This window comes from Capra hircus, chromosome 18, assembly GCF_001704415.2.
Source record: "Capra hircus breed San Clemente chromosome 18, ASM170441v1, whole genome shotgun sequence".
Lineage (NCBI taxonomy): Eukaryota > Metazoa > Chordata > Mammalia > Artiodactyla > Bovidae > Capra > Capra hircus.
In genome coordinates, this window is record NC_030825.1 from 16239479 (window position 1) to 16527836 (window position 288358).

Sequence of the window (288358 nt, forward strand, 5' to 3'; positions counted from 1 at the left end):
GCCATTAAATTTTATTCCATTACTTCAATTTTGAATAATTTCATAAATTGTACATCATCCTTTAATTAGCTGGTCTCAATTGTTTAACATTTAGGTCATTTGTAATATTTTTTTTCCTTATCATAAGCAAAGATGTACATTCTCATAGTTAAATCTGTGCACAAATCCCTAATTATTTTTTTAAAATCTGTTCTAGAAGTAGAATCTGGGCCAAAGGTTAGACAAATTTTAAGACTTTTGATATCTGTATTTCATACATATGTAATTCATCTACATATCACCTCTAATTGGGAAAATCAAAACTATGACAATGGAGTATTTATAAATATATTTGCCAGTAAGTGTTAGTCGATCAGTTGTGCCTGACTTGTTGCCACCCCATGGACTGCAGCTCACCAGGCTCCTCTGTTCATGAGATTTTCCAGGCAATGATATTGGAGTGGGTTGCCATTTCCTTCTCCAGGGGATCTTTCCAACCCAAGGATCGAACCCAGGTCTCCTGCACTGCAGGCAGATTCTTTACCAACTGAGCTACAAGGGAAGCCCATATTTGCCAGTAGAGGGGAAGAATATGGTATATCATTACTGTTTTAGTTTCCTTTTCTTTGGTCACTTTCACCAACCTAGTCTTCCTGGCTTGGCTGTGATGAGATTGGACCCAGGAGTTTTAATACAACTCAGTTCAGAGAATGGAGCAGGAGCGAAGACGGATGGCTTCTGACTGTCTAAGTTCCTCCATGCCAGGGTCAACCAGCTGATATTGGCCCTGACGCTGAACAGATCCCTAGGCAAAGGGAATTTCTGAAGCAGATCCCTAGTTCAATTACAGCCCTGGCCTGTGGGTTGTATGTAAAAAAGCTTCTCTGCCCAACAATCCTGTTTCAGTTTTAGGCAGTTAATACGGAGGGTGAACTATTTCACATTTACAGAATAAGAGCGATCAGGGCCAATACCCATTTTGTTATCTCCCTCACAGGCTCAGAGATCTACTAACACTTTGATGTATTAACACTTTGTTCAGTTACTAAGCTCGCCTTTGGGGAAATCATCATCAACAACAACAATAACAACAAAAAGGAAAATGTTGATATGCAAAGAGGATCACTATTCCTACCACCTCCTTCTGAAAGGAAGGGAGAGTGAGACCAAGTAAATGCTCCTTTAGTAACTATGGAAAAACAAAGCATTTCCTGGTTGGTAGAGGGGCACGTTTTTCTGTTCTACAACATTCTGAGCTCTTGCTCCTGCCCCTGACTTTTGCTCGACTTTCCTGATGAGGGAGAAAGTCTGTTCGTCCTTGAGACTGGAATGTTCCATAAAGGCAGAGCTGTTGATGCCGGTAAGAGAACAATGTTGTGTATTGTGAACAGGGGAATTGATGAGGTCAGAACCACCCCAGGGACAAGAAAATATATATTTATATAAGAGGCAGTAAAACTTGTCTGCAATTAAGTTTTACCCAAACCCTCAAATCTGTTGTTTGGTTTTAAGCAGATGTTGAAAAGGTTTATCCTGGATTCTGTCTTTATTGATAGGATGTCTTTTGATCTGCAGCCAAATAAGAAATCTGGATGTTATTTTGGATTTGGAAATTTCCTTTAAATAAACATATTAGTTAAGTATGTAAATCTGCTTATCATCACTTTGGGCATATTGCCAGAGTGGGAAACATCTGGGACCTAGTGTCAGCCGACTTATTAATTCACACTTAGAGTATGTTTCACCCAGGTTATTGCTGAATAATATTATCTTGATTGCCTAAGTCAGCTGTGTCTTGACAACAGTTCATTATGAGTTTGAGGTTTAAATTTTGACTCATGAGAAATCCAGCAAGCAAGGCCTGTCTGGGTCTAGGGATTTGGGCTTCCAGCCCTCTTCAGGATTGATTTCGGAAATTAATTGTTAACATTTTGGATTATGAATGGTGGAGATCTGTGTTATTTATCTGAACTGGCCAGCATGTAATTCCGGGAAGGGATTATATGACCTCCTCCTGATAAGCACTGAAGTGGGGTCATTAATACAACTTTCTGCCATAAAGCTCTCTCCACTTGATGGAAGCGTCTCTCCCTCCAGTTAAGATGATACCTAATTGACTTCAAGTCTGTAGTGAATCACTGTGTCCGGTGGGCTGGCCAATGATGAATGGCTTCAGCCTGGGGTTCTCACTAATAAAGGTAATAGAGCGTATAAATCCAGGGAGCTTCTGTCCCTCACTCGCTTGTGGGCCAGGAAAGCAGCACCAGGGGATGAATGTGTTTGGAGGCACCCAGTCAAAGAAGACTTTATGCTCAATAGAGAAAACAGCTCTAGTCATTGGTTGCTGGAGCAGCCAGAATCCATATTGTAAGGCCCACAGACTTGAATTGTGGAAAAGAGGAACTTCAGAGAAGCTATGTTTATGTGGGTCTTCTTAGTACACGTCTGCAGGACTTTGTTGGTGTAGCAGCTAGTGTAAGGAGCACTAGCAGCTGTAACAAGGATCCCTAATTTCCACAATAGAAGAGAATGAGCGTGTATTCCTAATTCACATACCTGTGCAATGTGGGTCAGCAGGAGTGGGAATGGGAACTCTCTCCCACAAGTCCTTTCTGGATCAGGCTCTTTCCATCCAGTGGCCTGTCACCCCTAGGACTTTGGCACTCTCCATAAGGCTGGAAGATGAGAGAAATGAGAGGGTGGGGAGAGATTTTCTAAGCCAGGCTGGGAAGTGGTCCTTGTCCAGAATTCAGTTGCATGGTTATATCTACTGGGATGGTACAAAAATGGTTACATCTATGATAACTGTCGAGTAAGCTAAAAATGTCATGCCCTGAGTCCAGGGGGAAACATTTGATACACATTTCATCTTGCGATGGGGCCTCCCAGGTGGCACAGTGGTAAAGAATCTGCCTGCCAATGCAGGAGATGCAAGAGGTGCTGGTTCAATCCCTGGGTCAGAAAAATCCCCTGGAGTAGAAAATGGCAACCCACTCCTGTATTCTTGCCTGGAAAATCCCATGGACAGAGGAGCCTTGCAGGCTACAGTCCATGGGGTTGCAAAGAGTTGGAAACAACTGAGAGAGTAACTCTTTAAAGGGGGATAAAAAAGAAAGATCAAGAATGGAATTAAGAAGGAGACAACACCTAGAGTAGATCTTTGTTGTGACCAAGACACCCTACTGGGGTTGGGGCATAAAGTGTCCAAGGCAAGAAGCTAGGGTGGCAGGTCACTCCGTTCAACACTGGTCCTATGGCCGTACTTTGCTGAATGTGGAAAGGGCTAGAACAGAGTTGAGAAGTGAGCATGACTAAACTTAGGCCTCTTGTCATCATGGTTTTCCTGTTCCCAGGATAGCCAGCTCTCCTTTTCCCCACAGCTGACCCCAATTGCATCTTTGTCTATGTAGCCCTAATGGAGAAGAAGAGGCCATGAGTCACTGGTTAGCATGGCTCATGGACTTGGTTAAACAGAGCTCTCCCTGTCCTCCAGAGTAGGGCTGGAATGAGAGACTGAGTTTCTGCCTGGGCAGGAGGAGATAGAGTTAGCAGGCAAAATATCTATTATCCAGAGGTTTTAGTGGCCTGAGAGCAAGGATGCCCAGTAGCCAGGGTAAAGATTCTAATCTTTACCATGTTCACTAACATGTATGTTTGTGAAGACATGGGTGCTGTCATGGAACAAGCTCTCCAGGGTGACTTCATGGACATCTGCTCTCTCTGTAAACATGCTCAGACAAGAACAGGGGGAAAAAACAAGTGATGTGCCAAGGTAAGGATGGGGTGAAGTTGGGAGCAGTGCACCCAGAGTCCAGGAAAGTGTAAAGAATTAAATGTAAAGAATTTAATTCTGTGAAGAATTAGAAACAATGATAAAATTGACTTAAATTTTTTCCTTTCAATTGTCAACATTGAAAGTGTTAGTTGCTCAGTTGTGTCCAACTCTTTGTAACTCCATGGACGGTAGCCCGCCAGGCTCCTCTGTCCATGGGATTCTCCAGGCAAGAATACTGCAGTGTGTAGCCATTCCCTTCTCCAGGGCATCATCCTGACCCAGGGATCAATCCCGGGTCTCCTGCATTGCAGACAGATTCTTTACCATCTGAACTACCATCTGAGGGTATCATGGTACTCCAGCAATTCTAAATGGTTTTCCCCGCCCTTCACACTATGCCCTGAACAGCGTATTTGAAGCCTGCAGGGAACACTGGGGAAGTTAACTGCCGTGGTTGGGGTTGGTTCCCTGTCCCATTTTTTCACGCTGCCCCCTCCTGTCCTCACCCATCAGTAGCCCTGGGGGATGTGAAGATTCAACTGGCACAAACTCCAAAGACTGAGTAAGGACACATCTGGGTTGTTGTTGTTGTTGTTTTAATATTTTATTGGACTATATGTATTTTAAAAATATATGTTGAACATAAGTTTGAACAAGCTCCAGGAGTTGGTGATGGACAGGGAAGCCTGGCGTGCTGCGGTCCATGGGGTCGCAAAGAGTCGGACATGACTGAGTGACTGAACTGATGGACTAATAGTTGCTTTACAATGTTATGTTAGTTTCTGCTGCTGCTGCTGCTGCTAAGTCGCTTCAGCCGTGTCTGACTCTGCGACCCCATAGATGGCACCCACCAGGCTCCCCCGTCCCTGGGATTCTCCAGGCAAGAACACTGGAGTGGGTTGCCATTGCCTTCTCTGTGTTAGTTTCTACTGTGCGGCAAAGTGAATCTGCTGTATGTAATCATAGACTCCCTCGCTTTTGGACTTCCTTCCCACTGAGGTCACCCCAGAGCACTGAGTAGAGCTCCCTGCGCTCTACGGCAGGTTCTCATTTGTTGATTAGTCACAAGTCATGTCTGACTCTTTGTGACCCCGTGGACTGTGGCCCGCCAGGCTCCTCTGTCCATGGGATTCTCCAGGCAAGAATACTGGAATGGGTTGCCATTTCTTTCTCCAAGGGAACTTCCCAACCAAGGGACTGAACCCACATCTCCTGCATTGGCAGATGGATTCTTTACCACTGAGCCGCCTGGAAAGCCCAGTTCCCATTAGTTATCTATTGGCTTTCACTGGTGGCTCAGACAGTAATAGTATCAGTATTGTGTATATGTTAATCCCTATCTCCCAGTCATCCCATCCTCCCTTTTCCCCTTGGTATCCATACGTTTGTTCTCTACACCAGGACACATTTGTCTTTAAAATGGCATTTTGTTTTATTCAATACTTACTGAATGATTGTTTTCTTGGAACAAGGGGAAGCCTTATTAGGGAAGAGATGGGGGAGGGTGAATCATGTAGGGTCATAAGACTATGATATGGAATTTGTATTTTATAATACAAGAAAGGGGGTGAGTGACTAAAGCTCTTTCCTGCTTCCCCCCTTGTCCCCATAATTTGCATTCCTGCTGTCACTCTGTTGCTCTTCTGTTTACTAGTTTCAACAGAGTGTTCTCCGTCACATGCCAGCTTCCCTGTCTCCCCAGAGTTTACCTACCCCACCTCTACCCTGTTCATTTATTTATCTTCTGAATATCTTCTCACTGAGATCCAATTTCTCAATCTGGTGTTTTTGCTAGCCTGCAGACTTGCAATCTGATGAGGAAGCAAAGTTTGAATGGTTCTGGACCACATCATGATCAATGGCAATTGTCAGACCTCACATCAGTTATCTAGGTTGGAAGAGATCAACCAGATGAAGCCGTATCTTCCTTTTCTCGTGAATGGCATTTATTACCTTGGACTTTTCTTGAGTCTTTTGGGGAAAAGAGATGAGCCTATAAGTAAGGAGGATTGAGAAGGAAGGAAAGAAAGATTAGGAGCTGTTGAGGCCTGGGAGAGTTTCAAGAGAAGGGTGAATGTCAGCCAGTGATTCCCTCACCTGACCTCTGGACTGAGAGACGTTATCTTCGTCAACAGAATACATTTCTCTTTCCAGTTTTCAACAAGCCCTTCTTTCTCCTGAACACTGGCTGTGGACTTGAGAAAAAACAACCATTTAAGAACCTAAAATGTAAACTCACTCTGATTAAAGAATAAAAATAACAGTGTTTTTTTTTCTTCCCTTCTTTTTACACACGCACACATGAACACACACACCCATGCTCACAATTTGTCAACTGTTGGTGAGAATTTGTTGCTGGATTCCTCTCTGATATAGATCAAATGGATTTTATCTTTTACTGGCATGGAGTATGGTTTCTATGGAGTCCCTGCTTTAGTTTCTTTCTTTAAAAAAAAAAGAATATAAATTATAGGAGTAATGTGGCAAGTTATAGCAATGAATGGATGAAGGCCTAGAGGAGAGGGAGGGCAGGTGGATCTGGGCTTCTTGCCTAAAAAGAGTACGTGCCTTTTATTTTGCAAAAAGAAAAAGGTGATACTTAATTTCAGGTTTCTATAGCAAGGAGAGTGGAACTGAGCCCTGAACTTTTCTGGATTCCCTTGAGGAAGATGACTCAGTGAGGTTCCTTAGACACTTGAGCTTACCTGTTTTCACCTATTGTGATGGTTGAAAAAACCCACTATATCTTCCAAATTCCTGTAGAGGAGTTAGGCTGAGTAAACTCTGATCCCTGTAGAGATTACTTTGGACATTCAAGAGCAAATATATCTAAATGTGATTTGAGAACCCGCCAAATATTATGCAACCATTAAAATTTATTGATTACTCACTCACCCTTGGATCCCAATCAGACAAACCTTGGCTCCATATCAGACAGATAGAATCCCTATCTGGCTGGAGAATGAAGGCATGCATTTATTATGTTAGGATTCTTTCCATTTCAAGGGACAGAAAACCCAATCCTTAGCTGACTCAAACAAAAGAGATAAACTATTGGTTCATATAAGTGAAAACTGAGGGGTGTAGCTCTGCATGTGAGTTAGTTATCGATGAGCAGTATATAATGAGATCCCTTCAGCATATAGTAGTTAAAACGACTACTTTTGGACTTCTTTGGTGATCCAGTGGATTCCATGATCCCACTGCAAAGAGTGTGGTTTTGATCTCTGGTCAGGAACTAATATCCTGCATGCCACGTGGTGTGGCCAAAAATTAACAACAACAATAACAAAACCCAGCTCCTTATTTAGTTCAAAACCTGTGGGTCAGCAGAGTAAGCTGGGCTCAGTTGGACGGTTCTGGTCTCCACTGACTTCCCTCATTCATCTGTAATCGCTGTGGATGGGGTTGGTAGCACTGCTTCCAACTGGAATGCTTGGCTCACCCCTTCCCCGTCTCTCGTCCTGCTAGGCTGGCCCAAGCCTTGCTGCATCCTGGGCAGATTCTGAGGGAAAGAGAAAGTGCGCGCCACCACCTCCACTGTCACTACATTGGCCAAAAAAGTCACAGGACCAGTGCATATTTATGGGGCAGAATAGTTTCCATCTCTCAAGGATCCCGGTGAGAGAATTTATAAACTCATTCCTAAGGGTTTGGATGCAGTGAAGGGTAAAAACTTGCTTCCGTTTTTCTCCAGTTGGTTTCCTTAAGATTAGCTTTAGGCAAAGCTGTACTGGGGACTTGAGCAATGTCATCATTCTGTTCTGTTGACTTCAGCCTCCAGCTCCACATGTTGGCACAATGGCTGCAGCAGTTCCAGCCCTCACGTTCAAGTCTAGTGGGAAAGAACAGCCCATCAGATCACTTCCTGCTTTCAGTCTCATTGGCTAAGCGGGTCGTGTGTGCCCATAACTAAATCAGTCTTTGTGACAGTACAGTGATCAGCCCAGGTCTGACTATGTGCTCCACTCACGCACTGCAGATGAAACCCAGTAGAAATACGAAGGCTTTAAGTAGGGGAGTGATTGAGTCTCAAGTAAAAATCGTTGGCTCTTGCCAAGAGGAGTAATGGATGCTGCTAGTGACGGTGATAGTGCAGAATGACAGCAGACGTCCATAATGTACTCAGAACAGAATGCAGCGCGTTTGCTGAGTCTCAGTTTGTTGGTTATGTAGACTAACACAGAAGGTTAGGAGCAGTGCCATGCAGCCAAGATTTGAGCTCAGATCTTCAGATCCCAAAGTCTACACTCCAGTTTGAATTATTGTTTTCCTCCTCATGACTGAGCATAACTCTACATGATATGGGGAATATATGGTCCTCCCTGGAGGGACTTTTACTTTGTAATAGAAATATCACCCTGATGGCAGCTTCAGCTTTTCACGATCATCTTCTCCGTGTTGCGGGATCAATACACTTTCAAATAGTTTCCCATTCACCAAGGCATTATCTCCCCAAACTTCTTTGTCCCTGCTTATATTTGTCAACTTTACAATCCTTTTATTACCAGCAAAAGCTTTGGGAAGCAACAAATAAAAGCAGGGATTATAAAAGGATTCTTATTAAAGCACGCTTTCTTTGAGCACAGAGTACAATGCCCTCCGTTCTCCCCTTGTGAAAAGATGTGTTTTCTTGTTTAATTAGAACAGACCTCCATTCCATTAGAAGAGGACAAGTAGGGCAGCCGGATTGAGACTCCAGGCCCCAAGGAAAAAAAAATTATTTATTTAAGCTCCAGCCGACTTTAAGAGCATATTGCAACTTTGTGAAATGTTCGATCATATTCTGAGATGGATGAATACATGTAAAGCACTGTGTCCCCACTGTATGGTAACTGGTCATAGCCTCCGTTTTTGTTGTTTATTTTGTTGTTGTTGTTACTTTGCAATTAAAGCCTGTGTTGGAGAAACGCAAAGCCAAGTGCATCAATTAGGGTCCTAGCAGGAAACAGATGGCACACTCAATTTGGATAATTCAAGGGAAGCTTAGTAAAGGATTGTTTGCAAAGATGTGAGCAGGGTTAAAGGAAACCATGAGAGATAGTGTCATACCCTAGAGTTAGCAGACATGGGCACTGTCTCAAGTAGAGCAGGGGTTGGCTCTATGTGAGACATGATCCGTGGTCCAGATCCGACTTGCCAACTGTTTATGAAAATAAAGTTTTATTTAACCATAGTTGAGCCCATTTGTTTTGGGCTTCCCTCGTGGCTCAGCAATAAAGAATCCACCTGGAATGCAGGCGACACAAGAGATGTGAGTTTGATCCCTGGGTTGGGAAGACTGCAAGTTCAACGCCTGGGTCGGGAAGATCCCCTGGAGAAGGAAATGGCAACCCACTACGGTATTCTTGCCTGAAAAATTCCTTGGACAGAGGAGCTTGGTGGGCTACAGTTCATGGGGTCTCAAAGACTCAGACACAGCTGAGCACTCACGTAGGAGCCCATTTGTCTACTATTGTCTGTGGCTGCTGTCGCATTTCAAAGGTAGAATTCCATAGTTGCATCGGAGACTGGATGGTCCGCAGTACCTCAGGGATTTACTCTCTGGCACTTGACGGAAAAGAATGTACATCAGTGCCAGGACACGGCAAGGGTCTCAAGAGTCAGGACTTATTTAAATTTTGCACCCTAGTCACCACACTTGGCTAGCCTAGTCTCGGCTTGATTTGCTGATTTCAGCTTCTTGACAGGAGCTGTGACTTTCTGGGCAGAGATTCAATCAGCGCATGGCAACCCTGCAGATGGACATGGGGCACACACACCACCATCTCCTCCTGCCTTCCAAGCCCTCGTATGGCCCTATCCACTCGGAAGGTGCAGGGTCTGGGGGCTGGTATATAGGGTTCATAAAGATCAGCCTCCTGGGGAACAGAGTTAGGTGAAGATAGGGGGAGAGACAGTCTACAGGGCAAACCAGAGGACATAATAGTTGTTGAAGAGATTTGCTTCTCTCTCCAGGAAAGGCACCGTGGTATCCAGCACTACCTGCCAGGGCTTCTCACACTTCTCCATGTATCTGAATCACCAGGGAATCTTGTAAGATGTAGATTCTGATGCTTTAGGTCTAAGGTGGGCTAAAGATTCTGTACTTCTGAAAAGCTCTGAGATGATGCCAAAGATACCAGTTCCTGGACCACATAGTGAAGTCCCAGGGTACAGAAATGAGGATTTAGGGGTGGTTATCCTAACTTAGGAGAAGGCAATGGCACCCCACTGCAGTACTCTTGCCTGGAAAATCCCATGGATGGAGGAGCCTGGTAGGCTGCAGTCCATGGGGTCTCTAAGAGTTGGACACAACTGAGCAACTTCACTTTCACTTTTCACTTTCATGCATTGGAGAAGGAAATGGCAACCCACTCCAGTGTTCTTGCCTGGAGAATCCCAGGGATAGAGGAGCTTCATGGGCTGCCGTCTATGGGGTCGCACAGAGTCGGACACGACTGAAGCGACTTAGCAGCAGCAGCAGCATTCTAACTTAGGATCCTGGATCTGTTGTCGGTGAACTTCAAGGTTTGGGCAAAACATTTTCTCATTTCAAAACTCATGTCCCGGGGACTTCTCTGATGGTTCAGTGGATAAGAATCCTCTTGCTAACGGAGGGGCCATGGGTTTGATCCCTGATCTGGGAAGATTCCACATGCTGCGGAGAAACTAAACTGGTGCACCACAGCTACTAAAGCCCATGTGCCCTAGAGCCTGGGCTCTGCAACAAGAGAAACCACTGCAATGAGAAGAAGCCCGCGCAATGCAACAAAGACTATCCCCTGCTTGCCACAACTAGAGAAAGCCTGCTTGCAGCTATGAAGACCCAGAGCAGCCAATAAATAATTTTCTTTTTTTTAAAAGCATGAAAGGGTACAAAATTCCAGGGCTTGTCGACAAAGCAAGCAATAATAATCATACCACCTCAAGGTGGCTTACATGAGATCATACACGTGAAAACCATTGTCTCCCAGAAAGCGAAAGTGTGAGCTCTGATTCTTCTCAGGCTGAAAGGACCGGGCTGTTTCTCAACCTGAGGGATCCTGTCCTCTCTCTGGCTCTGCAATGCCTTGCGCAGCAGATATGTAAGAAGCCTCGTCCCCTGATGCTGCGGTAAGCACATCTCAGCTTCTAGAGAAATTTACCTTGGGCAACTGACAACTGTCAGGAAAATGCGGACGGGGAGGGTTCGACCTAAGCCGCATACATGTTCCTGTGGGTGGGGAGCTTGACGGGAGGGTTGAGGGGTGGCCCCCAAGCTAAGGAAAGTTGGTCTGAATTGTCCACGCAAAGGCATCTTTGGCAAATAGAACCTGTTAACCAGGCCACAAGCGGTGAGACCCTACTTTTTCTTATGGGATGCGGTGATAAAGAAATTACATAGTTATTTGAGAGGAACATAAATAAAGATTAATAGGTTAATGAGTTATTTTCCTTTCATTACTACACTATTGTACTTTATTATAATTGCTTTGCACTCATTTAATTAAATTTGAACTGGGGCCAACACAAGATAATTTGTTTTCCCTGTACTGAACAATGAGTATGCAGATTGGATGTACTGAAGCAGTAATCAGCCCTCTGTTTGCAACACTTTTCTACTCTGAGTAGACATTATAATTGATAATTTGATTGTTGCAGCACTCTGTGCAATATATTTTAAAGCAACATTAACATAATGGAAATTATGTTGTGAGCTTAATCTCAGCTTTTCACTGAGAGGCTATCTGGCTCCTCGGTGTAAACCAGTGAGGATATGACAGCCGCAGAGCTAGCCCTGTCTCTCTCTGCCTCTCTATCCCTTTGTCTATCTCTCTCTCTCTCAAGCTTTTCTCTCTCTCTCTCTCCCTCCTTCCTCTCTTCATTCCCTTTCTTCCTGTTCCTTCCTCCATCCCTCTCCAACCTTTTCTGTAATTTTTCCTTCCTCCTTCTCTTCCTTTCTCCCCCATCTTCAAACATTTTCTCATTTCAAAACTCATGTCCCGGGGACTTCTCTGATGGTTCAGTGGATAAGAATCCTCTTGCTAACGGAGGGGCCATGGGTTTGATCCCTGATCTGGGAAGATTCCACATGCTGCGGAGAAACTAAACTGGTGCACCACAGCTACTAAAGCCCATGTGCCCTAGAGCCTGGGCTCTGCAACAAGAGAAACCACTGCAATGAGAAGAAGCCCGCGCAATGCAACAAAGACTATCCCCTGCTTGCCACAACTAGAGAAAGCCTGCTTGCAGCTATGAAGACCCAGAGCAGCCAATAAATAATTTTCTTTTTTTTAAAAGCATGAAAGGGTACAAAATTCCAGGGCTTGTCGACAAAGCAAGCAATAATAATCATACCACCTCAAGGTGGCTTACATGAGATCATACACGTGAAAACCATTGTCTCCCAGAAAGCGAAAGTGTGAGCTCTGATTCTTCTCAGGCTGAAAGGACCGGGCTGTTTCTCAACCTGAGGGATCCTGTCCTCTCTCTGGCTCTGCAATGCCTTGCGCAGCAGATATGTAAGAAGCCTCGTCCCCTGATGCTGCGGTAAGCACATCTCAGCTTCTAGAGAAATTTACCTTGGGCAACTGACAACTGTCAGGAAAATGCGGACGGGGAGGGTTCGACCTAAGCCGCATACATGTTCCTGTGGGTGGGGAGCTTGACGGGAGGGTTGAGGGGTGGCCCCCAAGCTAAGGAAAGTTGGTCTGAATTGTCCACGCAAAGGCATCTTTGGCAAATAGAACCTGTTAACCAGGCCACAAGCGGTGAGACCCTACTTTTTCTTATGGGATGCGGTGATAAAGAAATTACATAGTTATTTGAGAGGAACATAAATAAAGATTAATAGGTTAATGAGTTATTTTCCTTTCATTACTACACTATTGTACTTTATTATAATTGCTTTGCACTCATTTAATTAAATTTGAACTGGGGCCAACACAAGATAATTTGTTTTCCCTGTACTGAACAATGAGTATGCAGATTGGATGTACTGAAGCAGTAATCAGCCCTCTGTTTGCAACACTTTTCTACTCTGAGTAGACATTATAATTGATAATTTGATTGTTGCAGCACTCTGTGCAATATATTTTAAAGCAACATTAACATAATGGAAATTATGTTGTGAGCTTAATCTCAGCTTTTCACTGAGAGGCTATCTGGCTCCTCGGTGTAAACCAGTGAGGATATGACAGCCGCAGAGCTAGCCCTGTCTCTCTCTGCCTCTCTATCCCTTTGTCTATCTCTCTCTCTCTCAAGCTTTTCTCTCTCTCTCTCTCCCTCCTTCCTCTCTTCATTCCCTTTCTTCCTGTTCCTTCCTCCATCCCTCTCCAACCTTTTCTGTAATTTTTCCTTCCTCCTTCTCTTCCTTTCTCCCCCATCTTCATTTTCTGTCTCTCCCTCCCTTCTTCCCTCCTTTCCTCTTTCTCTTTCCTTTCTTCCCTTCTTGCACAACCACGTTCGCTTTCTTGTCTTGCCTGGTTCTCCAGAACCGCTGAAGAAGGCAAAGGGAAAGTGGGGAGTGTGGACAGCAGCCCACCCAGGCTGCGTCTCTTTATTCTGAGACCCATTCACGTCCCTGGGACGTTCGGGAAAAGCAAGCGAAGGCCTTTCCCGCAAACAACCAAATGAGATATTATTCAAGGTGGTCAGAGGGACAGCCAGCTCCACACTTTGTGTTCTTGCTGATCTGATGGTCATAATGGATTGATTTGCAAAGCAGTCATGAGTTCTTTGAGGGCAGAATCTGCCAAGGTTGGCAGATGAGGAAAAAGCCACTGGCATCACCTTTGTCTAAAATCCTTTATTTTCTTGGAACTGCAAACACTTTCTTGAAAAGATGCAGCCCTTATCCTTATGAATACACTCTCAGAACCAATCGTTTTTGGCCCAATGGTTTCTTTGTCCCATAGTGGAAACTCAAGAGGTTCTGCTTAATGATTCCAGGCCCAAGATCTTGGGCACAAGTAGGGGAACCTCATGCCCAGGTGACTTATGTTGAACTTTCACAACTCTGTAAATATTTGCTTTGGGAGAAAACCACCTGTGAGTGGTTGAAAATCACTGTTTTGCAAGAGCCTGTGGAGGGGGTTCTGAGTGTTCTTTGTTCTCCTCTACACTGTCTGGGCCCTGATTTTTTTTGCAAAAATCTAATTTCTTTGAAGAAAAGCCTGTCCTTTCATCTCTGCTCTTTCTGAGGCCTGGGCACCCACACGCTAGTCTCCTGTTAGATTTTCAAATGATCTGTCAGTGTGACGGAGCATGTTCCTACAAACTCCATGTGCCTTTGGATCAGGCAGGAGGAGAAGGGGGCGATAGAGTATGAGATGGCTGGATGGCATCATCAACTCAATGGACATGAGTTTGAGCAAGCTCCAGGAGATGGTAAGGGCAGGGAAGCCTGGCGTGTTGCAGTCCATGGGGTTGCAAAGAGTCAGACACGACTCAGTGACTAAACAACTTGGATCAGGCAACTTTGAACAGAAGGTAGATTTGTCTCATAAATGCATTAATTTTCTCCAGTGAACACTTGAGTGTCAGAGCTGGTTCTGAGTATCTTGTTTTGTTTTTCTCTTCTGTGTTTTTATTTTTCACAGAAAATTGAGCTAGAATTTGACTTGCTTACACACCAGTTACTCAGTGGAGAAGTAGCTCTACTGAGTTTTACTTTTTCCCTCACTGTCTCCTTTTTTAAAAAAATTGTTTGGCCATGCTGCATGGCATGTGGGATCTTAGTTCCCTGACCAGGGATGGAACCCATGTCCTCTGCATCGGCAGCGTGGAGTCTTAACCACTGGGCCACCAGGGAAGTCCTCACTGTCTCCCTTTATGTTTAGGGAATGCATCTTTCAGTTGCATTGTCATGAGACAGACTCTTCTCAGCTGGGTTTCCTGTTCTAATTCTTTTTTTTTTTTTTTCTAATAGAAAGAGGGCACAGAGACATAACTATTTTTATATTTTACCTTGTTTTGTTTTTTTTTTTAAAGAAAAAGAATGAAGAGAGAACTCCAGTTTGTCTCGCTGGGGTGTGCTTTCTCTTGTTCACAGAGGCTGTGTTTGAGTTGAGAAGCCTGCAGCTGGGATGTGATCCCAGCCTAGTGACACGATCCCAGCTTCTTGCATCAGCCCAGCCATGGCTCCTTGCCTCTGGGAACATCTCTAAGGGAGCCTGCTCCCAAACAGGGACCTGAGGGTAGATTTGTGGAGCTCAGGTACCAGGTCTTCAGGCCTACAGCAGTTTCAGACCAAGGGAAAACCACAGCAAAGATCATCTCTCCAGGTCCCGATCGTGGATCCCTGCCGCCTGCAGCGTATGCAAACATCATAGCACTTTGGGATATGCAGTGAGACTCCTCAGTTTGTATCTGCTGTGACATGGTTACTAAGACGAAAATTCAAGTGTACATAACTTATTGGAGATGATCCCAGTAAACACCAGGAGAGGAAGGACGGAATGGGACAAGGTAGGAAGATAGCCAGTAAATAACATGTCATCAAGCCAGTGGGCAACTGGGGCTCAATCCTGTTGTGGGAACTTGGGGATCCAACACAGAACATGCACACAGAGCTGTCTCACTGACGAATGAGAAAGCTGGGGGGTGTCTATACCAGCTGTCCCCAAACTTTTTGGCACCAGGGATTGGTTTCATAGAAGACAGTTTTTCCATGGATCCCAGGGGGTGAGAGTGGGTGAAGCAGAGGGTTGGTTTCAGGATGATTCTCATAAAAGAGTGCAATATAGATCCCTTACACGCACAGTTTACAGTAGGGCTTGTGCTCCTATGAGAATCTAATGCTTATCTGACAGGAGGGTGAGCTCAGACAGTAATGCAAGCAGTGGGGAGAGGCTGTAAAGACAGATGAAGCTTCGCACATATACCCATTGCTCACCTCCTGCTGTGTGGCCTGGTTCCCAACAGGCTGTGGGCTGGTACCAGTTTGTGGCCTGGGGACTGAGGACTCCTAATGTATACAGCAGTTTCCATTAATCATTTCTTGAGAATGGCTCCCTGCAGTGCAGGGTGAATTTGGTGGCATAAAATCTCAGGGATTTTGGCTCTGCTGAACATGTGAACAGAGCAGGCCCTCTATGCCAGAGAAGGATCTCAGGTGAGATGAAAAGGCTGGCGGTTGGAAGGAGGGCCTCTGCAATGCATGCGATGTAATATAATGCATGCAAGCTCAGTCATGACCCACTCTTTGCAACCCAATGGACTGTAGCCCCCGAGGCTCCTCTGTCCATGGGATTCTCCAGGCAAGAATACTGGAGTGGTTGCCATTTCATACTCCAGGGGATCTTCCTGACCCAGGGATTGAACCTGGGTCTCCTGTGTCTTCTGCATGGGCAGGGAGATTCTTTGCCACCATGTCGCCTGGGAAACAATGCATGTGACGCTTTTGTGTTTAGTCATTCAGTTGCGTCCGACTCTTTGCAACCCTTTGGACTGTAGCCCTCCAGGCTCCTCTGTCCATGGGATTTCACAAGGAATTCCTGAGAGGACACGAATGGGTAGCAGGAGACATATTCTGTTTTTCCCTAGAAGATAAGCTCTGTAATAACATGGGTGAGCTCATGCACTGTTCTATGTTCCATAGTGCTCACCTGGATAATCATATTTCTCATCCATTTGGCACTCACGGTAGGTGTACTGCTAAGCACATCCCAGGATGGATGGCATTATCAAGCCTCAAAAGACCCCCCAAGGTAGGTCATCATTACCTCCGTTTCAGGTGAGGCTATGGAAGTGCAGTGAGTTAAATTTACTCGCTAAAGTGTTGTCGGGGTTTCCCTGGTGGCTCAACTGTAAAGAACCCACCTGCCAATGCAGAAGCCACAGGAGATATGGGTTTGATCCCTGGGTCAGGAAGATCCCCTGGAGAAGGGAATGGCAACCCACTCCAGTATTCTTGCCTGGAGAATCCCATGGACAGAGGAGCCTGGCGGGCTACAGTCTATGGGGTACAAAGAGTCAGAAACGACTGAAGCCACTTGGCACGCACGGACGCACAAAGTGCTATCAGGGTGGTCAAACGCTTGGGGATACTCCGCTAGACTGCTTCTCCAGCTTTCTGGTTGGATTCTGAGTCTAGAAGCTCCAGAGATCACCACTTCTCCAGCTATGAAAGTGAAAATGTTAGTCACTCAGTCGTGTCCAGCCCTTTGCGACCCCATGGACTCTAGCCCACCAGGCTCCTCTGTCCATGGGATTTCCCAGGCAAGAATACTGGAGTGGGTTGCTATTTTCTTCTTCAAGGGATCTTCCCAACCCAGGGATCGAACCTGGGTCTCCTGCATTGCTGGCAGATTCTTTGCTGTCTGAGCCACCAGGGAAGGCCCTTTCCAGCTCTAGCTGTCACTTGATAACATCTCACGTGTCTCATCCTAAGGGAACTGCTTTACATTCGTTGTTTTGTTTTAATTTTCTCATTCCCATTTTGGAGTTAAGGAAGGCAATGTTAAGAGAGATTAATTCACACACCTGGTGAATGGAAAAGTCAGGCTTCAGACAGACCTGCACACCAGACACCAAAGCTGCTGATTTCAAGACACTGACTTTCCTACCTGGCCCACCCCTCCCCCACCCCACCTCCCACTCCCCACCGCAGGGAGCCGGCCAGGGATGAAGGAGAGGAAGAAAGCAAGTTACATCCCCTGATTTGACCCAGAGAAAGCAGGTGGGTCAAAGGTCAGGCCAGAGAGGAGGGTCATTAAGAACATCAAAGACCCCCCTCCCCCGCTCTGCTTCCTATCAGGAACGTGGCACAGTCAGCTCCGGTGGTTGCTGTTTCTTTTGAATAACCTGTGATAATGCCCAGAGTGTTTTACAATCTACTTCCCCTTCACCTGGCGAGGTGGCAGGTTTCCCAGAATGGAGCCAATCCCGCCAAGTCTGTCAGAAGCCACGCCTACAACCCTTCGGAAAGCTCTTGGTCAGTCTTCAAGACCAACCACACCACACAGCACCATGCCCCACAAGGAGGACTTGAGTGCTTTCTGCTCCGTGCATGGGGACAACAGCCAATCCTGCTCAGGGTGCACGGCCATTCTAGGGGGGCTAGAGCATGCGGGAAGAAGGGGTACCCGCCTCGGCTCCTCTGCGGGTCACGCTGGACCCTCACTAGGGGGCGCCAGGCAGGGGCTTCCTCTCTCTCTCCTTCACTGGCTCCTTCCACCCTCTTCTCTTTCGTGTGTCTCTCGCTCCTGCAGAATCCTTTCCAGAAAAGGAAATCTGTGTGGTCAAGGAAGCCCTGCCCAGGAAATCAGGAGACCCGGTTTTAACTAGCGAAAAAGGAAAGATGCTGATCGGAGGTACGAGGTCCCAGCTCATTCCTTCCATTGCCCACCAGCCAAACATCCCTCCTCTGCTCTAGATTGCAGCTTACAATCTGCACCACGGGCCAGTGAACCACTTTATGGCTTTTCAGCACTGTTGAAAAGACAAGAAATTTTTTCTTATGCCACTTACAATTATTTTTGAGCCTTTAAAAAAAGAGTCAGTTACCTATGCTTCCTCTGGAGAAGGGAATGGCTCCCCACTCCAGTATTCTGGCCTGGAGAATTCCATGGACTCTGTAGTCCATGGGGTCGCAAAGAGTCAGACACGACTGAGCGACTTTCACTCACTCAGTCACACCTATGCTTAGTTTTATTTTTTAAATGTTTTCATTTTTATACAATTTATTTTTAAATGGTAGATTTCATCCTTAAGAAAATGCAAGATCATTGTCATTCCTTGGAACATCAGATCTGGCCACCCTGGACCTCTTTTCATCTGTGCCAACTATCTGTTGGCACTGAGTTCTGCTGTCTCTTCTAGATGGGGCATGTACACCCCACCAGAGCCCCTGCTAACTCTGTTTTATGCCACCCTCCTTCTGGGTTTCCTCCTTCTGGGCTTCCCTGACGGCTCAGTGGTAAAGAACCCACCTGCCAACGCACCAGATGCATGCAGGAGACCCAGGTTCGAACCCTGGGTAGGGAAGTTCCCCTGGAGGAGGAAATGGCAACCCACTCCAGTATTCTTGCCTAGAGAATCTTGTGGACACAGGAGCCTAGTGGGCTATAGTCCACAGGGTTGCAGAGAGTCAGACGCCACTGAGCAACTAAACGGCGACAACCACCTTCTGGGTTTATATGAGTCTATGGAAAGATAAAACCCCAAAGGGACCTCAGACGCAACGAAAAATGCACACAGTTAAGGAGTTTACATGTCTGTGCTTTTACTATGTGAGGAAAGATCAAAAGCAAAAGCCAGCAATAACCTGAGATGGATCTTAGATCAGGCAGAAATGAGGTGCCAGGGATGCACCATTTTCAAGGTATCCTGACTCATAGGGGATCATGGGTTCTCCAAGCCAGAGAGGCACAGCCATCAGGTTCTGCGCTGCTCATTAAGAGATTAGGAAGCCGAAGCCCAGAGAGGGGAAGTGACTTGCCCAAAGTCACAGAGCTGCTGATTGTCAACACCCAAGGTCTAAGTCAGGATTGCTCACTCCTGGCCCAGTGCTCCTTCCCCGCCAGGAAGTCTCTCCACCTTGATTTGAATACTGTCTAATGTTTCCCCGTCACCTGATCCGTTAGGCTCCTGTGATGATGTGTCTGGTGTGCAGAGCAGCTCTCACTAAACACATTTCAGTAAGTGAGGAAAATGAGGCAGTGAGCTCAACTGGCATAAAAGCGGAGTAGGTAGTTTTCTGGTGGCATAATCTGAAGAATAATGGAAGGGTATGTGTGTGTGTGTGTGTGTGTGTGTGTGTGAGTGCTTCTCTCTCTCTGGATGTGTGTGTCTGTGTGTGTGTGTGTGCTCAGTCAGTCATGTCCAACTCTGCGATCCCATAGACTATAGCCCACCAGGCTCCTCTGTCCAGAGAATTTTCCAGGCAAGAATACTGGAGTGGGTTGCCACTTCTTCCTCCATGGGATCTTCCCAACGTAGGGATCAAACCTGTGTCTCTTGCATTGGCAGGCAGATTTTTCACCACTGAGTCACCTAGGAAGCCCCCTCTCTCTGGATGGGGGAAGCCCTAATACATTCTTCCAGCCCTTTTATAAGAGAGGATAAAAGGCATAGGGAAAGAAGAGATTAAAAACTACCAAACACCAGTCTTGCTCCCTTTCAGTTCAGTTCAGTTCAGTCGCTCAGTCGTGTTCGACTCTTTGCAACCTCATGAATCACAGCACGCCAGGCCTCCCTGTCCATCAGCAACTCCCAGAGTTTACCCAAACTCATGTCCATCAAGTCGGTGATGCCAGCCAACCATCCCATGCTCTGTCATCCCCTTCTCCTCCCACCTTCAATCTTTCCCAGCATCAGGGTCTTTTCCAATGAGTCAACTCTTCCCACGAGGTGGCCAAAGTATTGGAGTTTCAGCTTCAGCTTTAGTCCTTCCAATGAACACCCAGGACTGATCTCCTTTAGGATGGACTGGTTGGATCTCCTTGTAGTCCAAGGGACTTTCAACAGTCTTCTCCAACACCACAGTTCAAAAGCATTAATTCTCCAGCACTCAGCTTTCTTCACAGTCCAACTCTCACATCCATACATGACCACTGGAAAAACCATAGCCTTGACTAGACAGACCTTTGTTGGCAAAGTAATGTCTCTGCTTTTGATTATGCTATCTAGGTTGGTCACAACTTTCCTTCCAAGGAGTAAGCATCTTTTAATTTCATGGCTATAATCACCATCTGCAGTGATTTTGGAGCCCAAAAAAATCAAGTCTGACACTGTTTCCACTGTCTCCCATCTATTTGCCATGAAGTGATGGGACCAGATGCCATGATCTTAGTTTTCTGAATGTTGAGGTTTAAGCCAATTTTTTCACTCTCCTCTTTCACTTTCATCAAGAGGCTTTTTAGTTCCTCTTCACTTTCTGCCATAAGGGTGGTGTCATCTGCATATGATGTACTCTGCATATAAGTTAAATAAGCAGGGTGACAATATACAGCCTTGACGTACTCCTTTTCCTATTCAGAACCAGTCTGTTGTTCCATGTCCAGTGCTAACTGTTGCTTCCTGACCTGCATATAGGTTTCTCATATAGGTTTCTCATCTGGTATGCCCATCTCTTTCAGAATTTTCCACCTTTTACTGTGATCCACACAGTCAAAGGCTTTGGCATAGTCAATAAAGCAGAAATAGATGTTTTTCTGGAACTCTCTTGCTTTTTCGATGATCCAGCAGATGTTGGCAATTTGATCTGTGGTTCCTCTGCCTTTTCTAAAACCAGCTTGAACATCTGGAAGTTCACGGTTCACGTATTGTAGAAGACTGGCTCAGAGAATTTTGAGCATTACTTCACTAGCATGTGAGATGAGTGCAGTTGTGGGGTAGTTTAAGCATTCTTTGGCATTGCCTTTCTTTGGGATTGGAGTGAAAACTGACCGTTTCCAGTCCTGTGGCCACTGCTGAGTTTTCCAAATTTGCTGGCATATTGAATGCAGCACTTTCACAGCATCTTTCAGGATTTGAAATAGCTCAACTGGAATTCCACCAACTCCGCTAGCTTTGTTTGTAGTGATGCTTTCTAAGGCCCACTTGACTTCACATTCCAGGATGTCTGGCTCTAGGTGAGTGATCACACTATTGTGATTATCTGGGTCATGAAGATCTTTTTTGTACAGTTCTTCTGTGTATTCTGGCCACCTCTTCTTAATATCTTTGCAAATCTGGAAACATCGGTTTTGGATTTTTCCCCTCTTTCTTTCTTCCTTTATTTTTACTATGCAAACAGAAGAATGGCCGAACAGTACTTCAGACTTTCAAATTACTCCATGGACTCCTCAGTGATCCTTGTCAAAATCCATAAAAGGCAGAGTGGATGGTGAAATCTACTTTCCGAGCAGGATACTGAGTCAGCAATGGGATGAACAACCCCAGATTCACTCAGTGGCTTAGAGATGAGGCTGAGTTTGAACCCAGGATCACTTGGGACTTCAGCATGAGCGAAGCTGAGTCTCTCAGAAGAATTGTTATTTAGTCGCTAAGTTGGGTCCAACTCTTGGCGACTCCATGGACTGTAGCTCGCCAGGCTCCTCTGTCCATGGGATTCTCCAGGCAAGAATACTGGAGTGGGTTGCCATTTTCTTCTCCACTCAGAAGAATTATAGCTTCGGTTTTGGGAGCATCTGCAATGTGCCGGATATGTGCTGGGTACTTTATAGACAAAATCTCATAAATCCACAAGACGCTTCAAGGCAAGCATATGGCCGGCTGCGTTTCACCACTAAGGAAGCCGAGGAAGGCCCCAGCATGCTCAGAATAGCGCCCAAGATCATCCCGCAGGCCTGAGACTGATTCCAAAGCCTGCATTCCCTCCGCCACACTGATTCTGCAATAGAGAGAAAAAAAAACAAAAAAAAACAAAAAAAAAAGCTGTCCACAATGCTCTCCTCTCCACCAATAATCTTGTGTCGGGGTCTTCCTTAATCCCCGCCTTGCCAGTGACCTCTCCTGGGTGTTTTAGGGGTGTCCTCCAGTTCCTCTGGGATTGTCTGAAGGTGAGATAACGTTTGGGTCATGTTGCCACTAAAGGAAAATAAATCCTACATGATAGCTCATGGCGCACTGATTCTCCATTTAGCTTAGGGCTGTCACTTTTAATGATTCTTTGGAAGGGAGTAGGGCTGGTTTAAGCTGAGTAATGAACATTTATTCAGGAAGCAGAAAGGCCACGCCACACCCTTGACGTGGTGTGCTAGAGAAGAGAGACTAAACATTAACCAGAGGGCAAACACGGAAGCATAGGAAAGTTGGTGCACGGAGCAAAAAGCAGGGGATGCTCGGCAGCAGTAGCTAAGCTCGTGGCCTCAGAAATCAGCCAAGGCCTGCGTTCAAACCCCTCCTTTGATGCTCACTAGCTGCATGTGTGCGTGAGTGTGTGTGTGTGTGTGTGTGTATTAGTTGCTCAGTCATGTAGACTCCTTGTGACCCCATGGACTGTAGCCACCAGGCTCCTCTGTCCATGGGATCCTCCAGGCATCAATACTGGAGTAGGTTGCCATTATCTTCTCCAGGGGTCTTGGGCAAATGAGTGAACCCTTTTTAACCTTCATTTTCCCTGCGAATCTGGGGGTACTAATAACATATTCCTCTGAGAGTTGTGATATAGATTAAATGATATGATGTATAGAACATATTTGGAGACTGCCTGGCATTCTTATGGGCTCCATCCATGAGAACTTTTGTTAGATACAGTCAAACTGCAATTAACCTATTTTCAGGCTGTCTCCTCTCAAGTTTTTGTGCTATGCTCATATTTCAAGAAAAAGGTCACATCGGGCTTTTAAAAAATTATGTTATTCTTTTAAATTTTCAAAAGCGTGTTGTGTGGCCACGACAGATTCAGGCTAAATTGCCTACAACGGGAATCAGTCCTTGCAATAAGAATGGCTCTTTTACTATGACAGGTGAGGCTCCACAGGCAGCGAAGAGAGTGGGGCATCCACTCTACTTATGGAGGAAAGATGGTAGACAGGAAAGCAACAGGTTATTTGAAATCTATGCAGAGCAGCCCTTGGGGAGAACGCCAAGTGTTGATTAACCAAGTCCTGGTCCTGGGTTGGGGCACCCTGGTCCACTGATGCCATGCAGAAATGAAACCTGGCAGGGGGTGGAAAACAGCAGCCGCGAGACTTAGGGGAAAAGAAGCTCCCGGTTCACACGAAGCAGAATGAAAACTGACACCAGTCCTTCCTGAAAAAAGAAAAGGAGCGTATTCGATAGAACAGAGCGCAGTATCTGTGATGAATGCGGTGACTCTGGTCCTGTACAAAAGTCTACTGTGCCATTTTGGATACCTTCTGATGAAAAGGATATGGTGCCATTAGTGAGGCCCAGTGCAACACAGCTGAAGTGATCCGAGGCACACAGAGCCGTGAGTATTTTCAAAGGGAAGTGAAACCAGGCTGGCATCCTCCAGGAAGGGTGAGCGAGAGGAGGGCATCACGGAGGGACACAGCATTCTGAAGTGAAAACAGCAAATAAAAGCTACAGAGGCTGTTGGGAGTTCATAGGTCTTTCTCTTTGCCTCCCCATCCACTCCCCCTCTAATTCATACGAGGCAGGCAGTTTAAAAGAATTGTATGTTAACAAGGCATTTAATACACAGGCATTAAAAAAATGCTAAATATTTACCTGAGAACCAAGCAGAGAAAAAAAAGAGAATGATGCATTACAGGATTAAGGCAAGGAACTTCCCAGGTGGCACTAGTGGTAAAGAACCCGCCTGCCAATGCAGGAGACACAAGAGATGTGAATTGGATCCCCGCGTCGGGAAGATCCCCTGGAGGAGGGCGTGGCCACCCACTGCAGTATTCTCGCCTGGAGAATCCCATGGACAGAGGAGCCTGGTGGGCTATGGGCCACAGTGTCACAGAGTCGGACACAACCGAAGAGACAGCTCAGCATAGCACATCAAATAATTGGAGAAAAAGGGAAAAGGAAATCAAGAAGTACTAAGCAGTTGATACATTCTAGAACTGCCTTTGAAGTCCAATATCTGGGTTCAACCCTCATCCATGAACTGTGTGACTTTGGATAAGTTCCTTAACTTCTCTGAGCTGCAGGAACAATACAAGCTCATTGTGCTTCAGTGACGATTAAAAATAATAGTGTATGTAAAATAGCTAGAAGAGGGCCAGCCATGGAATGGAGACTCATAGTTACTATTATTGCAGATTTTATCAGTGTTGCTCCACTGAGCATCCCTGGGAGAGCGTTCATGTTTTACATGCAAGGACACTGAGGCTCAGGGAGGGTAAATATTTTGCCCAAGGTCACAAAGGCAGTAAATGTTGCAGCTTGTATTTGATCCCAGATTTGCCTGACACATTCACTCCCCATCCTGCCTCCTGGCAGGGAGGTGATAAGAGGACACACAAAATCCTACAGCCTTGTTATGCTTAATCCATGCTTCCTTCATAGATACACTTTTGTCTAGGAACCTAAGTCATTAGCACATATATATGCTTTCTACACCTATGAGGGCTCTGCAGCCCTCAGTGAAAACCTGACTTATATTTGGAGATCCTAGGGAAATGAACATTCTCAGAAGTCAAAATAAGTGGGGCACACGACTGCCTGCCTTACAATCGGGTAAAAATAGCATTCAAACAATGGCTTGGGGAGAGAGGGTTCAGTTTTGTAGCAAGTGAGTATGGAGCATCTCTGATGATTCCTAAAGCTTCTTGTTGCATGGAAATGGTCCTGCCCTCAGCAAGCTTACTGTCCCACAGGGGCATCTGTGGATAGAAGGGGCTCTTCTTACTTGCCGTTATCCCTTTGTAACTTTCAGATCAGAGGTTGAATTTTTCTCAGGACTGTCTAACCACAATGATGGATTGTGGTACACCTAAAGCAATCTGAACAACATATTCTCTTTTTCCAGTAGTAGGTCCAGTATAGGTATGTGGCCCAGTTCTAAGCAATGAGATGTAAGGAAATATCTGCAGGAAACTTCTGGGCTCTCTTTCTCTGGTAAAAGAGATGTGAGAAGAACTTTTTTCTCATGCTTGCTTTGTTCCTGCTTGGTATGCTGGTGTGAGGATGTGAAGCCTGGAGCCACAGCAGCTATCTTGCAACCATGAAGGAAGACATTACTGATTCATTGAATGATAAATCAGAGAGACAGAAAGAGTTTAAGTTCTTGGTGATATTATTAAAGTATTGGGCTAATACTGAAACCGCTTACTTCTACTACCCTTGCTGTGTCAGTTAACTGTTTTTAAGAATGTTTTACTGAAACCACTGTTACTTGGAGTTTCTCTTGACAGGTCAATAATATGAGATGACTTTGGGATGGGAACTGGATATGAATGTTTCATATACTCTCAAACCACCCTAATATGGTTAGAGATGAGAACCACTTTTCTATCCCACGAAAATCTTAAGTTTCACAGAAAAGATAAGAGTGTTCAAAATAGTAAGAAACTTCTTTATGGATGGAGTATCAGTGGGAAAATATCTTGGAGAACAGAGCATATTATTTTCCCTGGGTGAGATGATAGGATCTGCGCCTGTAAAGATACGAGAGAATGGTATTTGAGTGAGCAAAATCCTAAGAAGCAGAGGCTATGTACGAGGAAGGGCAAGTAGCTCAAGTCGGTTGGAGCACAGTGTGTGAAAAGTAGGAGATGAAGCTGGCAAGATGGCTTGGGGCCAGGCTGGGTGCTGGATGGTTGTTCAATACCATGCTAAGAACCTGGTGCCTGACACTGAGCTAGTATCTATGGACAGTGGCAAGAGAAGTTTAAGACCCAGTCTGTGCCACTGAAATGCTTCCAAAGCAATTGGGAAGATAAGGGATGCTCATGTGAAACTCTCAGGGATGCAAAAAAGCCATATATAAACTTCCCAGCAGATGGCTTGGGGAGAAATAGCCTCAGGACAGCAGAGTCTGGAAAGAAGGGTGTGGGGTAGAATAGGATCAAGAATAGTAGGATGTTAGAGGTGGAGAGATACCAGTTGCCTCAGTGTCTGAATTCCTAAATGATGCCAGAGTTCCATTTATGACGCTCTCAGAAAATAAATCACTGGACTCTAACCTCATCTGGGACAAGGGTTTTGCTAGTTTACACCTATCACTGGACAGTTTCAATGATCATTCCATTTTTATTACATTATAGCAGAATCAGTGTTCTTTAGTCCACTGAACTTAGTTTTGCCCTATGAGTCTGGGGGTGGGTTGTGTTGAATTATTGGTTTTACTACTCAGTGATACTAATATGTCCAGTTTCCTTCCCATGGCCTTATAGTAATTTCTTGACCCTTGACTTTGAGATGATTTGATTTGTGCATTTGGAGTATTGGTAGATGTGATACCAGAAGAGGCTTTGATTTTTGTGTGCCTTTTTGTGCTTCTTCCATCACTATGAAAAAATTATTCCCCAGGGCACCTACTGATTCTCAAAGAAAAAGGAACATAGAGAACAAAACTGAACCCAAACCATGACCTGCAGCCAAGCCCAGGCAAGCCTACATCAGATCAGACAAACTCCAGTTCTCCTGCAGACACCTACGAGGTAAATGAATGTAGTAACAAGCTGCAGCATTAATGTGGCAATAGCAGACTGAAACGTACGGCAACAAAGATTAGGTTTACTCCCTTTTACACCTGAACGCTCTTCAAATAGATCGAGGTCATTATTATTCCCCGAAAATATTATCACTTTGTTCTCCTTTGTCCCCAGCGCTGATAACCATTTCTTGTGTGACGTGCATTGCAAATCCCTGCTGTATATAATTGCTCACTCTTTCACCCAGAACTGAGCAAACGATACTCCAGATGTAATATGCCCCTCACAGATTCTATTAGGATCATCATCGCCCTTCAACTGAAAATAATACTTTATTACTGCTTAAAATTGCATTAAATGAAAAAGCAGTTCTGCTGTTGGATTGTATTGAGCTTCGGGTTAATTAAAACCCTCCGATCTTTTCTTACTCAATTGCTGTCAATCTAGCTCTCTGACCCTATATTTACATCGTTGACTTCTTAGATGTTAAAAACAAGATTCTATTACACTTAAATTGTATATGGTTGGTTTTGACCTAACAACCTGAACTGCCAATACAATTTAAATCCTTATTCTGTCATCAAACACACTAACTACTCCTCCTTTATATATGCCATCCATAAATTGGGTGAGTATGCCAGCTATGTCTTTATCCAAATCATTGAAGAAGGAATATTGAGCATAATAGGTGTAAAGACAATAACCTTATGACATATCTCTAGAGAGAATGTCTTCCAAGTCAAATATATTCTTCCAGAGCATATCCTCCAGGTTAAATATAAGTATGATTGGTTGACTGATTTCAAGAAATCAGTCCTGAATATTTATTGGAAGGACTGATGCTGAAGAACATACTTTGGCTACCTGAAGCAAAGAACTGACTCATTGGAAAAGACTGATGGTGGGAAAGTTGAAGGCAGGAAGAGAAGGGGATGTCAGAAGATGAGATGGCTGGATGGCATCACCAACTCGATAGACATGAATTTGAGCAAGCTCTGGGAGTTGGTGATGGACAGGGAAGCCTGGCAGGCTGCAGTCCATGGGGTCACAAAGAGTCGGACACGACTGAGCGACTGAACTGAACTGATGGTTGGGTGAAATCAGCAACAAATTCCCTTTTAACCTCACAGTCATCCTACCTGCGTTTTGGCATATCCATGAGTATTGTGAGTGACATGATTAGAAGCCTTGCTTAGAACAATGTTTAGCAGTGGAGTAATTTTATGAAAAATGGAAACTGGTGGGTACAGTATCATCTGCTCTTGGAGAACTGATGTTGAGTCTTAGTAATAATTCCTTCCTATGTGTGACATTGTTTAAAAATCTCTCCCATATAACTGTCAGGAAACCATGTTGAAATAATGTCTCTAGTCTTGAGGATCTACCTTTACAACTTTTAAGGAAATTTCTCATTGATATAGTAGCATAACTTGGTACAATGCACTCTAAGATGACGTGTCTTAGGACATACCGCCCTGCGCTTGGTCCAGTTTCCCACATGGCCTCCTGGACCAGAGGCATTTGTGCACCATGCCAAATCCATCCTGGCCCCAGCATGGGCATGCATTTCTCCCACAGTCATGGAGCTGGATTACCACAGCATCTGCCCATGTTATAGATGGAATGGCTCGCTGAGGACCCACACTTCTCACGTCCTACCCCAGGGGTTGCCTATGCCCCGGAGGTGCAAGCTGCTATAGCACGTCTACTAGGCACCTTCACGCCTCTGATCCAGAAGTGCAGAGAAACTGAAGTCCCTTGGACATCCTTTTTCCTTCCTCCTCGCAGATGGATGAGACTGAGATGAGGCAGTTTCCTATGGTCTTCAAGAAGACATCTGTTCTTATTTTTAAATAAAATGAATAGCACAAAAATATTTTCTCACTTTAATTTATGTTATTAATAATATTCTAGGTCCTTAGTTGCTGACAGTGATGCTTCTGAACATTATTCATTAATATCCTAAGTCATTTTATGGTTTTAACAAGAGTGGCTATGGAGTTGTGGCTTCAAATACTGTCTACAAATCCCCCCAAAACTTCTGGAGATACACATGCTAAGTCACTTCAGTCGTGTCTGACTCTGTGCGACCCCATGGACTGTAGCCTGCCAGGTTCCTCTGTCTATGGGATTCTCCAGGCAAGAATACTGGAGTGGGTTGCCATTCCTTCCTCCAGGGGGTCTTCCTGACCCAGGGATCATTGGCAGGCAGGTTCTTTCCCACTAGCGCCACTTCAGAGACCCATATATATGTGTGTGTGTATATATACATGCACACACACACATATAAAATAAAATTTTAAAAAGGAAGGCATCCAGTAAAACTAAGCAATCAGTGTGTTATCAAGCAACACGCTTCCCTGTGTGGCTTTCTCTCCTTCCCTGCTTCCTAGGTACAAAAGTTCTTATCACAAGCTTTGCCTCCAGCTTAGCCAATGCCCATGGTGTCCTTTGCTCTAAACCCTTGGCACTCATGTCCTCTGCCCATGGATGACTTCCTGTCACCAGCACCCTCTCTGGCATCTCAGCCTGCGGTGGGGAGAATTGATGCCACCAGGAGCAGAGGATCAATAACCCATATTCCTTCCTCTTTGGGTGGAATAACTCAGCAAGTTCTACCCTGTCTCTCAGAGGTCCCCAGGGGGACTGAACCCCAGCTACCCACAATGCCAACCATTGACACCTTCCTTAATGGCTCTCTTTCCTTTCTTGTTTCATTGCCCTACTCCTGTTTTGGTGCTTCTCAGGATCACCTCCTGAATAAATGACTTCTAAAATCCTCGACTCTGCATCTGCTTCTTGGAAAACTGACCCTAAGGCACTAGAGAACTTGAGACTTTTCCCATGATAAGAGCCCCCTCCTGGTGAGTGGCTCCCAATCTGATGGAAAGAGTGACAAGGGAACCTGTTGACCAGATGAGTTTTTAATTATTTCCTCTATTTCTGTATACCATTTCTGGGTAACATTTAGTCAAAGACCTGAATCATCAAGGTGAGTGTAATAGCCTGTTACCATGCTATTGTAGCGTGTCACCTGCAACTTTATGTTAGTAGAGTTTGCTTTTTTGCTTCGTTTTTGTCAAAATGTTATTTCTGTCATTTGAATGGGTAATAAATGGGAACATGGTAAAAAAAAAATATGTGCAAAATGATAGATAATGAAAGTAAGCCCCCTCCCCAACCTAAGTCTATCATTCTGTTACAAATGTCTTTCCAGAAATACTGTATGCCTTAACAGTCACACGTACATACCACACACACAACACGCACATCCTTGCACAGGCACACATGCTTATGTCCCTAGAAGATGGGTAGAATCCTGCCCTAAACTCTCAGACTCTTCTGAATACTGCTGTCTCAAGTGAGAGTAGATCATTGTTTTTAAACTTTTTATTTTATACTGGAGTGCAATTGATTAGCAATATTGTGTTAGTTTTGGTTGTACAACAAAGTGATTCAGTTGTACATATACATGTATCCATTCTTTTTCCAAATTCTTTTCCCAATTAGGTTGTTACATAATATGGAGCAGAGTTCCCTGTGCTATACAGTAGGTCTCTGTTGGTAATTCATTTTAAACAGCAGTGTGTACATGTCAATCCCAAACTCAAGTGAGAGTAAATCTTGGTAATCGTTTCACACCAATAAACCTATACCTGCCTTCTCCTGTTAATAAATGTGAAGTTCTCCATGATATGGATCAGTTTTGCGTTGATGGCTGTTCAGGTAATCATGGGTCTCTAAAATAATCTAAACTGTAAAAATAAAACCTTAGAACAATAGCTGTTTTCTTTGCGATCTGACCTGGGCTTGGCTGGGGAATTCTGCTGGTGCTGTCTATGGTCATGCACAGAAATGTGCTCAGTTGGCAAGTGGACTTGGGGCTGGACACTGGGATGGCTGGGCCTCTTGCTGTCGCTCCATTAAGTCTCAAGGCCTCTATCTTTCCCCATGAGCCCTCCATGGCCTCTCTATGTGGGCTCCCCAGCAGGGTAACTGGACCTGTTATATAGTGGCTCAGGGTTCTGGCCCGTTTCGCTTGCTGGGTCTGGAAGATCCCCTGGAGAAGGGAAAGGCTACCAGCTACAGTATCCTTGGGCTTTTCTGGTGGCTCAGATGGTAAAAAATCTGCCTAGAATGCAGAAGACCTGGGTTTGATCCCTGGGTTGGGAAGATCCCCTGGAGGAGGGCATGGCAACCCACTCTAGTATTCTTTCCTGGAGAATCCCCATGGACAGAAGAACCGGTGGCTACAGTCCATAGGGTCGCAACGGAGTCAAACACGACTGAAGCAACTAAGCAACAGGGTTCTGGAATCTTCCAGCCTTCTTAGAGTTAGGCCAGAAACTGGCTTATTTTTACATCTCTGTCTTCTATAGGGCTTCCCAGGAGGCTCAGTGGCAAAGGATCCACCTGCCAGTGCAGGAGCCATAGGAGACACAGCTCTCATCCCTGGGTCAGGAAGCTTCCCTGGAGGAGGCAGTGGCAGCCCACTCCAGTATTCTTGCCTGGAGAATCCCACGGACAGAGGAGCCTGGCAGGCTACAGTCCATGGGGTCGCAAAGGGTCGAACATAACTGAGTATTCAGGCACACTATCTTCTGTTGGTTGGACCAGGTCATGGGCTCCACACCGATTCGAGGAGAAGAGACATCATGGGGGTGTGGATACAGGGAGCTGGGGTTCATTGGAGGTCGCCAATCTGCTAGACCATTATGGGAGACTTCAGGGGAAACTAACTAGTTAGAGGATCAGGGCTCCCAGCAGATGTATAGCTCTTTTTTTAAAATCGGATTTGTGATATTTTATTTGAAAAGATAATTATGCCTTTTAATAATGGATGAAAATCACTAATTTACATCATGGAGTTATAAGAGGATTTAGGGAGATCATCCAACCCTTCCCCTTCATTTGACTGATGAGAGATCTGAAAATCTCAAAGGGTAATTAACGGTTGACGAATGACAACATGCCCCTGACTCATGGTCCTGGGGTCAGCACCGCAAGCCTTTATTCCCCCTTCTTGAGCCCTAGTTCCCACTGATCTTCCATCTATGAGCTTCAACCTATTCAGTTGCTGGTTTAACAAACGTTTGTTGAGCACCTGTTATGTGCACGAGCTTCTAGAGCACTGCTCAGAAGGTCAGTATTTCAGTAATTCTAGCCTCACATGAAGGAGTGGTGTGCTTGGGCCATCTCAGTGCTCATGTTCAAATTCACATTGAGTGACATCTTGTCAGTGGCTTGAAATCAGCCACGGTGGAAATAGTCACAGCACAAAACCCAGCAAACATTACAAATCATTGCTCTTTTATTTTTCCCAAAGGGTTGGTTGTTAGTCATTTACCAGCACCAGCACACCCTGGACTGATTCTTAAATCACATTCTACTTTGGGCCGAGAGGGAGGGATTCCTTTACCACAGGCCCTGGTGACCTACATGTCTCTCTATTTTTGTTCGTTTATTCACTCACTCAGTAAATGTTTATTGATCAGCTGCCATGTGATAGGCCCTGTCTTAAGAAGACAGCCTCTATTCTTTTCCCGACAATTGTTTTCAGGCAAGAATGTGGGCTTAGTTTTGCTAGATCTGATTTTTTTTTTTTTAAAGAGAGACTGCTCATTCAGGTTTTGTGTAGAATGACCTGATTTTTCAACGGAAGCCGCAACATTTTTAAAGGTTTATACTACTGCCTGAGCCAAAGTAAACACATCCTTAAGTTGTGTTTGTCATGGAGGCCACTGGTTTGTAACTGCTGCTTTGACCCTAACAGAAGTGTGTGACATCAAAGCCCTGGTCTCTCCAATGTACTTTTCCCGCAAGTCGTGCTGCAGTTAAATCATCTGGAAAACCAGGGGCACACACGGAGTGCTCCATCTTCTACACTATGTCTCTCATAAGTTTGAGATGCATGTTCAAAATAATTCTTTGCTTAAAGACCCTTGTGGCCTCCCCTGCCATGCCCACTTCTCCAGTCTGACATTCCACTTTTCACTAAGCCGCCTTCTTTTGGTTTCTTGAACAGTTCATGCTTTCTGCCACAGGGCCCTTGCACTTGCTGTCCCTTCCTCCTGCAACACTGAACTTTCACCTCATTGACTCAACACAAAGATAATTTGCTCAGGGAATCCCCATCCTCCTAGAGCAGATCGCGTTCCTCTAATGTAGCCTCTGTTATGACCATATTTCCCTCCTTCGTAGCATTTTGATGGTCACAAAAATGCACTTCCTGTATGTCTCTTACTGTTGTCGTGGTTCGGGTGCCCAGTCTTATCTGACTCTTTGTGATCCCCATGGACTGCAGCATGCCAGGCCACCCTACCCCTCACCATCTCCCAAAGTTTGCCCAAATTCACGTCCACTTCATTGGTGATGTCATCCAGTCAGCTCATCCTCTAATGCCCTCTTCTCCTTCTGCTCTCAATCCTTCCCAGCATCAGGGACTTTTCCAGTGAGTCAGCTGTTTGCATCCTCTCTTACTGAAAGTGAAAGTGCAAGTCGCTCAGTCGTGTCCAGCTCTTTGCCACCCCATGGACTATATAGTCCACGGAAGTCTCCCGGCCAGAAAGTGGAGTGGGTGGCCTTTCCCTTCTCCAGGGGATCGTAACTGACTGACATCTCAAACTTCTGACTCTGAATCTCCCACTGGCAGCTCTGTGCTGAGGCTGCCCTTCCCACAGGCCACTCCCAGCCTATGACTAAGCACAACAAGAATACAAAGGCAGGTCCATTCTTGAGAACTTGAGACTCTGAGTGGGCCTTGGCCTTGCCTAAACTCTGGGAGATAGTGAAGGACAGGGAAGCCTGATGTGCTGCAGTCCATGAGGTTGCAAAGAGTTGGACATGACTGAATGACTGAACAACAATGTCTTCCTTAGAACAACTCTGCAGCCTGGGACTACCCCTCTCTTTCCTTCCCAGAGCTGCTTTACTGCCTCCCAGGCTCTCTGGCCCTCCCAGGCTCTCTAGCCTTCCCTGGAGAAGGAAATGGCAATCCACTCCAGTACTATTGCTTGGAAAACCCCATGGACAGAGGAGCTTTGTTCACAAATAAATCTTTTTCATGTTCAGTCCTGTCTTAGCATCTGCTTCTTGGAGGCCATGAAATAACACAAGTTTCTATTCCAGTGGTAGATTTATATTTATATGTGTAATTATTTGACAAATGTTTATCTCTCAGACTAGACTACAAGGGTCAAATCAGTGCAGGGATATCTTGGGCTTATGTTGGGGCTTACCCAATGGCTCAGCTATAAAGAATCCACCTGCAATGCAGCAGATGTGGGTTCAATCCCTGGGTCAGGAAGGTCCCCTGGAGGAGGAAATGGCTACTCACTCCAGTATTCTTGCCTGGAGCATCCCAGGGACAGAGGAGCCTGGCAGGCTACAATCCATGTGGTTGCAAAGAGTCGGACACGACTGAGCACATTATCTATCTTGGCATATGCCTCGCACACAGTGGGTGTTCAGTAAATACCTGCTGATTTAACATATGAAGGAAACAATGGAAAATAAACAGCATTATGGAAATGGAAGTTATAGTTCAATGTAACATAGGCTTGTCTTAAATGCTTCTGCTGCTGCTAAGTCACTCAGTCATGTCCGATGCTGTGTGACCCCACAGACTGCATCCTACCAGGCTCCTCCGTCCCTGGGATTCTCCAGGCGAGAACAATGGAGTGGGGTGCCATTTCCTTCTCCAATGCATGCAAGTGAAAAGTGAAAGTGAAGTCGCTCAGTCGTTTCCGACTCTTAGCGACCCCAAGGACTGCAGCCTAGCAGGCTCCTCCGTCCATGGGATTTTCCAGGCAAGAGTGCTGGAGTGGGCTGCCATTGCCTTCTCCGTGTCCTCACTGCAGCCTGTGCTAATTTCAACATGGAAAACTGAAATTGGGGCACATCTGCTGGAGAAAAGGTATATAAACATAAGAGAAATTCAGCCAGTCCAGGCAGCCCATGTGGTAACTTAGGGACTTAGAGCTGGATTGCATTCTAGTACACTTGGAGGCATCACTCGTTTCTCCTTTCCCTGAGTCATGATAGTTTGGTAAAAGAGTAGCACTGATCTAACAGGAAGGATCGGTTCAGATATACGAGATAACCTCAGGAGCTGGCAACACAAACAGACTTGACAAAAGAGCTTTAGACTGGGCTAGCTTGAAACCTGCAGACTCAACTCAGTACCTTGGACAAGTCATTTCTCCTCTTTGGATTATTTTTTTAAGGTTTTTTATTTAATTGTAGCTGTGCTGGCTGTTTGTTGCTACACTCAGGCTTTCTCTAGTTGCAGTGAGCAGGGGCTACTCTCTAGCTGTGGTGGGTGGCTTCTCCCTGCAGTGGCTTCTCTTGTGGAGCACAGGCTCTATGGCGTATGGACTTCAGTACTTGCAACACACAGACTTATTTGCCCTGAGACATGTGGGATCTTCCCAGACGAGGGATCGAACCTGGGTCCCTGGCATTGGCAGGCGAATTCTTAACCACCAAGGGAAGCCCTCTTCTTCAGATTTTGATGTTCTCATCTGTACCACAAGAGAGATGGCCTGGGGACTCTGAGGCACTTCTAGACTGAGCAAGTCTGGATTCTAAGTGGAGTGGACAGAGATCGGTGGGGCCGGGTCCTCTCTCTTGTTCCTGACTATATGCCAGGTATCCACCATGGAACCTGGTACTTAGGAGGCTTTTGATAAATCTTGCTTGAATGAATTAACACAAACATGAATGGAGGCCACCTCCTCGTTCCCCTGGGTACGCAGTGTTCCAGGCCCCAATCTGTGCTAGCAAGAAAGGCAGGAAGCTGCTGTTTACCTTCAAGGGAGCGGCTGGGTGATGTGCCTGTGTAAACAGCCATTTACCCAGGTGTCAAGAGGAGCCACTGAGAGAGAACACACATTTATTCCTTTCCTCATGGTAATGACCCAGAAATCCCGGCTTGCCTTTCCACATTTTTCCAGGCACTACTGGAGTGGGAGCCTGGTGTTTTTCTGCTTCAGCCTGAACAAGACTCCCACCTTCACTCCACCAGCCTTCCCCTAGTCACTCCTCTAGTGACCCTCCAGGGCAAATATCAGCATCTGAAGTTATCGTATTATTGAACATTTTTGCCTGCTTGCTCTATCCTTCCCCTGCAATGGAAACACCTTAAGATTGGCCTGTTTTGTTCATTGCCCTATTCCCACACCTGGAGGAGTGTCCTCTACTGGGTGGGACTGCCCAGTCAATAGATACTGACCAACTGATGAATGAGTAAAGTTAACTCCAAGCCTGGTCCGATGTAGTCACTAGCCTCAAGTGGGGCCTGAAATTTCCACCACTAAACTCACCTCTCTGGGGTAATTCAGCATTCTTCGCTCAGTTATGACATAGCACTGTTGAAGTTTGGGTCATATCTCTTACTCTAATTTACTTAATATATTTCTCTAATTCATGTCTCCTCTTTTCATAAATTTATTTCCAGCACACTCTGTATGTCATAACTGTAAATGGAAACCATTAATCACTTTCCATACAGAGAAAGGGACTATAAAAATAAATACAATGAACCTTCCATGGTGGATAGAACGCTACTTCAATATTTTTTTTTCTTTTAATACTATGCATTTTGTTGTAGGCATTTACAGATGGTACTGTGATATAAATAATAAATAATAGGGTCCATAGGTTTTACCAGACTTCCATAAGAGACATGGCATTATTCCAAAAACTCCGAGAAGAGATACGAGGATATAGTCTGCAATGGTCCAAGCTTGAGGCCTCTTCTTTCTTTGTTAAAAAGGAAAATCAGAGAATTCCCAGGTGGTGCATTCATTAAGACTCTGCACTTCCTATATGAGGGATATGGGTTCGATCCCTGGTCAGGAAACTAAGATCCCACATGCCACAAGGTATAACAAAAAAATAAAAATAAAATTTTTTTTAAAGAGAAATAGTACTAAGACAGTATGCAAGACATGCTAATACCAACCTGGATATACTTTCTGGTGCACATACATATTCATTTATGTTGGTCATATATCTTTGAATGGAAATTTTGGACCATAGGGTATCTGCATGTTCAGTGTTATATACGCAGTCAAAGAGTTTTAAAAGTGGTTTTTTACCAGTTTATAATACCCACCAGAAGTATGAGAATTCCAGTTATTCCATTTCCTTACCTCGTTTAATACTAACAGTCTTTTTCATTTCAGCTATTCTAGCGGATATGCAGTGCTGAATCCCTGTTGCTTTGCTTCACATTCTCCCTGTGACTAATAAGGTTAAACAGCTTTCCAAGTCTATTGGCCACTTGGATACCCCTTTGAAAGATGGCTCTTTAAATCTTGTGCCTTTCCCCGCCCCGCCCCTCCCCCGCCCCGTATTTTTCTTATCTACTTGAAGGAGTTTATATATATATATATATATATATATATATATATATTCTTGATATGCTTCTTTTAGTATTCCAATTTTTTCTCACTCTATAGTCCCACTCTCTTAATAATGTCTTTTCCTGAAGAGAAATTCTTAATTTTAAGGAAGCCCAGACATCTGATCTTTTCCTTTATGGGGTTTATGTTCTGTTAGGACATCTTAACTGGGACTTCCCTGGTGGTCCAGTGGTTAAGAATCTGCCTTGCAATGCACAGGACTTGGGTTCGATCCTTGGTCAGGGAACTGAGACCCCACATGCCACAGGGCAACTAAGCCCACGCACCACAACTACTGAGCCTGTGTGCTCCGGAGCCCATGTGCCAAGACTAGAGAGTCCGTGCACCGCAAAGAAAGATCCCGCGAGCTTCAGCTAAGACCCGATGCAGTCAGACAAATAAATAGTACTTTAAGTTTAAGGAAGAAATCTTAGCTAATCTCAAGATCATGAAGACGTTCTTCGATACTGTATTCTAGAAACTCTATTGTTTTACCTTTCACATGTACATCTATAATTCACTTTGGGTGCATGGAGTGAATTATGAGTAAACACTCTTGTTTTCATTTCATATGGATTTTTCATAGGATTTCAAAACCATTTTCTGAAAAATCTATCCTTTCTTGCTGTTCTGCAGTGTTGCCTTTTTCACAAAACAAGTGTCCATATATGCATGGGTCTTCTTCTGGACCCCCTATTATCACCTTTGGTCGATTTGTCTATCCTTAGACCGATGCCAGGCTTCCTCAGTGGCTCAGTGGTAAGGAACCCACCTGCCATGCAGGAGACAGGGGTTTGATCCCTGGGTTGGGAAGATCCCCTGCAAAGGAAATGGCAGCCCAATCCAGTATTTTCGCCAGGAAAATCCCAAGGACAGAGGAGCCTGGAGGGCTATAGTCCATGGGGTCGCAAAGAGCTGGACATGACTGACTGGCTGAACACACACGCACGCAACCATTTACGCTGGTTGCTCATTATGCACTATTTCATTTGGTATACTACATATTTTGTAAAGTTTGGACTTCACTTTTTGATGAGGATATATTCATATATAAGGGGAAATAATATGGTTATTTTAAAAATTAAAGGAATAAAAAAAGTAGCTAGAAAGCAAGCTCATCTTTATATGTTTCTTGGGAAAGCCATGCTTACAGAATATCAAGTTATATGTGGAGAAATTGTATTACAGTTAGACTCCTGCTGTATTACAATAGCTTCTCCTTACTAAGCTACATTAGGGAGGCATTTCTTAGTTCAGCGATTTTCCAGGTTAGTGAGTTACCTATGGGAACACAAACTTACTTGCTTTGTTACCTACTAGATAACAAAGGGCCAAAAGTTATAGGAATCTTCTAATTCTAGGAAAACATTGACTTTCTCAAACTAACCTTAGCATGCAACCAAATTAAGAAAAGAAAAAAACTTCTTTCTTAGAGAGATATAGATCTGCAGAGTACTAAAATTTATATAAAGGCTCAATTTGTCAACTCCATTCCACTGCTTTTCCAGATTTGAAATCCAAATTAGGAAGTGAATATTTGTCTGAGATAACTTTCATCTTATTTATTCTACCCAGGTCTTTTATGATCATTTTGAGTCTGAATTTTTTTCTCCAACTATATTAACTAATGTTTCTATCATTTCATCAACTAAAAATTCAGTAGCTGTGTCTATGTCCTAATTTATTCCTGAAAATGTTGGGGAAATTTTTTTAAAAAATCAGAATCAGGAATAGAATAAAACGGGACTTTACTAAAGGGTTTCTGTAGGTTGTCAATAATAAATCAACACCCTTTGTGTATGATATTCAATCTATTTCAAATCACCTAACTATGGTATAAACCCATTAACATTTCTGTTGTTTTACTAGAGCTACCAAATATTTTATTCCCATTCAAACCTTCTCTTTGGTGAACTTCTCTATGACTAACTTAGTCATAGACCATAAGACCCAATCCTCAGGTACCTGACCACATTAGATTAAACCAGGGATGAACAAACTGGGCCAGATTTTCTATCTCAAGAGCCTGGTAAAGAATTGATAAGACAGATCTTAAAAGTTCTCATCACAAGAAAAAAATCATAACTATGTAAGGTGAATGATGCTAACTAAACGTGCTTGCTGACTAAGGTCCGTCTAGTCAAGGCTATGGTTTTTCCAGCAGTCATGTATGGATGTGAAAGTTGGACTGTGCAGAAGGCTGAGTGCCGAAGAATTGATGCTTTTGAACTGTGGTGTTGGAGAAGACTCTTGAGAGTCCCTTGGACTGCAAGGAGATCCGACCAGTCCATTCTGAAGGAAATCCCAGCCCTGGGATTTCTTTGGAAGGAATGATGCTAAAGCTGAAACTCCAGTACTTTGGCCGCCTCATGCTAAGAGTTGACTCATTGGAAAAGACCCTGATGCTGGGAGGGATCACGGACTCGATGGACGTGAGTCTGAGTGAACTCCGGGAGATGGTGATGGACAGGGAGGCCTGGCGTGCTGCGATTCATGGGGTGGCAAAGAGTCGGACACGACTGAGCGACTGAACTGAACGGAACTGAAACGTACTGTGGTAGTCACTTCACAACATGTTTTCAGCTGACCCTTGAACAGCATGGGTTTGAATTGCTGTTCACTTATACACAGTGAACAAATAGGTCCACTTAAACACAGGTAGTTTTCAACAAATACAGCACTTGTAATTTCATTTTTCAGATCTTTAAGTTAACGAAGTGTGGGGAAAAGTTTGCATTTGATTAGAGATCGCAAGATGGCACCAAAAGAACTAGGCTTTGAGTCCTGTTTCTATACAAACTGTTTCATCTTTCTGCCCTTAGGCAGGTGTGTCATTTATCATTTACCAGTTCCTTTGCATGTGAGACAGAGATAGCAGTATGCAGAGTTTTCACTGAAGGAGGGGTACAGGCAGTGGAACTCCTAGTACCCATATTGTTTGAGGGTCAACAATTTTATTCTCACACACACACACATATAATCATCATGTTGTATACCTTAAACTTATACAATGCTGTTGCTGCTGCTAAGTCGCTTCAGTCGTGTCCAACTCTGTGCGACTCCATAGGTGGCAGCCTGCCAGGCTCCCCCGTCCCTGGGACTCTCCAGGCAAGAATACTGGATTGGGTTGCCATTTCCTTCTCCAATGCATGAAAGTGAAAAGGGAAAGTGAATTCCCTCAGTCATGTCCGACTCTTAGCGATCCCATGGGCTGCAGCCCACCAGGCTCCTCCATCCATGGGATTTTCCAGGCAAGAGTACTGGAGTGGGGTGCCATTGCCTTCTCCGAAACTTATACAATGTGCAGTCTCTAAGTCATGTCCAGCTCTTTGCCACCCCATCGACAGTAGCCTGCCAGGCTCCTCTGTTCATGGGATTCTCCAGGCAAGAATACTGGAGTGGGTTGCCATGCCCTCCTCTGGAGGATCTTCCCGACCCAGGAATCAAACCCATTTCTCCGGCATCTCCTACACTGCAGGCAGATTCTTTACCCACTGAGCCACCTGGGAAGCCCGAACTTATACAATGTTGCATGTCAATTGTATGTCAATAAGACTGGGAAAAAAATTTTTTGAAAAAGGCATGAGGCTTGAGTCAGCTCTAAGAAGCCAAACAGGAAGGTCCTGTGACTTGGGACCTGAGACTACCATCACACGGCACCCATGATGGGCCTTGTACAAGCAGAAAAGTGGGGGTGCTGATTGGCAGAGGGAAAGAAAAGAACCAAAGCCTACAAGCTAAGAAAAATAGAAGTTTGAGACCAGAAAGAGGAAAAAAGATGAAAGGAAGAGCTCCCTATTGGCTTTCCAGTTCCCATGAGGTCTAACTTTATAACTCGCACTTTGATTCTGTGAAATTTTTTTATAGTTTTAAAGTAAGCTTCCTTTTGGCTTGGGCGAATCTCATAACTGTACTCTCTGCAAAGTTCGTATGTTGAAACCCCAACTCTCAAAACCTCAGGATGTGATTGCTTTTGGAGATAGGGCCTTTAAAGAGGTGATCAAGTTCAAAGAAGCATTTAGGGTGAGTCCTTAGTACAACCTGACTGGTGTCCTTATAAGAAGCGATTAGGACATACAGCGAGACAGCACGGAGGCTCTGGCACAGAGAGATGACCACGAGGAGAGGCAGCATGAGGGTGGCCATCCACAAGCGAAGGACAGAGGTCTCAGGGGAAACCAGTCCTGCCAACAGCTTGGTCTGGCGCTTCCAGCCTCTGTTGTGTAAGCCACCCAGTTTTTGGTATTTCATATGGCAGCCCTGACCAACCGATATAGCAAATTAAGTGGGTTTCACTGCTCTCAGTTGCAAGTAACAGAAGACTTCTACTTAATTGACTCAGAAGATAGAATATATACTATTTCACATAGCTAGAAATCAGGAGGAAAAGAGCTCCGGGGCTGGTTAATTCAGTGACTCATGACATTGTCAAGGATCTATGTTCTTTGCATGTTTCTGTGTTACCATTCTTATCTCAGTGTGTCAGCTCTGACCTCAGGCTAGACTCCCTTCATGTTGACAACATTTCCAGACATGACACTGTCCAGAAGAAGAAATTATTATATCTTCTTGCTTCCTTTTAAGAGCAAAGAAACTCTTCTTAACAAGCCCTCCTGCACTCTTTTGCACGTCTCATCAAACAGATATACATCATAGCCAAAGACTAAACTTATCACTGGCCGTGAAAATTGGGGACATCATGATAGAATCTACTCTGAATGAATACGATCCAGTGGAGGAAAATGGGCCTACATAAAATAAAGGCAGGGTTAAGCAGTAAGAGGAAATGGATTTGGGCCAGGAAAACAACTGTGTCTTTCTGGTTCCTTTTACCATGTTTCCTAGGCCACAAGGAGAAGGAATTGGCACCCCACTCTAGTATTCTTGCCTGGCAAATCCCCCTGACAGAGGAGTCTGGCAGGCTACAGTCCACGGGGTCTCAAAGAGACACAACTCTGACTGAACATGCATGTACGCAATTGTGTGTACAAGAAATTTGACGAGTGCATTGCAGAATTAGAAACACTTCTTTAATATCACTGCTCTAATCTGTTGACCTTGTTAATATTTACAAACAGAAACAAATAAGTTTAGATGATGATATTTTCATAATCTTGCATAATTTAAAAGTTTTGTATACATGCTACAGATCCCTTTTATAAGAATGAGGCTGAGACTTAAAATGATTTCCTCGAGAACATACATTATTTACTCCTGGAAGAATGGGAAAATGACTAGGGGGCACATGTCAGTGAGTCATGATAGAATAGATTAGAGATATAAAATTAGAGATGTAAAATCAAAGGAATCTAGGTCACTTTATGAGGGCCTTGCAGGTTAGGGGAAGGAGGTTTAAAGCTGATTAACTTAGTATCGTAAGATCTTTATCTAAGGAGGGACAAGATGCAATGGTATTTCAGGAAGACTGATCAACAAGTCATTTGCAAAAACAGTTCATAGGTTTCTTAACTAAATAGCACATAAGGACCATATTCAATTCTGGATTCATTCATTATCCTTCAGTCAATATTTATTGAGCCCATGCCTTGTGAGAGACCCTGTATTTAGCAGGCAACAATGCTGGAGTGGATTGCCATTTCCTTCTCCAGGGGATCTTCCTGACCCAGGAATCGAACCCAGGTCTCCCACATTGCAGGCAGACGCTTTACCATCTGAGCCACCAGGGAAGCCCCGTATTTAGCAGGAGGGACCAGGAAATGAGTAACACAGATACAGTGCCTTTCCTTGTGTCACTTTTAATTTTATTTATTTATTTTTTGGCTACACGGGGTCTTCATTGCTGCGTGCAGGCTTTCTCTAGTTGTGGCCAGTGGGGGCTCCTCTCTAGCTGTGCTTCATGGGCTTCTCGTCAAGATGGCTCCTTCTGTTATGAAGTAGAGGCTCTGGAGCTTGGGCTTCAGTAGTTGCATCCCATGGGTTTAATTGCTCTACAGTATGCGGAATCTTCCCAGACCAGGGATCGAACCCAGGTCCCCTGCATTGGCAGGCAGATGCTTAACCACTGAACTACTAGGGAGGTCCTCCTTGTGTCACTTAAAGTCAGGGGAGTCTGTATTGATCAGGATAGGCTAGACTATGCAACAGTAACAAACACTCATATGGCTCAAAAACATAAAGATGTGTTTTTGCTCATGTAAATTCCGAGGTGTGAATGGCCTTCCTCTATTTTCTATCTGTGGCATTTGAAACACCTGGCCCCCAAGGACAGCACAGTAGGGCAAGAGAGATACGGAGGATGCAGGCACGTGTGCGTGCTAAGTTGCTTCAGTCGTGCCTGACTCTTTGCGGCCCTATGGACCGTAGTCCCCTAGGCTCCTCTGTCCATGGGATTCTCCAGGCAAGAATACAGCAGTGGGTTGCCATGCTCTTTGGCAGGGGATCTTCCCAATCCAGGGATAGAACTCGTGTCTCTTGTGTCTACCTGTATTGGCAGGCAGGTTCTTTACCACTAGCACCATCTGGGAAGCCCACAGAGGATGCTTATTGGATCTTAAATGTTCTCAGCTTGAAAATGACACATTTGCTCACGGTCCATTGATCAGAACTGGTCATATGACCCCTTGTCTAATGACAGAAAAGGTTGGGAAATACACGATGAAGGGAGGGGGCAGCACATGAACACTTGAAAATGGTAACTGTCTCTGCGATAGGGTTTTATAATAAATAAACTCGAGTAAAGATTTGTTTCTTCTTAATTCACTTATAAAATTGTCCTATTCAAGGAGTGGTTATATAAACAGCATTTTAATGACAACTTCTGCTTGAGGAGAAAAAGTATCGTATTAACCTTGCTCTCAGACTCTGGGTATAAGGAGAAGATAAAGAATAACAAGTCAATACTAAAGAAAGGTGGCATTTTTATTTCTTTGCCCTGCAGTGATGCAGTAGAAAGAAAAGACCTCAGTTTGCATCATGGCTCTCCTATTGCTCCTTTTGTATCCTTAAGCAAGTCATTTAACCTCTGTGAGCTTACTTCTAAAACTTAAAAAAAAAAAAATTGGGAATAATACGATCTACTTCAGAGAGATGTCATGAGGATTAAAATTTTAAATATACATATGCAAATGTCTACATTGCACCACAACTGGCACACAGGATAAACTCATTAAATGTTAAATGAGTCTGCTGAATATGAGTCAAAGCAAATTTTAGATCAGAGAACCCAGCCATGTTTTCATGTCATCCTCCATGTAGACTCTTGCATGAAGTCTAACTCAGCTGCAGGGACTTCAAAACTTCATTACCTTTCACTTCTCAGCCTGCCTCCCCCCGACCCCCCACACAACTTGCTGGCATCTTATCTCACCAAGCTCTTCAAGATTCACTCACTGCTCCAGCTAAACAATTTTACTCGTTGCCTGAGATGTTTGATAAATCTCTTAAAAAAACTCTTCCCTTGTCACTGATTTCATTTTTTCAAAATACTGTGAGCTCCTCCATATCAGACCATTTCCTATGGAGGACTGTACTTTCTGCCCCATTGACGTCACGCATGGCCACCTGATTATCTGACTCACTTTGACTAGTGAAACGTGAGTGGAAGTGATGTGGGCAGAGGCTTCAAGAGCCATAGCATGTTTTCACCACCCTTTTTTCATTTCTAGAAGACCAGATAGAAACTTCTGCTTCAGCTTTGGTCCTGAAATGAAAATATGACTGGTGGTAGATAAAATTTCAGTGAGAAACAGTCCTCTGTAGTGGTAATCCACTAAGATATTACAGGTTGTCACTGTAGCATAATCTCTCAAGGATGACCGACAGGACTCCATATTCCGGTCGCACATATGAGCTCTTCTCCTTAATGACTGTGTTCAAAAGCTCCTTTCCTTAGGACACTTGTTCCTCCCTCTTGTCTCCCCCAAATGCTTTCTGCTTTCAAATGCCTTCTCCAGGAAGCTTTCTCTGATAACCTTGATCCTAAACCATCTCTCCATTCTCTAAGTAATACCGTAACATATTATCTGCAAATGTATCTGTGAATAAATGTTTGTTGACTACATTAGGGAGGAAATGCTTCTCCTAAGACATGAATGATGGGCTTCCCTGGTGGCTCAGATGGTAAAGAATCCACCTGCAATGCAGGAGACCCAGGTTCAATCCCTGGGTTGGGAGGATCCCCCGGAGAAGGGAATGGCAACCCACTCCAGTATTCTTGCCTGGAGAATCCCATGGACAGAGGAGCCTGGCAGGCTACAGTCCATGGGGTTGCAAAAAGTCAGGCACAACTGAAGTGACCAAGGACTCGTGCAAGACACTAATGATAATATTTCATCATTATAATACCTTCCCTGTGTCTTATAATCTTCACTGTGAACAGGGATCATACTTGCTTCCATTTCTGGAAACGACATCAGGTACCTAGAAAGGCACAGGAAAGAAAAAGAACAATAAATGACATGAGTTTCAGTTCTGACTAAGATGGGGTAATCACATTCTACCCTATCTATTCCACTAAGCGCAGCACTTGGTACTTTCAAATACACAGTAGGGACTCATTTGGTGATGTTTCTAGATTAAGAGAGTCTTTCAGTAAAATCATCGCTGATGATATGTGGCTCTGGACAGCAGAATAGGTTTCTTGTTTAGACCAGTTTAAGCACTTCCCAGGTGGCACTAGCAGTGAAGAATCCACTTGCTAATGCAGGAGATATGGGTTCAATCCCTGGGTCGGGAAGATCCTCTGGAGAAGGAAATGGCAACCCACTCCAGTATTCTTGCCTGGGAAGTCCCATGGCCAGAGGAGCCTGGTGGGCTGCAGTCCTCGGGGATTACAAAGAGCTGGACATGAATGAACACAGCAACAACATTAGGACAGTTAAATGCAAAAACTTTTGGAAACTCTTATCTCTGGGACTGAGCTAGACTCACAGGTGTTTGCAAGAAAGCTAGACCTTTTATGGCTATAATTTTGTTATTGTTGTTAAGGGAATGTGACAGGCCAAGAAGGGTTTGTGGGGATCTCTCCAGGTTTACAATTGCAATGTCCCCAGTGAAAGATGGGGAGAAGCATATGATGAACCACCCCATGGGGTCAAAAGGGAGATAAATGGTGGGAAAGGATGGCCTATGACACCCAGGGCAGTGTTTGTATGATGACCTGCATAACTTGTGAAACTGGCTTCATTTTGCAGTGAAAAAGAAATGCTGAGGCATAGTAGAGAGTCCTTTGAAAACTAGTTGTTTACTTCGGGGGAAAAATAAAATGGTTATAGACATAGCGGCACTGGACAGATAGGGCAATAGCTAAGCAACTTGAAGGGGAAAATTAAATTTTGATTTTGTGATTTAAGGTCTAGAAGAATCCAAGACTCTCATGGGAGGTGTTGAGGGTGAACAAGGGAGGAAACCATAAGCAGGAAGGAAGGCAGTGGGTGGGGGGCAGAGGCCAGCCTTAGGACCAACCGCAAAAGTTAGGAGGCTGTCATTGTTCCTAAATTTTATTTTTAATTGGAGGATAACTGTTTGACAATGTTGTGTTGGTTTTTGCTATACAACAACGTGAATCCGCTATAAAGGTACATATATCCCCTCCTTCCTGAACCTCCTTCCCAACCCTCTAGGTCATTGCAGAGCACCGAGCTGAGTTCCCTGTGTTATAGAGCAGCTTCTCACTAGCTATACAAATCAAATCTACAATGAGGTATCTCTTCCTACTGGTCAAGATGGCCATCGTCCAAAAATCCACACACAGTAAATGCTGGAAAGGATGTAGTGAAAAGGGAACTCCCTGGCACTGTTGGTGGAAGTGTAAATTGATACAGGGACTATGGAGAACAGTTTATGGAGAGCCCCTAAAAAACTGAGAATAAAACTGCCACATGAGCCAGCAATCCTACGACTGGGCATACACGCTGAGAAAACCATAATCAAAAAAGACACAGGTACCCCAATGTTCACTGCAGCACTATTTACAATAGAGGGTGTTATTTTTACTGGAGAGTCTACCTCAAGAGGTTTCAAGCAGGCATCAGTTCTGAAGAGCCTTCCATGATCTTCATTTCCTGCCTGTCCTGGGTTTCTGGGCTGTGGCTTGGGGTAAGTGGAAGAAGGAAAAGGAGGTGCTGTTTCATTGAACAACTCTAGGGGGCAGCATCCACATGGCTTGTATGTAAGGGAAGGAAGTTGTCCTCTCCTTTCCCACGGATAGCCATAAAAGAAGGAGACATGATGTTTTCTCTGAAATACTTGCCATGACCCTCTTTCTATTTAATTTCTATTACATATGTAACCAGTTTTCAATTCTCAGAGTCCTGGTTGGAAATTTTTGATATTTCCCTTTTCTTCAACATGCTGTTGATCCAGGGCACACTGAGTAGATAAAATGAAATGGTTTTACCTGCTTACCTTCAACAGAAAAGCTCTTTTGCGAACTAGCTTCACTTCTTTAAACATGTTTTCTTAAAAAAAAAAAAAAAAAAAAAAAAGCAAATCCTCTAACCTAACTTGTAAAACGTTTAATATTTTGGGTATACGGCTTTCATGACCATCCAAAAGTCAGGCTGACTGGACAATGGGAGCTGCCGGGAGTATTGTTCATTGGCCACAAAGCCATGAGGTGGCTCTTTCTCCCGGGTCAAGAGGTCAACCTCCACAGCATTAATTTTGCTGAGTTTCTTTGTTATAAATAACAAACAAGGTCATGTATTTTCATTTTCTTGTTTCTAACTGCATGCATCTACTCCCGAGGATGAACTCCATAAACAGGTGGCTGGAATGCTGGGGGAGACAGCTTGAAACTGCTCCAGGAAAGAGGGCATGTCCCACTCTGGCGAAAACAGTTTGATGAGTTAGAGATTTCGTTACTGCAGGATACGCACCTGCACGATTACTCGAAAAGCAAACGCTCGTGTGTTTGGCACGCACAGATCTATGTAAATTAGGGGAGATTATTTTGCTGCTAGTCCTTGGCTGTTCGGGGATCAAAATGTAATTGTTTCCTAATTCTTAAGAAACAGAATCTCTACTGGACTCAGTTCTTTTTTTGGTGCGGTTTTTTTTTTTTTTTTACAGTTTTATTGTTCTTATGGTTATTAAAAATAACATGCCCTATACATTCAACCTAGAGACTTGGGTGCTTATCAAAGAAAGGAGATCATCAGAGGCTCTAACTAAGGGAGGTATTTATGTGCATTGGTAGATAGTTCTGTCGTGGAAGGACTTAATATCTGTGTAATTTTTTTTTTTTTTTGCCTTCACAGCCCTATAGCTGTCCTTTGGTGAAGAATAAAAGACGGACCGACTGCTACCCATCGCTAAGAGAGTCCTGGGTCCTCAGCTTTCATTGTTCAGTCAGGAGGCTTCGTGGGCGACCCTGCAGGGCCCCTCTTGCTGGAAACCCTCCGAGCTTCCTGATTTCCAATCCTGTAAAAACCTCCTCCCCCATCACTACCTTTGTCTCTTTGGGGGGTGGAGAGTGGGGGAAAAAAACCTTTTTCACTTGAGCAAAATAAAAACTACCCAGTATTTGTTTCTGGAGTGTAATTATAAACTTCATTGTACATTCTTCCTGGCTTTGATGCTTATCTTGAAGAGTTCAGTGAAAATAAATTGTTTTTATGAAAGCAGAGAAACCATTTGATAAACACGCTGTCTCTGAAAATTGTTCTTGCAAAAGAGGTCATTCTTTCACTTTAAAAGAAATAGAATATATTTCAGAAAACAGGCAAGGCAACAGTTTAGGATTTCTGTGAACACAGGATATATTTTTTTTAAAACAGGGTGTAAACACATTGAAAATTGCACACCTCCTGGTTGTATGGAGTGTATTGGTTTTTAAAACAGCTTTATTGAAGAGCTACTTAGGTCACAAGCAAATACTGGCTATATTTTATATTTCTGGAATGAATTCTCAGCTCAGTACTTTTTTTTGCTACTAAGGTTTTGGGGGTTACTATATCATAATTACTATATATCTGTTGGAACCTATGGGTATATCTATTCTTAGGAAAAGTCAAACTTAGCTGGGAAAATGATTCCTTTTCTGGAGCTCTTCTTGTGCTTGGTAGCACAGAGACCCATGTGGCCAAAATTGGTTGTAGTAATATGAGAAACAACCTCATGTGCATAACAATACACATTTATTATTTTTTCCCCACTGTCTCATGTGTTTGTACATCTTGACCTAAGTAAAACTATAAAAATAATTCACATTTTCAGACCAGAAAAGTTCGGATTTACTGAAACTAACCATGGCAGTGCTTGGGGACTTTTTTTCACACTGTAATTCCTAGGTGAAACTCTTTCCTGGTGATTAGTTTTGAGCCTGAGCTAGAGATGTGTAATGAGGGCCCCGAGGTCAGAATGCTTCCTCCATACCACGTGTACATTCACTATTGTGAGAGCCTTGGTTGGTCTTGACTTGATTTTATCTGCATGTGATTTAGACTATGAAAGTGAAGTGTTGATTCTTGACAGGAAACTCTCTTAAATTTCACGGAGATGAGTTATACAGACACTAAGAATCCATGCTAGATAGAAATGCTATGCTTTATGACGTGAAGCCAAATTCAGATATAAAGCCAAGTATAAGACATTTTACCAATATAATACGTTAGCTGTTACTGTGGGAATAGAAAAGAAGCTTCAGTAGCTTTGGCCTTGTTAATTTCCATTTGGAGCCGCTGTTAATTTGGCTACATTACATATTGCAAACAAGGACCATAATGTTTGGATAGAATTTTTTATGCCCCAAACTCAAGAAAATTAAACTGTATATAATGTTGAGTACAATCCTCATGTGAGGAAGCAGAGTACAGGTTAAATTACCATGCATAGGTCCCTAAAAGTGGGGGGGGGTCTCATTAAGATATTTGGTTATAAAACTCAGCAGGCTTAATGCATCCTCATGGGGACTCTCTTGCTTAATTTGGAGCCAGATAAAGCAGAGAAATAAAGTTTTTGAGTCCTGTCAAGATATAAAAATGGCGTTTCGTAAAGTTTGTGTATTTTACCCCCATTTTTAAAAGATGTCTCGGATGACACCAAGTATCCAATTACAAACATCAAGCTAATAAGACTGATATTTTGGACCCAAATCATATTAAAAACACTACAGGAATTTTCTTATGCCCCAAAGTTGTATTTTGGCTTCATAACTGATTCTTGTGCTGCCTTCTTCTAAATCAATGACTGTTAGCACCATGCAGCATAAATTCAAAGCATGTTTAAGATATGCTCTTGGAGAAGTTTCTTCAAATTCAAGGCTAATGTAATACAAAGAAAGCCTTTGTCTGTGGCATAAAATGCCGACAGCCTGAAAAAGGTGACACCCTTACGATGACAAATAGCATGACAGTTACAGTTGCATGAAATTTTTTAAAGCATCATTCTAAAATTTTTAACCAATGGGCTTCAGATCCACTGGAACCCTTAAAACTGGGGCGGCATTCTGAATACAATGAATCATCAGAACAGCGCTAAATGAAACAACATATAATTCTAGTCTTAATGTGGACAAAGGCTTGAACACTGCAGGATACACAAGACCCCCCTCCCCAACACTCAGGCAGTTTGTTCTTCTCCAAATCCAAACTGCTGGGTTTACTCTTTCCAAATCTTACCTCAACCGGGTTCCCTGGGAAGGATATTCCACTATGAACACATCTGTCTCTCTTTCCTCCCTCTCTTTCCCTTTCTTCCCCAACTCCTTCTTTCTCTTCCTTCTCACTTTCCTTTCTTAAATGCATATTTAATTATTGCAAACCACCTAAGTACCAAGGGTGGTTCTTAGGAAACAGCAGTGATCCTGCCTGGGCTCTTGAGCAGTGGTTCTGCCCTCTCCCTGGAACTTTCTTTTACTATAGATAAAATACTATGGATGCAAATTTGCATATCAGGTGGCTTCTCCCCATAGCAGCAGCAGGTATGTCATCACGGGATCTCCAGGTAACTAGATGCGAATGTGTGCGTGTATATAACGTGTGCAGGAGTGTGACGGGTCCACTTCTTCTTTGAGGACTTTCACATGTGTCATTTTGGGCTCCTCCTCACTCCCAAGTGCCCAAAACAGTGTCCAGCACAGGGGAAGTCACGCGAAAGTAGCTGCTGAATGCACAGGCTATGGACAGTGGCCAAAGTCAGGGGTTGGTATACAGCCTTCCCAGATGACTATTTCTGGTTTAGGGATTTTTTTTATTCAAAGTGTCTCAACATATGTATCTTCAGACTCATCAGTTTCTTTTTTCCTCTCCTTAATCAAGATCTACACTCAGAACTTTCGCTTACATTACTTCCTAAATCATCATCATCTTAAAATATCCACGAACAATATTGTTTCCTTCCCCCAAAACACCTGCATTGTAACGGGGAGGGGGATACGAAGAGTAAGCCTTTCTCACAACAATGGCCAGGAGGTGGTACCCCTAGCGACTGACATTCCTGCCTCTTGGGAGCCTCCTGGGAGAAGGTTGTCAGTTTCTAGTCTCTACAGCGCAATGCTCAATGCCACGCATGCGCTCACATGCAATTCCAAATCTCGAAGCTAGTGGGGTTTCCAGTGCGAATATTTGTATTCCTGATCCTCGAAGTCTGATTACAGCTTCAGGTTTTGTCTCTCTGTAACTTTGATTATACTTTGCTTCATCCTCTGTAATCAAGCTCAGATTGCTTCGGATGCGTGACAGAACGAGCAGAAGGTGAGGATTGTGAGTGCGCGAAGAAAAACTCCCCTTCCCAGCCTTTGGGGGCTCCTTTAACAACTATCTGGAAGAAAAACAAAAAAGATTTCTTTTTTGGTACCTCAGCTCAGCAGGCTGCTCCTCTCCTGTGGCCAGATGCTGCACTCTCCGCCATTGTTAAATACTAATAGTGAAACTTAAAAGATGTACTCTTGCGAGACAACAGGTGGCCACTGCAACCTCGGGCTCTGATTGGTGGAAAAGGCCACAGGCGCCCAGTGGCCCAGAGAAAGGGCCTCCACTTCTGCGTTTCAAGAACCTGCTCGATGGGGTGTTGTCCTGATAATATCTCAGCTCACTGCCAATTTGTGCAACCCGCTGGGCCATTAGGGAGCGCCGCTGGGTTGTCAACGTTAAATGGAGACTCGGGAGAGGAGACCAAAGCTTTTTCAGGAGGGGGGGATTGAAGTCAACCTCGCGACAATGTAAGCAGTTGCTCCTTCCCTGAATACACACCGCTCTCTCACGCAGTTTCCAAACACCTGACTCTACTAAGAGAAGGGCAAATACACAAACTTTCTCCTAATTGAAGTTTATTTTTTCCTGCTTGGTTCCAGAAAGATAACATTGGGCAAAGGTACAGACACAAGGTGTCACCACGCCAGGGAGAATAGACGAAACGGAGAGAAAGTCCTGTGATGCTTGTCCGAAAAACTTCAGGCTGTGGGCCAGCAAAGTGTGATCAGGGATGAAAGTGTGAGTGAGTGTCAGCTAAAATATTTGTAAATTTCTCCCTTCTGGTTAGTTTCTAGATAACCAAATTGGGGCGGGGGGCAAATCTCACAGCCTCTCCCTAACTTTCTCTTCTGCTGTAAAATCCCTTCCCTTCTGCCAAGGCTGAGGGCCAAACTCTCAAATGAACCCGAAGCAAAGTGGAGGGTAGGGACGTGGGAGTAGGGGGTAAGATGCAGCTTAAAGAAAGAGAAAGAAAGGAAGAGGAGCTGGGAGAGTGCAGTGTGAGGACGTTAATCACCCAGAACCTTTTAGGAAAATAGGGACATTTTCTCTCCGAGAGCAGTGAGTGATCTGCCTAGATCCAGTTACTCAAATGTCTTTCGAATACAAACAAGAGCAAAGAAAACACGAAGAGAAGCGACACGAGCCAGAACCCCGGAGCTTCAGGTCTGCCTACCTGTGAAAGGCCAGGCCCCCACCCCTCCCCACAGGTGTACCCTGGCCCCCGGCTCTCGGGAGGCAATCCTGCAGGTGACCTGCTGGGTTAGGTACCTCCGAGAGGAAGCGGACACTCGCAGGGGAAGGCGGAGTGCCGTAAAGGGACCCGAGGACCCACGAGAGAGGAATGGGGGCGAGGAGTGGAAACCGAGGGAAAGAGCGGTGGTGGGAAGGGAGTGGACGGCGCGTGGATGCTGATGACTGCAGCCGGGGGGCCCAGGGCAGCGGTGGTGGGAAAGGGGGCTGGAGGGCCACACCGGGCTGGCCGAAGCGGCCGAGGAAAGGAGGGGAGCGAGGAGCGCTCCGAGGCAGCGGGGACAAAGAGGACCGGAGAGGGAAGGGGGGCGCGGTGGGAAGAAGAGGGGCCCGGGAGAGGGGGAGGCCGCCGGCAGGGCGACGGGGCGGGTGAGGGCTGCGCGAGGCGCGGGGTGAGCTGCGAGGGGCCGCGCGGGGCAGGGGCCGGCGGGGCGGGGTCCGCGCGCCCGGAGGCGGTCCGGGCCGAGAGCGCACCGGCGGGGCGGGCGGCGCGCCAGCTGCCCGCGGTGGGAGGGGCGGAGCGGCGGCAGCGCGGGGAGGGGACCGGCGGCGGAGGGAGGCAGGAGGGGGAGAAGGAGGGGAGGGGCCGGGCCCCTTGTCTCCGCGGCTCCTCTCCTCAGTCCGCCCGGGGAGGAGGAGGAGGAGCGCGGCCAGCCGCCGCCGCCGCCGCCGTCCCAGCCTCGCCCCGCGCACCTGAACTCGCCGCGCCGTCCCGGGCCCCCGCGCCGCGCCCCGCGCCCCGGGCGCCCGGCCCGCGCGCAGCGCTGCCTCGGTGCCCCTGCGGGGCGCGTCCCCCGGGCCGCCTCCCGCTCTCCCGCGGTTCGCGTGGCCGCGCCTTTGTGTGCGGCGGCCGCGGCTCCCGGGCTCCTTCGGCTCCAGGTCGCTGCGCCCCTCCGGCCCCGCGTCCCGCGCGCCGCCCCCGGGACAACCCCAGCCCGGCGCCCCCCGACGGTGGATCTAGCGGCTTCGAGGAGGCGGGCACCGGCCCCGGCGAGCCCTAGTCCCGGCCCCGCGGCCCCGGGCCCGGCTCAGGCATGGATGTGAGGTTCTACCCCGCGGCGGCCGGGGACCCCGCCGGCCTGGACTTCGCGCAGTGCCTGGGGTACTACGGCTACAGCAAGGTGACCGGGCCGGGCTGAGGCCGGGGGGCGGCGGGGCGGGGGCCATCTCTCCATCCCGGGCGCGCCCAGCTCCGCCTGCTGCACTTTTCTCTCCCCACTCCACTCCTTTCCCTTTGCGCCTTCGTCTCTGTCCAACTCTCTCGCTCTACTCTTCCTGCCCCCTTCCCACCCCCCTTTTTGTCCCTCATCCTGCACTCCCCTCTCCCCTCCGCCTCTCCTCCCACTATCTCACTCCCCCACCCCCCACTCCGCCGACTCTCTTTGGCTGTCCCCAAAGAAGCGAGGAGCAGCCCAAGAACTGCAAGGGGGCACTCGCTTTGTTGTTGTTATTAGTAAACCCGATCGCAGGCTCCCCGAGTTTGGGGTGGAGGGGGGCAATGCAGGAGTCCCCGATCTCGTGGTCTGATGACCTCGCCACCCCTCTCCCAGTCCATCTCACCTCCCCCACGCCCCCGAGAGCTGGACTCTGGGCCGCTTAGCGAAGGAAAGGAGCTAACTTTTGAGCGTGCCCTGGATGCGGGGAAGAGGGGGCCGGGAAGTGGTGGGACCCCCGCAGGTGGCCTTTGCTGCCCTCTCGCTGGGGCACTTTGGACCACGCAACGGAGGGGCCCGCTCTTCCCGGGTTAGCGCGAGTGGCTTCTCATCTTTCATTTTCTGGGGAGGGGTAAATTTGGCATTTCGGGGAGATCAGGGTTGGAGACCTCCACACCACGCCCTGGATCACCCCACCTCCGTCGCCTCCCCCTGCGCCAACTTTGAGGACCGAGCATTTCAGGTGGAGGAAGGTGGATCTCTCGGAAGGGCAGCTGGCGCCGCGCGGAGCTGCGAGTCCGTGCGGGAGCCGGAGTCCTTGGGCCAGGGCAGCGCGGACTCGCGTTCTCCATCCTTTCTGAAGCCCCCAAGGCCAAGCTTTGAAGGAAACATCACCCCGAGGGCGATATTCAGAGAAAGAGCTGTGCCTTTCGAATGTGGTTTTTCTTTCTCCTTCCCCCTCCCTGCTCCTCCCTCCCCCACCCCTACCCCCCTTTTTCTTTCAAATCGCAGTTTGTTTATGATTGCTGGGATAACAGAGGAGGAAATAAAGAGCCTGCAGAAAGAAAGGTGCTATACAAAACGAATGAGTACATAGCAGGAAGAAGGGGAATTGTATCTTGAGGGAGGAACGGTTTGCAGTGCCCCGCGGCTGATGGAGGCTTCTGTTCTTTTCTATTTGTTTATACTCCCAACCGATCGCAACTCCAGTGCTGAAGTTTGTGAAAGACCATCAAGGTCTCTCTCCTTCACCCTTGTCCCCTGTGTCATCATCGTCCAGCTCTGCGCCTGGCACTGAGGGGCCTCCCAGCAAGTATAGAAGGAAGGGACATTATTCAGTGTGTTTTAACCCTTTGGTGATGGGAGGGCGAGGCGGGAGCATTCAAGCTCTCCAAATTCCTGAGCTTTGAAAGAGAAGCAACAAAAAGCCCACCGAGGTAGCTAGAGTTACTGTTTAGTTTCTGTCCTCTGATTTTGGATTTACTCAGGTTATTAAATGCTTTAAAAAGTCCCCCATGTATGCTCAGTTAGGGACTCAGGCAGCCTAATTAAGTATGTAGTGTATCTGAGAATCCACCTAATTGTTCCAGTGGGGTATTATTTGTCTCCTTACAACTTAGCCTTGTGTATGCAAGCCTTGTCTAACTGGGCAGGCTCTTATTTTTGGAAGCCATTACCTTTCCTAATGTAACTACTTCTTTCTCTGATTTGAGATCAGCAACACTCCAATGACACCAAAATAGAAACCTTTTGTACTAATCCAGTCACTGCAATGCGTGGCAAATCTCTGTTCACTAGGATCCCAAGGGTACTTCAAGGGACCAGAGGAAATTGTGGGTGTTTTGTGTGTGTCTCTTTTTATTTTTTGAGAAAGGCTATTTGGAGTCAATTTAAACTCAGAACATTATTTATTTCAGGGAGGGTCTAGAAAGCTTAAAAACAGACAATATTTATTGAAATGCTTGTTCACCTTCAGGAGTAGGGACGCAAGTTGGATTGCTGTCATATTTTCTTAAAGCAGCTATTTGCCTGAAATAACTCGGTTTCATAGTAATTCTGCAATCTGTCGTCTTAAGTGCTCTGTGTACCCAACTTATGAAAGTTAGCACTTAATATTGGTACAAATCAGATTGCACTTATTTTAAGGGATGTTTGCGTTTCATTCCTTGCAGATAAAAATACAAAAATCTTTCAACTGAGCCACGATACTATATTTTCCTACTCTTCATTTCATAAGTGAACAACCCAACTCTATTCCCTGTAATTTTTCTTTATGGAGGGAATGAAGTAGAAGAGGAAGTATTAACTTCATGGGTATAAAACAGCAAGTGCTAATTAAAGGTTTATAGCACTTCGTTTCATAGCTAACTTGTGTGTCTGAAGTGGCATTATTCAATACAGATTTATATCGAAAATGTAAAAACTAGCAGACAAAGGCATGCATTTATTTTATTTGAAAACACCTGTAATTATTAATCTCCAAAGACTTTAACTTTTAATCATCTATATTATCTTTCTGGATGGGAAATGACGGCTTTCTAAGAAAGTCTGTTTCTGCCCTTTCTTGTTTTAATGACCATCTGGGAAACTTTAGAAGAACTACAGAGCCCTCTGCTCCAGGCTTAACAAGTGCAAAGTTAGCGCTTATCTTTAAATTTATTTACAAACCGTGAATAATAGGGTTTCATTCATTTCTCTCTTTAACAAATGACTAGAGTCCTTTGTATAAATTATATCATGTGCATTATCTTTACATTCTATGAGTATATGGATCCTTTTTAAATGTCAGCGATCATGAAAGTGTGTAACTCTGTCTTTGGAGAATGGATGAAAGAGTTTTGAGGGTTCAAAAGTCATTGCAAGTAGGAGAATAACTTCAAATAAAATATAGCCAGGATCATTAAAATCAGTTAATAATTCATGAACCAGCCACTGATGTATAAACTTAAAGTCATCTCTATTTCCTCAGGGCTAATTTCCATTTTAATTTCAAGTGGAAAATCTATTGTTTGAGCATTTCTTTTTCTGATGCAGCTAACAAATTAAACTAACACCTATATATATATATATTTGAAAAAGGCCTTATCTTACTCAAGTGAATTAATGATCCATTGTCTATATATCTGGATTTTTTTCTTTCTCCGGGTTCAATTTGTCTTCACCAGTAAGAAGATAATATGCAACCTATCCATCAGCATGTTCAGAAGTCTGTTTCCCCTAAATAAACTGTTGTATTTAACATGGGTGTAAGCAAGATAAAAATCACACTGTGGGTTAATAATGAATTTGGACTCAACTCTAGTTACTTTCCTGCATATTCTTAGGGCTTCCCTGCCCCCTTTCAAAATACCGCTATTGACTTCTTACCCTATATAGAATGGGCCTAACTGTTGTAACTCTATCAGTCCCAAACATTCCTTTCTAATTACTATATGTGTTATTGATCACTCTGCTTAATTAAGACACTCTGATATGAACTCTTTTCCTCCACCTCATGGGCTTCTACCTTAACTAGCTTGAAGAGTAGGAGGACCTGAAGGGTGATTTGTCATCGGTCTATATTGGTGGAGACCATCGTTTAAATTGAGAACATATTGAGAGGGGAGGGGTGTAAGACGGAAACTCTCTTTAAGTTATTATCTTGCACTAACATAAGAACTCATGATTTCATCTACAGGTTCTAGAGTATGGGAGTATTGAACTTTGAGAGCAGATTGAGAGATTTTTCATGTCTGGTATTTAAATAAGATGTGAAAACCACATTGTGAAAGAAATAAAATGTTTCTAAGGACCTTAAAGCAGGGGTCATAAACGCAAAATGTCTTTAGTGACATTTGGTTAACCTTCATGAAGCCAGGTGTTGTGGTTAAGTGGAGAACATGCCCCATTGAAAGGGGGGGCCTTGCTCAGCATTATTAGATTTTTGTTATACCAACATTTGACCTAGTATCTCCATATTCTTCATTTCTGTTTTTTTCAAGAGAATGGTAATCTGGGTTTTTATGGGAAATATTGCAAATTAACAAACAAGTGAAATCATTATGTAGCACTCTCAAGCATGCTCAACTCTCGTCTTAACAAACTCATAGGCAGGTGAGAATTCAAAATATCATTTTTTAATCAGTCATTTCTAGTTTATGTTGAACTATGTGGGCGATTCTACTGCAGTGTCCACCTACATGGATTGTTCATTTGAGTGAGTGGGGGAGATACAATTTAACTACTTTCAGTGTAATTCTAATCCAATCCTTTGGATTCTATCATTTGTTACTTTTATTGTCTCAAACCAATGGGATAGTTGTTATAGACCAGGATTTGGCAAACTGTATCCTGCAGGTCACATCTGGCCCCTTGACTGTTCTGGTATGGTCTGCAAGTTAAGGTTGGTCTTTGGATTTTTAAATGGTTGAAAGAATTTGAGAGAAGTGTAAGATTGGATTGGCCAAAAGTTCGTTCGGGTTTTAAGTAAATTGGTACAGAAAGTCCCAAGTGAACTTTTTGGCCAACCCAATATTTTGTGACTGCGAAAACTACATGAAATTGACTTTTGTGTTCCATAAATAAAGTTTTATTGAAACACAGACCCACTCATTTGTTTACATCTTATCTGGGAGGTGGGCTGCTTTCATGCCGCAGTGGCAGAGTTGAGTCATGGTGACAAAGACTGCATGGCTTGCAAAGCCTGAAGCATTTTGCTGTTTGCCCCTTTATAGAGAAAGGTTGCCAACCCCTGTTCTAGATAATTAGTCCACTGATGGTGCCATAATCTTCCTGTGTTCCAAGCCAAGGCAGCAGAAAGAAAATCAAGCTGGTCTAACTGGAAAGATGTCTATCTCAGAGAATGTTTCCGGAAATGGTTCTAGAATTGTGGGGTCTCAGCCCTGCCTTTGGTCATGGTTATGTAAGAGGAGGCTTGTAGAAGATATTGAAACTTATCTTCAATAAGATCTGATTGAAGCTCTTATTGATCTTATCATCAATAAGAATCTCTGGGAATGGGATCTAGGCAGCAGTGTTTAAAAGCTCCTCAGGTGATTCTAATGTGCAGCTATGGTTGGCAACTTTATTTTAGGCTGAGGATCCTGGAGTGAGTAGTGTCAAGGGGCAGTAAAACTGGGTATGAAGTTTGTGATTGCTATAAAGAAGATAAGACCTAGGGCAGAAAGGTTGGTTCCAGGTCGGCACTCAGGGTCTTTTGAGGACCTTGGCAATGCCTCAGTCCTATTGGTCTGGGCTCCCCTTCATGGCCTCCATTTAATATAAAATGATGTGATACCATATCTCAGTTGCTATTGATGAGGTGGCTTGTGTTTGTATTTTGTAGACATTTAATTAAGCATCTATTTGTTTTAACTTTGTGGTATATATCTGTGTGCACATGTGTGTGTGTGCTGTGTGGCCAATTAATTTTTTCTCATATTTTGAACATTTTTCTAGGCCCCCAAGAGGCTTGGAGTTCTAGGTGTCCAGTCTGTGGTGACTAATGAATAAAGTGATCCTTCTGACAGTAACTAGATGTCCATAACCCTCCCCCTGCCACTCGCATTTTGCCATCCCAAACAGTGGAGTGTTGATGAGAACCCTGTGCTCAGTGGAGCCTAACACAGTTAGCCAAAGAGTATTAATTTCAGTCATTTCAGGTGAAGTCAATGGTTGTCTGTGGCCTCAACATTCAAAGTATGTGTGGATATTGCAAGAACTTTCTATTCCAGATCACAAACTGTCAGGGGAATGCTGAATCCACTTGAGGACTTGTTTTGTTCACTTTGCACCAGTATTTTTTTAAAAAATAAATGAATCATACGCTTCTAAAAGTCTTTGCACATAAGGCTGGATTTCCAGCTTTTCCCTCCTCATAAGTTTGGCAGTACTAGACCTGTACCCTCTTGCGGCATCATCTCTTGTTGCCCTGATTCAGATGGCCATGCATTCCACCGTTCACCATGGTCCTCTCCTCCCTCTCTTCCTCATACTTAGACCTCTGCAAACCTCTGAGGTCCCAGGAGGCTTTAAGTTTGAAAACTTTGATTAGAAAGAGATGAAATTAAGCAAGCATCAAATGATGCCCAGACCTAGTGAAATGAGGTCACTGTCGTTAGAGAAGTGTTCCTTATGGTATGTAGGAGAGTGGATTAAATGGAAAAGAGTAATTTGTGATCATATTATAGAGCAGTGTTTCTCAAACTTTAGCATATACGGTGATCACCTAGAGTGGTTTTTATAACACAGACTGTTGGACTTTACCCCTAGAGATTCTGAATCATCGGTCTGGGGTGGGGCTGCCAGGTGATGATGTCATGCGGTGAGTAGCATGGCATGGAGGGTGTTAAGTGGTAAGGAAAGAGTTTGTTCTGTGCACGTTTATGGGTTAGAATGCTTTGGGCTGCAGGGAATAGAATGCCCAGCAAACAGTGGCATAAACCATAAGGACACTGGTTTAGTTGCAAGCCATTAGGTGGGCCATCTCTGGCTGTTTTGGATGGTTCAGTCATGTCTTCCCTGGTGGCTCAGATGGTAAAGAATCTGCCTGCAGTGTGGGATACCTGGGTTCTATCCCTGGGTTGGGAAGAACCCTTGGAGAAGGGCATGACAACCCACTGCAGTATTCTTACCTGGAGAATCCCATGGACAGAGAAGCCTGGTGGGCTACAGTTGATGGGGTCACAGAGAGACAGACACGACCGAGTGACTGAGCACAGTACAGTCATGTCTTCAAGAAACCTGTGTGCTTTTCTTTTTATTCTGCCGTCCTTGGGAGTTTCAACAGTCTCCTCATGGTCACAGGGTGGCTGCTGTAGCTCTTGGCATCACATGCCCACGTGATATCATGCAAAATGGGAAACAGAATAGCGATGTGGTGGGAGTGGTAGCAAAGGAGCACTTTCTCCTTCTGTACATCTCTTATGAACACAAAGTGGGGAAGATGGGGTGGGAGATTGCAATCGACATATACACACTGCTATGTGTAAAACAGATAGCTACTGAGAACCTCCTGTACAGCACAGGGAACTCTACTCAGCGCTCTGCGGTGACCTAAATGGGATGGAAATTTGCAAAAGAGGGAATATATGTATACATATGGCTTCCCAGGTGGCTCAGTGGTAAAGCATCTGCCTGCCCATGCAGAAGATGCAAGAGGTGCAGGTTCGATCCCTGGGTCAGGAAGATTCCCTGGAGGAGGAAATGGCAACCCACTTCAGTGTTCTTGCCTGAAAAATTCCATGGACAGAGGAACCTGGTGGGTAGGCTACCGTCCACGGGGTCACAAAGAATCAGACATAACTGAGCACGCACGCACATACTCTGGCTGATTCACTTTGCCGAACGGCAGAAGCTAATACAACGTTGTAAAGCAGCTATACTCCAATAAATTTTTTTAAAAAAAGAATAGCTTTCTTGATAACAGTTCCACTAAACTCTTTTGACTTGTTGATCAGAAATGGATCACATGTCCACCCTAGACCCATCATTGGCAAAGAGATTGCTGTGATCAACTTCAGCCAATCCTGTGTCATCCCCTGGGGCTGGGCACTAGTCTCATGAGCATAATGAATGTTATGCTCTGTTAGCAAGGAGGAAGGCTGTCGGAAAGACACCTGTGTCTACTGTGGGGCATGTCTGAACAATTTTGAGAGGACTGGTGGTGTGGGTGGGGCTGTCCTGGGTGAAGATGGCTCTGACTTTTTCGTGCGGGACCTGACAAGAGGTTGTGAGGGTGGGGGCAGGGAGGAAGGATTTGAGCTAAGGAGAGGTGGGTATGGCTGTGAAGGAGAGAGGCAGGGAGCAGAGCATCTCTGTAGCTTAGGAAGGAGAAAAGGAGGCTGAGTGTTTGAACTTGGGACCTGAGTGAATGTTGACCTCAAATAGAAGCAGAGAGGCCAAAGGAGGAGCTGGTGTTGAAGGACAGATAAAGCTGATCGAGGATGCTTTGCTGGAACATTCCCACAGAGATATCCAGTAGGTGCCCTGGAACCTGCCCGTGCTCTGGAACTCAGAGAGAGAGAGAGAGATCGGGGCTGAAGGGCCAAAGTCGAGGTCTTCCTCTGTGTGATGAAGCGCTGCAAACAGAAGTGACTCCTCTAAATGTAAGGAGACAGGGGTGCAAGGATATATGCTTAATCAAGACGGTTGGCTGATGTGGTAGTCGTTAATTCAGCTTCCCAGTTAGGAAGGTGGTATTTTAGGACATCACATGCGAAACTCAGAAAATTTGGAAATCTTGCTATACCATTACAACTATGATACAAGAAAGGAGTGTGTGTGTGTGAGTGTGTGATGGCATATTTTTTCTATCTTAACAGTCATTTGGAAAGAAGCATTCTTAAATAGTGGTCATCAACTGGGAAGGATGCAAAATTTGTAACACTTTATGTTGCAACCACATCAGCCACTTTTGAATTAAAATATTTCATGTGTTTTTCTTGATGTAAGAGGTACAAGCTCAAATTGGATTCTGTGATATGTTAATGATGGCATTAGTATCTTAGGGAATCTGTTTTGAGTGTGGTTAGTGAGGAAAGACAGGATATCAGCTAAGTATGTTTATAAATTCAATATATTTTACAGGTGGATTCAGCACTCTTTAAAAAACTGTTAAAATATAAGAAATAGAGGCTTTTATTCAAGGTCTGCATGAGCTTCTGACAGATTTTATTTTCTCTCTCTGTAGTAGATCATTTTATGTTCTTTGTTTCCTAGGTTTGTATCTTAATCCCTTCCTTTGGGAGGCCATGTTCTTTTAAATATGTTCCATGCGTGTGTAAAACACATGAGCCATTGGAAAATGGCCCTTCTTGTAGGACTAACATTCTGTCTTTAATCTTAATTTAATTTTACTTTGTTTATAAAAGAATACTTTTCATGTCTTCATAATCCTGAAGTTAAACAAATTGGCCGATATCAAGAAGTGTTTGGATTTCACTAAATACTATCTGGATGATGTAGATTCATTCTTTTGGAGGAACTGGATTTTAAGGTGAGCCCTTCTATTCCAGCGCTTGCAAGTTTAATGTGGCCTTTGCTACACTGACTATAAATTGTTTATATAAAAGAATTATGTTAAATATTGTAACGGACGTGAGTTCTCAATATATGTTAAATTGATATGGTAGAACTATACCGTATTATGAGATTTTCCAGCAGTTTCTACAGCTAATTTGTAATGAGCAAGGGATTTTGATGTGCCATAGAATAACAAAAGTTTTCCACTTTCTTTTAAAAATCTTCTAGATACAGGAAGTAGAAGTTCCAAATGCTGACCTGCTAGAAAACTTGTATTAAATATGTATGTTTGACTTGAAACTTTTTTTTTATAGAAAAAGGATGAGTTAAATTTAGAACTGTTGAGTACTCATGAAGAATACTAGCAGATCTGTTTTCTAATCTTTTATGCTTGCCTCTGGGCTTCCCAGTTGGTGCTAGTGGTAAAGAATCTGCCTGCCAATGATGGAGATGTAGAAGACATGGGTTTGATCCCTGGGTTAGGAAGATTCTCTGGAGGAGGGCATGGCAACCCAGTCCAGTATTCTTTCACGGAGAATCCCACGGACAGAGGAGCCTGGTGGGCTACTGTCCATAGGGTTGCAAAGAGTCAGACACGACTGAAGCAGCTTAGCACTAACACATGCCTGTCTTCAGGGAGAAACTCAACTCTTATTATTTGGCTTACACAAAATATTCTAACAGTGTTTAATGGAGAAGTCATCAAAACTGTTGTACAGGTAAAACTTCTTTTGAATCCAAGTAGGGAAAATCCTCAAACTGAGTTAAATAGAAAAAGGGTCGTGAGTTTTGCTTCAGGCATAGCTGGATCCAGGTGTTACAAAGGGATGCTGTCAAGACTCTTATATTAGTTCTGTTTTCATCTGTTTGGCTTCTTTCTCAGTCAGGTTATACTCAGATGGTGGAAAGATGTCCAGTAACAGCTGCAAGTCACACCTGCACAGCTTTCCCAAGAGGGAGCAATTCTCTTCCCCACTTGTCTGAGTACCTTGTGTGCGTCAGGTCTCATTGGACAGAACTGGGTCACGTGCCCAGGCCCAGCATCCCATCTTAGAATCAGAGGTGCGTACTGGCAGCCCCCACAGAAACCAGATGAGCCAAGAGTTGGGAGCAATGGTACCTCAGAGGGACACCAAAACACTGATGTTACAGTGAAAGGAAGTGGATGTGTGGTATTAAAAACAGAGAAAAAAAAAATCCATTTAAACTGCTAAATGAAGTGAAACTTGATGCTTTTGAAGAATTTTGAAGATTTGAGTTGTTCATGGTTCTTGTTCTTTGTGGAAACCAGAAATAGCCTGTGCCTAGTCATTGTTACTTATTATGCATTTATTGGGAATGCACTTCTTATGAGGGCCTGTTAGATGTGGGCTGCCTTTGAGAAAACTCTGGTTTGGTGGGAGAGCAGGTGTTTATATGTGAGTGTTCAGGAAATACTGGTGTGTGTGTGGGTGTGTCAATATGGGTACATGGGGAGATATTCTGGACAGAGGCCAGTGGTTGGTTTGGTAAAAGCGTTCCAGAAATGGTCAAGGAAGGGGAAACTTTGATGCAGATAAAGAAGAACCTGTGAGTTAGGGTTTGCTTGCAAGTAACAGGAAAAAAATATCTTGCGGGCACTCCCCCCTGGTAAATAAAAGATGCTTGCTCTTTGGAAGAAAAGTTGTGACAAATCTAGACAGCATATAAAAAGCAGAGACATTGCTTTGCTGACAAAGGTCCATATAGTCAAAGCTATGGTGTGTTTCCAGTAGTCATGTACAGATGTGAGAGTTGGACCATAAAGAAGGCTAAGCACTGAAGAATTGATGCTTTTGAACTGTGGTGTTGGAGAAGACTCGTGAGAGTTCCTTGGAAATCAAACCAGTCAGTCCTAAAGGAAATCAGTCCTGAATATTCATTGATAGGCCTGATGCTGAAGCTGAAACTCCAATACTTTGGCCACCTGATACAAAGAGCTGACTCATTAGAAAAGACCAGAATGCTGGGAAAGATTGAAGTCAGGAGGAGAAAGGGATGACAGAGGATGAGATAGTTGGATGGCATCGCTGACTCAATGGACATGAGTTTGAACAAGCTCTGGGAGATGGTGAAGGACAGGGAAGCCTGGCGTGCACAGTTCATGGGGTTGCAGAGTCAGACACGACTGAGCAACTGAACAACAACAGCTATGGTTAGCAGTCTCTGCTCTCACTGCTGGGGGCCTGGATTTGACCCCTGGTCAAGGAACTAAAATCCCCACAAGCAGTGAGGTGTGGCCAAAATATGGAACTAAACAAGCAAAACACAAAACCTCAAAAAACTACTTGAGAAGCAGTGGCTTAAGTGAGGTAGATTTTCTCTTGTCCCTAATGAAGACTAGAGGTAAGTAGTGCAGGGCTACTATGGGGGCTTCCTAAACATCTGGGACCCAAGCTTACCTCCAACTTTCACGTGCCCCTTGAACTTATGGTTCAAGGTGGAGGGCCAGTTATCTTCATGGTCCAAGCAGCAGGAAGGGAATGCGGTCAAGGGAGGTTTCCAGAGGCTGCCGCAGGACACTTGCTTATTCCTCACTGGCCAGAGCTGAGACACAAGGCCACACCTATCAGTGCAAGTCTGTGGCTGGCCGTGTGCCCAGGCAGACACTCAGGTACTGAGGGAGCAGGCATGAGTGCTTGTGAGTGTGGTCTGAGGAACCCTTTCTGGTTATCTCCAGTACAAACTGTGATGTTGTATTTTACTTCATTCAGTATTTTAGCTTTTATTTGCCCCTTAGAGGGTGCAACGGAGAAGGCAGTGGCACCCCACTCCAGTACTCTTGCCTGGAAAATCCCATGGATGGAGGAGCCTGGTAGGCTGCAGTTCATGCTAAGGGTTGGACATGACTGAGCAACTTCCCTTTCACTTTTCACTTTCATGCATTGGAGAAGGAAATGGCAACCCACTCCAGTGTTCTTGCCTGGAGAATCCCAGGGACGGGGGAGCCTGGTGGGCTGCCGTCTATGGGGTCGCACAGAGTCGGACACGACTGAAGTAACAGCAGCAGAGGGTGCGGAGGGTGCAAAGGCGCAGTGGGCGGGGGGGGGGGGGGTGCCGTCTATCTCTTCACTATCTTCTATCTCTTCACTATCTCTTTTAGTGAAAGAGATACACCATGCTATCTTTTCAATCCTTTCTTCAGCTTTGGGGTTTTATTTGGGCACACTTAAAATACGCAATGATTGATCTTTGCAGGAGCTGCAAATTCAATGTCCTGACATTAATTGATTACTTATATTTTAGGTCCAAATTTCTTTTCTTTTCGAAAGACCTCTTGAATTTTTACACTATCATTTCTCAAGTCCAAACTCTTGGTAACAGAGTTTTATGCAGAAGTCAATCTTCAGTTGCATTTTTTAATGAGATTGTTTTTCAATGGACTTGCTTCTTCTTTGATCAAACCCAACTTACTTCTGACTCATCATATCCATATGTCCACCAAATCTTCCCCAGAAACCTATGGTTCTCTTTGCCCTTTCTCCTCACTTAACCCCCTGGTGCCTTTAGTTAACCTGTGACCACTGCAAAGCCAAAGCATCCCTCCCTACCATGCCTCCTCAGCCCCCTCCCCTTTTGCTGTATAGGCTTTGTCAGCCTTTGCTCAAGCCTATTTCTCAACTTCAGGGTAACTGAGAACTGTGGCCATTTTCCCTACTAAAAATTAAAACTGTCTGAGTGTACCTGAGTCCTTTTGTTCATCTGTTTATTCTCTTGGACATTTTCCAAATGGAGAGCCCAAGGGCTCCCCGCTCTTTTCAAGTCACAGTCAGACCAGCTTGCCCCTCAGTCTTAGGAGTGAACTCTCAGCTTTCACTTCACAGGAACGTTGATACTATCTGCTGGGAACTGCTCTCCTGTCATCCCAACTTGTGTAGGAACCACTCCTCTCTTTGATCTGGACCCAGAGGAAAGCAGTTTCTACTCTTTGGGGGAAATCCCCGCCACCCCACCCCCCACCCCCATAACAATGTCACTCCTTTTCTGACTGTTAAATATTCTTGATTCTGCAGACAACTCCTGTCTTTCCTGTCTGGTCCCTGTCAATGGTTACTTTCAAATGTGCCTAGATGTCCTCTGACCTCCACTACATGCACTTCAGATTTTTCCACCTTCAGTTTGTTGAGGGCCACCTCACTTGTCATAATTTTGACTGTCTCCTCAGTCCATCCACGGGCTTCCCTGGTGGCTCAGATGGTAAAGAATCTGCCTGCAATGCAGAAGACCTGGGTTCGATCCCTGGGTGGGGAAGATCTCCTGGAGAAGGGAATGACTACCCACTCCAGTATTCTGGTGCAGAAAATGCCATGGACAGAGAAGTCTGGAGGGCTACAATCTGTGGGCTTGCAAAGAGTCAGACACGACTGAGCGACTAACACACACACATTATAATACGTGTCACAGTTTCGTCCAACTCACTTTTCTCCCTTACATAAATTAATGGTAAATGAAGACTATCACCAGTGGAAAACCCTATCACTTCCCAGACTTAAAGGAAAATCCTAAAGATAAACACCAGGGGAGTAAACAGTATTCTGGAAAGCTCACTGGAGACCTTGCTGGCCTCAGGCTCTGCTGTCTGTTTGTTGAAAAGGAGGATTTGCAAGTGTTAGCGAGGTGTGGAAGCTGTGTTAGCACCAAACTGAGATGCTGCCTTTGATTTTATCTGGGGTCTTGAAAGGGAGTTCAAAACAGAAGGACTTTCTCAAGATGTGATTAAACATTCTTTCTTCCTTGTCTGTGGACCTTGCAGAGCAGTGCTTCTCAAACTGAGATGTGCAGGCAGGTCAGCTGGGGGTTGGGATAAAATGCAGATCCGTGGGTCTCGGGGTGCTGGAGGGTTGGCATTGCTAACCTGTTGCTGCTGGGTCCCGGCCACACTGGTAGTTGTGAGTCAAGAAAGGACCATCTTCATTGACACTTATCTGACTCTGTGAACCCCTGTTTTTTTAACATCTCTCTACACCATTGCTCAAACAGGAAATCTCTACCTAGACTTCCATGTCTTTCCTACTCCCAGACCCTTCTCAACACACTGCATTTGCTTCTGTTTCTCCTTTTATTTATCGACACCGTCTTCTCCCTCTTCTCCTGTGAGCTCTGCCTTGCCCAAGGAGACTTCATTCGTTCTTGCAAGAACGTGGAGTGCCAACTTTAGGTGAGATCCTACTGTAAGCCCTGGAGCTATGCTTTTCTGATGGCTCCTTGAAATCGCCTATCTCTACCCCTGCCCTTCTATCTCCTGTGACCTTCTTTGTCTCTGGCTCCCAAATATGGTACATTTGGGTACTTCTGTTCTTTTGTCCTGTCTGCTTTCTCTCCTCTTCCCAGACAGTGAAAATGTCCTCCCATAATCTGTCTCCTTACTGTTTTGCCCCTGTATTTCCCCCCCCCACTTCATGTGTAGGTCTTGTTGTCTGCCTTTCGTGTTCTCTCTCTGATATTGTTTGTATCAGATATCTATTGCTGTGTAACAAATTAAACCTTGTGGCTTAAAGAAACAGGTTTCCCTTGGGATTCTGCAAGTCAGCAGTTTAGGCTGGATCCAGAGGCGCAGTTATCCTATTTTTAAATTTATTTATTCTAATCGGAGGATAATTGCTTTACAGTATGGCACAGCTATTCTTATCTTAGCTGGGTTCTCTTATGTGTTTGTGATCGATGGCAGGTCGGCTAGGAGGCTCTGCTTCTGGAGGTTGGCTGACTGTCTGCTGGGCGTCCTCACTTCTCCTGCAAGTACATGTAATCTCTCCCCTCTGGCAAGCCAAATTGTACACAGGAGTCTGGATGGCAGCATTTTAAGAAGTTCAAAGAACGCTAGAGTTCAGGCTCAGAAACTTGTCCTTCTTGCATATTCTACTGCTCAAAGCCAGCTTCAAGGGGAGAAGTAGATTCCATTTCTTGAAAGGAACTATTGCAAATTCACATAACAAAGGCGTGTGGATACAGGGAGATGTGGGCCTATTTTTTTTTTTTTTTTGCAGTCTACCCCCCCAAGGCCTCAAATCTTTATCTCTGGCTCCATATGCATTTCTCACCTCCTACACGGCAGCTCTCTAGAAGATATTACCACTTCCCTGTCTCCCATCTATTCAAATCCAACAGAAGCCATATGGCCACCTGCATCCCTCTCCCCTCCAAGCTCCCCTTCACATTTTCACCATTTCTCTCCGTGCCCTCACCATTTTCATATACAAAAAATTAATCATGATTGCTTGGCCCCTTTCATTCCCTTAGGGCAATAACTCTTCATGTTGTCTTCATTTTACCTCTCACGCACTTTTTTGCATCTATCTTCTTTCTTTCCATTGCCAGCATCCTAGCCCAGGCCTCTGTCATAACCCCAGGCTCCTCGCCAACTCTGCCTTCTCTAAATTTCTCCCACCTGCAGCTGAGTCTGTGCTCCACTTTGATTTGATCCTCAAAAGGATATTAGTCTAAGCATCATTCTCCTTCTAAAAGCACTTCCAATGGCTCATTTTTGTGTATACCAGTGCTTTCTCAGCCTTGCCACCTCTTTTTGGCCATATCTACATACCACTGATATTATTTATTAAATATTTGGTGGACTTGACTAGCAGTCCAGTGGTTAAGACTTTACCTTCTGGTGCAGGAGGTGTGGGTTTGATCCCTGGTCAGAAAACTAACATCCCGCATGCCTTGAGGATAAAAAAACTGAAACATAAACAATAAGAGCAATATTGTGACAAATTCAATAAAGACTTTAAAAATAGCTCACATCAAAAAATTTAAAAAAATGTTTTTTTTACATTGGCTCACTTTTTATTTCATATCACTATTGCATAAGGCAATCTTGTATTGCTTGCAATATGTAAAAATTAACCATACAATAAATGCAAAACTGTTAGTATTTTTTAAACACTTATTTATATATCAATTAAATTAATCCATTTATGCATAATAGATATTGGGAGTATTGGCCTACTGGCTAAATTGCTTTGTCCTCAATTTGACATTGAAGACCCTTCATATCTAGTAACAAAGTTAACCACATTAAGGAAAAATAAAATTCCTTAGAAAAGATTACTGAATTTTATTAAGGGTCATTACAGTGGCTGTAGATCAGCACCACAAAGTAGGATTGCCTGTCTTAATATTTTTGTGCATTACTTAGATATATCAGTTGTCTTGAACATATTAATTTGAATTAGCTATTTTCCCTGGCCCTCAAAGCTCTGTTGTTCATACTTATGTTCTTGGTGGCATAACAATCTTGTTCTGTCTGCGTTAATAATTTTTCAAATATTATCTCCAGTTCTGACTTTGACTTGACAGGTTTCCAGCTGCCAGTGGGCCAAAATTTTGTACTACGTATTCCCTTATTCATGGCTTGTCTTAATTCTAGATTCCTAGGAAATATTTTAGTTGTGATGTATACCATTGTGATCATCTGAAAAATCACCTCATTGTTAGACACTTTGAAAACACTGATGTTGGAGCAGATGCAAGGTGGGGGGCACTCACCTGCCTTCCCCACGATTTTTGAACCTGTGTGTTTATTAGGGTAAAACTGGTGGAAGTTCAGGGCAGAAACCAAGTGAAGGAAAACCAAGTCAGTTTAAAGGAATTCTGATAGACTTATACAGAAAGCAAGAAGAGTGACAACAGAAGGCAAGAGGGACAGTGGTTGAGCGTGATCCCGAAGACACATATCTAGAGAGACAAAAAAAATGATGTCCCGATGTGGGGAGGAAAAAGAAAAGGGTATATTTTTTTTAAGAGGCCAATTCAACCTTAAGTTAACTGATAACTTTTGGACTATAGTCAACACTTTATTGCTTAACTACTAAAATTTCCCAGTGAAATGCAACCCACATGTGAGAATTCAACTTTGGGGGAAATGTTTTTCTGATGATAAATTTGGCCACTATACTTAATGGTTGACACAGAATACTTGTCCTTTTGTTTCCTATCAGAAATGATGCTCTTGAAGTCTGCTGCTCAATCCTTAGTAAAAACTGTTATTAAGAGATAATATATTTATGGCGAACGGCCTGAAGAAGAGGCAGTGCAGCCATTCAACCAGATAACCTAATTTAATGTGAGGCTTCTGCCAGCCTGAGAGCTGCCTGCTCAGGAGGATGCCCTGTTGTAAACCCCGCTCCCCAGTTGCCTTCACTGGGTCTTTCTCGTGTATCGATTGCACACTCCTAGAGCTTCGCTTTGCACAAATAGTAGTTTCATGAATATCTTCTTTTCAGTTCTGTTTAGGCTGTATCCCATTACATATCCCAGGGTCCTCTTTTATGATGTCTTACCAGAGAATCTTCTTAGGTTACTGTACAGGAAAAGCTGGGGGAAAAAATCACTTAGCTTTAGCTAATAGGTATTATTAATCTTGTTATTCTCATTTCTTGGCATTGGCTGCCAAGAAGCTTGGAGTCCAACATGAAACTTACTCAGTAACTCTCCAGGAAAGTAGAATGTACATTCTGGTCATCTTGGCTTTATTATTTTCTTAAAATTTTTGCCTTGATTCTTAGAAATATACTCTCTCTTAGAATCAATTGTACTTTTAAAAGTCACCCAACTCTTTTGTGGAGAAAGACAGGTTATGAATAAATACTTAAAATGCTCCTAAGTACAATGAGTGTGTTTATATAGTGTCAAGGATACCTTGCATATCTTTCTACAAGAGAAATTTCCACTTAGGAAATTAAAGTCTACTGGTTATGTCAATATTGTGCAACTGAAAAAAAAATCACCAAACACATCCCTTCCCCCTTTGGTCTTTTTATAAGGGCAAGTCTAATTCTCAGAATGCTTGCTAGAGTTCATCACTTTTAGGATATTTTCCCCAGAGTTAGGGAATCTATTGAATTGATGAGTATAGAGAAATTGGGATAGTCCCCGAGCATTCAAATCAGTATTTGAGCTCTGTTATCAGTCAAACATTTCCTCTGATTGCTATATGTTCACAGTATGCCATCATTAGCATTTATCTTGGACTTCCCTGATAGTTCAGCTGGTAAAGAATCCACCTGCAATTGAGTAGACGTGGTTTTAATTTTACCTGAAGACTGTGCTAAGATTACGCCAGCGTTGCGAGTCCATTGGACCAGTTGTCAAGTGGTGACTGGTCCACGCATACATTCCAGGGCCCATGAGTTGGCTCCCTCATAGTTGGAAAACATTTCTGAGCACACCCAGGGCATTTGATCTTTGAGAAAGCGCTGCTGTCTCGGTTCTGGGAAGCCTGCCCGGTGCCACGTGAGCTCTGCCCAAATTAAGAGAAGCAGTTAACCTCTTGTAAAACCAGCCACCCTCTTAGATTGCTTTAAAGTGACTCATGGCAATGCAGATGTACTTTACCATTGTCTTGGGACCACTGTTTTGTTTAATCAGCTTCCTGAAAAGTGGAAAACTTTATTTTGGTAACTTTGGAAAGCAGCCTGACTCATTCCTCCTTCAGTTGTTTATCTAAGTTTGGCCCAAGAGGTCTAATGGATTTTAATGACTCTGAATATCGAGCAGTTGGCAGGCTGGCAGGGTGTGGGGGCAGAGGCCCAGTTGGAGCCACTTTCCACTATGTATGGGCTCTTTGATCTCCAGCACATTTGTGAGCCTCATCTCTAAAATGGGAATTCTGCTCTGTTGGGTGGTAGACAGACACTGGTGAACAAAACGGAGAAATCCTGCTCATAGGACTTCCATTTTAGAGGATTCTAGACCCACCTGCTACATGGGATTATTGTGTGTAATAAATAAGCTTCTTGTTGTTGTTCAGTTGCTAAATCATGTCCAATTCTTTTGCGACCCTGTGAACTACAGCCCACCAGACTCCTCTGTCCATAGGATTTTCCAGGCAAGAACACTGGAGTGGGTTGCCATTTCCTTCTCTGGGGGCTCTTCCCAACCCAGGGATCGAACCCAGTCTCCTGAAATGGTGGGCAGATTCTTTATCACCAAGCCACCTGGGAAGCCCATAAATAAATTTACTTTGTAGAAATTAATGACAGCATTTATAGCATAGAGTTGCTGTAAATATTGACTGTAGCTCTTTGTATACTAATGGCTTCATTATTGTTAGCTATTATCATCATTGGAGCTTCCCAGGTGGCACAATGGCAAAGAATCTACCTGCCAATGCAGGAGACAGAGGTTCAATTCCTGGGTCGGGAAGATCCCCTGGGGGGAGAAATGGCAACCCACTCCAGTATTCTCGCCTGGAAAATTCCATGGACAGAGGAGACTGGCAGGCTACAGTCCACGGGCTCGCAAAGAATCGGACACAGCTAAGCACCATGCATGGCACAGTGATCATCGTCATTATTCTAGGCTATTATTTTTCACCTGAGATCAGGTGAATTTCTTCAGATGTGGAGAGATTGCTAAACAGACTGTGGGAGAAGGATCTTGCCCCGGAATATAAAATATATGAACGGAACTGTTTGGAGGACTTTACACCTTAAACATTGATAGATGGATCCTGTTTTCTTTGCTTAATGTATAACTAGATCAGGGTTTCTCAACCTCAGCACTATTGATGTTTGGCGCCAGATGATTCTTTATTTTGGAGCTTTTTTGTATATTATTGGGTGTTGGCAGCAACCCTGGCCTCTAGCCACTAGATGCCTGTAGCACCTCCAGTAAAACAACCAGAAATGTCTCTCAACTTGGCCAAATATTCTTTGGGGGGCAGAATTGCCCCTGGTTGGGAACCGCTGAGCTAGAGAAATATTTTGGAAAACTTTCTGGTTTTACCATTTAGAAAGTGCTAACTGGGATGAATTACTCTTTCGCTACAAAGAGCATTTATCTAAATATAGGGCAGGTTTTCCTCTAGGGCCTAATGGAGCTAAAAGGAGGCTCCATTACCGTGTGTGCCTCAGAATAGCTAAGAAGGCCAGTGTCTGTTTTGGGGAGTCACCGGGGAAGGAAGTCCTTGGACCAGGTAAGAGAATCAACAGCTGTCTTGGCATCTGGCAACTGTTTTCTTTTTCTTCCTCTCTCTTTCTGTTTGGGGATCTCACTGGGCTAATAGTAAAAAACTTTTGAATTTGCAAAGCTATGTGATACAGTAGATTGAGAGGAGAAGGTCTGTGTTCACTAGACAGAATAATTGTTCATGAACTTGGGACTTGGCTCAGTTAGGATCCACCTCTGCCTCTAGATACATGAATTAAGTCAGTCACAAAGCTATTTGGAGTGTCTTGTTAAAATACCACCAATGACTGGTTGTATGGTGCATAGAAGCTTAAGAAACAGTTTTGACTTTCTACACAGTGACCTCCATGTCTGTCAGTCTTGATTGTCTGTCCTCAGAACACATCCCTGTCTCTGGCATGCAGAAAAATCTCAATTTATAACTAGCTGAAATGTTTTATGCTAATAGTCAATGTTCCTTGTTTAAAGATTCTATAGACTGATTACACATTCCTTGAACAATTGATAGGATGTCTTAAGGAACCTGTAGCAATGTGTTCAAAAGAACAAATTCCAAGAACATGTACTGTGGTGGTCCAGCATTTTCCAAGCAATAAATTGCCAAGCCTACCTGGCTTATCCTTCCCAGAGCAGTCATCGCCATGACCCTTCCCTCTCTACCATGCTTGGAATTCCCAAAGGGAAGGGGGGAGTGCTGCGGACAACAATGTGCCCTCTTGGGCTCTGATCAGGGTTTTATTGTCAGGAAATCCCCCTTTTCAGGGACTTCATTGTCTGCATCCTCTAACCAGCCCTCCTCTAAACCGCTCCCCCATCCCCTACCAGCCAACAGATTTCAAGGCTTTATGGAAATGAAAAGTTGCTCTTCTTCACAAAGAAAGATTGGGGGAGATAAAGTGATTAACACTTATTTTGTTCAGGAATCCATCCGAGCCACCATCCTTGAACACTCATTTGGCTTGTTGGAAGGGTAATCTCTTTCAGAAACATTGGACAGAATTGACCAATTCATTATGTATGTAAGTCTGCTTAAGAATGTTTAATTCAGTGAGTCCTCATCTCCAGGCTTCGTAATCTCCTGCCTTGGCTATTCTGTTCTCTTTGAGTTTCTGCAACTCATTTCTCCCTTGATTATTGAATCTTTCCCTGGACATTCCAGACATGGTAGAATCTCAATGAATAGATGGATGGGGGTGGGGAATTCCACACTCTTTTAGTTGGTTGTCGATGACGGAATTGTTCTGGGGTAATTAAACTTGGGCAACTACAAACTTGAAAAAAGTATGAGAATACTTAAGCCAGTGGAAATGTTGGAGCATGCCTTAGAGGCAGCAGTAGCTTATAAAATGTAGCTACTTTGGCCAATATGGGAGAAGTTCCTGGAAAGCCAATTCTGGACGATCTAAAGGAAAACAAGTGAACATTAGTTCTTTATGAGCAGACCAATGTTTTTGCTATTTAAAGAGAGAAACAATTCAATCGTGGGTATCTTTCAGTGGGATATATCTATATCTATATATATTTAAAATTCATTTACTCTTCTTTTTGGGTTTACCTGGCAGGTTTGTGTTATAAATTAATGCAGTATTAATACTTATAACAGGGAAGGAAGGGAGTGGGGAAAATATTTTTAAAAATTGGGAAACGTTGAAAGGGTGTGTGTGTGTGTGTTTGTGTGCACATGAAGGCACGTGTACTGGGACTCAGATGGATGTCCCAGTGGTAGAAAGTAGCAGAGGTGTGAGACGAGACCTTCTCTTTAGCTATTGCCTTTGTAGTTCAGGCCTCCACGATCTCTGATTGCAAAGAAGAAATGAAATACATTTATATGTGCTTGACAGTAGCCACTGATTTGAAATTGATGTTTTTCCCTTTAGGTGTAGCTGGTAAAGTTGCTAATGGCAGGCTGCATGCTTCTTAACAAGTGGCCAGATGTCTGAAATAGAATTTGATTTATTATTTTATTTTGTATGTGTTTCACTCATGTGCCTAAGTAATTTAGGGAAGTACTCTGGACTCCAGATAATTTTTTTTTTTCCGTTTCCTTTGCAGTAGGAGGGCTTCAGGGGAAAGGGCAGAAGGGAAAAAGAAAACAACCCCACCAACTTCTTCCAGTGGATCATTACATTTTAATAAGTACATGGGTAGTCCTCCCCCAATCATCAACCTTTGTATTCATCCCAAACGTTCTTCAGTTCATTTTATTTACTGTAGCTAATTAGTTGCAGTGAGTTCAACACACACGGTGGCAGTCAAGTCCTGCATGTTTACTTTCCAAAACTCAACCCCCAGACTCATGACCTAAGAGGGGTGGGATGGGGGATGGGAGGGAGGCTCAAGAGGAAGGGAACGTATGTATACTTGGAGCAGGTTCACTTTGTTGCACAGCAGAAACTAACACAGCTGTAAAGCAATTACACTCCAGTTAAAAGAAAAGTCAAACCCCAAGCCTCCTCTTTTTCCCCTTAAAGAGCATCCATGCCTTTTAGACTTTTGTGGAGAGGGGAATGGCAATCCACTCCAGTATTCTTGCCTGGAGAATCCCGTGGACAGAGGAGACTGGTGGGCTACAGTTGGTGGGATCGCAGAGTTGGAGACGACTGAATGACTAACACTACGCTGCTTAGACGTTTGAAACTGGAATAGAACAGAGCAGAATTTATTATTATTATTATTATTATCATTCCAGCTAAGGAAACTGGGGGATTTTACTTTAGCAGAACTTGGCGGGGAGGTATGCGGAGGAGGAAAGTCAGAGAGCCACGACCAGGCAGCAAACTGAGGTTCTCAGTGGAAGCCCAGAGGGGAGGACAGAGGCTGCATTTGGAAAGGTCTCTCCAGGCACACTTCAGAGGTTGGGCTTTATCTTTCAGGCACTTTGCTCCAAGGCTCATGCTTATACTTTTATTTTGGAGGTTGGGTAGACCTGGCATGAGGGGCTGGGGGTGGCCTGGGGAGGGGAGATTAATGGGTCCCGGGTGGGGGGAGGGGGTAGCCTTGTTCTTCTCACAAGACTTGGGTCCATTTTAGCGTCTTTGAGAAGACGTAGGGCCTGGGGATGTTCATTCCGTTTATGTCTGGTTCAGAAATGCTGAAGGCTTCCAACATCTCATTAAGGGCTGTTGTCCTTGTCCCCATGGTGTACACATCCCCGTGGTGATTTGACATCATTTGCATTTTCTGGCCCATCATGTAAATCATAGTCATTTTTAGGAAGAAAGAATCACAAACACCTAAAAAAACTGACTGACATTCATTTCTCAGATTCCACCTCTAATATATCCTTTTCTTTCAGGCGATCAAACGTCTTACCAGAATTATTTTTAAAAACTGAAGTAGACCCCTTTTAGGGCCTATTGGATTCAGTGAGTTATTAAATTTCACATCTTCCAGGGTATATTTTTTCCTGATGCCATAGTTCAAGATAATGTTTTTTTAATACTACATGCAGAATTCCAGAGATTCATAATAGCTTATGACATCTTAATGTCCATAGTGACATTCCACTGGTCATATCCAGCTGTGATAAACAGCTCTGTACTCTATAAAGACGACAGTCACTAAGTAAAATGCAAGAAGATGCAAACAGTCCCTGGGTCTTATGAATAATGTTACAGAACCTGAATGTTAATTTTGAAGAAAACACATGCTTAAATTTCAAGTTTATGCCTTCAATTCATAGTCCTTTTATTCTTCCAGGAAAAAAAAAAATATCAAGCAGCTATACTTTAAATGAATTTAATGAACTGCAAAGACTGACATTTTCACTATAAAAGTCACACTTCATTTAATGAGTAGTTAAATATTGATGCTATATTAAAATACAGGCAGAATAAAAATGGCACAATGGATTTCAAAATAGGAATTCAGGGTTCTTTTATGTTGAAAATTTCATGAATGGAAAAAGAGTATCATTCATCAGAATGTCTTCATAAACACAAATATTCCTGAACAAAAAAATCATATTAGCCTCCAGTACATAAATCCCAGTAGAGGAACTGAGGTAAGTCTCTCTTTCACTGTTTGATTCTCTATTAGTCTTTGTGGCCTAAGGACCCAATGGTGTGAAACAAGGTTCTTACCTTCAATGAGAAGGATGCTAAAATTATAAGGGTGGAACCTAGTTTGCTTGAACTGACTTGCTTAGATATGAAGGAAAAAAACACTGTATGTTGATGACTATTGTAGAAGCGTAATTGGGTTAGGTCCTATTGCTCCTGTTATTCCGCTGCTCAGAGCTCTCCGGTGACCCTCTGACTCACTCAGTCAAAGCCAAAGTCCACGTAAAGGCCTGTAAGGTCTCAGCTGGGTGGCTGCCATGATCTTGATCTCATCTCTTAGGTGAGGCGCACTCTGCTCCTGCCGCCCTCAGAAACTCCAGGCACACTCCTGTCTTAAGTTTACTCCCTGTAGTCCGGTCCCCAACCCCCTTTCAGCAGATGTTTTCATGTTTCCCTCCCCCATCTTCCTAAAGTCTTTTTTCCCAAATGTCCTTTTCTCAGGGAACCCTTTAATGACCAACCTATTAGGACCTTTCATGGGCCCTCTTCCCTTTCCATGATATTTTTCTATCCCCCCTTCTCATCTCCATTTTCCTCTACTCATTTGGTCTTACAATAGACACGGTGTTTATTTCACTGACTGCCTGTCTCCCTTGTGCCAGGACATAATGTTGTAAGGGCAGAGAGTTTTATCTCTTCTTCATTGCTTAATCCCCATTGCCCAGACCTGTGCCTGCTTTAGAGGAAACATTCAAGAAGTATTTGCAAAATGCACAAATGAAAAAAGAAACTTTTTTGAGGTAAAGGTGGGAAGCATTAGCCATGGTAGTTGGGCATGAGGACCAGAATATCAGGAGAGACTCCTGGGGTATAGATTTGGGAGCGATCTGCATGGGTAGCGTGCCCAACTCATCTTGGGTTTCCTGGGACTGTCCCAGTCTTCACAGGAAAGAGCCATGTCCTAGGAAACCTCTCCATCTCAGGTAGACTGGGGTGGTTGGCCATGCTGTGCACAGAGGACGTGCTGAAAGCTCTTCGAGTTTGCAGGAGGAAAGGGCTTACAAAGCCACCTGCCATAGGCACAAGGAAGGTAACATGTGACTGCAGCTGACTTGCCTGTGTATATGGCCGCAGACTGAGAGCAGAACATGGACCTCATCTAAGGGCATGGTTGCAACTCTACTCTGACCAACCCTAGCTCCAGGGAATTAGAGGAGCTAAGTCCTGTAATTCGGAGAAGGCAATGGCACCCTACTTCAGTATTCTTGCCTGGAAAATCCCATGGACGGAGGAGCCTGGTGGGCTGCAGTCCATGGGGTCGCTAAGAGTCGGACACGACTAAGCGACTTCACTTGCTTTTCACTTTCATGCACTGGAGAAGGAAATGGCAACCCACTCCAGTGTTCTTGCCTGGAGAATCCCAGGGATGGGGTAGCCTGGTGGGCTGCCATCTATGGGGTCTCACAGAGTCGGACACGACTGAAGTGACTTAGCAGCAGCAGCAGCAGCAGCAGCAGCAGCAGCAGCAGCAGCAGCAGCAGCAGCAGCAGCAGCAGCAAGTCCTCTAATTAGCTAAGCTAATTGTTCAGTATTTTCTAAACTCCAGTTTTCAAGGGGATTCAGAACTTTTGATCCCATGCTATTTTTCAATTGTTAAATGTTGGCAGCTTGTTTGAAACCTTCTAGGGACTGCATATGGCCTGTGGGCTGTCATTTAGCTACCTTGGCTGCAGTAGACAGGCTCCCAATTCTATAGAAGACGAGTCCTCTGAACCTTAATTTTAATCCTTAAATGAAAACAGTCATTCAATGTCTTTGTTGTTTGGAGAAAACAAATCCCATTGTTAGTTGTAAGTAAAGGTTTCATGTGGAAATTTGGAGTATAAATGTTTGTGGAGTATTTCCAGAAACTAGTCTAAGCTTGTTACCTCTATTGGTAAATTTAATCCTTAACTCATAATGTTAAGTCCTGTTAAGGTCCCAGTTTAGAGATGAGGAAACAGAGGCGTGACTAGATTAAATAATTTATTCATGGTCACAGGCTCAGAGGGGATAGATCTGAGATTCAAACTCAGCAGGCTGGTTCAGAGCCTGTGCTCCTTACTCTCATGCTTCTTAAAATGTAGTGAGCATCAGAATCACCTAGAGGGCCTGTTCGAACCGAAATTGCCGGATCTCACATCCAGAGTTGCTAACTTGGTCTGTGGTGGGGCCAAACAATTTGCGTGTCTAACAGGTGATGCTATTGCTGCAGCCTCAGGATCTCAGTCTGAGTGAGCATCACTGCTCTGAACCATCCCAAGGCCTCTGAAGGGACCAGAGACCATCGGAGAGAATATACTCCTATCCACTGGAGTTGTGTACTTTCAGTCCATTTCTGCAAAGTGGATACTCTGGTGATACAGTGTCTTCCATAAAGGCAGCGATAGACAAAGGCAGAACACATTTAACAAGTATAAAATGGGTTTCATGTAGAGTGAAGTGCTTCCTGGACCCCTGTGGTCTTACACAACTTAAGTTTCTTTGCAGCTGCATACTAAAGCCCTCTCTCTATGTGTATTTCCAAACAGCTGTCAGAGAAGGTAGGGCCAGCCAGGGATGGGAGCAGACAGCTGGGATGAGTTTGTGTAAGACTGGAGGGAGGGAAGTGGTGGTGAGCTTCAATCATCAGTGGGATGTGATTTGATTCCTGGCTATGAGGATATGTTATTAAACCATACCGAATGATGTAGAAAGGGTTTCTTTTCCATTTCCTTTTCAGTCTTTTTACAGCAATGAGAAAAATCTCAGTTTGGTGCCAGTATGTCATTAACACCTAATACTTGCTAATCTCTCCTTTTTAACAGAGCTTGAAAGAGAGCGAGGCCAAAGCAGAGAAGAAGAAGGAAGGAGACATAGGCAGAGAGAAAGAGGAGGAAGGAGGGAAACATAGGACTTGGTCACAAACTTTCTGTAGCTAATAGCTTGCTAGAATGAAATTGATCATTTTTCTTTTATTGTATTACTTTTGATGGTTATGTTGTATTTATGACAAAGAATACTGGTTTTCTTATGATATAAATTTTCATTTTGTTAATAAAAAAGTATAATTTTTCTTATTCAAATGGCTGAATTAAAGAAAAGTAAAGGCTCACAATGCCTTAGCCACAATTCCCAAATTTCTGAAAGCTCTGAAAAACAAAGTTTTCTTTATTAAAAAAAAAGTTTACGATAATACACTTGCAACAAAACCTGAACCGAACTTAGGTAAGACTGTTTTTATTTTCTACTTATCCCCCTTTGTGTAAATATTCAGACATTTTGCTGCAGAAATATTTGCGTGTTTGATTATGGGATGCTGCCCAGGCCACTAGAGGTATCATGTCATAGATGGACTATACATTGTATTACTTTTCTGAATCTTAAAAACGCTCAGCTGTAAAACCCATCTGTCCCCAAGATTTTGGAGAAAAAAGAATGTGGACCTGCTTTAAATAAAATTCATAGAGGTGGTATACAAATATTTGAAATTTGGCAGACACTGATCTGGGGTGAAGAGCCGTAATTTGAAGTGCGTGTTTTTGATCCCCTAGAGAAGGTCACGGCAATGCACTCCAGTGTTCTTGCCTGGAGAATCCCATGGACAGAGGAGCCTGGCGGGCTACAGTCCATGCGGTCACAAAGAGTTGGACAGGACTGAAGCGACTTACCATGCACACATTAGGGTGAGCAAAGCAAGCATAAGATTTAAGTTTCTCAGCTTTAGCTTGCTGTGAGCAGTTGCTAGTGGTTGCATCTCTCTTTGTTGTATTTGTATTTTGCATCAGATAAGGTGCTTGTCCTGCTGCTAAGCCTGATCTTTGGAAATAAAGGCTTTTCAGGAAAGTTATAATAAATGACAATATTTTCATTGGCAAACTGAAGATAGTCGACCAAGAGCTAGTTTTTTTAATATAATTTTATTTATTTATTTAGTTATTTTTGACTGTGCTGGGCCTTGGTTGCTGCATGAGAGCTTTCTCTAGTTGAAGTGAGCGGGCTCTAGAGTTGTGACTCATCAGTTGGGGCACATGAGCTTAGTTCTGTGGGCATCCCAGATGAGGGATCGAACTGGTGTCTCCTACATTGCAAGGCAGAGATATGTTCTCAGGATTTAAAAAATTCATCCTATAGATTCACTTTTTATATTTAGATCTTATATACCATTGCTTCATAAAACTGGACATATCTGACATGTGATATCTGCACCCGTAATCCAGTTTCCATGAGGCATGGTATTTGTAGGTCATTTTACTACTTCTACGTAAGAGGAGATGTCTGGTGTTTAAATGCATCTTCTCAGTGTGAATTGGCTGATTGCCCAACCATCATATCCCTTTATTTTTCTCAGCTAGGCTTCACTTCTTTCATCCAAACCAGTCCAGCAAAGAGACAGAAGAGACAGAAGTAGTAGAGAAGCAAGACTCAGGTGCTCACAGAAGAGACAGTGAGAAGTGATGAGGGGCATCCTGCTTCAGGGCGTGGCGCATGGCCTTGGTTTCCCGACAACCACCTCTCCCATAGAAAGACCTAATCTTCTGGTGTGGCTGGCTAGTGGGTCTTGGTTGGCCAGCTGACAGTATATTTTATCACTTTGTGTGATGAGTGAACTGGTCCTTGTATTTTTAGTTTAAATAAGAAGAAAGCATTTGGGAATAAGGAGGTATAGATTTCAATATAACATCCATGAGCTAGTGTAGATTATATGGGTTTTAAACAATTTGTAGCCTCCAAAATGTTTGTAGATAAGACAGTTTAGCCCATCCATCTGCCAAGGACATTTAGTGTGAGAAAAGGTTGGTTTTGCATGCCTTGAGTATTACTCTTTTTCCTTTGATCTTGGCAAAAGTTGTCTCTTAATTGTCCTTACCACGAGGAAGGATTTCTTGATAACTGACATTTAGCCTTTCCGTAACTTCTTCCAGTTACTAAAGTCAGTCTCACTGCTTATTGTCCTTGGTGTTTATACTCAAGTGTAAATTTTGGTAGAAAAAAGAATTGAAGTGATTTACTTAATCACAGAATATTAATGATCATAGAAATATGATTCAAATCAGAAACATCCCGTCCTACCATAGAAGAGAATGTTTGGAAAAGCGTGCCTTATTCCTCATGCTTGAAATCTGTGAGAAATAGATCAAGAAAAGCACTTGTTCTTTTTATTTATATTTTGCAGATGGACATTAAGCCCCTGATTCTAACTTACTGTAAGGTGCTTTTCCTCCGTGTCACACACATACTATTGGCATTTTATAAAGGTAAATGTAGATATTTGAGAAATACATAGCTGGCAATTCTTGTAAATATTAAAATTCTGTACAGGAATATTGATATTAAAGCTGTATTAAGACTGATACCATTAGCAGCAATATAGAGAAGATGTTTTATTAAATACTAATTTCATATGTTATTTAACAAGTAGCTGGCTTTGAGCACATTAATCTTTCTTTTTAATTCAAGGTTGATGGTCTGGGTCTTACATAGTGTATCCCTGAATAGGCCATTCAATAACTATGCAAAATATCTATTTCTCCCATGGGTATTTGTGCTTTGATATATTCTGATCCTTATTAAATTTAAACAGGATCAAATTTATACAGCTCTGGCAGAGATTTATTAAAATACACTGAATGGACAGCTTGTGGGAGCGTAGTGTACTGTAATAACATATGCCTTTTACCAGAGAATAGTAATTATTGAGAATCAAATAAATCTGTAGGAGGTTAAATATATATGGAAAAGATATCAATTGCAGTTCTTCAAAACAAGACTGAAATATTATTTGAAGATGTGTTACTGGGCAGAATAATGAACCTCATCCCTTCAGACTCTAAATATTTGGTAATATTTGGCATGCAGGTTTTTAGAGATGCTTTAAATTCCAAAGGAGGGGAGGGTGGAATTCAGCATTATCAGAAGTATTACATGTGTTTCGCATACTCCATCTGCAGAGGCACCTGTTTTTCACTTTGCCCTACTTTTTATTAAATAAAATTGAAAACATATGTATTATATGGTTTGCAAGAAATCATTTTTTGGAAGTAGAAATCTGTGTCTCCTTTGCTTGGGGGTTTGGGAGAAGGTGCACAGATGGATGCAATAGAAACTTTTTTCATACTTTTCATTGCCTTTATTTTTTAAATATTATTTTTGTTCTTAATTGTGTGTTTCCTTATATGTTTTCTTTTCTTTTTCTGTTAAGTAACTTTTCTTTCTTTTTTAAAAAAAATTCAAATTTATTTTTTAATTGAGAGAAAATTGTTTTACAATGTTGTGTCAGTTTCTGCCATACAGCAGCACAAATCAGCCATAATTTTACATGATTCACTTCCCTTCCCTATATATTTTCAAAGTGGTCTTGGTGTGTTTAATCTGATGGGAAAGTTAGCAGTATTCCCAATGTATTCGTTTTTTTCCTTTGGTATGATGGCAGAGGGAGAAGGCAATGGCACCCCAGTCCAGTACTCCTGCCTGGAAAAATCCCATGGATGGAGAAGCCTGGTAGGCTGCAGTCCCTGGGGTCGCTAAGCGTCGGGCAAGACTGAGCGACTTCACTTTCACTTTTCACTTTCATGCATTGGAGAAGGAAATGGCAACCCACTCCAGTGTTCTTGCCTGGAGAATCCCAGGAACAGGGGAGCCTGGTGGGCTGCCATCTATGGGATTGCACACAGTCGGACACGACTGAAGTGACTTAGCAGCAGCAGCAGCAGCAGCATGATGGCAGAGGACAGTGAGTACTTACTTAACTTGGAGGTAAGATACATGTAACCTATCAATTCCCATGGCTCTAATATTTTATCCTTCATAAATTGCTTAATTATGTTACATTCATCATTATTAGTGCTTTTTTCTTCTCCTCTGTATTTATAGACACTCTTGGGAGCTGATTAGGGCATCATCAAGGTGAAGGGAGCTCTCAGTGAGGCAGGAAGAGATCTTCCTGTAGCAAACCATCCTGGCCTGCCACTACATCCTCCACCCAGGATCTGAGTTTCTTTCTCTGTCTAATTCTTTCTAGTATAGAGGCAGAGGTGTAGGTGGAGTTGGCTGCTCATCTTTTCTTGTCAGAATAATGATGAGCGTCAAGTGAGACCAGACTAAAATGTCCAAGGGAAGCTTTGAGTGGTGGTGTCGAGGGGGAGTGAGTTAAGATACTCCCGGAAGTTCCCCCAACTCTGTCCTAAATTAGACTGGGTGCTGGTAAGGAATTATTGGGCTTCTCTGGTAGCCCAGTGGTAAAGAATCCACCTGCAATGCAGGAATCCCAGGAAATGTGGGTTCCATCCCTGGGTTGGGACAGTCCTCTGGAGGCAGGCATGGCAACCCACTCCAGCATTCTTGCCTGGAAAATCCTATGGACAGAGGAGCCTGGCGGGCTACAGTCCATGGGGTTGCAAAGAGTCAGACACTGACTGAAGCGACTGAACACAACCCACAGCACAGCTCAAAAGATAGTTAGGGTGGGGGATAGGAAAGCTGTTTTCAATTCTGTATTAATAGTGTCTAACGAGAGCCAACCAGTCCATTCTGAAGGAGATCAGCCCTGGGATTTCTTTGGAAGGAATGATGCGAAAGCTGAAACTCCAATACTTTGGCCACCTGATGCGAAGAGTTGACTCATTGGAAAAGACTCTGATGCTGGGAGGATTGAGGGCAGGAGGAGAAGGGGACGACCGAGGATGAGATGGCTGGATGGCATCACTGACTCGATGGATGTGAGTCTGAGTGAACTCTGGGAGTTGGTGATGGACAGGGAGGCCTGGTGTGCTGCGATTCATGGGGTCACAAAGAGTCGGACATGACTGAGTGACTGAACTGAACTGAACCTAATTTTTCTACTTAGTATTCATTAAACATCTCTCCGTGTTTTATTAGAGAGTCACTGTTTGCTTAATGCATTCATTGTAGTATTTTTAAAAAATAATTACTTATTTGGCTGCACTGGATCTTAGTTGCAGCATGTGGGATCCTTGTTGTATGAAGCAGGATCTTCCATCGCAGACCATGGGCTCAGTAGTTGTGAAGTGAGGGCTTAGTTGCCTCTCCACACGTGGGATCTTTGTTTCCTAACTAGGGACTTAACCTGGGTCCCTTGCACTGCAAGGTGAAGTATTAACCACTGGATCACCAAGGAAGTCCCTCTTTGTAGTATTAGGCTGGGTCATAGTTAATATTTGCATGTGCATGGCAGGCACTCTATAGAAATGATTCTTTAGGTTCATGGTACATTAGGGTTTGGGGTTTTATTTTGTCAGATTTATTGAGATATAATTTACATGCAAATGCAACTTTCCAGTCTTAAGTGTACTGTTTAAATTTTGATGAATTTGTACTGAATTTGTACCATTAACAACCATCTCAGTGATTACAGAGCATTTCCATCCTCAGAAAGGTTTCTTCATGCCCTTTAGCACAACTTCGGAGAAGGCAATGGCATCCCACTCCAGTACTCTTGCCTGGAACATCCCATGGGCGGAGGAGCCTGGTGGGCTGCAGTCCATGGGGTCGCTAGGAGTTGGACACAACTGAGCGACTTCACTTTCGCTTTTCACTTTCATGCATTGGAGAAGGCAATGGCAACCCACTCCAGTGTTCTTGCCTGGAGAATCCCAGGGATGGGGGAGCCTGGTGGGCTGCCGTCTCTGGGGTCGCACAGAGTCGGACACGACTGAAGCGACTCAGCAGCAGCAGCAGCAGCAGCACAACTTACCCCCAATCACTGATCTCTCTACAAGATGTTTATAATATGTATTTACGTTTAAGAGAACTAGGTTAAATCAATAAATGGGTAAATGTTTAGCTATGTCCGCATTTAGTAAACCACTGTGGTTAGCATTAATGTTAGTTTTTTCAGTCTGCTACATTTTGGTAATATGAGTCATAATCAAGAAGAGGAAAATTTGAGTAAAAAGTTCATATCAATTATAGTGAAAAAGATTTTTAAATGCTCTGAATTATTTTTTACTTAGCAAATAATATAATTGGCTCTGTTGCCAACTTTTCTCCTTCATTATTGCTTATGAACAAGACAGATTTTTCTAAATGCGCACAAGTGATGCAATTAAATTGCAGGCAAGGGTCCCTTTCTCCTGCAATTATTTTTTTTTAACTTGTGTGTCTGTTTCTACATGGAAAAAATATCATATTTTTTCTTTGATAATATTAGATCCACAGGGCTACATAGGCCTGCTTTCTGAAATTTGATTTAAAAATATTAAATGAGATGATTTTTAAATCTAAATGCATTCATGTTCACCTTTAGTCAGTTTTTTCAGACATTATATCTATAACTATATTGGAAATCTGTGTGGAATTTGAAAGTTATTTTACATTCAAGGTCATCTACAATGCCATGGCTTTGAACTGTATCAGCTCAAAGGTCTTTTCAGTTCTGAAGCAGACAATTCTTTGAGGTTTTTTTTTTGCAATTATATGTGTGTATGTTTGATTTGTGTGTATGTGTGTGTGTGTGTGTATAAGTGTGTACTTATAGGACTGTGCATACAGATTCACACACAAAAAGAGAAAAACCCCAAATGATTGTGCTGTAGATATTTTAAAGCTATCATGTTCAGAGGATTGACTGTAAAGATCATTAAAATAAACATTCTATATGTTGATTATATCACTGTGAACAGTGATGAAGACAGAAAGCTATTTGCTGTTGTGTCGAACTCTGCAACCCCATGGACTGTAGCCCACCAGGCTCCTCTGTCCATGGGATTTTCCAGGCAAGGGTACTGGAGTGGGTAGCCATTCCTTTCTTCAGACTAACTTCCTGACCCAGAGATCAAACCTGGATCTCCTGCATTGCAGGATGATTCTTTAACATCAGAGCCACCAGGGAAGGAAGTTAAAGGGCAAAAAGAAAAAAAAAATCAGCTTATTCGGTCCTTCCGTTTCATCTCCTTCAAATTTAGAGTAGCCTGATCACTAGCTTCATAAATGCCAGGCTCTTAAATCCTTTGCAGTAACAAGGGCATGTTTTAGTGTTGTCAGAACTTTTGTTTGCACCTGGTGTTACACTTGATCACTGAATAATTGAGTGATAATGACTGTTATTTTTAAACTAAAGTGTAACATCAGAGGAGGATGAGAAACACATAATGATTAACTTCCCAAGGGGAGTAGGGAAAATATTTGTGTCAAGCATGGTAGAACTGTTGAAAGTACATGCAATCAGCTATGCCAACTCTGAACAGAAGTCATGAAATGATTTGTTCTGCAGCTCAAAAAAATCAGACTCTTTAAAAAATTTCATAAAGATGAAAATTCAAGCAAAGGAAAGTGAGTAGAATTTGGACATAAGTGAACAAGAATTAAGAAACTATCATAACAAGCCAAACACAACTGTTCAGGACCAAGGACAGGGGCACAGGCAAGCCTTTTCCCACTTGAAACATTCCCTTTTTTTCCCCCCCCTTTTTGGTAAACTCTTCATAGTTACGCCTTAAGTTATCCATTTGCTTCATTTACTCATTCAGCAATTATCTACTGAGTATCTATCTTGTGACAAAAGAAGGCAGATCAGAGCTCTGCCCTCATGAGACTTGTTTTCTCTTGGGTCCTTTTCTAAAGTTGGCTCTTTTATAAGATTATACGCTCTTTCTCATCTGGGGCTTGGCTCCTCCTCCAGGGTAACTCCTATCTTCTCTATAAGTACCTGCTGTTAGATTCTCAACCTACTGGTCTTCTGTTATATTCACCCTCCCTAGTTTTCACAAGCTTTCTATTTCTAGAGCTATTGAAGTTGCTAGTACTGTTCTTATCTCAGCTTTTATAACCATATTGAGAAAATAATTACTGTTTTCCTTATTTTTAAATGGATGTTCTAAAGATGAATGAAGGGTGCTCTGAGTAGTTTAGTGGTTAAGTGTCAGTTGGGTTCTTGCTCAAAACCAGTTATTTGGGGCTTTCCTGGTGGCTCAGTGGTAGAGAATTCATGTGCCAATGAAAGAGACACAAGTTTGATCCCTGATCTGGGAAGATCCTGCATGCTATGGAGCAGCTAAGCTCCATAGCCACAACTACTGAGCCAGGGCTCTAGAGCCCAGAGCTGCAACTGCTGAAGCCAGTGTGCTCTACAGCCCACGCTCCACAACAAGAGAAGCCACCTCAATGAGAAGCCCACGGACCACGAAGAGAAAGTGGCCCGCGCTCGCTGAAACTAGAGAAAAGCCTGATCAGCGATGAAGCCCCATCACAGCCGAGAAATAAATAAATAAATAAAATCTTAAAAAACAAGCAACCATATGGAGTTAAGTTTGTAAGCATTGGCTCTTGAACTATGACTGAAATGACACCCAGAAACAGAAGACATACAATGTCTAATTTTCAAAAGGTATCTATTTAGCTTCTAATAATTTGGAATTTGCTAAACTTGCCAAAGAACTGATGCTTCTGAACTGTGGTGCTGGAGAAGAGTCTTGAGAGTCTCTTAAACTGCAAGGAGATCAAACCAGTCAATCCTAAAGAAAATATCCCTGAATATTCATTGGAAGGCCTGATGCTGAAGCCGAAGCTCCAATACTTTGGCCACCTGATGCAAAGGACTAACTCATTAGAAAAGACGCTGATGCTGGAAAAGATTGAAATCAGGAGGAGACGGGACAATAGAGGATGAGATGGTTGGATGGCATTGTTGGTGATGATCAGGCAAGCCTGATGCATGGGGTGCAAAGAGTTGGACATGACAAAGTGACTGAACAGAACTGAACTGAAACTTGTATTATATTTAGGAAGTCTGATATAGTGGAAAAACATAGATATGGAACTTAATAACCCTCTGTTTGACTCCCACAATTAAGCATTTATTAGCTTGGTTCCTTTGTATACGTATTTAATGATCTCTGAACTGTCATTTCTTTGTAAATAAGGGAATAGTAATACCTACCTCAAGACATTGTAAGTCTTAATGAATGTAAAGCATGTAGAAAAATATATGTAAATTCCCTGCCCTCCTTTGTATTTTTGTAAGTAGTGAATTTCCCCTTATAATAAAATTCTTCGTTTTAGATTTTTCAATTTTAGATTGGTCTTTCTATTTCAAATACTAGGTCACTCTGCTTTTACTCAGTAGAGCTTTAGTTTTAGAACTAGAATAGAAGCAACACAGAAAAATCATGTCAATTTTATTTTGGAGAAGAAACCAACATTTACTGAGCCCTTTTAGGACCCCAGAGATGGGAATACCAGGCCACCTGACCTGCCTCTTGAGAAATCTATATGCAGGTCAGGAAGCAACAGTTAGAACTGGACATGGAACAACAGACAGGTTCCAAATAGGAAAAGGAGTATGTCAAGGCTGTATATTGTCACCCTGCTTATTTAACTTATATGCAGAGTACATCATGAGAAATGCTGGGCTGAAAGAAGCAAAAGCTGGAATCAAGATTTCCGGGAGAAATATCAATAACCTCAGACATGTAGATGACACCACTGTTATGGCAGAAAGTGAAGAGGAACTAAAAAGCCTCTTGATGAAAGTGAAAGAGGAGAGTGAAAAAGTTGCTTAAAGCTCAACATTCAGAAAACGAAGATCATGGCATCTGGTCCCATCACTTCATGGCAAATAGATGGGGAGACAGTGTAAACAGTGGCAGACTTTATTTTGGGGGGCTCCAAAATCACTGTAGATGGTGATTGCAGCCATGAAATTAAAAGACGCTTGCTCCTTGGAAGGAAAGTTATGACCAACCTAGATAGCATATTCAAAAGCAGAGACATTACTTTGCCGACTAAGGTCCATCTAGTCAAGGCTATGGTTTTTCCAGTGGTCATGTATGGATGTGAGAGTTGGACTGTGAAGAAAGCTGAGCACCAAAGAACTGATGCTTTTGAACTGTGGTGTTGGAGAAGACTCTTGAGAGTCCCTTGGACTGCAAGGAGATCCGACCAGTCCATTCTAAAGGAGATCAGTCCTGGGTGCTCTTTGGAAGGACTGATGCTAAAGCTGAGACTCCAATACTTTGGCCACCTGATGCGAAGAGTTGACTCATTGGAAAAGACTCTGATGCTGGGAGGGATTGAGGGCAGGAGGAAAAGGGGATGACAGAGGATGAGATAGCTGGATGGCATCCCCAACTCTATGGACATGAGTTTGAGTGATCTCTGGGAGTTGGTGATGGACAGGGAGGCCTGGCATGCTGCGATTCATGGCGTTGCAAAGAGTTGGACACGACTGAGCAACTGAACTGAACTTTAGAACCCCAGGTACTCTACTAGGATCTTGGTATTTCTTATCCCATTTTAACCATGAGAGAAATTGTTTTCAGTATGTTTTCAATTTCTCCCTCATCTAGGCTTCTGCAATTTTCACTCATGCCTTTACCCTTGTAATGATCCTAATTATATGAATGTTTGTGAAGTATAGGACTGGTCCTCAATATTTCTATACATTGAATACACAAAGAGGAATCAGTTGTCTATCATCTTTGTGATGAATATACCATACATCTCTGGGTATCATAACACAAAATGTTTCTGGAACACAGGTAACGTTGTATTTCTGGTTGTTTGTAAAATGGTGCTGCTGGTAGTGATGAGTCTCAGAGGGCAGAAGTGAAAATGGAGAGCCAGTTGGCTTTTTGTACAGTATACATCCCTATTATTGTGCTTTGGGTAAGACTGAATATTCAGTCTTTGTGTTGGTGTCTCCACCTCTGTTTTCTTAAGCCCTGCCCCCCAAATTAGTTGCAGTCTGTTTGTATTATAGCCATTCTTTCCTTGTGATCCACTGCTGTCGTGCCTAATATGGTATGTGCATATATAGTTTTTAGAATTGCAAAAAGAAAATTGATCTACTGTTGACTGTTATGAGGAGTACTATTTATTCTTTCTGCTTACTTTACTTGCACCATTTTTTTTTTTTTAGTCTCTTCCACCCTGTCCAAGCTTGTGTTGAAATCCTCCCTGGCATTCCCTTTGCTTAAACCATCTTTCTTTTTTTTTCTCTTTCCCTTCTTCCTTCCATCCTCATGCCAGGCATGTTCCTTACTCAGGGCTTTAATACTTGTTCCTTCTTCCTCAAGGGATCTTCTTCCAGCTCTTGATCTTCTTCCAGCTGGCTGCTTCTCATTGTTGATGCCTTAGCACAAACTGTCACCTCCTTCCAGAAGCCTTTCCTGTTCCCCCTCTCAAAAACATCCTTCCCACAAGGCCTTTTTAGTGACATAGCCTTATTTTCTTCATCTGAAATTCTTATGTAAGGTCATCTCTCTTTGTCTGTCCCCCCCTCGTCTGGGGCAGAGCGTTTGGTCTCTTTTGTTGCTAGCTACATCTTAAGCGCATAGTGTAGTACCTGGCATGTGATGATGAATATTAGCATTTGATTCATAAATGGCTGTATTGAGCAGTGGCTGTGCTTTGGTAAATAGGAAACAGAAGCTCATGTTGACTGGAATATTTCTGGAGTAAAGTTTGGAGTTCTAGAGTATTTAGGGTTGGGATGATTTTTGAAGGAGTTGAACACAATCCATCAGTTTGTAGTTTTTTCTTCAAAAATCGCCCTGGCATTTTGGCAACTATATCTAAGGCAAATTTTTATTCTCTTGATTCAGTTGAAAGAAAATCAATTGGAACCCATATTTCTGTCTCCTTTCCAGAATATGCCCTGATTTTGGGGGTATAGTAACAAAAAACTTGTCATTCTTTTCATGGTCAAACTGTCTTGGAGATGAACCACCAAATATCTGTACAATCAAACAAATGCTATAGAGATGGTCACTTTGCATAGATTCTCTCACATTTGATCTTTATGTTTACTACAGAGAGAGATCTAATGGGTCTCACCATTTTAAAAACTGGGAAATAAGCAAAGTGTAATTAATTGGACTTGAATTCCGATTCCAAGTTCACTCCTCCATTGTCTCCTGTTTCCTCCCTCAGAACTGAATCTATCCAGTTAGGCAATAAATATCTTGCTTGATTTTAAGCGTTCTTTGAAGTTATACAAACACAATTTTGCACTGAAGAGTGTGTTTATCAAGTACACTCAGTTTTTGAGTCAGAGAAGGCAATGGCACCCCACTCCAGTACTCTTGCCTGGAAACTCCCATGGACGGAGGAGCCTGGTGGGCTGCAGTCCACGGGGTCGCCAAGAGTCGGACACGGCTGAAGCGACTTAGCAGCAGTAGCAGCAGCAGTTTTTGAGTCATTCGAGTGTGGGCTAATAGTTTTCAAACTTCTTGAGACCTGAAGACTCACTCTTGCAGAGGTTGCTGGGATTCGTCATGTTTTCTTGGAATAGTTCTTACTTTTCTGGGACTGTTTGCGTTACTCAGGGTTCATTAATACCCATTATGAAAAATGCAGATCTGTGCTTTATAAAGAAGCACGTGCCTAATAGGAGAAACCGAATATCCAAACCTGTGAGCACTTTACCACCTATTAAAATTGTTTTTAAGGGAATTCTCCTGCAGACCAGTGTTAGGGCTCTGCGCTTCCACTGCAGGACTTCAGGGGGCACAGGTTGCATGGATCCCTGGTTGGGGAACTAAGATCCCACATGCTGAGTGGTGCAGAAAAAAAAATCAATTTTAAGATTTTTTTTTCACATACTCACGCCTCTTTTGTATTACAAATACCTTTCTTTGGGGGTATACTCCACATTAATGTTTCTATTTTAGCATCCTGAACTCAGAGCTTTTTATAGGATGTACTTGTTCTAATTAATTATGATACATATTCTCGGGTTGATGCTCAGATGGTCACAGCTTGACCTGAGGGAATCTTCTTAAGCTTTCTCCTTGGTCCTCTCAGCATCTCTCCAGGCATTCCTGAAAGCACTTTCATTTTCTGAGAATCAAAACAATTTCCAGTTGACCTTGATTTTTTTTTTCCTGTCCCCAACACGTGGAATCAGCTATTCTCCAAGGAGTTCTGATTCTTTGGTAGAGAATAGTATTGGAGTCTAAAATTTGGATGCTGTGCCATTCAAGTGCCTTTGAAAAGAAGAAGTGATTCCCCTGTTAGGCCATTTTAGGGTGAGATCTGTAAAGGTTAAAGTCATGAGTTCAAATAGCTATTTCCAGTTTAAATCCAGTATTACTAAATCCATTTTTATTTTGTTCTAAATATAAATTTATATATATATTTCTGCTCAACAGACCTACTCCTAGATTTTTAAGGCCTTTGTCCTCTTAAGTATTATATTTTATTCCTTTCTCTTCTATAATATTTAATCTCATTCATCATTTTATTGTAATCACTTTATTGACAAAATAATTTTGAGATTATCAATGCTTGTCATAAGAGAAAAGGGAAAAACACATGAAAACGAGACTTGCGTTTCATCTTTTAAGTGGCATCATTTGACCAAGGTTTATGTCTTTGCTCATTTTCTTGGAAATGCAACAGATTTTTTTTTTATGTATAAAGGGAGGTGACGAATTACTGGGGTCTAGAGGGATATAGCTGATTTTGTACTTGGATGCTCCCTCCAAACCATCATCAGCAGGAAATAGCTCTGGTTTCTGGGGATGGGGGTGCGACACGGGGTCCTTTTAGGTTCATCTCACAAATATCATGATTGGCCATTATTTTTGCACCAGCTTAGTGTTTGGACTTGCCAATTCCTATTTAAAAGTTAATTATATTAGTAGCATTGCTAATATCAGTATTATGTTTAATATATATAAGATGATATGCTAAAATCTATTTTAACCAATACCCAGCAGTTAATGTGTTTATACATATTTTAAGTATTATGTGTGCTTGTGTGTGTACATGTACACACACATACGCAGGCATGTTAGACTCCAGTGCATTATCTCAAGGAATTATGAGTGGGTATGTGTGATTGGCAAGTGTGAAATTAAATTTAATATAAGAGTCTCTGTCTTAGGTAAAATATTTGAAAGGACGCTGCTAGTGAAAAGCTGTCTAGCTTTGGAAAAAAATGGCTTATGTGTTTTGGGAGCAAGAGGTCTGAATGTTAAAATTTCATTTAAATGGCAAAACATTTTTAGAACTACACTGACGAATTTGGCTTTAGTGGGAAAACGTTAATTTGCCTATAACATGAAGTACAAGTTATTAATTGCACCAAAGATAACATACTAATTAAAAGGTTCATGTATAGTTGTCAGAGGTCAGCAGTGCGCACTGACAGACTTGGAATAGAAACTAATTATGTTATGTTCTCTAAAAGGAGTATTTTTACCCACGAACGTACCATACCTTATTATAGTACTGTTTTTTCTTGCTGTGGAAAGAAGTCTATTAGATGTACTTTATAATAAAACTGCAGTGATAAGCATTCAGACCAATGGTGAGGCTATATAAATAGCTTTACTTGCAACATTAGCTTCAAACATGGTTACAGAGATAATTCCAAAGAAACATTTATTCATATTTTCAGCTCATAAGAAAGATACACAGAGTGGAACTTTCCTAAACTTATTATCTTGGGTTGAAAGAACATCACAAGAACCAGGATTTCTAGAAATACGCTAATGCTTCTTTTACAATTACTTTCTCAATAACAATCATCTTTTGATTGTTAGTATGCTAGAGATTCGTGCTTATTCAGTCTTTTATTGCACTTTAAGCCCCTTAATTGTTATACATATATATATATAAAACTATATATAGGGGCTTCACCAGAGGCTCTGTGGTAAAGAATCCTCCTGCAATGCAGGAGATGCAGGACATGGGGTTTGATCCCTGGGCTGGGAAGATCCCCTGGAGCAGGGCATGGCAACCCAATCCAGTATCCTTGCCTGAAAAACCCTATAGACAGAGGAGACTAGTGGGCTACAGTCCATGGGTTGCAGAGTCAGACATGACTGAAGTGACTGAGCATGCACACATACCTATATATGTGAATTTAGATTGGAAAATATATTTCATGTGTAAGAATATAATTAATGTTTCAAGAATAATAAAGCCATCACTATCTAGCCAACACCCAGCTTAACTGAAATTTATGAATAACGTTGACACCTCCCCCGTGTCCTCAGTTGCAGCTCTTTGCATCCCACCCCCAGAGGCAGTCGCTTTCCTGAAGTTTACATTGATCACTCCCTTGTTTTTCTGTATAGTTTGACTATACATCTAGTTATCCCTCAACAACATGTTGTTTGGTTTTACATATTTCTAACCTGTTTAATAAGTAGAATTCTGCTGGACATTTTCTTTTCTGCTTGCTTTTCTCTCCTCAGTGTTATTTTTGTGACATTCATCCAAGTTTATGCATCTGGCTGCACTTTTTGGATATACGTTGCTGTACACTATTCCACTGTATGGACTGAATTGAATTCATTACCAACATTTTGCTGTTACGAACAGGATCCCTGCACACATCCTGTATCTGTATCCCAGTGCTCTCCTGTGTTTCTCTCCTATCTTTGCTTAGGAGTGCAGCTCATGAGTTTTAGGGCAGAATATGTGCTGGACTATATGATGCTGAACTGTTTTCCAAAGTAACTGTATGAATTTACACTCCCACCCAGATGTATCTGTGTTAGACCTCTCCAAAACAGTCTTCGTATTAATGCCTCCAGATACTTGTATGATTAATTAATTCTCTAATTATATCAAAGGAATTTTTTCCCCTATATAATGGAAACTTATAGGAGTTCTGCTATGTTAGCTTATTTCTTTGATTACAATGCTTAGTCAAAAGTGCTCAATATTTTTGATCAAATATTAAACATGTTCAGAAATAAGCCTAAAGCTCATTCATAATATTGTTATAGCTACGTCAAGGCTGTATATTGTCACCCTGCTTATTTAACTTATATGCAGAGTACATCATGAGAAATGCTGGGCTGGAGGAAGCACAAGCTGGAATCAAGATTGCTGGGAGAAATATCAATAACATCAGATATGCAAATAACACCACCCTTATGGCAGAAAGTGAAGAAGAACTAAAGAGCCTCTTGATGAAAGTGAAAGAGGAGAGTGAAAAAGTTGGCTTAAAGCTCAATATTCAGAAAACTAAGATCATGGCATCTGGTCCCATCACTTCATGGCAAATAGTTGGGGAAACAGTGGAAACAGTGTCAGACTTTATTTTTCTGGGCTCCAAAATCATTGCAGATGGTGATTGTAGCCATGAAATTAAAAGATGCTTACTCCTTGGAAGCATCTTATATTCTTGGAAGGAAAGTTATGACCAACTTAGACAGCATATTCAAAAGCAGAGACATTACTTTGTCCACAAAGGCTATGTAGTAGTCAAGGCTATGGTTTTTCCAGTGGTCATGTGTGGATGTGAGAGTTGGACTATAAAGAAAGCTGAGCACAGAAGAATTGATGCTTTTGAACTGTGGTGTTGGTGAAGCCTTGGACTGCAAGGAGATCCAACCAGTCCATTCTAAAGGAGATCAGTCCTGGGTGTTCATTGGAAGGACTGATGTTGAAGCTGAAACTCCAGTACTTTGGCCACCTGATGTGAAGAGCTGACTCATTGGAAAATACCCTGATGCTGGGAAAGATTGAGGGCAGGAGGAGAAGGGGACAACAGAGGAAGAGATGGTTGGATGGCATCACCAACTCTGTGGACATGGGTTTGGGTGAACTCCGGGAGTTGGTGATGGACAGGGAGGCCTGGCATGCTGCAGTTCATGGGGTCACAATGAGTCAGACGCGACTGAGCGACTGATCTGACCCACTCCAGTATTCTTGCTTGGAGAATTCCATGGACAGAGAAACTTGGGAGGCCCCCCAGCCCATGGGGTCACAAAGAGTTGGACATGACTGAGCGACTAACACCTATGCAAACTCCATAGCTTAGCTGTGATAGAATTGAGTCCTCTGATATACTTTCACTCTTTCCTGGGTTTTCTTCTGTCACCTAACATAATTGAAAGTCACTATTTTCAAATAATATAATCTAGACACCAAAAAAGAAAGCAAAAAATAGTATTAGGCCTGTGTATGTGCTTAGTCGCTCAGTCATGTCTGACTGTGACCCCCTGGACTGCAGCCTGCCAGGATCCTCTGTCCATGGGGTTCTCTGGGCAAGAATATTGAAGAGGGTTGCTGTACCCTCCTCCAAGGGATCTTCCTGACGCAGGGATCAAACCCAGGTCTCCTGCACTGCAGGCGGATTCTTTACTGTTTGAGCCACCAGGGAAGCCTACATATTAGCCCTAATAAAATGTAATTAAGATCATATAATAGCCAAACTGTAAAAATGATCTCATGTATAAATGAAATCCTCAGTATGTAACTTCTGGACTTTAGTACCAGTTCTGGACGAACTGATACTTTGGGTAGCCTATGGCATTTCTTTGCTCTGTTAATAGGAAAATAATCATATGCTTCATTTTCTATTTTTAACATAATGTTTTCCTAAATACGTCTCTTCTTGTTTGTGGCTTGCTTTGCTTACTGAACTGTGTGCAAACAATTAAGCATAAATGTTGAAATGAAGACTTCATGACTCCTTTGAGGTGTACCTTCTTAGACTTTATCACAGAAGCCCCCCTGATGGTAAAGAAGCAGGGAACTCACATTCTTCAAGATCATTTTGCTGCCATCAATTCTCTAAATCTCTTGTTTTATTTTTTTTTAATACAGTTTTATTTTTTAAACATAGTTCCTCCATGTGCACTATAATACAAATCATGGCTTTCTCCCTCCACCCCCGCTCTTTGAGTAAAATTTGTCTGGAAGATTGTCAACTTCATTCTGTGACTTGGATATTTTTATGTGTATCCAATGCGTCCATGTACCCTAGTTAAATAGTGGTGTTCCATCTATTTTAGCATTAAATATGAGCTATGTGAGCTTCATCACCTTGACAGCCAGTGACCACTTTGTTGGAAGCCTTAGAACAGTGTGAGCAGAATTAAGATCTCCGTGGGGGACTCTAATCACAGTTTCCTGCCACTTAAATTCATTAGTCTCCATGATGACCTCAGTGAGTACTTGGCACAAGCATTTGTTGTTCAGCTGCTCAGTCGTGTCTGACTTTTTGAGACCCCATGGACTGCAGCATGCCAGGCTTCCCTGTCCTTCACCAACTTCCAGAGCTTGCTCAAACTCATGTCCATTGAGTTGGTAATGCCATCTAAGCATCTCATCCTCTGTCATCCCCTTCTTTTCCTGACTTCAATCTTCCCCAGTATCAGGGTCTTTTCTAATGAGTCACTCTTCACATCAGGTGGCCAAAGTATTGGTGCTTCAGCTCCAGCATCAGTCCTTCCAATCAATGAATATTCAGGACTGATTTCCTTTAGGATTGACTGGTTGGATCTCCTTGCCATCCAGGGGACTCTCAAGAGTCTTCTCCAACACCGCAGTTCAAAAGCATCAATTCTTCGATGCTCAGCCTTCTTTATGGTCCAACTCTCACATCCATACTTGACTACTGGAAGAAACTTAGCTTACAAATAATACTATGTTATAAATGGAAAAACCATAGCTTACAAACAATCCTGTGTTATAAATGGTAGCACTTTTTAGATGAAGTAGATTTAGAAGGACATTCTAAGGGAAATTAGAATTCTAAGGAGGATGTTAATGTATGACTTAATCCTGTTTTTGAAAATTTTTAATGACCCTAAGTGGTATCCCATTGTTGGAGGCCTCCACAATAATTCCATTCTCCTTACTCCCCCCAAAAAATTCTTTTACCTTGAACCCTGCCTTCAGCTTCTGATTACTTTGTGAACCTGAACAGTATGCTTGTAATAAGCAACTTCTGATAGGAGGCTGGCTGCCATGACCCTGTGAACTTTAAGAGAAAGGTCAAGAATCCATAAGACCCTTGAGTCATGCACTGCAGCTCTTTCATAATGACTGTGGTCTACCATTCTGTGTGATGCATCACTTGATGAGTTGGGTTGATAGGAAGGTTCTGATGACTATCTGTTTTGAATTTTTTCCTATGGAAAGTTGTTCACCTTCTTGTTCTTTCCTCTTTTCTGTTGGACCTCGCTTCTAGTAGTTAGAGAAAAACACTCCTCTCTATCTGTTGTATTTGTTCATGTCTTTTGGTAGTTAGACCTTTGGGCACATGAGAAATGAAGCTTGAGCATTTTGTGTGTTTCAGGCATGTGCCTGCTAAGACTTGAAACCAAGAGTCACTCGGTGCATTGTTTTTAGCATACGAGTTTCAATTGCACTGCTTCCCAAATTCTTGGATGTAGATAAAATAGCCTTGGAATTGAATATTGAGACCCCTCTCTGGTGATTGTAATTTTGTGTGTCCACTCAGGGCTAAGTTAATAAAATTCATCACTGAGGTTTCAAATAGATTTAGATAAAAATTGAGATTCTCCTAGAGACTCCTCATTCTTCTTGTGTTTTAAAATTATTAACTGGTTGATTGTGATCCTGATTTTGCATTCACCAGAAGGAACTTGGGGCTTATCCATGAGGTCAAAGCAGTTGATGATTTTTGTGGCAAAATGCAGTCATCAGCTCCATGAAAACTCAATTTCGTTACATTGTCTAGTATAATCTGTAATTAGTCCTATGCTTCCAAATTGTCAATCAGCATACTTAATGTTTAGTTTGGAGACCCCGACACTCAGAGTTTATTATAGCTAAAGAAACAAGCAAACAAGTCATCCCTCTGAAAAAAAAATGGATAAGCCAGTTATTATTGTTATTCAAATGAGAAGTTAATAAAGTCAGAACTATTGGTAGCAGAAATGAATCATTACATGTAAACTGCATTGATGACTAAATAAGAGTAGCAGAAGAGTCAGATTCAGAGATTCTTAGCCAGGCCTTTTCTTTCCCATGTATTGGTATCCTTAACTGATCTGTGTTTTCTTAGTTCTTTAAAAGTTTCTCTGTCTTTAATGTATCACTGCTGTTCTGTCTATCTCAATAGGTCTTTCAGAGGCTTCTTTATGCCAACAGTGAAGCACGCATCTCTTCCATCCTTTGAATCTCACCTGTGCTTTGCAGTGCTGTCGTGTAAGCAGGAAAGCAAGTGTGTGTGTGTGTGTGTGTGTGTGTGTGTGTGTGTGTGTGTGTGTGTGTGTGTCTGGAGTACTGTGTGCACACAGACATTTCTCATTCTCTTCATCTGAGAATGTGATCATCTTAAGGGAGCAAGCCGGGCCTTTAGGTTCTTTCCCAACCACAAAAACTGTTGCACAATAGGAATGCTTGGCATATGTTGCCCTTATGTTCAATTTTGCTAAAAGAAATGACTTAATCCCTGGACTTTCAAGACCTGCTATTTATTAAATATCTCATCTCATGCTATCATGAATAGGAAGTTGCTGATTCTACTGGAGGACAAATATCAGAATATGTCTACTTGATTTCAAAAACAACAATAAATCAAACTTTGGAGTGATGTGTAATTATCTCACATTTTTGTTCTAAAAGAGTATTGTTTCGTAGTATTGAAACCGGTTAACTTACAGTATGTGTGTTGTTTCCATAAATGCATCCCCTGGTTCAAGTAAGGCTGTAAAATAACAGCTTCCATTTACTTTTTATTTCTTATTCTTTGAAGGTTGGAGAGAAGCGCATTATATATAATTTTCTCTCAAAAACCTGTTGATACAGTTTCAATATTAACTATTACTTTCTGTTGCCTTTCTCTCTTGTAAAACATTGGAAGATCCAGTTTATGCTTTGACTTGGAAGCTAAGGTAATATTTTGCTATCTCCCACTCTTTCATTTATTTCATTTGCTCATTCATTCAACACAGGTGCATTGTGCTGGATATTTTTGGAAGAAAGTTGATAGCAATCACTTTTATAGGTCGTGTAGTAGAAATGCGCTTTATGGTCGCTGTCTGGTCCTCACAAGGAATGACACTATGGGTTCAGGACTGTCATCATCTCCATTTTACAGGGGACAAAACTGACACCTACCTGATGCTAGGTCACTTGGCCTGAGTCACACAGCTGTCCTAGAACCCATCCCTATTTGACTTCATAGTCCAAGGCTCTTTCTTCATCCTGTATTTTTATGAGCAAACACAATTTTTAATGGGCAAATAAAATTTTTATGGTGGAATGATCCCAATAAACAGCAAGCTGAAAAAAAATTAAGTAGATACAAGTAATCATTTAAACCAGAGGATGGAGAACTATGGCTTGAGAGGCCAGTCGTTAAGTTTTTGTAAATAAAGTTTTATTGAAACACTGCCATGCTCATTCACTTATGTCTGTCTGTCTTCTGTGACTGCTTTCATGCTGCCTCAAGCAGAGCTGAGTCGTTGCAATACAGACCAGATGGCTCATAGAGCCCAAAATATTGATTTGGCCAATATTCTGTGAAAGTGTACAGAAACCCAAACAAACTTTTTGGCCAACCCAATAATTACTATCTGGTCCTTTAAGAAAAAGTTTGCTGAACTCTCTGAAATGTAAAAATGCATTGTTATTATTATTTTTCATATTAATATTATACCAGCAAGCCAAAGTTATACTTAGAACAAGAAGCAATATTGTTTGATTATGTTTTGAAATTCCCAGAAACTGAATTACCAAGGTTTAGTCTTCATCAGGATAGTATGGAATTCTTACTTTAGTGTCTCAAAAAAAGTTGGTAATAATTGTAAAATACTTTCTCTTCTTTTAGTTTTGTTAAAAAGTTATATTTAGAGTTCATTCTGGCATTCTTCATTTTGACTACAATATAATCCATTTATTTGATCGAAGTTCACTGCTAAAGATTATCTTTAAAAACCTTAGGGCTTTTCATTAGACATGGCAGCCAGGATCAATGGTAATTTTCCTTCTTTGCTACTGAACTATTTTCTCAATCTGTCCTTTTTGTTGAGAATAGACTTTTACATTTTACCTTAAAATTGTTTCCTTTTCTTGAAGACCCCATTCTTGTAGGTTTGATCTGTATGGTATTGACTACTGCTTATCTTGTTAGAAACTGGCTTTCTGGCTAATATACAAGAGAAGATATTTTAGAAATGAGAGTTAAACTTGAAGCATGGAAGAGTGTAGCTTTTTCTAGCCATGTGAAGTTTCCTTCCTGTTTTTTATGGTTGCAGCTTTTGTGTGTGTTTCTGGTAATGCTCATGGGCTGGCAAACAGTAGGCACTCAGGAAATGCTTGAGTATTTGCCTTATTGTAGGGTTGGAAGGGACTGTCAGGAAAAAAAAATGTAGTTGCAGTGTTCCAGAAAACCATGCATTGATAAGCCATCTGGGAAGATGTGGCCACTTTATTGACAGGACTCATTGACATGCCCATGTTTTGTTTGGTGGGTATTCAACTTACAGGAAACTGATACCTTCCTTCCTTTTTCTGTTGCTTCCTTTCCTCAAGTAATTGCAGGATGGTGAGACAAGTCTGTACCACTCCAGGAAGGAAGGCAGAGGGAGCCTTAGTTGGTGGTATGGTTGTCTCTCATAGATCATTCTAGATAAGGAGGGTTGTCACAAGTAATCTGTTTAGCAGTGGTTTCCCTATTATGGCCTCACATAGCTCAGGGAGTGACTTTAGGATCAGAAAAGAAAATATTAGTAATTGTCTCTATGTTTCTCATCCTTTTCATTACATTTTTTTGGTACATTTTAAAGTATGTATACCATGTCAAAATGGTGGTAATTAGCTATATAAATTAAACTAAATAAACCCGCATATGTTGGCAGTGGATGTCAGTGATTTTAGGGAGACACTTCAGTCGAGTGTGGAGTCTGCTTATCTGCATCACCTGGTTTCCTTGATCAAGGACCTTAGTTTTTCTCTCTGTAGAATGGGTATAGTCATGGTGCCTGTCTCAGATTGTTGTGAGGAAGTAATGAATTAACATACGGAAAGGGTGCTGAAGTGTGCCTGGTACAATGGTAAATAATATGAAAATATTAGCTATTATTATTTATGAGAATGTTTTAGTAGAGATGTACAATAAAAAATTGTAGACTACTTAATTAGAATATACGATTTCGGAATCAGACCATTCTTAGTGAGTCCACGCTTTCTTGCTGTGCAATTGTGGACAAGTTACTGAACCTCTCTGAGCTTTGTTTCCTTAGTTGTACATGGGGATAGTAATAATAAAAATACCATATTTCATTGATCAAGGCACACATTTATTCACATTTTAACAATCTGTAGTTGGATTTTATCTTACAATCGGTGGTGTTCTAGATTTTATAAAATATGATAGTTTCTTTTTTACATCATATAGATGTTGTGAAGGATAAATTAGATAATTAACAGGATATGATTAGCAGAATGCCTAGCATACAGAAGGTACTCAATAAATGTTAACTGTTATTATTACTAAGACACATTGGCATATGAATTATTCTAAAAGGAGGTAAGAAAGCAAAACGCAGTGACCATCATTGGAAGGTTTTGGAGATCAGCTCTTGATAACTAGTAGGAGTGTAGATTCAGCCTTCACAACTCACAATTCCTCTATGGTACCTAGCTTGAGAAATGTGGCAGCACTTAAATGTTCTCCAGAAATCTTTGTGAAACATCCAGTGTGATACTATTGGTTCATGTGATCAAATGCTGATGAGGTAGTGCCAGTAGTGGTTAGTTTGCAGGGTATTTGTTGACTATGAGGCTATGTCCTCGGCCAGTGCTGAGGAGCTGATACCCATGAGGTGTACGTGTTTTATTTACATACGCTTGATATTTGTTTGAGTCATAGTGCCATTCCTCCAATGAAGGAGATGTTTAAACACAAGAAGTACTTGTGCATTTACAGGGTAAAATTTGACGTGATGTGACTTCCTTTGCCAACTAAATGTTAGTGTGTTACTTCTTTTAAATCTCTTAGGATAATTTCTTTTATCTGGAGAGGAAAACCATAGTCAGTGATCCCTTTTCCAGTTCTAGAATGCCCTGTCTTTGTAAAGATGGAAAACTTCTGGCTTGCATAACAGTATCCATTCTTACATAGAGCCAGAAGCAGGAATTCATAGTTGTCACTTTGAAGCCAGTGACTTTTGTGTTTAAACCAAAGATTGATGCTTGCTATGGTTTTGTGTTTGTCTCAGATATCTTGTATGCTCTCAGAAACTGACAGAGAACTGACTTGGAAAAAGCTTTTATGAAGGGTCATGTGTTTATACCCTGTACCTAAGATAATGCAAGAATTGCTGTTCGGTACTTCTTTGCTCACCCTATACCTGTTCAGGAAGGTTTATTTTTGAGAACATAGTGAAAGCATATTTTCATCTTGCTAGAACCATGAGTCCAGGTGTGCACTCTCTGCCAGCTGAGAGTATCCTGAGGTGGATCTTAGATCCTTCAAGATTGCTGGAGAGGAGATTGGTTTAGAAATAAAATAATTGAAATGAAATTTACATCCTTTTTACTTGGGCTGGGAGACAGGAATGAAAGAGGGCCTTGGACCAAAATCCTTCCGGCAGTTTTGCGTCATCGTTTTGTTTATTCTGGACTTTTAGAATCACTGTGATCTTTAAAAATCTGATTCCAGAAGTGATGAATTCTTCATACTTTGTCTAGAATCCTCTAGTTCAGGTTTTTTTTTTTTTCAATTTTTAAAAATTTTACTGGAGTATAGTTGATTTACAAAGTCATGTTGGTTTCAGGTGTATAGCACAGTGATTCAGTTATACATATGCACGTGCGTTCTTTTTTTCAGCTTCTCTTCCCTTATAGGTTATTACAAAATATTGAGTATAGTTCCCTGTGCTATACAGTAGGTCCTTATTGGTTATCTTATGTCTTTTTTAAAATCAGAAACCTTATACTAATGACATACGTGAACACAGCTTTAGTTAACATTATGAGTATCTGGAACATGTGCCACGAAGAAAAACGAAGGAATATCTCTCAGATAATTCGCAAGGACAGGGTGTTTGCATTGTTCCCAAGTAAATGCCGCCTGGCTTCCTCCAAGCAGCTGTCTGCCTCGCTAAGACTGGTGTGGGAGCACCCAATTCCCTTCTTGCCTACTGGCTTTCTAATTTTTCCCCTGTGATCATAGTTATAAAACCTAATTTCCAGGGGGGGTCTTGTGAATCATATTAGTAGCTTTCTGTTATAATAGCAATTTTATATTGCATTGGTATTCATTTTCACTATTACGGAATAATCAAATCAGCACCTCTCTTGTTATGCCGTTGAAATAGAAAATAATGGACTGTAATGTAAAACTGCTAATGTGATGAAACTCGCTCATTGTGTGAGGGTAAGAATGTCCTCCTTTCTTGTTCCAGCTCACTTGAAACTGTGATTGAGGGAGGAAATGGAAAGCATTTCTACATCTGTGATAAGGCCCCGCGTATATCCTTCATTTGAATACGTAATTGTCTTTTTATGGCTCAGGCAGTGACAATCGGTCCACATGCTCGGAGCCCTTCCCTGCCACTGGGGCAATGCTCAGGCTGGCGAGCAGGAGGTCATGTGGATCAGTTTCATACCGCAGTCTCCCTTTTAATCATGAGTAACAGTTGATGTCTCTTTGCTTCCAGAATTGTTTGCACTTGCTTTCGTGCTTATCCAGGCCTTCTCCTGGCTTAAAAAAAAAAAAAAAAATCCAACTTGAAGAACACATTTAGGCTACATTGTTAGAAAGTACAACAACCTCCCCCCCCCACAAAAAAAAGGTTCTGATTTGACAGGAATCTTGGGAGGGTGGTCAAGTGACTGCCTAATGAAGATGAATGAAGAAAATTGCTGGTACCAGGATCATGCCGGGGCTCCCAGCCCAGGTTGTTGAAAGTGTGATGGAATCTCATCGCTTCATTTATCAGTGTCATATTTGGGCTAAAAGTGAGCAGTATTGTTCTCATTTCTCCCAGATGGATAGGTCAATGTTAATATTTATTGCTCTTGTAGAACATTTGTTTGATGTATTTCCATTAGCTAGGCAATAATAGAAAAGCAGTGGAGAGAAACATAAAGCAGTTCTCTTCCTATTCAGTTGAAATACAGCATACACTAATGCAGAACTACAGCGTGAAGTGCCCCGAATTTCCCCCCTTTTGGTTGATGACATGATTGTATATATTAGAGAGTCCCATGAAAATAATGGGGAAGTGGCAGGAATATAATGTATATTGAGAGCAGCTGGTGGGGTATAAGTTGGGCTGTCTTTTGATTTTCATGATTTGGTCATGTAATTGGTGGATTCCTCTTGGCTATATATTAAATTCTTAGCCCAGTATCATATTTTGGAATTGGGAATAATGTGCAGTAGATCGCGTTATCCTCTGGGTTCTATGGTGAATCTCAATAAAGCTAGCATTTTCTTCACATCATAGAGCAAATTGTTTTCAGTCGCTGAATAATGTTGATTTTTTTTTCCTCTCTGTCTCTGTGGGAGAAAAATACCGTGTTCCACAAAGTATTTTCCCATATGTTTTGAATATATGAAAAGATAAGACCCTAAACACTCGAAGAGATTGGCTCTGCAAGGACATCCCGATTTATTAGCTGATACTCACATTTTGCAGGAATCTCAACGTTGGGATATTATTTTCTGCTGTGGCACAAACCTAGCTCTTTGTGAGGTAGGTGTTGTCTTAAGTGCAAAGCAAACATCCTAGCCATATGTTTCTATAATTTAAATTAATTTGGTACAGTCATACTGTTAATCTTTAGTGACTTGTTGATTGGCATTTTGCAGACATATTTCTGGAAGGCTCCCAATACCATTTTCTGCAGCCTTTCTGGCAGTAGCAAAGAGCAACATTTCCACAAATTGGAATCTTGTACAGCACTGGGAAGCAAGCCAAGATTTAAATTAGACAATAACCTCTGCTCTGTATATAGCTTCTATTCTTCAGCTGTAGGCAGAATGATTTGTTTAAAACAGTCAGCCCTGTAGCATATAATAGACTGATATATGAGTCACTCCTTGGCAATGTGTGTTTCTTAAATTTATATAGATTGAACAACTGGTTGGTAATGTACTTAGTTACAGTTGTACAAGCAATAACTATTAGCAGGGCTGAAACAGGCCTGGAAAAGCTACACCGGGCTGGTGTTTGCAAGGATCCTGAAGTATTGCCGAATTTCAGGATAATTCCCCTTTGGAGGCTGAGGGAGACTCTATTTCATAAACATGAGTGTGCTTTTTTAGCAAAGTAGCAATAAAAGTTTGATGTTATAGTTTTCTGTTTCTCATTTTCTATTTGTTTAAAATTGAATTGGGGAATCTAATTTGCTTCAAAAATTAAACTTAACATCAGTCTACCTTTGGGGCAGGATAATTTGGTTGCAGGGTCTTTGTGTGTGGGTTGTATGCATGTATAAACGTTTCAAAGAACACGAGTATAAATACGTATTTTCCATTTTTTCCCCCAGGTTAGATTTGTCACTGGCATTAACCATTCATAGGTTGAAAGAGATCTTTCTGGACAACAAAGATCTTTTCTTAAGGGAAAAACCTGTGCTCCAAGTTCAGTTCATGTTTATTTAAAAGATTAAATTCATTAGATCAGATCTCACTTTTTTTTTTTTTTTGGTCCAAAAGAAAATTGATTTTGCTTACTGTAAAAGTGGGATCTGAAAGAGGATATTCAGGAATACGCAAATGGAGGCGATGGAGGAATCTGTTTGTGCAGCTGAACAAAGCAATTGTGTTTTTACCGCTGAACATTTACTTAGCCTTGGTGTGAAAATTTCTGAACAGAATTGTCACCTGTCTTTAGAAAGTGCTTCTTTTGTAAGGCAAAGGGGATCATTTTGATCTGAAATGTTTTAATGCCTTTTTTTTTTTTTTTTGGCTTATGCCAACTTGAGCATTTATAAAATAACACACCCTGTAAATATTGAACAATACAAAGACATCTTTCATAACAGTTTATAGTATGTTGCCTGTGCTCTGTGGAAGCCAAGCAGTAGTTAGTGGCAAATGATATGCCAATCAAAAATTATTATTGCAAGTATAACCTGGTATAATGCAGTATCTTATCAGGAAGTGTCAACTTGATATAAGCCAAGTCTTTGTCTTTTAAAGTTAAGCTCCTGTTTGCCCTCAGTTAATTCTGTCTCCCAAAGGCTCATTTGAATTGCATAAAGGATAATCTACTTGACAGTTTTATACATTTAAACAATCTTGATTATATGGTATTTTACAGGTTTTTTTTTTTTTTAAAGCTCCGAGTTACTGTTTTGTGCAGGCTTTTAAGTCTTTAGTTTAGAAAAGAATGAGAAAAACTCATGGGTAGAATTTGATCCTTTTTTGTGAACAGCATTTAGTAAAATTGGATACACAGCACCTCTTTTCACCGGCCCCATAGTTCTTAGTGATGATGTTTGATCACTGTTGATGGTGTAGAGTCTGCTTTCAAAGTTTCTCAGACTAAAATTCTAGTGAGAATAACTGGAAGAAAACGTAATACTCAAGTTTCACTCTTCTGAAATAGGCATTTATAGATCGTTTTTTACCCTCTCGCCACGGTCATTTTGAGAATTTCTAGATTAATTTGGAGTCGGGGATTTCAAAATCAAGTGCCTTGCTGCAAGAATTTGGAGATCATCAGTGGGCCAGCTGTGCTGTGGAAGGGCAGGGGTGGGTATCAACACTGTTGTGGTCAGTGAGAACACAACATCTGACATGATCCACCTTGGCTTGGAACCCTGTGTCCACCACACGTGCCTGCACTGTGGTTTCTGAACAAAGCTGCTAAAGTTCTCTGAGAATCAGCTTCTGCATCGTCAACCAGAGGAGACCGCAATACACCCCTCATTCAGGGTTGTGATCCAGGTGAAATGTACTGAAACCCCAATAAATGTTATTCCAGTGTGTCTATCCGAAAGGAAATCAACCCTGAATATTCGTTGTAAGGACTGATGCTGATTCTCCAATACTTTGGCCACCTGATGCGAAGAGCTGACTCATTGGAAAAGACCCTGATGCTGGGAAAGATCAAGGCAGAAGGAGAAGAGGGTGGCAAAGGATGAGATGGTTAGAAAGCATCACTGACTCCATGGACATAAACTAGAGCAAACTCCAGGAGAGAGTGGAAGACAGGGAAGCCTGGTGGCTGCAGTCCAGTGTGGTAAAGAGTCAGACAGGACTTAGAGACTGAATAACAATATGGTCTATTCACTCAATGTTTTAGAACTAGTGAGATTTGGGAATATGGATCCAGAGTGGTTAATACTTAAATTTCCTTTCACCAGCCAAATATTTAATAATTATTTGATCATTATTAGGCAGGTCACATGGCAATTCTCCGTATCTTTTGAAGAAATGTGTTTTAAAGACAAAAATAAGGCACTGGAGAATTGCATTTTGAGGAGGTAGGAGGATCTCTGTTTCCAAAGTACCCGGTAATGTAGAGATAGAGGTATCTTAAAGGTAAAAGGGGTTTTCTTCATGTCTCTTATTGGTGGATGGTCAACAGTCCTGCAAGGTCTAGGTCAGTATTATCTCTGTTCTCTGGATGAGGAAGTGGGAGCTTACAGAGTTTAAGAGACTTATAAAGAGCTTACATAACTACAGCCCGTGGGTGGGATTTGAACCCATGTGCTGCCAACTGCAAACACATGCCCTCGTCAGTATCAGCAGACAGTGATCCTATTTTTAAGAGAAAAATTTCTCCTGTGGAATTTCTGAGACCCACCCCTCCATGTATGGTGCTGAGGTAGATATTGTCATCAATGAGCTAATGACACCCTCTTGGCCATTTGACATAAACTATTGTACCTGCAGTATACAACACAGGTGAATGGTTTGTCATAGGAAAGCAAGCAAGCTAAAAAAAACTTACTCTCTCCTCCAATGTGATAGCATCATGTTGCCATATAACTTTGCATCTGATATAAGAGTACTGAATAAATATTTATCAATGGAGAGATGAAAAGAGTTATGTGACCAGATGCAAATGAGTGTAATACAAGCAATACATAAGGGCTGAGAATATGGTTTTTGGTGGAAGTTTTGATTAGAGAAATAGATTTGATTAGAGCTTTGAAGGTCAACATGGACACGGAATGAGTCATTCAGTGATGGCCTCAAAACCTGTGAGACTAGAAATGTTCAAATGTTCAAAATAGAAGATGGTGATCTGGTCAAAATAGCCCAACAGCTGTATAGCCTAGGAGCTATAACACCAGGGGCTTCCCTGGTTCGCTGGTGGCTCAGATGGTAAAGAATGTGCCTGCAATATGGGAGACCCCGTTTGAGCCCTGGGTCAGGAAGATCCCCTGGAAAAGGGCACAGCAACCCACTCCAGTATTCTTGCCTGGAGAATCCCAATGACAGAGGAGCCTGGCGGGCTACAATCCATGGGACTGCAGAGAGTTGGACATGACTGAGCGACTACACTTTTCTATAACAAATAGACCTCGAATGTGTAATGAAATACACATAATAGAGGTGCAGTTCTTGTTCACCCATACAGATCAAGATTGATTCCAGTAGTTGGGAAACTAGGCTGGTGGAGATTCTGCCATCTTCTTTTAAGTGCCAGCACCTTCTGTGATAGAAAGGGAAGCAGAAGATAGAGAAGCCACACTTACTTCTCAACTGTCTCCTTCCAAACGTGACACACATTATTTCTGCAGTGATGAGAGCTAGTTGCCCAGCCTGGCCAAAGGCATTTAGAAACAGCCAGTAAGTCTATACCATGAAGAGAGGAGCCTGACTTTTAGAAAATAATTAGCTGGAGCTGCCACACATGACAGAAAGATTTGTTTGCTAGTATTAGAGGATTCTTTGGGGAGTTGGAAGAAGAGATTATAAAATTATTCTTAGAAGTGTGGCTGGAAAGATTGTAAAGGGGTTTTGGATGATCAGTTGGAAAATATCTGCTCTTCTAAGATATAAAATTCAAACCTTTCAGTGCTGGGGAAGATAAATGTTTAAGGAGCATGTGCCCACAGAGAGAGTTATAAACACTGAGAGAGCATCTAGAATATTGACACTGAATATAGAGAATGTGGCTGTGATCAAGAGTTGTCTGGCTGGTTGTGGGCTTCAATGCTAGGACTTTGGGAAATAATTCTTCCAAATAGAGGGGGAGACTTTATAGGAAAGGTGGGGTTTCAAGAGATAGAAGCAAAGGTACTGAGTATTAGGATGAAAAGATGCCTTCTCTAATAAGACATAGTCTTTAGGAAGGTTCTGAAACGGACGGGAGTGAAAATGAAACTGAGGAAATTTTCCTGTGGGTAAAAGAGAGGTTGGGAAGGACAAAAAAGACTGTTTAGGGTGGTCAAATATTTATAACCAATTGTCTCTCTTCTTGCTGGTAATTCTCTTCAGGTGATATTAGGTATAAAGTGGGCTTTATGGTTTCTCATCACCCTGTAGTTTATTAGTGCATTTATTTTTTAAGCTCTCCTGGGAATTCACCATCACTTTTATGTTATGGTCCAATTTATGGATATGCTGAACTTGAATAAAGATTTTAGCTCTCACTTTTCCAAAGAACTGGTTTCTGAGAGGGAGAGGGTGGATATGCATATGTTCATATGAATATGTCTGTGTGTGGGGTCGGTGTATGGCTGTATGTTCAAGGTTAAATATTTCTTGACATCATCTTACATTTATTTCTCCCTTTGTACATCACTCTGCACATGTTGTCTGGAATACTGAACTGAGATCCTCTTTCCTTTGCCCCAGTTTTAAGTCACTAGTTTCAGCTGCTTCTGCCTTTTGCAGGCAAGAAGTCCTTTGCAGGTGTGAGTATTAACGAAGCGAAGGGAAGCATGCTTCTGTCCACTTGTTCTGTGTTCAGTGAAAGTACAAAGTACATGTTTGTTTCGCTTGTAAGTATAAAGGGGAAAAACCCACCTGTTTTGCCTTCAGAAAAATTCTTTTGATCTGACTGTTCTCAGAACGAAAGCTGGGGTGAACTTTTTTTTTTAGTTGGATTGTCTGATCTACCTTGTGCCTCGCATGAAAACAAAATTGGGAGTTGAAAGAGTCTACTCTTGAGAAAAAAGAAAATAAAGACGCTTTTCATCATTCTGCAAATCAGAAGCAAAGATACGGCCTTTCATTTTTCTCGTCATACCCGATAACACCTGGTAATGTTTGGAGCCCTGACTCAATTGGGAAGGAGAAGAGTGCCTTAATTTTGATCGGCCATCTGTCTTAGATCCCAGATACAGTGTGTGAAAATTCAGTTGTTCGTGAGTGTTCTACTTAAAAAGGAAAATTAAGGAATTTTTGTATAATTTAAAAAAATGATTGACAACAATAGCGCCATTAAAAAGTTTATAAAAATGGCCAAAGTAATTTGATACCCAGATTCATTGCACACATCCATTTTGAGAAACTGATCTAATTTATAAATCCTGGAACAACTGAAGGAATAATATTTCAAAGCCAACCTTTGTCGTGTCAAGGGGGCCCAGCAGATTCAAGTCCTTCAGAAGCCAGCCTTCCTCTTGCTACCAGCCCCAGGGCATGTGGCCCTGAAATTAGCTTGGCCTGTGTTTCATGAGAAACAAGAAATCTTTGGAGAAAATGATTATGGGATGCTGAAACATATGAGTGTGTCATCTTCTGATTCTTGATATGAAACCTGTACTTCAGTTTCTACTATCTAAGCTTGGAGATCATGCTGTCAGTGACCTCATGGAGTCACTTATTCCTTCTTGCAGGAAGCATTTACTTAGCACCTGTCTAGTCCCACAGTGTGACGATACTCAGAACAAAATAGGAAAAAGGGATGCAGTTTCTATGTGACATTGACAGTCAATGGGTGGGTCAAGCACATTCATCAAATAATTACCAATACTTTGTCCACCTGATACAAAGAGCCGACTCATTGGAAAAGACCACAGTGCTGGGGAAGATTGAGGGCAGGAGAAGGGAGCAACAGAGGATGAGATGGTTGGATGGATGGATGTGTTGAATTTGAGTTGTTGGTAAGACATCCATTGCAACTTTCAGGAGGAGCTGGAAAACTGAAACTCAGTATAATGACTGATATTTAGCCTGGAGAGTGTTGGTAGTGACTGATGCATCAGACATGATGAATTTTCAGAGTATGTATTAAGAAGAAACTGAGAACTCTTCAGGGGAATAAGAAAACTGGCAGAGAGTCTTTCCAAATAAAAAATACTCTTTCCAAAAGGGGATGGTTGAAAGTGTCAGAGGAGGGAAAGTGACCATTTGAGACAGAGTGGGGAAGTGTCGGTGAATTTTGGTAATTAGGAGTCCAAGAGTTTTCCAGTGAGCCAGGATTAAGAATCCACCTGCCGCTGCAGGAGACATGGGTTCCATACCTGGTCTGGGAAGATCCCACATGCCGAGGAGCAACTAAGCCCATGTGCCACAGCTACTGAGCCTGTGCTCTAGAGCCCGGGGCCACAACTGTTGGAACCCATGTGCCCTAGAGTCTGTGCTCCGAGATAAGAGAGTAGCCTCCATTGACAGCAACTAGAGAAAAGTCTTCATTCAGCAGCAAGAAGACTCAGCACAGCCGTAAAACAACAAGAACAACAAAACCCCCAGCAGTTCATTAAATAGAGGAAGACACTTGCAGCCTTAGGAATGAATGAAAGATGGGTGTAGAATCAGGGTGGGTAGGGGTGGGGTGGGAAAGAGGAGAGATTTATTTTAAGAGGGGCTCTGGTCTCAGTGGCCTTTGGTTCCCCTTCCCCTAAAGGATTTGAATTTTTTTATAAGTCTAGAGAGGACACTGTGAAGTGGAAAAAGCTGAAGGATCAAATGAGAGGTAAATGAATAGAGGCAAATCTAGATGGGAGTGGGATGTACAGGAAGAAGAAGACGTAGGAAAAGGATGATTTGACGGAATGGTTTTGGGGGTGATAGTTGAAGAACTCAATTGATGGCCTCTGCTTTCTTTTGATAAGGGACACAGTTCTCTTGTGGAGGAGTGGGTGAGGACTGGCAAAGAGCTAGAGGGGAAGGGAGAGATTTGGCAGAACCACTCTGGGATATGGATCTGCAGTTGCAGGGGACTGCTGAGTGTGTTCAGGGCTCTGCTGAGATCAGAAACTTAAAAATACAGAGATCATGCCTATTGGGATTTACATATTTTTGGTGCCGTCTGTGTATGGGTGTATGTGTATTCTATAATGAAAGCTCCACACACATTTGTTGAACAAGAGTCAGTCACAGGTTGGCAGATAATTTGGGGTTAGACACTTTTTCCTAGAACCCAAGTAATATGTCAAGATTTGAATTCCTTTTCCTTGTTTCTTTTGTGACCTTGGTTTCCTTTCTCTTCAGTTGATATTTTCTCTGCCACTCAAATAAAAAGTTAATGTCAGAATGAAAAATTAAATCCAAACACTTACTGTGTCTCTTCTATGGATAAAGCATTGTATGTAGCTAGCCTTGCAGAAGAGTTGGAGGGGACAAGATGGTCCTTGGCCTTAAAGAGCTTCCAGTGTGGTAGGAGAGGTGGGAGAAAGCATAGGAAGAATTCATCATTTTCAGCACATGCTGAGCATCCTGGAAGACATGGGAAAGAAGGGCTTTGAAGATTTCAAAGAAGGAGAAGCAGCTCTGCTGGCCTGGGCCAAGAAGGATCCTGCAGAAAAGGAGATGATCCTAGTGCATTCTTGACGAATGCATAGAATTTCAACAGGAGGCCACTAGCTGGGGGCAGGAGTGTTTTGGGATAGGGATGGAGAGAAGCAGCGCTTCAGATGGAGAAGATGGCCTGGAGCTGGGGAAGGCTGGGATGTGTTCAAGAAGGAATATATATACCAGGAGACTACATATGGAGGAAATACAGTCAGTCAGTTACTCATTTTCAAGTTTAGGGACCCAAAAGTTTACCTTTCACTTACTTAATAAAGCTGGGAGGACCTCAGATTCAAGGTAGACAAAGTTCATTTTTTATTTATTGGATTATGGTTTTGACTTAAAATATCCTGTTAGTTTTAGGTGTACAGCAAAGTGATTCAGTTACACATATATATGTATATGTCAATATTATTCTTTTGACTCCTTTCCGCTAAGGCTACTACTATGAGATATTGAATATAGTTCCCTGTGCTATTGAGTAAATTCTTGTTGGTTATCCATTTTATATATAATAGTATGCATCTGTTAATCTCATACTCCCAATTTATCTCTCCCCTGCCCCTTCCCTTTTGGTAACCATAAGTTAGTTTGTTTTCTACGTCTGTGAGTCTGTTTGTGTTTTGTAAATAAGTTCATTTAGATTCCACATATAAGTGATATCATATCTTTCTTTGTCTGAGTTAATATGACAATCTCTAGATCCATCCATGTTGCTGCAAATACCATTATTTCTGAATTTCGTTCTTTATATGTATCAGAATCAGGAGGAAAATTTTGCTTTTCCCTTTTAGCCACTACATTTTTGATCCCAAAATTTATAGACTTGTAGAATTCATACTGATGGCTTCATAGACAATGTGTCAGTTTCCAAAGGCGCCAACAACAACCTTTATCACAACCAAATTGCTTTGTGAGAAATAGTTTCAAATTTATTAGAAATTTCCTCCAACTTTCGGTTAAAATTTCTTGCATTAACTTTAACCACAACATCTAGTCTGATTCTCTTGGTTTTAAAACAATATTGAGAAAATAATGGGACAGTCACAGTTGCAGGCTTACAAATTTGTTGTCCTAGAAACAGAAGCAATCCTTTTAACCCTGTTTCTTCTAGATGGTATTTCCTTCTGAACATGTCTGGATAATTCCTTATGTTTAAATGGTGTGTGTGTTGGGGGGCACTTCCCTGGTGGTCCAGTGGTTAAGACTTTGCCTCCCATTGCAGGGGGTGGGGGCTCGATTCCTGATTGGGGAGCTAAGGTTCCACATGCCTCATGGTCAAAAAAAAAAAAAAAAGCAGAAGCACTATTGTAATAAATTCAATAAAGACTTAAAAAAAAGTGGTCCATATGAAAATAACAATCTTTAAAGGGTGTGGGTGAATAAAAGTGGAGAGAGGAAGTGTTTCTTGCTTCATTACATGTATGCTTAATTTTGAACTACCCCTATTTTAGACTTAAATATTGTCCTAAAATCAATCTGTAATACCTTTTGTCTTATTTATTAATTTTAATTGGAGGATAATTGCATTACAATATTGTGTTGGTCTCTGCCATGCACCAACATGAGTCAGCCATAGGTAGACGCATGTCCCCTCCCTCTTGAACCCTCCTCCCGCCTCCCACCGCACCCCAGCCCTCTAGGCTGTCACAGAGCTCCGGGCTGGGCTCCCTGTGTCACACCGCAAACTCCTATTGGCTACCTGCTTTACAGATCCTACTGCATATGTTCCAGTTCCGTTCTCTCACTGCGTCCCACCCTCTCCTTCCCCGCCTCTGTCCACAAGCCTGCTCTCTGTGGCTGCGTCTCCGTTGCTGCCCTGCAAATAGGTTCATCAGTACCCCGTCTCACAGTTCCTTTTAATATATGGTACTTCTCAGCCACGAAAGAATATTGGGAAAGCTCACTTTTCTCTCTCGCGCCCCGACTCATGACGAAGCGAGTGTCTTCCTTTTGCCTTGTCTGTCCTCTATGACTCAGCTGCTCTGGAGAGGAGGGATGTGAGGTGGAGAGCTGACATGGCATTGCCTCGTGCTCATCACCACCTGAAACCAACAGTTTATGGGCCATCCAGCTCTTTGAGCTCATCAGCAAACAAGGCCTTTTCACTAATCCCAGAAAATGCACCTTCTGCTTTATTATTAGAGAATCTTATTTGTCCACTTGTTCTAAGGGCTTTTCCTTTACAGATGTTTTGGGACTCTTGTTTATCTATTAAGGGATGATTTATATGCGAAGACCATAATGCTTATTATTTTTTCTCCCATAATAAATGAAAATTGTAGGGTAGCCGTCCATCACATTTATTTACTTACTTGTTCATTTATTTACATTGATTTATAACATTAAATAAATGTTATCAGTTTTTATTTTAAAACAGTTTATTTATGTATGGCTGTGCTGGGTCTTCGTTGCTGCTGCCTACTTTCTCTAGTTGCAGAGTCGGGGCTAAGTCTCCATTGTGGTGTGCAGGCTTCTCATTGTGCTGGCTTCTCTTGTTTGTGGGCCATGGGCTCTAGGGCACACGGGCTCAGTAGTTGTGACTCCCCGGGCTCAGCTGGCCTGTGGCATGTGGGATCTCCCCAGACCAGGGATCAAACCCATGTCCTCTATGTTGGCAGGTGGATTCTTAACCAGTGGACCCTAGGGAAGTCATATATAGACTATATATATATTTTTTTTAATTTTTTTTACATAGGTGAAATCTTCCTTAGCCATAGGCGTCCCCCTTGCTTCTCCCCTTTTCTCTTCCACCCAAACTGGAGTTGAGTCCTGGAGTTTCTTCGGTAGGTGTTTTCGTGCCATCAGGCTTCCCTGGTGGCTGAGAGGTTAAAGCGTCTGCCTGCAATGCAGGAGACCTGGGTTCAATCCCTGGGTCGGGAAGATCTCCTGGAGAAGGAAATGGCAACCCACTCCAGTATTCTTGCCTGGAGAATCCCATGGACGAAGGAGCCTGGCGGGCTATAGTCCACGGGGTTGCAAAAAGTCAAAAGGACACGACTGAGTGACTTCACTTTCACTTTCATGCCATGGCCTGGGTGTCAGTATTGTCTGCACAACTCCTCGAGGGCAGCTGGTACTCTCCCTCCGCCATCTTTCTGCTCAGCGCCTTCCGTGAACAGCAAAGTATTTTGGTGTCACTAAATCCAACAGATGTATTTCAGCTTCATCCTGCTTTAAGTGTTTGCAGTATCTAACAGGACCCGTTCCTCTCTTTCTGAAGCTTCTCTTGGTGTCGGGAATGCCACTCGGTCTAAACTGCACTTCTGCAACCCTTGCCATGCTTTCACAGGCTCCATTGCTGAGTCAACGTCCTGGACTTGCTCACTGTTCTGTTCGAGGCTTCTTCTCCTCCTAGTCTCATTCCTGTTCATGGTTGTGTTAAACATCTGCACCCATGAGTCTTAACAAAGATTCTCACCAAAAAATTCTCACTGTTTCAGACCTTTCCCATAAACTAGAGATGTTACTTGGGTCTCTGAATCCCAGTTGTTGCCAGACACAATTTCGAGCGTCCAGTGCACAGTGAGGCCGAACAATACCTAATTATTGGAGTTTAGAGCAGGGAAAGGTTTATTGCAGGACCATGCAAGGGGACAGGTGACTTGTGCCTCCAAAACCTCGATCCGTGAAGAATTTCAGCAAAGCATTTTTAAAGGCAAGGTGAAGGAGGGGACGTGATTAATTGTTGGAAACTTCTTGGTGTCTGAATCCTTTGTTCTTGTAGCTATCCACATTGATCAGATCACAATGTTCCTATACACCTCCAACAAAACAAATGCCATTCTTTGTTCTGAAACTTTTTATCTCTATATGAATGAACTCTTAAAGGTCAGAGCCCTGAGAATAGGCTATCCTGTTTATTTCAGGCTGTAGACAACTTTTTTTTTTTTTTACAAAAATACAGAACCAACTTGACTAAGCCCAGGCAGTAGAACAGAGCTAATATGGAGTCAGATTTATTCTTCCTTTTTGCAAAACTCTGGGTTTTTCTTGGCTCCTGAATCTCAACACAGTTAAAATAAACCCATGATTCAGACCACCCCACAATCCCAAGTCTGATTCTGTTCCGCATCCCCTGCTTAGATGAATGGCACTGCCACTCACCCAGTCTCATGAGCCTCAAACCTTGCCATCTTCCCTGACAACAGCCTTCTCCCTCACTCCTCTCAAGTCATCATGAAGTCCAGGGGGAAATAAATTCCTGGATGCCATTCATTCTTCGACTTTCCCCATCTTCCCTCCCTTACCCCCACCATTCCCACCTTAGGTCATCATGCTACTATCACCTCTCATCTGGTCTGTTGTAATATTTCCCTTCTGATCTACCAGCATTTATTCTAACCCATTTTACAGCCTATGTCCTTCTTCATGGCATATCTCACAGGTGAAGTCTCATCAAATATTTCTATAATCATTTAATTGCTATCTTATCTCTCTGCTCTCGCGATATGCTCCATGGAGTCAGGAAACATCTTTTTTAGCTCACATTGTATTCTCAGTATTTAAGCAAACTTCCTGGCATGTAGATTTTATCAGAATATATTTACTGTAAGAATGAGTAAATAAATGAACAGTAAAAATTGATTATTTCTCTTTCTTATTTTCAGTATTTTTAAATTTATTACGTGTTTTGTGCTGATAGACATTGAGGAAATACTTCTTGGGAGCAGTTCCATTATAAATAATATAGTTTTTCTGATTATCAAACTAGTAGGTGCTAATTTTAGAAAGCATAAAAGAAGAAAAAATAATCACATGATTTTGAGTCATGACCATTGTCCTACAATATTAAAGCCACTTTAGAATTGTTTAAAATAAAATTCACAAATGTGAGACATATAGCCTTTCTAGGATGTTTATATTTGATGCATATCATCCTTGGGAAGACCCTGTTTAGTAACAGTTAGGAGCTGTTGGAGTTCATAAGTTTGATGACTCTTAGGCTTCATTTAAAATATACAGCACTGTTTATTGTCAAAGATATGTTTTCTACTTTAGGACGACTGCTACTTTGTAAAACCCTTTATTATTACTTGGACCTCCCCTCATTCAGATTTTTCAAGAGCAGTGTGAAGATTCCTTGATTAATATCTGTCCCAAAGCAACACTTGATATAGTCCCAGATGACCACCTATGACATCCACTTCAGGTTCTACCATTAGAAATGAAATCTTGTCTCTTTGGTAAAGTTACTTTCCTTGTATTAAAAACTTCCCTGACCAGTAGGGGAAGCAACATGAAAAACTTTTGCCTAGCAGGGGAGAGAAAGCAGGTGAGGCTTTCCTTGTAGCTCTTATTTTTGAAAGACATGTGCAGGGAGTTGATCGTTGTTCAGCGCTAGAATGAGATGAACACTGAACACTTGGTGTTTTCTCAGCCCTTCTTTTCTGGTCAATGCAAGGATCAAGGACTTTGACTTAATAGAATACATTTCCTGTTATCTCTGGAGAGTTTATTTTTCCATGGAGATGTGTGATCTTATATGTTGAGAGTTTCCCTATTATATATATCTCCCCCCTGCACCCCAATGGTGTATTAGGATATGAAGCTTCACCTCTTTGTAATCTGATGCAAGTCATTAAAACATGATGAGAGTAAACAGTTTGGGTGATAGTTGTGGTTTTTAAGGGCATGGTCTTTCTGTGAGCATTTATTTTGGGTATGGAGCATTTAGACAGCACAGTGAAGGGAGCAGCAGCCAGTGCCAGATGGAATCCAAGGGGTTCCTGGAATCTGTTCCTTATCCCAGGGGCCCTATTAGACAGGGTTCATTTTCAATATTGATCTTGATATGAAGGCAGCTGCGCTTCTTTAAAAAATCATGCCCTAGGACTTGCCAGGTGGTGCAGTGGATAAGAATCCTCCTGTCAATGCAGGGGACGTGGGTTCAATCCCTAGTCCAGGAAGATCCCACATGCCGTAGAGGAACTAAGCCTGTGTGCCACAACTACTGAGTCTGTGCTCAGGAGCCCAGGGGCCACAGCTACTGAAGTGCACACTCTAGAGCCGGTGCTCGACAAGAGAAACCACTGCAATGAGAAGCCCGTGCACCGCAACAGAGTAGCCCCCACTCGCCTCAACTAGAGAGAGCCCTCACAAAGTAACGAAGGCCCATAGGAGGCAAAAAAAAAAAAAAAGAAGCAACTGTTAAAATAACAATCGTACCCTAAATTCTTTTTATTAGGGCCAAAGAAATTTATAGATAGGCTTTATAGATGGATCTGACTTTTCCCCTCCATTATTAACCAGCACTATAGAACATGTAGTATTTTTCCTTTGTGCCATATATATTCTTCCACTAGTAGCAATGAGAAAGAAATTCTCTTCCTAGGAATAAATGAAGTCAGTATAGGTTGATAAATATGTACATTTTAAAAATAAGAGGCACTAAATAAAGTGCTAACGTTTTACTTTAAAGCCAAGTAGTTTGCCTTTTCTAAGAAGTTTCCAAGCAAAAATTTCCTCCCCTAATAGATGGCATTTTAACTGTGGCCTATTAAGAGGATTGGGGCCTCCCAGGTGGAACTTGTGGTAAAGAATCCACCTGCCAATGCAGGAGACATAAGAGACACAGCTTCGATCCCTGGGTTGGGAAGATCCCCTGGAGGAGGGCATGGCATCCTACTCCAGTATTCTTGCTTGGAGAATCCCCATGGACAGGGGAGCCTGGCGGGCCACGGTCCCTGGGGCTGCAAAGAGTCAGACACGACTGAGCAACTAAGCACATGAAGAGGATTGGTTCATGTTTAAATAGGATGCAGGTAGTCCAGCCTAGCTAATATCCCTTTGTGATTGTTTTAAGATTTTCACCTGTTTTACCTCATTTGGGGTCACTTTTGCATTTACAACTTGATACGGTTTGCCTTCATAGAGTTGAGTCACTCTTCTAGAATCGAATGTGGATTTTGCTGAAGAGTAAAATTTGATATATGATTTAAGAAGAGCTGCTTACAAATTGCTGTATAATCACATCTTTTTAAATTCATGCAGAGAAATGTTAAGGTAATCTTGAATGTACTGGCATACAACGACTGTTTGGGATTCCAAGAATAAAATGCCTCCCTTATTTAGGAATGCTTAAACTCATGGTTATTTTATGTAAAATGCAAAAATAAGTTTGAGCTCTACACCAGATTAACACTGACATCTTGACTGAATTCCATTACTTGTTTTTAAGATGAAAGCCAACAGTTCCTACGTTGAAGGGATTTTATTTTATGGTTATGTTTAAAAAACCATTAGCCTCATACTCCAACTAATTAAAATATAGGTCTAAAGGGGGGGGGGAACCTCCTTTAAAAATAAATATAAGATATAAAATCTTAAGTTACAGATTTCAGAGTAGTTGTTTGGGAGGCATGTAATTTCCCTCCCTCCTGCCCTGAGACCTTATCAGAAGTGGGATTTAGAGTCTCCTATGAGCCCTTTCCTAGTAAAAGATTTTAGCTAAATAAACAAACATAACTGGTAGGATACAGAGAACTAATGAAAGCTATATGATCGCCCATCTGGTAAAAAGTTGTCCCTGCAGAATTCAGGCAATCATAAAATCACAGAAAAAATGTATGTAATCAAGATATTCTTGCAGTGTGAGCAAAAACTCCCTGCCCTACACTGTAAACCACTAGTCCTGACATGTTTCCATAGCCAGCACAGAACCAGGGTCTTGTACATTCTTACAATTTCTTATCAGGTATCTGAGACATGTTCTTAAGCTTTTGGAAATGATAGATGTGAATTAATAGGCATTCACAGACATATGTAATCCTGTTTGATTTAAACGATTATGTATTTGCTGACAAAATCTTATCATTGATAACTTTTGAATTAAATGGGCTTCAAGTATTTGGTGCATCAAATATGTCTGAGACTGGAAAGTAGACATAATAAGTCACTTATCATTCTTTGGGAAGAATTTATAGGTTTATTTCTCTTTTTAAAAGCCTTAGAATAACGGCTAAAACTTTCTGTTTCTTGACTTATTCAAAACAGGGGGAAAACATGCAACTGAGTATTTATATAAGCGTAAAGCTTCAGAGCTGACAACCAACTAGTTGATACATATTTGGAACCCATTTAAGATAATCCTTAATTGCAGTCAATAATCTTATAAGCAGATAACATCCAAAGTCAGCATAATGCCCACTTGAAGAAAGAACACTGATTGTGTTTGGATAGTGCAACAGCAAGAATCCTGTAATATGTCTTTTAAAAGACTTTAACTTTGTTTATGCTTAATGTATGAATTGATCTATATCCAGATTTCTCAGTCTCAGCACTATTAGCATTTTGGTTTTGTTTTGTTTTTTAGCAGACAATTTTTTTTTTCCATTGTCATTTGTTTTTTAATTAAACCTATTTTGTATTGGAGTATAGCTGATTAACAATGTGATAGATTCAGGTGGACACTAAAGGGACTCAGCCATGCACTTACATGTGTCCGTTCTCCCCTAAACTCCCCTCCCATCCAGGATATGGCACTAACAGCACTTTGGATAGGATAATATTTCGATGCGGGAGCTGCTCTGTGCATTGCAGGATATTTAGGAACATCCTTGGCTTTTACCCACTAGATGCCAGAAGTACTCTTTAGTCATGACAATAAAAACTCTCTCTAGTTAGTTAGTTAGTTAGTTTAGTCGCTCAGTCATGTCCGACTCTTTGCAACCCCATGAATCGCAGCACGCCAGGCCTCCCTGTCCATCAGCAACTCCCAGAGTTCACTCAGACTCACGTCCATCGAGTCAGTGATGCCATCCAGCCATCTCACCCTCTGTCGTCCCCTTCTCCTTCTGCCTCCAATCCCTCCCAGCATCAGAGTCTTTTCCAATGAGTCAACTCTTCGCATGAGATGGCCAAAGTACTGGAGTTTCAGCTTTAGCTTCATTCCTTCCAAAGAAATCCCAGGGCTGATCTCCTTCAGAATGGACTGGTTGGATCTCCTTGCAGTCCAAGGAACTCTCAAGAGTCTTCTCCAACCCCACAGTTCAAAAGTATCAGTTCTTCGGCACTCAGCCTTCTTCACAGTCCAACTCTCACATCCATACATGACCACAGGAAAAACCATAGCCTTGACTAGATGGACCTTAGTCAGCAAAGTAATGTCTCTGCTTTTGAATATGCTATCTAGGTTGGCCATAACTTTTCTTCCAAGGAGTAAGTGTCTTTTAATTTCATGGCTGCAATCACCATCTGCAGTGATTTTGGAGCCCCTCCCCCCAAAAATAAATAAACTCTCTAGACAGCATCAAATATCCCCTGGTTGGGGAGGTGGTGCAAAATTACCCCTGGTTGGGAATCACTGGTCTCTATACCTGTGTATTTATAACTGTAAATCTATAGCTTTATTTTGTCTCTATATGAGCATAGTTTTAGGCACCCCAACATGATATGATACAGTTCAGGAGCATTAAACTTTATACTTAAGGAATCAAAGAGTGGAAGACAATGCAGAAAATCATTTTTGGTGGAATTCATACTAACTCATAATTAGAGAGATTGATTGAAACTAGAGAACACATGTTTTACCTTTGGTTGGGAGAGTTTGGTGACTGAACTAAAAAAATAGTGTAATTAGTTAAAATGTTTTCATTTAAAAATAGCGAAGAACATTTTGCTTAATGCATGGTTCCTTTTTTACGTTTGAAATTTCATAGGGTTGTGCAAGAAGACCCAAGAGACTTATTGAAGGTATTTAGAATAAATATGTCCCATCATTAGAGACCTTAAAGTTTGTTTTCAGTGGAACGTTTCTGAGGTCCTGGGTCATTTGATTGCAGTATGAACTACAAAGTCTGGCAGGACAAGGAAAAGAACTCAGATTTTATCTTAGATGACTTTCCATTTCTATTTTAAGACTTGGCAGTGCTTTGGCAAACCCTCTCAATGGTTCACCTGAATTTGAAGTGAACTGAATCACGTGCACAAAAATAAATGGCTTAGAAAAAAAATAATAAATGGCTTAGCTACACACTAATGCTGCCAGTGGCAAGGACCCCTGAGTTGATTCTGAGGCCGTTGCCTCAGTAGTTGAGTACTTCCTGTGTGCCAGGCCATGGGGCTGTGATGACCAATGGGCCACATACAGCCTTTGCCCTCAAGGGAGTCAGACATGGAAACAGATCGTTTTAGCACAGTGTAGTGATGTCTTGTGGCTCAGCTGGCAAAGAATCCACCTGCAGTGTGGGAGACCTGGGTTCAATCCCTGGGTTGGGAAGATCCCCTGGAGAAGGGAAAGGCTACCCACCCCAGTCTTCAGGGCTGGAGAATTCCATGGACTGTGTAGTCCATGGGGTCACAAGGAGTCAGACATGACTGAGCGCTCTTCACACTTCCCTTTAGAGTGATGTACAGTTTGCTTTGGAGCTTGAAAGAGGAGACTCTAGCAGAGCCCAGGGGTGCACAAGGTGCTGCCAAGCAAGGCTTTCCAAGGTGGTGGTGTTTTTTTTTTTTTTCTTCCAGTTTTATTGAGATATAATTGACATATGGCATGGTATAAGTTTAAGGTGTACAACATAATAATTTGAAATGATTATCCTGGTATCAAGAACATCCATCATCTCATACAGATTCAAAATTAAAGAAATATAAAAAGCGGTTTTTTTCTTAGTGAAGAACTCCTAGGATTTCTTCTTTTGACCATTGTCATATATTACATGAAGCAGGGTTGATTATATTTATCATGTTGGACATTACATCCCTAGTATGTTTTATCTTATACTGAAAGTTTGTACCTTTTGATCACCTCCTCTGACCCTCCCTCTCCCAGTAACCACCAATCTGACTTGTTTTCCTATGAATGTGTTCATTTGTTTTTGAAGTATAATTGACCTACAACACTATATTAGTTCCTGTTATACAACATAGTGAATTGATATTCTATACATTTCAAAATGATCACTGTGATATATCACATGCAAAGACGTTGCATAATTATTGACTGTATTCCTTACACTGTACCTTTCATATCTGTGACTCATATACTTTGCCACTGGAAGTTTGTACCTTTCACGCTCCTGCTCCTGTTATATTTCTATCCTCCCACCACCACCTCCCCTCTGGCAGCTGTCTGTTTGTTCTCTGTGTCTATGAGTCTGTTTCTGTTTTGTTATATTTGTTCTTTTTGTTTGTTTGTTTTATAGATTCACATATACATGAAATAATATGATATTAGTCTTTCCCTTTTTGACTTACTGCACCTATGACAATACCCTCTAGGTCAATCCATACTGTCACAAAAGGCAAGATTTCTTCCTTTTTATGGCTGAGTAGTATTCCATTTATATATGTACCATATCTTCCTTACCCATTCATCTATTGAGAGACACTTAAGTTGCTTCCATAACTTGGCTATTGTGAATAATGCTGCAGTGAACCTCAGGAGGCATAGATCTTTTCAAATTAATATTTTTGTTTTCTTCATATAAATACCCAGGAGTGGAATGGCTGGATCTTCTGGTAGTTCTGTTTTTCATTTTTTGAGGAATCTCCATGCTGTTTTCCATAGTGGCTGCACCAATTCACATTCCTACCAACAGTACACAAGGGTTCCCTCCCTTTTCTCTGCATTCCATGGAATTGTTTTCTGAGCATCCCTGAAGATGATACCTACTGTGTGCATCAGTGGGTCTATTTATTATAAATTAAAGTGAAGTGAAAGTTGCTCAGTTGTGTCCAACTCTGCGACCCCATGGACTATATAGTCCATGGAATTCTCCAGGCCAGAAAACTGGAGTGGGTAGCCTTTCCTTTCTCCAGGGGATCTTCCCAACCCAGGGATCGAACCCAGATCTCCTGCATTGCAGGCAGATTCTTTACCAACTGAGCTATCAGGGAAGCCCCATTATAAATGAACCCACACTAAAGTGCCCAAGAGAGATGAGAACAAAGTAGTTATTTCTTTCAGGGATGTTAGAATTTATCTTGAGACACAGCCCTTTCTAAACCCAAGTAACTGCTAGGAACAGAAATTTGCATGTGAATGTCAGCTCTTTGGGGGACAGGCAGAGATCTTTCTGGGTTTTACAGTGACATCAAAGGAAGTAGCTGTTTTTTCCATCCATGTTAATGGCTACTTGTTTCTCTCATTTCAGTCCTTTTCAACAACCTGAAAGAGACCAAGCACATCTAATGCACAAGTTGCTATCATTGTATAAAGGATGCCCAGTTTGCCAAATACAAGGGAAAACCCTGTAAGAAAAGACATTCTTCTTACTTTCTGGAAGTTATACTCTGGACCTTATCTTCTGCTTAATGTTGGCTGGTACTTCTTCTCTTCTGTCTTTAGTCTTTCCTCTGCTTGCAAATATCCATACAGCATGTCTGAGCTAAAGCTCTCCAAAGTGTAGTCTGTACTTGCCATCTCCCATATGTTCTCTGTTCACTGCCAAGAATGCACACATCCCCATTTCTTTGTCTGCCAGGCCTGCTGATGACAAGTAATTTTCTCTACCAGAGTGCTCTTGTCTCATAGACAAACTCCTATACATCCTTCAAGACCCCGTTTAAGTGGCCTCTGTTATTTGAAAACTTCTGCTGACTTTCCATGGGGAGTGTTTTTCTTATCTCTAGTGTATAGAGTGGAGAAGGCAATGGCACCCCACTCTGGTGCTCTTGCCTGGAAAATCCCATGGACGGAGGAGACTGGTGGGCTGCAGTCCATGGGGTTGGGAAGAGTAGGTCACGACTGAGTGACTTCACTTTCACTTTTCACTTTCATGCACTGGAGAAGGAAATGGCAACCCACTCCAGAGTTCTTGCCTGGAGAATCCCAGGAACAGGGGAGCCTGGTGGGCTGCCGTCTCTGGGGTCGCACAGAGTTGGACACGACTGAAGCAACTTAGCAGCAGCAGCAGCAGTGTATAATGTGGTGATGTGGAGTCCTACCTGTCCTTAACATTAGAGCACTTCTAGGGTAGAAACTGAGTCTTATTCACCTGGATTCTACCAAATATGTACCATGGTGTCTTTTATATTATGTGTGTGTGCTCAGTAGCTCAGTCACGTTTGATTCCTTGCAACCCCATGGACTGTAGCCCACCAGGCTCCTCTGTCCAGGGGATTCTACAGGCAAGAATACTGGAGTGGGTTGCCATTTCCTTCTCCCGAGGAAGCTTCCTGACACAGGGATTGAATCTGTGTCTCCTGCATTGGCAGGCAGATTCTTTACCACTGAACCACCTGGAAAGCCCCTTTTATATTGTAAAAGTGAAAGTGTTAGTCGCTCAGCTGTGTCCGATGCTTTGCAACCCCATGGTCTGTACGCCACCAGGCTCCTCTGTCTATGGGATTTTCCAGGCAAGAATACTAGAGTGGGTTTCCATTCACTTCTCCAGGGGATCTTCCAACTCAAGGACTGGACTCAGGTCTCCCACATTGCAGGCAGATCCTTTACCGTCTGAGCCACAAATAAATATTACATGAAATGTTTCAATGATCCATTTATTTTTCCCAGATTACCAAACACCAAGTTCTTTACTCTCAACTTTCTTTTTTGTTTAGTCATGTGCCTCTTCCATATGAAACACTTTGCTGGGGGCTTTGTCTTGTCTTACTTCTCCTTACATAGCCCAATCCCATGAAGTTCTGTCCTTTCCTTCTTCAGAAACTTAGAGAGGGAACATGAAGCATGGTACCTAATGACAACCCAACATGTAAGTGGTAAAGCTTGGATTTGAACTTGGATCTTTCTGGCTCATTCATCCACTCATGCACTCAACTGATAATACTGATATATACTTACTGTGAGCAACCATACTTACGCCGGGGCTAGAGGAAACCGCATGGACCCAGATAAATTCCCTGTCACCACGGACTCTCTACTCTGGTGAGGCCAGAAACAGACGACTAAATACATTGAAGGAACTTCCCTGGTGGTCCAGGGGCTAAGACTCTGAGCTCCCAGTGCAGAGGGCCCAGATTCCATCCCTAGTTGGGGAGCTGGATTCCACATGCTGCAACTAAGAGTTTGCTGCTACAACTAAGACCCAGTGCAGCAAAATAAATAAGGATGGGGTGTGCGTGCCTTATTCTAGCTAAGCTGATCTGGGGAGGGACCTTAAGCAGAAACTGACATGAATTAATGGTGGAGGGGAGAGTGGTCCAGGCAGGGAGAAGATCAGGGGCACTGGCCTGGAGAAGGCAGCGAGGAACAGCCAGGGCAGAGTACCTGGATGTGAGCGGCTCAGAGGTATTTTGGAGGAGGAATCAGTGGCCAGGTCATGTGGGTATGTGTAGCCCATGGATAGGGATAAGGCTTTTACCCTGTAAACCAAAGGGAAGCTATTTGAGTTCATTAGGTAGTAAAATTCTCTTGTGCAATCTTATAAGCCTTTGCAGTTTGTAAAACAGACATGCTTGGTCTGTTTTGGTTTCTGCAAGGCTCTGAAATGTCACCTTAGTCATGAGTACAGATAGAAAAAGTAGCTTTCTGTGCACAACCCATTTCGTTCTCAAAACCCCCAGGATGAGGCAAATGCTGTTCCGCCCACATTAGAGAAAGGAAAAGTGAAAGCCATGGTGGCTAACTAGCTTGTGCATAGTTACAGGGCTCGCAAGCAGTCAATAACTGCTGGAGTTTGAACCTGTCCCAAAGGTGAGTTAGGTAACCTACCTGCCTTCCCATGACTAGCCCAGTGGGATTGGATTGCAAAGCCAGTTAGTCTGACTTGTAATGAAATGCTCTCTGTACTACATTTTTCCTGCTCTTGGCCCTGCCTGGTCTCAGCATCTGCAACTTGGTGCCAACCTTGCCATGTGAACTGGTTTCTCAGCTTCTATCCTGATACCCATCTTGTACACCTCCTACAGGCGGTGTGCTCGAGGGAAAGGGGCTTTAAGTCTCTCTCACTGAATCTTCCCTTCAACAAAACCCTTCCTGGATCTTCCTGTTTAATGCATTTCAAAATATTGGGTTGGTCAAGAAGTTTGTTTGGGTTCTTCCATAACGTCTATGGAAAACCCTAAATGAACTTCTTGGCCCATGCAGTAAATACTTAGACTGGCCTTCAGGGCCCCCTCGGAGCCTGGCCACTGACCATCTCTCCATAGTGACCTTGCCTTTCCTCAATACCTGCCGTTCGCCTGCAGCCAGATGGATCTGTCTGTTCCTGGAAGGAAGCCTGTGCTTGCTAAGATCTGCAGCTTTGCTCGTCCCATTCTCTCTGCCTGGGCCATGCCCCACCCCCACCATCATACTTCTTTCAAGATACGCTCTTTGAAAAGGCCATTCCCTTTTGATTCCGTCTTCTAAGCGTGCAGACCATTTGTCAGTGTCACTCACCAACCAACCTGGCCCTTGATAAATGTTTTGTGCTATCACTCGAACCGAGTTGTCATCTCTTAAAACCAATGGTCACGTCTCCTGCTTCAACTTCTTGACGTCTGCAGATAGAGCCCCAACCACATCCTTTTAATTAGCCTCTATGAGGTCCCCAGTGAAGTGTTGGTAAGGCTTTCAGGAGGAGGAAGTGAGATAAATTATAATTACACGAAAGGTGTGGTCACTTCACAGCAGATGCCTTACCACTGGCCCCTTTGGGTATGTATTTAAGGAAAATTGGGCCTTTTCCTGTTCCCTGAATATCGGTGATGCTCAGTAGCTGGACCAATCCCAAGGACTGCTCCATTTTTGCTAAAAGGGAAACTTGATTTGAGAAATTTATTATCCTCTCCTCTACTTATATATATATATATTTTATATTAAACAAGTACAGTTGGGTTTGAGAGGGTGTTGGGGTTTTTTTCATTATTTTTCTTGCTACTTCTAACTAGTCCAGATGGCTATGCCATTCACCGACTCAAATGTGTCCAGATCATGAAACTCTAAAGGCCTCCCTGTTTGCGCAGAGCCCATATGTTTAGGCATTGTTGCTCCTTGTGTGGGTCCACAGAACGTGTTGAAAAATCTAACAGGGGAACTTGCATTTCCTACTTGGTCCAAGTTAAGATATTTCTGTCCTTCCTCCTGGTCGTGAGGGGAGGGGAGGGGGATCATGGTCACCTTTCAAGTGATTACTTTCTCCTCTAAGCGAGGAAGGTAAGAAGAGATGATAAATAATTGAACGAAGCCTTTATTACTCTAAACAGTACAGCTTGTGCTATGTCAGCATTTTGGCAAGATCAGCGTCAGATGTATGGAAAGGTTTTTTTTAAAAAAAGAAATTTCCACCCATTAGCCTAAAATTAATCAGGCTCATCATTTTCAAATAGGAGTCTATTTTTGAGTTCCTGAGAAATTGGTTCAAAATGTAGATTTAAAAAAATGATAATAATACTTTTTCTTTTTTTTTGTCCACACCATGAGGCATGCAGAACCAGGGATGGAAACAGTGCCCCCTACAGTGGAAGCATGTAGTCTTAACCACTGGACCACCAGGGAAGTCCCAAAATACCGATTTTTTTTAGGTCCCCACTGCCAGTCCATTCTAAAGGAGACCAGCCCTGGGTGTTCTTTGGAAGGAATGATGCTAAAGCTGAAACTCCAGTACTCTGGCCACCTCATGTGAAGAGTTGACTCATTGGAAAGACTCTGATGCTGGGAGGGATTGGGGGCAGGAGGAGAAGGGGACGACTGAGGATGAGATGGCTGGATGGCATCACTGACTCGATGGACGTGAGTCTGAGTGAACTCTGGGAGTTGGTGATGGACAGGGAGGCCTGGCGTGCTGCGATTCATGGGGTTGCAAAGAGTTGGGCACGACTGAGAGACTGAACTGAACTGAACTGCCTTGAGATTCTGATACATTAAATCCTAGTTGGGTATCAGGTCATCTGCCTTTAATACCAGGCATCTGATTACTCCTTGGTTCCTAGCACCAGACTTTGAGAAACTCTAACCTATACTTGAAAGCCAAAATTTCAAAAAACAAGATATTTCAATGAAAAAAAACATCAACTAACTAATTTGAAGCTCAAATTTTTGCCCCATTAGATTGTTGGCTTTCTCTTCTCTTCTTGCCTGCCAGCCAGAATCTCTGTTATTCATTGCAACTTGTTTTTAGCCACTGAAGGCATCATCCTTAACACTCCAACCCCACCCACCTATAGGCCTGTTTATCCTTCCTAGAAAGGGTTAGTGCATTTTCTAGAATAAAGCATTTTTCTTCCAAGCTAAGTATCTCTAGTGTTTAAAATATTCATTTTATTAGAGTATATAGGTGACAGAGGATGAGATGGCTGGATGGCATCATCAACTCAATGGACATGCGTTTGAGCAAACTCTGGGAGATGGTGAATGACAGGGAAGCCTGGTGTGCTGCAGTCTATGGGGTTGCAAAGAGTCAGACATGGGTAAGCAACCGAACAATAACAGCAAATTCTTTTTCCACTTTTTCTCATATGCGTGGTTTTCCAAGGGACCCTCTGGTAATGTGCGTACTCAGTTGCTTCAGTCATGTCCAATTCTTTGTGACCCCCAGAGGAGCCTGCGGCTCCTCTGTCCGTGGGATTCTACAGGCAAGAATACTAGAGTGGGTTGCCATCCCCTCCTCTGGGGGATCTTACTGACCCAGGGACCGAACCCCTGTCTCTTGTGTCTCCTGCATTGTAGGCATATTCTTTACCCCTGAGCCACTTGGGAAACCCAGTGGTGATGGATGCTTGGTTTCTCCTTCTTATTTGAATTTCATGTGCTGACTCTGTGCTCTGCTTGGCTTGGAGGACAATGCCACATACCATCGTTTCACAACTAGAAATGAATTTATCTATTTGTTTGTTCAGTTGAGATTTATTGAACACCTACTATTTATCAAACACTCACCTTGGCACTGGGACATCAGTGTAAACAATAGATAACACATTCTTATTCTCACTAAGTTTACAATCTAGTGGAGAAGAAAGATAAGACCTAGGTTACATTGTGATAAGACCTGATGCAAAGAACTGACTCGTTGGAAAAGACCCTGATGGTGGGAAAGATTGAAGGCAGGAGGAGATGGGGACAAAAGAGGATGAGATGGTTAGATGGCATCACAGACTCGATGGACATGAGTTTGAGCAAGCTCTAGGTGTTGGTGATGGACAGGGAAGCCTGGCATGCTGCAGTCCATGGGGTCGCAAAGAGATGGACAAGACTGAGCGACTGACCTGAACTGACTGAGGTTACGTTGAAAAGTGTTATGGAAAAGGAAAGTAGGGGAAGGGTAGTGTTCTAGAGGTGGAAGAAGGCTGCAAAGAAATGTTATATGGTAATCAGAGAGAAGGTGACATTTGAGAAAAGTCTCAAAAGGAGGGGAGTGAGCAAGCTATCAGGCTTCCCAGGTGGTGCAGTGGTAAAGAATATGCCTGCCAATGCAGGAGACACAGGAGACTCGGGTTTGAACCCTGAGTCGGGAAGATTCCCCTACTGGAGGGCATGGCAACCCACTCTAGCATTCTTGTCTGGAGAATCCCACAGACAGAGGAGCCTGAAAGGCTATCATCCATGGGATCACAAAGAGTCAGACACAACTGAGCGTGCACAAGAATGCCCACGAGCACACCAGGGACACTTGGAGTGACAACAGTCTGGGCAGGGGAAACAGCCAGTGCAAAGACCCTGAGATGGGAATGTGTCAGGCATCTTGCAGGAATAGCAAGGAGAGGCTGGCAGGGATAGGGTGGGATAAGCAAGCAGGAAGAACATCGACAAAGGGCGGAGAAGACTTCGGGCCATTGTGCAGATTTGGGCTTCTTCCGTTGGATGAATGGGCAGCCACTGCAAAGTTTTGAGCAGAGGAGGGAGGTGATCTGACTTGGATTTTCCAACGGTCTCTTTGGCTCGGTGCTGAGAATAGACTGTGTGGTAGGGGCTTGGCAGAGCTAGCGGGACCTGCCAGGAGGCTGCAACAGGGACCCAGGAGGGCATGGATGCTGGGGCCTGCCTGAATCCTGCAGAGGCGGTGGCAAGCAGTCGGTTTTGGATATAATTAGAAAGATGAGCCAACAGAATCTTTTGATGATTTGATGGGGGAAGGGAGAGAGAAAGACTGGATTCAAGGATGATTTTTGGCCTGAGTCACCGGAACTGAGTCACTTCCCTTTCAAAGGAGATGAGGAAAGGCTGAGGGTGATGTGGTTGGGGGAGAAGATGAGGAATTCAGTTTTGCTCTCATGACTGAGATGCCTATTGATATCCAAGAGGAACTGCTGTGGGTGACTATATATGTGTCTGGTGCTCCGCAGGTAATTATCTAGAAGTTTTTAGCATATGCACAGGCAAATAATATTTTTGAAAGTGTTTTTTCTTAAAAAAAATGTTGCTTTGTACTTGAACCTGTTTATGTGTGCTTATGTACGTGTATGCACGCCAAGTTGCTTCAGTCAGGTCTGACTCTTTGCGATCCTATGGACTAGAGCCCGTCTGGTTTCACTGTCCATGGGCTTCTCCAGGTAAGAATACTGGAGTGGCTTGTCATGCCCTCCTCCGGGGCATCTCCCCTGCCCAGGGATGGAACTCATGTCTCTTATCTCTCCTGCAATGGCAGGCAGAATCTTTACCTCTAACTCAACCTAGGAAGCGCATGTCTGTGTATGTGATTGTAAACATGTGTATACATAATTCTCTCTGGTTATAATTGTATAATTAGGAGAATTGTGTTTGTATGCAATTAATATGCTACCACGTGTGTTGGGGGGGAGCTTCCCATGTGGCTCAGTGGTAAAGAATCTGCCTGACAATGCAGAAGATGTGGGTTCAGTCTCTGGTTCTTGCCTGGAAAATTCCATGGACAGAGGAGCCTGGTGGACTATAGTCCATGGGGTTCCATGACTGAGCGACTCCACACACGTACACATGTGTGCTCTTACACTTAGTATACCTCATAGTCCATTATTTGCAGTTTTTTTGTGTGTCCAGCCTATTGTTGACCCCCTAACCTTTGGTACAGACTGACTTGACAAAGCTACTCTTTGTTTTCTGGAGTGATGCTCCAGATTTACCCCTGATCACATCAGTATTATCCTTCGCCATATTGGGCTTTCAAAAGATGGATTACCACTGCTGACAATGGTTAAATCTTGATGATCCCTGGCAAGTTCTTTTCCACGGGATAGTTAACAGAGCCTTCGCGAGTGTGTGGACTTAGCAGTGCAGCCTTCTCCATCACGTGACCGTGCTTGGCACACTTGGTCCGTGATGGCACAGTTCATTTGTGTAAGCAACTTGACAGATGTCCTTACTGAGGCATCAAATTGGATGGTGTCTGCTAACAAATCGAATGGGAAAAAAGAAAAGAGAATTCCAAGGATTATGGTTTTTTTTTTCAGGATTAAATTTGTGCCATTTAGCTGTTTGATACCCTGTAGTTAATGCTGCTTTATTAGAAGCCTATACAATTCTTCACATGGGTGTCAGAATAATTTCAGTGAGAATGATGTTGTGTGGACTCATCAGGCTGAAGTCTTCGTCTTGTGACTACAGATGGGTTATTGTCTGCTGTTCCACTGTCTTCCAAGCCTTTTGCTGGATGAGCGAGACTTAACAATCTCCATTAATTTGCTTTGGCACTTCACATGGTTAGTCAGGCCATGAACACGATGGTCTTTAATAATTTTTTAAAAAAATATTGCAATGCTCCTTTTCAGTTGATGTCCTTCATAAATTGTATTTGCTGAAGCTATAATTACTCATCAAGCAGCAAAAGCAAATCTACCTCCAAGTACAATGAAGATGTTCTTTTGTGAAATTATTAAGATAGAGAAGTTCGACATGCAGAGTAATTTAGTTCTGTTTTATAATTATATCCCACCTATTAGAGCCTATCAAATTGGAAAGGACTGATCATCACCAGCACACCTCATAAATGCCCCTGACTCATAGTGACCATTTCCCCCACATAGATGAGGTCTTTAAAACAGTTAAATTAGCCTGTTTCTTTCATAACATGTTTAAATGCTGTTTGGAGTAGTTAACTCTGTTTTACCTACAGGTTCATTTAATTTATTTGACATATTTTGTTTTGACTCTTGAAATCACATAGAAGAACTTTGTATCACTGAGTAGAAGATCTTGGAAGGAACATTAGTGAAGAGTTACCGCTGAGAAAGTTTGGAAATTGACCAAATTAAGGTGACTTGTTGTTGCTGTTCTTGTTTAGTTGCTAAGTTGTGTCCAACTTTGTGACCCCATGGACTGCAGCACGCCAGGCTCCTTGGTCCTCCACTATCACCTCAAATTCATATCCATTGAGTCAGTGTTGCCTAACCATCTTGAGTTAGAATGTCAAATTCAGAAATTCATATTAGTTGATTAGTAAAATACCTAAACTTTACCATGGTGCAAAGTTAGGATATTAGTTATTATAAGATGGATTCAGGGGAAAATAAGACAGTATTATCAATAAAGGATTTGGAACAAGGTGTCTAGAGTGTGTTCCCACAGGGTGTTGTGGGGGGAAAATGAAGTGTTCCACAGCCAGTTTATGTGGGACTGGGTTTACTAGCTCTCAAAGAAAAATGTCAGCTCCATCCAAATAGGAACCTTGTCATCTTTTCCATCATTTTGTCTCACGTCTTACACATTGTAAACACATAAATAAATAAACACATAAATAAGAGTGAACTGCAGGACGTCTCACAATCTTCAGTGTTACAGGGAGCCCTGTGACTCATCCAAGAGAGGGCGGTGATCCACAGCCTTTCCCAAATTTACTGGTTTTTGAAATACTTTTCCTGAAGTGCATTTTACTAGACTTAGTAAATGAGTTACCCTCTGGGAAATTTAAGCTTTGAGTAAGATCATTAAAAATGAAGTTCTGAAATTGATCACTAAGTGAAATATTCAAGTTTTTGCTGCAATTGGAATGTAATTGATACAGATTATGAGGCAGGAGGGGCTTCCCTGAGAGCTCAGTGGTAAAGAATCTGCCTGCCAATGCAGGAGATGCAAGAGACGCAAGTTTGATCCCTGCATTGGGAAGATCCCCTGGAGAAGGAAATGGCAACCCACTCCAGTATTCTCACCTGGGAAATCTCACGAACAGAGGAGCCTATAGTCCATGGGGTTGCAAAGAGTCGGACACAATTGAGCAACTGAGCAGGCAAGCATGAGGCAGGAGGGATGTCAGACTTTACTGCTTGTATCTGGGTTTGGGGCAAGTTTCCTGACTCCCTAGAAGCCTCAGTGTATTCCTCTGTAAAGTAGGGGTAGTACTTTTATTTCTCTGTTTGTTGGGAAAATGAATTACATTTGGCCCCACTCTGGAAAGTGAAATGAAATATTAATTATGTATGTAGAGGACTTCCCTGGGTAAGCCTTTATTATCATTATCATCATAAAAAACTAAGGGGTAAAATTGTTCTCCTTCAGATGTGTGATTATGATACACTGAAATTAAAATATGATCACCCTCCCTTCCACAAATATTGGAGGGCTTATAATATGCCAGGCATTGTTGTTAGTTCAGGCAGGCAGTGGTGAGCACAGTCAAGGCCCCTTCCCTTGTGGACCAAGAGTTTTTGTAATACAGTGTGTTTGCGGATGTCACTGTCCTTAGAATGTAAATCTAATTGTACACAATTCAGTTGAAGTTAATTGTTCTGAGGTCATTATATTATAGATCTGCCCCAAATGATCACTTTCTCCTCTCAGAATCAGATTGGTTCTAACACAAAAGAAGCACAACAAAATCCAGAGGTCATGTTTTAAAAGAAAATAAAATTAAGCTAGCATTACTTGATAAGGTAAAGCCAGTGACCAGGGGATCCCGTTCTTCCTTGTCAGGTCCATCAGCGCATGAGGGTAGCCAGATTTAGCAAATAAACACATACAACCTGCAGTTAAATTCGAATCCCCATAAATAAACACTTTATTAGTATAAGTATACCCCAAATACTGCATGGGGCATAATTATAATAAAATAAAGTGGATTTTTTTTCATTTTTATTTTATATTGGAGTTGCTGTTTAGTCACGTCCTACTTTTTTGTGACCCTATGGACTGTAGCCCACCAGGCCTCTTTGTCCATAGCATTTCCCAGGCAAGAACTCTGGAGTGGATTGCCATTTCCTTCTCTAGGAGATCTTTCCCACCCAGGGATCGAACCCACATCTCTTGCATTGACAGGTAGAGTCTTTACCACTGAGCCACCAGGGAAGCCCAAATTGAAGAACAGCTGACTAACAATGTTGTGATAGTTTCAGGTGAACAGCAAAGAGACACGGATCCATTCTCTCCCAAGGCCCCCTTCCATCCAGGCTGCCCCACAGCACTGGGCAGAGTTCTCTGTGCTATACAGTAGGGCTTTGTTGGTTATCCATTTTAAATACAGTGGTATATTTGAAAGGGAAATTTAGCTGGGCATCCTGTTTTTTTTTTTTTTTTCCTTCTGAGTACCCTCCAGTTCCAAACCAGAGGAGATATTTTTACCCCAAATAGAATAGAAACCTTCGCTTCCATTTGAAATGATTTATCACTCTTCCCGCCTGATCACCAAGTGTTTCCAAATTAAAAGCCATTCATTAAGGCCTTATATAGATACAAAAGATATGCAAGGAGTGCTTTGTAATGCCAGCTCAGTACTTCAGGTGAGAGCTTTTCAAATTACGTGGACCACTGGAGCCACCTGCTTGAGTAACCACGGTGGGGCCGTCCCGTGGCTCATCAACGCACCATCGTGCCTGCGTTGTTACTGATTTTTCTCATTTCTCCAGGGCAAATACTAATTAATGGATACAATTCACAGCTGATTAGCTGTAGTTTCTTCAGTAATTACATTCGCATACTAACTGTTCAGAAGAGGATTTCTAACCCAGTTCTTATTTCACTCTAAGCTTAATTTGTTTTTTGAATTGTTTAAGCCCTTCGTTTAATAGCCATTTTATTTTTCTTTGTTGTTTTAGGTGCTATTAGATAATAAGTGAGTTTAATCTTAAAAAAAAAAACCAACTCTCTGATAATGAGCTGTTTGCTTTAAATGGATTTCTAATTCCCCAACAAAACCTACATTTAAATAACAGTAAAGCTGTGATACAGGCTGTTGTCAGTAGCTTGGGAGCCAGGGTTGGTACACGGAATATACATCGTGATCCAAGCTCTCATAAATACCCTAAAAAGAACATTTGAGATGGAGGCCTGAGATCTTAATTCTAAAATCCTTCATTCAACAGAAATTCCTGTCCCTTCTCTTGCGTGTATTTCACATTGTGGAAAAATGGGCGGGTGGAGGGGGGGTGCGCAGAATATATGTGTGTGTTCATGCACCCGCTCATGTGTTTCTTTTTTTTTTATTTTAAAATTATTTTTGAAACACTTTATTGAGGTACCATAGACATACAAAAAAACCTGCCCATATTTAATGTATACAACTTGATGAATTCGGAGATAAGTAGACATCTGTGAACGCATCACCACGTGTTTTCGATATCACATGCCTTCAGAAAAGCTAGAGAAAGGGCTTTCTTAAGCGCTAACAAGTACATCTTTCAGAAATCCTCATAAAGATACTTATCCAAATGAATCTGAGGGCTCCTTGTGTGAGGATGTATTTAGGTGTCGGTCTACCGGGTGGGATTTTGCTTCTGTAGACTGTAACAGCGTTCTGGAACCATTAGAGCCTTCCGTATAAATCCTGCTTAGGTCTTGGATCCCTGACATGATAAAGTAGAGAGTGTCAATCCCGCTTCTGTGCACGAATCCTACAGGTTCAGAGTTGGAGGATGAGAGCCCCTCAGAAATAAGTGTTTGGGGGCATATTGAGAGGAGGATTTGTGGGTTTATTGTGGGTTTTTCATATCTGTATGTCTGTATTTATATTTAGTCTCTGTCTTTATCAATCTTTGTATCTATCTGTCTACCTATCTCCTTGGGAAAATTGTGCCTTTTACTTTAAATAATTACTGGCTGTATTTATAATAGAGAATGGATATACATTTCACCCTTTGGAGACCAAACCTATGTGTTATTTGATGCATGAAAGGGAAGAAATAATACACTTTATAAAAAGAAGGGCGTTCTTTAACCATTTAAAAATCGTGAAAATAATATAGCTCCAGATAATTTTGTTCCCAGAGCCTCTCTACATTGCCAGACTGATAACAGAAATGTTTAAAGCAACAAAAATGTGCCTTCTTAGACCATCTGAACCTGAAAATGCATTTCTGCCAAAATCCAAGTTTTACATTTTGATAACAGGTCTCTGGAAGGAAAGAGCTTATGTCTGAAATGCTGATACAGTCTTATTTGTGATGGTCTGAATGGGCTATTGTGTTAGGGAATTAAATAAAAATTGCTGTGTTCATGGGATCCTGCTTATTTTTTAAACCTCTTTGCACTTAATGTTATACTGAGAGATTAAATACCACTATTTTCAACAGCCCCGATGGATATAGATATCGTTTTAAACTCTATTTGAAGGTTTAAAAGATATTCTTTAGTCTTATTATTTATTTATATTCATGCCACACCCTATTCAGGGGAAAATAGAATTTGAGTCCCGGGAACTGAATTCTATTCAATTTAATTCACATTTTAATCTACCTACGCTTGTGACATTTGTTCTTGAAAAGTAAGCTATGAAGTCCCAACATGCTTTAAAAATGTGTCAAGGTGATTTTCTTGGAAACTCTTTTCCTGCTAACCTCTGACAAATGCCAGTTCGGTAAACAACACCCACTAGTGACCAGTTGGCCAAATGTTTACCGTAGTCTCCTTTGCTGTTAGTCTTGATGAGAAACAACACTATTTTCTAGAATTATCACGTAAGCTTGACTCGATGCTCTATTTTCTGAGGGGGTCAGCTGACAGAATATAGCATAGTGCTCTGAAACCTGTCACACTTCACACTTGGTCTGAGTCAGACCACCCTTTTATCTCATCGCACCAACGTTCTTTCCAGATCCCATCTGAGCACTGAGTAAATCCCCAGCATGCTTTATGACACGGCATATTAACATAAAACAATGTGTTTTCTTTCAGTTTGGAAATAACAATAACTACATGAATATGGCTGAGGCAAACAACGCTTTCTTTGCAGCCAGCGAGGTAGGTGTCTGTCTTAATGTGTCTGTTCATGTTTTGTGTGTTATTTAGATCGTTTAAAAGGCTTGAAGGGAAAAGCCAAGTATTGAATTTATCTCACTCTCGCTCTTACATGGCACGAGGTAACAACTTTGGAGGAGAAATGAGAAAAACCTATTGGAAGAGAAAATAACCTGACAAGTCTTTATCACTCGTCCGTAGGCTGTTACAAGTGTTAGTAATTCACACACACGCACACACACACACACACACACACACACACACACACCTCTTGATGAAAAAAAATAGATAGGTGCAAAAGAAAAAAGAAACTATCCAAACTATATTGGTATCTAAGCAGATAGGGGTTATTTTGGAAACTAGGATGAAAGGGATTTCTAATAGAAAATATTTAAGCTTCACACAGCTCTGGGAATAATTTCATTAAGTTGCCATGGTTTGGGAATGATGTGACAGAATGGTATCATGATTTCTTGGGTCTTCAGTGGGTGTGATGTAAAATGAGTGTTTTTTTGTTAGCTACCCACAGTTGAGTACAGTGCTGTGCACATATTGCCTGCTAAGTTGCTTCAGTTGCGTCCAAGTCTTTGCAGACCGCATGAACTGACCTGCCCGGCTTCCCTGTCCATGGAATTCTCCAGGCAAGAGTACTGGAGTGGGTTGCCATTTCCTTCTTCAGGGGATCTTCCCAACCCAGGGATCGAACCTGCGTCTCTTATGTCTCTTGCATTAGCAGGCGGGTTCTTTACCTCTAGCACCACCTGTGCTCAGTAAATATGTATTGAATGAATGAATGAGTGTATGAGCATGCTCCAAGACTCCGTCAGGGCTAGGAAAATAGAGGGATGGAATCAAAAGGCAGCGCCATGGTGGGAAACCATGAGATTGTGTGAAGGTCATCAGTGCGTGTGGAATGAACATATTTTTGTTGCTGTTTTCACTGCACTGCTTACTCTGTGACTTAGGGCTGCTCCCTGGTCTCATTGGTCTACCCTCCAGAAAAACCTCCATCTTGATTAGATCAAGAAATGTTTTCCTGATAGTGGTAGATGACTGTGTGAGATTTAAGGAAACAAAAACAAGCAGGAGTGAGATTGGTCCAAATGGAACATTTCCTCTTGCAATACCCATAATAAAAACTCTTCATTTTCCAAATACATTCAAATATAGGAAACTGAACCAGCTTGACCCCAGAGAATGAAAATCATAATGGCTTCGTAAATGATCCCCGTTACAGGGAGGCAAGTGGTATGGAAGAAACGAACTTGGCAAAATTAGTAGAGAAAGTGGGGAATCCAGAATTAAGGGTATCCGTAGATTAATCATTTTTGCAGTGACCGCCATCTCTCTAACCAAGAAGACTGCCTAGATAAGGGAATATTGTTTGGCACTGGCTGCTGTGTTGTTTGTGATAATGAGCACAAACCCCATCTGTAAGGACAACATGATGTTTCATTCTGTAGGATTTTTTTCCCTACATTTGAATCAAACATTGATGAAAGCTCTAGTGCCAGCAGCTGTTCAGAGACAATTTAATTCCAGCTGTGATAATTCACCGTGTCAGACATTGGCTGTTATATGTTGATACAACAGTTCTCCAGATTTGCATTTTTATCAAAAGGAACAAATGTTTTGAACATTTCAGTACAGATGGTATTTAACCATGTACATACTACTTTAACATGTACAAGGTAAACACTGGAAAGTCAATATCTGTAAAAAGTAATTATATAAACTCTGATTAATCTGATATTGGTCATATGGCGTAGCTGCAGAAGTCAATGTCTTTTTTTGGTTGCTGCCATACTTGGTTATTTTTATTATCTCAGATAACCAGTGCTTTGATTACTCTTTTCTCTAAGGAATGTTTAACTTTATATTTCATGGATTACCTCTCTTTAAAAGTCATTTAAGGTTTTAGCATTTTCTTAGTTATATAATATAGTGTTATGGTTTTATTAGATTATGAAACAGTAATATATTGAATTCTAGGTCAAAATTAATTTCTTTAAAAAATATACTGGAGGGACATATTATATGTAAGATCTCTTTATACCTTAACAAAAATAAAAATGAACATCTCCTTAATTTTAACTGCCTAGCAAAAGACATGTTTTATGTTCAAGTTTAAAAAATAATCCTATGTGATGATTTCACTGTACATCTTTTCTTGAGCGAAAAATAAAGCCCAAGTTAACGTTAATATACTACATTATAGTATGTGCCTAATTTCCCAATCATTTCATTAAAAGCGTTAAAAGTAAATTAATTTGGTTTTTTAGCGTTTTAATGAGTGCAAACTCATTCAGGAAGACTTTAGGTTTGATGCTGTGAAGTCAAAATTGTGCCTGAAACTTCCCCTAGACATCGCCCAGTAGATACCACTATGGGGACCAGGATGCTCCGAGTTTGAAATTCACACATTTGCTTTATGTTTTCTGTCTGTGTCATGATTACCCTGACCATTTTTAAAGTACTTTAAATATTTATTGAAATAATATTTCAAGTGTTAATTACAGTGGTAATGAAAACAGCCAAATGCCACATATCAAGAATGAGTGTTTATCCGTATTGTTAATGTGATATGTTAGATTTCATTAAGCAGTAATGGGGTAGCAAATGAGTCACAAATTACAGTTGCATCTGTTACTAGACCACATTAGTGCCAAAATAACAGCAAATGCAGCCATAGGGTTACATTCATTAGCCAGCCACGCTTGTGGCCAATTCATCCTTTGTGTTTGAGAACTCGGGGTACCGCAGTCGGAAACTGACATCTTTGGGGAGTCGTTCTTGGAATCAATATGTCAGAAAATCTAATATTTCACTCTAGCTTTCAAATGTGCAGTTGTACCCTCATGTTTTACATCTACTGAATCTGCGGAGAAACTCAAGATGTTCAGTTGCCCAGCCACGGACACCCATAGCTTGTGACTTCTTTATTGCTGGTGAGATACAAATAGCAGTTGACAGGTTCTATAGACAAGAAATGGGGTGTGTGTGTGTGTGTGTGTGTTTCTACCCTTGGGTTTGTTTCTATTTTCTTTCAAATGGTTATTAAGTTACATCATCATTGATGGCTTGAAGAAGGATGATTTTCAGCTCTTAATTAGTTTTCTTAACCAATTACAGTAGATTCAAATTATCTTGCACCAATTCATTCTTCAAAAAATGCTATTAATAATAAATGAACTATAATGTTGACCCTCTGAGCTGGAAATAAAAAGTATCTGAGTAACTGCTTCACCCTACCAAAAAGAATATTCTAGACATTGACCCCTCTTCCCACAAAATCGAAGTTCTATTTTAAGAAAGATGGTTCATGGGGTTCAGCAGGCAGCTCTAATTTGTACCCCAAGGTCCTATGTGAAAATTCTATTTTTAAGGGTCTAAGTAGCACTGAAAAAAGTATGCATTATTTACTTAGGTCTTGAGAAATAACAGTAAGTACTTGAGTAACATCCATGGAATTAGTACATTTCTATCAATATATCTCTATGCTCCTTCTATGGCCTTTTAAAATTGAAGACTGGAAGAGAAGTGTTCCAATAAATACAAATCAAAAATCTTCCTGTAAAAGAAAATTCTCCTTTTTGTTTAAATAAAAGCCCTAGATATATATGCTCTGATCATCCTTATATAAAATGCTTTATTACAAACAGTAACAACTTCTATAGAAGCAGGTATTACACTTGAGAATATACCAATAAGGAAACTTTAAAAAGCAAACCATACATTTGGCATCACTTGTTTTATATGTTGTGGCAGAAAGTAAATATGTGTTATGTTCACTTCTGGATTAATGTTGTGTGTGCGCTCCACAAAATCGTCAGCATTTGATGAAGCATGTGGATAATGTAAGCGTTTGAGCTGTTTCACTAACATATCAATAAAGTGGCAATTTGTTATATAGCCAAATCTAATGTCGCTGGTGCTCCAACTAACAACAAAGACAGATGTTGCTAATTAAGTACACATTAAAAAACTGTTAATACTGATACTCCATTAAAACCATATGATAATGAGACTTAAATCTTTAATCAGAATGATCAGCAAAACTTTATATACGGAAATCTGTGTTTAAGATGTTTTCATTTGAGAAATAAATATTTGGTCTAGCTATGTAGTGTTTTCATGTGACATAGTTCTTTTCCCTCCAAGGAGAAATAAGATCTAGGAACAGAATATGAAGATATCTATATTTTGTTTCCTTTTAGCAGACATTCCATACACCAAGCCTTGGGGATGAGGAATTTGAAATACCCCCCATCACGCCACCTCCAGAGTCGGATCCTGCCCTGGGCATGCCTGACGTCCTCCTGCCCTTTCAAGGCCTCAGCGATCCGTTGCCTTCCCAAGGAAGTGAATTCACACCCCAGTTTCCCCCTCAAAGCCTGGATCTTCCTTCCATAACAATCTCAAGAAATCTCGTGGAACAAGATGGCGTGCTTCATAGCAGTGGGTTGCATATGGTAGGCAGCAAATTTACTGCTTGAAAGTGTTTTACTTATCGTTTGAACTTCGCAGGGTAAAGATCCGAGAGCCCATGTTCTGAAACATGCTCGTGCATGTCTACTGGTGGACATGTCTGCTGGTGGACATGCAGATTGTTCCTCCTGGTGCCATTTAAAAGCACATAGTGGAGCAGTCACTGGTGTTGGACAAGATGGCATTGGGTTGGTTGTCTTGAAAAAGGAGGACCCCACAAGATCCTCTGGTTTGAATTGATTTTTTAAAGAAGTCTGACTCATTGGTTTGAAAGCAGCCAGTTTTCCCTTGCTTTTGGTTTAACAAAGGTATGTCCTTGAGTTGAAAGTTTGCCCAGGAGAGTTTCTTAAGAAGGGAGCCCTTACCAGGGCCCAGGTCTTTTGCGTTTGTTGGATTAAAGCATCATGTTTGTGATATGTGATTTGCTCCTACCTGAAATGAAATATCAAACTGTGATACAGAGAAAGGGAAAAAGAATAATTGTTTATAACCAGCAGAGGAAAGTATAAAGTGGGCTATTTTGTGAAATATACCTAATTGTGTTATTTATTGTTGTAAACATCAAATAAGGCACTCCAGAGAGCCAAAATTACTAATGCAATAATTTTGGTTCTGTTTTTCTTGGTGTGCAATTATGGTTAGCAATCACCAGAGTAAATCTACTTAAGTATTTTAAACTCTTCTGCTAGGGCTGTTTTTTTCCCTACCATGGTATATAAGGCATTGGGTGTCTACCTGGTGAAGCACCAAGCAGACGTTTTAAAACAAGATTAATAGTTTATAGGGCTTTTTAATTTTTTTTCTTAAACCCTGATAAAATGAAACAGATGTGTTGGTATAACAAAAAACAAATCCTGTTGCTTGTTTACATATTTCTCTGCACATTATGACCATGCCAGTGATGTTTATTGGTTTCATTGTTAATTCCCCAGATAACAGCAGATGATTGCAAAATATGTAGTGGATTAGCAGTGCAAAGATTCAGTGTGCTCTCTGAAATATAAGATTACTTTCCCAAATAGGATTGCAGCAACATAATTTTCTTTGCCTGTGATCTTTTGTGTTTGAGCTGAACATCAGGGTTTTTATTTTTACTTTTTTTGTCAGAAAAGAGTGCAAGGAGCAGTCGGGAAATGGTCATTAAGTATTCATAAATGTTCCTCGCCATCTCAAATAATTGTTTCCTGTGGACTTTCTTGCATTTTTGTCCCTTTGACACTGGAAGGGAGGGTTCTGTCCTCTGTTTCTCTACAATCAGCCTTGCAATGTTGTGCCTGGAAAATAATAAAAATAAAAAGGGTGTTTAGTTGCCAAGGGAGTTTGCCCAGGGTTCACCATTATTCATAGATGCTCAGCGAGGCTCATTTAAGTTAGGGAAATAGTTAAAAGACCATATAATGCATGCTAAAATGTGTGCTTTATTAAATTGGTAAATATTTATTAATAATATAAGAATCTGCCTTTAAATTAAACATCTGATGAATTACCTTGCCTTAAAGCTATAAAACTGTTATTGCTGCTATAAAAAAGTGTAAAGGAGGCATTTTGACTATGAAATTTCATTTCATGGTCAATTGAATTTACTATATTGGAAAGAACTAAAGATGGAATCATAAAATAATTATGATATTCACATACACTTAAAGAACAATGCTTTCACGGAGTGGCGTTGGGAGAGAGGACTCAATTTTTAATGCTTCTTTTGTAATGTATTGCTAATCACTCACGCAGTTGAATTATTTCATTGATTTTTAAAAGTAGAAGTCCTTTAGGTAAGTGCAAACGGTTGTCATAGTGTTTACGTGGACCTCTTTGCATTTATTGGTGCCTTTCTGAAGTTTTGCTGAACCTGAATGATATTTATTTTGGCTGGAAACAAACTAATCTTGTTGAAAATTCGAGTAGAATTTCACCTTGAAGAAATGTCATGGGATTTTAAATCACAAATGTTGGAAAAAATAAAATGTACCGGGACAGAATTACGACGAATACAATGTGTCGTTGGCTTTGTTCTATGTACTACCTGACATGTTCACCTATAAACTTGAATTCAGAATCGCCAGAGGCATGGGTAAAAATAGGTTATGTCAAGGTTCTTCTATATTTCCCTCCGGGTACCGAGGTGGCTGGCGACATCGTAATGCTCCACAGCAGCTCCTCGGAGATTTCCCTCAGGAAGGTCACCAGAAAAATAATAAATAATACTTTATACATCATGCATTCAGTTTCCCAGTGTGCACTGGCTATTTCGTACCTTATGCAACTCAGAAGTTTTATTATCCAAATGAGTATGGCTGTCGGTTAAGAATTGCTATGGTAAATTAAGACTATCGTGTAAGAAGAAAAGCCAGCTTGTTTCTGTAGTATTGAACCAGCTTTTCTTCAGAGCCTCATTGGTTTTCCTTTAGAGAGTGACAGTTTGTCACATTACTGATTAACTGCATTTTGTTGGCAACATGTTTATCTTCTTTAAATCTCTGCTGTTATATTTAAAAAACAGAACACAGGAACAAAAAAGAAAAGAGGGGGATTAAAAAGAGTCTAATGATTAGCATTCCCATTTCAAAATATGCAAATAATGCCCTGGTATTCAAAAGCAAATTGTTGAAAAAATTGAAATCTGATGCATTTGTGACTTCAAAGAACAACCTTGATTTGCTTGTTGTGGATATGTATATTTTCAAACAGGATGTGGTTGGCAAGTCAAAATCAACAGTCATAGTTTGGTTAAAAATTCTTTTTACCTCTAAGCGTTATTGTCAGTTCAGATGATCATCTGGAAATTATTTTCATCTGCAAAAGATGGCAATCCTAAAAATCTACAACATGCGCTCCAAAGGGTTTCTTTTTTTTTTTTTTAAACACCTCTCTATAATCTGCCCAGCCTGCTGAGTAGCATTGACATCAGTAGTACATCAATTTCAGAAAGTGGATTATTTTTACTAGACAGCTATTGTGACATATTGGGTCAGTCATAAATGAAAGATATTCATGCAAGCATGCAATACTTGTAATGAAGTCTCACTCTGACCTTCTGTATGATTGATTCTGTAATTTAGTTTTCTCAGGCAGTGCCTGAAATGAAATGAAATCATGTTGAACAAGTTTTGAATACCCACAGTGCACCAGGAGAAGAAAAATCTGCAGCCCTAGAGGCTTGAGAGAGAGCAGCTGAGCGATTTATCTCTATGCTATTATAGCCTTTGCCAGCATTCAACATTTCTTTTTTTTTTTTTTTTTTCTTATTTGGCTTAAGTACTTAATTCTGCAGGTAGCTGTAAATGGGAAAATAAAATGCTGTTCAGATTTAAAATGACAGGACAGGAGTATGTGCAGGGGACTGATAAAATATCTTGAATAGAACTGACCTTTCATGTAGCTGAAAGTTACTGGGGGATTCATCCTCATAATTACCATATAGATTATTTTTATTTCTTTCCTGCAATGAAACATTTCAGAGAGCAGTAGTGCTGATTGAATGAAAATTGAACTTGTTAACATTCTTTTCAGCTTAGCCCGTTGTACATAACAGAAGGTTAGCTTTGATGAATTTCAAAATTCTCTTTGATATCCAAGAAACAGACAGTAAAATAATTGTCTCTAGTCTGATATTTTAGATGCCCCCCCCAAAGAGAATTTATAAAACACACTGATAATTCATATACTTTTTCTTTGTGCATTATATTTCATGTTTGAAGGACCAATGTTTTCTGTTTGATATTTGCTTTGGACTTAATTGTGATAGCATATATTTATAGAAAATACTCCTGGTGCTCTGGTAATATCAAACATAGTGTTAGAAAATTGAAAATGATGGAAGTAAGGGAGGTAAATTTGAGTATAGTAGCCTCTGTACCTGTTAAAGAAAGAGAATAAGAGAGAAAAAAAGTCCTATAGAAGATATGCACACAGAGAAGAAAAAGTAGCAGCTTTTAAAATATTCATAAAGCTCTTAAGACATAATCCAGGCAGACATCATTTTTGATCAGAATAATCGAAGTGAATCAAAATAATTCTAAAATTACCAGGCTTGTTTTAGAAATTTTTATTTTTCATATAGTTATTTAGTATGGTTCTAATTCTGGATTATTTTTATTTTCACAGAATAACTTTCTTGTCATTTTTGTACTTTCCAAAATCTTAAGAGAAATAGCCAACTTTCAATTAATATATTGTTTTAGCAATGTTGCTTAATGTGTTACAGATAAAACAGTTATTTCATGGGTCATTAATGTGTTTAATGCGTGGAACATTCTATTAAAACAAGCCCTTATTATTGTTATGGACATGTTCATTGCTATTGTCAATAGAAGCGGCAAAGCTAAATTCCGCTGGACGATTACCGTTTAGCCATTGGAGGGGACCAACAATTTCTCATACAAATTGAACAATTACTTCAATAATGTTTATTTTTGGTCAAGTATGGTCGAAACATTTTCTTGTTAAAAGTTAGCAGTAGAAAAGGCATGTCTTACATAAGCGAAATGACTCATTTTGAATGCAATGGGACCCATCTCTTAAAAGTCCAACTAATAAAATTGAAACCATATTAACTCTAGCACACATTTACTGAACACCTACTAAGTGCTATATATTCTTAATCATTAGAGACTGATCACTTATAAATTGAGTGTTTGGTTAGCAGTGTCTCTTCCATGTAATACCAAAATGCAGAGCCTGATGACGGCTTCATAGAGGCATGTTGTCCGGAGTCAACTTTAATTTAGCTGTTACTACACCTTGACAATTGTCTGCTTAAAATACCAAGGCCACAGACATCTTACAAGCTGCCTTTCTTGGTAGAGCAAATAGCCTTGTACGTAGCTCTACGGACCTGCTGAGCCTGAACATCAGAGTGTTTTCTTTAAGGCTGGGTTAACTTTAGGATCATGTTTTTGTTTTTAAAAGGATCATGTATTGAAGGAAGGGAATGTTCCAAATTTCTACTAAACCCAATTAGCTGTTGTGAAGGGCAACCTGTGATGACTTGGCTGGTTTATCACATTCAAGGAAACATGTTATTAAAAAGTTAGCCTATGATTTATTTCCCTGTGTCTCATTTTGAACATGTAATCTACAGTTATAATCTTTTATAGCATTGGCAGTACTTCCCTGTGGGTTAGGGACAGTAGACAGACCATTTTACAAATTTTTATTTATGTATTTAGTTTAGTTTTGGTGGCACTGAGTCATTGTTGCTGCTCATGGGCTTTCTCTAGTTTGCCGAGAGCAGGGTCTACTCTCTAGCTGCAGTGTGCAGGCTTCTCATCGCAGTGGCTTCACTTGTTGCGGAGCATGGGCTCTAGGGTGTGAGGACTTCAGTAGTTTCATCGCGTGGGCTTAATTCCCCTGTGGCATGTGGGATCTTCCTGCACCCAGGATTGAACTGGACTTGCTTGCATTGCAACGTGGATTCTTAACCACTGAACCACCAGTGTGTGTGCATGCTCACTTGTGTCTGACTGGGACTCCATGGACTGGAACCCACCAGGCTCCTCTGTCTATGAGATTTCCCAGGCAGGAATACTGGAGTGGGTTGCCATTTCCTCCTCCAGGGGATCTTCCTGATCCAGGGAATCTTCCTGATCCAGGGATCGAACTCACGACTTCTGTATCTCCTGCATTGGCAGGTGGATTCTTTACCACTGCACCACCTGGGAGGCTCCCTGGACCACCAGGAAAGCCCTCAAACAATTTTTAGAGTGATGAGAGTTACTCCTGTTCTGTTGTCTTACTTTCTTGTATTCACAGCCCTTGTTGCCCTTAGAAAACAGTCTTCTTTGCTTGTTTAAGGCCTGTCCTTCCCTCCTTGCCTGTCTTGTTTGCTACTAGTTCATCCTGAGATCTAGAAGTAATATTTATTGGTTATTAAGAGCGTACTTTGAATGTTAAATAAAAATGGAGGGGAAGGAGATTTAAAACGTCAACAGCTATAAAAATAGAATTAATCTTTAAAATTTTAATTTAGGATCAAATAAAATCATTATAGAGCTGACTGCTTGGTAAAACAAAGGAGTTAGAGGGTGTATGAGAAAATACCATTGTTTTATCATAAACTCTTTTTTTATTTTGCTGAGAAACTATTAATTAACTTTGGGGAAGACTGTTTTTCACAAAACTTTCATGTGTAGGTGTGTTTGATTATAACCCTGAGAGTAGTTATTAAGTAAAAATGATCTATTTCAGTGTAGATATTTTGATGAATATAAAGTTTATGGTATGTAGGTCTGTAATTATCATTGGTATGCATCTGGCACAACTTTATTTGTTTGAGGTTCTATTTGGGTTAGGAATACATTAGTTATGCCTGAGTATTGATTAATTGCTTATCTGCAAATAAAATTTTAACATTGCTATAGAATATAAATAATTGAGCTTAAAATTATTGGATTTCCTATTTATAGTTCTCTGATATTTATAAATACAAAGCAATTTTTATTACTGATAATTGTTTAATTACTCCATTTCTTAAGAAATATTGATTAAAATAACACATTGTGAAAATTTATTTAGTCACACTTGCTAATATGTTTGGGCTGTTTGCTTCTTAACTAGATGTTCTCCTGTATTATGAAAACCTAAGGTTGAATTGTTACAGAGGATATTTGTTTGTAAATGCAGATGGTAGATGCATTAAATACATTTGCATCTTAAATTTTTAAAATTCCTTTTGATAAAATCCTTTGGCTTAGTTTCAGAGATGGAAGTAACCACCATTGTGCTGAATAACAATCAATAAAATAGAATACTGTGTGATACTTAAAATTATAAAATCTATTTGAATATATTTTACTTTGTAAAAGAAACAAGAAAGCAATACAGGAGGATGTATGATTATGTATCACCAAGTGTGTATCACAAAGATAAATGTCAGGCATGGGGAGGAAGGAGAAATTTACTCTGAGAGGACTTCATGGAAGGACTGGTCCTTATGGGCCTGAAAGTAAGAGTGGAAAAAATTTGAATATGTAAAGGAAGTAAAGTTTTCTTGGCTAAGGTAGTAAGAACAAACTGTTTCCATTCCCCTCCCCATCCCCTCAAACCCCATATATCTTCTAGGAAGTACGGACATGGTAATATGCGATCGTGATTTACACAGTAGGGACATTTTTCAACTTTTCATCCTCTTTCAATCTTGATTAAATCAAGGAGGCAGCCTCAGTTTGAGGCTAATTAGTCTTTCACATCTCTCTTTTATCCTTTTTCAAAAGGAGAAAGCAGACCTCTGGCCCCAAATCTTAGGTAGATCCCCATATTTAGATGGACTGTGTTGTTATTTGCTTTACTTGGTATTTACCTGGCATTGCAATGATCATGGTGATTCCAGTTTCTAATTTATGCTAGCGAGCTAAAGTGTCCTTTTTAATATAAAATTATTCAGATTTTTAGCCATTCGCTCCAATGATTAATGTTCACTAATAGACTGGATTTCAGGCGATTGAAGAAAACAAGGAACCACTACCCAAAACATCCATTCCTTGGTTTCCTTTTTAAAAAACAAACAACAAAGAGGCTCTTTCATCAGGTGGAGAGAGGAGCAAGTCTCAGCTAAGCACTCTGCCCATGAAGACGCAGACAAACAAACCATCAAGGCATCATTGCCCAAAGACTTTGTTGAATTGCATTTATAGGCAAGTAGAAGGCAGTGTGCTTCCTGTAAGAAGTCTGTGACCTGCCCATTCTGAATAATCTTCTCTGGTTGCAAATGCTTGAGTACTCTTCAAATCATGCTACCATATGACTCAGCAGTCCCACTCCTGGGCATATACCCGGAGGAAACCAAAATTCAAAAAGATACGTGCACCCCATGTTCATTGCAGCGCTATTTACAATAGCCAGGACATGGAAGCATGTCCATCAACAGAGGAACGGATGAAGAAGATGTGATACACGTATACAACGGAATACTACTCAGCCATAAACAGGCACAAAATCGTGCCATTTGTAGAGACGTGGATGGACCTGGAAACTGTCATACAGAGTGAAGTCAGAAAGAGAAAAACAAATATCGTATACTAACACATATGTGTGGAACCTAGAAAAATGCTATAGATGAGCTTGTTTGCAAAGCAGAAATAGAGACACAAACATAGAGAACAAATGTATGGATACCAAGGGGCGGGAGGGAGTGTGTGGGATACATTGGGATTGACATATATGCACTACCATATACAAAATATAGATAACTAATGAGAAACAAAAATCACAAACTAAAAGAGCCTGGGCTTTTAGGAGCTATCGTATATATTTTATTGATTTACAGTTCAACTTTTATCAGAAAATTAAAATTTATGGCTTCCTTGATAGCTCAGTTGGTAAAGAATCCACCTGCAATGCAGGAGACCCTGGTTCAATTCCTGGGCTGGGAAGATCCACTGGAGAAGGGATAGGCTACCTGCTCCAGTATTCTTGGGCTTCCCTTGTGTCTCATCTGGTAAAGAATCTGCCTGCAGTGCGGGAGACCTGGGTTTGATCTCTGGGTTGGGAAGATCCCCTGGAGAAGGGAAACTCTACCCACTCCAGTATTCTGACCTGGAGAATCCCATGGACTGTATAGTTCATGGGGTAGCAAAGAGTTGGACACAAGTGGGAGTCTTTCACTTTACTTTTTATTAGAAAGTAAACTAAAAATTGCTTCATTCTACAAAAAATAAAAAGTTCATACCAATTAAAAAATAAATTGAGGTGTTAGGCTCTTAATATTATTTATAATTAAATTCAAGTTGTCCACAATTGATGGGTTGCCCATGAAGTACAATCAGTTAATATTTATTGGGATGAATGACATCATTAAATAGGTACCAAGCTTTTAAACTTTCAATGGTTTCTTTCTCCATTGTGAATAAAATCAGGAATGGATTATAGACCCATTGCTTACGGCCATTCCTTGTTCTCCAGCTTCACAGTGAGCCTTGCTTTTCCTGGGCAGTGACATGGACCTCTTCTTTACTTATCCATCATGTGCTTCCTTAGGGGTTCCTAAGTGGCGCTAGTGGTAAAGAACCTGCCTGCCAACGCAGGAGATTTAAGAGACGCCGGTTTGATCCCTGAGTTGGGAAGATTCCCTTGGAGAAGGGCATGGAAACCCACTCCAGCATTCTTGCCTGGAGAATCCTTTGGACAGAGGAGCCTGGTGGGCTGTAGTCCATAAGGTCGCAAAGAGTTGGATGCAACTTAGCGAGCACACACGCATGTGCTCCCTTATGCCACGGGACTTTGTACATGTTCTTCTCTGCATACAATGCTCTTCCCTCTTTTCTGGCTCTGTTAGTCATCCTTTGCAACTCAGTGCAGTGGGTTACCTCTGCAGGGAGCATCCCCCAGTTTTCTCACCTCACCTGATCTGGCTCATCCCCATCTTTCCCAAACCCATTCCACTTGCTGTTCGCCTTGCCTACCCCGCTTCTGCCTCTCCTGGCCTCCACATTTCTCAAGCATGACAAGCCTTCTCCCATCTCAGACTTTGCACATGCTCTTCCCTCTGGCTGGAACATAGTTTCTCCTCATTGCCTGATGGACTTCTGACTCTTCAGGTATCAGCTCAAAAGTCACCTTGGAGAGGCCTTTCCTACTAACCGAATCACATATAGCTACCCTTTCCTGAATAGTTTTTTTCTTGCATGGCCTCTTTATTTTTCCACAATATTTATCACAGTTTGAATCTTTTTTATGCACATATGTTCTGTTTTCACAGACAGAACCTAATTTTGGACACCCCCTTCTCTTCCCCCACAAGAAGATGATTTCTGTTATATTTCTCTAATAAAATCATTTTCAAATGGGGCGTTGCAGATTTTATCCATCAGGGAACTTTGCTGTGTCTGGAGACATTTGGATGTCACAGCTTGGAGGGGAGGGGAGGTTACTGGCACCCAGTGGGTAGAGACCAGAGATGCTGTTAAGCATTTACAATGCTCAAGATGTATTGCAAGCAAAGGATTTGATGCATCTGCCAAACAAAGAATTATCCAGTCCAAAATGTCAATACTGCTGAGGTTGACAAACTCTTATCTAATATTATCAGTTAGAAGACAAAGTGAGATAAGAAGAAAGAAGGAGTTGCTTTCCAATGATGAACAATTTAGGAAACGATACAAGTGAACTCTCCATATAAAACATAATTGTATGAAGAGTCAAAAAAGCCACCAGCATTCTGTCCTTCTTGTTGGGTGTGATAGTAGCATCTCTTATAACCCAGTAGTTGCTTCGCCTTTCAGTGATCACTGGTAAATGTTTCAATGCTTAATTTTAATAAGTAAGATTAATGATTTATAAAAACACATTAAATTTCTCAGGGCTATATCCATGGTTAAACATTTCCATCTCATGTCATTGGTGGTGGTGATGGTGGTGAGTTAGTCGCTAATTCATGTCTGACTATTTTGCGACCCCATGGACTGCAGCCCACCAGACTCCTCTGTCCATGGGATTTCCCAGGCGAAAATATTGGAGTGAGCTGCCATTTCCTTCTCCAGGGGATCTTCCCAACCCGGGAATCGAACCCACATCTCCTGCATTGCAGGCAGATTCTTTACTGACTGAACCAGCAGGGAAGCCCTGTTGTGTCATTACTTCTAGGAAAAGTGGTGAGCTATTTCAGAGGAATATAGATGAATTATTCTTGCCAACACTTTTTTATAGTATTAATAAATTCATTAGTCCATTCTAAATTTTGTCTAAATAGAGTCATGTTTAAGAGAATCACATGGTAATTTTCTAGTTTTGAAAGGTATGAGCATTAGTATATTGGCGTTGCTGGCCTGCCACATCGTAAGTGCTCAATAAATACTTTTCAACTGAGCTGATATCTTTTTTCTTCTTAAGTGGAAATCCTAAGATCACAGGAGGTTTTTTTTAAGGTTACTTTTTTGAAATAGGAAATGATGGGAGCTGTTAAGGATCACCAGGTTCCCCAAGGAGGTTGTTAATAATTGGTGACCCTAAAGGAACTTGATTCTCTAAAGAGATACTTTCACCATTAATCTTCTTATACTATAATCCTCACACATAGGAAGTTGTTATCAGATAACAATGGACCATGATAGATGCTAGCACATTTTGTTGCATTGATTATGTGGTTCACAGGTTACCTGACAATATTTTAGAGGTCCTTGGTGTATGGTCCTGTAGGAGATAAGAAAGGTGGGCCAGCATCTTTTGGATTTGAAGACCATGTGGATGGCTCTAAGTTTTGGCAAGATCTTGGCCCCACCGCCACCAATATGCTTCGGGAGTGGTTTTCACACTGTCCCCAATTTAGAAACCAGCCCCCTCTTTTTTTTGTGAAATGAGTCTCAATTTATACAAAACAAATAAAAATGGAGTTGCTTTTGTTAAAGGAGGGTGGTGATGGTACAGAGTTCAGAGCCCATTCAGCTCTCACTCTGTTGGCACAAGCTTCCACCGGTGGTGGCACCATGGCTCCTTTGTTGTGTTGTTGTTCAGTTGCTAAGCTGTGTTGTTGTTCAGTTGCTAAGTTGTGTTGTTCTTCAGTTGCCAAGTCAAGTCTAACTCTTTTGCCACCCCATGGACTGTAGCTCGCCAGGCTCCTCTCTCCATGGGACTTAGAGAACGGTTTCTCCATCAGTCAATCACCCCAGCGACCTCTGTGGCTTAGGGGATCCTTCTTATCCAAGAAGAGGTACAATAGTATCTAATTCAGGAAGTTATTTAGAGGATTGAATTGGAAAGTGCATACTAAGCTTAGCACAGGTCCCAGATCCGAAGAAACACACAGGCAATGTTCCTTGTTCATGAACCTTGGCTGTTTGTCAACAGGATCTCTTAGGCAACCAGGTCCATCATAAATGCACAAATTGCAGGTGGAATTCAGGAAGAGTGGACAAAGCCAGAAATCTAACCCCATGGCCTTCTGTGTGACCATGAGATTCCTCTGAAATATTGTACATCTGGGATGCCCCTGTCAAGTATCTCTTTGTGCTGATGTTCATGGGCATGGGAGTAAAGAAAGCAAAGTGACTTCTTGGTTACTGAGAAGGCTGTGTAAATTATGTCCTGATATTTCATGGCCATGCCAGTTAACTGGTCATTTTACCATTGGAATTAAAATGCTCTGGAGTTGCCTGCAGATATTTTAAAATAGTTAGATTTAAAGAAGTCTGAAAGGACCTCTGAAAAGCCTCTGAAAGATGCAATTGGAGACTAAAGTTAAGAAAAAGATAGCATAATTCCCACTTGTGGCGGGCTGAAATACATCAGTAAGCTATGGTAGGACTTTAAAAGAACATGGAAGAGTGGACAGTCTCCTCAGATTTTTGAAGAGAAATAGCTAAATGTGTGAGGAGTGCCAATAAAAAGAAATTAAGACACACTGATAACGTGAAACCCACTTTTGTGACACCAGACTGTAGAAGGACTCCTACAAGAATGTGGTATTTCTGGAGTGTATTGTTAGTGAGACAAAAAGAGTCGGGGTTGCTCTGAAATGTGGAGCACCTTTTTCTAGGATTACATAGGAATGTGATAACTCAAAAATTATCAAGGGAAAATCTGTATATTTTCTATTAAACCCTGACAATTAGCCACAGACTCTTTCAAGTGTTTTTGTCTCTTGGTTTTAGATTTTCCTAACTAGAGTGTTTTAGTCTTATTTGTTTTGTTTCGTGTTTTTTTTGTGAATGGGAAAAGCTAAGGTGCTCCCTTCCTTACCCCTCCAATCCAGTATAATGTAACTACTGTTTACACTTTATAAAAATACTTATTTATTTGGTTGCCTCCAGGCTTAGTCACAGTGTATGGGATCTTCCTTTGCTGCAGACAAGGTTCTCTCTAGTTGTGATGCAAATATGTGGAATCTTAGTTCCCTGACTAGGGATCAAACCTGCATCCCCTGCATTGGAAGGTGGATTCTTATCTACTGGATCACCACGGAAGTCCCTTAACTTATAAAACAAAAACAAAGAGGGGCCTATACTCTATAACTGTTTTGCAACTTGGTTTTTCACTTGCTGCTGCTGGTGCTACTGCTAAGTCGCTTCAGTCGTGTCCAACTCTGTGCGATCCCATAGACAGCAGCCCACCAGGCTCCCCCGTCCCTGGGATTCTCCAGGCAAGGACACTGGAGTGGGTTGCCATTTCCTTCTCCAATGCATGAAAGTGAGAAGTGAAAGTGAAGTCGCTCAGTCGTGTCTGACTCTTTGCGACCCCATGGACTGCAGCCCACCAGGCTCCTCCGCCCATGGGATTTTCCAGGCAAGAGTACTGGAGCAGGTGCCATCGCCTTCTCCGTTTCACTTGCTAGATCTTGCATATCTTTCTAGATTAGTGGCTCTCTAGAACTGGAAGCAAGTTTGCCCTCCATGGGGCAATGTCTGCAGACATTTTTGATTGTCATGACTGGTGAAGGAAAGGAGGTTGCTATTGGCATCTCCAAGTTTGATTCCTGGGTTGGGAAGATCCCCTGGAGAAGGGAAGGGCAACCCACTCCAGTATTCTTGCCTGGAGAATTCCATGGACAGAGGAGCCTGGTGGGCTATAGTTCAAGTGGTCACAAAGAGTTGGATAAGACCAAGCGACTAACACTCACACACAGGGAGAGACCAGGGTTACTGTTAACATCCTACAATGCAAAGGACAGCCACCACAGCAAAGAATTATCTGGTCCAAAATGTCATCAGAGCCAAAATGAAGACACTCTTCTCTAGGTCAATACACATAAATCTAATTCATTATTTTAAAAAGCTTCATAATACTTTGTAGCATGATCGATCATAATTTATTCAACTAGTTTCCTATTGATAGCTCTTGGCTTCTGAATTAGTGGCATTATAATATTTACAATTCATTTGTTTCTTTAAAGAGCAAAAATAAGCTTTATCAGAAATATTGAAAAGAAGAATTCATAGGGTTATGTATAAAATTAGATTCTGGGTCACTGTGAGTCAAGAGAATTTGGTTTCAAGAAAATTGCAGGCTCACTCTAAATGACAAGTCTTAAATGAAGTCATTTGAAAAGCATGTTTTCATTTTTGTATTCTTTGGAATGAGAAGAAGCAGCAAATCTAAATCCTTTTCTACGACTCTTCAAAACAGAGAAGGCTACTTTTGAAGTGTCGGCAGTAATTTTCAGAGGAGCTAATTCTGATGGTCTCTACCTCCTTCTTATACATATTTTAAACAATTCATTAAAACATTAAATCAGAATGGGTTAAGCAAAAGAAAACAAAGCAGGTTTAAGATGAAAAAAAGTGATATCCAATCCTAAAGACATGGAATGGCTTCCAGATGCCACTGACAATGTAATTCAGAATTGGAATGATCCTCTGGTTAACCACAAAGGGTTTTACAGAGAGGGTGCCCTGAAGCAAACAGATGCTTGCTCCGCATTTCTCTAGCCCATCCTTGCTACATGGCGTATGCATGCCTGGTAGAATAAAATAGAGAACAGCTTCTCCCCATTTTGCAGAGCTGGAGAAAGGATCATTGAACCAGCACTGTGTGGAAGAGGGATGGCCAATGAGTTGGTGAGCCTGAAAGGCTGAGACCTTGGCATCACCCCTTTCCTTGACATCAATTTCCTCAGTAAGGAGCAAGAGGTGGATATTTCTCTTCCCTTTGCTAATAGTCCTTTATTTTCACTTAGCTAAGTCATCCAGTGATAGTTCTAGGCTTCCCTGGTGGCCCAGTGGTAAAGAAAATCTGCCTCCCAATGCAGGAGATCCCTGGGCAGGAAGATCTCTTGAAGGAGGAAATGGCAACCCAGTCCAGTATTCTTGCCTGAAAAATCCCATGGACAGAGGAGGCTGGTGGGCTAGTCCATGAGATTGCCAAGAGTCAGACATGGCAGCATGCACGCACACTCACACAAGACAGTTCTACAGTGTAATAGTTGAGGCTGAATAATTTGGGCTTCGTGCTTTTGATTTCGACTTTCTAGCATGAGTCCTTCTAGTTAATAAATTAATAGAGACCATTATCCTGCAATAAATCAGATCTAACAAAATTGGAACAAGTCAAACCTATCTAAGGAGCTGCTGAAGTTATGTTCATTGATCTTTTTAATTGAGGTATTAATTGACACATAATATATTAGTTTCAGGTATACAACATAATGATTGGATATTTGTATATATTCCAGAATTATCACCACAGTAATTGTAGTTAACATTTGTCATCATACAGTTACAAAAAAACCCCACAAACAACGTTTTTTCTTTTTCTTGTGATGAAGACTTTATGATCTACTCTTTTAGCAACTTTCGAATATGTCATAGAATAGTATTAGTTACAGCCAACCAGGCTGTCTATTCCATCCCTATGAAGTATTTAGGGCTTCCTGGTGGCTCAGTGGTAAAGAATCTGCCTAGGAGACACGTGTAGGAGATGCAAAGTTTGATCCCTGGGTCAAGAAGATCCCCTGGAGCAGGAAATGGTAACACACTCTAGTATTCTTGCCTGGGAAACCCCATGGACAGAGGAGCCCCACAGGCTATAGTCTGTGGGGCTGCAAAGAGTCAGATATGACTTAACAACTGAACAACAGTGCAATGCAATGATGTATTTATTTTGTAACTGAAAGTTGGTACCTTTTGACCCCCTTCTCCAACTCCTGCAAGCTCACTGATGTTTGGGAAAACTAAGAGTTTCCCATTTCTGTTGCCCCTTTAGGATCAGAGCCACACACAAGTTTCACAATACCGCCAGGATCCCTCTGTGATCATGAGGTCCATCGTCCACATGACGGATGCTGCTCGCTCTGGGATCATGCCTCCTGCCCAGCTCACCACCATCAACCAGTCTCAGCTCAGCGCCCAGTTGGGGTTGAATTTGGGAGGGGCCAGTGTGCCCCACACATCTCCTTCACCTCCTGCGAGCAAATCAGCGACTCCCTCCCCTTCCAGCTCCATCAACGAGGAGGACGCTGATGAATCCAACAGAGTAAGTTAATTGGCTTTAGTATATAGGGATCACCCCTATGTTCTTGTGTTTAAGCTTCATTCACAATACTATTTTCCTTTACTTCATGGATGTGGAGTAGCACTTACATTTATGATGGTTTAATTTTTTCTTAACTCTTTTATATCTGTTTATTTCTGTGGAAAGTATATTCAACTGAAACTTGGAAGATCTGACTTCTCCTACTAGTTGTAAGGCGTTGAGCAAATCACTTAATAGGCTGAATTTTACTTAAATTGGCAAAAGAGAAGGCTTGTGCTAGACTTTTCAGAAATTCTGAACTGCTCTGGTTCTAAGTTAATGTCCAGGTGGGCAAGTTTCATCTGGTTAGTTGGCTGAACTGCTGCCCCATTGAACAGTCTTGCACTTCAGTGGTGTTTACCACATAGTATGTTCCAGTGGTTTGGCACCTTTGCTTTTGTGGAGGAAATGACACATGATTCAAATATACACAATTTGAAACAAAAACTTAGTTGCCAGTTTGACTTTTTTGCATGCCTAGAAAAAACATGTTTCATTAAAGTTACTTATTCTAGGTACACAATTACTTATTCCTCATTTATTAATTATGTGTGGTACACCTACTCTGTGCTTGGCATTTTACTTGGTTCTGGTGATACAAAGACTTATAAGAGAATTACTGCCCCTGGGACTTCCCACTGGGAACAAATAAGAGTGTTTAAAACTAGCTCCAGATGTGATTAGTGGCATAACTGATGTATCTGGTGTACTGAGATTGTCATTGATTCTGCTTTGGAGAGTGATTTGAGGAAGACTTTATTGAGAAGGTGATGTTTGAATTAGGTCTAAGAGAATACATAAAAGTTTGTGAGGCAGAAGAGAGAGGCCCACATTGTGGTAGAAAGAGCAAAGGAACTGTATGTCCATTTTTGGGTACGATGAATGGTGTGACACGGAGGAGGAAAGAAATGGGATTTGAAAGAAATTGCTGGAATGTGGTAGCCTTTCCCTGCTGGTAGCTGAGAGCTGATTAATTCTTTGCATCGAGGAATGGCATGAACAGATTTTCTGCTTTAGAAAGATAGCTTAGGCTGTATATAGAATGAGCTACAAAGAGAGGGACCAGAGAGAAGGAAACCAATTAAAACATCCTTTTGTTATGATTTGTTTCCTTTAATTTTAGCAAAGGAAGGCATACAGGAGGTGCCAGATTAGTGAGACATTCAAGAGAGAGAGAATCATCCATTAAGGTTTGATGATTGCCTGGAATTTGAAGGAGTAAAATGTATGTTGGGTTTTAGTTTGAGAATAGCATGGATATCCGTAAATGGAGAGGATTAATCTAGGAAGTGAGGAGTGTTATTTTTTTTTCCCCCATGGGGAAGCTGAGAGTTTGGCATGGTAGGGGTTGAATTTGAGACGCTTCCATTTGAGTCTAGAACTCAGTCCATTGGAGAGAGTCTAGAATTCAGTCTGTTAGAGATGGAAGTATAGATTTTTGAACCATCGGCATATAGATAGGAGCACATAGAAGTAATCAGAATTTCTCAGAGTGGGTAAGGAACAAGTCAAGGCCAGAATATTAAGCATCATTTATTTTTATCTTTAGCATCATTTATGTTTAAATAGAAATGGAAGAAAAGGTGCTTAGAGAAGATTGCTGGTGATGAAAAGAGGAGGGAGTTTAGCTGAAAAGAGCAGAAATGCAGGGATTTTAAGGAGGGTTTGGTCTGTCCAGATATGTTAACTCCCCACTGGACACAGAGTGGGGAAATTTGCTTAGCAGTCTCTATTCACACTCACAAGGACTTCAGCAGGGTGAAGTGGAAAATAATAAACTCAAGGGATGTGCATAAGATATGGGTTACAGCTGGCTATGACACAATTCAAATGGATTCCTTTCATTTCGTTGGCATTCCCACTGATCTTAATACTTACCTCTGTATCAATCTGAAATTGTCATTTCTATAAAGAAAGTTTTATGTAACTCTTAGCTTGTTCCATTTTTAGACAGAGTTTAGGTGTTCAGCAAAGACAAGGAATTCAGTTTATCTTTTAAGTAACTTAGCTGAAAAAGGAAGATTAATGTTATTGTTGATTATGTCTTTGGGATAAAGCTATTTCTCCACTTTTTCATAGCCCTTTGAATCAACTATGCAAAGTTTCTTTAGGAGAATTAATTCTGAGCTTTTATTTAAACTGTGAGATTCTTCATTTTGGGTTTATTCTTAAAAGGTAATGATGACTATGGCAAGTCATAGTTGTCCAAGAAAGATGACAAAGTTTGTCGACATTTGAATGTTGTTTTGCAAAGAATGGACCTGAACTCTTATTTGGAAAAAGCTACGCTGGAAATAGGTCAGGGTATTGTTGGTGCAAACAGTGCCAAATTCTCTTCCGAGAAAAGAATAGAGTTTGAGTCAATTAGAAAAATCTGTGTATATATTTTTTTCTTGTGGCTAAAGTAATATTTTTCATTGAAGGAAAATTTGGCTCAAGTTGAAGCTCTAACTAGAAGACATCTGACTCATTTGCAAGTTCAGATTCATTAACTAGAATACAAGTTTCACTTATTCTGAAAATTTAGAAAAAAGAGTGGCGTCTATGGAATTTTATTTAATTCATTGTGTGAGTTATGAAAGATGGCATTTTGGAGGAGAGGTGAAGTCTAGCTTAATACCTACTGACGTCTGTAAGCTACTTGTGTAAAGTATGGGTGTGGTTATTACTCAAATAGTGCAAACAACAGGCCCACCAAGAAGGAGGTTACTGGCTTCCTAGGGTTCAGAGCCCTCAAAGAAAAGTTACTTATCATTTTCCTCCCTACAAATTCTGGTCATTGAATTAATTTCCAAATGACCCTCTTTCAGAAAGTAATGATACTCTTGGAAAATTTGAGTTAAGATTCAAGACTCAAGACCATTAAAAGCCAATCTGTTAGTAACTTGAATCTATCGCTGTTGATCTTGCCCAGAGCTGGCTTTTAAAACATATTTTGTCAAACACTTCAGGATTCTTGGTAAAGTTAACTGCAAAATTATCTCCAATATAGTCATCATATTATAATCTAGGGGATGAGGAAGGGGATAAAACAAGGTTGATGAATCATTTCCCCTGCTTCTCTGATGAGTCTGTTATATGATTGTTGAAATTAGATGATGGTGGCAGGTCAGTGATATGTAAATTTGGTAAACTATGTCTATATCATTCCTATGGTTTTGATCATTGGGAATATGTGTGAGTATCACTAGGCCAGTATTCTTGTGGCAGCGTTAATTTCTATAGATAATAGTAAGCATCTTCTTATTAGTCTTCTTATTAGCCTTGGTGATTTTAAGTATCTACTGATGCTGCTCTTTTACAGGTTTTTAATTTTATGAAGAGTATCAATTTCCTTTCTAGCTCTAGTTAGAATTTGGACACTTTTATATTCCTTATTATCCTATTCTTTAGCAAGTTTTTATTATTTTAGAAAATAAAAGTGGCCTTTCCCTTTTTGTGCAAATTTAGGGATTAGAGCTAATTTCTATTTGAGTTTCTGGAGACCATTAGCAAAGTAAAGTTCTGGTTAAAAAAAAAAAGAAACCAAGCTTCAAAAAATCAATTCAGACCAATCATACTTACGATAGTATGTGTCTTTGGCCAAGGGACCTCATTTGAAATATCTGAGTATGGTCAACATCCTGAATATTATTTAGGTTTACTTCTAAAACCTCTGAAAATGTGAAATATTTTGTTTATGGGTACATATGTAACACACACATACGTACACACGCACACATACATACATGTTTGGTACAAAGTGTCCTGTTTTTCATTACTCATAATTGCTATTTAAAGCATATGTTGTAAATGTATTGAAGATACTTCTGGGTCTCATTAATCAATGTTCTAAAAGCTAATCTCTTCCATCCAGTTAACACTAAGCAAATTTACCCCTCCCCCTCTTTTGATGGTGATTCATCTGTTGGTGATGTATAACAAAACCTTAAAAGAACAACCAGGGATCTGAGTAAGTCTTTCTGCATTCTCTGCAAGAACATTCTAGGCAGTGAATTTTCATCTTGCTTTGCAGGCCATCGGAGAGAAAAGAGCTGCTCCAGATTCTGGCAAGAAGCCCAAGACTCCAAAGAAAAAGAAAAAGAAAGATCCCAATGAGCCACAGAAGCCAGTGTCAGCATATGCCCTGTTTTTCAGAGACACACAGGCTGCAATTAAAGGTCAGAACCCCAATGCGACCTTTGGAGAGGTCTCAAAAATCGTAGCATCTATGTGGGACAGCCTCGGGGAAGAACAAAAGCAGGTGAGTTCAGGCAAAGACCCATCACAGCCATATAATTCAATGTTCCAAGAATATTCCTCACACCTTTTCTGGGTGAATACGTCCCCTTAATATGACTGATTCTCATGAAATCATTTTTCTAAGCTATGGAATTAGAAAAACACAAACATATAACTCCAAAGTACCTTCCAGTTATCTGGATTTCTCAGTTCCCGTGTGTTCAGAACCGTTCAGAAGAGAGTTGGAGGAGATCCAGGCAGTATCCTGCAAGCATAAACTTTTGATGATAATCTTTCCATTTTAAATAATGCAGAATTTCCCCAACCCCCCGTTCGTCACAAAGGGCACCACAGAGGGGTTAGGTCCATCCTGCTTGCCATTTTTTGATCATCTTTCTGAACCCTTGTGCTCTCCTGGTGGGTTTCCAAACTTTGAAGCCGCCTCTGTGTGTTTCATTATTGTCAATGAGCATTTGAAATTTTGTTCCATGTTCATTTGAAAATGTGGCCATATAAGAGGCCTTGAGCAATTAGCCATGCTGGTGGGAGACATTCCTTAGGGTCTAGTGTCCTGACTTTCCCATGCAAGTCCTCCACACTGATGCAGAGAAGAATGGCTTCCTTGGAGCTCAGTTCTCCTCTGTCTTCTCCGTGAAATTCCAATGACCATTCACAGGTGTTAATTTCACATATCCTCACAAGTTACTACTACCCTGTTAGTAGCAAACCAACCAGAATAATTGTTTCAGGAATAGAATGGAAAACCCTTGATTTTCTTTCTTTCTCTCTTCCTTCCTTCCTTTAATCATGAACTCATTCCTACCAGCTGGTTACCTTGGGCTGATGCTCCTGTAGAATATACCTGTTTGCACTGAGCTCCATGCTGTAGGCAGCAGCCCCATCTTCTACCCTAGAAATGTAATCCTAAGGGGCTGGCAAACTGCTGCATCTAACTTTTAAATCCTGGAGAAAAAAAAGAGAGTTGCATTTTGGTGTAACAGCTAGCCATCAGACCACTGTTTAAGAAAAGGAAGCCCAAATCAGGTTTTGTATACTGGGGTTTATTTATGTAAATCACTGGTCTCACTAATGGAAATCTTTTATCTTTCACTATTTCTGATTTTTTTTTCCTCAAAAAGAAAGGTCTCCATCTTTTCTCTATCTTCACTCGCTCTCACTGTTGTTGCTGGGTTTTCATCCTCTGATTTGTTTCAGTTTACAAATGGATGTGGGGGAAAGAAGACATGATGGAGAAATGGTTAATTTTCTATAATTTAAACTGTTTGCCACACATTTCATTCTCATTACCTTATTCACTGCCTGAACAGGAGACCCTCAGCTGTTATTCTCACGAATTCTGTGCTGCTAGCCGAAATCTTTTTCTGTTTGTAATAGTGAACATCAAAACTGTGTCCCAGTGAGGGTGGCAGGGTTTGGTTTTGTTTTAATACCTGTGTGTGTGTTTTCACATTTAAAAATCAAAGCCAGGGAAACCAACTTTTTATGTGAGTTCTGTTGCAACCTAATTTGCACAGCAGTTATTTTATGGCTGAGAATGTGTATGCTAAAGGTGGTGCTAATTGTGGTCTTTTAATAGGTATATAAAAGGAAAACGGAAGCTGCCAAGAAAGAATACCTGAAAGCCCTTGCTGCATACAGGGCCAGCCTCGTTTCTAAGGTAAAAGAGTGGCCAATCTCTGCGTTACAAAGTTGAAAACGGCCCTGGAGCATTGAAAACATAAATGCGACTCCTCAAAAAGATAGCACCTCGAATAACTCATAAACTTATTTGTTCTCATTAGAGATAACTCAAATGACGGCACGAAAAATAAGAGTTCATTCAAGCTAATGAATCCACATTGTTTCCAAAAGATTCACTGATCTCTGCATATGTTGGCTGAAGCTATTTAGACAAATCTTAAACAGTCCCCTTTCTTCCTGTCAGGGGCTGAGATCTGTGTTAATGTCCTCTATTTAAATTGAGAAGTAGGTTTCTCAGGCATTTTTGGACATCAGATCATAAATTCTCCAGTGGTTGCATTATTGTAATAGAGGATGTTGCATTTTTGACCAAACTGTTCCACATCATATAAATAAATAAACCTCATGATTATTTAAAATAAAATTATGCTCCAAGTACTTTAAAAAAAAGACACATATACATGTATTATACATAGAGTATACAATGGGCCCTGATGTATTATAAAATGCACTGGTATTCTAAAGCAAATGTCACTCTGGATTATTATTACCTTGATCCAAAAGGAGCATGAGCTGTTACCTTCTATTTTAACATTTAATTAACTTTGTCTTTAGCCTTCCTAGAATTTAGAAAGGCTTTGGGCAGGATAATGTGAACTAATGTTTTTGCTCTTGATGTATTTCCTCCGGCAAGCAGAGACTCCATTTCATTGTCTTTGTCGTGGCCTCAAAGTACCACATAGGGCCTTAGGGCATGGTCAGTGTTGCTGGCAAAGCCATTTAAAAAGAATTTAGCCCTTTTTTCTCTTTTTCACCTGAGTTGTTTCTTCTCTATATTAAGATCTACCATTGGCAGCTGCTCAGAACCAGATCAAGAGAGGTTGTATTTGACAGTTCGTAGGACACTGCCCATTTCATTAGAAAGAGAAAATATTCATCAGGCCCATAGCAAAGCCTTTTTCTGGGACTCTGGAAGATGCACATTGAGAGAGATACTGATTCTGGATGCAGACTCACACATTGGTAGAAAACCACTGAATGTGTGGGCTATAGATGTTAAGAATTGAGGTGTACTTGATGGCTAATTAGATGGAGTGACGTGAATAGGGTAACAATGTGCATGTACTCAAGTGGATCATTTATTCATTCACTCAGCCAGAAGCAGGTATAGGTGATCTTTGTGCATTAGAGCATGAATAATTGACCATACATGGCTTTAAGCCAAGAGCCAGTAACTCAAAGTGCACTCTGGAAATAGCATCTGTGATTGGGCTGATCAGGTCTGTGACTGACTTAGAAGGGATAACTTAAAAAGTTTTACTTTTGGATACTAAAAACTGATTCATTAATGTTTCCCAATGGATAGATTGAGTCCATGGATACTGGAAAAACTATCCAATAGGATGGGATTTAAAAAGAATAAATCTAAATTCTTTAGGGGTAGGTTTGTTTTGCTTTTGTTTTTTCAATAGGTAAGTACTGTTGCTGTTTAGTTGCTAAGTCGTGTCGTACTCTAGCAACCCCATGGACTGTAGCACATCAGGCTTCTCTGTCCGTGGAATTTTCCAGGCAAGAATACTGGAGTGGGTCACCATTTCCTTCTCCAGGGGATCTTCCCAACCTAGGGGACCAAACCCGTGTCTCCTGCTTGGCAGGCAGATTGTTTACCAATGAGCCTCCTGGGAAGCCCCAGGGCAGTTAAGAACACCCCAAATTTATAGTCAGAGACATAGCAGGCAACTAAAATGGCCCTTGAGGTATAAGTTTAGAATAACTTCAACCTGACCCTAAAGTGTGAAATAGCTGCTAATATGGTGATCTCACAGGAAGCAGCATCTAACTGTATAGTTTGATGACCAGACCACATCTGAAGAATTGGTTCTCTTTTTTGGTCCCCATGATATGAAGAGAAATGGTGACTAATTGAAGGCCCTTTAGTGGGTTGTCTCCATGATGGTAAGGACTGAAAATCAAATCATATTTAAATAATTAAAAGAATCATGGAAGCAAGGATTTGGGAGCATTTGATTTTGGTCCTTAAGTATAACAGCCATCATGGAAGGAAAGCTTAAGTTTGATCTCTGTGTCCTGGATGGAACTCATTCAAGGAGTGGGATTCCAGGGAGCAAGATTTCAGCCTCAGCATTAGCAATAATAAACAAGGGTGCATGACATGTGCTTTTAACTTAAGCCTCTGCATTCAGAGGGCTTCTCCAGTGGCTCAGTGGTAAAGAATCCACCTGCAGTGCAGGAAACCCAGGAGATTCAGGCTCATTCCCTGAGTGGGGAAGATCCCCTGGAGGAGGGCTTGGCAGCCCACTCCAGTATTCTTGCCTGGAGAATCCCATGGACAGAGGAGCCTGACGGGCTACAGTCCATGGCGTTGCAAGGAGTCAGACGCTACTGGAGCAACTGAGCATGCACTACCTTCAGAGCCTGGAACTCCCTCCCTTGAGATATGACTCCGCTATCACTTTTAGTCTTCAGAATAACCAACAGAATTAATCGAAGCTTAATATTAAACCATAAAGGAGTAGAACCGGCAGGTGAGCAGGAGCTCTTCAGACTCATCCGCTTTTCCATTCTCCGCTAGGGGAGCATCTTAAAGGTGCAATGGCGTGATTGCCCAGGTGTCTAAGTATAGACTTTTCTCGTAGTTTCTTCCTTAAGACTGTCTTGGCAATTTTTAAATATCTGAGTATTTTAAAATAATATGTCGTTTACATGTAGAAAACTGCATATTCTACTTTGTGGATGACATAATGGGTTTTAAAGATCATTATGAAAATCTGTGGGTTTCTTCTTAACCAAAGACTTTAGAACATGACCCTCCACCCTCAAGTCATGTGCAGCCCCCACCCCCACCCCATCCCCTGAGCTTTTGTGCAAAATCAGAAAACTGTCCACCAATGGATGGAGTCTTATACTGATAAGGTCTTCAAACAGGAGCCATCAGCCATGGCTTTTCCTACCTCCAGTGACTCTCCATGTAAAGTCATTCCTCAAGTGTCTTCTAATAGTAGATTTTATAGATGTAAGTAATAAAAATCTAGAAATAAACATTCAAAATCTTTAAAGAGAGTAGATGGCAGCTTGATGCGTCCAAGTTCCCCTGTCCCTATTGCCCTCCAAAAAACTCTAATTTTATGAAGAATAGGAAGAAAAAGTAGTCTTTAAAAGAAGTCATTCCAATCACAGTTGCATTAGTAAAATATTTTTGTGAAGGTAATTATGTGTTTTTAGTACAAAATATATTAGGCAGTTTCTCTGCATGTTGAGCTCCAGATTGTTTGTAACAGGTTGTTTAGTGACATGAGAGTTGAACACTCTCCACTTATGCATGATGTCTTTGATAAATTTTGGAAAACTTTGAAAATATTTGGTAAACCAAAATATTTCTAAAGTTGTAAAGTTCTTCAATTAAGTGTTCCTAAAGAATTCAATTATGTTTTTCTGATACACAAATAAGCACTGTTATAAATAATCATGGCTCTGTATATTATATACAGGGCTTTGAAATTTTCTAGTAATAGTCATTTTCTGGCAGTAGAGCTTGTTAATGAGTGAAAATAGCTAACATTTACCAAGTGCTTTCTGTAGGCCGGGCGCTGTTGTAAATGCTTAACAATTATATATGACTACATTTAATTCTCACAACCCCTACACAAGGTGAATACCATTAAACCCCATTTTGTGGATAAGGAAGCTGGGTGAATGGAGATGGGTGAATTAACTTGCCGCAAATCCCAGAGTTGTTGAGTAGTGGAGCTAGACTTGGACTCGGGCCGTCTACTCTCATTGTCCTTCAGAATGGTTCTTGGTGGTGATCTTGGTTCAGGGTTCAATGCTGAACAACTGTTACTGACTCAAACATGTGCATCAGTCATCTTTCAGTACAGGAGTGCTGTGGAACACTTGTATGGACCCAAAGTCCAGGGACTTACAAAGATAAGCATGTATCTCAGAGAGTGCCAGGTAACTAGCTGGGTCTTCAGATCTAGGCCAAGGCAGGGCAGCATCACCAAATCCTCACCTGTGTGCAGCTGGCGCACATATACCCAGACATGGCAGTGGGCTGGCTGGCAGGAAGCTCGTAATTGAGTCTGGTACCAGGGCCACATGTCTGTCATCACCTAGGTAGGTTCTGAGAGAGACAGTCTTTGAAGCCTCATTTCCATCACTTTCTGTTGACCAGAGCAAAGGTGCCTAGCCAGCTCAGATTCAAAACGTGGGGAGTTGGACTCCACCTCCGGGAGGAGCTGCCTAGTCCTCCCACAAAGTGCTTGGGAAGCAAGAGTAACGCTGACCATTTTGGTCATCCATTCACAGTCCTTATAAAAACACTCCAACCATCTCCCCTCAAATGCAGGCTGCCGCGGAATCAGCAGAAGCCCAGACCATTCGCTCCGTTCAGCAGACCCTGGCGTCCACCAATCTGACCTCCTCCCTCCTTCTCAACCCTCCGCTGTCTCAGCACGGAACCGTGTCAGCGTCCCCTCAGACTCTCCAACCGTCGCTCCCTCGGTCAATCGCTCCCAAACCCTTGACCATGAGACTCCCCGTGAACCCGATGGTCACGTCGGTCACCATCGCCGCCAACATGCCGTCGAACCTTGGGGCTCCACTGATCAGCTCCATGGTGGGCTCGGCATCCTCTGCCCAGGTGAGCCCCTCAGTGCAGACGCAGCAGCAACAGCAGCAGCAGATGCAGCAGTTGCAGCAGCAGCAGTTGCAGCAGCAGCAGCTCCAGCAACAGCAGCTCCAGCAGCAGCTGCAGCAGCAGCATTTTCAGCACCATGTGCAGCTGCAGCAGCAGCAGCTCCAGCAGCATATCAACCAGCAGCAGCTGCAGCAGCGTCTCCAGCTGCAGCAGCTGCAGCACATGCAACATCAGTCCCAGCCTTCTCCCCGGCAGCACTCCCCAGTCACCTCCCAGATCACCTCCCCCATCCCCGCCCTCGGGAGCCCCCAGCCGGCCTCTCAGCAGCATCCGTCGCAGATACAGTCTCAGACACAGACTCAAGTATTATCGCAGGTCAGTATTTTCTAAAGACGAACGCGCAGGGCAGGCTGTTGTGCCGCGTCTGGAAAAACGTCTGGAAGAGAGTGGCCGTCGGAGGATACACCCCAGGCGGCTGCAACTCGTGGAGTCGGTGTTTGGTGATGCAGAAAAGTGTAACGATCGCGGCGGTCCTCTCCAGTGTCTATTAGATAGGCAAGAAGAACTAAACAGTGGAGCTGAAAGATCTCGAAACTACTCTGTTTTTAATAAGAAAAGCTGTGCTCTGCTATGTGATGGCTTTTTTATTTATTCAGGCTCTACCTACAATATGTGAATCAAACCGTGTCATGAATCCTAGGACAGACTGATGACTATAATAAACTGGCCTCTCTGAGTCATAGCAAATGGCCTTATTTCTCCTGAAGTGAAGAATCCCCACTTCAAGGCGACTGGAACTTCTGAAGCCCTGAAAATAAAAAGCACAGTCAGTAACTACCTGAAATCTGAAGATCCAGTTTCATACAAACATTTGTATGATGTCAATCGTTGATGGCATTTTTTTGTCATGAAAAAAAAAATAATGTAAATCACAGACTTTTGCCAAAGCTCTTATTTTTTTCCTTGAATCTCTCCAGAAAAAAAAAAAAAGAAAAAAAAATGCAAGTGATTAGATTCAATTATTGACTCCTTTTCACTTTTTACCCATGGCTTCTCCAAACCAAACCACAGTATATGTTGTAACGCTATGACCACTGTTAACCCATTCTATTCATTCCAATTAGAAGAAAAGAATGTGAATATTATATTCTGTGTTTTGAGTGACAAGTTTCAAAAATTAAAAACACTGTATTTTTAAAAGGGAAATGCACTTAAATGAAGACAGTTATTACAAAAGTTAAGATTTAAAAAAAAAGCAAGAGTTTTTATTATGATGTAATACCGGTAGAATATTTAAAAGGCGCATCACATCTGAATAATCAATGTAAATATTTTCTTTCAAAGTTGTAAGTTTTCATATCATGTGTTGTAAAGTTTTCATAAACGAGGCTTTAATGTAAACACTGGTGACATAAACCATTCATTGCTATGTTGCTTATTGTGTTTTTATGCTGTTTTATACTTTTTTATGAGTTATGATAGCAGCAATTAAGTTGTTTGTATTTTGCTTAACTAAAACAAAAATGCTTTTATCTTGCTATAGAATAAACACATTTCAGTAAAAACTGTGGACTGTATTTTGATGCAACAACCAGGCAACTGTTCACTTTTCAAATAAAATGATATGTCAAATTTCACTTGTGGTTCCTTGAATATGTAGGATATGGGGGAAATAGAGCCCATACCAACCTGTGTTTAAGCCCAGGTATCTTCTATTTTTAGCTGAAAATACGAGATGTACAGCTAAGAATATGGATTGCATGGCCCCCAAACCAAGGACTGTTAAAAAGAAGCTAAACCATTAGAAATAGAACCATTAATGGAATTCCCTGGTGGCCCAGTGGTTTAGGACTCTGAGCTTTCAGTGATGAAGGCACAAGTTCGATCACTGGTGGGGGATCTAAGATCCTACAAAATGTGCAGTGGGGCCAAAAAATAACAGAATAAATAGAACCATTAGTAATTATTTATAATTATCATTTTATTAAGATGCAAGGGCAAGGTATGTCTAGAGGAAAAAGCAATCGCCTTCTATTTGGGGCTCAAACTAGCTGGCATTGTGTCTTTATTGCTATTAAAATGGATGGTGGATGCTAATTCTTAAGCCAAAATAATTATTTTGGTGCCCATTCCTTCCCCCCTTTTCTTGCTCTGTAGCGACTCCTCTTTGAGAACACTGTGACCACTATCCCCAGTTGTCCTGCATGATTAATTACAGCATCTGTCCTGTCAGAAGCTATAATGAAGAGGTCTTGATAAAAATTGCAAATTACCACTGGCAACAGTCTTCAACTGCTTATGATAAAATGAAAATTAAAAACAGCAAGTGTCAACCCTGACCAGAATCCTAATCTGGAAAAAAAAAATGAGGGTGTGAGTGGTGGTATCCATGGCTACTGTGTGCAAGACATTCAAGAAATAATGGAATATGGATTCCTCAAAGTTGTTGTTGTATTTCAAAGAATATTTACTGTATGTTGTGGGCTATGAATAATGAATTCAGCTTTCAATATTTCATAATCCTCTCGTCCTCTGTATTATGTACAAATATTGAACAGCAAGAGATTCTAATTATAAATTTATAGATTTCTGGCTGTAGAAAAATTTATGTCTAAATTGAAGCTTTTCATGAGATGTATTAGTTGACAGGTATCAGTGTTCAAACAGTCTACGAATGATGCCTAATCACATCTACAAGGGGGCAATTGTATTCCACAAAGAAATGAGATGCTTACACCAGACCCATCAGAGGCAGAGCTGATGGTAAAAGATTTTCTGTGAATTGAAACTTACATTACATAACAATAAGAACCATTTTATATTCTGTTGTGAAACCTTTAGACAAATGTCTTCAAAATTAATTGCTAAACTACATGTGACAGTAATTGTGTATTAGTTCTGTAATTGTCATTTTGAAAACCCATGAAGTATTGCTCGGAAAAAAAATGTCACTAGTGATAAGACTTAATTGCAAATGAAGTCTGTTTTCAACTGTTTGCAGTTAGAAGCAGGTGTTGTATCATCTATTAAATGATTTTTATAAATCTTGGGTTTTATCACATCTGATTAAATGTTGCTAAGCCACTGACGGTCCATTTCAAGAAAAAAAATAGCTTAATTACTACAGTTTAAAAAATTAATCACCAGGCAAAACTATATCTTGAAAATGTCAAAAAGCTTGAATCATGAAACAAATTCCCCGACCTTGTTACTATATTATTCTCATGATCTGCTAAATGCATATTATGAGTCAACTTGTATTTCATTTTGTACATAGGATTGATTCCTATTTCTGAGACATAAGTAAGTACATGGTGTATTTGGTGTGTGGGTTTTTTTTTTTTTTTTTTTTGGTTACAAGTCAGAAATGAATCAGGGTAATGAAAAATAGGCATGAACATTATAGAAGCTGATTAGTGGGACACCTTTATACTTTCCCTCTTCAGGGGTCCATGGACATTAACGAGGCGCCCCTCATCCCCTCCTCCATGACACACACACCTTTTCTCTCCCCTGCCGTGTGCACGTTATTTTATTACTCTGGCTAAACAGGCTCTATTTTTTGCATTAACCTGTCCTGCTTTATGATGAAAGAATATACGGAGTTTTCATTTTCTAGCTGACATGGGGTCGTTAGCTCCCAACTCACAGAACAGAAGCTTAAATGCCTTCGTGCCGCATAATTTCTGCAATACATTACCACCGGACGGAGGTTTGAAGGCTTTCTAGACAGATGGATGAATATCTCAGGTTTAAGTAGAAGTCCTCTGCTGTGTCCATTCAGACATCTGAATGGTTTCTCTCCCATTTCTCACTTCACGGAGCATTTTTCAGCACTGGACTTCCATCTAACCTTTCCTTCCCCCCCTTCCCCACCCCCTTTGTTTGGCTTTTGTTTTGCAACAGCTGTTATTATCGTTTTTGGTCAGCTGTGATTGCTGGAGGCAAAATAGGACCAGATGGTGTTTTGCTATGCATGAATGGCGAGTTAGAGGAGTTGGGATTGAATAGGCCAAGTTTGAATGGTGTCTCCGCACCACCTGCCTGCCTGAGCCGTGGCACACACATCACAGGAGCATGATCCGCCTCAGACCTACTAGGATCGGATGGGAAAGTGGGGAGCTGGGCTGGATTTTCCCCATATTTATTGATCTTCCATGCACTCACAGAATAACGTGGTGTACAGTCAATTTGAGTTAATTGGAAGTGACACAGCATGGGCGTGTAATCTATCACTCAAGAATTCTGGTTAGCTTAAAAGATTTCCTTGCTCCTCCAAACACACACACACACACACACACACACACACACACACACACACACACACACTACACAGTAATAGCAAAAATTAATGGGCATAGTGAGCACAAAATTTTTTGAAATATCTGTCTGAAGTGCTAGAATTAAGGCATGAAGTTTTGATAAAGGGAGGATTCTTCAAAATGATATTTGTATCAGTTAATAATGCAAGGTGAAAGAAAAGCTATGATGCTAATGGGTGTAAAGAGCCCTTGTACTTGAAGATTGTCCATCAAATATTTCATGTTTAGAAGAAATGTGCCTTACTTGAAAGACCACATAAATAACAACCAGATTAAAATTCTCTTAGAAAATATTCTTACCTAGGTTTTGTTCTTAACCTCTCAAATACGGTTCTTTTTGCTGACTGTCTGATGTAACTCGGAGGATTAGCACTTTGCCTAAATCTGAAAGTTGGTGAACGGGTTTAACCCGTGTTGACTGTGACCCCACAGGTGTGTGGGTTGTGCGTGCTGGGGTGTTACCAAGGAAAAGCATAACCATCCTGGAAATGTGGAGTCAGAGATGCCGACCGACCGCTCTATTTGCCTAAGGCCCTAATTACTTAAATTTACTTCTGCTACATGCAAAACGCTATGACAGATCCCAAAGGAGATGCAAAAATAAACAGGGCCTTCTGTTGATGACTTTGTATATGTTTGAGATTTTCCATAATATAAGTTAAAAAAATAAAAGCCATCCTTAACTTTGGGAGTTTAAAATTTTTTTTTCAATTGTGGTAGGGAAAGCACTCAGTAGATGATAATCGATATGCCGCTAGAGACAGAGAACACACATGGGTGGTTGTGAGGTTTTGTTGTTTTTGCAGTTGGAGAAAATTACAATTTATTTGGAAAGGGAAGGGATTGCAATTGGTCAGGGGTATTGGGGAAAGCTCCTTGGGATTATTGGCATTTAAGATGTGCCTTAAATGTTGGGCAGAATTTTACTAGGCCAGAGATGGAAGACCCATCCTAGTAGAAGGAGGAGCAGGAGAAAAGTCACCTGGGTTGAAAGCACAGACACCATCAGAACAGCAACCGAGGACTTCCTGGTGGTCCAGTGGCTAAGAATACGCCTGCCAGGGCAGGGGCTATGAGTTCAATCCTTGGTCCGGGAAGATCCCACGTGCCACGGGGCAGCTAAGCCCATGCACCGCAACTACTGAAGCCCTCACGCCTAGAGTCCATGCTCTGCAACAAGAGAAACCACAGCAATGAGAATCCTGCTCACTTCGACTAGACGGTAGCCCCGACTTGCCCCAACTAGAGAAAGCGGCGCACAGCAACCAAGATGCAGCATGGCCAGAAATAAATAAGCAAACAAATCTTGAAAAAAAAAAACAAAAAACAACCCAGCTCCTTGAGGATATAGCAAATTGGACACACAGTGCTTTGGGTGGTGATGGGGTGGGGGAGGGAAGATTGAGCAGGAGAAAGAGCTAGAAAGGAAATTTGGGATTAAATTTGTAGAAGTTCTTGTACACCCAGCTGGGGACTTAAATCGAAAAGCACTGGATGTGTCTGAGTAAGGAACGTATGATAATCAGGGTTGATTGAATGCATAAGGGATTTTATCCTAACTTACTTTTGAAAATGAGAGTATCCACTTGGCCCTAAAAGCCAAGGGAGAAAAGGAACAAGACTCCCACTTGAAAATGTATCCCAATATTTTAATTCTTCACATAAATAACAAGGCAATGGCTGCAGACTCACTCTTACCACGCCCAACTTCCTGGTACGGAAATGCCACTGACAAAGCCGAATCGAGGCATTTTGGGAGACGACTGCAGAATAAGCCTCATCCTCACATTAGCATCCAGAGGGAGGGCATTTTCTGTGTTTCTGCTGTGAAAAGAAAGCTATTTTCTCCACTGGTGAAAAGTACCTCTTGCTGCTTGAACTCAAACGCGATGAATGATAAAAAGAAGGCCTTGCTTTGTTGCTTGAGTAAAACCTCAGGCAGCACTGGGAGGGATGTTGGTTATGGTCTCAATTTAATCTCAAAGAAGAACCTTCACAGACAGAAAACGTGAATGTGGATGTACACTTCTTAGCAGAGAAATAATGTTCTTTTGTAAAAATCTCATTATATCCCCGGCATTTGTATAGCACTCTGCACTTTTCAAAGCAGTTTGCTATGGATTTGCTCATTCAGTTCCCTCTCTAGATAGTACAGGAGTGAACCCCACGTCACAAATCAGGAAACTGAGGCACAGCGAGGGTCTTAACTTGTTCCAGTATCTCTTTGCTTGTAAGAGACATAGTCAGAAATGGAATGGAAATCTCCTTCTAGACCTGTTATTTCATTTATCTTCTAATATTTGTATTTGTATGTATGTATGACATATATATTTGACATGTGCTTGTATCTGTCATATGTTTTTATGTAGGATGTATAAATATGTGTGTGAATAGATGGGTGATATATATAGATAATAGGTAGATATTAATAGATATATAGATGACAGAAATCCATCACAGTAGCAAAGAGAATAATTAATCCATGTTTTCCTCATGGCTAGTCAAGCAGTAAACCAAAGCAAATGCCCCCTAGCCTGTGTTCTCAATGGGGCATAATGCCACATGGCAGTTTTTACAGTGTGAATATCTTCCAGTCTGATTGTTTTCTCTACTGAGATCTCTCTGTAATTATTTTCTATTCAGGTAAACAACTTTAACCTCTGGGTTTCGAATGCTGGGGTTGGAGGTGCTGCAAAAGTGTGAAAGCATGATATTTCTCTATGTGTTTATGAACAGAAAAATTAAACAAGCTTTAGGGGAAATTGGGAAAGATAAACACTACATAGGTGCGAGCTGTTATACATAATTTAAGGAATCCTGTGAATCAATATTGAGCATGGGAAATCAATGACAGGATAGGGAATGTGTTTCCCTAGGGGTTATGGGTAGGGACACTGATTCATAAGTTACCTGTTCATTTCCCCCTCATTAAGCGGGCAGTGTTCTGCCAGAGGCTGCCACTTGTTAAAGGAAATACAGAAGTTAAGTATGTCTGCTGTCCACAAGATTTTATTATTGTCTTAACTTTATAAAAACACTGCTAAAGATACTTTGAAATTAGTCACTTGCTAAGGTTGAATAGAAATGGATACCATTCTAACAGATTCATAATAGATACCAGCATTCTGGTGAATGAATACTTGGGAGCTTGCATTCATAATGTATTTGAGTGACTTATTCAAAGTCAACAGGATCGTGGTTATTTTGAGATCCAGCTCTTATGTTTATTTTCAGATTTTTGCCTGCTTTTTCTTTCTGGTCAGTCTGCCTTGCTTCCAAGGATCTACTGTTATCAAGTAAGATCCTTTTGATAATATTCCTTATTAAGTGACATCCCTCTGCCATGCAGTGCGAACCTTAATTTCCAATTTGTCACAATGAGCGAGGATGATGCTATGTTCTAAACCCACCTTAATTGGTAATTTGCGAATTTGATACAAGATCTTAGCCCAAATCATTCAGACCTGCTGTTCCACACTCACCCTTTCTGCCCATTCTTAATCCTCTCCTCCATAATTGGTATTGAGTATGTGGATTCCCAGGGGACAAATAATAGCATCTGAGGAAATTACCTACATACAGTCTGACCTCTCATGTGCTTTTTTTTGGATGCCAAATGAAGATATCCATCTTTGGCTGTTTGGATGGTTACCTGGAAGGACTAGCACCATTTTCCTCATAATAACATTTTTATAAAATGTATCCAAAGGCTGGCATACCTAGCATGGAACTTTTTAATGATGTTCAGAACATTTTGGCCGACTCATGTGAGTACAGTTATAGCTCTTTCCAAAGCAGAATCTAATTCCATAAGGGAAATGCATTTTTTTCCCCCTTAATTGATCCATTGCTAAGTTGCTTCAGTTGTGTCCGACTCATTAGGACCCTATGGACCAGAGCCCACCAGGCTACTCTGTCCATAGGGATTTCCAGGCAAAAATACTGGAGTGGGTTGCCATGTCCTCTCCAGGGGATCTTCCTGACCCAGGGACTGAACCCACGTCTCTTACTGTCTCCTGCATTCTTTATTACTAGTGCTACCTGGGAAGCTCAAAAATGCAGTATTTTTTTGCATGTAGAAAATAAAGTCATCATTGTTTATGCTATTTGGAGAAATTATCTTACCAATAAATATCATTTTTTTTCTTGCAGCATAAATTCTAAAATCTTAGCAAGAAGAGCAGGACTTTCTGGCACAGAAAATTTGCAAGATGTAAGTATGTTAAAAAGGTGGCAATAACATTTGCATATAGATCTTTAAGAGCCCAGAAATGGGCCTCTGGGGTTCATTCAACTGCTGGACACAAGTTACCAGTTGTCAGTTATGTCTGAAGTTTGTTTATTGCCAAATAACAACTTACTTGTCTGTTGGGGACAAAATATGTATGTCATTCATTTTTTGGACAAAATTTGAAGGTCAGATTCTTGAGATAAGTAATTGTCTATAGAGGTTTAAATTCTTTTTCTTTAATTTTTATTTTATATTAAAATATAGTTGATTTACAATTTCTTTTTTTAATTTAGTATTTTACTTATTTATCTTTTAATTGGAATGCCATTGAATTACAATGTTGTTAGTTTCAGGTATTCAGCAAATTGAATCAGTTATACATTACATATATTCACTTTTATTTTAGATTATTTTCCCATATAGGTCATTACAGAGTATTGAGCAGAGTTCCCTGTGCTATACAGCAGGACCTTATTAGTTATATATTTCATATATAGTAATGTATATATGTCAATCCCAATCTCCCAATTTATCTCCCTCTCCCCACCCTGGTAACCATAGGTTTATTTTCCAAATCTATGATTCTATTTCTGTTTTATAAATAAGTTCATTTGTACCATATTTTAGATTCCACTTATAAGTGATATCAGGCTTCCCTGGTGGCTCAGAGGATAAAGCGTCTGCCTGCAAAGCAGGAGACCCGGGTTCGATCCCTGGGTTGGGAAGGTTCCCTGGAGAAGGCAATGGCAACCCACTCCAGTACTGCCTGGAAAATCCCATGAACAGAGGAGCCTGGCGGGCTGCAGTTCATGGGGTCGCAAAGAGTCGGACACGACTGAGCGACTTCACTTCACTTTCTGTAAGTGATATCATATGATATTTGTCTTTGTCTGATTTTACTTCACTTAGTATGACAATCTCATGCTACATGCATACATTGTTCATTTCCAAATTACCTGTCTTTTCCTCCCGGCGTATATCCCCCATGCAAATACTGGGATATAGGGGATTGCTGACTCTTAGGGTTTAAGTTCTTGAACTGAAAACTGTGCACAGCCCAGAGTCATGTTTTTTTCAAGTTGTTCTTCCCTTTCATTGTTAAAACCTTTTGCATAGAAACAAGCATCTTCAGGGGAAAGCTTCATTTGGAGATTTCCGGGGGAATGGTCTGGCACCCAAAGACCTCGATAGCATTTAGCCAAGGGAAATTCAGGAAGCGGTGCTCTTGGCCAGCTTCAAGTGCTTAAATCACCACTACACATAAAGAAAATGAACAGAACTCTGCAGAACAAATTAAGCACATTCAGTGCTAAGCAAAACCTCTGCAGAAGCATACCACTGGTCTGAGCACCTAGGCATCATTCCCGCAAGGATGCTGAGCACACGGTTAACTAGGCTGTGTGTCAAAGAAGCAGGACGGAGCCCAAGGAGAAAGAGATCGTTGGATTCATGTGGTTTGTGGGCACCCGGGCAATAGCCATGAAACTACTTGGCTCCAGAACTAATCAGCTACGTTTCGTCAGCCTGTGTTCTTAGAGCAACTAAGAGTTTTATGTTTGATACAGATGGTGTTTATATAGAGTCTACGAGCTCAGCGTGAGAAGTAGTCGTAAAACAGACTGGGGTTTGGTATAATTATTCACAATTACTATTGTATAATTGGATGCCATAACTATTATATAAAAAATATTTTAAGAAGTAGACTCTGCTTCTACTTTCACAATAGTTCTTAACAATAAGAGACATATGCTATAAACGTTGTAACATATTTTATGGTGTTTACAAACTCATACCAGGTTTGGCAAAATGGCAAATATAAAAGGCCAGGTTCTCGCATCCTTGGGAGACTCACTTGCGCTAACTTACCTCCAACAGTAAGGTCACTTTCTAATCACCCACAGGGCTTCAGAAGCTTACTGCATTCGGTCACCCAAATGAATGGGTGGGTGTGAATAACAATATTTTAGAAGTTAAAAAAAAAAAAACAAAAACAGGTCTGTTCTGTGGAAAGTACTCATTTCTTCATCTTTCTCCAAACCAGCAAAAGAAAATTCTGTTGGGCCAAATTACGGCCATCGCACATCAATTCAGTCCTTATTTCAATGCTTCTAAATGGAATTAGTGAATCTACAGACATCCAATCATTATGTATGTGAACACCCATGTCTTCTAAAAGGAAAAAAAAAAAATGAGCCTAGTCCTAATTGCCCTCAAGGAAAGCAAGCAAAAAACAAATTCATGAGAGTTTTAAGAGAAACTTCTTTCCCTCTTCATTGCATTTACAAAGCGGGTCTGTGTTCGTGAGTTTGGTGGCGTTTCTTGCAGGCAACAGTAAACCATGGGAAGTAAATTTCAGAACGACTGACTTTGGTGAGAGACTTGTTTCCGAGCACATGTGTAATGGGCATGGAAATCAATAGAGCTCTCCCATTGCCCCTTGTGCAAACTCATGGGTGGGCAGCCACTGTTAAACTTTCGCCTGCGAATCTCAAAAGTAATTGCTATGTTTTAATGAGTGGAGTCTTTATTATAGTAAGATCTGGGGTTTCCAAGGTGCATAGTGTTATCATCGAGAAGTGAAAAGCATCTTTCCCGTCTGGACACTGGGTGCCAGGATGGAGACCATTATTTGTGCAAGGCCACCACCTGTTGCTTTAATGATGGTGTCCTTGAATATTTATCTACCACATAAATACAAGCATGATGTCTATGCCTCAGGAGCTAGGGAGAGTGAGGGTTATGTCTCTGTTATAGCAACGGCCAATACTTAATGTTCCAAGCCTGGATTGAAACAACCTGTTTTAAGTATGGTTTCCAAAGGGATTGCTTCCAGGAATCCTCTTTGGCCCTAGAAGAGGAAGTAGTGAAGTATAGCTTTAGTACTGTATTATGCCAGAGTGAGCAGACCCAGCCTTTCAGAAATTCTCAGGCACCAGGCTATTCCCTATGCCTGGCAGATGGCCAGGAATGCTCCATGAGAGCAGTGGCCTGCACAATAGGCCCTGAGACCAGCTTCTCCTACAAAAGAGAATGAACACTTAGTGTGCGAGGGTGCTGGGGTTTTGTCTACCTGGACCTGTCCTTGCACACTTCATTTGTTCTATGTAGAATGTATAGCACATGCATATGTATTTATGTACTGCTAAGTTTGATCAATATATTGCAACTGTTTTGTTTTTGATTTTTGGCCACACTGCATGGCGTGTAGGATCTTAGTTCCCCATCCATGGATCAAACCCATGCCCCCTGTAGTTGAAGCATGGAGTCTTAACCATTAGACTACTGGGGAAGTCCCAGCAGTTTCTTTATGACTGTATTGTATAATATGCCTTTTTAACAACCAGGCTTAATTTTCTGGCACAAGCAGCCCAAGGGAATGTTAAAACAGAACAGTTGTCCATTCTGATGTTAACCTCAGAGCTTCAGATTTTATTTCCAACACCATGCTTTCCATTAATAGCTCTCTGTGAATATGTTACCTATTAATTAGTCTTACCTTTTCGTGTTTACAGATTTTATGGGTTTTCTCTAAGCTTTATGAAATAGAGTATCTATTTATTCTACTTCTTACCCTTTATCCCACCATCTCATTGGTACACTGGTATTATTATTAAGCCTAATAATACCCAATTGAGTCATTGACTTGTGCGTTTGTTCAGCAAATATTTTCACGGTGCCTTCTCTTGTGGAATTATAATGTGAAGGGGGATATGGTTTTACTAGTTCAATAAGAATTTGGGTACCAAATGCAGTGGATAAAAAGAAGCAAGAAAGGGGGATGGGGAGGTATCAAGGGATGGGGAGAGGATGAACTGCTGTTATCAATCGTCGAAGAAAGCCTAACAGAGAGAGTGATGATGGGCAAGGTGAAAAGGCGTTTGTCCACCTTGGGGAAGAGCATCCAGGCAGGGAGAATGGCAAGTGCAAGGGCTTGAGACTTTGTCTGAGACACTGCAAGATAGCGGTGTGACTGGAGGAACTGGAGGAATTGGGTATGGGAGATAGTAGATGAAGTTCAAGTGGAAACAGGGAGTTAAGCCTTGTAGGGTGGTGGCTCTCAGTCCTCAGTGAATCACAATCACTGTTCCCTTAGCTGTGATTATGATATTGTGGTTATGTTCAAAAAAATGAGTCCTTAACTTTTCAAGCTACTGAAATATGTCTGGATAGAAAGAGGTGATGTCTAGGATTTGCTCATGCAAGATGGGGGACGTGGACGGGAGTGTGAAAGGCCCTCCCCTTTAGCCATGGATTTGAGAAATGCGGGCACTGGGTTATGGATATATGTATGTCAGTGTACTTTTTTACTTTCTTATCTAATTTTGTATATGTTCAAAATTCACCATAATAATAACATTAAAAAAAAACCACCTGGGGAAACTTTACAAATAAATTATGGCCCCAGTGAGTGGTATAGCTGGTTTGGGGTACAGCATAGATGTTGTTTTTGTTTAAGTTGTTGTTGTTCAGTCGCACATTCATGTCTGACTCTTTGCAACCCCACGGACTGCAGCACACCAAGCCTCTCTGTCCCTCGTATCTCCCGAAGTTTGCCCAAGTTCATGTGCATTGCATTGGTGATGCCATCCAGCCATCTCACCCTCTGATGCCCTCTTCTCTGTCTGCCATCAGTCTTTCCCAGCATCAGGGGCTTTTCCAATGTGTCAGCTGTTCACATCAAATGACCAAAATACTGGAGCTTCAACTTCAGCATCAGGCCCTCCAAAGAGTATTCAGGGGTGATTTCCCTTAAGGTTGACTGGTTTGATCTCGTTGCTGTCCAGGGGACTCTGAGGAGTCTTCTCCAGCACCATAGTTCAAAGGCAATTCTTCGGTTCTCTGTCTTTTTTACAGTCCAGCTCTCACAACTGTGCATGACTACCAGGAAGACCATAGCCTTGACTATACAGACCTTTGCTGGCAGAGTAATGTTTCTGCTTTTCAACACATTGTCTAGTTTTGTCATTGCTTTCAGGCCAAGAAGCAAACATCTTCTAATTTCATGGCTGCAGTCACCATCAGCAGTGATTTTAGAGCCCCAAAGAGGAAATCTCTCACTACTTTCGCCTTTTCCCTCTCTATTCACCATGAAGTAACGGGGCCAGATGCCATGATCTTAGGTTTCTTAATATTTAGTTTTAAGCTGGCTGTTTCACTCTCCTCCTTCGCCCTCATCAAGAGGCTCTTTAGTTGCTATTCACTTTCTGCTATTAGAATGAATTCATCCACATGTTTGATGTTGTCGATGTTTCTCCTGCATGTCTTGATTACAGCTTATAACTCATCCAGTCCAGCATTTCTCATGATGTGCTCAGAGTATAGATTAAACAAACAGGGTGGCAATAGACAGCCCTGTCATACTCCGTTCTCAATCATGAACCAATCAGTTGTTCCGCACAGGTTTCTAGCTGTTGCTTCTTGACTGGAATACAGGCTGCTCAGGAGATAGGTAAGATGGTTTGTATTCCCATCTCTTTAAGAGCTTTCTGTAGTTTATTATGATCCACACAGTCAAAGGCATTGATGTAATCAATGGAACAGAGGTATATGTTTTTTTTGGAAATTCCCTATCTTTCTCCATTGGAGAAGGCAATGGCACCCCACTCCAGTACACTTGCCTGGAAAATTCCATGGATGGAGGAGCCTGGTAGGCTGCAGTCCATGGGGTCGCTAAGAGTTAGACACAACTGAGCGACTTCACTTTCACTTTTCACTTTCATGCATTGGAGAGGGAAATGGCAACCCACTCCAGTGTTATTGCCTGGAGAATCCTAGGGACGGGGGAGCCTGGGGGGCTGCCGTCTATGAGGTCGCACAGAATCGGACACGACTGAAGTGACTTAGCAGCAGTAGCTTTCTCCATGGACTGTAGCCCACCAGGCTCCTCTGTCCATGGAATTCTTCAGGCAAGAGTACTGGAATGAGTAGCCATTTCCTTCTACAGGGGATCTTCCTAACTCAGGAGTTGAATCTGGTCCCCTGCATGCAGGGCAGGCAGATTCTTTACCATCTGAACCATCAGGGAAGTGTCCCTGGGTTTTGTTAATTTCCTATTCCCTGAGAACAACGCATATAGGATCTTTTAGGCCATTATCAGAACTTGGGTTTTTCCTCTGAAAAGGAAGTGAGAATTTTGAGCAGTAGAGGGATGCAAACTGGCTTACGTTTGAAACAGATCCTTCCGGGTTCAGAATAAACTAAGGGGCAGCAAGGGCAGAAGCAAGGTGATCTAGGCAATTATAGATGAAAATCATTATAAAGCAGTTTGGTGAGGACTGTGATAGAACGTTAGACACAAAGAAAGGTAGGCTGAACATGCATATTCTCACTCTACCCAACTACTGCTGGACCATGAGGGACATCCCAAAATATGCTAGATGATTTGTGGGAAAAGAGTAATGGTAGCAGACAGGTGCTGGACAGAATACAGTCAGCATGTGACAGCGCAATAGCCCAGGGAAATTCCCACAGCAGGATAAAGCCACTTGCCCTTTAAGACTCCTGATTTCTTTCCCTGAAGCAATTATGTCCTGGTTACTTGTCCAGATCTTTCCCCTGATTTCTGATCTTTAACAAAGAGGGCAAAGTGAAAGGTTATAAAGAAGAAATGTTTTTTGAGTCCAACATGCAGGAACTTAGCATCTCATAAACCATCTTTCACTGATTTGTGAACGTGCAGAATGCTTTGGAAGTTCAGCCAAACTAATCAACCAGTTTTTCAATGACAGTTTAGCATATTTTCCCACATGATGGAAACTTACAAGTAGAAATGGAGTATTTCTCATCTTTCTGACTTGTATCTTTCAAATATTACTCTCAGCAAACCTTCAGTGCTGTGTTGTGCTGTGCTTAGTCGCTCAGTCATGTCTGACTCTTTGAGACCTCATGGATGGTAGCCTGCCAGGCTCCTCTGTCCATGGGGGTTCTCCAGGCAAGAATACTGGAGTGGGTTGCCATGCCTTCCTCCCAGGTATCTTCCTGACCCAGGGATAGAACCTGGGTCTCCTGTGTCTCCTGCATTTCAGGCAGATTCTTTACCCCTGAGCCACTGGGGAAGCCCAGACCTTCAGTAAACCTTGTTTAATCCACATCTATCCACTGAGTGTGAGTTCGGTAAGGTCATGAATTGGACTTAGTAAGAATGAGTAGCCGAAGATGCAAACCCTTACATTTTGACCTACCTCTTCTTGAATCAACCACTGTGCATTAGTTAAAACCAAATAAGTACCTAAAGACTGTTTTAATTTGTTGTGTACGTCACTACTGATTTTAAATCAGATGGATACAGAGATCATGGCTTACATTTGGTCATTTGTATTCCTTCACCACCATGGAAAGTGCTGGGTCTGCAAAAGATGCTAAAAAATATTGGTTGACTGATTTCTAGATAATTTTCATGAGAAATCAATAGTAAGACATTTAAGAATAGTGCATTCCCTAACAGTAATTGCAGAGGGATGATGGGATAAGTTCAGCTGACCTAAATTAGTCTCTGGAGCATCAGTATGGTTCTCAAAATGCAACTGACCAAAGAGCACACAAGAAAGGAAAGCTAAATTCATTACATTTCCTGGTGGCACCAAAGAGGATTATGGAATTAAGCAAGACTCAACACTGGCCAACCTGAAACTCTTTCCCCCAGGCCCATAAGGGGAAAGAAACCCAGTTTATCTCAGCTCCTAGAAAACCTTCCTTTACCTTCCATGTGGATCTTTCTCTTTGTATCACTTCAACTCTTTTAGATATCATTTGGTATGATAACTCTTTTCATTGCTTTAAGTAGGAGAGTGATTTCATACCTTGTGCAGATTGGAGCAGTATGATCATTGTCTTTTCCTTCAGCAACAAAGCAAATTTTGGTAGAAGGACAATGCCTTCTACTTCTTTAGAAGCCCACAGTAAGTGCTCAATAGGTAGTATTTTTTAAAGAAACAGAATTACCAAAATGCATTATTCTGTTCATTCCTGTTTTAATTAGGGTTTTTCAATTGCAAGAAGTGAAAACCCAAATCAAATCGGCCAAGGGAAAATAAAGAAATTGATTTGCTCCAGTAACTGAAAAGTCCAGGGACAGGACTGGTTTCAGGCTCAGCTGGTACCAAGAACACAAGCAAGTCATCAATAAGTCAGGGCTCATTTTCTCTGTGCCTTTGCTCTGCCATCTACAGAACCATCTGCATCCTCAGGTTCCACTTATTGACTCTTGGAAGTGCCAGCTCAGGATATCCTGTCTGCTGGCATTCTCAACAGAAAAGAGGATGTACTCGGCTCACCATCCCAGGAAATTTTCATTGTGTTAAGTTGGTTCTGATTGGGTCTTGTGCCCGAGCATAAACCAATCACTGTGGACTACTGTAATGTCCTGCTCTGATTGGTTAAGCTCGTCACCTCTTCTACCTTGGAGAGAATGGATGCAGCTCGTCTAGAAATACACGGACTGAAAACAGGGAGAGGTGGTTTCCCTGTGAAAACAAGAGTACTATTGCCAGAAGGAGAGAGTGCACGCCGGGTAGCATGAACAGTGCTCGTCAAACACTTTCTGCAAAGGAAATTCTTCTTGGAGAGTTGGCTGATACAAAGCGTCTAGCAGGAGTCTGGGAAAAGGGTACGCTTGCTTTGGGTGTATGCCAAAATTCGTTTTGCGGCTTTGGGAATGTGTTCCTCTTGCCCTCAGCCTGCTTTTTGAAGTGAGGACATTGCCTGGAGTCTATTCCAGTTGTCTGTCCCTCAGAGTATGACAATATGACCTGCTTATTGTTCAGATTCCTTGAACAATATACGAAATAAATTTCTCGAACAATATACAAAATAAGGAGAGACATTCTTCCCAGAACATCCAGTAAAGCACCCAGACTTCACTTTTCTCTGCCAGTTAGGTTCCCTGTGTGGCTGTTGAATAAATGATTGAACATGGGACAGCACTTAATCTTCTGAACAATGGCCCTCCAAACATCCAACACTGTCAGATGCTTTTCTGGCATTTGACAATACGCCTGCAGCAAAGCCATCTATTGAATGTTCACTGTGACTAAGACCTCGTGGACAAAGAAGACTGTAAAGCTTCCATTATTGGCAAAATCAGTCGCTGTGGGGCCTCCTAGGGAAACAGGAGAAGACATGGAAGGTGACCTCCTGAAAGCCAGCTGTGGGGTGTTGGGGTTGTCTCAAGCTTGTCTATCGACTTGATGCTTTCCATACAGCGCAATAGGCATGCACTCCTATTTGGGAACATTTCAGGGTGTGGGCCTGAGGGCTGGGGAGAAGGGTTGTCCCTACATAAGTGTGGTCTCTGATGTTTCATTTGTCACTACAAGGCTCTATATTTTGATTTCTTTCCACTTGCTCCATCCAAACTCCTAATCCAGGTTGGATTTGCAAATAGGACATTTCCTCCAACTTTCCAGCACAATTATGTTTCATAGTTAAAAAAATTATTGATACAGTATTTCAGAGCTCTAAATGAATTGTAAAGACCTGATAATGAATTTCTACATGACTTGGCTTATTTTATCAGTGATATAGAATGATTTAGTGGTGATTTCCAAGCTATTTGTGATTTCTCCTTCTTTGGAACTGCATCTTGGTGCATGGGATAGTGTCCCCTGACACAGCCCTTCTGGTCATAGCTGATGGATCAGAGACACTTTTCTCCAGGTGAGCAAATCAGATTATCTCTTTCTGGAATTGTCAATCGTATTGGAGCTAGAGGACCAATGGAGCAGAATTCATATTACTACTTCTCAGTGGTTCTTGTTTTTTTCTGTTAAGTATGCCGATTCTAGGCTACTCCCTGAAAACTGAGTTGTTTTTGCTGTTGTTGTTATTTTTAAAAATTTACTTATTTTTTAAATTGAAGAATAATTCCTTTACAGAATTTTTTTGTTTTCCATCAAACATAAATGTGAATCAGTCATAGGTATACATATGTCTCCTCCCTCTTGAACTTCCCTCTTTTAACAAGCCCTCCTAGGTGAGTCCTATCAACCCATTGATGTGGAAGATGGTAGTTAGGGAAAGAGTCTAGGAACTTCTCTATGGGATCTCCATAGTAGGCTGGGTTCTTCCTTCCCAAATTCTTGTGACTACTCAACTCTTCACTCCATCAATAAGCTTAATGCATTCTCTTTTGTCTTTAAATTGATCAGAGATAGTTTTTGTTACTTACAATGGAAGACTACTAATATGGAAATACACTTGGTGCTTAAGGCACCAACCAAAGAGTATGACTTGCTGAAGTCAGAGTTACCGAGGAGCTAATAGAATAAACCGGCTAGCTGGTTGAAGAAGATTCTATTCTATAGTATACCCTTCATTTATTTGCCCTGGAAAGAAGAAAAACATGATAAATGAGCGACTTTGACCCTTTAAGCAAATGAACAAACTGTAGCTATTGTTTTGCAGACCTATGTGACCTACAATTATGTGTCTGCTGCCTTATTTTGCTTCCTATCATTTTATTTTCAGAAAGTAGCCAATGCCCTGGGCTCTCTTGGTCAATATCCCCTTTGTGTGAGAATGAATGTTCATTTTTGGATGTAACATTGATGTATGAGATAAACATGTGATGGGAAAAAAAAAAAGAACCATGATCCCCTGTTTGACAGCTGGGTCAAGAAAGGCCAACAGGCCAAATGCTTTGACATGAGCACACAGTCAGTGAGTTGTTCTATTTTCATTCAAAGTTCCTTAATTCCCAGGCACTGGGAAGTAGCTTCTGCCTTCTTAAGTGAGATGAGTCTGCTAAATGGACATGGATATGCTTCCCAAAAGGCCAAACTCTAGGGGTCATATTACTTGTTTTTTTTTTTTTTTTTTTCACTTAACCAGAAATCTCAGCTAAACTTCAGTCTTAAAAACTAGAAGATTTGCAACTCTGTGATCTTCAAATTAGTACAATGCAATGGGCAGAGGTCTCCCAAATGGACAGTCTTTGTAAGAAGGAATTTCTTTACACTAGGAATGTAATGTGTGCATATTTTAAAATCCCAGAGAAAGGAATATCTGCAAAAAGATATGTTCCTCGAATTGAGTTCTATAGCACTAATATACTTTCTTTTATTTCTGTTCCTGAAAGCCAAACCTTAAAATAGCTTCCAACCCCCCTCCCCCGCCCCCTCTCCAATATTTGGTTCATGGATGGGATTCTAAGTCACTCTAGATTTTCCTAAAAATTCCTAGTTTGGACTTGCCTGACAGTGTGACTCTTGGCAAACCAAGATAATTTGATCTAGAGTAACAGTGTCCACTGTAATATATCAACCCTTTCTTCTTATTCCTCAACCCTGAGCTGCCTTTTGTCCCCTCTCACACTGACAGCCTGCTATCAATTTCCAGCCGGGAGAACACAGCCTGGCTATGTGGCAGGTAATTAGTTGGCTCTATATCAGCAAGAGTTGGTCATTTTATTAAGCATGTTCACATCTTGTTAGCAGTTCCTCACCAGGCCCCATCAGCATTGTGGCAGCTTTAGTTTGTTAATCTAATATTAAGTCTCCCGGCTAATGAGGAATTGGGAAAGAACATTCAAATAGGGCAATATTTGCTGTCCTTATTTTTGCACCCGAATATCTAACATCAGCTTTAGGAGCCCACTGTCAGGAAGCAGCATCATCTTGTCCTACTTTCAGTCCCTATTCTCCTCCCTGCAAAAGTGTCATCAGTCAACTTTGCTCAAAAAATACCAGAATGGAATTAACCCCATGAGTTCTGAAAAGTTTCAAATCTCGCTCTCTTCTGCTGTCATGAAACTGTCTTTAGATCTAAGTTTATGGACTCCCCCCACCCCTCCCACCTAGCTTTGTTGCTACTTTGAGAAAGCTGATGTGTGCCATAGAGTGAATGGTGACTTTTCTATTTTTCATGTCCTATTGACTTCCTGTATGGACAAGACTCACCTGAATTGGGGGGTTGTCAGTTTCAGTATCAAATCTAGCATCATTTCATCTTCTATTCTTTCCTATATTCATAATTAAGTAGAAGTTGTAAGATTTTTTTTGCTTGCTAATAACTATTCTGGGCTTCCTTGGTGGCTCAGTGGTAAAGAATCTGCTTACTAATGCAGGAGATGCGGGTTCAATCCCCGGGCTGGGAAGAATCCCCGGAGAAGGAAATGGCAACCCACTCTAGTATTCTTGCCTGGAGAATCCCATGGACAAGAGGAGCCTGGTGGACTACAGTCCTTAGGGTCCCCAAAGAGTCACAACTTAGTGACTAAACAACAACAGGAGCTGTTCCTCTTCTTTTTGTAACTAAATTCTGGTTCTCCCTTGTCTATACGGTATAGGTATTGCCGAATCCTTTCCTGAACCAGAGATAGATGATCGAACCAGGCATGGCGCATCAGAGAATCACAACTTACTGGTAAGCAGGATTTGGAGGTGGGCAGGTGGCTCAGTCACAGTCAAGGTCTCTAAGGATGGAAGAACCTCTTGATTAACTCAGGTTGCTCAGGAACAAACATTAAGTTTATCACAGTCAACTCTAGGAGAAACACACTAGGGTGAAAGTGATGTCCAAGGGAGGAAAATGAAGCCAAGAGGTGCAAGAGTCAGCCTGAGTCTGGTGACATGATGTCAGTCTCTGGTTTCAGGTGCCTGCAGCATAGATTGGACTTCTCAAATTTTCATGCCAATACATTCCCTTTCCTACTGAAGCCACTGGCTTGGTTTTTGTCATTTGTAGTCAGATTTTATCATTTGTGATATACAAGTCTTGACTAATGCTCATACCTCTTTTCATCCTGTTTCACATGACTGCTTTTCTTTCCTTTCCCAATCTATTGTATGCATCTCTGTCAAAATCTGCTCGTCCTCTAAGATTGACTACACATGTCCCTGTTTCCAAAAAGCATGTTTTCCTGGTATTTCCTCCAGTCAAGATAAATTGCTCACTCCTCTATCCACCAGAAAATTATCTACGGCAATTTTCACATTCACATTTCCATGTATTGTTAAGCTTTCTGTTTCATGAACGTTTTAGATATTCGGTAATGTATTAAACTGAAATTAGGACCTTTGGAGGCTGTGAGCGCTTTTGCCTTCTTAGGAAACATTAATTAGATTAGTGATGAGTCCCCAAAGCAGCATTTCTGAAACTGAACTGTGGAATACTGTGCACTTGAAAGTACTTGAGTCATAGCAGACGGTCTCATGGTCAAATAAACCTGGGAAACTTAGTTAAACAGAATTGAACTGGTGCTTTTTAGAACCTTGTTACACTAGTCAGCAATATGACACTGCAGGATATGGGTGGTGTGGCTATGAATGGTATTAGTCGGGGTCTATGGGTGGTGTGGCTATGAATGGTATTAGTCAGGGTCTATGGGTGGTGTGGCTATGAATGGTATTAGTCGGGGTCTATGGGTGGTGTGGCTATGAATGGTAATAGTCGGGGTCTATCGGTGGTGTGGCTATGAATGGTATTAGTCGGGGGTCTAGTCGGGAAATAGAAGCTACATAGTAATTAGAACTGGGAAGATTTAATAAATTATTATATATATATAAATAAAATAATTATTAACTAGTTTCAAGGGATAAAGAGAGCTCTATAACCTAGACAGTATATTCAAAAGCAGAGACATTACTTTGCCGACTAAGGTCCGCCTAGTCAAGTCTATTGTTTTTCCTGTGGTCATGTATGGATGTGAGAGTTGGACTGTGAAGAAGGCTGAGCGCCGAAGAATTGATGCGTTTGAACTGTGGTGTTGGAGAAGACTCTTGAGGGTCCCTTGGACTGCAAGGAGATCCAACCAGTCCATTCTGAAAGAGATCAACCCTGGAATTTCTTTGGAAGGAATGGTGCTAAAGCTGAAGCTCCAGTACTTTGGCCACCTCATGTGAAGAGTTGACTCATTGGAAAAGACTCTGATACTGGGAGAGATTGGGGGCAGGAGGAGAAGGGGATGACCCTGGATGAGATGGCTGGATGGCATCACGGACTCGATGGACATGAGTCTGAGTGAACTCTGGGAGGTGGTGATGGACAGGAAGGCTTGGCGTGCTGCGATTCATGGGGTCGCAAAGAGTCGGACACGACTGAGCGACTGAACTGAATTGAAATGATACACTATCAATATACATTCTTATATATTCATTAAGGGCAGTGATATGGAATATGTGTGCATTAGTTCCTTAATATTTCTGTGAAAATAAGAAAGTACAGATGATGGGACTCAGTGTGGTGTGATGGGCACTGTTTGACTTTGAAACTAGATGGACTGAGAGTTTCCCTGGTAGCTCAGATAGTAAAGAATCTGCCTGCAATATAGGAGACCTGGCTTTGATCCCTGGGTTGGGAAGATCCCCTGGAGAAGGGAATGGCTACCCACTCCAGTATTCTTGCCTGGAGACAAGACTACAGTCTATGGGGTTGCAAAGAGTTGGAAATGACTGAGAGTGACTAACACTTTCACACTTCACACACTAGATGGACTGAAGCTTGAATATGAATTTGCTTTCATTACTTACTAGCCCTGTGATCTTACTCAGAGCTTATTACCTTATCTTTCAAAGGCAATGATAACCCTTTATTGCAAGGAGGTAGTACAATAATGAAAACGTAGTGTTATCTGCCACAGTGCCTCGCTCATAATGGTTAATGGATTGTAGATATTAGTTTAATAGGATTGAGTCTTCCTTCCACTTTATTAAAATCTCATACAGCCTAACACCTCAAATCCTTATAATGACCTAAAAGGCTTTATATAATTTGGGCACTGACTACTTCTCCATCCTGAGTTACTACCATTCTCATCTTAGTAAAGGAGCTGTGCTGGCCTCCTTTCTAGTCGTCTCAGGTGCTAAGCTTGTCCCTGCTTCAGGGCCTTTGCACTTGCTGCTCCCTCTGCATAATATGCTCTTTGAAAAACTGGTTCTTATTTAGCCAAAGTGTCATCTCCTCATCCCACATCACTTTCTGTTAAGTCACTCTATTTTGTTTTCTTTATGCAACTTAGCACTCTAAAATGATCTCTTTTTTTAATTCATTTTTTTAACTTAGATATTGCCTGTCTTTTGCCACTAAAATGTGAGCTCCCAAAGAACCAAAACTATACCTGTCTCAGTTTCTGCTGAAACCCTAGTGTATAGAATAGTCCCAGGAAATATCTGTTGAATGGAGGATTTTTTATTAGTCACTATCTTCTTTTCCTATTTGAACAAACACAGCTACATCAGTCATAGTATTTCATTGAGATTCAAGTTGTAATACAGATTGTTTGGCATTGCACAAATGAGGAAACTGAAAATTAAGAAGCAGAGATGCTAAGAAAGAGGAAAAGTTGTGAAGAAAATCCTCAAACTTTTTTTTTCCCTCCACAAAGTAATATGACTGATTTTCAATGTTTACTTCAGGGTCCCTTTTCAGCATTTGTTTTTTTCCTCTATCATCAATCACTGTCAATTTGAAAAAGTACAATACTTAGGGTCATTTATCTAGACCTATTGGAGTCTGAAATTATGCAGCTTCAGTCAAATATACATGAATAAAGACTGTCATTTCTGATTAATGACATGTGACTTGAATGTCTCACAAAATCACGTGTGCCATCCAGGCTTTACAGAAAGGTTATTATGTAAGGTCTTCCACTAATGTTTCTGCTTTTCTCCCTAAGAATCCTAGAGGATCTGATTTCTCCACAGGGGGAAAAAAAAGCGATGCTTAATGATTTCAGTTGTAATTGTTACTCAGGTCTTTGATCTGCTGGACCAAGAGTGTTTTTCAAGTTGAAAATTCTCTTCCACTGGATGGTTAGGCAAGCTTATGATGTTGCTGTTTTGCAATTTTTGGTGCCAACATAGCCTTCCCTATTATTGAAAAAATAATCCATGTAAGACACTAATCTTATTCAGCTGATGCAGAAAAAAAGAAGAGTGAAAAACATGCCAATTCTTTGTCAATTACACTTTCCATGATTCATCAGCTCTCTTCTTGAAGCATAAAATTCCACTTCAGCATAGTCCCAAAAACCTGGAAAAGAGAGACTTTAGAAAGCAAACCCTGAAGGAGAAAAAGCCAAAGCTGAAATCATGAAAGAAGAGAAAATCTTCATATGAAGTGACATTGTGTCTACCTCACCTCAATGGTATCACAAAGTCTCTTAGATTATCTCCATATAATCACTCTGAGAAACTTTTTCTATCCCTAGGAGTGTTTTTTGCTTTTTTTTTTTTTGGCTGAGCCACATGTGGGATCTTAGTTCCCTGACCAGGGACTGAATCTGTGCCCCCTGCATGAGAAGTGCAGAGTCTAAAGCAGTAGACCACTAGGGGAGTCCTCTATCACTAGGAATTTAAGAGGAGCCACTAGCAAGTGTAAGTCACAAGCCCCTAAGGTTTGACCCAGGTAAGTAGCTAGAAGCACATGTAGGGGGAATGCTTCTTTTCTGCCCTTGATGTTTCCTTCAGGGTGAAAGGAATGTCTCATGTGACACCTCTGATTTTCTCCTCTTCATCCCTTCCTTGGATCAGGAAAGTGATATATTTGATTGTAAACATGAAGGGATTAACTGGCTATGGTAGGTTCAAATCTGACTTTATTCCTCTTGGGAGTGAGCTGTCTGTTGGCAATAAAAATCAGAGTATGATGTCTCTGCTTCTCCTTTCACTCCAAAGGAAGCTTTCCTGGTTCAGTGCTGCCAAGACTAGATAGTTAGCTCTTCCTGATGTGGGCCTTAAAGTTAGTAAACTCATGAGACTGTCCTTCCTGATGGCTCATCTTCCATCTTTGTTGCTGTTGTTTAATCGCTAAGTCATGTCTATCTCTTTGCAATCCCGTGGACTGTAGCCCACCAGGCTCCTCCTTCCATGGCATTTCCTAGGCAAGAATACTGAAGCCGGTTGCCAGTCCCTTCTCCAGAGGAATTTTCCAACACAGGGATCAAAACTAAATCTCCTGCATTGGCAGGTGGATTCTTTACACTGAGCCACCATGGAATCCCCATCTTCCACCTTGGTCTCTGTTAATTTAATAGGGATGACATTTTGGCCTTCATCTTTTTTTTTTTCCTTTGTTTCTTCAACTTACACAGATGCCAGCAGTGGTTGGGGGTTCTAATTTTCAAGGACCTCTGTCAGAGATTGAGATAGTTGTGTCCTCTTGGGTCATAGCAGGAAACACATTATATCTGAAAAGTTCACCAGCATCTTGGTCCCTTCTCAAGTACCCTGTGCATAGTAAGTATCTTTCGCTCATTTTTTAAAGTCTCTACTATGTGCTAAGCTCTATTTTAAGTTTTGATATGACTACAAAATATCTGTGAAACATGGCTTTTTCCTGCAATATTTTACTTAGGGCTAAAACCCATTTTTTGCCCATTAAATGGCACAATAGGCCATAAATAGCTGGAACTGTTTATAGGTTGGGTACTATGTGTTCAGAAGAGAGAGGGAAAGTGAAGCTTAGGATTGATGAAGGAGAATTCTTGGAGGAGGTGGCACTGTACTTGAACTAAACCTTTACAGACGAACAGAATTAGAATGATGAAGAAGGGACCATGTTAACCATGGTTGTCTTGGTTGCAAGTGATGGAATGACATCCAAACTGGTGCAAGTGAAAAAGGGGATGCTTTGGTTCACAGCTGAAAACCCAGAGGTAGTATTGTGTTAGGCATAGCTGGATCCTTGGTGGTCAGTGGTCCTCTCCAAGTTTGGTTCCATCTTCTTCATTTCTCTCTCTTTTATTTTTCAGCCAAACCACATGCAGGATCTTAGTTCCCCAACCAGAGATTGAACCTGTAACTCCTGCATTGGAAGTGTAAAGTTTTAACCACTGGACCACCAGGAAAGTCCCTCATCTTCTCCATCTCTTGATTTATATCTCTGCCTTATGTTGCTTTATTCCCGGACAGATCATCTCTTTGGTAACAAGATACCTGCCAGGATTTCCAGACTTAAATCTCATCAGCACCCTCAACAAAAAGCAAACTCTCTTCTAAACAGTGCTAAAAGTTCTGGGTTTCAGCCTCATGGACTCTGATTGGGTCATGTGTCCCTCTTTAAAATAGCCATTGTGGCTGCCTGGTCCTTATTTCCTGCTGTGTGTCACATGGATTGACAGAGGGGAAGGGATATTTTTCAGGAAATTTAGAGTACCATCAGCAAGACCTATGGGAGAGTAGATACTGGATAGACAAATGTAAAACATGGCTGTAGGAGGTAAGTCAACAAATGTATGAGGGGACGATGCTATTTAACTAAGAGATGTTCTATAAATATAAGTAAGTATAAGGGTTGGTTATGGAGTGGCAGTTGATGTAAAACTTCATTAGGACATCATCCAGTAAGAAAATGCTGTGTTCAAGGAACAAGGGAGAATAAAAATTGATTAGAATGTAAAAATATCTTAAAAATGGTGAGCAAATAAAGCTGGAGAAACAGAGTGGACCAAAGCATAGAGGAAGTTGTCTAGAGCCTAGTTAAATTTTATGCCCTTGGCAAAAGCAACTAGCCATTAAAAAACTTTTAAATATCTTCATTAAACATTGCACCACATTATTTGCAATGTCAATATACTAAAAAACCCTCCCTACCTGTTCTCATTTTTTGAAGGGAATGGCAGGTGACTCACTCAAATGCATTCCTAGTGAGAGGCTTGGTGTGAGCCAATCAGGGTAGGCCCTTTTCCTTGACCAGGGAGGGACTGAGTTGGAAGTGGGCATGAGATCCAACTCTATCTCATGAGAGGTGAGAAGTCTGTTGGAGGAATTTCTGCAGAAAGTTTTATTTTTCCTAAACACGGTCTAAAGGGAGAGATTTTCTTTTTCCATGGGAAGCTGGCCCTGATACCTAGAACTGTTGAACCTTTTTACTACAAGTCTAAGGATGGAGCCCATGCTACAAAGACATAAGAACCTGGATCCTTGGTGTCAGAGTACTGCAGTCTGATCTACTTTGGGCTTTCTATTATGTGAGTTGATAAATATCTTTATTGTTTCAGCCAATTTGAGATAGGTTTTCTATTATTTGTAGCCAAAAGCAACCTGAGCTATATATTTTATGTATAGAAGATATAGACATAGAAACCTTTATTGTAATATCATTTATTTATTCTTTTATTATTCACACAACAAAATTCACTAAAATAGAAAGAGAAAGCTATGCTATCATGTACAGAATTGTATATATATTGGTACTACAATCTTATGGAAAAAAAAAGACTAGAAGTAAACTGATCAAAATCTTAATACTTCACTTTAGGGACATCTATACTTAATATAGAGAGCTTCCCTGGTGGTTCAGATGGTAAAGCGTCTGTCTACAATACCGGAGACCCGGGTTCGATCCCTGGGTTGGGAAGATCCCCTGGAGAAGGAAACGGCAGCCGACTCCAGGACTATTGCCTGGAAAGTCTCATGGACGGAGGAGCCTGGTAGGCTACAGTCCATGGGGTTGCAAAGAGTCAGACACGACTGAGTAACTTCACTTTCACTTTCACTTTATACTTAATATAGAAGGGCTTCCCAGGTGGCTCAGTGGTAAAGAATCCACCTGTCAATGCAAGAGGCAATGCAGGAGACGTGGATTAGATCCCTGGATAGGGGAGATCCCCGAAGGAGGAAATGGCAACCCACTCCAATATTCTTGCCTAGAAAACTCCATGGACAGAGGAGCCTGGTGGGCTAGAGTTCGTGGGGTCTCCAAAGAGTTGGACACGACTGAGCACACATGTAGATGGTGTGGTATTTCTCTTCTGTCTGGATCTTTTTTTTCCCCAAAATGCTATATTTAGAAACTTGTTACTTTTATAAAAATTAGAAAATGGAAAATTTTTCAAGACGAAAACAATTCAATCAATCTAAATTTTGAGTGATTGGTTACTGTTGATATCTTAATTTTCTGTGTAATTTAGAACCCTTTTGATTCCAAATGTTGTAATTAGCAATTGTTCTGAAATACATGAATCACTTTTATATCTTAGTAAATTGGGCAGTAACCAGAATGGAATTTATCTTTGCTGATGGCAAATGTCTCCGGGTTTAGGTCATCTTTCTGAAGGTCAAGGCCTGGAATTACAAGCTGAGCTGGTGTGGGAAATTAGGCTTAGTCTCTACTGATGGAGTACTGTCCTGGAAATTGCCTGCCCTCCTTGTCCTATATGTGAGTTCCTGGGAGTCATTTGTACTCTATTATTTGAAGGATTTACTTAGAATTTATTTTTAAATTAGTTTACTCTCCTTCCAGAAAAAGATTTAATTGAAAAGGAAAATTTTTATCACGATGAAAACTGGTATCCTTTGAGATTAATAGAAAGCAACCTATAAGGATAACCCACATGAAATGTAAAGATATTAATCACATTTTCTCTTGATACTATTGAATGTTAAAAGGTTCTGAGCCAAGACCTGCTATGTTTCTATTTAAGAGAGAGATTACTAAGTGTTAGAGAGATATTAGAGAGCCTATTAGTATCAAACTGGGTCTTCTTGAGTAGGGAGAAGTGTTGAAAAGGATTAGCTTTCTTTCTAAGAGATTCAATATTATTTAAAATTGTGTTCCAGTGTTATTTGAAATCATATCCTCCAGACCACCCAAGGTGACTTATCTTTCATTGTTTGGATGTCACCTATGTTACCTGCTGCAGACCACATTTTAGGAAACACTGAACTACATCAGTGGCTGCACATTAAAAGCACCTGGAGGGTCAACACACACACACACACACACACACACACACACACACACACACACACACACATTCTCAAGCAATAGTGTGTGTCAAAATCACTGGCAGTGCTTGTTGAATTAGAGTTTCTGATTCAGTAGGTTTAACATAAGACCTCAAAATTTGAATTCCTGACAAGATTCCAGGTAACACTAACATTGCCTCCCAAGAAACCGCTTTGAGAACCACTTTGCACAATAATAATAATTAAAAAAAAAAAAATCAGTGTAAGATGAAGCTCAAAAAATATTGTCTCCTCAGTTTCACTGAAGCCAATCCAGGCTGGTCTTACATGTTAAGCCAAAGACTAGAGCAGGGTTGAAATCCAGATGAATTAAGATGCACATATTTCTTAACCTTTACTCCGGCTAGGAGTACATCACTTCCTACAAGTGGAGCTGTAGCGCAAAGTAAATAGATCTGCTCTGAGAAAAGGTCAGTACACATGTTCAGCTACAATCTAATTTCAGTCTATTGCTCTGTGCCCTATTACTCACTCTGGTGCAAGAGAACCAATGGTGAAAAGCTTGAATTTAATTGTCTCTGCTATACTAAAAGCTTCTCGGCCTACAGAATATTCATGAAACTAAAGAGAGCTGCTGGAGAAGGCAGGTTTGTCCAGCCACAGTATCACACATGTCCCTTCCACTCTGCCTCTGAGACTGCTGCTTCCATCAGTGTTTGGGAGAAGGCTCCTTTTAAATCTTCAAGCAGTCCTCAAGTCTATGTTTCCCTGCCTCTTCACTTACTGCATGTCATCATTGAGAACCAGATATGAGGAGTTACTGGAGAAAGAAGCCCCAAACGATTCTTACTCTGGCCTGCTAGCTATTTGCCAGCCCTGCTGTTGACTGTGGAATTGCATTTCGTTTCTATGACTTAATAATTACTTTAATTTCACTTCACACTGTTCTGAAGAACTCCTTTTGAATGAAGGGCACTTACCACACTCCTAGTGCTCGCCTGGCACCGACACAGCAAATCAGAATGTGTAGAATTAAATAAAAGAGTAATTATGGGAGACTGTGATGTGTTATAACAGATGTACCAAACAAGGCTGGATCAACTCATTGCTCAGAAGAGATATAATTTATTAAGGCGGTTTCAGCACAGATCTTACAAGCACAAGTGGAAGTATTTAACAGGTAGAGGAGAAGAAATGGAAATTTTTGAAGCATGGAATTTAATAAAAAGATTCCAATTACGTTATTTATTCTGTGCACTCTTCAGGTGCATCTTCAAATAGTCCTTGGTGCTCAAATCTGTTTGAATTTCCTGTCCATGGGATATAGGTCCCTTTTTGGTTCGAATGACCATGAAGGAAACGTCTCTAAGCGTAGAGTGGGGACCACTGAGATATCTCCCCAGGATAAGTCTCTAGTCAACAAACTCCTCATCTCTCCCTTTCTTTTAAGGTGATCTATGGTATGCTAGGAGGAGGAAATGGCACCCCACTCCAGTACTCTTGCCTGGAAAATCCCATGGATGGAGGAGCCAGGTAGGCTGCAGTCCATGGGGTCGCTAAGGGTCGGACACAACTGAGCGACTTCACTTTCACTTTTCACTTTACTGCATTGGAGAAGGACATGGCAACCCACTCCAGTGTTCTTGCCTGGAGAATCTCAGAGGACGGGGAGCCTGGTGGGCTGCCGTCTATGGGGTTGCACAGAGTCAGACATGACTGAAGCGACTTAGCAGCAGCAGCAGCAGCAGCAGCACGGTGTGCTAGGTGGAAAACTGAAGGTGAGAGCAAATGGGAGTCAGGCTACTGAAAGTAGCTGAATTGATGGTGTGCTTCTCATCTAGCTCTGAGCTTTGCCAGCCTCTCAGGGAATGTTTTCCCTAAATACTGCATGGTTAAAGCAGCCATGTACTTAGAGCTCATTAGCTAAATTAGATTTATTTCAATACCAGTTTTATAGAATTTAGCTTTTGCTGTGGATACAGACCCTTGGTGAGGAGGGGAAGAAAAGGTAGAAAACAAGGTTTATTTCTTAACTTTAACAAGGCCTATGATTAACTAATAAAGACAAGACAAGCCCATGCACTTCAAAATTTAAGAACAGTTCCAGTACGTCACTAGATTCTTGCTGAAAATATAATGTCTAATTGTTCATAAACAGCCTAAGGGATAGGGTTTGCCACGCTTTTAGGAGGACCCAAGTCTTAACCCTGAACTTCAAGCAATTTGCTGTCATTCAACAGGTTTGACTTGGCAAAGAGGGTCTTTAAAAGGTGCCTTTTTAAGATGCCATTTTTTTCTTTGAACCTATTCTTCATTTGCCCTCTGTACAATTTGTAAGGATTTTTTTATTGTTGATTGCATAGGGACATCTTTCCATTTATTTGGTCTCAAGCTCTATCTATCGTCTATCTGTTTAAACTTTAATACAACGTACAAGAGCATAGATAATTTTTTTTCAAGTTTGTCTTGTGTCCACAACTAGGCATCAAGCTTTTTGAAGATTAGTGATATTTCTTATTCATCTGTGTATCTTTGTGTTTAGGACAGTGGCTTTTTTTTCTATAAAAGCAATCAATTGCCGATTGATTGTACTGAAATAAAGTGATGATCTTGGCTGTCTAGGTCTGAAGCAGTACAAATCGCAAGTATGGATAATGAGCAAGTGGTTCTTTGCCTTCTTCCTTCTTTTTCATATTGTACCAATGACTAATGAGGCCAAAGGGTATGTGAGTAGGGTGGGGACCACTGAGATATGTCCCCAGGATAAGTTACAAGGCACAACAGACTATACCAGAACAAACATGGTGTTCAGTTGGGAGACCTGGGCTCCAAGCACCATATGCCTGGCACCAAGTTGAGTTCTGGAAACCTTTCATCACTTAGGCTGCCAGAGTCCCCCTTGGTCAAGCAGGCCTGGCAATGGTACTTATCCACACATGGATTTGGTGCGGATCAAATGAAATGATATGTGAAAAACATAAAGAAAAGTTCTGGTCCTATGTAAATAAATAGAAATGGTTGTTTATGATAATAAAACAGAGAGAACGGAGCACATATTGAAACCAGCATAAACCAGTTTGATCAAGTCCAGACAGTTTGGCAGTTTCAATAAATCTCATAGCTTTATAAAGTTTCTACTGTTTACTTGAAAAATCATAACATTTTCCAAAAAAACAAATACAGGCCTCTTTAATTGGGGCTGCCTTGTGGAAAGAGAAGGGCAGATGGTTACCAAATGGGCTGGTGGATTAGAGCGAGGCAGCTGGATTAATCATCCTTTTCATCAGGTTGGGAGATCTTGGCTGGAAGAAAGCAGGGTGGTTCCATCCTGGCCCGGTACCTGCATGTGCCCGTCGGATGCCACGGGCCTGAGGCAATTGAGGATCTGCCCTTAGATTCTCTCCTGCTCAAAACAGAACCCTAAGGGAAGCTGGGGAGAGGGTGAAGCGTAGTTGGTGGTGCTTACACAGCCATCTGCTGATGTGTGCCTTCCTGCCACCCTTTTCCAGTAAGGATAACTTGTTTACCTTGAGAAACCACCCTTCTCTCAGCCCCAGAAAAGGTTATGTGGCCCAAGTCTGTCCAATCAGGGTACTGTATTGTCCCAGCTCTTATGGCACACGACCCAAACTAGGCCATCCAGGGCCAAACAGACTCAATTCGATAACTTGCCTTTAAACTATCAGAAAAGAGATGCCTTCTCGCTCTCTTTTTTTTTTCCTTTTCTTTTTTTATTGAGGTAACTTCTCAGGTGGTGCTAGTGGTAAAGAACCCGCCTGCCAATGCAGGAGACATAAGAGATACAAGTTCCATCTCTGGGTCAGGAAGATCCCCTGGAGGAGGGCATGGCAACCCACTCCAGTATTCGTGCCTGGAGAATCCCATGGACAGAGGAACCTGGTGGCCTACAGTCCATAGGGTCACAAAGAGTTGGACATGACTGAAGTGATTGGCAAAATTGATTTACAATAGTGTGTTGATTTCAGATGTATAGCATAGTGATTCGTTCTTTTGTTGTTTCAAGATTATGCTATAGAAATTCCATTAGAAGACATTGGGTATAATTCCCTGTGCTATACAGTAAATCCTTGTTGCTTATCTATTTCATGTAAAGTAGTTTGTGTCTGTTAATCCCATACTTTTCATTTGTCCTTCTTCCTACCTTCTCCCCTTTGATAACCATAAGTTTGTTTGCCATATTTATGAGTCTATATAGATTATATAGTTTAATTTGTATATAGATTAATTTGGATTATTTTTTAGATTCCACATGTAAGTGATATCATATAGCATTTGTCTAACGTTTCACTAAGCATAATATTCTCTAGGTCCATGCATATTGCTGCAAGTGGCAATGTTTCATTCTTTTTCATAGCTGAAATATTCCATTATATATATATATGAAATGAAGTGAAGTTGCTCAGTTGTATCCGACTCATTGGGACCCCACGGACTATAGCCTGTCAAGTTTCTCTGTCCATGGGATTTCCAGGCAAGAATACTGGAGTGGATTATCCATTCCTTCTCCAGGGGATCTTCCTGACCCAGGGATCAAACCCGCATCTCCTGCCTCTCCTGCATTAGTACGTGGATTCTTTACAGCTGACCCAACATATATATATATATATATATATATATATATACATACACACCATACCACATTATGTATGCATGGGTATATACATGTATATGTATATATAGTCACATCTTAAACCAGTCTTCTGTTGATGGGGATTTGAGTTGCTTCAAAGTCTTCTTTCTCTTGATATTGGAAAGATGTAAGTTTGGAACTCTTGGTAGCCAGTCCCATGACAGTGCCTGCTTGAGAGTGGGGCCGGTGCTGAGAAAAGCTAAGCTGAGCGATAAGGACACCTCACTGACCATATTGTTTGAGTACCTGGACTTAGTGACCCATCAGCAAGTCCTTTCTTGGAATTTATAATGGGAGTAAAACCAACACATTTCTCAGAAATGAGTGGGACAAAGGTAAAATAAATGACTTATCAATAATAAGGTCTTACATACTGGGGAGTGCCGTGTCCTCTTCTGAGAAGATACCTGTCCCCACCCCTCACTGTCCATCCTTCCTAACTGGAAATACACAGTTATATATGGTTTACTATTTGCTCTTGAAGTTATGTCATGTCATGTCCCAGTTTAGACTCTGTAGTAGATTGACTTAACCTTGAGGGCAGGGCTTTATTTTGTTTTGGCTCCTATTTGGCATACAGAGCTACTTAGAATCGGAGAAGGCAATGGCACCCCACTCTAGTACTCTTGCTTGGAAAATCCCATGGACAGAGGAGCCTGGTGGGCTGCAGTCCATGGGGTCGCTGAGAGTCAGACGCGACTGAGCAACTTTGCTTTCACTTTTCACTTTGCTGCATTGGAGAAGGAAATGGCAACCCACTCCAGTGTTCTTGCCTGGAGAATCCCAGGGATGGTGGAGCCTGGTGGGCTGCCGTCTATGGGGTCGCACAGAGTTGGACACGACTGAAATGACTTAGCAACAGCAGCAGCAGCTACTTAGAGTGTACAGGCTCAAAAATCTATGCCTTTAACTATTGGGAAAATGGGGATGTTTGTTGACTTCTCAGAGGACAGTGCTTCTCCACTGGGCCTGTGTGTAGCCAGAGTGGACAGGCTGTGGCCTTAGCTAATATTCATTTCTCTCACCAGCCACAGCAGTTATAATAAGGGAATTTGGCCTGAGCTTTTTAGGACATGTCAGATTTGGGGCAGGGGTAGCTCTGCATACTGAAGAGCCAGTCTCCTCTTTGCCTTCTGCCTTTGCCATCTTGTCAAGGCTTGCATCACCAACTGTGTTTCCTGAAATGCAACAGCATCCAGCTACGGATGCTGAGGATGTATATCCAGTGTATGTGGAGAAGTGGGTCACAGGACAAGACCCCTCAACAGCGTTGTCATCCAGACCCTGGATCAGGACATTGGCATAGGTCCCACGCAGCTGTGGCTCCGTGGGGCAGTCATTCAGATTGTTCCAACTCACAGAGGTTCTGTCAACACTTCCTTGACCCAAGGCCTTCTTTCTTCCCTTCCCATCCCCTCACTACAGCAGAATAACTTTTTCCCCTATAACCAAAATGCAAGAGCTCTGTACGTAGTCAATGATCCTCCAATAGAAGCAGCGAAGTCTTCCATCCACCCCAGCCCAGGCATTGTTATCTCAACAACCATTGTAAAAGGGGCTCTGATCATGACTTACAAAGTGCTTTCACATACATGGCTTGTTAATGCTCTATAACGCTGTGGTGAGTCAGGACACTCAGCCAGTGAATGGAGCCCATGATCACATAGTTTGAAAGGTGCAGGGCCAAGTTCCGAAAATGTGTCTCCTAACTTCTTATTTTTTACCAAATTATTTTTCTTCCATAAAATCAGCTTCTGATCACAAAGACTAAGACCAAGCCCATGCTTCCCCAGTCTCCTGCAAAACTTTCTCCTGTAGCTTGTTTGGGTGAAAAGAGAGCCCCCTCCTTTCTCTAGTCTATCTGTGAAACTTTGAACCAATTGGGCTGGAAATTTAACACGACCTCAGCAAGATACAGGAACAGGGCCCCTGGTACATCTTTCATTGCTGAGCAACCCTGAGGGTTCCAGGAGAGGGTTAGGTTGGGATGGTATCCTAGACCCTTTGAATAGAATTCTTCCCTCATCAGATGAGTTGTGATTATTATGAATGATAAAGAGGTTCAGTGCTTTATTATTCTCACTTAAAAAAACTCTGAAGCAAATGTTTCTCTCTGCACCCTAACTGATCATTTTAATTTCCTTGCTTTTGCTGTAATAAAAATTGACGTTAAAGGATGCCTGAGGCAGTGTAATGAGAAAATGAAATTAGTTTTTCAGTTGACTGATCAAAAGCATTTTATATGTGATAATAAACAGTTTATTTTACTCTTTTGCTTATGACATAATTAATGGCAAAAATATTTTCCTGAAATTCATATTGTCTGCAAAACTCTCCTTCCAAGTTTTAGGAAAGTAATATTTTTGTAATTCCACAAACTGAGCAAAAAAATAAACTTTACCATCCCCTGCAGAAGAGAATCCGTAATCTTTGTTTAACTCTTCATGATTTGTGGCTACTGTTAGACCAATCAGGTAGCAGAAAAATATTTGTCTGCATTTCCTTCCTGGGGGACAGCAATATTTCTCTGCTGAAACTGAAGCCAAACTTCCCAGTGGTCTTTCTTGTGGGAACGCGCTTCCTAAAACCCTTACAAGCTCCGGTTTGTTGTCAGGATTAAACAGCATATGTTTTTAAAAATGTAGACTCATCGCAATCCAGCAAACTGAATTGGAATTTTTTTGATTTTTGACTTTGAAAGTTGTGTTGCTTTTGCTCCACTTAGCAAAATAAGACGATGGTGGATTTGAATAAATGTTGAATTGAGTTTGAAGAACTGGCTACTAATCCCCAAATATCTCCCTCCCCATGTGTGAATTTGAAATTTCAGTTTAATTTAGCTACATCTCAGTTTCTTCATCTGTGCAATTTCCTAATTTATCTAAATAATAATAATAGTACCAATTACTAGGGGCTTGCTATGTGCTAGGTGCACTAAGACGTATATGCAAAGGCAGTTCCTAATGCACTGCTGCTCAGAACAGAAAACTGCAGACCACCTGCAGCAGTTAGCTTTCACTACCTAACAACTACTCTAAAATATAATGGCTTAAAATAACAACCATTTTATTTAGCTCATGATTCTATGAGTTAGCTGGGTGGTTCTTCTAGTCTCAGCTGACTTGGCTTTTCGACTCTTTTTTTTACTTTATTTTTTCAAAAGCATTCTTCTTTTATTCATTTATTTTCTCTTTTAGCAGTGGCTTGTAGCATGTGGGATCTTAGTTCCCCAACTGAGGATCGAACCTGTGCCCCCTCCTGTGGAAGCACAGAGTCTTAACCACTGGACTGCCAGGGAAGTCCCACTTTTTTGACTTTATTATGTCTGTGATTAGCTGTCATTTTGCAGCTGGAAGGTCTTGAATGGGGTCTGGAGGTTGACAGGCTGGATGATCAGTTGAGATAGTTGCTCTGTGCTCCATGTACTCTCTTAACCTTGAGTAGGCTAGCCTGAGCTTGTTCATGTGGTGGTCTCAGAGTTCTAGGTACAAAAGGAGAGAGGAAGCCCCAGTGTACAACATTTTTGTAAGTCTCCACTTCCATCAATGTTTGCTATCTTTTCCTTGGCCAAAACATGTCACATGGAGTAGCCCAGAGCCCATATAATAGGGTACTACCCAAAGGAAGGGAATCTTTGCAGCTTCTTTGGCAGACAGTCTACCACATGACCTAAATAGCCATCAATACCAAGAAAGTGTGAAAGTGAAAGTGTTTGTTGCTTAGTCTAATCTGACTCCTTGTGACCCCATGGACTGTAGCCTGCGAGACCCCTCTGTCTATGGAATTCTCTGGGCAAGAATTCTGGAGTGGGTTGCCATTCTCTTCTCCGGGGGATCTTCCTGACTCAGGAATCAAATCTAGATCTCCTGCATTACAGGCAGACTCTTCACCATCTGAGATACTGTGGCCCCCGTACCAAGAATGGTTGATTCAGTTATGGTTCATACATGCTCTTTGCACAAATGCTTTGCACATGCTATTGCTTTTGTTTGGAATGTTCTTTTCTCTTCATTTCTTTAACTGATTTTCTTCTTCAGTGCTCTCCTTGAGAACTCTTCCTTAGTTCTTTGATTGGGGCCGATCTTTAAAGCTCTCAGAAACACCATATACCTTCCTCTGTAGCCCTTCCCATGTTTGCAATATAACATTTAATTTGCATGGTTATGGTTATTGATTATCGCACCGGACTGCAAGCTCAAGAGCATAAATGACTTGTACGCTCAGTCAGGGTTTTTGGCATACAACATCAAAGTGCTCATTATGTTATTGTTTTTAGATTATTTTTAATATTTCTCAATGTCATGTAGTTGTTATCATGGAAGTCTTACATACCTTTCATTAGATTTATTTTTAACACTTTGATGTTTTCAGTCAGTTTTTTAAATTTCCTTTTCTTTTTCTTTGTTGCTGGTAGCTAACAATAAGTTGAATTTTGTGTATTATCTTTATGGCCAGAGATTTTGCTAGATTCACTAATTTATTCTAATGTTTTATAAATTAAAAAAATTCTTATAAGAAACGAAGTCACCTATAAATGGTGATTATTTTATTTCTTTCTTTTAAATTTCTGCCTTTTTATTTTCTTGCCTTATCATAGTACCCAGGAACCTCATTCCAATGTTTAGTAGAAGTAGTGGTATCAGGCATCCTGATTTATTTGTGATCTCAGAGGGAAGCATTCTGTAAGTCACCATTCCTCTGTGGTTTGCTAAGGAGTTCTTACATTTCTGGCTTATTTTCAAAATGGCAAAGTACAGAAAAAGACACATGACCACAGTGAAACTGGATGTGTTCTCAATGCCAGATGCAAGGTACTACCTTGTCTTTATCCATCTCAGCAAGTTATTTGGTATAATACACTGAAATAATAACTTAATATGAGGGGACATTGCAGGCAGGCAAATAGCATTAGGACTCCTAATCAAGAGAAGATACCTCAATGAGCTCGTCTAACACCAACAAGAGATATTTCTAGAAGGAGAAGACTAAGTTATTTCTACTGGAGGCAGAGGAAAAGCAGAGAGGAAAATCCAGGAATCTTGAGTTAGAGATTTGCTGTGTGATTTTAGGTCAGTCACTTCCCCTCTCTGAGGGCCAGTGTCCTTGACTATGGAATGAGAGGAGTGATCCAGGTAAATACAGTATGATTTTCTCCAGAAACTTAGGTTTTACTGGAAAGGACTCTGGGGCCACCTCCTGGGACAAGAAAAAAACTAACTAGAAATCTGTGAGTCCCCACCCCCAGCAGAGTCTACCAAGGTCCAATCTGTTTCATATTAGTGAGGTTTCTATCAATATTTTGTCTGTGAAAAAAGTTCCCATTTTTCAAAAAATAAAAAAAAAATACATATGTAAACTTAAACCAAGTTCCCTGATCAAAGTAATGAGAGTTAATATATATTGAGAACTGATCACTCTTCTTAATAAATAACATGTATTATGTCATCAAATTCTGACAATAACCCTGTAATGTACCTATTATTCCATTTTACAGATGAGGAAATTGAGTCTTGGAGCAATTTAGTCACTCACTCAAAGACAACATTTTTACATGTGGAGTGGTTGTCTGATTCCAAAGGCTGGTTATGATACCATATTTGCCTCCAAAAGAAGGCAGAAACCTAGATGATTTTTAAGTCTCTTAAGATTTGAAAGTTGGTGTCTATATCTGCCATTCTAAATAAGTAACATTAAGTTTACTTGAGATTCATTCCTTCAGCCATTCAGTGAATGGTTTTTGAGCACTTACTATGGGCAAAGGCTTGGGAGCATTGAAGCAAAGTGGGTTCCTGCCCTCGTGGAACATCTACCACCAGGTCAGCTGGGGGCACTGTCCAGGAAGCTTGGGCAGCTGTGAATACAGCCAGAGGATGTCCCATGTTGCTGTCATTTAGTTGCTAAGTTGTGTCTGACTTTTTTGTGACCCCATGGACTGTAGCCTGCCAGGCTCCTCTGTCTATGGGATTTCCCAGGCAAGACTACTGGAGTGGATTGCTGTTTCCCACTCCAGGGGATCTTCTGGACCCAGGGATCGAACCTGTGTCTCTTGCATTGGCAGGCGGATTCTTTACCACTGAGCCACCAGGGAAACCTGGATGTCCCATGGGCTCTGTCTTTTGTAGTCCTGCTTCTTATCCTGCAGGGACTACATTGCACAGTTCCTGAAAGCACAATTAATTTTTGCTCACTTCCTGACTGCAGTGTCATCTGTCATTGAGACCAACAGACCCCTGTGACGGGCTGCAGGAGTTCTGGGCAGCTGTGGGGAGGTCAAAGTTCCCTGTTAGGTCATAGCTTCTGCTTGGAGGCAAAGATAAAGCGATTTGTAACTCCCACAGGAACAAGTAAAATGGATGGGAACTAGTAGTCAGGGAAGAGGGATTGGCATTTAAGATCTTTGGAAATGTCAACAGATCCATTAAAGTTTCCTCGGCCCAGGTTTCGTTCAGACTCACCTGGAGGGAGAGAATCAATTTCAGAAACATCAGGGATCACCAGGTACTCAACACAGATAAATACAGGTTAATGAGGCACATTTAGTTAGATGATTTTATAAGCCCTGCTATGCAGATCTTTCGATGGGGAAAAAAGTGCATAGTTAAGCTTAGGTGGAAGAGAATTTGGCCTCAGCATGTGTACCCAAGCTTTATCCAGTAGTTTGAGGGGGGTGATTCTGATGAAATGTAAAATCACTTTCTTTAATCTGAGTTTCTCATGCAGTGTGTGTTAATATTTGTCTTCTTTCTTAAGTGCCTCAATGGTTACATTTTCAATTGCATAACCACTGAATATGCAAGATATAAACCACAGGCAATTAAATGATAGCTAAGGTAGTAGGGCTGACTTAACTGGTGTCTTATTAAGATTATAAACACAGTCAGTTCAGCCACTGATGAAAATATTATGTCTGGCTGAGGGTCCTTTTTCCAGTGAGTGTCTGGATGTATGGAGGGAGTTTGAGAGGCAGGACCCCAGTATCTTCCTGCCATTTCTCCTTTGGTGCTTAACATTTTGTTTCTGGGGGACATCAGTGAAAATATTTCGGTTTTTAAATTTTTAAAAATTTATTTGGCTGCACCAAGTCTTAGCTGCAGCTTGCAGGATCTTCCATCTTTGCTGTGACCTGAGAGGTCTTCAGTTGCAGCTTATGGAATCTAGCTCCTGGGCCAGGATCGAACCCAGGCCCCTTGAATTGGAAACATGGAGTCTTAGCCACTGGACCACCAGCTGCTGCTGCTGCTGCTGCTAAGCTGCTTCAGTTGTGTCCGACTCTGTGCGACCCCATAGACACCAGCCCACCAGGCTCCCCCATCCCTGGGATTCTCCAGGCAAGAACACTGGAGTGGGTTGCCACTTCCTTCTCCAATGCATGAGAGTGAAAAGTGAAAGCGAAGTTGCTCAGTCGTGTCTGACTCCCAGCGACTCCCAGAGAAGTCCCCAAATACAGCTTTGTTATGAGGGAAAGAGAGAGAATCACAAGGACCACTGAATGGAGTTTCCTATTTTTCTTTCTGCCTCATTGATGGCTCCTTTTCTTCTGTCTGACCCTTGAATGTTGGGGCTTCCCAGGTGGGCTATTAATTCTTCCCTTCTTGCTCAGCAGTGGGAAACTGACACTTAAGTCTTACTCAGAAAATAGAACCAACACCAGATAGTCTAACAGAGGACAAGTTCATAAGGGCAACTGGTTATAAAATGGTGGAAAGTGAGAGGGCTAGTCCCTTAGTCATGTCTGACTCTTTTCTACCCCTTGGACTGTAGTCGTCCAGGCTCCTCTGTCCACAGAATTCTCCAGGCAAGAATAGTGGAGTGGGTAGCCATTCCCTTCTCCAGGGGATCTTCCCAACCCAGGGATCGAATCTGGGTCTCTTGCATTGCAGGTGGATTCTTTCCTCTCTGAGCCACCAGGAAAACCAGGAAAAGGGTAGGGAGAACGGCGAAGCTGAATGCAGGAAGTTGAGACAACCTAGAGAGTAGTAATGGAGAAGGCAATGGCAGCCACTCCAGTGTTCTTGCCTGGAGAATCCCAGGGACGGGGGAGCCTGGTGGGCTGCCGTCTCTGGGGTCGCACAGAGTCGGACACAACTGAAGTGACTTAGCAGCAGTAGCAGCAGCAGAGAGTAGTAACGAGGGGAAACCTCCGGCACTCCTAGGCTTGGAGGTATAATTGTAGCAGGTGGCAGGATCTACGTCCCAGAGCCAGGGCTGCCCGTGGAAGCTGGAGCCACAGCAGAGGCTACCTAGCCCGGAGCTGGGCCCCAGAGGAAGGGGCAACCACTGTGGGGGAAGTGACTAGAAACAGACAGAGGAAGCAATACCCTGACTTTTCCCATCTCTGCCCTCCTGTCTCCTGCAGAGTCTCCCGCTGGGTGAAGCCAGACAGAAGCTAGTAGTCAATGACGCTCAGGAAATGTACTACAACTAGCAGGAAAGGGGCAAAGAATGGACCTGAGTGAACAGGAGATAGCCAGACAATGGTCTATCTCACTCACTCACCTTTATGGGCTGTAAAGTTCCTATTTCCAGCCTGCAGCACTTTCCTGAGCTTCAGACACACACGTCCACCACTTGTAGACATCTTCACCTGGATCTTCCTCAAGTATTTCAAAGTCAACATGTACTTTATGTATATGTATTTGTATTCTCCCCAACCCATCTCTTCCTACCAGCCTTTCCATCATGATTAGATTATTGAGTGGTTTGTGTATCTGTTGATTTCTTAAAAAAGAAATCATCCTTGATCTACTTCTTAGCTGTTTACTGGATTTTATCTCAATAACTATGCTTTTATCTTTACTATTTCTATTCTGCTTCCTTTCACTTCTTCTTTTTTTTTTTTTTACTATTTTGACTTGGAAATTTGTTTCAATGGCTTTATTTTTATTGGCATAAATATTTAAGGCTATAATTTTTCTATGATTATCACTTTATTAGTATCCCAGAGATTCTGACAGGTAGCACATTCTACAATTTAATATTTTTAGACTTATGCTATTTGGGTTTACATTTCAACTTTTACCTGAGAGTGTTAAATGGATTGTTTTTTAATTTCAGAGAAAAGGACTTGTTCTTTCTTTTTATTGTCAATTTCTTATTTTATTGAAAAAACCTGAGAATGTTATCTGTATTCCTTTATATCTTTTGGAAAGTATTTTTTTTTCCCTGTGAAATAGTGTTCACTTTTCATAAGCTATTTATTGTACGATGCTTTAGAGAAAAGAACATTTTTCTGTTGTTGGGAAGGGCATTTTAATGTTTACCCTCAAGATCTGATCTTTCTTATGCTATTCAAGTCTTTCACATTATTATTTATTTTAGTTCTACTTGGCCACTGTTAAAGTCTTGTAAGTTTCTATCTGTTTCTACTTGCATTTCCAATGCTGAAAACTTGAAAATAAATACTTAATTAATATTGAAGTACTAGGTCAAATAAATTACAGCATCCATTCAGTAGAACATGGTATGGCTATTAAATGTAACAATGAAGAAAGCTATTTATTATATAAGATATACTGTTGAGAGGGTCAAATATACTACATAGCCTATATTTTGTTAGAAAGCATTCTTCCAGACAATCTAAAAATCTATGTTGCTTAAATTTTCTGTAAGAAACATGCATTACATATTTAATTAAAGAAAAGGAAATCGTGAAGCAAAGGCTGAGTTCAATTCCACAATATTTATTATGCATCTAGGAAAAATGGGTCAGGTGTTATGCTGCAAAGGTGAATGAGACGCAGTCTTCTCCCCTAAGAAAGTCATAATTTAATACAGAAGACAAATGTGTATTTTTAAATGACTATACCATACAACAAGAGAATAAATAAACAAGTTGTTATCCAGAAAACAGAGTGATTAATTCTTAATGGGTAACGAGGGGCCCCTCATAGAGAAGATACCTGGCTAGGCAAGCCAGAGTTGAGTAAATATACACTTTTCTAGCTAAGTCTATAGATATATATTCTCATACAAAGAGAGTGGATTTTGGAATGATCCTTTAACTTCCTAAGGAGAAGATTTTTAAAGTTTTATAGCTAACTTAATTTGTGAACTTTTAGAGATATTTAGAAACAGTCAAATATTTTATTATGTTCCTTTGATTAGTTTAGACATACGTATTAAAAATCATGAATTACATACTATTAACTATTTAGACATATTGCTTTTGTGCTCATAATTAAAGAAATACTTATCATAACTCCTTAATTTTCAACTTCAATGTTTTATGATCTCCAGGACCATAGTTTGAGACATCCAAAATAATTTTTAGATCATCATATTCATGCTTGTCTAAGTTGTCTTTGAGATATATCTCTGTTAGAGGTTGAATTGTGCCCCTGCCAAATTTGTAAGCTGAAGTCCTAATCCTCGAGACCTCAGAATGTGAACTTATTTGGCAATGAAGTCTTCACTGGATGAACTCTTCACCAATATGAAAATGTCCTTATTAAAAGGGGGAAATCTTGAGACAGACAGGTTTACCTGGAAGAAATGTGAACCGTGTGAACATTCAGCTGGCAACCTACAAGCCAAGGAAAGAAGCCTGAAATGGATCCTTCCCTCAAACCTCAGAAGGTACTCACCCTGCCTACACCCTCCTTCAGACTGCTAGCCTCCAGAACTGTGAGATAACAAATTTCTGTTCTACTGTAAGCCACTCAGTTTGTGGTAGATCGTTATGACAAATTAATACAAGCACTTTTTTACCTCCTGGGAAAAAAATTAGTATTTATATATCAAGTGCAGAGATTTGGTCATTCTTTTTCCTCAGTTCACAGCATACTATCATCTGAGCCTTTGAACCATTTTTATTTCATTTCTGACTGTGTTCTGCATCACTTTTCATCTCCAGTCCCACACCTATTGTCTCTATAGATGTCCTTGCTAATATCTTAAATGCACACACTCCTTCTGATCCAGTTTATATATATTTATACGTGTACCGAGAATGCAGTCTTGAAAAACACTAGTGTTGTCTTCCATGTGTTTGCTTTGAATTTGAATTATGATATTGTTTGATAAACCTTGCTCTACTTCTAACTTGGTTTATGTGATGCGATTCTGCTCTGTCACCAGAGTTCATTATTTTCGACTGCTGCATAGTATTTCACTGTCATATACCATGTTTCACACACCTGCACATCGAATTATGGATATCCAGTGACATCCAGCTCCTTGCTACCACTGACAGTGTGATGCAGCACTTTTGAGCTTGTCCATGACCTTGTTGCTAAAAATGCTTTCTATTTAGGAGTCCTCCCAAAGAAATTTTTAGTAAAATAATGTCTTTCACCAGATGAGATATTATTTCTGCTCAATTGTCTTCTTATTTATTGTATTATTGGATGCAGTGAGCAATCTCATTAAGGAAGGATGAAATTATCGATCCTGTTCCACAGATGAATAAGCAGAGTCTTAGGGATCTGGAGATGTTTAAGGCTTACCTAACTGGTCAGTAGAAGATTTAAACTGGAATCCAGATCTCCTGTCTTCTAGATGGAGGTGATGGTAAATGGGTCTATGGGAAGGGTGAGAGGATGGAGGTGAAAAGTGCACAGTGTCTGCGTGTGCATATCCTCACCATTTAGCTAAAGTTTTTCAAGAATGGAGGAAAACAAACAAAACGAATACATATACAAGAAGAGTTTGTTTAGATAATTTTTTTGTGTATGTTCCTTGAAACACTTCCCATTTTGATCACCTCATACGCTTGTCATGGAAAACAAAGCATGAACATTTTGGCTGCAGATATCACTGTAATACCAGGTCTAGAGTGAGAACGCTTACAGTTCGATAAGATACGTTGACCTGCAGGACTGATCCTCTTGTTTGCTGAAGGTGGAGACAGTGCTGTTTTTCAGGTCGTGTTACACCAAGAGAGTCAGCTGATACCTGTTGCGGAGATCATTACTTTTCGTGTTTTAGTTTTTTCAACAAATACTTATTACGTAGTTTCTTTGCACTTGGCTGTGTGCTCAATCCTAGAGATATTAATCTGCTCAGTCACTTCAGCTGGGTCCAACTCTTTGTGACCCTGTGAACTGTAGCCCACCAGGCTCCTCTGTCCATGGGATTTTCCCAGACAAGAATACTAGAGTGGGTCACCATGTCCCTCTTCCAGGGGATCTTCCCAACCCAGGGATCAGACCTGCATCTCCTGTGTCTCCTTGCATTTGCATGTGGGTTCTTTACCTACTGATCAATTAGGGAATCCCAGAGAAATACTAATAATCTAGTGACAAAAAATTCCTCCCCTCAGCATATTCTCTATCCAGAGGCTCTTCAGATAGAATGGTGACTACTGGGACTGGGGAATAAAGGATGTGATGGATACACAAATGTGGGACAATGATTTAGAGAGAGCCCTGTTCCCCATTCCTGTGTAATCCTACTTTCTTTTCACCCTAATTTCTTGGAGTTTGAGGTACCATATGAAAACTAAGATCTGTCTGCCCTCAGCAACAGGGAGATCCATTTTTATGCTTTGAATATTTTGTCTTTAGGATCCCCTGGAGGAGGGAATGGGAACCCACTCCAGTATTTTTGCCTGGAGAATCACAGGCACAGGGGAGCCTGGTGAGCTACAGTCCATAGGGTTGTTGCAAAGAGTTAGACAGGACTGAGTGACTCAGCACGTAGGTCTTTAGGTTTAATGGATTAACAAAGTCAGAAAGGACAAAGAAATAGAGGAAAACAATCAAATAGGAAAGACTAGAGATCTCTTCAAGAAAATTAGAGATGCCAAGGGAATATTTCGTGCAAAGATCAGCTCAATAAAAGACAGAAATGGTAGGGACCTAACAGAAGCAGAAGATATTAAGAAGAGGTGGCAAGAATACACAAAAGAACTATACAAAAAGATCTTCATGACCCAGATAATCACTATGGTGTGATCACTTACCTAGAGCCAGACATCCTGGTATGTGAGGTCAAGTGGGCCTTAGGAAGCATTACTACAAACAAAGCTAGCGGAGGTGATGGAATTCCAGTTGAGCTATTTCAAATCCTAAAAGATGATGCTGTTAAAGTGCTGCACTCAATATGCCAGCAAATTTGGAAAACTCAGCAGTAGCCACAGGACTGGAAAAGGTCAGTTTTCATTCCAATCCCAAAGAAAGGCAATGCCAAAGAATGCTCAAACTACTGCACAATTGCACTCATCTCACACGCTAGTAGTAATGGTCAAAATTCTCCAAGCCAGGCTTCAGCAATACGTGAACCATGAACTTCCAGATGTTCAAGCTAGTTTTAGAAAAGGCAGAGGAACCAGAGATCAAATTGCCAACATCCACTGGATCATGGAAAAAGCAAGAGAGTTCCAGAAAAACATCTATTTCTGCTTTATTGACTATGCCAAAGCCTTTGACTGTGTGGGTCACAATAAACTGTGGAAAATTCTTCAAGAGATGGGAATACCAGACCACCTGACCTGCCTCTTGAGAAACCTATATGCAGGTCAGGAAGCAACAGTTAGAACTAGACATGGAATAACAGACTGGTTCCAAATAGGAAAAGGAGTACGTCAAGGCTGTATATTGTCACCCTGCTTATTTAACTTATATGCAGAGTACATCATGAGAAACGCTGGGCTGGAGGAAGCACAAGCTGGAATCAAGATTTCCAGGAGAAATATCAATAACCTCAGATATGCAGATGACACCACCCTTATGGCAGAAAGTGAAGAAGAGTTAAAGAGCCTCTTGAGTGAAAGAGGAGAGTGAAAAAGTTGGCTTAAATCTCAACATTCAGAACACTAAGATCATGGCATCTGGTCCCATCACTTCATGGCAAATAGATGGGGAAACAGTGGAAACAATGGTTAACTTTATTTTTCTGGGCTCCAAAATCACTGCAGATGGTGATTGCAGCCATGAAATTAAAAGACGCTCACTCCTTGGAAGGAAAGTTATGACCAACCCAGACAGCATATTAAAAAGCAGAGACATTACTTTGTCAACAAAGGTTTGTCTAGTCAAGGCTATGGTTTTTCCAGTAGTCATGTATGGATGTGAGAGTTGGACTATAAAGAAAGCCGAGTGCCAAAAAATTGATGCATTTGTACTGTGATGTTGGAGAAGACTCTTGAGAGTCCCTTGGACTGCAAGGAGATCCAACCAGTCCATCCTAAAGGAGGTCAGTCCTGGGTGTTCATTGGAAGGACTGATATTGAAGCTGAAACTCCAATACATTGGCCACCTGATGCGAAGAGCTGACTCATTTGAAAAGACCCTCATGTTGGCAAAGACTGAAGGCAGGAGGAGAAGGGGACGGCAGAGGATGAGATGGTTGGATGGCATCACCGACTCAATGGACATGAATTTGGGTAAATTCCAGGAGTTGGTAATGGACAGGGAGGCCTGGCGTGCTGTGGTTCATGGGGTTGCAAAGAGTCAGACATGACTTAGTGACTGAACTGAACTTAACTGAAAAGGATAAAAGAAAGGAATGTTTTGGGATGAATAGAAAACTACACAGGAAGGAGGGCGTGGCGATTCCCCTGGCTTTGGATAGAAGAGCCCTGTCGCTATAACTGACTCAACCACTGCTCTAGGCCAGTTCCCTGAAGAGACGGCCTGGCCTAGAGGGTATGAATGCATGGTCTACCTAGAGTAGAAAGGTTCAGAGGCACGGGAAAGCTTTCACAGATCTCTCCAGGCATGAAAATGGGTAGCAATGAGGCTCCAAGAAAGCAATGGAAAAGCAGACAAAGATTACTGTTAGAAAAATACAGTGGGTGGGGGTCTAGAATTGTCCCCCTTTTTGTTCTGTGTTCTGAATTTTAGTACAGCTTCATTAAAGATGGAGGAAGGATTTCTCACCAACCTCTTGTAATTGAGATTTCAAGAAAAAAAAAAACTGATTAATGAAAAATAAAGAATTGTGTTATTGTCTGTCTGAATCTTACGACCAAGGTTCCTGTCTGTGCTGGGTATACTCAGGTGAAGCTCGATTGAGGCAGGGCCATGGCCTCTGGCCATATGCTCAACTATGCTGATTCTATAGCTCAACCTTGTTGAAAGATGCTGACTATTTACTTCACAAGATAATTCCTGGCTCCTCTGCCACCTTTCTCCACAGTCCGTCCAGGAATTCCAGGTGCTCCTCAGTGGTGGTTTCCAAGGAGAAAGGCAAATTTTGGAGCCTTAGGCTCTCACCCAGGAAGCCTGTGCAGCAGAGTCTGACTCTGGCAGGAGTTACAACGTTACCATCCCATTAATGGGTAATATGCAGAGGGATAGGTTAGATTGCTTCCATTATTCAAGGCGCTCCATGTGCCTGGTAGCAACAATTACCAAGACGCATAAATACAACAAAGTTAATTAAAATGTTAGCTGATATAAATAACCTAAGGTTATTGAACATTGTTCCATTTTAAATTAATAAATACGCAAAGGTAATGTTTATAATTAAAGCTATAATTTATCTTCATGCTCTGTTTGTTTAATAGCAGTGGTAATATAACGCAGAAATGTAGTAATAGATTTGTTTAGCACTGACATTACAAACAAATGTCTCAGTCTATTTATTCTAAGTTATGATACAGATTCTTCTCACATGCATCTGATGGCCTTTAAACCATTTAAAATGAACTGCATTAACGTAATCTAATCTTGATACTGAACATAACATTTCAGTTTGAATTATCCTGAATCCATGATCCATTTTATTACTCACAAGGCACTTTATACATTTATGATAATGGCAAACCTTGCTCTGTTATTTAAATCCCATTTCAAAAGGGATGTTATTTTTTCTTAAAAAAATAAATAAACCCCACACATTTGGGGTAGTAAAGTACAAATAAGGAAAAGTCAATGCCCAGCAAGCCCTTTAACAAAGCAAACAATTCAGATTTTTATGACATTAGCAAATAATAAAGGAAAGAACTGACATTTACAGTTGATGAAATTTTATGTTATAACAGACGATGAAAATGGAATGAAAATCACACGGAAAAATTTGTCCAAGAGGTTCAGCCATTCTGAGGCAATCTCTACCTGTGGACTGTCTTTAGGGACTCTTTCTTAACTTCAGCCTTTATTCAACCCTCAGAAAGGTCTCAGGTCTACCCAGAGAGGAAGGCTTGTTTGGAAGAGAACAGGGCACATCCCTTCAGTGGCCTTTGATTCTTCCTCCTTTCGGCTTCCTTCTCTGCCCTCCCCACTTCTTCCTCCCTCCCAATCATTCACCTTCTTCTGCTCTCAAGGGAATACGTATTCTCCACCCTCTCATTTAAATTATAATAGGCAAACTCGCCTGTTTTCTCCTAAGGTTGCTTGAGGTATAGCAGAAAGAGAAGACAGGTTTTTTTTTTTTTTTTCTTTCTTGTATATTTCTAGTTCTTTTCCTTAACTCAGCTTCTCCTTTCTCTCCCTCCTTAATCCCTTTTAAAATAAATGTTTCTTCTGGGTTCATTTGCAGTCACTGGGAAAAAAAAAATCTCACTTTATTTTAGTAAGAATATTTCATTGGATGTCTTAGAAATAGTTGCCCCTGAAGTGAAATAAACAAGAAATTTAATTTTTTTAAAAGGCATTTCTTTCTTTCTTTTAAAGGAAGTTAAAAATGTAGCAAGCCTATTTTTGGAGAAAGAATGGGCCAGAGAGGTGTTTTTTTTTTTTTTCAAATTTCTAAACAGATTACACACTTTGAAAAATCCTAAAAGGATTTTTGATACTGGAACGTCTGAAATTCAGGAAGGATTTAAATTTAGGATTATAAACTATCCCACCGCAAAATCCTCCTGTGATCAAATATCACATTTTAGGAGACGAGTGTCTTTGTAGCTGCCACTCAGGCTGGTTCTTCTCGTTCTGTGCAGTATTAATAAAACAGGAGGAATGCCGGGCTCAGGGCAAACTTTGCAGAGCTGGGCTGCCAGGCTGGCCTGCTGTCAAAGGTTCAGGCTTCAGAAATAAGTCAGAGGGCTCCAGTCAGTCCCCTGCAGAGGCTCAGAGGGGCTGGGGGAGGCTGAAGTGGTTGCCTGCGCTGGTAGATCTGGGTTGCATTCAAGCCCTGAGCACAGAGGCAAGGAGTTGGGCCAGAGAAGGTGATGGTTGAGGAGAGAAGAGATGATTAAACCTCAACTTCAAACCCACTCCTTTCCTTTGCTACCATCTCATATATCCTTTAAATTCAGGCTCTTCTCAATGTACAGTAAGTTTCTTAGATACTAGAGAGTTCTGTTCCAGGAGTGTGTTCGTTAAGTTCAATTTATTAAGTCCAACAAAATTAGCCCAGGTACCCAACTGACACATTCATCTATACAGTACTGTACTATAATAGGTTTATAATTCTTTTCACACAAATAATACATAAAATACAAAGAAACGCATAAAAAAAAAAGAAAACATTTTTAGCCTTACTGTGTGAAAATAGTGAAAGTGTTAGTTTTTCAGTCCTGTCCCACTCTTTGGGACCCCATGGACTGTAGCCCACCAGGCTCCTCTGTCCATGGGATTCTCCAGGCAAGAACACTGGAGTGGGTTGCCATTTCCTTTTCCAGGGGATCTTCCTGACCCAGGGATCAAACCTGGGCCTCCTACAGTGCAGGCAGGTTCTTCACTGTCTAAGCCACAAGGGAAGCCCAACCTTACTGTATAGTACCTTGAAAAATACAGCAGTATAGCACAATAGCTGGTGTACAGGGGCTGGCATTGAATGAACAGGCAAGAAGAGTTACTGACTGGAAGAGGGAGAAGGTGTGGGAGATGGTAGAGATGAAGGATCGTCAGCAATAGGAGACGAAGGGCAAGCTGCACAACCATCTGTAGAGGACGCATGGACGAGACAATGTACGCCAGATAGGTGAACTAACTTACGCGGCTGGGTATGTGAATGCTCGTGTGCGTCTTTGAAAGTTCGAGGCTTGACGTTTGTGTGTACAGGACTTACTTGTACTCTAGTTTTGGTCCTTCCCGATCGCAGTTGTGCCGTATCAGCGAAGTGAAGGAGGAATGGGTTGACAGGCTTCAGAACACTCTATGCCAAGATATGGCCCTGTGGCAAACTAGTATTTTAAACGGAAGGAATTTGGGAAATGGGAGGGGCAGGAAGGACTTTTGGCCTTCCCTGGAAGCAGATCCTAAGACCCTCAGATGAAAGGAGTCCTCCCATCTCCCATAGGAACACCTTTATCTCTGGAAATGGAAGGACACCATCAGGAATCCAAATAAGCAGGCCTTGTTAAGCTTAAGCTTCCTCCATTTACCTGGACTACCTCCTATCCCATTTTGTCCTGTCACTTTCCCCCACAACTGTCTCATTCTTTATCAGACCTGGTATAAAAATATTCCTTTGACTGTTCTTTGGGTATTCATTTCCTTAGGAAAACTCCTGAGCTGCATAAAACTTACTTTAAGTAAACTTGTATATTTTTCTCTCTTTAATCTGTATTTTGTTATAGGGACCTCAGCTGAGAACTTAGAAAGGTAGAGGAGACCCCTACCCCTGCTCTCCCTCAAATTCTTGGTCTCTGTAAGTCTGGCTTCTAGTGGCTATTCAAAGATTTTTGTACACAAAATTATGTCTACATTAAGAATTTTTCTAGAATTCTAGAACCGGAAGGATTCGTTGATATTATCTAACCTAGAGATTTTAAAACTTTAGTAACAGTTATGCCTCCCTGCCTGCTATGTTGCTTCAGTTGTTCCTGACTCTTTGAGACCCCATGGACTGTAGCCCACCAGGCTCCTCTGTCCATGGGATTCTCCGGGCAAGAATACTAGAGTGGGTTGCCATGCCCTCCTCCAGGGGATACTCCAGATCCAGCGGTCAAACCCAAGTCTCTTACATCTCCTGCACTGGCTGTTGGATTCTTTACCACTAGCACCACCTGGGAAGCCCCAATAACACTTATATGTACTGATAAAGATTGCTTGACCAAACTTTAGTCAGACTCCTGGATCTTCTCCCAGGCCTATCTGTCCATTTTTTTGGTAAAATCCAGTTTTAGCAAGAATACTAATAATGCAGTTTAACCAGAATCCTCCGTTCTCAATATCTGATCACCTTTGATATCTGATCGGATTCCTCATTGTCTACTGCCCACCTCCAGGTAATATCTGACCACCCTGGCCAGTTTTCAGCAAGTGTTGTGTTAGCTGGATTTAGATGGAACCCCTCTTTACCCCTGTTATTTTCTCTTAGTAATTTTCCATCCAGTGACCCCAAACACTTGCCCGTAAATTTCCTCTTGCCCATGCTATATTCAGAGTTGAGTGTAATCTCTCTGCCCTTTGCAAAATCCCATGCCTGTGGTTGTAACTACCAAGACTGAAGTCTTCCTTACTGTGACTTAACAAGTGCCATTGAATTATTTCCTTTAAACATACACACACACAAGATGCTGAAACATTCTCCCAGGAAGGAAATTTAACCTGGAAGTCCAGTATGAAGAATAGATAAGAAGGAAATTGATCTTATTGACTCAGCATTTGAGTGGCAGCCTACCACTCCTCATCTCACATTTTCTCCCAAGGGGGTTCCTGCAATAATACCTTTATTAAACTTTAGAAATACACACAACAGTTTGAAGATCCTTAATTGGGTCCAAGCTCTTCTTTTTCTGCACTTCTACTGAAAGAAAGTCAAACAAGGCAGCCAAAGAAGGCAGGAGAGTTGCTCAGTGGCTCCCAGATGACCTGAACCCCAAACCCACTTGCCCTAACTCTGAGCTTAGATCCCTATCTTTAAGGGTGTCATCAAGCACTGCCCAGTTTTGTTCTATATATTTTAATAAGCATAGAACCCCAACTTGGGTATAAGCATTATCTAGCAAGTTCAACAATTGAATTTAGAGCCAGGAGATTTGATAGACCAGTAGAAATGTACAGCTTCATGTTGACCCTCAGGAGACAGGTCAGTGATTTTGACGTGATATCACTGTGTTGGTTTGGTAGAGGGTGCCAAGGAGACTAGAGGTAGGAAAAGGTAAGTGAGCCTAAATTTAAATTCAACAGTTCACTTTGTCCTAGGTTATCACCTCTTCATGAAATTGTGTTCAGGTTGGTCTTGTAATCCTGTGATGTGCTAGGACGGTGGTTCTCAGCTGGGGTGATTTTGCCATTCATGGGCTCTTTGGCAATATCTGCAGACTTTTGATGCTCCTAAACATCCTGCAAAGTATAGGACATTCCCCCCAAACAAACAGTTATCAGGTCCAAAATGTCAGTAATGCCCAGGATAAGTTAACCTGCTTGAGAATTTATCAATCACTTCACATACCCAGTCTCATAATTATCCAACTAAATCCTTATCCACACTTTGATTTACAACATAATCAAAACTCAGCACTGAATTAGACAATATCCCACAGGTAAATAGGGCAAACATGTTGAAGAGTTCCAGCCTTTTGGAGGGGCTCCCTCTCTTTCTGATGGGAGAGATGGGCATACTGGACACAAACAATTGTGTTGTTACGGGTGGGGGCAGAGAGGAGATTGGAGGTGGGTGTCTGGATCCTTGGCTTGTGTGGGAGGGGTATGGTGTGTGTTCCAAGTTTCTTTCTTGACTTTTATTTTTGGATCAGATCAGTCGGATAATCACTCAGCAATGACATAGGGGAAAGAGAGACATAGGGAAGTAAAAGAGAGGGATCAAACCCATTTAGTTACTGAGGATCAGCCTGGAATAAGAATGTAGAACATCATGGGAAACAGATGGTGATAAGGATCAGGGGTGAACATGATTTTGGGTGGCCTCAGCCTGTAGCAACTCAAAGCAGGGCTTTTGGTTCCCAGTCAGAGATTGAGGTTGGGTTGAGGAGGTGAAAGAGCAGAATCCTAGCCTCTAGACCACCAGGAACCAATGGCCAGTGACAAGGCCCTGGCCTGTCAGGTGTGTAGAAATAAATTTCCACATAGATATGGAAAGTAGTGAAGCAAGTAAAGCATTCATTAGGAGGAAAGTCAGTACAGTATATGTGGATAGACACACAGGTGGGCTCAGAGAGAGATTTGCACCCTCATGGTGGTTTGAGACCCTTTTATGGGGCATTTCTCTCCAGTGTCCTTTGGCCAATCATCTTGCTTTGCCTGGTTCTGAGTGCATATTTGGTTTATCTTAGGATCCTCCCATGTGTGCAGACGCATCTTTTAACTGAGATGGATTCTACCGAAGAGGCCTATGGGTAGTTAACATCATTTGCTATGGGGTGGTGCACCCTCCTTTTTAAACCTCCGAGGAGTTTTCTGCCCATGTGTAGTTGGGGAGGTCTCTTGACTTGAGAATGAAGAATATGTGGTCTTTTATATCATATCTGGGAAGGGCCTCACCTCCTCCCTTGATTGTCCTGCCATACTCTTATTGGAGTATCTGTCCACAGAGAATGAAGTCCAGCTCTTTGTCCTGGGGGTCCATCTATCTCCTGCCTCAACTTGGCTGGAGGAAGCAAACTACAGCATGGACAAGTTAGGTGCAGTCTCTCCTGTGGAACCATGGCTGCCTAAATGCAGGCGCTTAAAGGAATTACAGAATCAGCTCCCACCTTGGATCCTATTTTCTAAAAGCACTGCCCACTGCCTTGAAAAAAGAGCTTTCTCCTCTGCCAGCCCAGGAGACAAAGAGCAATGCTTTGCAAAATCCATAAAACAAAAGACTCCAACAGTGTCAAGCCTCTTTAAACAATCACTTGTGCTATGAGGCAAAACAACTGAGACATCCGGATAAGCACTGCGGTGGTATTTTTCATGTTGATTGCAATAACACCATCAAAGCCACGCACATTCTGTGTAAAATCAATGTCTGCTTGTTGGAGGAGGCGGGGGAGGGGAGAGGCCTGGGGATTTTATCTTGTAAGTCAGCTTTGCAGATAATCACATGCCTGGGGCTTGGAAAAAATTGATGGTGGATCAATGGTCAGGAACATGAACTGGATTCACTTGTGACTGTGCAATGCCCAGTGTTAGCTGGGAGTCTTGCTATGTATAAGAGAGATGGGGGACTGAGATGTTACTTTTGAATGGGCTGGTAAGGTCTTGGCATTATCTGCAAGGTAGTGAGAATGATTACTCTGGGAGGGTTCAGATACTAGAAAAGATAAGTTATAGTGAGAGTGAATTTCCAGGGGCTGGAGGATGTTCCTATCCAAGAAGGGAGGTGTGTGTGTGTGTGTGTGTGCACAAACAGCCCTTATATTCATAGGGAAAGCACACTTGAGTGTGTGTCAAGGAAACGTTTGTTACCCAACTCTTGGGTCCACTTCCCCATGAGCAGTAAAGCCAATCTACGGACACCAGGTTGTGGTGAAGGAAAGAGCAGCTTTATCAATGGGGGTTTGTTACTCTGGGAAGGATGTCAGCAAAGCATTTCTTTTTTAAAAAAGCATTTTATCTTATATTGGGATATAGCCGATTAACAATGTTGTGATAGTTTCAGGTGAACAGCAAAGGAACTCAGCCACACATATACAGGTATCCCTCCTCCCCCAAACTCCTCTCCCATCCAGGTAGCAAAGCATTTTGAAAGGCAAAGCAAAGGAAGGGTGGTCCAGGATATGTGATCAGCTCCTGCATAATTCCGATTGGTTCATGGTGAGATAACCAGGTGATGTCACAGGGGTTAATATCATCCCTCCTTAGGTCTGGGGGCTACTGTCCCCGGTGTTCAAGTAGTATATTTCTTCCGCGTGGTGGTGGCTTTAGCATCTGAAAAAATCGAGAAACAAGCATCAGATACTATTATGTAGGTGCTTCAGAGAGGAGCTAAAGCAGAGGATATGGGGGAGAGGTCTGTTTGGGAAGGCCCCATAGGTCCTGCTCCCTTCTACTTTTACAAGTTATTTTTGTCCTGATCAAGGGTATTTGCTGGTTTCTTTGCTTCATAAGCCAGGAAAATATTGGGTTGGCCAAAATGTTTGTTCAGTTTGGGTTTTGTGTACAATGTTTTGGAGAACCCAGTACTTAGGCCCAGGGTGGAGCAGAGGGGTTGAACTGTGCATCTAACTTGGCACCAGCCTCCTAATGTCTGGCCCATGGTTCTGCAGTTCTTCTCTACTGATGTGGATGCTTAGGGGTGGTGATAGGAAGCAATAGGGAAGAGAGGGCAATCACCTTACTGCTTCTTTATTTCCAAATGAGGTTTCTATAGGAGTGGACTCTTTTTCCCCATATTTTCCCCCAAAGTGGTTTCAATTCCCTTTCACTGATGAGGAAGAGGGAGTGAACTGCATCCTCCCTTTGTTGATCCCTATGAGGACTAAATGAGTTATTTCACTTAAAGCACTTACCGTACCCACTAAAGATTTTAGTTACTGTGGTCTCATCATTTTTAGAGACTTCCTTAGTGGCTCATACGGTAACGAATCCACCTGCAATGCAGGAGACCTCAGTTCGATCCCTGGGTCAGGAAGGGCTACCCACTCCAGTATTCTTGCCTGGAGAATTCCATGGACAGTGGAGCCTAGTGGGCTACAGTCCATGGGGGTAGTAAACAGTTGGATACAACTGAGCGACTAACACACTTCAAGATTCTGGAGAGGGACAGTATGATATAAGACTTTCTGTTGGACCTTTGGTACCAATACCTGCATGCTACTTTGATGGAGCCTCTTTGATTGTGATAAAAGTATAATTAACATGTCCTGTCTGGATCACCTACTGTAAGACTTTACACTAAAAGTTACCTCAGCTGTCATAAGGCAGTGGTTCTGAATTTTGGGGGGATCGAATTCTTTGGAGAAAATGACAACACCTATAGTCCTCTGTCTAGAGCATACACATATACACACACAAATTTCATATGATTTTGAGGGAGTTTGTGGACCCTGTAAACCCTGCTGACCCCTGTAGGCCCTTTGTTAAGAGTCCTTGCTCTCAGGGGAATAAGAAAGTGGGCTGCACAGAATGTTTCTGGAAGGGGGACCCCAGAGAGGGGCTCTTGTCTAACACTTGGAAAGGAACTGTCTGAGGAGATACACATACTGACGAAAGCAAAAGGCTATCGAAAAGGGGTGCTGGGGTGAAGAGCAGCAGGGTGAGACAACCCCAGGGAACTGTCCTGCCACACGGCTTGCAGTCTTAGGTTTTAAGGGAATGGTGTTCTCTTTCTGGTTGTCTTTGGCCAATCAGCTTGCTTGTGCTCATATCTGATCTGACTCAAGGTCCTTCCTTGTGGCACATGCATCTCTCGGCCAAGATGGATTCAACAGTGAAGGTTTCTGGGAGGCCGACTGGCATCTCCTCTCTGCATTCGGCCCCTCCCAAATTCTCCTGGTTAGTTTTCGGCAGCAGCACTAGAATTCCTTATTGGGACCTCCTCTTGTGTGACAACTCATGCAAGTGGTTATTATTCTGACTGGTCAAGGCAGGCATGTTTCATTCAATGGTTCCCTAACAAGAAGCCCACTCTCCTTTCTGTTATGGTAAGTTGTTACTGCAGCTCTCTGCCTTTGAACTAGAATCCAGTCTGACTCAGCTTCCTTATTTAATGACATCATGTAAGATGAGAGAAGAAGATAAAAGAAGTACATAACTTATTCTCCCTCTCAGTGAACTTTCAAACCCATCCAGAATATAACTTGACCAAGTTACTGAGCCTTAGTTTTTCATCCCTAAAATGGAAATAATTGTATCTACCCCACAGGGTAATTGAGAAAATTACAGACTGGGATTAGAATGAGGAGCTGAGGCATTCTTCTAGGGTGCAGAATTTAAGAGAAAGCCAGAAAACCCAGTCATTGAGATAAATAATGTTTTCATGGAAGAGTTTTAAAAATTAAAATGAATATAAGCAATCCATGATGAGCAAAAATATCATAATTTTAAAGAAAGACAGGATCAGTAACACTGTTTTTTTCTTTGCCTCAGGTCCCAATAGGAAGAGCATAGTACTTTTACTGATCCTAAAATCTTGGTACATGGCAAAAAAAAAAAAAAAGGCATGGCTTATCTAAATCCAAATTCTGTCTGAAACCTTAATCTTGCCTAAAGCATGTCCCAGGACATGTGTCAAGCCAGAAGTTTGTAAATTTGGCTAGTGTTCAGCCTAAAAAGGTGGCCCTACACCTTAGCCCACTTTTGGTGTGATCTGAGAAGGGCCAGGACAGATAATTGTGGGGGAACAAATAGCAGGATTTGTCTTTTCCTTCCTTACACATCTTAAGAAGGGAAGCCAAGTCTCCAAGACAGTGTGGTTTATGATTTTTTTCCATGCTTCCTTCATGACATACCTAGACAGTCATATGTGGGTAATTATGATCTGAAGTGAATGTGAATTATGATTCTCAATGATACTTCCTTGTGATTTGTTGCAATATAAATAATGGTGATTTATTGCAGCTTCACCAACTGCTCTGTTGGTGATGGATCATAATAGTAGATCATGATAATTATGAAATCAGCACAGAGCTGTTTTCTCCTTGTAATTCAATTGTAACACAACCGCCAAGGCTGCCGAACATCACAGCTTGTCTGCTGGAGGCTGGATTGTGTTCAAGAGGGTTTTTTTGGTCTTTCATGTAATTCACAGCAGTTCATCTCTAATAATTATCCAGGTGGTTGTAGTGTTATATAGGTTGATGTCATTTTACTTGTAGATTTTTATTCTAGATGCAAATTTAAATTCCAGAGTTTGTCATTCCTAGACTGGAGGAATTAGGAAACTGCTGAAGGTCTGGGGAGGCCTGATCAGGTGACAGAACCCAGATCCTTCTCCTTCACTCTCTCCTGGACAGACCCTCCTGCTCCCCCACTCTCAGGCCTGGGCTGTGTCATGCAGGCTGTGTCAGAGTGTTTATTAATTTTTCTGATTTACACGGAAGAACTTTTTCTCCAAAGAACATGAGATACATGTTATTTTGGACTCTGCATTAGGCAACTCTAATCTATAAAAATCGACTTCATTTTTAGAACGCTTATTTCCCAAACTGAATGCAAAGATACTAGTTCCAGGAATTCTCTGAATAAAAAAAGTACCTATGGTCAACTTACCTTGAAAGACACTTGGGTTAATATAAATGAAAAATGTGTGCAGATATAAATAAATAAAAGATACATTTTTTTTTAAACAGTTAGTGAAATCATGTTCTTTACCATAAGACTTCTTAGAGACTTTGCTTTGATGATGAGCTCAGTGAATGTTTGTGAAAAAAACATGGTACACAGCAGTTTCTCAACTGTAGTCAGTTCCTGTTTCTGCTTGGTGGACGGAACAAGGTGGTCAATTGTTCACCAATCCTCCCATCAAGAAGTAGAGCCAGAAGGTCAGGCATAAATTAGGGGTTTGGGATTAACATATACATGCTCCTACTTACAAAAGAGACAACCAGTGAGGACCTACTGTATAGCAAAGGGAACTCAACTCAATATTTTGTAACAACCTATGAAGGGAAAGAACCTGAAAAAAAAAAAAAAAGTATATGGGGCTACCCAGGTGGCTTTAGATGGTAAAGACTCTGCCTCCAATGCACAAGACCTGGGTTTCATCCCTGGGTGGGAAGATGCCCTGGAGAAGGGAATAGTAACCCACTCCAGTATTCTTGCCTGGAGAATTCCTTGGACAAAGGAGCATGGTGGGCTGCGGTCCCTTGGGTTGCAAAGAGACCCACAGGACTCAGCCACTAAAACTTTCACTTTTATAAGGGGAAATAACCTAAAAAGAAAGAAAGAAGGAAAGAAAGAAAGAAAACAATGGAAACAAGATGGTGGAAGACTAGGTGGATGTGGAGTACATCTCTCCATGGATACACCAGGAATACACCTTCAGACACAGAAGTGTATGCAGAACACCAGCTGAGAACAAACAGGAGTACCTGACCAGCAGGAAAAACACATAGAACCATGTAAAACTAGGTGGGATGAAGGAACTAGTGGGAAAACTGGGAGTGTTCATAGGCCTGGATGAGCCTTGGGCAGGTGGGGGAACTGAAGCAGGGGTCCGATCCCCATATCGGGGCAATTGTCTGAGTCAGAGGAGAAACATTTAAGGCTGAGAGTGAAACAGCTGATCTGTGGTAGCTGAAGTGGAATGAGAATCAGATAGTCCTTGCTGCAGCCATACACACCCCAGACAGGGACGCAGGTCCCCTAAAAGGTACAGTGGCTGGGAGCTGGAGTTTAGGGATTGCTAGCAATCCCAAGGCGTGGGCTGCTGTTAACTGCAGAGACAGATCGAGGGGATGTTAGGGAGGAGATTGTGGTGGGAAATGCCTGTGTAGGAAAGCCAGGCAGCCATGGAAGCAAGGCTATACTGCTGAGTCATGCGTAGGGGGTAGAGCCATCACCATAGCCTCTCTCTCCCCATGTGCCAGCATCAGCAGCTGAACAATAGAGATGCTGGCCCATCAAACGCCTGACAAACTGAACTACAGAGTAGGACCCCCAGCTAAGGTGCTCCTTTAAGTGACTGATGCCCCAAACTGTAGAGTAGGACACCACCTAGGAAGCTTCTTTAAGTGCTTGATGCACTGAACAACAGAGAAGGACCCCAGGCAAGGGAGCCCTCTAAGTGCCTGAATGGACGGAGCTATGGAGAAAGACTGGACAAAGAGGCTTTGTGATCGCCAGCTACAAGAGGCTTGAAAAAAGACTCTGGTAGGGCCATAACTACTGTGGCAGAGGCAGTCCACGTCGCTGCACACTTGGCGCTGCCAGGGTCCCCACAAGCCAAGCAGCTGCACCACCTCCACGCTCAATCCTCACTGGGGCAGAGCCCCTACATGCAAAAAGACTTGCTTCTGTGTGCAGGGTCACTTCAGTCGTGTCTCTTTGTGACCCTGTGGGCTGTGGCCTGCCAGGCTTCTTTGTCAGGGTGGTTCTCCAGGCAAGAATACTGGAGTGTATTGGCCAATACTGGTTGTCATACCCTTCTAGAGCACTGTATTTCCTACTGCCCTAGACACCAACTCCCCCGAGTACCTGGTGCTGCCAGAACCCCTGCAACCCAAGCAGCTGCACCACCTCCATGCCTGGCTTTCACTGGGGCAGACTCAAGTTCTCCAGGGCGGCCTCAGGAGCAAATCCCAGGAGATGACCCACATGCAGAGGTGGAAATAAGACCACAGATGAAACCCAGGGGGCAGTGTGGCTAAGGAAGAAGACCCAAAACCTTCCCACCAGTTGTACAAGCTGCAGATTAAATCCACACAACCAGCTAGGCAGACTCTGTGTCTATGGAATATACAAAAGGACATTGAAAGCTCCCACAAAAGAAAACGCACTAGTTTTGATAGCTATGGACATTGGAGGCAAGAACACACAGGAGTAGGAACAGATTAGAATCTGAGCTGCCCCCACAGTAGGTCCAGAGACCAGCACAGTGTTGGAGGGCATCTTAGGGAGGTGAGGTGGAGTGTGACTTCCAAAGAGGGAAAGGACTCTGACAGCAGTGACTCAAGAAAAGTATTTATTATTCTTATGTTTTGACTTGTTCTGGAGATTCTTTTGGATTTTTTTTTTTTTTTTTTACTTTCTTCTTCCCCCGCCCCCTGTTGTAGTTGTTGATTTTATTGGCACTATGAAATTTAATTAAGCTTTTGAGGTTTTTTTTTTCTCAGTAACATTTTTTATTGTTGTTATCAACCTCTGCCTCTACATTGGGCTTTTGCAGTTCTGTGGAGTTTTCCTTTTTTTTCTTTTCTTTCTTCTTCCCTTTTTTCTATCTTTTCTCTTTTTTTAATTTTAATTTTTAATCCTATTATTATTTTTTTCTACATTTATTCCTTTGTTTGCTTTTCCTACTGCTGTTCTTTTCCCCTTTCAGTTAATCGTTAATGTATATAAATCTTCTTTATTTACCTCTATTTAACTTTGCATATCTACTCTTTCTTTCCTTTCCTCTCAACATATTTGTTAGTTTTGCTTTTATTGCTTTATTCCTCACTTGGCATGTTGCTTTAGTTTTGTTTTCCAGTTTGTGCTTTAGTTAGTTTTGTTCTTGATTGGTAGATATAATTTTTGGTTTCCTTTGTTAGCTGGGCCAGACTATTGTACTTTATTTTAGTTGGATTGCTTTGATTTTGCTCATGGGTGTATATGTATATGCATATATTGTCATACTTTTTATTGTTGTTATAAACCTCTGCCTCTATGTTGGGTTTTTTGCAGATCCGTGGAGTTTTCCTTTTTTTCTTTTAATTTTTAATCTTTTTTAAACCTATTATATATTTCTACATTTATTCCTTTGTTTGCTTTTCCTACTGTTCTTTTCCCCTTGCAGTTAATCTTTAATGTATATAAACCTTCTTAATCTACCTCTGTATAACTTTGCATATCTATTCTTTCCTTCTTTCCTTTCCTCTCAACATATTTGTTAGTTTTGTTTTCATTGCTTTATTCTCCACTTGGCACTTTGCTTTAGTTTTGTTTTACAGCTTGTGCTTCGGTTAGTTTCGTTCTTAACTGGTAGATAAAATTTTTGATTTCCTTTGTTTGCCAGGTCAATCTACTGTACTTTATTTTAGTTGGAGTGTTTTGATTTTGCTTATGGGTGTATATGTGTATATTTCATTAAGTTAAATGTTATTTGCCTGATTTTGTAACTGCCATTTGTCTGGGGTTCATCTTTGGTTTCTCGTTTTGAGGTATTGGTTTTAATCTCACTTAGTGCCACAACAAACCACTTGTGGAATCTTCATTCCACACCAGGGGAGGGGGGAATTTGCTGTATGTCTCAGGAAGCTCAAACAGGGTCTCTGTATCAACCTAGAGGGGTGGGATGGGGAGGGAGATGGGAGGGAGTTTCATAAGAGAGGTGATATATATGTATACCTATGGCTGAGTCATGTTGAGGTTTAACAGAAAACAACAAAATTCTGTAAAACAATTATCCTTCAATTAAAAAATAAAATAAAAAGTATAGATCTATATCAATGTATAACTGAATCACTTTGCTGAACAACTGAAACTAACACAACATTGTAAATCAACTATACTTTAATTTTAAAAAAATTAAAAAGTTAAAAAAAAAAAAAAAGTAGGGGCACATGGATGTAGTGATGTCATTCTCTGCTAGGCCCAGGCCTAAGCCACACCAAACAAGGGATGGAAGATCATGGCAAACGCAGCTGCTTTTCTGGTTCCCTCTGCGAGAGTCTCACCTCCCCTCCCCGCCTGTAGGTGGCCTGTAGTGTGTGGAAGGCTGGGGTGCCGCCTCAGGTCAGACCCCGGATGTCACACCCACTACCTCACAGCGCGGTAGGGTCCTGGTTCTCCGTGCAGCACAAGCTCTCGCGCAGTCCCCTTGCTGTCTCGCGAGAGGGCCTCTAGCTCTGCTGGGCGGGAATAGCGGTGGGGACTTCCTGCTGCAGCGCTGCGCTCGGCAAAGGCCCTGGGCGATGCTCCTGCTCCCGGAGAGCTCCGGGCAGTCCATTCAGGTGCCTGAGGCCCAGCGAGCCCCTGGGGCCCCTGCTGTGGAGGTGCTTCCGGTAAGCAGTTCTCCGTGGGTGGAGATGGTCAGGGAGGCACGCCTCTTGCCTCGTGGGACCCAGGGCCGCCTCCTCGCAGTTGTCCTCTCTGTGTACATGACGGGCACACGCCTTGTGTTCCGGCTTCTCTCAGGTCCCGCGTGGGGCCCTGGTAGTGACGGTGATGAACCGGGGGCTGCGAGGACCCGCCTCATGCTTTTCAGAGGCGCCTGAAAGCAGCACAGGTTTTTGCCTTGGCCCTGACCGCCAGCACTCATGTTTTGAAAATTTTCTAAAAAAAAAAAAAATCAGTTTTTTTGGAAGTAGAGTCAGATTTCTCTACTCTTGAATCTGAAATAACCTCATGACTTGTTTTGACCAACAGAATGGAGCAGACGTGATCCTGTGTAATTTGGGGGCTGGGCCTTAAGATATCTAAAGTTTTCATCTTTTCTACTCAGAACACTGCTTGAAAGCCAGCCACCATGTGGATGAAGTTCTAGAAGGTTTGTGGAAAGGCTTGTGAGAACTCTGGCCCCAGTCACCAGTTGGGCTCCCAGCCAGCACCCCTACAGCCACGGGAATGAGGCCATTTTAGACCTTTCAGGCAGCTCTGCACCCCAGCCAGTAATACCATGGGAAGCAGAAGAACCTTCTAATCAGTCAACAGAATTGTGAGAAATGGTAAGTTGTTATTTTAAGACACTGAGTTTTGCATTGGTTTTTACACCTCATATGATGACTGAAGCACTCTGCCACTTCTTCAGTATTTCTTATCATAACACACTGTTCATGTCTTACACAGAATTTAGCACTGTTCATTTCTTACACAGAATTTAGTTTGTTTACATCTTTAGTTTTTCTCCCATTCTGCAAACTCTCAGATTGCAGGATCCATGTTTATTTTGCTTAATTCTGTATACTCCTACCTAGCAACCTAGCATAGTGACTGGCGGAGAGATGACCTTAACTAATCTTTGTTAAATGAATGAGCATCTTTTAGAAAGCAGCTTCAAACCTTACTCTAGTTTATAGACAGAATTAGGCACTGACTACTTAACAGAAGGATTCTTTGTTAAAGCAGGGATTATTCAAGTTTCCCTTAAATATTGAACCTCCATAGTATACCTAAAATAGGATGTAGTATGGAAAGCCCCAAATTGCTGAAATTTTTCTAGAAATGAGGACTAGACCTAAAGGCAGTCATGTAGTACTCATATCAGAAACAGAAGTTTCTACTCACGGGCCTTCCCTTCTTCCCTCTGCAGAGGAAACAATATTCTGAGGTTGTTGAGTGTCACTCCCAAGTATATTTTTATTTCTTAGTACACAGGCAAACAAACGTAAAAATATGGAATATACACTATATTTTGTATTACATACTTCCCATCCATTTGTGTTTTGCTTTGCTCACTCTTAGTTTTTGAAATTTGTTCACCTTAATACAGACATCTAATTCATTCATTTTGACTGTAAAAGTATTCCATTTTATGACTAAACATCAATCTCTTTGTTTATTTTCCTACTGATGGATTATTGTCAGTTCTTTCCTATATTTACAGTGGTAAACCAGGCTGTGATGAACATCTTTGTACATGTCTCTGGGCATGGTAAGAGTTTATTATGGCCCCTTTTCAGATGAAAAGATTGAAGCTCAAAGCATTCTCAGAAACGTCTAATGTCAGAAAGTTAATCAGGTTAGGGCTAGCTAGAATTCAAATTCAGTCCATGTTCTGTCCTTTGCTGCATTTAGCCTCCTCCAAAGGCTAGAAAGTCCTCAGACAAAGTTTTTACTGCTTGGAGGGGGTTCTGAGAAATGGAGCTTCATGGGTGCCTCATTGGATTGGCCTGAGATTGACTTCTGTTTCCTGAAGTTGATCACTAAGTAAAGACATGGCAGGGAACCCAATGGTGTGGGACAGTACAGGACCAATGATCATAAGTCATGAGATCAAAGCCTAGCTTTGCCACTTCTGGGCTGAAGAACTTGGGCTTGTGACTTGACTTCTCTGATGAGATAAATGTGGATTCTTATTTCTTAGCCTTAAAAAGAGGGGCTTAAAGAAAGTGATTGCATTTGCTGAAAATGGACTAGGCCTTGAGCTCTGGAATATGTGAGAGGTGGGCTGGTGAGTTAAGATAGAGAAAGATGAGCTTCTAGGGGTGTTGAAGGAGCTTGGGGATCTGAATGTCTCCAGAGTCACAAGGTGGTTTTGATTCTTTTGAACTTAGGGGTAAATGTTGCTTGGAGTGTGCCAGCTATCAACATGGTGACTTTTACACTTGTTTTTCTCATATTATTTTCAACGTTCTTCAGTGTGATCCTGAGACCCATCTCTGCTCCTTTTATCTGAGTGCAGGAATGGTTTAGTGAGTTCCTTTGGCATCTTCATTTTTCTAATTGGAATAGACCTGACTATGGGAATCTTCATGTGTGTTTGATACTCACAGCAGCACTGGAACATTAGACATCCAGAGCTAGAAGGATCTCAGAGACCCTGTGTACCATCTTCATTTGGCAGATGAACACCTAAGGAACAGAGAGAGGAAGAGACTCACTAAGGATCTCACAGCCGCTGAATGGAATACCAAGAATCAGAAGCAGGTACTCCAAACCTTGCCAGTGTTCTGTTTTCTTTCTGTGATGAACTCCTTGCTCCTGTAGGAACTGTCCAACGTGGCCCTTCATACAGAGCTGGCGCTTTGTGACTTTGCCTGGGGGCAGTTCTTAGGTGTCTCCTTGGGCAGATGGGGTCAGTTAGAGTCAGATTGTGTCCTGAGTGCCCCTCTGAGGTCTTGCCAAGGGAAAAAGAGGTTACTTGTCTACAGTTTCTTCCATCCCATTGTCCAATCCCACAGCTTGGTTAGCCATGGAAGGTTGTTTACATGAGTTGGGAATATCAAACCACTCAATTTGGCAAACCCTCCTCCCAGTTGAAACAGTTGGCCATGCCTACCTGGAAGACCATGTTGAAAAATTTTCAGAGGTTGAAGTAGGTCTGTGATCCATTTTTGCTGTCTGCCATGAACATGGGCATAGAGAATGGTAGTGTTACCAATGATAAATACATGGCATGTGTTTACATTCATGCTTTTCTCCGTGTGTGATGTCAGCACTGCCCTCCAGGGCTAAGAGTCCTAAGAGTCTTGGAGGTGCAAAAATGGGCATGTGAAACCTTGTGGTGGTTGTTGCAAGAGCCACCACTCACATAAGAAATGTCTTTATCAATTCCAGAGTGCATACTAAGCAGGCTCTGCAACTCTCCTGCCTTTTTCTCCCTACAAGTGGAGCAGTTGACCCAGTTCCTGGCTACCCAGATCCTGACTAATTGTCATCCCTTGCAAGCAGACCTTTGCTGAACCTTAGAAGCAGAAAAATTAAGAAACAAAAGCAAGATATAAAAGAGCTGTCAGAAAGAATCTACATAGAACCCTGAAGTTGTGCTTTCATAACTGAATAAATAACTCCTTGAGCAATAATTTGTTTGCAAGCTGTTAATTAGCGGCATAATTAATTTCTGCAGATTATAAATAACAGAGCACAAAGTGGCATTCCCAGTAGAGCCAATGAAAAATTACCTAAACCATTTTAAGAACCAAAAATGGTCCACAGTGTAACAGATTTAAATGGGCTCTAGAATCTGAGTGGTGCCATTTTCTTTTTCCTTTGGGTTAAAAGGAAAGAAAGAAAAAAAGAAAAAAAAAATCCCCAGAAAACTCAACAACTATGAGCTTGTATCTGAAGTCAGAAATTTATTGGCAAAAAGCAGAGTTTCATTAATCACCCTGTTCTCTCTTATGCCTGGCATGTCAAGAAGAAGAAGAAGAAAAAAAAAATCTCTGTTTATCTCTGCTTCAAACAAACAGCCGCATAAGTGGATTATTCCCAACAGAAAGATTTTCCCTATGCTCTAATCTCAGAGCAATCATTCACTATTCTAAATGAGCAGTTACTTAAAATGTTAAGAAGGGATGGTAATTAGCTCAAGGAAAACCCTGCCAAGTATTTAATTTTCAGAAAATAAAATGAAGATAAGAAAGGCCTCTTACCTTTGCAACCTGAAGCCATTGTTTTCTATCTCATCTCTTGCTTCGAGTGCCTCCCTGTTTTAGGATCTGGACTCAGAGATGCTAACTGAGTGGTACCAAGTAATCTCTAGTTTCAGAAAATCAAGGGTAAGTATATTCTTGAAACTTGAGGAGAAAGATTCTTAACTTTTTTTATAACCTGGAATCTTTTCCAAAAAGATTTAGCTAGTTTGCTAAAAGAAAAAAAAAGTGAAAAAATTAGTCTGTGAAAGACCAAGTTGGATAAATGCTGGAAGGAAATAGACCTAAGAGAAATGAAATAGGCATTCCAATTATGCTGCAGTTTGGCACCACTTAACCCCGAGCCTCCCAATAACCAGTGTAAGGAGAACAACATGGTGCTAAAGGGCTCATGTTATCTGAAAGGAAAACCGGTGAAGACAGGAACATGGACTACAACCCTTAAGACCTGGGCTTTAAAACCAGAAGAACATGGGTTCAAATTGATCTCTTCATATACAAACTTTGTGATCTGGGCAAGCTGTATAATCACCCTGTGTCCCAGGATTATTCTTTATTTTAAAAAAGTGTTTTTATTTTGAAATAATTTTACACCCATAAGAGGTTGTAAGAATAGTTCAAAATTCTTTTGCATTCTTCACCCAGCTTCTCCTGATGATATTTCAGATTCAAAAGGACATGATCAATACCAAGAAATTTGGTATTGATATCAATGATGTCATGACATATCAATGTCATTGTAATGATAGAATACTAAGGACCAAACAACATGCCATATTCAGGTTTCACCATTCCCAGGTTTACATTTTTTAAAAAGGGAAACACACCACCAACAATAATACTTAGACATAGGATTTTTATAATAACTACAGTGTGGCATGTGTAACTCACTAAACATTTAATCAACCACATAATATGCATTCAATAAACGGTAACTACTACCTTCCTCCTCAGAAGAGATTAAGAAGAGGTGACAAGAATACACATGAGAACTATACAAAATAGGTCATTAAGATAATGACCATGATGGTGTGGTCACTCACCTAGAGCCAGACATCCTGGAGTGTGAAATCAAGTGGGGCTTAGGAAGCATTGCTACAGACAAAGATAGTGGAGGAGATAGGATTCCAGCTGAACTATTTCCCATCCTAAAAGATGCTGCTGCTAAAGTGCTGCACTCTATATGCCAGCAAATTTGGAAAACTCAGCAGTGGCTGCAGAACTGGAAGAGGTCAGTTTTCATTCCAATCCCAAAGAAAGGCAATGCCAAAGAATGTTCAAACTACTGTACAATTGCACTCATTTCACATGCTAGCAAAGTAATGCTCAAAATTCTTGAAGCTAGGTTTCAATAGTACGTGAACCAAGAACTAACAGATTTTCAAGCTGAATTTAGAAAAGGCAGAGGAACCAGAGATCAAATTGCCAGGATCCACTGGATGGTAGAAAAAGCAATAGAATTCCAGGAAATCATCTACTTCTGCTTCATTGACTGTGCTAAAAAGCCTTGACTGTGTGATATAAAACAAACTGTGGAAAATTCTTAGAGATGGGAATACCAGACCACCTTACCTGTCCCCTAAGAAATCTTTCTACATGACAAGAAGCAACAGTTAGAACTGGACATGGGGCAATGGACTGGTTCAAAATTGAGAAAGGAGTACACCAAGGCTGTATATTGTCACCCTGCGTATTTACCTTATATGCAGAACACATCATGCCAAATGCTGGGCTGGATGACTCACAAGCTGGAATCAAGACTGCTGGGAGAAATATCAACAACCTCAGATATGCACATGATAGCACTCTTAATGGCAGAAAGTGAAGAGGAACTAAAGAGCCTCTTTTTTTTTTTGGTTTTTAATATTTCATTGAAGCATAGTTGATTTACAATGTTGTGTTAATTTCTGCTGTACAACACAGTGATTCAGTTTACACCAAGGCTGTATATTGTCACCCTGCTTATTTAACGTATATGCAGAGTACATCACGAGAAACACTGGACTGGAAGAAGCACAAGCTGGAATCAGATTGCTGGGAGAAATATCAATAACCTCAGATATGCAGATGACACCACCCTTATGGCAGAAAGTGAAGAGGAGCTAAAAAGCCTCTTGAAGAAAGTGAAAGAGGAGAGTGAAAAAGTTGGCTTAAAGCTCAACATTCAGAAAACAAAGATCATGGCATCCAGTCCCATCACTCCATGGGAAATAGATGGGGAAACAGTGGAAACAGTGTCAGACTTTATTTTGGGGGGCTCCAAAATCATTGCAGATGGTGATTGCAGCCATGAAATTATAAGACGCTTACTCCTTGGAAGAAAAGTTATGACCAACCTAGATAGCATATTCAAAAGCAGAGACATTACTTTGCCGACTAAGGTCCATCTAGTCAAGGCTATGGTTTTTCCAGTAGTCATGTTGGACTGTGAAGAAAGCTGAGCACCAAAGAATTGATGCTTTTGAACTGTGGTGTTGGAGAAGACTCTTGAGAGTTCCTTGGACTGCAAGGAGATCCAACCAGTCCATTCTGAAAGAGATCAATCCTGGGATTTCTTTGGAAGGACTGATGCTAAAGCTGAAACTCCAGTACTCTGGCCACCTCATGTGAAGAGTTGACTCATTGGAAAAGACTTTGATGCTGGGAGGGATTGGGGGCAGGAGGAGAAGGGGACAACAGAGGATGAGGTGGCTGGATGGCATCACTGACTTGATGGATGTGAGCCTGAGTGAACTCCGGGAGTTGGTGATGGACAGGGAGGCCTGGATGCTGCGATTCACGGGGTCACAAAGAGTTGGACATGACTGAGCGGCTGAACTGAACTGAACTGAACCTTCTTTTCACATTCTTTTCCACTATGGTTTATCATAGGGTCTTGAATATAGTGCTATACAGTAGGACCTTGTTGTTTATCCATTTTCTATATAATAGTTTGCATCTGCTAATCCCAAACTCTCAATCATTCCCTCCCCCCACTCCCTCTCACCCTTGGCATCCACAAGTCTGTTCTCTATTTCTTTTTTTAAAAAATTAATTAATTTTAATTGGAGGTTAATTACTTTACAATATTATGGTGGTTTTTGCTGTACATTGACATGAATCAGCCACAGGTATGCATGTGTCCCCCATCCCTATACCTCCTCCCACCTCCCTCCCCATCCCATGCCTCTGGGTTATCCCAGTGCACCGGCTTTGAGTGCCCTGTTTCATGCATTGAACTTGGGCTGGTCATCTATTTCACATATGGTAATATACATGTTTCAATGCTATTCTCTCAAATTGTCCCACCCTCCCCTTCTCCCACAGAGTCCAAGAGTCTGGTCTTTATATCTGTGTCTCTTTTGCTGTCTCGCATATAGGGTCATCATTATCATCTTTCTAAATTCCATATATACACATTAATATACTATATTGGTTTTTCTTTCTGCTTTTCTTCACTCTGTATAATAGGCTCCAGTTTCACCCACTTCATTAGAACTGATTAAAATGCATTCTTTTTAATAGCTGAATGATATTCTATTGTGTATATGTACCACAACTTTCTTATCAATTCATCTGTCAGTGGACATCATGGTTGCTTCCATGTCCTAGTGTTTGTAAACAGTGCTGCCTTGAACACTGGGGTACATGTGTCTCTTTCAATTCTGGTTTCCTAGGTGTGTATGCTCAGCAGTGGGATTGCTGGGTCATATGGCAGTTCAGTTTTCAGTTTTTTTTTAAGAAATCTCCACACTGTTCTCCATAGTGGCTGTACTAGTTGGCCTTCCCACCAACAGTGTAAGCGGGGTTTCTTTTTCTCCACACCCTCTCCAGTATTTATTGTTTGTAGATTTTTTGATAGCAGCCATTCTGACTGGTGTGAGATGGTACCTTATTGTGGTTTGATTTGCATTTCTCTGATAATGAGTGATGTTGAGCATCTTTTCATATATTTGTTAGTCATCTGTATGTCTTTGGAGAAGTGTCTATTTAGTTCTTTGGCCCATTTTTTGATTGGGTCATTTATGTTTCTGATATTGAGCTGCTTGTATGTTTTTGAGATTAATTCTTTGTCAGTTGTTTCATCTGCTGTTATTTTCTCCCATTCTGAAGGCTGTCTTTTCACCTTGCTTACAGTTTCCTTTGTTGTGCAAAAGCTTTTAAATTTAATTAGGTCTTATTTTTAAATTTTTGTTTTATTTCCATTACTCTGGGAGGTGGGTCATAGAGGATTTTGCTGTGGTTTATGTCAGAGAGTGTTTTGCCTGTGTTTTCCTTTAGGAGTTTTATAGTATCTGATCTTAAATTTAGATCTTTGATACATTTTTAGTTTATTTTTGTGTATGGTATTAGAAAGTGTTCTAGTTTCATTCTTTTACAGGTGGTTGACCAGTTTTCCTAACACCACTTGTTAAAGAGATTGTCTTGTCTCCATTGTATATTTTTGCCTCCTTTTTCAAAGATAAGGTGTCCATAGGTGTGTGGGTTTACTTCTGGGCTTTCTATTTTGTTCCATTGATCTGTATTTCTGTCTTTGTCCCAGTACCATACTGTCTTGATGACTGTAGCTTTGTAGTGTAGTCTGAAGTCAGACAGATTGATTCCTTTAGTTCTGTTCTTCTTTCTCAAGATTGCTTTGGCTGTTTGAGGTTTTTTGTATTTCCATACAAATTGTGAAATTATTTTTTCTAGTTGGCAACCCACTCCAGTACTCTTGCCTGGAGAATCCCATGGACGGAGGAGCCTGGTAGGCTGCAGTCCATGGGGTCACTAAGAGTCGGACATGACTGAGTGACTTCATTTCACTTTTCACTTTCCACTTTCATGCATTGGAGAAGGAAATGGCAACCCACTCCAGCATTCTTGCTTGGAGAATCCCAGGGGCGGTGGAGCCTGGTGGGCTGCCATCTATGGGGTTGCACAGAGTTGGACACGATTGAAGTGACTTATCAGATCTGTGAAAAATACCATTGGTAACTTGATAGGGATTGCATTGAATCTGCAGATTGCTTTGGGTAGTATACTCATTTTCACTGTATTGATTCTTTGGATTCATGAACATGGTCTATTTCTCCATCTATTTGTGTCATCTTTGATTTCTTTCATCAGTGTTTTATAGTTTTCTATATATAGATATTTTGTTTCTTTAGATAGATAGATTCCTAAGTATTTTATTCTTTTTGTCGCAATGGTGAATGGGATTGTTTCCTTAATTTCTCTTTCTGTTTTCTCATTGTTAGTGTATAGAAATGCAAGGGATTTCTGTGTATTAATTTTATATCCTGCAACTTTACTATATCCATTGATTAGCTCTAGTAATTTTCTGGTGGTGTCTTTAGGGTTTTCTGTGTAGAGGATCATGTCATCTGTAAACAGTGAGAGTTCTACTTCTTTTACAATCTGGATTCCTTTTATTTCTTTTTCTTCTCTGATTACTGTGGCTAAAACTTCCAGAACTATGTTGAATAGTAGTGGTGAGAATGGGAACCCTTGTCTTGTTCCTGACTTTAGGGGAAATACTTTCAATTTTTCACTATTGAGGATAATATTTGCTGTGGGTTTATCATATATGGCTTTTATTTTGTTGAGGTATGTTCCTTCTATGCCTGCTTTCTGGAGAGATTTTTATCAGAAATGGGTGTTGAATTTTGTCAAAGGCTTTCTCTGCATCTGTTGAGATAATCATATGGTTTTTATCTGTCAGTTTGTTAATGTGGTGTATCACATTGATTGATTTGTGAATATTGAAGAATCTTTGCATCCCTAAGATAAAGCACACTTGGTCATGATGTATGATCTTTTTAATATGTTGTTGGATTTTGTTTGCTAGAATTTTGTTGAGAATTTTTGCATCTATGTTCATCAGTGATATTGGCCTGTAGTTTTCTTTTTTGGTGACATCTTTGTCTGGTTTTGGTATTAGGGTGATGGTGGCCTCATAGAATGAGTTTGGGAGTTTACCTTCCTCTTCAGTTCTCTAGAAGAGTTTAAGTAGAGCCTCTTGATGAATGTGAAAGAGAAGAGTCAAAAAGCTGGTTTAAAACTCAACATTCAAAAAACTAAAATCATGGCATTTGATTCCATCACTTCATGTCAAATAGATTGGGAAAAAGTGCAAACAGTAACAGAGTTTATTTTTTTGGACTTCAGAATTACTGTGGATGGTGACTGCAGCCACGAAATTAAAAGAAGTTTGCTCCTTGAAAGAAAAGCTATAATAAACCTAGACAGTGTATTAAAACGCAGACTCCAATACTTTGGCCACCTGATGTTAAGAGCCAACTCATTGGAAAAGACCCTGATGCTGGGAAAGACTGAATGTAGGAGGAGAAGGGGCCCACAGAGAACGAGATGGTTGAATGGTATCACTGACATAATGGACATGAGTTTGAGCAAACTCTGGAAGACAGTGAAGAACAGGGAAGCCTGGTGTGCTGCAGTCCATGGGTTTGCAAAGAGTCAGACATGACTGAGAGACTGAACAACAACAATCTTCCTCTTCATTAATATATAAGTTAATGAGAAGAAGATCATTAGCCATAGCACCTACATGATGTTTCCTAGGCAGGAAATGTGACTAGTATTTTGTTATCAGCCCAGACTTCCAGTGGGAAGAGATATATTTGGTCAGGTATGACAAGGCTGAGACTGGAAAGAGGGTCCATTTAAGAGTGAGGAAATGCAGACTGGCACATTTAATCTGGGTTCTGATGATAAAATACAAAGAATCGAAGCATCTTCATTTCTGTTTCAGGCACTGGTTTATTTTCTGCTTCCCCAGCCACCCAGAAAGTAAGAGCTCCTTTCTCATCCTTCTGATATAAAAAGAACAAAATGCCTAATTATAGATAGTGCTTTTCTAAGATCTGAGCCAGTGCTGCAGAGGAACTGGGTATGAGTTTGCAGTTTTATTGTTGCTGCTTGGATGTGTTTGAACATTTCTGCAGATGCTTGTGCTATTCTATTCAATTCCATTTGACACAGCTAAGCTGTTATTATATATGTGCATTTCACGGTGCTTGCTGGGCATTAAAGGAAGCACAGGATGAAAAAGAGATGACTTTTACCCCCAAGGAGCTTATAATCTAGTGAGTATGTGACAAGGATATATACTCTAATATTATTTCCCACTGAGTTTGTATATTACCAGTTATTTTATTCAACCCTTGAGTAATGCTGTCTCAGATACAGTAAAGTGATTGTGAATGGAATATCTGCTCTAGAAGGTATTGCCCTGAAGCTTCTAATATTATTGGAAGAATAAAGAAAAAATATTGATTCACCTAGTAAGTATTTATTGTGTATATACTATGTGCTCGGTGATTTTCTATGTGTTGGATGTTCAGCAGTGAACACAATAGGTAAAATTCCTATTCTAATGGATTATCTCTTACAGTAGGGGAGGAATATGGAAAATTGTATAAACGAGTGAAGAAAACCGATGAAGAATAACTGGTGGGAGTAGGATGCAACTGGAAAACAGTGAGACGTGTTCTGCAGAGGCAGTATTTGATCTGACACTTGGAAAATGGGGAGGATCAAATTATGTGACGTTGCAGGGGAATAGGAAAACATGGCAGAAGATGGAGGGACCAGTCAGTGCAAAGACTCAAGTGCAATCCTATGTGATAGGAGACAGTGTGATGAAAAAAAATCTTAGTACAGTATAGATGTTCTTTCAGTGTTGACTGAAAGAAGTGCCAGAGTGCATGGTTCAGAAGGTCAGAGACAAAGGACGGTTTTTAGGTGGTGAGACTGAGCTTCCCAGAAGGAGGCATTTAACTTGACTCTGAAGATGAAACCTTCTGGATAGATGGGGAAGGGTTAGCCTTTCCCTGGGAAAAGGAATGAACAAAAGTGCTCTGTAGGGTGGTCTCATTTAGGAGAATGTGAGAATGGGTTGAAAGAGTGGAGAGGATGACTGCAGGGACTGCAGAAATAGTAATCGTCTATTAATGAGACAGGCTGGGACCTGGAACCCTTTGCTGTGGCGCTGCAGTGCTTTCACCTGGACAGATGTCTCCTTGAGCAAAAAAATACAAAGAAACTATAAGGGACTAAAGATAACTGTGTGCATGTGCAATTGGGGCAAATTCTCGATAAAAGATACAAAAAGGCTAAAAAACGCAGAGGCCATTTCTGAAGAGTTGGGAGCTAAAGCAGAGGTACTGTGCATGCTCCCTGCACACAAATCACAGAGGGGTGGGCAGAACACCCGAGCCACCCCTTTGACCTCGCCCCTGGATGCACCCCTACCCTCACCCCATATAAGGAACCAGCTCACCTGGTCTCCAGGAGCAAGCAACAAGGAAACCTGTTACTTGTTTTCCCTGTTCCCTGGTGCAGCAGGGGCCCAAATAAAGCCTTGCCTGAATTTCTTGTCTGGCCTCTAATTAATATCTATTGATTGAGGAAGACCAAGAACCCTGGCTGGTATCATTATTATTATTACACAATTGGGCTTGGTATTAAAATATTTAATGACATTAAATATCAAAAGTTTATTGTGTACCAAGGATTATTGTGTGATAAGTATTTTGCCTCCTATTCAAAGTGTTAGTCACTCAGTCGTGTCCGACTCTTTGAGACCCCATGGACTGTAGCCTGCCAGGCTCCTCTGTCCATGGGATTCTCCAGGCAAGAATAATGGAGTGGGTTGCCATTTGCTTCTCCAGAGGATCCTCCTGACCTAGGCATCGAACCCAGGTCTCCTGCATTGCAGATGGATTCTTTACCATCTGAGCTACCAGGGAAACCCTTCTACTAGTTCATTATTATTCACCTTCAGTTTTACAGTTGAAGGAACTGAGGCTCAGAAAAGCAGCTTGCCCAGGGTCACATAATTGAGTGGCAGGGTCGGGACATGAACTGGTGTCTGTCAGACTACAAAGTTCATGTTGCATTATATGAAAATATAGTTCTTGAACATGGGCTGTTGAATTTGTTTCCCCAGGTCTTTTTCTCTGAGATCCCAGAGGAGTTTGGCAAATGCTGACTAAATTTTATGAAACAGTGAAAACATACAGTGTCTAACAGTTAGATAACTTTAACATCATCCTCAGTGATGATGATGTCATCGCCTATGTCTTTGCCATAATCTTGCCCAGTGTCAGCAGTGGTGATGGTGGTAGCATGCGTTTTGGGGAGGGACTGAGTTTTTTCATTTTCTTACTTGGCTCTTTTTGTGATAAAGGGTAGCACTTGGCTGTGGTGAGAAAGCACAGTACTTCCTACTGATACAGCATGTGGTCCTGGAGTAGGAATTTTTCTGTGCCAAGCAAACTGGTTCTTGTACATATTAAGTACATGGCTGAGATTGTCACCTGATAAGGCACGGCAGCTGCCTTTAAGAGTGCCACGCTTTCTGGGCATAGGTCCAAAGTCATCATGCTAAAGTGAAAATGTCTGATAAGAGCCTAGGGGTGATGATAGCAAGGTCATGCCTTTCATCACACTGCACCCATGACCTAGTTAGCATCACTCAGCCCATTGCCACAGGAGGAGCAATCATCTTAGCACTGTGTCCTGTATATCTGTGCTGTTGTCCGTATAGGACACTAATCAAGAGAACAGCTGATACCACACACTTGCAGGACCTGAGGTCTGTCCTAAGATGATATGTGCAAAGCAGCAAGCACAGTGCCTCAGTTACATGGCAGAAACACACTCAGTAAATTGAATTTCTTTTCCTTTTCTGATTTTTCCCCCAGCCTCATTCTCCCTTTCCAGTGGTCATGTATGGATGTGAGAGTTGGACTGTAAAGAAAGCTGAGCACCAAAGAATTGATGGTTTTGAACTGTGGTGTTGGAGAAGACTCTTGAGAGTCCCTTGGACTGCAAGGAGAGCCAACCAGTCCACCCTAAAGGGGATCAGTCCTGGGTGTTCATTGGAAGGACTAATGTTGAAGCTGAAACTCCAATACTTTGGCCACCTGATGCGAAGAGCTGACTCATTTGAAGAGACCCTGATGCTGGGAAGGATTGAGGGCAGGAGGAGAAGGGGAAGACAAGAGGATGAGATGGTTGGATAGCATCACCGACTCGATGGACATGGGTTTGGGTAGACTCTGGGAGTTGGTGATGGACAGGGAGGCCTGGTGTGCTGCAATTCATGGGGTTGCAAAGAGTTGGACACGACTGAGCGACTGAACTGAACTGAACATTCTCCCTTGCTCTGATACTTGCTCCTTTTGTGCTCCTGGATAACTCATTTCCCCTTTCAACTTCTCCTTTGTCATCTAAAGGTTGGTCAGGGATGGTAGGTTGTATTAGTCTCATGTTCCAATATGTATCCATGTTTAAGGAGCACTGAATGAAGAATTGTGGAGCTGTGTTCAGGCTCACAATAAAAGGGTCTTGGATTGATTGGTGATGTCTGCCAAGTATATGAACGTGCTGTTTACTGACCTGGTTGGTTTCTGTATTTCTGCCATATTTAGTCTTCTCTGATTATGTTTCAACAACTGATCATACGTGCAGGAAACCAGTCTAAGCTGCCCTCTTGGGGTGGACCAGTAGGGTCACCTTTATACTTAACCGTAGCACGTTGTTATGGCAACTTGAACAATTCAAGAACAATTCAAGGCTTGGCAGCTGTGAGGAGTGGCCCAGGCTCCCACTGCAAACCGCTTTCTCCTGTGACTCTTGGTCTTCTTGCCAGCTGTGTGGACCACAAAGGCACTCTACCTTTTAGGTCTGCTTGGAAGAACAAATGAACGAAGATCTGGGCCTCTGCATGGTATGGGTGATGAGACACCCCCGCTGTAGTTAAAAGTGGTGAACAGCATGGGAGGCACAGAAAAGGCGGGTTAAGGGTGACCTTTATCAGGCTCTGATTCACTCCCACCTTTGACTCTAAGCCTGAGCAGCACAGCCATGCCTTGACTCATTTTATTTAAAGCTCCAGCCTCTTCTTTCCTCTTCATCATTTTCAGTTTATACTTTCCATTACTTTCTCCTATTTGGGATGAACGAAACTTGCTCTTCACCACCAGACTTTTTAGGGGTTCTGAATTCTTCTCAGGTATGCCATGGGGGGAGATCTCTGAGCAAATCAACCATCTTTTTCATTGTTCTCATTGCCATATTTCATTGTCTGAGGGTGAAAGTTTGGAATCATAAAGACCTTCTTAGTATATTAGATCTATTAACTAGTTATTTGTCATATGTATATTTGTCTCATACATATATATCATATATATATTACATATGTTTTGAAGATTTTCCTAAAAGAGTAATTATCTTGTGATTTTATACATTGTATCCTGTGCATCATCAAATTGATAATAAAAAGACCAACAACTCAAGAGTTCTTAAGAGAGAATCCAAATGGACAAGAAGCATATGAAAAGATGCTTAACCTTACTGCTAGTCAACAATATTTCTAATTAAAGATATAATGAAAACATTTCAAGTGCATTATCACCTCATGCTGGTGATGTGCCAAGGAAAAGGAGGCACTCACACATTGCTGATGGAGGTGGAAACTGTTGCAGCCTGTTGGAAGGCAGTCTGGCAATATCCCTTCCCTGCAATACCATTCCTGGGAATCTGCTGCTAAAAAAAAGAAAAGACCAGTATATTATATTGTCTTTATTCTAGCATAGTTTGTAGTGGGGTGGGGAAAAAAAGAAAAATAAAATGAAACAAACTATCAAATAACAAAGGGATGGCTGAGTGAAATGTGGCTTATTCATCCATAGTATATGAATTGTAATCAATAAAAATAATGGCTTAACCCCCTCCCACCTTCTTCCCATCCCATCCCTCAGGGTTGTTCAGTATGGGGGACACATGTACACCCATGGCTGATTCAGGTCAATGTATGACAAAAACCAATACAATACTGTGAAGTAATTAGCCCCCAATTAAAATACATAAATTAATTTAAAAAATAATAGCTTAAATCTGTATCATTTAACTTGGATGAATTTTTATAATGCATTGTTAAGTGAGGAAAGTTATATGCAAACACAGGTATACTGTATGATACCATTTTTATAATAGCAAGAAACAACAATAACAATATAATTCTAAATACTTATATTAATGCATATATGTATTTGATCAAGAAGAAATGTATGGAATAAAAACACTAGGCCTATAACATTTGCTGGGAGATGGGACAGAGGATTAAAAAGTGAGGAGAGAAGTAACAGGGAAAGGGGGACATTAACTTGCAGAATAAAAAGAAAAATGTTTATAATAAAATAGTATATATTGGGTTGACCAAAAATTTGTTCCAGTTTTTCCATAAGATCTCATTTATGAAAAACTGTTTGTTCTTTCTTACTTTATATATATATATATATATACACACACACACACACATATATATCATAAAAATGTTAACGGAGACTATCTCTGAATGATGAGGTTTCAGGTGAGGTTTGCATTTTCTTTGTACTTTTTGATTTATTTTTTTCATGGTGGTCAAATAATGTCATCAGGACTGACCTCTCATTCTCTGTATCTGAATTCTGTATTTTGTTGGTTTTATTCTGTTTCTTTTCAAGTGATAACTAATATAGCAAGAAAGAACAGAATATATTATTACCTCAGGGAGCCCGGTGCAAGAACATCTTGTTTGTAATAGTTCCAACAAAAAGTTCATACTCTGATTGGTCCTACTTTGCATCACAATCTACTCCTGAAACAACCACTGTTGCCAGGGCCAATGTTGATTGACCAGTTTGGGGTTACATGCCCAAATACCCTGAACTGACAGTGGAAAAAGGCAGTTTGCGAAAGGAAACCCCATGTGCTCTTATCAGAATATGGGTAAATTACAGGGAGTTATTACCAGAATATATCCATTCTAAAGTGGGGGAGGTGGGGAGGGAGGATCTAATACTGCCTTGAACAACAGTGTCAAATACTATGGTGAGGAAAATAACTATTAGAGATTATAGCAAGACCACCTAGAATTTGCCTAAGTGCACAGGAGAAGAGGAAAGCTTTTCCAGAGAAAGAGACAATTAAGCTAAACTCTTCTATTTGAATGTTTATCTTTCTCTATATATTGATCAGAGATTCAGTTGCACACAACCAGATCCATGCTGATATATGATACAGAGTAGTTCATTTAAGGTCTAGGGGAGTTGGGGAATTAAGCTTGGATGCTACATACTGGGAAAAATGCCCTATCCTGCCAAGCTAGAACCATACTTCTGCCACTGGCCTAGGTCCACACTGATGGAAGTAGGGAATGATCATGAGAAACACGGACATAACTATCACAGAAGAAAGAAATACTTGGACTATGTGTGCCAGGAGAGTCATGTGGCCTTAGCCTTGTGATATTTGCTTCATCCTTTTAATCTGAAACAGATAGGTCTACTTGATCAGGACAAGCTATTTGCAAAACCATAGCTGTGAATCTGGGAAATGCTGTCTTTGTCTGTGACTTCTACTGTGAAAAAGAAATACAAGGAGTTTAGAATAGTAATGGGTGAGCCATTCTGCAGTTTCTATCATATTTTGGTCCATTGTATATTCAGCAGCATACCTACTTTTTCTATCCCAGTGAAGCTTCCAGAAAATAAGAATATCAATAACATGGTCTTGCTTAATATAATGAAACCTACTTCTCAAACAAGCAAAGCGGCTCATCCTCAAATCCAAAAGGTAAGAACCAAATTCCTATCAGTCATTGCATCCATCTCTTGAGTGATGTTACCTTATTTTTCTGGTCATAATCTATCTTGATACTTGCAAGCTATACTTTAATTTGTAAAGGTAATTACTATGAACACTCATCATATGAAATAATAGGGAAAATAAAATTAGTTATTAGAACAAGTATGGGTAACGTCTTCAGTCTTTGATTCTGCAGTGTGTCATGAGCTCATAGTTAGAATTAAAAATTTTTTTCCTCTGCATCCCAGTTCACATTACCTTGTTGGGGTTTATCTACTGGATCATTCATTTCTAGGGGTACAAGCCTTGGTATTACTAAGTTGCTGTTTCTGTCATCTCTCATTAAGTTTTATCATTGAAAATGGTAGTAACAGGAACTTTTGGGTTCCTTTCTTAAATTCTCTTTCTCCTTCAGAGTAAGGCTTGATCATCTTAGCCAGCACTTTCTTTTGAGTAACATAGTGTGGCCAACAGGGACTCTCAACTTCATATTCAATGGAACACATATGTCCTTGATGGACGAAGATATTTCTGCCTGAATTATCGAGACTGCTCTGTCAGGACTGTGGAAATAAATACCTTTTTAGGGGTTACTACTTGTGGTGAAAGGAGCCATTTACCTTCCTGTTTGTGTTTCTGTCTCTTGTCTCTTCGGTCTGTAAGAGAAATGGCACAATATTGGCCTCTTGTTTGTTCAATGCACATGTTACGTGCTATAGGACAGTTATCTTGTCTCTCAAGATATTGTCTCCAACAGCTGATAATTCAGTAGATCACTCAATCATTCTGCAAGACCAGCTCCAGTGGGTAGTGGGGTACATGGAAAGACAGTAAACCCTCATGAACATTAGATACTGCCTTACTGCTTTTGTGGTAAAATAAAGAGACAGTGTTGTGTATGATACCATGATCATAAACAAAGCACTTAGTGATTCTGTGCCTGGTGGGACTGTGGGAGACATGGTGAACAATGACTGCAAATCCATAGAATAAATATCTATTCCAGTAAGAGCACATTTTTGTTCCTTCATAAAGGAAAAGTTCTAATGAAATCAGTTGCCACCAGGTAGCAGTCTGGTCCTCAGAAAATGATGCAGTATTTAAAACCCTGGTGCACTGATTGATGGTGATAGCCAGAATTAGTTTTGTTATTAAGCCTGTGCATTTCTTCTGTCTTTGCCTCTGTGACCACTTTATCCATGAACCCATTCATTAGTGTCTGGAAAAAGGTTGACAGACATCCATGGGGATATGATTTGAAGCATTATTTTTGAGAACTTATACAGTGGGGTTCTTTTCTGAACACTCACATGGAACAAAAGTACTCTCATATTCTGAGCCCATTTAGAATCGCCCAACCTTCATTAAAACCTTCTTGTTACCAATCCTGGAATGTTATTCTTTCCAAATGCCTAGACCTTGCATCATGAGACGAAGTCCTTAAAATCCTACCTGTTGGAAAACTCTCCCACTCTCCATTGTTGTTTAAGGTCATTCTTGAGTGGGTCTGAAATGGCACAGCTTTCCATTTCTTACTGCCACCATCGATCAGGCCTGATTTTCCTCCTCAGCCATCTGATCATAAGGACTCCTTATGAGTCCTGGGACTCAGTGTGGCAGGAATAATTATACTGAGAGTGAAAATAACTTACACCTTAAATATCTGCTCAAGCCCATTTCTACATATATCACATCTCCTTGATGATGGACCACTGCAGGGCTTCTCTGACTTTTTAGTTCGGTAAATCAGACAACGTCTACTTCATGATAGCAAGCTCCATTTTTATGACTTCGTGGCATTTAAGTGCTTTAAGAAAGCTGTTTTCTCCAAAGGAGGAAAGAGTATGGCTTTGCTACCAACCCTAAAGGCTGCAACTCTGATTCTCCTAACATTTGTTGCCTCAAGCCTTTAACAGTACCTGGACCATTCACAAATCAAACATCACTGGATCTGAGGAATCATAAGGGCCAACTGAATGAGCTGGGCCAGCTGGAGAGTCTTCTCTTGCTCTGACTTTCTTTCTAAATTGGCAGCCTTATGGGTTACTTAATAGTTACTTTTGATATTTTCTGCTAATGGGGATAGAGAAAAATGCATTAGACGGATCAATATCTGCACACTAGGTGCCAGAGGCTGTAGTGATTTACTCCACTGAGAAGACTACATCTGGAATAGTAGCTGCAATTGAAGTCAACACCTAATTAAGCTTAGAATAAGCCATTGTAATTCTCAAAGATCCATCCATCTTCTGCTGAGATTAAATAGACAAACTAAATGAGATTGTGATAGGGTTGATCTTCCAAGACTTGGTTGGTGGCACTAATCTCTGTATTCCTAGAGGGATTAGGATTCTTTATGGTTTACTATTGTTGTATCAGTTCAGTTCAGTTCAGTTGCTCAGTCGTGTCCGACTCTTTGCGACCCCATGAATCGCAGCACGCCAGGCCTCCCTGTCTATCACCAACTCCGGAGTTCACTCAGACTCACATCCATCGAGTAAGTGATGCCATCCAGCCATCTCATCCTCTGTCGTCCCCTTCTCCTCCTGCCCCAATCCTTCCCAGCATCAGAGTCTTTTCCAATGAGTCAACCCTCCGCATGAGGTGGCCAGAGTACTGGAGTTTCAGCTTTAGCATCATTCCTTCCAAAGAAATCTCAGGGCTGATCTCCTTGCAGTCCAAGGAACTCTCAAGAGTCTTCTCCAACACCACAGTTCAAAAGCATCAATTCTTCGGCGCTCAGCTTTCTTCACAGTCCAACTCTCACATCCATACATGACCACAGGGAAAACCATAGCCTTGACTAGACAGACCTTTGTTGGCAAAGTAATGTCTCTGCTTTTGAATATGCTATCTAGGTTGGTCATAACTTTCCTTCCAAGAGTAAGCGTCTTTTAATTTCATGGCTGCAGTCACCATCTGCAGTGATTTTGGAGCCCCCCCAAATTAAGTCTGACACTGTTTCCATTGTTTCCCCATCTATTTGCCATGAAGTGATGGGACTGTATGCCATGATCTTCGTTTTCTGAATGTTGAGCTTTAAGCCAAGTTTTTCACTCTCCACTTCCACTTTCAAGAGGCTTTTTAGTTCCTCTTCACTTTCTGCCATAAGGGTGGTGTCATCTGCATATCTGAGGTTATTGATATTTCTCCTGGCAATCTTGATTTCAGCTTGTGCTTCTTCCAGTCCAGCATTTCTCATGATGTACTCTGCATATAAGTTAAATAAGCAGGGTGACAATATACAGCCTTGACGTACTCTTTTTCCTATTTGGAACCAGTCTGTTGTTCCATGTCCAGTTCTAACTGTTGCTTCCTGACCTGCATATAGGTTTCTCAAGAGGCAGGTCAAGTGGTCTGGTATTCCCATGTCTTTCAGAATTTTCCACAGTTTATTGTGATCCACACAGTCAAAGGCTTTGGCATAGTCAGTAAAGCAGAAATAGATGTTTTTCTGGAACTCTTGCTTTTTCGATGATCCAGCAGATGGTTGGCAATTTGATCTCTGGTTCCTCTGCCTTTAGAGGAGAGCTAAGGCGCTTCCCTTCAATCCTTTTCCCATAAACCTCTCACTGGAACAGAGTTCTGAGAATATCTGTTCCTTCTGTGAACTCAGGAACTAGTGAAATAACTAATATGGGTTCATGTATCCACTGAACCCATGGTTACGTGGCTTAGGCCTAAATTCTACTGTCAACCCTGCTCTAACCCTTGGTCCATAATTGCATTGTGAGGTCCCAGATTAGTGATAATTCAGAAGAATTCAGTCCAATGATGCTACAAAGTTCTGTGTATCTCCCCTTTCCCACTGCACAGTTATCAATAAAACGTAAATCAACTATGTGTTAATCACTTAGTTGTGTCTGACTCTTTGTGACCCCATGTATTGTAGCCTACCAGGCTTCTCTGTCCATGGGATTCTTCAGGCAAGAATACTGGAGTGGGCTGTCATTTCCTGCTCCAGTTACAATATTATGTTATGTTATGTTATGTTATGTTATATTACAAAGAGAGAATAAGTGAATTGGGAAAAATCTGCATCAAATATTTGAAAGACAGAAAATACTTCCTCGAGTGCTTTATTCTATTTTGGGTTGTGTGAACATAGAGATTTTCTGAAGGCAGAGACAAGAATAATATACAAATGGAATGACAATGTAAATATATAAAGTATTAAACAAAAATAACTACATCAAAACATAATTTGATTTAAACCTAATCTCATATTGGGAAAGTCCCCTATAAAAAATAAAGAACTCCCCATTCTGAAGGAGATCAGCCCTGGGATTTCTTTGGAAGGAATGATGCTAAAGCTGAAACTCCAGTACTCTAGCCACCTCATGCGAAGAGTTGACTCATTGGAAAAGACTCTGATGCTGGGAAGGATTGGGGCAGGAGGAGAAGGGGACGACAGAGGATGAGATGGCTGGATGGCATCACTGACTCGATGGACGTGAATCTGAGTGAACTCCGGGAGTTGGTGATAGACAGGGAGGCCTGGCGTGCTGCGATTCATGGGGTCGCAAAGAGTCGGATATGACTGAGCGACTAAACTGAACTGAACTGAACTGAAGTTATATGTACATGCAAATGCAACTACATTGCTGCTAAGTCGCTTCAGTCATGTCCGACTCTGTGCGACCCCGTAGATGGCAGCCCACCAGGCTCCCCCATCCCTGGGATTCTCTAGGCAAGAACAGTGGAGTGGGTTGCCATTTCCTTCTCCAATGCATGAAAGTGAAAAGTGAAAGTGAAGTTGCTCAGTCGTGTCCGACTTGTAGCAAACCCATGGACTGCAGCCCACCAGGCTCCTCCATCCATGGGATTTTCCAGGCAAGAGTACTGGAGTGGGGTGCCATTGCCTTCAAAAATCTAAAAATTGACAGAATAAGAGTTAAAACCCAAATAGGAGATTAAGATGACTTATGTGTAATAGACAAAAAGTTACATGTACTCAAATAGAAGGGTTTTTTATATTAAAATTATGCTCATTCATTTTCTAAAAAAATTAGGAAAGGTCATGAACAGGCAAATCACTAAAGAGACAAAAATGATCGATAAATACATAAAAATATTCAACCATAACTAGGATTATAAAAATGCTAATTATAATAGTCATGACTATAAATTCAGTCTCTTTATATTATAAAATTGCTATAACAGCAACCATATAAAAATTAGAACATTTATATTTTAATGATAACATCTGAGTTTTGTTGAATGATTACATCTAAATCAACAATACTTCAGTTAAAAAAAAAAAAAAACCTTCAAAAATGACCCCTAACAGAAACCTCTCTGGGTCATCCTTCCAGCCATGCTGATCATCCTTCTGATCAGCCTTCCAGCCATGCTGCCTGTTATAGTAATCATGCTAACTTTGCCTCTGGTGGTTGTGCCACCACCAACCCCACTGAAATCAGAGGGTGCTTTTCAATGACAGTGTCTTGAATCTACACTTCTAGCATGGAGTCGAAGCCACTACAGCCCTTTTCAAAGGTTCTGCTGCTCCTGTTGGTGAGTGCATTTCTCACCGCATTGGTAAGGGAGTGTTCTTGAACGCTCTCAAAGGTGGGTGAGTGGAATGGAACGTAATGAATTCGCTCCTACATCCTTTCTCCCTGCATCGTTGTCATCTTCCTTCTATATTATGTCATGAATATTGACTTTATTTACAGTATGACACCACAGAGTCAAAATTTCTGTCTGTCATCTGGAACCACTCTCAGTTGCTTGAATGAGCCCATTGATATTAGAATCTCTGGTAGATAAACCCACATCACTAAATTCAGTCATATTCAGAGTTATGTTACTCCCTCTTTAATCTCACATTTGTTTCCTGGGCTGTGTTGATATAGTTTAGCAAAATCTTGCCATTCTTTTAGTGTGGCCCTTCTTTTCTGATTTTACTCCAAAATGGACAACCCAGGGCAGATTGAGATCTGACTCTGGTTTTGAGCCTGAAGCCCCTGAAGAGGTAGTATATTGAGTCAAAGAAATATTTGGATTTCTGTGATAGTAACTCTCTTCAGTGAGGCTTTTACTGGTTGTTTTAGGAAGCAGGGCCCCCTTCATCAGACAGCTAAAGATGGGCTGCTTCTGTTGGTGATGGGAGGTCACATTTGGAAAGTTAGAGGTCTTCAGAAGCCTTCAAATCCTCTCTACTCTCATCATTCTTATTCTAAACATCCTTTTCTTTCCAAATAAATTTCTAATTTGTACATAAGAAATCCAATGAGACTGTTTAATCAATCTGTGTTGAATGTTGAGCAACCCACAGGATTAGGCTTGGCATCTTATTTTTGTAGCTACCTCCTTTTAGGTTACTCATGGAAACTGTGATTCTCTAATTATGCCTTAAATAGGGAATGAAATCTTTAATTTGTCATTTTATTTTTTAGACTTGCCAGTGCAGTTAGAATTAGCCAACCGTTTCGGTAATCTGCTGCTGCATAACAAACTGCTCCAAAGCTTAGCGGCTTACAACAGTACCAGTTACTCCCTCTCACAATTTTGTGGATTGACTGGACTTAGTGGTGACTGCTAGGACAACAATCTAAGGGTCATCGTGGACTGGAATATTCAAGACAGGTGAGAAAAAAAAAAAAGGCTGGTAGTAGATTCTGAATGTTGGTTGAAGATTTAGGTGGGGTTGTCAGCTAAGGACACCTTGTTTCTGCTCTCTCAAGCCTTTCTTCCTGGTTGCTTGTGCTTCCCCACAGCATGGTGACTGGCTTCCAAAAGAGAATGTTCTAAGAGGGAAAGGCATTTACTGCAGACCTAAGGCCCCGCCTCTGTAGTTATACAGGACTAATTTTGTTATATTTGTATTCATCGAAATCAAGAGACAATTGCAGTTTGGGGGAAGGAGGGAACAGATGGATAAGTCACAGAATTTGCAACCATCTTTAATCTACTGTATCAATCGACTATTTTTTCCTTCTTTGTGCTTTGTGATGGTCTCTAGCATCATCCACTTAGTCCTACAAAACCTTACAAGAGTTCCATTTTATAATGCTAACTGAATCTGCATTGATTTCAGACTCAACCAGGCCCTAATCAATCTCATATTTCCCATTTCCTTGAAGATTGATTGCCTATAATCATCTGCTGTATTACTTAGCTTCTTTAATTGCAGACAAAATAATGCACTCTAACTAGTTTAAGTAGGAAAGGATTTATGATAGGTCATTAAGTCACTTACAAGAATTTCTAGGAGAGCTAGTGGAAGAAAATTAAATGCTACACAGCCTGGAGCAGAGAAGCCAAGAGAAAATCCAGTCACATGTAGCATACTTTCAGTGAAAACCTTGATGCTTCTAACAGTTGACGCTCAGAATAGAGCTAGAACCACAACTTCGGCAGAAAAACTTCAAGTGAGTTTGTGGGAGGGCTTTACCACTGTGGCCTCATGGATCTCACTTCTGGTTTCCAATTAAGTACATGTGGAACTCTAGCTGCAAGATACTTCTGTCTTGGGAAATAGCTTTGTTTTCCCGTCTCCAGGCAGATTTCACAGCTTTGATTTTTATTGATATTTTAGACTAGAAACTTTGTTGGGGGATGGGGATCATCTTACATGTTGTAAGGTATTTAGCAACATCCCTGGCTTCTACCCACTAGATGCTGATAGCGCTGGCCTGTATCTCTCCTCTCTTCTCCAGATTGTGACAACCAGAAATGCTTCCAGTCATTGCCACATAGCCCCTGGGGGAAAAATTGCCTCCTGTTGGGAAGTGCTTCTGCAGAGTAATAAAGCCTGGTGGAATGGAGTGGGATGGGACTAAATAAACTGCCACACTCCACAAAATAGATTAAGGGAGGTTGTTGGTTATTGTTGTTCAGTTACTAAGTCATGTCCAACTCTTTGCGACACCATGGACTGTAGCCCACCAGGCTCTTCTGTCCATGGGATTTTCCAGGCAAGAATACTGGAGTGGGTTGCCGTTTCTTTCTCCAGAGAATCTTCCTGATCCAAGGATTGAACCCAAGTCTCCTGCATTGGCAGGTGGATTCTTTACCATTGAGGAGGTTAGTGTAGAAGGAAAAAAATTCTATAATAGCTCAAGGATCAGTGATACAAAAATGTCATTTTAGATATACTAATAGCATTTAGATATTTAGATATATGAATACCTATTTAGATATACTAATGGCAGTGGAATGAAAAGTCGTTAGATAGTGGTAGATGAGAAAGAGGGGAATGCTTGACCATTTTTTCCAATGATGTTGACAATTAAGGTTTAGAATAAGAGAAGTTCTCCAACACAGTTGCCCTCAGATAAACTCTCTTCAGAACCCCTCTTTACCTGAGGTTCTGTCAGCTTGGCAGGGGTGATTCTTGCTATCTATGTGAGTGCAGAATACCACCAGTCTGTCTGCATTTCTCTCCATTTAACTGTCTCAAAAAGCCTAATATGAGTCCATAAGTACAATATTGCTATCAGTGTCATCTGACAATTTTCTGCCCTCCATTCCTTGTACTTTTATTACTGGAATCCAAGTTCTATTTGGGATATTTTTTTAAAGTGGCAGTAGGAAACTAGTGGACTAGAGGAGTGAGGGAAGACTATCCGCATCATTGTGGATAAAGGATTTTTATTCTGTGCAGCTAAGGATGTCAGTCCCACAGGAAATTGCTTCCCTAGAGAGACAGACGTGGAAGAGACAGTAATGTTATGTTGTGTGACAGCAAATGGTGAGAATGCAATTGGTCAGCCAGCTCTAATCTTCATATTAAAACAAGTGTCGTTGTGGGATAAGAAATTGAGTTAGCAGGTTTAATCTGCTCCTTCCTGATATCTTGATTAGTGTGGTGTATTCACTAGGCACTTACTGTGAGCTCAGTCCTATGGAAGATAAAAGACAAGTAGAAGACATTGTCCTGCTGTTAGCAACCGTTATCAGTTATTCAATCGTATCAGTTATGTCAGTTCTTGTCTTCATTTAGTGAGAACTCACAACATGCCAAGCATCGGTTGAACTGCTTTGCATACATTACTTCATTAAATGCTTGAAATAACTCTTTAAGGGATATACTTCATTCCATTTTACTTAGCTCTCATACTACATTACAACAGGAGGACTTCCTGCTTAAAAAAGTAGATTAGATAGAATCTAGAGTCTCATAATACAATATCCAAACTTCCCAGGATACAATAAAAAAAAATCACAGTTCATACCAAGAATGAGGAAAATCACATCTTGAGTGAGAAAAGGCAATCAATAGATGCCAAGACTACAATAAAGCAGAATTATCTGACAAGGATTTTAAGGCAGCCGTCTTATAGCAGTTATGAATTCTCCTGACACAAATGAAAAAATATCAAATGTCAGCAAAACATTGAAGTTATAAAAAAAGAACGAAATGGAAATTATAAAACTGAAAAATAAAATAACTGAAATAAAACATTCACTGGATGGGTGAATAGTAGAGTAGAGATGACAAGAGGATAAAAATCTGTAAACTTGAGGACAGAATAATAGAGTTTCCTCAGTTTAAACAGGAGAGAAAATAAATTGAAAGAACAGTGAACAAAGTCTTCAGGAACCTGTGGGACAATGCAAAGGGCTGACGTATGTACTACTGGAGTCCCTGAAGGAGAGGGAAGATGGAGGAGTAGTGAAATATTTGAAGAAATAACAACCGAAGCTTGGTAAACTTGGCAAAAACCATGAACCTACATGTTTACGAAGCTGAGTTAATCCCACATGGGATAAACACAAAGAAATCTATGCCAAGACACACCATAATTGAAGTACTGAAAACTGAAGACGAAGTAAACACCTTGAAGGCGACTACAGAGAGACAAAGGATAGCTTAAGGAGAAGACAGAATTCAAATGATTGTGGATTTGTCCTTTGAAACCATGGATGTAAGAAAAATGATGTTTGACATTTTTCAGATATTGAAATAAAAGGACTGTCAACCTTAAATTCTAAATTCAGAAAACTCCATGGACTTGGGGGAAAGGAAGTTACACGCAAAAGACTTGAACAGTAGAAGGGAATCTAGCTGTTGGGGAGACTGCAAGAATACATGTTGCCTCAAAATATAATGGGCAATTAAAGCCATTTCCCAAGTCAGCTAAAATTTTTTTTTTTTTTGCTTCTATGATTATGCCTATTTCTGTATTTTTTAAGAAAATATATTAGATGTCTCCCATCTCTACACACATTTACTACTCTATGCTTGTCTTCCCAGTCTGTGGAATTATCTTCTTGCTACTGCTAGAGAGGAGTTTCTGACCAGACTGAGTAGGCAAGGCTGCTTTAGGAGTAGTGTCCGTCTGAGATACCAGATAAGGCATTTGTGGATGAAATCCATGTCCTATCTTTGCTTTGGCCACCAGGAATTGCATTGACAAACCAAACTTCTCTGAAAAAGAGATTGGGTTGAATTGAATCAGATATAATGATGACATCAAATTCTTATCAATATTAGACCTTTGCCATTCAGTGGGAGTAGGTGTTTGTTTATTGAAGACACATAAACAAAAAAGTTGGCTTTTCCAACCCTCTCAATGCAAAAATCTTAACAGATGGTTCTAAAGGGAGAAAGGCAGAGCCTCAGAAAACAGAGGTGATGAAGAAGGGTGGAAGCATTAATTACAAGGAAAGACAGAAAGTTCTGTCATTTGAGCTTAGACTAAAAGGCTCTATCAATGAATGGATTCTGTTCCTGGAAGCACCTTTAACCATTCTAGGTTTTATTTAGTAAACTTTATCTTATGTAATGTCCTTCATATTCTGTAAATAAATTGGCCATGTGTGGTTGTACCCATTCCTTAGATGAGAAAATCACTGCACAGATTTTACATGGTATCTAGAACTTGATGCTGTTTAAGTATTCTACCTACTGTACCATAGACTTTTGCTATAGACTTAAATTTCCATGTGACTTAAATAATCCCCTCCATTCTGGCTCCTCTCTGGCAAGTGGACTCCAAATAGATTTTGCCACTCAGTGATGAGGAGGTAATTCTGTCATGATTAAATGGATCTTGCAAAGAATCATTGAAGAGAGGCCCTTTTCACTTGGGAAACCACAGCTTGAAGGCTCAAAGCTGTGAAAGATAAATTAACCTTCCCTCGGACTTCGTCCAACCCGCCAAGCAAACTGGAAGTAATTATTTTATGTGGAATGCTTATTGCCATTACAGTGGCAGGGACTTGATTTCACCATTTAGCAGACCCATCTGTTCCTTCCTTGGCAGGCACTCTGATCGCACGTCACCTGGGGCGCTGGCACTGCTGGGCTTGGATTGCAGGGTAGGTCCAAGGCTAAGATGTGGGCATATAGAGAGAGTGAGAAGACCTGACTTCCATCCCTAGTCTAGCTGGAGAGGTGGGAATAAGAGTGAAATGATAAACACCCTTAGAGGCATATTAGTACCTCTAAGGGTTGATGAGACAGTACATATTCAAAAATTAGAAATGATGCACTGTGGTCACAGCCCAGGCCCCACTTCCATCACTTGTTAATTGTGAGATCTTGGGCAAGTTACATAACCTCCACGTGCTTCAACTTTTTCAGTTATAGTCAGGATAATGTTTACATCATCCAACATCACGTGAAGGTGGTGTAAGGGGCTCAGCACATAATAAGTATTCAGTACCTGTTAGCTTTAATGGTAAAGAGTTCAGAAGGAACAGAACCCTGGGGGTGGTCAAAAGGGGCTTTCTTTGGGTTGGAAATACTGCTTTGTCTTTTTGCTCCACTGTCACCCCATTTCATAGCTGTGTCTGCCTCACTGGTCCCAGCTGGTTGGTCTAAGCATGGTCATCTGATGGGGAGGAGCCAATCAGAGTTCCTCCCCAGAAAATGTAGAGCTAGGAAAGCCATTATCCCCATGATGGCTGAGACTGTGAGAAGTAAAGCTTACCAAGATGATGGCTGGGCTTCCTGCTATGTGGACCAGAGAAGGGAGGATAGGGAAGGCTTTAAGACCCAGCTAACGTTGGTTCTTCATCTGATAAACAAGCAGGGCTTTCTGAACAGGGGCATGAAACCCAGAAATGAGCATTTTAGGAAAGACTTCACTTCCTCCTTCAGACCTGGGGCACCTGTTTCCTAGAAAATATCTGCTTTTTAATGATGCTGAAAGTTATCAATCACTGTAGATGCTGCACTAAGTGTGAATCCAGGGTTGAGAAACATCAGTAGTCTCCAGCTTCTAGTATGTTGACTGTATTTTTCCTTTATAAGGAAGTCTCTGCAGTCCTGGTTGTACCTTAACTACCTTTCTGATGGACGCAATCTAATTTTTCAGACTAGACAGTTACCTCTCATTTCCTTATGGGGAGAAGTTGCCAACAGTTTCTATTTAGATCAGGAGCCGTTTGTGTACCACATGGCAGCGAGAAATGATGAGATCATGTGAGCCATCACTTAAGTTCGTGCTGAGACGGTTTTGTTGTCATGATGAGGAATACACATTAAAAAACACCCTTGCGCCTTCATCAGCAACAAACCAGTTGTGAAAAATGGCATGCCAGTGTGTTTCTGGAACTCTGGTTTCTGATAGAGACCCTACAAAGATGGAAACAGTTCTGTTCTTCTGGCTCTTACGTGCCGGGTAGCCTCGCCTTTGGAGTCATTCCTGGCTTTGACACCATTTCTCTGACTCGTAATATTGTTGGGAGGATTAGATGGTAGATAGCATCGCTAAAGGACCTGGCACAGGGTAAATGCGTAACAAATGACAGGAATTAATATTATGCTTAGTGATAGCTCCCCAGAATTTGCTCATTTTGTCTTTTTAGTTAGATCACAAATCTCATTAAGAAGGGAGTGTACCATGTTGGCATCTTCTGAAGTGTTGGATTTTTGATCCTGAACCATTTACTTTATTTCCTCTCTTTTGCATTTTAAATGTCACGTATGTGTGTCCATGTGTGGGTGTGTTGACTGAAGAATTTTTAACACACTCATGGAGTCACGTAACCACCACCATAATCAGGATTCTACCACTCTCCCCAGTACCCCCTGCAGTGCCCCTTTGTAGCCAAATCCTCATTCCGTCCTCGGCAACCACGGTTCTGTTTGCTGTCATGATACTCTTGCCTCTTTCAGAATGTCACATCAATGGAAGCATATAAATGTAATGCTGTGAGATTTGTTTTTCTGTCAGCATTAGGGCGGCTTCCCTAGTGGCTCAGCGGTAAAATAATTCACACAATGCAGGAGACCTGGGTTTGATCCTTGGGTTGGAAAGATCTCCTGGAGAAGAAAATGGTAACACTCCAGTGTTCTTGTCTGGCAAATCCAATGGATAGAGGAGCTTGGTGGGTTACAGTCCATGGGGTTGCAAAGGTGTCGGTCAGGACTTAGTGGCTAAACAACAACAGCAGTACAGTCTTTATCAAATGTCTTTGTTTGATGTATGTTTAATGCATATTTATCAAGAAAGCATTCTTGTTTATGGCTGAAAAGTATTCCATTGAATGAATGTACCGCTGTTTGTTTATTTGCCCTTCCAAGGATATTTGTGTTGTTTTCAGCTTTCAGCTCTTACAGATAAATTGGCTATAAACATTCACGTGATCGATCAATCCTTACTTGGATAGATACTTTCATTTTTCTCGGGTAAAAACTTAGGGTAGAATAACTGGGTCACGAGAGAGGTATCTGTTTATCAAGAAACCACCAATAAGTTTTCCAGAGTGACTGTACCATGGCACATTGTCACCCGTGATGTCTGAGAATTCTGGTTGCTTTACATCCTCACCAGTACTTGGTATTGCCAGTTATAGTTTAGCTTTGGCTACTCTAATAGTTGAGGTTTTAACTTGCATTTCTTTACTAGTTAATGACATTAAACATCAATTTGTTTGCCTGTTTCTGATCAGGATAGCCTGCTTACTAAGGTATCTGTTCATATCAGTCCAGTTTTTTTAAAAATTGAGAAGTAATCCACATGTCATAAAATTCACCCTTTTAGTATTTTACGGCTTTCTTTTCCTTCTTCTTCTTCTTCTTTTTTTTTTTTTTTAAAGATTATTCACTGTCCTTTTTTGGATCATGATTAAAACAGATACTTTATAGGTCTGATAATTCCAGTATCCATGTCATCTTCAGGTAGGTGTGTGTTGATTGTCTTTTCCTTTTCCAGATATTAAGATTTTTCTCATTGTTTGTCTGTAGGATTAATTTTAAATTGTGTCCTGGACTTTTCTAGTGTAATGTTAGGACACTCTTGCTTTTATTAAACCATGTAGAGAATGTTATTTCTGTGTGTGTTTGTTTTACAAGGCAGGTTCTGTTCAGACTGCAAGTTTCCACCTGCCTGCTCTGAGCTGTTGTGCCAGGGTCAGGTCAGTGTCAAGCCTTAGCGGTGAGTGCCGTCTAGGTCCCTGCTTGGGAATGAGGCAGTTGACTACTCTCTAACTTAGTCCGAAAGCTTCCGGCATGTTTTTAGGGATCCAATCCATACGTGCATAACTCAGAGTGGGTGTGAGAATTCATACAAACATTTTGACCTCATTGTCTACCTCTCAACTCTCTGTGACTTCCCAGGCACCAGCTGGCTTATAAGAATTTCCTTTCCTGGTCTTTTAATTAAAAGGCTGTGGCTTAATTTCTTCTCGCTGTCATGATCTTCCCACAGTTTATCTGTGTCTGAGACTAAATAGTGGGAGGATATGCAGAGAAAAAGAACAATGAACATTTTCCTCTTGCTTTTGGGAAACATCTCTCTGGTCAGAAAACAAAACAAAACAAAACAAAACAAAAAACCTCTCCTCCCTGAGTTGTAGGCACCTGCTCATCTTCTGCGGTCATTACTACCCCCAGCACTATGTGATTGCCTACTACTGGAAAATGGGATTTTCCCAACTCTTTGTTACCCAGAGGGCCCCCTTTCCATTCTTTGGACCAGAAACAGAGCTCATTTGGGGGTCCCCGTGGCTGCTCTCCCTATGCAGTTCAGAGTTCTAAGATGCCTCTGAATTAGGTCAGAAGATTCTGGAAAGGGGCAAGTGGGAGCTTACTATAGTAGTATTTAGAACTCTTGGTTCCATCCTCAATACCTGTTGCCATTCACTTTTCAGAATCCTCAGCTAGCTGCTCCATGCATTTTGTCCAGAATTTTTAGTTTCATTGAGTGCCTACTTCATTTTGAACCTGAATGCTCCTTTATTTTGGACAAAGGAAAAATGACCTGTTAAGGCAATAAGTAAGCTCCAGTTCTTTTTTAAATCATGAAAATTACGGACCCTAGAGCCATCTGCTTGGATTCAGTCTTGATTCTGTCACGTTCTCACTGTACAGCATTTAGCAACTTATTTGATTGCTGTGATTCAAAGAGACATCTTTGATAATAACAAGATACTTCATAGGGTTAATATGAGTCTATATTTAAAGCATTAGAACTTTGCCTGACACATAGTAAATGATATCTAAGTATTTTTTGTGTAAACTAGTATCTGTTGGCTCCATGGTTTATAAGAAATGAGTTTCCCTTCTGCATTTCCCAATTCCCTTGGTGCTTAACCAATCATTTTCTGTAGAAGGCTACAGAGTAGAGTTAAAAACACCATAGGCATTAGGATCAGGATGATCTGAATTGAAATCCAGTTAAAAATACCTAGCTCAGTATCAGTCACTTGGTGGGAGCAATGTAAATGTTCCTGTCCTCTTAGTGAAAAGAAAATGCACAATGCCCTTCATTGTCCTTCATTATCGTCCTAGTGCTTCTTCTTCACACATTTATCCATCAAATCATTTCTTTATGAATTAATTTAAAATGTATAAAATACCCACTTTCTTCCTGGACATGTGCTAGGTGCCAGGGAAATGTTGGTGAGCAAAATGGACATGATTCCTGCCAATATGGAGGTTACATTAATCAAAGAATTAATGTAACTAAGAATCTAAAGACATGATTACAAAGAATGATGGATACACTGAAGAAAAAGTACATAACATTTTCTGAACATATACCAGAGGAATCTAATCTAACTAAGGGAGGTGAAGGAAGAAGGTGGTAAATAATGAGTTGAATCTGAATAATGAGTGGGAACTGAATTGGCCAACTGGTAAGGAAGGGTAGACAGCACAGCACTTGCAGTGACCCTTCAATGTAATGAGAGCGGCATATTCCGGAACAGATAAGGTTGATGCCGTGGCTAGTGAGGGAGTTCACAGGAGAATGGCACCTGGAGAGGGTGAAACAAGCTAGAGAATTAGGATGGGGCGGGCCTCTGAGCTTTGTGAAGGATCATGTTATAAGAACAAGATGAGGGAATTGCAGATTTTTAAATGGGATATAGAGTGGGATGCTGCTGAGTCACTTCAGTCATGTCCGACTCTGTGGCCCCATAGACGGCAGCCCACCAGGCTCCCCTGTCCCTGGGATTCTCCAGGCAGGAACGCTGGAGTGGGTTGCCATTTCCTTCTCCAATGCATGAAAGTAAAAATTGAAAGGGAAGTTGCTTAGTTGTGTTAGACTCTTAGTGACCCCATGGACTGCAGCCTACCAGGCTCCTCCACCCATGGGATTTTCCAGGCAAGAGTGGGGTGCCATTGCCTTCTCCAACAGAGTGGGATAGGAGGGGACAATGATGTGACTAGATTTATTCTGGAAAATTACATCCATGACCACCTCCATGTGGATAGTTTGAGGCTTAGAGTCATTGATCCAAGTCTAGGTTTGTTTGGAACCAATGTCCTCCATGATTATTCCCTCTGCGCTCTTAAGGGGCACCACCAGTCTCTCCACAGTGAAAGTCATAAAGCTTGGCATCAGCATTTAATGATATGGTTGAAGATGACACCCACTGTCTAATGGTCTCCCCACACCTTTTGGATGTATTTTCTTGGCTTAGGCAAATCATCTTCCTCTGGAAGCTGACATCAAAAATTGTAGGAATGAATTTTCTCTGGTGGGAAAGAATGGAACAGAATCTTCAAGAGAGCTATAGATGGGAGATGAGAGCCCCTGTGATATTTGAGTTTCTGTGGATCCAGTCAATCCTGAAATCGTTTCCATTCCTATTTTCTCTGTAGTTTGTATTTCCTGGGTCAGCAGATTTCTTTTTGTGCTCAAGGCAACTTATAACCAGAAAAACCCTGTCCAATACGTTCTTTCAGGAAATTCTCAGGGAACAAGTTTTGCTTTTTGTGCTAATTAGTTTAACTCAAGATTTAGTTTGGGTCAGTCACTCTGTCCTTTGGATTTAAATAAATTTGGCACACACTTCCATCCCACACGCAGAGGGCAAGGGCATTGTTTCTTCCCTGGGATTCTGTGTGTGTGTGTGTTTGTGTGTTTGTGTGTGTGTGTGTGTGTGTGTGTGAGAGAGAGAGAGAGAGAGAGAGAGAGAGAGAGAGAGAATAGGTGGGAGCAGGAAATAGGGGAAGGAGAAGAAGGGAGAATGTGGACATTCTCTGGCATCCCGCTGTGTCTGCAGTGAACTCTTAGCCGTGTTCATTTCTCACATCTGGCAACTCTTCTTTCTCTGCCTCCCAGTTCAGGAAAATCGCCCTGTTACCTCATTTATCCCAAATCACTGTCACCAGGCATCGATGCTGTACATGTTGCTTGAAGTCTGGGATGGCAGAGATGTTGACATTTCAAACTTGCAAACGTCTTAAATTTAGACATCAAGTCTTCTTGAAACGATGTAGAACATCTCAGTGATCACTCCTCACTGTTGGTGTCTGCTTCTGGTCCTATTGTTCTCACCTTACCCCTTGCTGTGTTTTCTAGTCCTGAATTCTTTGAAATTCCCATGCAGAAAAGTTTTTCTCTTTTGTCTTAACTGTCTCCATATAGAAGCTCCCACCTAGAGCAGCCTGGAGACATACATTGCCTGTAAAGATAGTTCCTCCGTTCCTGCCGTTGTTGTTTAGTTGCTCAGCCATGTCTGACTCTTTGCCGCCTCATGGACTGTAGCCCACCAGGCTCCTCTGTCCATGGCATTCTCCAGGCAAGAATACTGGAGTGGGTTGCCATATCCTCCTCCAGGAGGATCTACCCGACTCAGGGTTCGAACCCCTGTCTCCTGCATTGGCAGGCGGATTCTTTACCACTGAGCCACCAGGGAAGCCGAGAAAACACTGCTGAGGTTAAATGAAGGGTTGTTTTTTTTTTTTTCACCCACTTCACTATCTATTAATATCTACACTCTCTGGTTTGCCTCTTTAACATCTCCTTTTCTCCTTTAATTTCTATTGTTATTTTTACCTCCTCCCCTGAATTGCAGCAAAAAATAAAAAAAATCTTGGCATTGATTCTTAACGGTGTGCTTTGCTCTCACTAAGCAAATGGCTTTGAAAGGATCATTTTCACTCATCTACTGGGAACTGGGGAGAGGCCCCAACCCTCTCCCCTCACCCCTGCAACTCAGTATTCTAAGGTACCAAGTTGGCATCAGCTCTGAACAGTATCTTTTGTGTCGTGCAACCCTTTCCCTTTCCACCCTCCCCACCATGCCCAATAGGAGCTTTGGCAAAAGAAAGAAAAAAACCTGACTGCGTTCCAGCTCTTCTCTTGCCTTTTTCTCCCAGGTCTCAGGTTACTTCAATGAGGAGACTCTCTTGTCGACTGAACCTCCTGTGTTCAGCTTTTTGAGCGGACATCTTCCCTTTCTTCTCCTGCCATGAGAAAGCTTTCCCGGGGCTTAAGCGTGTCCCCTCTCCCCTGGCATGGAGGTGCAACCGTGTTCCAGCTCAGGCCAGCCACAGGGATATAGGATTGCTGAGCCCTTGGCCCCAGAGTAGCTGGCCCTGCACCACTGTCCCTCTGCTCTCTGCTGAGGTACCTTGTTCCAGGGGGAATGCTGACTTTGGTGGTTGACTGTTCATTCCAGGCATAGCTTTCTTCTCAAACTTGGGTGAAGGAAATGCAGAAAGGGGAGAGCAGCGAGGTGTGCCTTCTGTGGCACAAGCACGTGGCCTGACCAGTGTCAGTAGTCAAGTGGATTTTCCCAATGATAGCCAGAAAGATTGCCCGTGGGAGAGAGAATAAGACTGTTAATGCCCCTTCACCTTTCCTTCTTCCTTGTAAGCAGTAAACTGTAAAATGCAAGTGTTATGCATTATTTTTGCATACCATACAATTCCTAGTTCATCCATTTTATGTGCCAGATCCTAAAAACTTTTGAAGGCATCACAAGCAGTGGAAAGATGTCAGGTGTCACTAATAATGTTAATCAGCAGTCAGTCATTGTTGACACCATTACTGGTTGTGGAGCACTTAATTGCATACTAGGTATTATGCGAAGTCCTTCAAATGGAGTGTCTTTGAATACTCCCAGTAATCCTATGACTTAGATTTGATCAAACTCTAACTTATAAACAGAGGTAAAGAGGTTAAGCCATTTAAACCTAGCTAATTTGTATTGGAGCTAGAATTTGAACCCAAGCTACCTCCACTCTGTATGTTGAATTGAATGCTATATTCATGCATGTCATGGATGTATGGAGAAAGTGGTCTTGACTCTTGATGGATATAGTACATCCAATAATGAAAAAACCTCATCTATGGAAGGAAAAGCAAAGGGATTTTTTCTTCTTTGTTCTTTATTTTTTTTCCTGTAAACATCAGTCATCTTTGAATGATTTCAACTCATGGCCCTCTGATGCCAGGTAGACTTAAAGAGTTCAGATTCCCTGAAAGGGATATTTGGAGAAAAACTGAAAGTCAGAATGTCTGCAATCCAAAAATCTGCAAGCAATAAATACTGGAGAGGGTGTGGAGAAAAGGGAACCCTCCTACACTGTTGGTGGGAATGCAAACTAGTACAGCCACTTTGGAGAACAGTGTGGAGATTCCTTAAAAAATTGCAAATAGAATTACCTTATGACCCAGCAATTCCACTGCTGGGCATACACACTGAGGAAACCAGAATTGAAAGAGACACATGTACCCCAATGTTCATCGCAGCACTGTTTATAATAGCCAGGACATGGAAACAACCTAGATGTCCATCAGCAGATGAATGGATAAGAAAGCTGTGGTACATATACACAATGGAGTATTACTCAGCCGTTAAAAAGAATTCATTTGAATCAGTTTTGTTGAGATGGATGAAACTGGAGCTGATTATACAGAGTGAAGTAAGCCAGAAAGAAAAACACCAATACAGTATACTAACACATATATATGGAATTTAGAAAGATGGCAATGACGATCCTGTATGCAAGATAGCAAAAAAGACACAGATGTGTATAATGGACTTTTGGACTCAGAGGGAGAGGGAGAGGGTGGGATGATTTGGGAGAATGGCATTGTAACATGTATACTATCATGTAAGAATTGAATCGCCAGTCTATGTCCGACGCAGGATACAACATGCTTGGGGCTGGTGCATGGTGATGACCCAGAGAGATGTAATGGGGAGGGAGGTGGGAGGGGGGTTCATGTTTGGGAACACATGTACACCCGTGGTGGATTCATGTCAGTGTATGGCAAAACCAATTAAAAAAAAAAAAGAGTTCAGATTCCCTGAGAGGGATCTTTGGAGAAAAACTGAAAGTTTAGAGACTGCTTCTCTTATCTTAACACTGAAAGTGTCTTAAAGGATGGAAAAGCCAGAGATTTGGTATGCAGTGTAGAAAACCAAAGCAGAGAGATAGGGAAAGGTCCAGAGTTTGGAGATTTGAAGGAAATAAAAGGCTTGGCAACTCTTCACTGTAGGAGGGAATTTGTAACTCTCTCATTTAACCAACATCAGGCAACCATGAACTAGGCCTTGGCTGTAGACTAAAAGTATTGGGAGTGTAGCATGACACCTTGGTCCTTGTCCTCTGGGGCTTATGTTTTAATGGGGATAGATAGACTGAAACAAGCAAACAACTGTTTTGACTTCAAGTAGTGATAAATCAGTGCCATGCAGAGAGTAAAGCAGTATAGTAAGTCAGATAGAGACGGGCTAGACCAAAGCATCTGGGAAGGCTTCTTTGAGGCAGGTGGGTGACATTTGATCTAAGGTTGTCTAAGTTTGGGCTTATTTCTGGGCTTTTTAATTCTGTTCCAATAAAATCTCTATGAAAATTCCAGGGGAATTTTTCATAGGAATAGAAAAAATTCTAAAATTCACAAGGAACAAGAAGACTCCAAATAGCAAATGCAATATTGAGCAATAAGGGCAGAGTTGGAGGCAGCACATTACCTAATTTCAAATTATATTACAAAGCTATAGTCATCAAAACAGTGTAATACTGGTTTAAAAACAGATACATAGACAAGTGGAACAGAATAAAAAGCCCAGAAATAAACCCAAGCATAGTGATTTTTTAACAAAGATGCCTAGAATACAAGTAGGGAAAGGTTAGTCTCTTCAGTAAATGATGTTGGGATATCCATATGCAAAAGAATGAAATTGGACCTTTAATTTAAGCTATTTATACCAGACTACTCTTGGCAAATTTTCACTGTTTAATACAATAATGAACTATAGTCATCCTGCTGAAGATTCGCTCTCTAGACTTACCATGTTCAATTTAGTTCAGTTCAGTCATTCAGTCATGTCCCACTCTTTGCAACTCCATGGACTGCAGCACTCCAGGCTTCCCTGTCCATCACCAACTCCCGGAGCTTGCTCAAACTCATGTCCATTGAGCCAGTGTTGCAATTGAACCATCTCATCCTCTGTTGTCCCCTTCTCCTCTCACCTTCAATCTTTCCCAGCATCAGGGTCTTTTCAAATGAGTCACTTCTTCACATTAGGTGGCCAAAATATTGGGAGTTTCAGCTTCAGCATCCGTCCTTCCAATGAATATTCAGGACTGATTTCCTTTAGGATTGTCTGGTTGAATCTCCTTACAGCCCAAGGGACTGTCAAGAGTCTTCTCCAACACCACAGTTCAAATGCATCAATTCTTTGTGCTCAGCTTTTCTTATAATCCAACTCTCACATCCATACATGACTACTGGAAAAACCATAGCTTGGACTAGACAGACGTTTGTTGGTCAAGGAATGTCTCTGTTTTTAAAAATGATGTCTAGGTTGATCATAGATTTTCTTCCAAAGAGGAAGCGTCTTTTACTTTCATGGCTGCAGTCACCATCTGCAGTGATTTTGGAGCCCCTGAAAATAAAATCTGTCACTGTTTCCATTGTTTCCCCATCTGTTTGCCACGAAGTGATGGTACTGGATACCGTGATCTTAGTTTCTGAATGCTGAGTTTTAAGCCAGCTTTTTCATTCTCCTCTTTCACTTTCATCAAGAGGCTGTTTAGTTCTTCCTCGCTTTCTGTCACAAGGGTGATGTCTTCTGCATATCTGAGGTTATTGATATTTCTCCCGTCAGTCTTGATTCCAACTTGTGCTTCATCCAGCCTGGCATTTTGCATGATGTACTCTGCATATAAGTTAAATAAGGAGGGTGACAGTATACAGCCTTGATGCACTCCTTTCCTGATTTGGAACCAGTCTGTTGTTCCATGTCCAGTTCTAACTGTTGCTTCTTGACCTGTCAGGTGGTCTGGTATTCTTTTAGAATTTTCCATGGTTTGTTGTGATCCATACAGTCAAAGGCTTTGGCGTAGTCAATAAAGCAGAAATAGATGTTTTTCTGGAACTTTCTTGTTTTTTTGATGATCCAATGGATGTTGGCAACTTGATCTCTAGTTCCTCTGGCTTTTCTAAATGAATTTGAACATTTGTAAGTACGTAATGTTGAAGCCTGGCTTGGAGAATTTTGAGCATTACTTTGCTAGCGTGTGAGATGAGTGCAATTGTGTGGTAGTTTGAGCATTCTTTGGCATTGCCTTTCTTTGGGATTGGAATGATCTTTTGACATTGCCTTTCTTTGAGATTGGAACTGACCTTTTCCAGTCCTGTGGCCACTGCTGAGTTTTCCAAATTTGCTGGCATATTGAGTGCAGCACTTTCACAGCATCATCTTTTATGATTTGAAATAGCTTAACTGGAATTCCATCACCTCCACTACCTTTGTTCGTAGTGTTGCTTCCTAAGGCCCACTTGACTTTGCATTCCAAGATGTCTGGCTCTAGGTGAGTGATCACACTGTCATGGTTATCTGGGTCATGAAGATCTTTTTTGTATGATTCTTCTGTGTATTCTTGCCACCTCATCATAATATCTTCTACTTCTGTTAGGTCCATAGCATTTCTATCATTTATTGTGCCTATCTTTGCATGAAATGTTTCCTTGGTATCTCTGATTTTCTTGAAGAGATCTTTAGTCTTTCCTATTCTGTTGTTTTCCTCTATTTTTTTGCATTGGTCACCGAGCAAGTCTTTCCTATCTCTCCTTGCTATTCTTTGGAACTCTGCATTCAAATGGGTATATCTTTCCTTTTCTTCTTTTCCTTTAGCGTCTCTTCTTTTCTCAGCTATTTGTAAGGCCTCCTCAGACAACCATTTTGCCTTTTTGCATTTCTTTTTTCTTGAGGATGGTCTTGATCACTGCTTCCTGTACAATGTCTTACACCTCCATCATAGTTCTTCGGGCACTCTATCAGATCTAATCCCTTAAACCTATTTGTCACTTCCACTGTAAAATCATAAGGGATTTGATTTAGGTCATACCTGGATGGTCTAGTGGTTTTCCCTACTTTCTTCAATATACGTCTGGACTTGGCAATAAGGAGTTCATGATCTGAGCCACAGTCAGCTCCCAGTCTTGTTTTTGCCGACTGTATAGAGCTTCTCCATCTTTGGCTGCAAAGACTACAGTCAATCTGATTTTGGTATTGACTATCTGGTGATGTCCATGTGTAGAGTTATCTCTTGTGTTGTTGAAAGAGGGTGTTTGCCATGACCAGTGTGTTCTCTTGGCAAAACTCTGTTAGCCTTGCCCTGCTTCATTTTGTTCTCCAAGGCCAAATTTGCCTCTTACTCCAGGTATCTCTTGACTTCTACTTTTGTGTTCCAGTCCCCTGTAATGAAGAGGACATCTTTTTTTGGGAGTTATTTCTAGTAGGTCTTGTAGGTCCTCATAGAACTGTTCAACTTCGGCTTCTTCAGCATTACTGACTGGGGCATAGACTTGGATTAATTAGTATATATGCACTGGACTATTACTCAGCCTTTAAAAAGGAATCAAATGCTGCCACTTGCAGCAATATGGATGGACCTAAAGATTTACATCTTAAGTGAAGTAAGTCAGAGAAAGACAAGTATCATGTGGTATCACTTACAGGTGGAATCTAAAAAAATGATACAAATGAACTTATTTACAATATAGAGGAGACTCAAAGACACAGAAAACAAACTTATGGTTACCAAAGGGGATAGCAGAGTTGGAAGGAGAGATAAATTAGGATTTTGCAATTAATATTTACACACTATTATGTATAAAATAACCAACAAAGACCTGCTGGATGGCACAGGGAACTATACTCAGTATTTTGTAATAACCTAAAATTGAAAAGAATCTGAAAAAATATATATATAAGCATATATATGTATTTACATATGAATCAATTTCCTGCTGCTGCTGCTGCTGCTGCTAAGTCGCTTCAGTCATGTCTGACTGTGCAACCCCATAGATGGCAGCCCACCAGGCTCCCCTGTCCCTGGGATTCTCCAGGCAAAACACTGGAGTGGATTGCCATTTTCTTCTCCAATCAATTTCCTATACACCTATAAATTAACTATATCTCAGTTAAAACAAAATGATTTTCTGTCTTTTTAAGTAATTTGATTATGCTGTTTATGTGGTAAACTTCATTTTTTCATCTTTCTTGTGCTTGGCATTTATAGAGTGCCTTGGATTCTTGGGCTTATAGGTTATGTTAAATTGGAAGAAATATCATTATTTCTTCAAATCTTTTTTTTCTGTCTCTTGGTACTTTTTCAGGCACTCTAATAGACAGAGGAACATGGCAGACTCCAGTTCCTGGGGTTGCAAGAATTGGACACGACTTAGCGACTAAACCACCACCAATGACACAGGTTATGCTGCTTGAAGCTATGCCACAGCCCACTGATGCTCTGTTCAGTGTTCTTTTCTTTTTTCTTTCTCTTTTTCATGTTAGTTTCATTTTTGTGTCATTAAATTCTCCAGTCTTTTCTTCTGCAATACCTAATCTGTCATTAATCCCATCCAGTACATATCCTCTTACACACTGTAGTTCTTATTTGTCCAAGTTCAATTTAGGTGTTTTGTATATTGTCCATGTTTGTAGTTAACAAGTATAGTCTTTCCTCTGTGTTTTTTAAAACATTATCTGGAGTGAATTGTAATAATTTTGATGTTCTTTTCTGTTAGTTTTACTATCTGGGTAAATTCTGGGTTATTTTCACTGGACTGGTGGTTTTTTCTCTTCATGATGGATTCTATTTTTTCCCGTTTTTTACATGCCTGGTAATTTTTGATTGGATACCAGATATTTACCCATAGTACCACAAATACTCTAGGAGGACACTCTGCAAATTTATAGTCTTTGTCTGTGTAACTCTTTCCTCTGGGTGCTCTGCCTGTGAACGCGAGCCGGCATGCTCTCCTTGGACACTCATATTCAGGTCCCCAATCAGGGATTTGCCTGGGCCCACCAGAGCTTCCCTTGGCTGTGTTGTGGACAGGAAGCTTTCTCAGGGGAGTGAACCTGGAAAGCTGCAGGGCTCTCCTCACGCGTTTCCTGCATGTCAGGCACTGTCCTTTGTTGACAATGCCTAATGTTTTGAAAACCATTGTTTTATGCGTGTTGTCAGTGTTATAGTGATTTCAGGAGCAAAGGTTCCTGTTACTACATCATGGCTGAAAATAAAAACAGTGAGGGTCATTTTTTAAGTAAATGACTTTTAATAACAGAAAGGGTTACTAATAATATGTGATCCCTTTGGCTTTCAGATAACACTTGGGGTGACTTAGCATAGTACATGAGGGCAGGGCATATTCATTACATACTCATTACAAAAGATGATGAACATTTTACTTTTAAAATATTTCTAATATTAAGGTGCAAGGTGTGTGAGTGTAGCAGTAAAGCATCTGATTACTGATTGACTAATCTTTTAGAACTCCGACAGTTAAATTTGACACAGTATCAGTGAAAGTATTCTCAGTATACAGGCCAATTACTGATGACAGCCCATCTATGATGCTAATGGAACAAATAATGATTCTGTAAAGTTTTAAAACAGATGGGCAGTTATTTCTGTGTCTACAAAGTCGATGCTCAAGATAAGAATGAATTCATTTTCTTCTAGCCAGGGGATTTTGTTTATGATATGGGAAAACTCATTCCTTATAATGAATAGGAGTTAGCTTGTCATTGGCTTAGAAGGCTGAGAAAACTCTCAGGTAAATGATAATCACTTTCATAGACATTTATCAAATAAAAACAGTATTGTCTATCCATTACAACAATAGCAAACTGGTGGCTTGTGTGTATCATTTGTATTTTAAAAATCAAGATATTTCACTGATTCATCCAGATTTTCAGTTTTTTCTTTGATGAAGACTCTCCCTTGTTAAGAAATTCAACCCCTTTTATTCATTTCTATTAGTTGATGTGTATTTATCTGAATTTGCAACCCCTTTCTCAGTACTTCACCCTTCCTATTTTTTTTTCATTGAACTATCTTCCTAATAAAGATAATGCCTACAATATTGTGAGTAGTAAAAATACATCATTGAAGCAGGACTGCTCTAAAATACACTTTAAACTTATTACTTCTATCTTCTGGTGGTTTAAAATAATGGCCACTTTTTTTTTAGATTCCACGTATAAGTGATATCATGTGATGTTTGTCTACTTGAAAGTAACACAACATTGTACATCAACTATACTCCAATAAAAACTATTAAAAATAAAATAAAATAGTGACCACAAAGCTTTTGACACTGCTCCTATTGAAAGAAGGAATCTGTGTCTATTTTTTTACTTGAATCTAAATAAGCTCATGACTCAGTTGGAGCCAGTAGAACGTGGCAGCAGTACCACTGTGATTTCCTAGTGTAAATAATGAAAGGTGATGCAACTCTCCTTTTGTTTGCTGAGATAGCTGGTTTTGCCACCTAGAGCTGCCAGTTATGTAGTTTGGTGGCCCCGAGGCTGCCATATTGTGGGGAAGCGCAGACAACAAGGAGGAGGGATTGTAGCCCACAGTTCCACGTAAGGGCCCAGCTAGTAGCCATCATGAACTGTCAGACCTGAGAGAAGATGCCTCCAGGTGACTTCAGATTTCAGCCTTCTGGTCATCCTCAGCCATCAAGAACTCCAAGCTGAGGCCTCAGTCACTGTGGAGCAGAGACAGATTGTTCCCTGTAGGCCCTGTCTAGATTTTGATTCACAGAATCTGTAAATATGAAAAAAAATGGTTGTTTTAAGGTGCTAAATTATGGGGTAACTTTACACAGCGACTGGGACGAAACTGTTTCAAAACTTACTTGAAGCAATTCTGCACTAAAGAACACGCGCACTGATCTGAACCTCTCTGTCAAATAGGAATGATAGTTTCTATAAGATTAAGGGAAAGAAAGCATGTAATATACCAATGCCAGTACCTGTTACATGGTAAGTTCTTGCTTTTAAAAATAATTAAAACAAGGATAATTTGTTGCTATGTAACACTAATTCCTCAATAGAAATTTAAAAGGAACCCTAGGGCAAAATGCCACAGTGGTAAAGGATCCGCTTGCCAATGTAGCAGATATAGGAGGTGCAGTTTGATCTCTGGGTTGGGAAGATCCCCTGGAGTAGAAAAGGGCAACTCACTCTGGTATTGTTGCCTGGAAAATTCCACGGACAGAGAAGCTTGGTGGGCTACAGTCCCTGGGGTTGCAGTGAGTTAGACACGACTTAGCAACTGAGTGCTCAAATGATTCCTGTTGCTATTTTTTCCCCAAATCCTAATCTCTCATTACAAATGGAACTGACTCATTTGAAAAGACCCTGATGCTGGGAAAGATTGAAGGTGGGACAAGAAGGGGATGACAGAGGGTGAGATGGTTGGATGTTATCACCAGCCAATGGACATGAGTTTGAGTAAACTCTGGGAGTTGGTGATGGACAGGGAGGCCTGCCATGCTGTAGTCCATAGGGTTGCAGAGTTGGACGCAACTGAGCGACTGAGCTGAACTAGAGGTTAATGGACAGAGGACAGGATTTCCTGTCCTTTTCCTTGGGTCACTTAGTGGCATGGCTTATTGGCTAATCCAGATCCCTCTGGGATGAAAGGAACAAGCAGTCAACCTTAGATCTTGCAGCTATTCCAGCTGTAGATGAGCCTTGTAGGTGTGCACCACTTTGCTGTTAAGAGTAAATCACCAAGATTCTGTATCCCATGTATATTTTGGAAGATGAAATGAAGTGAATTATTAGTCTTGAAGGCTCACCCTCATTGTGGATTCACTTCCCACCTTTGGTTTCTCATTGGAAACTTGAGAAAAGGTGAATTTCCTTATGTGTATTAGGGTCTTCTCTTGAAGAGGAGGTGACTAGAAAAAATTTTAAAAATGGGGGCCAAGCACTCAGAGAGGTACTTTCTTTTTCTCATTTCCAAAAAAAAAAAATCACCTATTCCTACCAGCTCCCTAGTGCAAAGGCTATGTTTCTATCTTGGTGTCTGAACATTTGGATAACACTAAGTTCTCTACACAGATGTGGGGCACTTTATATAGAAGACACATGTGTGACACCTCCCTTTAAATCCCCCCTCTCCATCCTTCAGCACACATTTCCCCTAGTGTTTTTCATCCTGTTAGAGAGACTCTGAGAAGAAATGGAAACTTACTGGGGAGCTGACAGAGGGAGCACTTTCTTGACAGAGAGGGAGCACTTTCTGGTTTTCTCTCTAAGATCCAGGGCTCATGGAGGCTCTGTGGAGGCGGGGTTCTGGGTCCTGGGCTGGAGTTCTCTGACACAGGTGTGTATTCTCACTCCATCTTCCTGCCAGTTCACAACCAGCTGGCCTCGAGTTCTGCTTTGGCCAGTGTCTGCCCTTTCTCAGCCAGATAACATTTTCCGGTGCCTTTTCAAGCATGTAGAAGTCCGTTTGGATGCAAGAGGGCATGTGTCTGGGCACCATGTAGAAGGTTAACTAACTTGTTGGAAATCTGGCTCCTAATTGTAGGAATCAAAATGAATTTTCAGTATTTATGTGCGAGAACAGGGTCATTAACCATTGCAGAAACACAGCCAAAAAGGTGTTCATTCTTTCAGCGAATATTTGACCACCTTCTCTATGTCAAAGACTGCTTCGGGCTCCTGGAGGTCCAGTGAGCAAAACAGAGAAAAATTCATATCCCGGTGGAGCCTGTATTGTACTGAGGCAGAGTGAGCGAGAGGGAGGAAGGGGGAGAAGATAAGCAGTATAGTAAATAAAATAAGTGCTAACAAAATTTCGGGAGGAAGGAAATGGTGAAGGTAAGGGAAATTGAAAAAATAAATAGGGAAACCAGGGAAGACCTTACAGCAAGGTTGCTTACTTCCTTTCAGTATTTCCTAGTATGAGACCAAGCCATGTCTAGTAGAGGGATACCTCAGGCAAGGGGCAGAGCAAATTCAAAAGCCCTGAGCTGACCTGTTCAAGGAGGACAGCCGGCCTCATGTGCTGGAATGAGCTGTTTGTCCAAGTTGTTTTTCATGTTTTTCTCTGCACAGGGAAGGTCTAGGATCTGACCTAACATAGTACATATTATCATTTCTGTGTACTGGCTGGATTGTCACGAACCCTAGAGAGCATTTGGAATACACAAATGTTGGAATCCCCGGGCAAGCTATTCCAGTTGAGTAGGTTGAGGGTGCTGGCCTGCCGCCTGTCTTTGTAGACAGCTTCCCAGGTAGTTTAGATGATCTGTAAGGTCTGGGGACCAGCTCTCTAGATCGAATCCGTCATGAGCTCCAGCTTCATTTTGGCTACAACATCTAGGGATCCCCTTTTCAGGGCACTGAAACATTGAAACCAATATGATTAATGTTGGATTCCGTTACTTTATTGGCAGGAAGAAGGCCTGGTGATGACAGGCTAATGTTTTTGTGTCCTGTGCTCAGTAATTGCAGCACAGTTTCCGGTTGCCCTATAGATCTGTGCTGTGCTTCCTTCCATGAGAACTGGCCTCTGTCTTCAGCAGGTTCTAGTTGCTCTATTCTATGTCACTGTAGCCAAGAAAAGATTAAATAAGTCAGCTGCAGTGGTAGGTATGTAAATCACCAGGAACTTGAATGCAACTTGAAATGTTCTGTTCTTTTTCCTGCTCTCTGCCTGTTGCTCCTGTGTTCCATCATTCCCACAATGCAGAAAACATGGCCTCTCAGCTCTTGAGTTTTACGCCTGAAAGCTTCTGCCACGAGAGGTTCTGACTTCTATTCTTTGAATCCCACGTCTGAGAAGTTCCCAGGGAGGAGCCTGAGTGGCCTGTTCCTGGTCAGATGTGTCCTGTTGGGTGGATTCAACACGTCCAGGGTCGTGCAAGTCCCTGGCAGCTCCTCTAGCAGCCGCCAGTGAGGACCGATGGCAGTTCTCAGGAGAGGGATGGGGTGAAGTGCATATGAACAGTTACTTAGATGCTCACTCCAGAGCTGAGACTTTCCTTGAACCTTTTCTTTTGATACTGCTATAGAGCCACGGTAATTTAGATTTAGAACCAAAACCGAAGTCCTTAAAATTAGGTAAATGGCCCTCCTAGATCTGCTGCTGCTAAGTTGCTTCAGTCGTGTCCGACTCTGTGTGACCCCAGAGATGGCAGCTCACCAGGCTCCCCCGTCCCTGGGATTCTCCAGGCAAGAACACTGGAGTGGGTTGCCATTTCCTTCTCCAATGCGTGAAAGTGAAAAGTGAAAGGGAAGTCGCTCAGTCGTGTCCCATTCCTAGTGACACCATGGACTTCAGCCTTCCAGGCTCCTCCGTCCACTGGATTTTCCAGGCAAGAGTACTGGAGTGGGCTGCTATTGCCTTCTCCATCCTAGATCTAATTCCCTGTTATTGCACTATAACTCCATCACTGAACATCATTCCTATGCTCGGGCGCCTCTAGTCATGCTGGTCCTCCCAGGCAAAGCCTTTGAACTTGCTGGTACTACTGCCTGGAAAATCCTGCCCGAGAAATCTACAAGGCTTTCTCCCTCACCTCCTTTTGATCTTTGCTGAAATACTGTTTTCTCAGTGAATCTCCCCCTGTTTACCTTATTTAAAACTGCATTTCTCCTACCCCAGAGCACCTAAGAATCCCTGATAATTTTATTCACAGCATACATTACCACTTGACATACCCTGTGTTATGTATTTGTTGTCTCTTTCATTCATTACAACATCAGCTTCACAAGGCCAGGGAATTTCTTTTTTTTTTTTTTTTTGACTGTCTGTCTTGTTCACTGCTGTATCCTCAGCACCTGGAGCAATGCCTGGCAGGTATTAGGCACTCAGCAAATACTGAGTGGTCAATAAAGTTCATGTACATTTTCTTGGACAGCCATAGTTATTCCCCAGCCATGGGGAATAACTCACCTATGACTTTCCACGACTAGGAACTCCCAGGTAGGGAGTCCCACCTGGGCCTCCTTTGGATGGAAGCCAGTGATGATTCCAGAGAACAAGCAGAAGAGCAGGAGGCTGGTGTTGGCATCGCCACTCCTGAGCTGGGAAGAGGGCAGCATCTGCATTACTCAGACGTAGCAGCATCCCCAGGGAGAGGGTAACCCTGAGGCTCTGCAGGTCTTTTCAATATCTTGGAGTAAATGAACTGTGAAATATTTGTTTTCTTAGAAGAGCTTGGGTTTGTTTCTGAGGCTTTAAATCATGTCTGTTCTGGGCAACTGATACATAGCTGAGTGGAGAGTGCTCAGTGTTTAGAGAACTCATGGGAACTTCTTCCATCATTGGGAGTCTGTTTTCAGGGCTCCCTCTCACTTCTCCTCCAAGACCAGCAATCTCTTTGTTGGGTGAAAGCCCCAAGGAAAGATGAGGTTACTGTTGGTAAAAGAAAAGGACCACGGAAGGGAGCAGCCTCAGGTAGCACTGAGTGTGAAGGAACTCAGGCGATTCTGCAGTCTAGAGAATATTTAACTGGGGCAAATGCTTTAAGTGAAGATGGGACTGGAGGTTCAGGAAAAGCTAGTTCCTAACTGATAGAAATTAGAGAGCTGTTATGGCACTTGAAAGAAAAGACCTTGATGTGTATAGAGGTGCTGGATACAGTTCCACAGCTTGCTCTGCCAAGTGTGTTGCTCTGAAACCCACTTTCCATCTTTGTCTAAGAGAGCTGAGGGCCTCTGAGGTTTAGGAGGGAGCCTTACTTTCCGAGCGGGGAATGGGAAAGCCCAGATCCCCTGGTGAATTCCCATAGTGAGTGGGGGCAGGAGCCTCCATGCTCTCAGTTATGAATTATCAGCATCTTTCTTGTTGCTGCACGTCTGTCACTGATTCACCTGTCAGTCTGCCGTCTCTGCAGATGCAGAACCTACAGATATGGAAGGCCGACTGCACTCCTCCATGTTATATGTGTAAAGGACTTGAGCGTCTGTGGAGTTTGTGTATATGTGAATGTATCTGTGTAGACATGAGTGTGTATGAATGTATGGGAGCAGTTTTCGAGTGTATACCCTCCCAATTGTTAAGTGTCTGACTCTGCGAAGAAAAGAAAGACTGGAGCAAGGTAAAGTAAATTGTTTCATTTTTAGCCTTATATAATTCTAAAATTTGGGCATCTTTTTTCCTACCAAAATATATTCATGTGTTATTTGTGGTTTTAAAAAATTACAGGAAGATTGTAGTGGACAGATGAAATCTATTAACCAATGACAAACTGACTGATGGTCCCTTTTCTGCTCTACTGTATTTCCTGCTGGTTCTAAATGACCGCAGTAGTCGTGGATTGGGGAGGGGGATCTAATCGCATCGTGTAGGAATCATGGTTTCTCTAATGCTGCTGACCTACTTGCCTACGTATCTATGCCATTTTTTTCATGCTGTCCTTTACACCTACAATCCTTCTTTTCCCAGCTTTTAGTATCTTTAGTTACCAATTTTGCCAACCCTTTAAGAACTATCTTGATTCAGTCAGCCCCATGACACTTTTTCTCATTTGTTTAGCATTCATCTTATCCATCCATCTATCCATTCATTATTTAGTGAATGGTAGCTAAATGTCAAACACAGTGTGGAACTTTAGGTAATGCAGATACTACTCTTGCCCTCTTCAAGATAACGTTATAAAGAAAAGACAGAAAATAAATAATTAAGCAATCAAATAAATATAAAATTTAAATTGTAATAAATGCTTGAAAAAAATAAACATGATGCTGTGATAGAGAATAAAGAAACAACACCCGAATTAAAAAGGGTGATCAGAGATGGCATTTATCTTAAGATATAAAAATGAAAAAGGGAGAAATATGTCAAAGGATGAGGGAGAGGAGGTATAAAGATGTTTTCATAGGAGAAACATAATATATATGGTTCTTTGGCTTCTGAAATCCTTCTGTATTTGCTTATCAAATTGTTCATTGTACATATAATGTCTGTGTTCTTTTTTAAAGATGTATTTATTTTTGGCTGCTCTGGGTCTTCGTTGCTGTGTGTGGGCTTTCTCTAGTTGCAGTGAACTGGGTCACTTCTCCAGTTGAGGTGCTGGGGCTTCTCACTGCGGTGGCTTTTCTTGTTGTGGGGCACAGGCTCTAGACGCATGGACTTCAGTAGCGGTGGCACATCGGCTTAGTTGCCAAGCAGCATGTGGAATCTTCCTGGAGCGGGAATTGAACCCATGTCCCCTGCTTTGCAGGCAGGTTCTTAACCACACTGGATCATCAGGGAAGCTCTGTGTTCATACTCTTGACTTTCACGTTTGGGGGCAGCTTTCAGTTTCCTATCATGTGGTAGAAACCAACACACAGAGTCGAGCATCTGTGAACTCCCAAGCAGGAAGAAGGAATTCCTTATATTGTCTCAAAGATATCTCAGATTTCACTGATACCTTCTCTGGAGAGTTTCTAAAGACACAGAGATTATTTCCAAATGATTTTCAGGACTGCATATTAAAATGGTTTTATGCCTCTCTGCGATGTGAGAGCTTTGCTCTTACCAGGAAAGGAAGGTTTCCATTATCTACTAATCCAACTTTGGTTGGATGGAATTGATCCTTAGGCCAAACTTTATTTAAAATCATTTAAAGTCTTGTTAAAGAGGAAGTACTTTCCTCCCTTTGTGTTCCCTCAGGCCTGTGGT

At 41.6% G+C, this 288358-nt stretch overlaps 1 protein-coding gene and 1 non-coding gene across 3 annotated transcripts; both read left to right on the top strand.

The window, feature by feature from the left end:
* Nucleotides 53896-174074, top strand: TOX3 (TOX high mobility group box family member 3). Of its 2 annotated transcripts, none has more exons than XM_018061930.1 (7): nt 53896-54168; nt 141374-141439; nt 145654-145908; nt 161552-161821; nt 165876-166103; nt 167679-167759; nt 172152-174074. In XM_018061930.1, the coding sequence occupies exons 1-7, from the start codon at nt 54082-54084 to the stop codon at nt 172830-172832; spliced, it is 1668 nt and encodes a 555-aa protein (XP_017917419.1). In that variant the 5' UTR covers nt 53896-54081; the 3' UTR covers nt 172833-174074. The 2 variants fall into 2 exon arrangements, with proteins under 2 accessions (XP_017917419.1, XP_017917420.1); XM_018061931.1 differs by having other exon boundaries at nt 145657-145908; nt 172152-173690.
* TRNAC-GCA lies at nt 181649-181720 on the top strand. The gene has a single exon. It is a non-coding gene; the product is annotated as a tRNA-Cys (tRNA).

Excerpts from the sequence above, each read along its gene's own strand:
- TOX3 (XM_018061930.1), top strand. The coding sequence starts at position 54,082 with ATGGATGTGAGGTTCTACCCCGCGGCGGCCGGGGACCCCGCCGGCCTG. Across the intron at positions 54,169-141,373 it reads GGTACTACGGCTACAGCAAG|TTTGGAAATAACAATAACTA; the intron begins GTGACCGGGCCG and ends GTTTTCTTTCAG. Across the intron at positions 167,760-172,151 it reads GGGCCAGCCTCGTTTCTAAG|GCTGCCGCGGAATCAGCAGA; the intron begins GTAAAAGAGTGG and ends CCTCAAATGCAG.